At 40.0% G+C, this 288,358-nt stretch overlaps 3 protein-coding genes and 3 long non-coding RNA genes across 10 annotated transcripts; 4 read left to right on the top strand and 2 right to left on the bottom strand.

The window, feature by feature from the left end:
- The first annotated feature begins 66,705 nt into the window (after positions 1-66,705).
- Lancl1 (LanC like glutathione S-transferase 1) lies at positions 66,706-98,676 on the top strand. Its single transcript, XM_003474199.5, has 9 exons — positions 66,706-67,012; positions 70,145-70,262; positions 83,354-83,561; positions 89,809-89,944; positions 90,590-90,736; positions 92,743-92,925; positions 94,486-94,662; positions 95,083-95,155; positions 95,685-98,676. The coding sequence occupies exons 1-9, from the start codon at positions 66,932-66,934 to the stop codon at positions 95,759-95,761; spliced, it is 1,200 nt and encodes a 399-aa protein (XP_003474247.1). The 5' UTR covers positions 66,706-66,931; the 3' UTR covers positions 95,762-98,676.
- A 952-nt stretch (positions 98,677-99,628) lies between these two features.
- Positions 99,629-247,692, bottom strand: LOC106028601 (uncharacterized). Of its 2 annotated transcripts, XR_010043520.1 has the most exons (7): positions 246,921-247,692; positions 245,503-245,591; positions 126,435-126,544; positions 120,500-120,581; positions 117,310-117,360; positions 116,233-116,332; positions 99,629-99,817 (listed from the first exon to the last, which is right to left on the bottom strand). It is a non-coding gene; the product is annotated as an uncharacterized LOC106028601 (long non-coding RNA). The 2 variants fall into 2 exon arrangements; XR_001202232.3 differs by lacking the exons at positions 99,629-99,817; positions 116,233-116,332; positions 117,310-117,360; positions 120,500-120,581; positions 126,435-126,544 and adding an exon at positions 237,798-238,905 and having other exon boundaries at positions 246,921-247,671.
- Myl1 (myosin light chain 1) lies at positions 152,417-172,193 on the top strand. Of its 2 annotated transcripts, none has more exons than XM_005005771.3 (7): positions 152,417-152,667; positions 163,665-163,692; positions 167,496-167,639; positions 169,546-169,719; positions 170,147-170,224; positions 171,246-171,287; positions 171,885-172,193. In XM_005005771.3, exons 1-6 carry the CDS (start codon positions 152,551-152,553, stop codon positions 171,272-171,274), a joined length of 570 nt encoding a protein of 189 aa, XP_005005828.1. In that variant the 5' UTR covers positions 152,417-152,550; the 3' UTR covers positions 171,275-171,287; positions 171,885-172,193. The 2 variants fall into 2 exon arrangements, with proteins under 2 accessions (XP_005005828.1, XP_003474246.1); XM_003474198.4 differs by lacking the exons at positions 152,417-152,667; positions 163,665-163,692 and adding exons at positions 162,255-162,660; positions 163,389-163,413.
- Positions 212,878-214,301, top strand: LOC134473311 (uncharacterized). Its single transcript, XR_010043519.1, has 3 exons — positions 212,878-213,099; positions 213,462-213,554; positions 214,151-214,301. It is a non-coding gene; the product is annotated as an uncharacterized LOC134473311 (long non-coding RNA).
- Positions 222,005-231,061, bottom strand: LOC134473310 (uncharacterized). Of its 2 annotated transcripts, XR_010043518.1 has the most exons (3): positions 223,634-231,061; positions 223,451-223,532; positions 222,005-223,107 (listed from the first exon to the last, which is right to left on the bottom strand). It is a non-coding gene; the product is annotated as an uncharacterized LOC134473310 (long non-coding RNA). The 2 variants fall into 2 exon arrangements; XR_010043517.1 differs by lacking the exon at positions 223,634-231,061 and having other exon boundaries at positions 223,451-223,624.
- A 59-nt stretch (positions 247,693-247,751) lies between the features above and the next one.
- Positions 247,752-284,712, top strand: Acadl (acyl-CoA dehydrogenase long chain). Of its 2 annotated transcripts, XM_023567037.2 has the most exons (11): positions 247,752-247,918; positions 257,015-257,170; positions 258,631-258,768; positions 260,382-260,546; positions 265,281-265,347; positions 267,907-268,071; positions 268,692-268,793; positions 270,159-270,272; positions 277,308-277,435; positions 279,668-279,754; positions 284,045-284,712. In XM_023567037.2, the coding sequence occupies exons 1-11, from the start codon at positions 247,845-247,847 to the stop codon at positions 284,133-284,135; spliced, it is 1,287 nt and encodes a 428-aa protein (XP_023422805.2). In that variant the 5' UTR covers positions 247,752-247,844; the 3' UTR covers positions 284,136-284,712. The 2 variants fall into 2 exon arrangements, with proteins under 2 accessions (XP_023422805.2, XP_063093505.1); XM_063237435.1 differs by lacking the exons at positions 277,308-277,435; positions 279,668-279,754; positions 284,045-284,712 and adding exons at positions 273,315-273,415; positions 274,221-275,238.
- The last annotated feature ends 3,646 nt before the right edge of the window (positions 284,713-288,358 follow it).

Below are 288,358 nucleotides of genomic sequence, written 5' to 3'. Positions count from 1 at the left end.
TCGCCTCTGAAAAAAAAAAAGACCCGGCTTCAAAGTCCAGACCAATTATCCTGGAATACCAACAGACGGTCAGAGACCTTGACAGATCACCTAACTTAGTATTAGTATGAGGGGGAGAAAATGCACTCAACACTTCAATAAAAATCTCAGAATTAATGTATCTCAGCAGTAAATATGTGTCCTAAATATCTTCACAAATTTCAGGGTTAAATAGGGCAATCATCCCTTTATATACATAATATACACTTCAGAACAGCAGAGATATGCTTTATTTATAATTTTATCTCAGGTTTGATGCAGTTTTTTACTTTACTGAATATCCACACTCTCAAAATAATATAAGGAAAACTCTAGATACAGTAGAAAATATTTTATGGCTGTAGAACTATTTTAAGTAATGCTTACATGTACAAGTGACATGTATAAAGAATTAAGCAAAATTCTACATGAACATGTCCCATCACTGTAAGGCACCCTGGTTCCTAGTCTTTTCTTTTGCTATGCTTAAGTCTTATCAGGCTGCAGAATGAGAAATTTTTTAATATTAAATATATAAAATGTTCCTTATAGGAGGATGAAAAACAGAGGTGTGTGCTTACACAAGTCAACCGGAAACCCCAGAATTTGGCTTCCCCGTGATTCCATTCAGGCAGAGAGGCTGTTATTTAACCTCTGCACATCATTTGCTCTTAAGAAAATTGACAAATGTTAATGATCAAGAAGAGAGAGTTTCTGGCTTATCACAACAAATGTGCTGCGTGCAAAGAAGGGTTACTGACCTTAATACTGGGTGGGATCTTTCAATATCACGACATGAATTTATCCCCAACCTAAGGTATTATATTTAACCACAGGCGAGTGTGCAGTGTGTAAAGCTAGTCGAAAAGTAAAGGTTAACTCTATTCCCAGCTCTGTAATAACCTTGTTGTTTCTCAGCCAAGTCAATTAATTTTCCTACTGCCCAGTTTTTCTAGAACCTTGGAAAGCCAATGATGAAAAATGACAGAGGTATGCAAGAAGTAATAAGAGAATATCCATCAAGCTCTGTGATCTCAGAACAGAACACCAAAGAAACACCAACTTGATTAAACCTTAAATGGCCTAATCAATGCTGATAGCCTTCACAGAACTGTTAATTAAGCAATAATCAGAGAAAGCGGAAATGAGCATTGTCTGAACCCTCATTTTGTGTGCCCAACTTACTCATTTTTATGTATGCATTCATTTTCACTAAACCAATTTAGTATCTTTTGCTACATACCAGATACTTCATTAGAAACTGATTCAAGAAACTAACATGGTCTGAAACTTCATGATTCTTTTATTGTATAGGTGCCCACAGATGAAAGTTTTGCCGTGAGTGTCAGATGAGACTTGGGACTTGCACTTTTGAATACCAATGAAATGAGTTAAGACTTTGTAGACTATTAGGAACAAGATAGTTGCATTTTGTGTTATGAGAAAGATCTCAACTTCGGGGGTCAGGGGCAGCATGCGATAGTTTGAATATGGCTTCAGTAGATGTCCCAAATTTTAGTTTGTTGGGAATTTGGCCCCAGTGTGACGACATTAAGAGGTGGGACCCAGACAGAGGTTGTCAGCAGTCCATCTCCAGCCTCTGGCTTCTGGGTCACCATGTGATCCCTGGCCCTAGTGCTCTGCCTCAATGCTGAAGATCACTGATCAGAAGCAATGCTAATCCCACAGATAATGGCAGCATTTGAACTTGAATTTGTAAGGCTGTGAGTTACACAAATTACTCCAATTATAAATGACCAAGCCTCTAGCATTTTTTATTTGTTTTTTTGAGACAGAGTCTCTTTATGTAGAGTGGGCTGGCCTTGAACTTCCTTATGTAGCTTAGGCTGGCCTCAAATTCATGGCAATGCTCCTGCCTCCACCTCTCAAGTGCTGGGATTACAGGCATGTACTGTTATTCCTAGCCTCTAGCATTTTGTTACAACAAAAGAACATGAAATACTATGTGGGACTTTCAGTGTATCAAGATAGCTTAGTAATCAATCACATAACATATAGTTACAATGTATGATTACAAATAGCAGGAAAAAGTAGAATTTTTTTCTAGAAAGTAACAATGGGAAACATAATTTAGACGAGTTGTTAGGGAGAGTCTGAGGAATCTGATATGTGAATAGTACATTTTGATTGAACAGGTAATACAGGAAGGAAAGCACCCATCTTGAGGTATATCATGGGAGAGGCTTTGAGTTGGGGATTGATAACACCTTCCTGGAATTCCTTGGTGAGAAAGGAAGATAGTGAACAAGCAGGGATTACCTGTAGGAGAGATCTTAGAGGAGTCAAGTCTAGAATCCTGTAAGGACACATAAGATGGGTTAAGATACTAATTATCATTCATAGTGCAATAGGAAGGTATTGAAAATTTTTGACACAGAATGTGATTTGTATTGTTTATGCTACAAAATTTTATAAAAGATTAATTTGACTGCTGTCTGGAGATGCACTGCACACAAGGGGAATTTGTGTTACAGGCCACTACGGTAGACCAGTTGGCTGCCCCACATAGACACCACCCCACCCCCACTTTGCAGGGTTGGTGTACCCATCACCTAGTCACTGGGCACATTGGATGCAACTGCTCACTCCTGGAACCTCTTGCAGACACTCGTCCTGGCTGAGGAGTGTTTCCTTGCTCCATTATATGATCATGAAAAACAAACTTCTTTACCTCAAGAGAGACAGCTCTACCACATTTTGCTCCAGACTGCTCCTCTGTGGATCAGGTCAGGCTAAAACTTGCTTAAGACCACACATACTCAAGTGGGACTACATATTATTTAAGTGATGGAGGTGGGAATCAGAGTGGAGTGGATCAGAATAATGGGCTGTCAAAAAAAGTAAAACAACATAGGAAGAAAAGCAGTTAAGTTAGAGGCTAAAAATATGAGTATGGAGACAAGAAATGTTTTATCTGATGTGGGCTTGGGGTTTTTTCCTGGTTTTTTTGAGTTGGAAAGTCATAAGTACCTATTTATAGGCTGATAAGAATCTTCTTCCTGCAAGAGGATGGTGGATAATTTCTCATGAGGGACAGTAAAATGAAAAAATGAAGAAGACCTAGAGAGAGAAAGACCTGATGAGATCTACTAAGCACAGAAGAGACATTGTTGATCCGGGATGGGAAGTTTCCACCTATGTGACAGAGGATAAGACTAGAAGATGCATGGGCTGTCCTTCTCTTGCTGAAAGTTGGTTAGTTGGTAATATGAAGACTAGAGCATAGCCACTAGAACAGTTTTCACTTTATAATGAAGTAAGAGGTACCTCAGTCAGTTTTCCACTAAAGATTGGAATGTTTAAAATACCTCATTTGAAAAACAAGATCATGTTCTCCTTTGGGTATGGTGGCAAGAGAGCTGATAATAATATTCTTTTTTATTTTAATATTAAATATTTTAATAATATTCTTTTTTCATTTGAAACTAGTGATTGTGAATTTATAGTGACACCCAAATGCCCATGTAAATGAATTTCTCTGGCAACTATCAAATACATGGGTGTAGTCACAGAGATGAAAGTTTATTCGGCAAAAGTTGGAGATTTTCTTACCACTTAGGAATGAGAGTACAGAAGGTGAGACTATCTGGAAAGAAATGTATAATGGTACACTCTAGATTCTAATCCACATGAACAGTGATGCTCCAAGAAATACTGGAGTGGTTACTCAAAGAACTGTTACAGCTTAGAGATCCACACAGTGAGGGCAGGAAGTCAAAAAGTAATGGAGAACACTGATGACAGAAAGGATATTTGGGGTTTGAAGGTGGTATGGTTTCTTGTTAAAAGACATCTAGATGTAGCAGTGAAAGATGGTGCTAAAGTTTAAAACAAAGCAAAGGATTAGAAGGGTTTCCCAAAAACTTCACATCAGATCAGTGGACCCACACAAATCTCATACTCTGTCGTCAACCAACATCTGCCAAACAAAATAAATTATCTTTACAAAAATAATTAAACATCATTGTATTGCAAAGCCATCCAAATGAAAAAAAAAATGTACCAAATGAAAACACAAATATTTTCCTATTTTTTCCTTTAAGGGAACCTAAACGTTACATCACAGAAATACTAATTTAAATAAAGTTCTAAGAACGATTTGTGTTTTGGTGGGGAGGGGTTAATAGAGCTAATATGGCCTTGGACTTCTCTAAGTCAGCACAACTGATCAATCAGCATTTCACTGATTGCTTAATTTCTCCTTCTCTACATAAAAAGGGGAAAAATCCGTTGCAAAATGTGTTTGTTCTGTTTGTTATTCTGGACAAAGCCAATAATGAGTTGCAGCTGCTGTACAGAGTGTGCCTGGCAAGGCCGGGGTTGGAACTTATAGATAGAGAGGAGCAGCCAGAGAGGTGCCTCAGGCTGCAGCCAGGGCTGCAAATAGAACAGTGTCATCCAGCTACTGAATATGCATTTCATACCCACCAGTGTGCTCTGGGGGGACACCTGATTGGCCAGGCAACAGACTCACAAAGAGAGACTCAGATACTGCCACTCAGCTGAGAGAGCTCTTCTGTCTTTCTGACCTGAGGAATTCATTTCCATCAGTCTCAGTAAAGACGCCTGACCCCCTAGGTGAGGCTGATTCTGAACACGATGTCCCTCTGGATGGGGTGCATCCTGGTGACATGAGTCTTGGTATGACACTGCAGGCCTCGCAGTTCCCAACACTGAAGCGACTGGTGTACCCTCCTCTCACCCTGCTGGGTTTTGCTCCTCTTTCCTGTTAAAACTAGTAGCTGGCAGCCAAAAAAGGTCAGCTGACTGCCCTTGACTATGAAATAGATATTCTGGGGCTGGAGATTTAGCTCAGCGGCATAAGTGCCTGCCTTGCAAGCAGGCAGTCGTGAGTTCATCCCTGGTACCGATAAAAAACAAAAAAGACCAAAAAAAGAAATAGATATTCCCCGGTTTGCTCAAGGGGAAGTAGCATCATTTGTTCATGATATATCTTACCACAGATTATTAAGCTATGAGAAAAGCAATAGGAGTCAATATTATGAAACTTTACTCAAAGTACACATTGCATTTCTAAAAGGGTATAATAAAATAGTAGGCTTCTGCAGTCTGGTTTGGGTAGTTTCCCAAATTAGCTGTTTAGTTTCTATGCAATCTGGTGCAAGTCGCTTGAACCCTTTGAGCCTCATTTCTTCATATATAAAACGACAATGACAACACTTGTTATAAAGCGTTGTTGAGATAATTTAGACAGGATAAGTTTTGTGATATATCTGGCATGGATGAGTAGAATATTCTCAGTGATTCACAGTGAGAATATAAATTGGTCTAGTCACTTTGTAACTCAAATTGTTAATATACAATAAAATGCAAAATGTACATATCTTATGGAAACTATATTTCTCCATATATACCCATGAGAAAAACTAAAACGTATGTATGAAATAATAGATATGTATACAGATAGATAGATATTCACTATGCCATAAATGAATCAAAGGGAATAACATTCAAATGTATTAATGTTCTTTTCTTCTTTGAAATTTTCTTCTTTGAATTTCTTCTTTTAAGAGCCTTCTCTTCTAGTACATGAAGAGGACTTTTTAGCAAAACAGTAGTTCTACAAACTTGTCCAGGTAGAAAGGATTTTTTAGTCCTTACACTGCTATTTATTTATCATGACCCAATCTAGGGTTCGGATTATACCACATTCTTTACATCACAGAGCAGCCAACCATACCTGTAATGATTGCAGAGCACTAGATAGAAGGCAGGCAATGTGCCACAGAGGAAGTAGGTAGTCCAAAGGTCACCGCTGCTCAGCAGACAGATGGTAGGAAGAAGAATGGAAACCCAGAGAGAAGGTCAGGAGTTCCACTCTTATCCCCAGCTTCCAGGCAAGGACCACTCTTCAGAGAAGCAAAGGAGTAATAACAGGAAATGACAGCAGTAAGCTGGCAGATACAGGGTCGGGAAACTGGGAATCCAGAATCACCCAGGTCCTCCCTGGGGCAACATGGAGGTCCTCAGAGTGCCAGAGAAATTAAGAGGTCAGGAATCAAGATGCAAAGACCACTGAAGATAGATCATTTCGGATGTCCAACAAATGGCTAAACCAACATTACCCCAAAGAGCAAATGAAACATGACATCACACCAGGGACCAACAGAAAGAGCAGACCAGGCCAGCCCCTCTGCAGTTATCAGGGAGGGCCTAAGTCACGGTGTCAACAGTGTCACAACCCTACCCTTCCCCACCATCAAGTCACATGGAACAAACAGTGCCACCTTGAAGAGGAGTGCATAACCAATGGGGTTACCTACAAGCCTGTCTAAATTGCAGAACGAGACCAAGAAAAACTATACCCCATTTGACCAAAAGTTTTTACTATATGAAACAAACCAAATTCATGTTTTTTCAAAATACTACATATTCTTTGCACACTGAAGCCGCTGTAAGTCTAAATTATACCACATTCTTATTAAACGAGAAAATATAGACCCTCGTGAAATGTATAAAGTCATTTAAAGCTTAAATAACATTGGAATGAGACAAAAATTGGAAAATGGCACCTTTTTAATTTTGAAAATAATTTCTTAATACAATTATGCAATCTCTACGCCTATTTCAAATCCTGACAAAAATGGCTAACAGAGACAAAAATGAATGACACCACCCACCCCCAGGCCAGGAGGATCAAAGAACCATATTACGTGGAAAAAGAATTCCTTATTCATTAATACAAAAATGCAATTCATAAAGAGTTACACATTTATGTTTTAACCAATCTGTACAGCAGCACATGGAGTATTATACATTGCCACAACTCTATCTAACAAGCACTGATCTTTCAGTGGGAAAAGACTGGGCACAGGTAGTGTCAAACAGGAAGTAGCAGGTGTTTTCTAGAAAACACATTGCTTTAGTCTCTGTGCAAAGCCAGATTAAGCACACATGCATCTTCTATCACAGTACTAATGAATCACATCTTTGCTGACCCTAACATAATCACTGCCCCTTTCCTAATTTCCATATAAAATGGCACAGTGTTTAGGGAAATGTGACAGCTTACTACAAATTGGTATAAGACACCCACCTTGGAGTCAGGGTATCATGTTTTATTAGGATTGCAATAGAACAGTAGCTGGACAGTGCGGTGACAATACCTGGAGAATGCTTGGCTGTGTCAGCACTCAGCACTTCTGGGGGCTGTCATGGTGGGTATTATGTGTGTAATTTATGTGTGGCAGACATAGCACTGGCAGAAAATGGCATTTCCAGCGAACTCACCATGCTTGACAGTCTTTACCTATCACTCCAATCAGTTTGATCTAGGCCACCGGCACTCCTCTAAAGTACATAGCAAATGCTAGGAAAATTATTCACATGAAAAGACTTCTGCCAATTACAATTGCTTTCCTCCTGTCCCTTAACAAATCCCTTCTCATCACTCATTGGTTTGAAAATTAACGCCTTAGCTATGCTCTGTACCTGAACCTGGTGTTGATTTGGGGAAATAAAAATCCAAAACTGATAATTTGTCTTTAGATAATGCATAATATGCCTCTGTAGCTTATCAGCATTTCAAAGTACAAAAGCTGAGGAAATGCCTATTAAAATGCTTCTGGTATCACTGATGAGGATAGTGGTGAACTTTATATCTTTCTGAGTTTCTGGTGTGTTCATGAATATGATATAAATTTCTCACAGACTTTCAGTTACATATATGTCTACCATGAAGCAGTAAAATTGCAATGACAGCTTGTACTTTTTAGAATTATATTGTACTAGGTAACTGTTGTTTAAGAAGTAATCTGAAAATTATTCAAGGTTTCCAGCCAACAGTTTGTCCTGTGTTGTTTCTCCTTCCCTTATGTTTCCCTCTTAATGAATGTAAGATCAGGCAAATTAATTTGTTCATTACAAAAATATTATGACAGTACCTGCCCACAAGTTAGTATTTACAGGTTGTAATATTCTTTAAAGACCTATTTGCTCATTGTAGATTCCCAGTCCTCTATGTGTCCAATTAAAGAAGTATCTGACCATTATTTAATGTTTTTTAATCATTTAATGCATGCAGAACACGCAAATTTTCAAAAGTATGCAGGAAAGGCTTTGAGATTATTAGTACTAGAGAAATGATGCTCTTTCAAATTTAAAACTTGTGAACGTCCCTGGTGGTCTAGTGGTTAGGATTTGGCGCTCTCAAATTTAAAACTTACGTGTAGTTTTTAATAATGGGAAATCTCTTTGTAAGAGTGTTGTCTCCACATAGTGCATACCGAATGGATTTAACCCAAGTGTACATAAACAGGAAGTAGACAAGCACTCAAGATGGGAGTGTAACCTCAACAGACTTGGGTTTGACCTGGGGATCAACACCCCCACTTTGTCACTCACCCACTGAGTAACATGGACACATTCTCTCCAAAGCAGCGTTCTCATCTGGAAAACAAAGATCATGGTCCGTTCTCGCTATAGGTGAGCTACAGTGGCCTAGGCGTTTGACCTAAGGTACAGCATTAAGCTGCATCATCCTATCCAGTAATGCAAAGGTTTAAATATCATCAATGGGTGGTAAAGGAAAAAGGGAGAAATTATTTAACTCTTTTTACGAGTATGAAATAGAGGGAGAAAGCATTATAGCTGAGATCGTATTTGAAATACTAACATGTTTTTTCTTCCACGAGTCTGATTGCTTCCTGCCCACCCACTGAATTAAAAACAGCATTCTTTATTATTTCCTAGAGAAAATAATTATGACAGCGAACCTTATTGTCATTCGTCCCCTTTGATTTTCAAAGCTGGCCTTTTCAAGCCACTAGCTGAGACTAAAGTATGAAAGGGAAGATGTCGGGTATTACAAGAAGATGGATTTTTAGGTTCTACCAAGCCAGAGCTTAAATGTCTCAGCATGGTATTTATAGGATAAAACTTAAAGCAAGTGTAGAACAGATTGTTTTCCAATGACAAATAGAACAGATTGTTTTCCAATGACAAATATACACAAGCTTTTAAGGGGGTGGAAGAAGCTGGTCTCCCTAAGAGACATTCAGTGCACTGTCGCATGCTACACGGATGCACACCTACTGGTCTCTACCCACTTACCTTTCTACTATGACAACCTCAGATCTGAAAGTCAGTTAAAAGCCCTAGAGCAGAGGTCTTAATGCTTTGTTTCCCAAGCATGACCAGCAAACAAGGCAGGCTCTTAGGAAAGCCACTCTTTTGGCATTGCACCAAAACAATATGATATGAGGGTCACCATGATAGCTGGGGAAGATTCCAGGCAGATGAGGCAGAAAAAACCTGCTATGGTAGTAGAGTCTCCCTTGTGCAGCTACAAGTTCTCGAGCCTACTCTGAGGAAAAACAGGGTAGCACTCAGAAGGTCTGTTGCCGAAGAAAGCCAGGTTTGGAGCATGAAATGTCATGCAGACATCCTGCTCAAAGACCTAGCCAGGTCCACACATGTCACTTGCAGCAGACGTTGCCCATGGGCTCAACCACTACAAGACAACTGTCACGGTTCAGTGAAGCCAGCAAGGACCAATGAAAACCCAGGAAGCAGGGCACTCCTATGCCTAGACTCCAGCGACTCAGATCATCTCTAGAGATGCTAAATCAAACGAGAGGCAAAGGTGAGAACTTGGCTTGCAGCTGAATTAACCAGAAGTTACTAAATTAAGCTGCAGTGGAAAGACTAACTGTGTTCAGCCACCCCAACTGAGCAAGATGGGGTTCAGCCTAAGTTAAACGCAGTAATGGAAAAAGTTTCTCTTCTCTATCCCTGAGTTATGGTTGTAAATTTTAAACCCACTATTGTGTCTTATCAATTATGTATTTCCATATCAAGCAGATCCAACAACAAGACCCTCTGTAAACTTACTCCCTATGCTTTGCAAGATACTTTGAAGTTATGAAAAGCATGCGCTTCAGCCTTTGTACTAAAGTCAGAAGTGGGCAGAATAGGACAATCCTGGAAATGTACAACTCTGCCCACTACCCGCACCCAGCTATGTAGAAGTCATGGCTTTTAATAGCTGCAACAAGAATGGACGTGCGTTAAGAATGAATTAGCATCCAGCAGAAGCAAGATGAAATGATGATCGCGGTCCTCCCTCCTCCAAAGGCGCCCTTCCTCCCTCCCAGCACCAGCGGAAAGGCACCCATCAGTCACACAGGGTTGGCTGCGTGCCTGAGGGACGAGCACAGCCATGCGCAGCCCCTCAGAAAGCAATCTCGCTGCTGTCAAGACGCTGCTGATTTCCCCAGGGGTCCCCTGCTGCTGCTTCTAGAAAGCGACCTGGCAGCAGCGCCCGCAGCAGCAGCAACAGAATGCTAACTCATCAGAACCCGTGGCTGGAACATCCACCCTGGCGCTGCCACTCCCACGACCCTTTGGCTCATCAAGGAGTAGCCAGAAGACAGCTAAGGACACGGGCTTAGCTGAATGGTCCACTCCCAGATTAAACCCGGCACATGAGTTCTGGAGGTAAGTTATTACCCTGTTCCCAATCGTTTTCCTCTGAAGAAAAGAGGCTCGAAGCACCCTTTTAATTACTCTGAAATAAACTTGCAGAGTGTTCATTAAGTCGTGTAAGCACTTTTTCCACATATTCTCTGTGCATGATTCCTTGGTTTCCCTCTGGAAATTGATACAAAAACCAATCATGCAAGAAATTCCTAAATTGCAAGCTAAGAAATGAAGTGATTAGTTTGCAGAAAATAACTGATTTTTTTCCCAAAGGTCTCTTACCACTGCTTCCAGCCATGTGCATGTAGCCACACACAGCTTCCAATGGTCCTCACATGGCTTGGGAAACTTGAATGTGAAGATTGTAGCTGAGGCCACAGATTAGGAAGATCAAACACCTGGTCCCTATCCTGGCCTCGCCATCTGCTAAATTGCAAGCGCACTGTGCACAGTTTCCAATTTGTGCAATTGGAATAATGACCTATGATTTAGGATTGTAGGGAAGATTAAATGGGTGATCTCTAGATAGAGTGCTTTCAACTGCATCTAATTATAATAAGAGCTGTAGATGTATGCGCCTCTATTTGGATTGGTTGTTTTCACAGTCTCAGGAGTCTTTTTATCATCAAAACTAAAAAGCCTCTCTATGGCTTCGGTTCTTCGTTCAGCCCATGATCTCCAGCCACATGGGAGGAGTGAGGAAGATCATGGAAAGCTTCAGCAGAAAGGCAGCCTGTCTTCTGTGGCCACGCAGCTCTCCAAGGAAAGGCTGCTCCTGAAACCTGAATTCCTTCTCCTGCCACTGCTCTTTCCTGCTTTCTGAACTTAATTGGCCTCTAGCTTTCACAGCACTGCCTGCCTTCATTAGCATGACAATAAAGAAGCTGTTTCTTGCCCTGAAGACCTACCTACTAATCCAGGAGATCTAGCCAATCACAAGTAACAGAAACTTCAAGACAGAGTACTGTGTCCTATCAAAAAACAAAAAATCTCCCATTTGGACTGTGAATCAACACCAAATCAGGGTGATAAAACTGCTTGCAGATATAAAGCACCAGAAATAGGAGCTTTTTTTCTGTTAGTACATGTCTGTAATAGATAATGAATACACTTATCATAGAGAATTGGTACATAGGAATGCCACATTTGACCCTTTTTATTTCCCCTTTTCTCCTCCATCCCTTCCCCTTTCCCTCCATCTGTTGAGTCCTTTCCCATTTGCAAAGCATCTATTTTCTTATTTCCTGCCTTTTACTTTGCTCTTTATTTATATTTTGAGTTTCTCAGACAAGTAAAATCATGCCATATGTAACTTTCTGTATCCAATTTGTTTCACTTAGCTTTATTGTCATAAGGTGCATTCATTTTCCTACAAATGACTCAAATTTGTCCTTTAATATGTCTGAGGAGTACTCCTTTCTTCAAATACCACCTTTTCTTTATCCATTTACCTCATGATAGTTATAGATGCCATTTCCAAGATTTACCTATTGAGCTGTACCGCTATAAACATGGATATGCATGTGTAATGCAAAACGGTGCCTTTAATTCTTCAAAGGAAGAAGTTTAAAAGGGGAACTAGCCTAAAGAAAGGAAATTGCTAATTCTGAGAAATTCTGGGATTTATAATTTCTAGCTTTGAGGACTCTCCATCTAACTTTTTTAATAGTTGTAACAATTTACATTCCCAACAAAAATGAAAAATGTTCCTTTTTTCTTCACAAATTCACCAGCATTTCTTGCGTGCATGTGTGTGTGTGTGTGTGTGTTCATCGTAGCCATTCTTTCTGGAATAAGACGAAATCTCAGTGTTGGTTTGCTTTGCACTTCTCTAATGACCAAAGATGCTGAAGATTTTCTTTCATGTACTTTTTTGCCATCTGTACTTCTGCAAAGTATTTGTTGATTTCAATTGCCCATTTTTTGATTGGGTCTTTTATTTGAAGGTGGTTTAATTGAGTTCTTTACATACTCTAGATACTAGCCCTCTGTCTTCTGATACTGAGGAAAATTTGTCCCCCTGTATATGGGATCTTTTCACTTTATTGCTTATTTCCTTTGTGCTGCAGAAGTTTCATAATTCAATAATAATTCTATTTGTAAATTCTTGATGTCGTTTCTCATATAACTAGGTTCTGCTCAGAAAGCCTTTGCATATGTCTATGTCTTCAAACTTTTTACCTATTTTTCTTTCAGAAGATTCAGTGTTTCTGTTTTAATATTTAGGTCTTTGATGAATTTTCATTTTATTTTGGTGCAGAATGAGAGAGATGGGTCTAGATTCAGTCTTGTACATGTGGATAATGAGGTTTCCAGGATCATTTATTAAATGGGGTTCTTTCCTCTTATATATAGTTTTGGTCTCCTTGTCAAAGATCAGATGTCAGCATATGCAAGGAGTTATTTCTGCATTCTCTATTCTGAGAAATATTTTATAACACTTAATTCACAAGAAAACATATATTAATTTAGAAAGAGTTGTCTTCTAAACTAAAGTTTTAAGTAAATAATTGTGGAGGAGAACCAAGATGGAGTAAGCAGCAGAGAAAGACCCTCCCTGAGAGTCACCATCCAGATGCTGGAATATAGTCATGTGAGGAAGACAAGGAGGGAAGTGGGTTCCCTTGACCCCAGAAAGATCTGAAGTGTGAATTGAAGCCCACAGAGAGAAGAAGACAGACTTCAATGAGGAAGGAGGAGGTAGTCAATGGTGTCTTCGTGAGAGGACTCACTGTCCAAGAGGCATGGTTCAAACCTGTGGACACACGGTGACTGCTGGTGATCCCAGAGGCCTTCCACAGAGAGGTGCAGCAGTGGACAGGAGTAGTGGATGGGAAGGACAGCACTACTTGACAGTGACTGCTGAGGGCTCAGTCATCCTGCATGAGAGAGCATTTGGCCTGGAGCCATTTGGACATTGGCCCGCTGAGCTCAGAACTCAGAGCAACTGCTGGATCCATCTAGGGGGCTCCCAGCTGGGCTCAGGGCTGCAACTATATGCTGACAGCTATAGGCTGAAAGAATCTGGTCTTGATCAGGAGGTACGGGATCTCACTGATCCAGTATCCCACCAAAAAGCTACTGCTGGTTTGCTGGGAGAAATCAACACAGCTCATCTGTCTCCACCAGTGACAGCAGAGACCAACCTGGAACTGGACTTTTATTTCTCTCTCTCTCTCTCATTTGTTTTTTGTTGTGATGGTAATTTTGGATTTGGTTTTGGTTTTGGGCTTTTTGTGAGTTTTTTTGTTTGTTTGTTTTTTGGTTTTTTGGGGTTTTTTTTTTTGTTGTTGTTGTTATTGTTGTTGTTGTTTTTGGTTTTGGTTATTTTTTTCTCCTTCATTGTATGATCTTATTTTTATATGAGTGTGAATGTGATTTCTAGCTTCCTTTAGTCTGTTCTTATTTTATCTTTTCCTTCTCGCTTTCCTTCCATTCTTCTCTACCAGTTTACCAAAGTTAGCCTGATCCTTCTTTAACCTCCATCCTTATTTCTAATCTCTTTTTCTTCTTCTTTTCCTTCTTTTTCTTCTCCTTCTCCTTCTTCTTCTTCTTCTTCTTCTTCCACTTCTCTATTTTCTCCCTAACTCATTTTAAATTCTAACCCCTGAGGGCAAAATTGACATATTAAAGACTTATATACTGCACATAATTTTCTGGTTTGCTTTAGATTTTGTTGAATAACCACAAATGTAGTTCATATGGTTAAAGGTGGCAAATTAATAGTTACCTCAGTTTGCTATTTTCTAGGCTGTTTCATGCTATTGATACCACTATAGCCAAAAGTGATACAGTTATTCTAAATAACTGTTCTTCCTGGTATTTCAAAAGTGAGACTGACAAAGGGTCACAGAATATGCAGTGGCATGGGGCCAAAAAACCCCGGGCTTGGTCAAGTAGGCAGCAACTTCTCATCCCCAACAAATTGAAGAGGTAGGTTCTTGCAACAGACTCAAAACCAAAAACCAGCTGCACCTGGAAGATACCTCAGAGAAGTAGCCATTTCATAATGATCCTAAGGATGGGCAATTGGAAATTTACAAGAATCAGCCCAGGAATTAAACCAAAAAAAGAGAAGAAAATGAGAAGACATTTAAATAAGTTATAACTCCGGACATCCAGTTCACCAAAGGCAAATCCAGGGGGCAATGAGATGGGACAATAAGAAAGCCACCAAACTGGCTTTTCTGCAGTGCAAACAACAAAGCAACTGAATGAGGCTCTATTAAAAATCAAATCAGAAATAATTTTTCAGATAACTTCAGAGGTGCTGCCCACACTGAAAACCATGCTTAGTTGACCCTAGAGCACATACACATGAAAAGAAATAGAGGAGCTTAAGAAAATGATGGAAGCCATGAATGCTCAGCATATGAAAGAAATGGAATTCACAAGGCAAATTCAAGCAGAAATCCAGGAGAATAAAAATTCCATTGAAAGTGTACACAGCAGATTGAGCCAATGGAAGGACATAATCTCAATTATAGAAGACAGGCTGGTGGTTAGCGATCAAGAAAAGAAAGATTTCTTAAAAATAGCAAGGGACCATGAGAAATTAATTCAACAGCTGCTAGATAAGGCAAAAAATAACAAGATTTATTGGTATAAATGAAAAAACAGTAGATACTAGAAATGATATGAAAAAAGCTGTTCACAGATGTTATGGCAGAAAACTTCCCTGGTAGAGAAAAATAAGTTGACATATACATAAGTGAGGCATATAGAACTCAGATTATCCATGATCAAATATTCTACAACCAAGCATCTCATAGTCAAAGTTTTCGAAACTCAACATAAAAACAGAATTTTAAAAGCTTCCAAGAAAAAGAAATCATCTATAAAGGAAAGATCATCATCAGAATCACAGCTGACTTCTCAGGGCAAACTCACAAATCAACCAGAGCTTGGAGTGAAATATTTCAGGTTCTAAAGGAAAACAACTCTCAAAACAGACTGAGGTACCCTGCAAAGCTATCTTTCAAAACTTGTGGAGAAAACAATTAAAAAATAAAAAACTTTTTAAAAATTTTTAAAAACTGATAAATAAGATACTTTCATGACAAAGAATATCTGAGGAAATTTATGACCATGAAATTAGCACTCCAAAATGTTCTGAAGAGCATTATAAAAAGAGATAAAAAGGACTACAACTCCATGAACTTCAAGAAAAGAAATCCATCAGGAAGGCAAAAAAATTAAACAGAGAGAGGGAAAAAAAGATGATGGCACAATAACAGGAAAATAACATGACAAGGATAAGTCAATTCATATCAGATATAACCTTCAATGTTAATGGTCTCAATTTGCCAATCAAAAGACACAGACCAGATTAAGAAGCAACAATATACTGCAAGTAAGAAACACATTTAAGGGGTGGGGATTTAGCTTAGTGGCACAAGGTTGTGAGTTCGATCCTCAGTACCCCTCCCTCCAAAAAACCATCTAATTCAAAAATAAATTCATACACTGAAAGGCAAAGGACAGAAAGCAATACTCCATGTGACAGGAACTCAGAAAATAGCAGGGGTAGCTATTCTGCTTGCAGAAAAAGTGAATTTCAAGCCAAGACTCATTAAGAGATACAAAGAAAGTCACTACATCCTTAGAAAGGAGAACAATCCAAGAGAAAGAGAAAATAATCATAAATATATATGCAACAAATACCAGTCCACCCAACTATATAAAATAAATATTAACAGGCATGAAAAATCAAATAAGCATTAACACAACTGTATTGGGGGATCTCAATGCCCCATTGTCACAAAAAGACAGATAAACTAGAAAAAAATCAACGAATAAATATTAAAACAGGAACCAAATTTTGAACAAATAGATTTAGTCAATGTCTACAGAGTGTTTTCGCCCACATGATCAGAATACACATTCTTCTCAGCTGCACAGAGGACTTTCTCTAAAATAGACCACATACTACCTCATAGAACAGGCTTAAGTAAATGCAAAGGAATTGAAATTATCCAATGAATATTATCAGACCATAGTCTGATAGTGCAACGAAATTTGAAATCTGGGCAAGAGAAGCCATAAGAAGTTTATAAACACACGAAAATTAAATAGCACCCTCCTGAACAACCAGTGGGTCACAGATGAAATTAAAGAAATCAGATAGTTTCTGCAATTAAATGGATAATGATAACACAACATACCGGAACTTGTGGGACATAATTAAAGCATAATGAAAGCAGACATAATGAAATCAGAAAGAGGAAAATTATAGCAATGAATGCCAGTATCAGGAAAACAGAGCGAGCACAAATAAACAACTTAATGGTGAACCTCAAACTTCCAGAAGAGAAGAGCAGGCCAATCCAAAAGCTCATACAAGAAAGGAAATTATAAAGATTAGAGCAGAAATCAATGCATTTGTGACTAAAAAACACCCAAAAATCAATGAACCAAAGAATTGGTTCTTTCAGACGAAATAAAAATCAACAAACCCTTAGCCAACTTTATCAAAAAATAAAAGAACTCAAATCCATGCAATTATGAATGAAAAGGGTGAAATCACAACAGAACATGCAGAAATCCAGAAGATCATCTATACTATTTTGAAATCTTGTGTTCTAATAAGTAAATTTAGATGAATGTAGAGGATGTAGAGGAAAATGTAGATGAAATGGACCGATTCCTACATACATATGAATTACCAAAGCTGAATCAAGAAGATATATAAATCTCCAATAAACCAGTATCGATCAATAAAATCAAAGGTATAACTGAAAACCTACCTACCAACAGAGAAAAGCCCAGGCCCTGGTGGATTCACTGCTGAATTCTACAAGAAATTTAGAGAAGACCCAACACTACTACTTCTCAAACTTTTTAATGAAATTGAAAAGGATGTAATACTCCCAAATTCATCCCTGGAAGAAAGCATTACCCTGCTACCAAAATTGGAGGGCAATAGGCCAATCTCCCTAATGAATATAGATGCAAAGATCCTTGAGCAGATACTGGCAAACAGAATGCAGCAAACCATCAAGATTATTCACCATGACCAAAAGGAATTCAATCCAGGGATGCAGGAGTGGTTCAGCATACATAAATTAACAATATGTAATACACCATCGTAAGCCAAGGACAAAAATCAAATGATCATCTCAAGAGATGCAAAAAAACTTTTGACAAAGGCCAGTACCTGTTGATAATTTAAAAAAAACACTCTACAGAAAATTGGCATAGATGGTTGTTATCTCAATCTGATAAAAGCCATCTATGAAAAACCAACAGCCTACATCCTACTGAATGGACAAAACCTGAAAGCCTTTAGTCTAAAATCAGGAGCAACACAAGGATGTACTTTCCTCATTTCTATTCAACATAGTCCTGGAAAATCTAGCCAGAGCAATTAAACAAGAGAAAGAAATAAAAAGGAAAGAGAGAAATTAAATTATTATTATTTGCAGATGGCATGACACTCTACATAAGAATATCCACTAAAAAAACTGCTAGATTTAATAAGCAAATTCAGTGGTAAGCCTGGATTAAAAAGTCAACACTCAAAAATCAATAGCTTTCCAGTACACGGATAATGAATTCACTGAGAGAAATTAGGGAAACATCTTTCACAATAGCATACAAAAAAAAATTGAAATACCTACGTATTTCAATCAAACTAACAAAGAATGTGAAAGACCTCTGGGTTGAGCCAAGGATACAGTTCAGTGGCATAAGTGCCTGCCTGGCAAGTGCAAGACCCTGAGTTCAACTCCTGGTACAAAAAATTAAAAATTAAAAAAAAAAAAACTCTACATTTACATCCACAGTACTCTGAAAAAAGAGATTGAGGAGGATATTAGAAAATGGAAATATATTCCTGGATCCTTGGTAGGAAGAATCAATATAGTGAAAATAGCCATACATCCAAAACTGGTACACAGATTTAATGCAATTCCAATCAAAATTCCAAGGGCATACCTCATAGAATTAGAGAAAACAAACCTGACATTCATTTGGAACCAGAAGAGACTTAGAATAGCAAAGGCGACTCTGGGCAACAAAGGAAAAGCAGAGAGCATCATAATCCCTGTCTTGAAATTACACCACAAAGCTAAAACAGCTACAACGTTAAAAACAGCATGATACTGGCAAAAACAGACCCAAGATCAATGGAAACCACCGACAGAGTAGAGAGAACACCCATAATGTGGGAAAACTGTTTGTCAGCTGTTCCTCAGACAAAGGATTCCTATCAGGTACATATGAAGAACAAAAACGAATCAGACCTCCTAAATATAAAGACCCAATAAAAAAAAATGGAAACATGAGATGAATGCACACTTCTCAAATGAAGAAATACAAACAGCAAATAAATGTGAAAAAATGTTCAGCATCACTGGTCACTCGATAGATGCAAATTAAAACAATGCTGAGATTTGTTTCACCCTGGAAAGAATGGCTATTATCAAGAAATCAACCAATAACAAATGCTGGAGGGGCGTGGAAAAAAAGGAACCCCTCTCCACTGTTGGTGCAAGTGTAGACTGGTGCAACCTCAGTGTGAAATATCCTCAAAAATCTAGGGCTGAAAGTCCCATTTGACCCAGCTATATTTCTGCTGGGCATCTTCCCAGAAAAGTTAAAAAACATCATACCACAGCAATATATGTACAACCATGTTTATAGCGGCACAATTTGAAATAGCTAGATCTTGGAAACAATGCAAATGCCCATCAACCAAAGAATGGATAAAAAAAAAGATGTTGTATTTTTATTCAATGGAAAACTACTGACCTGTAAATAAGGATATACTGAAGACTTTTATAGGTGAATGGATGCAACTTAAGACCACACTCATAAGCGAAATAAACCAGACGCACCTGTGTAAACATCATACTGTCTTCCTAATGTGAGAAGCTGAAAGAGTAAATCAGATCCAAAATATGCAATAGATACTGTAAAGTGGGAAGAAGCTTCAAATGAAAGAAAAACTCGAATGGGAGATGGAGAAAAGAAGAAAGAGAAAAGCAAAAAATGAATATCATATAATATAATAGTTAAGATAATTCTTTTTTTTTTTAATCGGTACCGGGGATCAAACTCATGACCATGCACTTGCAGGGCACGTGCTTATACTGCTGAGCTAAATCCCCAGCCCCTAATAGTTAAGATAATTATATTACTGATTTTTCTTAGTTCATTGAAAAGAAAAGTTTGTGATAATATTGTTTGGACAATTAAATGCCAAAATGTTGTATGCTGAGTAACTTAAAAATAACAATATGCCATTTATTAACCATTGTTACTCTTCTGTCATCTTGTTTTGAAATTTTATCTTTTTTCTCTTTAAAATAAAATAATAAATAAGTAAATTTCAAACTAACCCACACAATTTCATTCAATAGAAGAATTCAAGGCTATGAATATCAGAAAATATACCACGACCTGGAAATCTAAACTATTTGATTGCCTTTCTTGAGTTACAAAATTTCAATGGAAAGACCCAGGCATACCTAACGATTTTTATCTATTATATGCAAAATTTTCCTTTTCCCTCACTAATACAAGTAGAAGAGGAAAAATCTACATCTCCATCAGATTTATGTATGATTACTTTAAAACATGAAATTAATTCAGAATTTAAGACTGCTAAGTATAAAACCTTTCCTTTAGGATTTTATCTCATTCTTTCTCTCCAATCTTCAGAACAATTTTAATCTAAGGCTTTCCAAACAACGGATTTCCCTTCTAAATGACTCCAGAGTCAAAGACTAATTAACCTTTTCTCTTGAAATTTGGCAATGAGACAGACCTTGTTGCTTCATTTTAAAGCTTGGACCCATCTCATAACCTTCCAAAATTATTTAAACACTCTCTAAAATGCCTCATAATTCTTTTTGACCAAGACAAAATTAATGAAATGCTTGAACTTTCACCTCAGGGGACCTAAATGAAAATAATAATTTAGAAATGTAGTTAAAGAATCCAACTAAGCAAGGACACCAAAGAACTCTGGGATTATCAGAAATACCAAACTCTGCATTCTTATATGTATATCATATGAAGTGATCAGAATTCCTTAATCCCACTGACTTGAAGGCTTTGACTTGTTAATTTAATGCACAATTGTAAATTTTCTCAGTAAATAACAGGGAAAATTATATTTTGAATGTTCACCTCTATAAGAATAATGTAGCCCAGAAAGCCACGTATACACAGAGAAACAGAGAGATAGGGCATGACTGTCAATTTGTACTTAAAACTTACAACATAGCTAGAGTTTCATGTCATACTAAGTCAAATACCAATCTTATTCCTAAATTCATTTTAGTGGTGAATTACAAACAACATAAGCAAATAATCTGTTCAGGATGACTTGCACTATAAACTTCTTCTCATAAACAATCTCTTTTATTCTGTAGCTCAAAGTTAGCAGAAATTCTTTAATCTTCTTTGTCTATTCTCATTGGTTAGGCTAAGCGAAATAGCTCGTAGACATAACCTCACCAAATCTGAACAAATAATTCAATGCAAAGCTTTGGGTTGGACTGCCTAATTAAAATGTTCCCAGTGGTATCTTTTATTGTTCACTTTGTCAGTAGGCATGGAATGATAAGTGCTAAAGAAACAGAAATCCCAAAATAACTAGTAAATCACTTGACAATTGAGAGACCATTACACAATGCTAAATAGAAACCGCAGGGTGGCTGGAAGCGGAGTGGTGTTCAAAATCACAAACTGAACAGAGCATTAACTGTTCTGCAGACTCCATGCATTTTTTTCCCCTGTGTTTATGAGCATGGCTGAAATTGGTGTCCCAGGGTTCAGCCCCAAGGCCATGATCTTCCAACTTGCAGACAAGTTATCTCTTCTGTCATCACTTTTCCTCTATCAGAAACCGGAGATTTTCACTCACGTCCCAGTTTCCAGTTTTATTCAACCAGGGCCACATCAGAGTTTGTAGAACGATATTACTTGATAAAAATAACCCAAAAAGTGTAATTGTTATTGTAAAAAAGGGAGGAAAAGAAAGTGGTCTAAAGGATATAACTGCATGTATATTTAAGTGTGTAGAATAGAAAACCATATTACTGAGCTTTTGTTGGATCATTGAACAGAACTGTCTGCAATCTCACTGTATGAATGCCCACTTTGTATGCTTTAATTTTGTAATTTGGACAACTGTTTCTAAGATGACGGTGTGTGGTCTATTAACTGGTGATTCCTTGCTGTATGTTTTTTTCTTGAAGTTCTGTATTACTTGCACCCTCTTACTGCTTTGGGTTTTTTTTTTTCCTTTCTTTTTTTCTTTTTAAATTAAAAAAAATATATTTTCCTCTCAGTGTCTACTACAAACTGCATCTCATTTCAGATTCTTGTTACACTCAAGTAAAAATGATGACGTGACCTGCCACATCCACACCCATAACTTGGAACTGAATGAGCAAAATGTGTCATGGACACCCTCAGAATGGCTTCATGGTCCTCCCGTTCACCGTGGGAGTCGTCAGAGACATTACCGCTCCCGCCCTTCTGGAGGCAACTTTGTTAAATTTCTAATAAATTACCTCCTTTTAAATTATTGATTTCTACTACTCAAAAATTCAAGAATTGAGGCCAGGCATGCGGGAGCAAATCTATAACCCCCCAACGCTTAGAAGGCTGAAGATCCTTGCAAGTTTGAGGCTGGACTACAAAGACCAATATTTTACCAAGAACTTTAACCAATACAAAGGGAAATAAGATTGAATTAAACAAATTAAATCAGTGATGGCAAACCTTTTAGAGCTCTCAGTGATAGCAAATAGCTCACTGTGGCAGGTGCGGTTAAGGTTCACAATCACTGAACAAAGCAAAAACATAGTAAGAGATGTAATATCTCCCAGATCTGAAACATTTTACTAAGGTTTATTCAGTTTCTCTTGACAAAAACATAATATGTTATGGAAGTTGATATTGAAACATATTTCACAGGAGATGAAAGTAGTATTGTGTACATGGCAGAGGCTTTCACTAGATCACTTAAAAATGATTTTCTGGGCTGGGGGTATAGCTCAGCAGCACAAGCACCTGCCTGGAAGGCACAAGGTCATGAGTTCGATTTCTGATACCAAAAAAAATTGTTTTTCTTTTCTTGCTGTGGCACTATCTAATCACATGGCAACTTAGATAAAATATGCCTTAAGATCTCACCCTCTTTTAATTATGCACCCACTAAACTGAATATTACTTTTAAGTCTCTCCATACAGTAACACAGGCACCAGGGTGACCTGTGTTGAAGGTATAAAGTACTTAAAAGAAACAAGCTCTATTTTAAATCTATATATTTGGTTACTGTAAAAGTCTAATCACTCCTAAGAGTAACAATTAAAGTTAAATTTCAGCTAAATATGTTGCTATGGTTTAGATCTAAAATGGCCCCCACCCCGTCATGTGCAGACATAGACCTAGCCAAAGAAACAGGTAGTAGGAAGGTGACTTGGAAGGGTCTGCTCTGACCTGGGTCCTCCTTCCTTTGTCTGCTTCCTGCCTCTGTGTAGTGGACAGCTTTCTACCATCCTACCATGCCATGTCTGCCTGGGAGCTAGCTCGCCATGGACTGAACCTACTGACACCGTGAGTCAGAACTAACCTCTGCTTTAAACTGCCATGCTGACTACCATAGTTTGCCCCAGAGATGAGAAAGTGATTAGGACACACATCAAGAAATACACTAACTGCCACAAATTCACGAGAAAAATACCAGACGCTGAATCTTTCTCAGATATAACCTTCTCGTCATTAATTACCCTACCACGCCCACTCCACTGCATCAAATTTCAACACCTGTGGGTCTTTCTGGCCCTGGCAAAAACCTTTTTCAATTCACATTTTAACTTTTTAAAATCTGTCTATCATACATTAGGTAATGAAATAGAATCATTATAAAAATAGAAAACAATGAATTTTGTCAATGACAAATAATCATTATGTGAATGAATGGACCAATGTCAGATGTATAAAAGTGGAGTTTATCCTACCCAGAGTGTCACAGAACACTTAAGTGAGAAAATTGCACTAAAGTTGAGACCTGAGAGATGGCCTCTTAAAAATTTACTCTGTCCAAATCATTTTTCCTGCCAGTACCAGATTAATATTTAATAGAAGTTTCAACATTTTTTCTATGTTCAAAATCCCTTCCTACTAGGAAAATAATTTAACTGAGGAGACTTGTCTTTGAAATCATGAAACAAAGTGATCTCTAGGGGCCCACAGAGAGCTACCACTTCTATGAGGACTTTCAGTATATGTATAATGGTGCTACCTATGGGAGCCCCACAGTTACTTGGATCTCCCTCATATATTTTTATGTAAGAAAAGTTCCCAAGACATGCACATGGTTCCTTCCATTTTAAGGAAAATAAACAACAACTTAACGTAGGTATTATTTTGTGATAGGATTTTATGACCATAGGAAACAACACCAAGCTATTTATAGTAGTGGCCTTAAAAAAAGAAAGAAAGTATAAAGACACAGAAAAAAAGGCAGAAAGCTTGTCAAGGAACTGAAAAACATCATGGTTTAATTTTAAGGAAAAAATTCCAATGGACATTCACTTACACTATGTCTGCAAATCTCTAAAAATTGAATAGCCTGTCTTTTGATCTTTTGTCTTTACCAAATAGAAGTATCACAAATAAACGACAATGCTGGTTAGGTGACAAAACTATAACATTTTAGCACTATGCTTGCAATTAATGTTTAAATTTTTGTGATTTTTTTGCACAATTCCTGTGACCCAGCTTCAAAATCTGTCTTTAATCCAGCTAAACCCTTTCTCTTCAATTTCCTCCTTCTCAGATGACTCCACCAAGTACTTTTTATCAGGAACTTTCAGCTTTATGGCTTTGGTAATAGTTATCAAGGTGTGGTGTCCAGGGTTAGCAGAGGAGAGAGCCATGAAAAATGTCTTGATTTCTGCAATGTGGCAAGCACCGTTCAAGGTAATTTTATTCAGAAACCTACTTAGTCCTTTAACAATGTGAAAATAGAAATATGGAGCCCAACTACAATAAAGAAACAGTTAAGTCATTTTCTTGAGTTTACAGCACGAAAGGAGTAGAGTGTCAGTCTTCACACAGGACACACTCATTGCAAAATCCTTCCTTTACCTCCAGGGGTTTGAATCCCTCCGTGAACTCTTCAGTTCTACCTGTCATGAGAGATTATTGTACTTTCTAGTACAATTCTTTTCTCCCACTCAAAATCTTTTTCCCAAATTTGTATTCTCTCTTACTCTTCCTCCTCCTCTTCCTTTTTTCTTTCTCTTTTTTCCCCTTGATTTCTTTCTTTCCCTGTCAGTTAGAATGTATTACTTGAACTCACCCATCTTTTAAGCAAATTCTTTGTTTGCTCACTAAGACTCAGCCCACCTGGGCTCTCCTATAAGCTACCCTAAAATAACATCTCGAGAGTCTGTCTCCTTCTGTATTCCAGTGTGTCAATTTTTCCACTTCTATTGTAACATTTATTACTCTCATGGTTACTTGGTTATTTAGCCACCCATCAAAATGGAGTCATGTTAGATAAAAAGCCATAATAAATTCTTCTTTGTCACTTCAATACCTAATACAGAGACCCAGAACAGACCAAAAGCCTAATAAATGCATGTCCAATGAATGGGTAAATCAGTTGTTCCCTGGAGTTTACGGAGCGAATCTGGAGTAACTTAGAAAAGACACATGAGTGAACAAAAAAAGATGAGCACGATGTGTGCCCCAGATCCTAGAACATGGTAGAAGTTCTCAGATAAGTTAACTGTCAGTTTTGCATTATAGAAATTAGCTGGAGAGTACAGATTCAGAGAAGTGATATATGCTTATGTCTGCTAGGTTTTGCATGCTGCACCTGTGGAAAATGAGCCTTCACTTAATGCTGACCAGCTGTTGTCTTTGGTGTAACATAAAATGTGCAATTGTAAATACTTACAAAATGACCTGTATAGAAAATTGGTGATGATCAGAAACACCTTGATCCTCATCCCTACCGGAAAGGAAGACCAGTCCCCAACTAAAAGTTAATGTCATACAAACTGATAGACAAGAATTTAGAGTGAACTTGAGCAAATAAATTAGAAATAAATACGATACTTTTCACTTCACCAAATTTGGCATGTTTCAGTGACTGGGTTCTAAGCAACACTCAGTAATTTAAACAACAATGAAAGAGGTCTTTTGCAGAAGGAACAGGCAAACCATAATGCCTTTGGAACCTGTAAAAGCTACCAAAACTCTGAAGTTCCAAGTCAAAGGAATCAATGGCCTTTGCCAAAGCTTTAAGGGAAACATGATCCAATCATTTTCAATTTTTTTTTTACTCCACCTGACAAAGCATCCGATTGGTTGAGTACGATCACGTGTCATTACCTAAGGGACAAATATACAATAAATTTATGGGCAGCCCCAGCAAAATTAGTCAAATAAGGTGACAAATTTCCCTTAGAACTATCAGGGTTCAGAACAAGAAAACAAAGAAACAGATATATAGATTCTGCAACAGCAAAAATAGCATATCCACTAGGTCCTCATGGCCACACTTTTCATTATAAAGTTTAGAATGTAAACCCCATGGAGACAGAAAACTATACCTGTATTGTACCCTTATCACTAGAATAATATCTATCATGTAATAAGCCTTCAATAAAAATTAGTTTACTGTTTCTCTAAATAAATTGCATTTGATTATACTACTTAGATCAGGTGAATCCAAGAAGGAAAAGTGTATAGATTCAGTAAACTTTGAGTGAAGGCAAAAGTTTGGAAAAGAATCAAAGTCTGAAGTAGACTCTAAGCAAGAGCCTGAATGGATGGACAACTGTAAGAAAGTCCTGAAATTTATCAAATATAAATAGCAGAATTCATGCAGCAGCCAAGCATGGGAAAAATGGAAGGAGGAAAGGAAATAGCATTCATGGAGTGCTTACATTCTGACTGCTGTTGTAGGTACTTTTTATATGCTGTCTCATTAAAATGGTGCATAAAACTTTAGGGAATTTAAAAAAAAAACTTATTGACTATCACAGAAAGTGGACTTTATTTACTGCACAATCAAGTGTTCGACTGGCCCTTGACCCGCCCCTAAGCACACATTTGATTTACACAATGGGGCCATTGGCTCTGGCAAAGGACAAAAAGTCAACATCGGTGGCCACAGGAGCAAGAATCTGCCTCACTTTTAAGCACACTCACTACACACACACACACACACACACACACACCAAAACAAAATGCCAACACTGTGCAAGTGACAACGTGAGCCTTCTCTCAAGTGTGTAGAGACAGTCCACCAGCTTACCTTCACAGGAGCCACCTTGTCCTTGTCTTCCAAAGTGGATACAATCCAGCTTTCTGTCCTAAAATACTGCTGGTTTCAGGTTAAAAAAAAAAAGAGGCTGAGTCCAGATCATTCTTTATACTGATATTCAATCTCTACAATGCCTAGTTTATGCTTACTTTACAGGTAACAAAACAGAAGCTCCGATAAGAAGAGTTGCTCAATATGTCACAGCTAGTGACTCTCAGAGCCAGGAGAGCCAGGACTTTACCCTGGGTCTCCCATTTTTCAATTTAGCCCTTTACTAGTCCTCAGAATTTGTTCAGATCCTGTGGTGGCTTTAAGGTGTTCACTGCAACCTTCTCATTACATCCTAGATCACAAATAATCATGAGATTTGCACAAGAATTGTTCACTTAGGGGAGCAGTTTTTTTATTTGAGGCCTCAACAACACAATGATGTATTCTTTCTAATTATCTAATATGATAATGAGGTTCTTGAACCCAAGAAGTGATCTCTGGAGATTTTTGATATGAAAATATTTCAGTCACCCAGATAGCAAAGATCCTTGGAACATGAGTCAATAGCACCCTCTCTGGTGGACAGAAGCAAAGGAAAGCAACAAAAACATAAGTCCAGAATACTAGAAGATGTTATGCGATCAGAGTATCTCACTCCCATTTTGGATTCCCTGGGATAAAAATATAATTCCTTCAATCTCTTTTTTAAAATTATTGTATCAATCAGGTTTCTTAGTTGTACACAGCAAGTTTCTCTCTGGCTAGTTTAAGTAGCAAACAAATAAAAACAAAAATAGAACAACAGTATCCTTGACTATTCCCAAATATGATTAAAAAAAATACAAAAGTATAATTTGATGAATTATACTTCATCAAAATTTAAAACCTGGTCTAGTGGCTCATGCCTGAGATTCTAACACCCCGGGAGACTGAGTGAGGAAGATCACAAGCTCAAGTCCTACCACGGAAACTAAGCAAGACCCTGTAGCAAAATAAAGGTTAAAGAAAAGGTTATAAATTTGTTTCCATATATAATGCATTTCAGATTCAATTTGAAATACCACTAAAAATAAAATTTAAAAATTCTGCATTTCGAAGGCACTACTAAAAAGTAAAAGTAAAACAGAGATTAACAAGAAAATATTTGCAAATCATATCATTGGGAAAAGATTTGAATCAGGGTGGATCAAGAATTCTTTCAAGTGAATAATAAGGCAAATAACCTAATCTGAAGTTGACACAAATATTTGCATAGTTATTTCACCAAAAAAGATAAGCAAAGTGCTAGTAAATACAAGAAAAGATGTTCAGCACCAGTAATCACTAAGAAAATGCAAATTAAATTAAAAAGGCCAACAGTAACAGGAGTTGAGGAAGAGAAATCAGAGACCTTATATATTGCCAGCGAAACTATCACAAGTATCATTGCTTTGAAATCATTTTGATAGCTTCTTTAAAATGTAAACATAAATTTATTATGTTGTCCAATAATTCTACCCTAGGTATCTACTAAAGAAAAATGTGATGAAAAATATGTTCTCACAAAGATGTGTATGCATATGTCCATGGGAACATTATTCATAATATCCCAAATGTAGAAACAATCTGAATATCCATCAGTCAGGCAATGGATCAAAAAATGTAGTATATGCATATCAAAGTATACTGTTGAGTCATAAAAAGAGCAAACTGATGATAAGTACCATCACATGCATAAACCTTAAAGTCTCATCCTAACTAAAAGCAGCCAGATGTGGAAGGCCCCATATTGTCTGCTTCCACTAAGATAAAATGTCCGGAAAGGTCCATTCTATCAGACAAAATGTAAATCAGTAACTGGATGGACTGGAGATAGAAACAAAAACTGATTACAAAAGGCCATGTGTTCTTTTGGGATTGGTGGAAATGCTTTAAAACGCAATAGCAATGGCCCCATAACTCTGAGAATTACTGAAAGTAGCTGGGTTGTACACCTAGCTGAGTAGTAATATAGTTCATAAATTATAATGTAATAAAGCTCTTTAAACAAAGGGTAGGACTTCCATTTTGTCGAAGGTAGTATAAAAGGGACTTGATACACCTTTCTACATGAAATACAGTAGTTTATATTATATACATTATATATTTACATTTTAATATTAATATATTACAATATTAATTATAATAACATTATATTAATATATTATATACTTTATATATTTTATTTATAATATATATTTATAACATATAATATATATTTATAATATATTATTTTACAATATATTATATGTATATATATCAGTTATATATAACTGCTTTTCAAGACTCAGGAAAGCAGGCAGCCAATCATAAGCACCATAGACTGGATATAAATGTGGGCTGTGGCTGTCATAGCCTACTGTCTTGATGACTTCTCAGGCCTTGGCTAAGAGAGAGGGTCCTGTGCAGAGTCCAGTGACTCCTTGAGTTCCATACATGAAGCCAAGAACCCAGGAAACGCAGGCAGCCAGAGTTCTTAGTAGAGCACTGAAGCACAGTGAACTGCATAGAGAGAAATTGGAGCTCCACACTGTCATCCTCTATTCAGCTTTGCAGGAAATACCTGAAAGATTAGAAAGAACACCGATACGTAAACTCTTCATAATTCACAGGATAGTGTGCAAAGTTAGAGGAATCTTGCTTCAGCAGTGAGGACTAGCTTGCCCTAAACTAAACAGGAGTATGGCGCCCCCTGAGAATTCACAAGAGCAAGACCCAAAAGGATACAGCTGTCATCAAGCAACTTAGCTGTGTTCTAGCACAAAGCTCAGGAATATTTATATAAATATAAAAATCTCTAGCACCAAATAAATCATAATGTCTAACACACAGTCAGAAACTGTCAAGCGTGCAGGGAAACAGGAAAATCTGACTCACAATATGGGAAAAAAATCAATCAGTCAATCAAAATCAACTCACTAGTAACACATTCAAATTAGCAGACAAGAAAATTGAGCAATTACTCTGCTTACTATATTCAAACAATTAAGTAAAAGTTAGAACAGTTGTAAAAAGAGACAGGCACTGAATTTATGAAAATGAAACCTGTAATGTCTGCTATGGAAAATCTACAGGATGAGATCAACACCAGACATTAGGACAACAAAATATCAATGAACTCAATGGCATGCAATGAAACTTTAGGAAACATGATGAGAAAAAAGAATTCTTGTAAAGATGAACAAGACATCAGTGAGTTGCTGGAATTTTTAGGTCATTTAATGCACAGTACTTGGAGGCCTCAAACAGAGATTACAAGGGACAAAAATATGCAGAACATAGCGGTAGAAATTTTCTGAATTTGAGAAAACCTCCTAGATAAAATATCTCAGGCTTCAAGCACAATGCACATAAAGAAATCCACACCAAAAAGACTATAACCAACTTGCCCAAACCACTGATGAAGAGAAAACAGACCAAAAAATGAGATATTCTGTAGAAAAGAAGGCAGAAAATGATTGTAACATACTTCTTCTGAAAAACCATACTTGAGGAGACCATATTTCAATGACTGAAAGAAAAACAAATCTGTCAGCCTATAATTTTACAGTAAAAAACTTCCAAAAACTTAGTTGTCAGGGAAATACAAGTTACACCTACAATGAGATGCTACTACCTATCTACAAGAATGGCTAAAAATAAAGTAACTGTCAGTATCAAATATTAGTAAGACTCTGGAAAGAATGGAATTCATATATTGCTATTTGAAAGATAAAATGTTACAACCACTTTGGTAAACAGTTTGAAATTTTCACAAGACACTTATCATGTGACCCCATTCCAGGCCTTGATTTTTACCCAACAGAAATAAAAGCATATGTCCAGAGGAAGACTTGAAAACTGATATCATCAGGTTTATTTTTAATAGCTAAAACCTAAAAAAATTCAAGTACCCTCACAATCATACAAAAGAGTGGCTCAAAACCACACATCAGGATGCAACTTACCACAGAAGAACTGCACTATTAATGGCTACACACAGAAATATAGATGAATCTCCCAAAAATTATGCCTGGTGAAAGAAGCTAGGTGAAAGTAATCCATACTGCATGATTTAACTTTCATAAATTCTATGAATTCAAATTCATCAGTAATGACTGAATTAGTCATCTCTTCAGTGCTGAAAATACCTGAGGTCAGGTAACTTTATAAACTAATGAAGTTTATTTAGCTTAGACTTTTGGAGGCTTAAGAATCAAATAGCATAACAGGCTCCAGTGAAGGACCAACAGCAAAAGACAGACAGACATGTGGGAGAAAAGGACCACATGACAAGACAGGAAGCCGGAGATCCTGGCTCACTCTTGCAAGAATGCTTTCCCAGGAACCAGCTTGTCCCCCAAGAGAGGTATTACTCATGGCCTGAGCACCTTCATCGGATCCATCCTTCCAAACTCCCACCACCATGCTGGACAGCAAGCTTCCATCACATGGCCCTTGACGACAAACCACAGCAGCGGCACAAATAAGGGTCAGCGAGGGACAGGAAAATAGGTGGCAGTAAATGTACTTTTTTAAAGCATGAAATTTTAGTTTGGAGGTTAATAAAAAGGCAAGTGCAACAGTAGCAAATTTAGAGGTGAAGTAATGAGTTGAATTTGGCCAGTTTATACATGACGTTCCCATGACTCATTCGCATGAGAATGTTTAGAAAGTTTGGTCTGGGGTGTAGGGATCGTGGAACCTTTTCTACCCTGGGGATTGGACCTGGAGCTTGCACAAATGCCACACGATTGCTGTATTATTGAGCTATACCCACAACCCTCTTGGTTCAATTCAGTACTTTATTTTAAAGAGAATAAAAGCAATCAAAATAAAGCCAATCAAAGCAAAACAGTGTGAGTGATACAGGACTTCAAACCAAGATGATAGTAAATCCAAGATGGCTAAGACAAGATGGGTAACACCTTGTTATCTTTGAAATAGCCGCCCATGCCATCAGATATAAGAAAATCAAACAAGACAACATATAATAAAACCCATTCCAACAAAACAATGCAAATGATACAGAACCTCAAAACAGGATAATAGAGCATTAAGAATGGCCACCATCTTCAGAAGGAGACCCCTCATAGCTGCTGTATTGCATATTGTTATCCCCTAAATAGATGACCAGATTGCCAGCATTAGGCTTACAAAGTCAATGAAGTGCTAAACACTACAAGCATAAAGTTGTATTTTGAGTCAGGGTTTCACTACATTGCTCAAGCTGTCCTCAAACTTGTGATCCTCCTATCTTAGCCTCCCAAGGACTGAGCCTACAAGTCTGTAATCACCACACTGGGCTTTGGCCTTTATTTTGTTTGAATCTTGTAATAATGAGAATTAGGTTCAAAAGAAACAGCAGAAATTTAAACATGATGGAAAGTTAGTTCTCCATTGTTTCTGTGAAGTCCAGAATTTAAACTGGTACAAAACTGGACAGTATCCATAAAAGAGCTCCTTTGGGCTCATGTCCCAAATTTATCTCATGGTGCAAAAGGGATGCTGGAGCATCAGCCATCATATCCACATTCCAGTCATCGAGAAAACATAAACTTCCTGCTCCATGGTTATTGGCCAGAAATTAGTCCTTAGACAGCCCGATCTGCAAGAATGGTTGGGAAACAGTCTTTCTTCCAAACTTCTACCTAGATAACTACTGTGGTGTATTTTATTACAACAAAAGAAAGGAGAGCTCATCTTGGGTAATAATTCATATTTATTATAAATAAATTCTGAAGACAAATTATTTATTTGGCATACATATCTAGGATAGGTAAGTGCTATTCCTCCATTAAACCATAAGTGACGGTATTATCACCTTCACAGGGGTCACGGGAAAGCTGGTCTAATTTATAAAACTGAAAATCATTCACAATCTCTGGTACCTAAGCCCCGACGACAAATTACCTGTAAGACACACAGATCACAGCATACTGAAGCATCAGGACCTCACGAGTACAGGGAACCACATCAGTGGCAATGGCCACAGCATCACCATCAAAAGCCTGTCGCCCACGAGTTATTCGGGCAAATGAACAGATCTCAGGCACACGGGTAGCACATGTAACCTCCTGGTGGTGACACACAATAATCTGAAATTATAAAGTGTGGTTTACAGTTACCAAAATGCAAACCTGAATGCTTAGTTGGCTTGTTTGACATACAGCACAGCCAGAAGGGCAGATTTTGATAAATAAAGTTATTAAAAATCATTGTGCTGTTTCATAGCACATAATCCTCTGGAAGAAACTCAAAGGCCATCTATTCCTATTGGATGCAAAAAGGGGAGAGAAGGGAAGAAAATCAGAAGAAACATCAATGGGGAAGTTAACGCTAAACTGTGTAAATGGAATAACTGCTACCATTTTTCTTGGCCATTTCCTTGACAAGAAAAGGTTACTTGGAAGCTCCTGATTTATGGTCCTTTCAGGCAGCCACTGCTGAACAAAGCCTCATTGATTTCCTAAGACTCAAGGTGGAGCAGTTCAAGGCCATGAACAACTGCAACTCACACCTCTCTTGGTGGCTATCTATGAAATGAATCTGACCCAGACCAAATTTATGAATGGAACTGATGTCGACCTACGCGTCTTATCTGCAACAAGTGGAAACTTGGACGTTATAAGAAGTTGTACACCGGCGTGCACCTTGGACTTCAGACCCAGACATGTGCTAACTCTCTGGTTTGGAGACCTTAAGACTCTCTTTGAAGATTATGCTCCAATAAAGTACATTAATCTTTGATACAGCCAAACGTTTAACTGTTGAGTCCAGTACTGTTTACAGCAGGGCTAACTTAGAGGACTGAAGAAGAAAGGTCTAATGTATTTGTTCCTAGGTTTTCCTTAGGTTAATATTATTAACAAAATCACACTAAATGTTCTTTTATGAAATATTTTCTTCTTTGCAAAACATTATGAGACAACTATGTATAGGAATAATGTAGGGACATAGAAATGAGGAGGGAAAAATTTGATGCCATGGAGGTATAATAATTTATCCATGAACAATATAGAAAGGAAGAGACCATTGAAAAAATGAAAGCTAATATTTTAATAAATAACTGATACAAAGAAGAGACCCTCAACACCAAGCTGATAAAGAAGGAATTGTAAATATACTAGACAACAAAGAAAACCCTGTCTTAACTCTATGGCTTATGTGCATCATTGAAAAGCTTCCTGCAAGAGGTAGGTGGCTTGAGTTTTGAAAAACAAGCAGAAGGTCACAGAGAGCTCAGCATATGTGAAGGCAGAAAGCTGAGTAACAGTCTATCCAGGTAACTGGTACAAAGGGTGCTGCAGTGAATAAGGTAGCGGGGTGGCCGGGGTTCAGGAATGGTAGACACAGTGTTGATACTACTCAGTTCCAGCTGTCCATGGATAATCGAGAGAGATCAGGAAGGAATTCACTGGTGGATCTCAAATTCCCCTAAATCACAAGCAATGACTCACAGAGAATAAAACCTAGAGAAACTCTTTAACTGGAAGATTACGTGGATGTGAATAAATTCCTAGAGAACTGATGAAACCACAGTGTTTAAGTGGAGAAAATGTGTAAGGTAGGTTCCATCCCCCAGACTAAGTAATGAACCTCGCCTGCAGTCCTGCCTCGTGAAGGAGACTCACAAAGGAACCTCACCCGGCGTGGCTCCAAGGAGTAGCTCTCTACCAGCCCCTCTGTGTTGCTCTCATTGGTCTCATCCCATTAGCTTTGATGCAGCGTTATTAGAACTTATTTCTAGGCCTTGGGTTTTGCAAAGAGTCATGAAAGTCTGAATGCTGAGTGCCTCTACGCTCAGATGCCCTCGACTGTCTGCCAGGTGATCCTGCTGTATCTGATCTGACCCTTCTGGCTCTAAATTCTCTGGAGATTACCATTTCCCCCAAGCAGGGGTTAGCTCCTGCTTTCTCTTAAGTGAATACAGTCTCTCCGTGATACGTTACTTGAAGGATTTTCAAAGCCCCCAGTGATACAGTGAGTGGTTAGATGACAGCTTGCATAGAATCAGAGGATTGCTGTCTGCTTTCTTCCTGAACCACCTTAAGAACACAAAATCCCACGCAGTTGGTCTCTTCTTCCACAAGTCCTTTGTTGACCAAAACAAGTCTGGTCATGGCTTATGGGGGAAAGCTCCGAAATGCTACAGTATCTGTACAGACCCCATTCTTGTTCTGTTCAGGTAAGTGAATCAAGGGAAAAACAGACAGGAATCATCTTTCCAGTTGCTTGCTTGCTTGCTAGACTTACTTAGAATTGTATAAACACTGAATGATGCCAAATATAATTATTTCTTTCCCAATAAGGAGTGTGTACACCACAGTATGTTTTGAACCTCCAGAAAGGGGAAGAATTGGGTCCAGAGCTTCTATTTAGTCTTATCAAAAGAAATATAATTACATTTGCAGTAACTACATTTTATCCTAAAGGATTATCCGAGCATCTCCATGAGAATCCTCTGTAACCCTTCAGAACCTGACTGTAGGGTTAAATTGCATTGCCTCTAACTGTTTGGCTCAGGGGTTTGGCTTGGCTACTTAATCCTATTTACCTAACCCTGTTTTCACTCCATTTCCTCATCTGTAAAATGCAGGTAATCATATGACCTAACTTGTGACACCAATGAGGTTTAAATGACATGACACATATCAAGTGCTTAAAGCAATACGTACAGGAACCACTCGGACACAGTAAGCACTAAATAAGCATTAGCTATTAATGCAAAACAGACTTTTCACTTTTTTGGCATAGTTTGGGGTTTTCTGGTTGGTTGGTTGGTTGGTTGGTTGGTTGGTTTTGTTTTGTTTTCTAATGAAGATTGGGAACTGATGCTGCCAGATGGGAACCAGACAAAAGGAAACAAGAGATCTTTACGGGTGGACACACATTCTGCTTTGCTCCCCTGACACAGGCAGTGACCCACAAGCGTGTGTGACTCGGGAAAGAAGAAAACACAGCGCTATATCCCGGCATCCAGGGCGTGTCTCTCTGAGACACAAACAGCTGGACTGGAACAAAGCCAGGGAAGGAAAGCAGTCTCTTCGGAAACAACAAATCCATCGCGCCTTCCTATTTTGACGGTCCAGGAAAAGAGGCAGCTTTATAGAATAAAGCAGCAAATGTGCTTTAAGATCATTCGGTGCAAAGGAGCAGGGAAGCACACCCTATTATTGTGGAAACCCCTACTTATGTGTGCACCCTAAGCCCTGGCCCTCACTCTTAATTGTAGAACAAAGAAGAAAGGATTTTGTAGGTTTTTCTTGGACAGAGCATAAAATTCTTTCTTTCTTCCTTCATTCGGCAAGCCTTGCTTCAGCTACTAAGAACAAATGCTGCAGAGGAAGCCTCTGAATAAAAATGTTTCTGTCATAACTTGAAACACCATTCTAAGAATGTCGTCCCGTAATCATGCTTAGATTCCCTACATTCTTACCAGTCGTGGAAGTTGCAAAATAAAATTTAACCCACCATTAATTTATTATAACCAGAAGATAAATAGTGCTTAGAGGCCAAAGCCAACAGGGGAGACAAAAAGCAAAAAAGAGGCCACCAATAAAGAATAAGAGAAAGTCAGAGTTGAGAAAAGGAAACACACCTGCAAGAAGAAAAATGTAAGCTAATATTAATACATGAGATTCAACGAGTGTCTCCCTTCAGATGCTAGAAAGCGTACTTAATGTCTCCATCAGCTTGTCAGGCAAAACAGCTGCACCTTCTGAGCTAAAGTGTGCGGGTCAGCTTCCTTAACTGGGTGTCCCAGGGTAGGTTGGGTAAATCCCCAATGATCAGTCTCCTCCCTCCAGAGACTTGCCTGTGCCACCTAGTGGCAGCATGTAGTATAACCTCCAGGAGATTAGGGTTTGGTCCTGACTGTAGGGAGGCAGACGGCTAGCAAAGCCTTCGTGAAACCAGGGTCTCCATTGTGCAAGAAATACGTACACACATACACACACACACACACACACACACACACACACACACACACAGGGCTTTTAAAAACACAACAGTGCCCCTGTCTCATGCCAAATAAAAGAAATCAGAATTCCCAGTAGTCAGGTCCAGCGACTTGGTATTATTTGAAGAGTAGAAAGGAGAAAAGAATTGCCTTCCTTGCTTGCCAGAGGAAGAGAGTCGGAACCGAGGCCACCCCAGCGTGAAACCTTATTAAACCGGAGTGGAAACTGAGTCTCTGAAGAGTGCAAAGTGAGGGAGGCAAAGATGTCCCCCAAGCCCAGGAATCGTGCGTTCCCCACAGAGTGGAGCTGCTTTGCTCTCGTCCGGAAATCTGTCCCTAATTTTTCAGACTAAATTATCACATGCACGCTGTCATCTTCGTTTTTTCTTTTGCCATGAGAAGGGCGGGATTTGAGAGCTGAATCTAAAAATTTCAAACTGAGCTACATTTTCATTTTTTATTTTGAGACAAGAACAAGGTCATTAAGTTTCTCAGGCTGGGTTCCAACTTGAAATCTTCCTGCCTCAGCTTTGCAAGTGCCTGGGATTACAGAGGTGCACCAACCGGACCACTATAAACCGTATCCTTAGAAAAATATTTCTAAAGTGGAAAAAAATATGAACTTCTCAAGATAAGCAGAATGTGAGTATTTGGGGCATTTTTATTGCATCACACATATCACATTTATTAAACTTTTTAAAAGTAGTGACATTGTAAGCTAGGAAAGTACAGCTATTTTGCTTGATAAATTGATAGAGACTCATTAAGTTCTATACACAGAAATATCCCTGGAACTGAGAAGTATGAAGATGAGTGCTTAGCCAGGCATGGTGGTACATGCCTATAATCCTGATTACTTAAAGAGGCTGATGCAGGAGAACCTCAAATGTAAGGCCCATTTGCCTCAAGATAGAAAACTAAAAAGCACTAGTGATGTATGCCAGGAACAGGGCACTTGCCTAACATGTGTGAGACTCTGTGCTCCAACCCCACCACTAAAAAATAAAAGTGCTTGTTTATAGTTTGCCTCACTTTAAAAAGGACTTACAACAAAAGCTGATGTAAAACAATACTTTTTTAATTTTAAGCGAGTGGAGACGGGATCAAACAGTAAGACGAAATTAGGAAGAGATAAACAGAGAAACATATTCCTCAATTAGGTCTCACGTGTATTTTGCTGAGCTTATCAGAGCTGGTGAAAAGAAAAGGGGAGACAGGATCAGTTGCAAGATTTCCAGTCCCTGTTTGGTAGAAACAGACTGGTCGCTCGGTATGAGAAGAGTTTGTCTTTGGCAGAAAAATGCACAAGATAGTAACAGTAGAACAGGGTGGTGACAGTGCACGCAGGTAAATACAGCACGGAAAAAGAAGAAGAAGAGTTTACATCACACAGACAAGAAAGACTCTGGCAAGGTGTGACCCCTTGCAGCTGTCTGCCTAGGGACAAAGATCCCACACAGAAGCGCAGAGGACCAAGCTCCTGGGCATGGTGCACGCCCGTTGGGTGGGGGAAGCTGGCCTGAGGTGGATGCAGCTTAAGTTACCTCTACTGAGGCTGCATCAGCTTTCTGTTCAGAATCCTCCGGTGGTTTCGTATCTCTTTGTTGTGAGCAGCCCAAGTCCATGCAGGAGTCCGCAGGGTCCCACGTTAACTGGCGTCCACGTCCTTGTTAGCATTACTTCCTTCCAAGGCACACAAATGGCTACACGCAGGCATCTGACCCAGGGCCCCTCAGGAAGAGTCACTTTCCCCGCGGTAGATCCTTGTGCTGCCTTTTACCTGTAGCCCAAAGGAGAGGAGGGTTTTAGCCAAGGACACCTGAGGAGCAGAGGCAAAAGAGTATTGAGAAGATGACAGCTACGGTACACTGGGAAATCTTTCCGAGAGGTATGGGGGCAGAGGCAGACAGACATGTTTCTTCTAAGGGCTCTGGAGACCCTGAGACACATGCGGTTTTGTCTTCATTCCTCAGAAAGCAAAACAGGGTACAGGAAAGTTGAGCGTTCTTTTATGCAGACCACAGCCCTGGGGGCAGACGCCACAGATACTTCTGCTACCTTGGCAGTGGTTGGAACTTTTGGGCGAGAAAAGCATATAAGACACAGTCCAAGGAATATTTGACATAGGAGCAAGAACATTTTGGTGACAATCTGATCTTAATATTCGAGGAATAATAAGAAAGTTTGGAGGGCCTCACAATTTGCCTTTATTTCTCAGAAAGAAGGGAGCAAAGGAGAGAAAGAGATACTTATGGCACCCTCCTCTCCTTCACTTACACACACACACTCACACTCACATGTACACATACACATCCACACTCAGCTACACCTCAAGCAGTTAGTAAATCCTGTGCTCAGCAAACAAAGAAGAAAGCAAAACAGTGAAAATTGTTTGCTGGACACTTTTCTTCGTATATGGTTTCCAAAAATCTAAGCCTAAATTGGCAGTGGGGAAATAAAGGGTGAGCTTGCATAGGTTAAATGCGCAAGGAGGAAATCTAGAAGAAGAAAGGTTTCCCGTGGGTGGCTTAGTTGAGATTCTCCTCAATGGTGGGGCCAGAGAGGAAGCCAGGGCCCCTTGTGTTGCTGGTAGTCTGTGCTTTTTACCACACGGAGAGAGGCTGGAGATGGAAGGTTGGATTTTTGTCAAATCTTGGTATTTTCTTCATTGTTGATTTTTTTGGCATTAATTTGGCATGATTTACACGATCTCCAGGTTTTGTGGCACCCTTCATCCTGGCTTTGGCCTAAGCAGAAGCAGAAGCTTCACGTAAAGATGCCACCTCCTCAGAGACGGCACCACGGGGCTGAAGGCACCTCACTAACGGGGTGACACATACAAAGGAGTTGCTTTGCTCCCCGAAATTTTTCATTGTTCAAGAACTCTGTATTATGGGATTAAGCAATCATAAGAGAGAATGAAAACTGAAGTGACTAAAGAGCTTAGGCATAAAAACAAGTTCTGTTTCTTGTAGTTGAGATTATGAGCTGATATTCAAATCATTTTTACCATTAAATTTCAGTGCTATCTGCACGTTAGAATCACGTAGAATACTTTTAATACATTCCAGGGACAGGACCCCGCCCAGAGGTATATTTAAAAACTCAACGGTTTATTCTAATTTGCAGCCAGAGCTGAAACCCATTACCTAATACTATCAAGCATCAATGCTAATGCCATGTGCCCTCTGACAACTGAGCTTAGTAGGAACCAGGTAACCACACAGCCCCTCGCCTAGTCCCCACCAATCACATATCCATCCCCACCCCACTCCACCCCCTCTTCCCCAACCTCCGCCTTATGTGGCTTCAAAACTCAGGAGATTCAAGCAGGAAGATTGCAAGTTCAAGGCCAGCCTGAGAAAGTAGTGAGTCCCTGCCTCCTAAATATAAAACTCAAAAAGGTGGGAGAAAATCTATGATAAAGAACATACCTAGCATGCATGAGGCCCTAGTTTCAATCTCCAGTATGAAAATTATGTATGTCATATATATGAAATGTTTGTATACAAATGCATAGGAATGATATATAATGTAATATGAGTATGTATATATATATATATAAACTATATGTAAATTTCAATTTTCCATATAATATCCTCTATGTATAAAATATCACCACATACCATGGTGAAGTATTGAAAAATAAGCTAAGCTTGCTACAAAAACTAGAGCACATAGGAACACAAACAACACAGCAAAGACGAGCTCCTTCTCCCAAGGCTGAGGCCATGTGGATTCTTTTCAAAGTATCCTTGCCTTTGTGAGGTTATTTTTTTTCCAAGGTGCCAAAGCTATTTTATAGCCAGAGAAGTTCAAAAATAAAGAAAATACATCTTTAGAATAAAATAGCAAATCCATTTTGGTTCCTTTTAGGAAACTGACATAGCATAGCTTAAATATTTTCTCTGCAAACTTTAATGACTTCCTGTTAGCAGCATATGTGAGCCATCTTTACCTCCCTGCTGGTCTGTGTCGGCATGGGCCTGCTTTAGGTCAGGCTGAGCCCTGATTTTTAAGGTGCTTAAAACTAAGGTGCTTAAAATCTAATGGATGATTGGATAGTCAAATACGCAGCACCACGACACCTTGAAAGAGTTTGTGAACCAGTTTACAACTTCAGACAGGTTTATTAACCCATCTGTTCATTCATATGAGTGAAATCATCTCCCTATAAAATACAAATGACTATCACCTCAAATGACAGCTCTGTAAATGAAATGTTTAACTTGAAGGAGTGTTTGCTTGCTGCTAAGGAAATGTTACTGCCAGGATAAGTAGAATCAAGAGCAAACTGAAAAAGAACAACTTCTCCCATTTGTCAAATGATCAAAAAGAGAAACAGCCTGTCACTAAGGCAATTGAAAGGTATCTACAGCAGACAAGACCACACCTTTGCCCATTAGTTGCACCAAAACCAAAAGCCTGTGTCTGGCACTAGATTCCTTTGGTTTAGGTAGTGCCGTCTCCTTGTGAGGTACATGTGAGTATACACACTTAATATAACCATGTGAAAAAGTACACTGTTACTGACCATTGCATCTGGCTGAATTGAATCATATCCAACCAAATGGTTCATCACTCAGAAAAACAGAGCATCCAATTTGGAGAAGAAAAAGTTTATCATCTCCTCAGTTCATCTAGAATTTACCCTGACTGTGCCATTACTGTGATCTTCTGCTAACTGGTTTCAAATCTCTTCTAACGAAGCCACCAGTCAGTCTCTCTTTGGAAACCTTTCATGGCATGCCACCTTGGAGAAGCAAGTAGTGGAAAACCATTTGGAAACCCAACAAAGGAGTTCCTAATCTTGAACTAACAGAGAAGAATTCAGCAATTCAGAATTCAAAGGATCCCTGAGATTTACCTGACAAGAAAACTCGACTGTTTATGTTCACTAAAATGTAACTAAAATTTAGTATTTTATTCAAACATAAATGCAGGAACAAACTCAATAGTATCAATAGGATCTGTAGTTTCATCACAGACACAATGTAAAGATATTTTGTTTCTCTTTGCAGTTATTAAATATATCTTTTTTAAAAAGTATTCATCATTATTTTGGGTTTATTATGATGATTAGATTAGATCCCATTGTTATTAGGTGATGCATAAGTAATAAGCATGCATATTGCCATACCAAGACATTTTAAATTATTTTTATAATTATCTCACTGTCATATGATTTAGAATCCTTTTAGTTTTATGCTGTGCATTGAAAAATCACCATTCTGAGAACATATTGATACACTTCGCAAGACAGCTAAGCATGACACATAAGTTTAATAAACTTTATTTTGGAGAAACTTCTGATTTATTTTGAAAATGTCACCCAAAAGGAGCACATTCTGAAGTGGGACATTTGGAAGGTTTGGTTGGATCAGCCCACTGATGGACGAATGATTTTATGGCATTATTGAAAAGGCAGGGGGCCCCACTGCAAGGAATGGGTTATGAGGTACTTGGCACTGTGTTGCCCTTGGCGCCTCCTCTCTGTCTCTTTCTCTCCTCTTCTCCTCCTTGGCTGCCATGAGGTGATCCTGCTTCACCACAGGCCTAAAGACAATGGAACCAGCTGACCATGGGCCGGAAACTCTCAGTCTATGATCCAAACAACCTTTCTTCTTTTAAGTTGTTTTTCTCATGTACTTAATCATAGTAACAGAAACCTTACTAACACACTTCTCTTTTCAACTTAATTGTTGACAGATTTTTGTGTGCTCTTATATACTTAGTACATCATTTTTACCACAGAACTTGCAGATCCTAAAACTCATATCAGCAAAATAATAAAAATCCTCTACTAGATTCTGGGCCTCTGGGCCTCTGGGCTTCATGGTACGGTAGGTAGAGATGGTAAGGTAGAGAAGGTTCAGAAGACAGATATTCTCTGAGCTTTATTCCAAATAATACATTAAAAGTTATTTTCTGCAGATGATCAAACTTCAATGACATAAAATGCTTTAACTTATATTTCTAAAAAAAGAAAGAAAGAAAGAAATAGTATCCATTCATGGTAGCTACCTTACTTCTGACTTCTCTAGTGACTTGCTACAGGACTATAGCAATTAACTTAACCTTTTGGAACTTCTTCCCTATATGTACAAATCGTAAAACTGTGGATCATTAAACTGCATAACTACGTCTGAAGATCCTTCAGCCATCAAATGCTGCTATTGCTTATAACATCGTTTGAGATTTCCAAATGATGTGTGTTATATAATCATAAAATTGTGTTGCACAGAAAAGGAATTCTAAAAGAATCATGAAAACTAACTTTTGTCTATCAGTGTATAGGATTGTCCTCAAACTAAATTCATAGCTGTCAACTCTCTTGACTTCGTCCCTGTCACCAGGTCCTTGGATTATTTAGCAACCCCACGGAACATTGTGTTGGCTGGTGCCAGTGTCTTGGTGGCATCCTTTCTCTCCAGTTTCGGTACCACCACCCTTTAAAGCTCCACTGAAGTTCCCACCAAAAGAAGAGAAACCCAAGCAATGCAATGATGTGATCATAACACCGGGTGGTAGGCTTGTTAAGCTGGTTCTTCAACCTGGCACAGGACATTCCAAGCCCCTGGCAGAGAGTTCTTCTTAAAAGACAGGCACCTGCTACGCCACAGGGCTGGCTCAAACTGATTCTGCAACAAGCAGAAAGAGGGAAAAGAGGCGACAATTTGGTGCCTTACTGGTGGAGATAAGCTTATACTTTCCACTATCACAAGACATTCAGAACCATGTAAAATCCATGCTTTTATATCCAACCTAATTCAAATTATACATTTAAATCATTCCTGCAGGAACTCAACATGAGTGGTACTTACACCTTCCAAAGAAACAAAAAAAAAGTACAAAACACTTTCTCATAACCAATTAAACTCACTCAAGTCCATTATTCAAACAATTCCTGGCAATACACAATTCAAACCTTCACTTCAGAAAAGTTTGTTTACAAGCCTACTAACTGTCATTAGCGTCCCTGGAAACATCATAGAGTCTCATGCTGGAGCATCACAACCCTGAGTACAGTGGCCCAGCTTTGTCCTCAGAGCATTCCAGGACAAAGGAGTCCAGGACCTTGGAGGTGGAGGGACTTCTCTGATACAAGAGACTTGTGAGGCAGAGAGCAAACTAGACACCAAACCTAAGATGCTGCAAGTAGTATTCTTATCTTACAAACAAAAAGCAAAAAATGAGCTTTATAAGAATTAGAATAACAGACACCCAAAGGCACTGTGTATATGTGGGTTGTGTCATCCAAGTTTTAGAAGCCAGTTTAACAATACAAAAATTCAGTAATCCTATTTTCAATTTTCTAAAAATTCAGCTTTTTCTTACCGTAGTCATAACTCATGACCAAAGGAACAGAGCCTCTCCTCTGGTCCCACTTTTGCTGTGCCTTCTCTCCCTATCCCCTTCCTCAAGTATTCTGGAATCCTCTGTCTAAAGATGTAGTGCACTTACCTCCACAATATAACACTAACCCACTCAAGCTGCAGTGGGTAAGTCTAGATGCCACCAAAAATGATTTTTAAATTTTCAATGAAGCAATTAAAATGCAATCATAAGTCACTTAGAGAATAACCCTCAACTGATTTTAAAGTGATACACATGTATTAGATACAGAATTATTTCACATGACCAATGCTGAAATTGATCCGTTAACATCACACAAAGTTACATAGATAAACCTACCATGCCTGTGCAAGGGAGGAAGAAATGAGTAGGCACTGTTGTGGTTTAGTTGTGAAATGTCTCCCCAGTGTCTCACAGGGATGGAAGGTGACCAGCCCCTGAGGGCACAATATGAACCAATAGATGGTCCCACTGATGGGTTTGTAACTGATGTGCTATGAGTAGGTGGGGCTTGGTTAGATGAGGTACAGTCACTGATAGCTGCAGGGTGCACTTCCCTCCCAGTTCCTCTACTGACTCTCTGCTTCCCTACCATCATGACAGCAGTATATTCCCTGAGACGGGCCCTCCACCATGCGGTTTCTTCATGGAGATGGAAGACCATGGTCCGACACAAACTTCTCCTGATTTAAGGTGCAGACATGGTAGATTGTGTTCCAAGAGTGAGGAGATTGACTAATAGATGCACAGTTACAATCTACCTCAGGTGCAAGTCTATAACCACCGTCTTCCAGGATATCGCTGCAAACAAGATGACTTGAGCTCCTTGAGATTTCCTAAATGGTGCTCCTGAGCAGCTACAGAGATTTTAGTGCGTATGCATCATGGAGGGACAATTTTCCTCCTGCTTACACATAACACTGCAGTCGCCCTACTTCTGGGTCATCCTCCTGGGGTAAAGTCAGATTTGCAAAGAAAAAAGTAATTTATACCTGAGATGCTCCAGGGAGAGGCCAAGTACCTAGACATATTTGCCTTTACCTGTACTGCACTCAACAAGAGATTTTCTTTGTCCTCCAAAAAGCTCAGTGGGAAGAAATTCAAGGCAAAGTCAACAGCAGTTGATTACCTCCCAGTGAAGTCATATTGGAGGTAGAAAGATTTCTTTCCTTTAAATCCAGAATATACACCTTTCAGTGTTTAAAGATATGTCAGACTTAGGATTTCCTCCTTTAGGACTATTTGTACCAACCCAGGTCTTTCAGGTAAATTTTTCTGTCATCTATAAATTTGCACTGTAGGCGAATGAAAGAATTTTTCAAAAATTGTATTATCTAATTTTCTTACCTCACACTGGAGTGAACAGATTTTAATAATTCTTATAATCTTTTGCATCTCCAATTTCTAAGATTTATATAAAAGTAAGAATTAGAAGGTTACTGATAAAAAGAGTGAATCTTTAGTCCACTAATACTTTTCCTAATTTTACTAGAAAATTTTCAGTAAACCTATAAAGGAAAAACTCACTTTTTTCTCTTCCTATATAAGAAAACTAACCTCTTCACTATTTTTCTGGCTCTGAAAGCAATTATAAATAAAAAAAATAGAAGAGATAAGGGAGTTGGAAAGGAGAAATAGGCGTAGTTGTAAACGTTAAGTTTTTAACCCACAACTTCCAAAGAAAAACCTTACTTTCCCAGGGGAGGTCCTTCAGTTATTGTCCACAAGAGGAACGGAATTTATACAGTTGCTTATAAGCCCATTGGTCTGTTTCTGTTCACTGTGCATCCTTAATCTCTGAAGGCCATGGTACGTATGTACACAAAACAGTCCCCATCACAGCAGGTGCAGTGGAAGCAGATAGAAGGGACGGGCAGCATGTTAATAAGGAGATGGTTAAAAACCATATCTGGCAAGCCCCTGAAAATAAATGTGGTCATGAGCAAATTCAGCCTACAATCAGAGACAGAGCTCTACAGTATGGGCATGAATAATAATCAGATGTATGTTATCCTGCTTTTTGAAATGGAAAAGATGTTTTAGTTTCAGCTGTGGTTTTGGAGATGTAAAAGGCCCTTGCATGGACAGCCTGGCTGTCTTCGCCTGCACACCAGAGGAGGGAGGTTCCTTCCTCAGTGCACGCACAGAAAGGGAAAAGCTACACCCAGGATCTGAAAACTATGTTCCAGTCCCAGTTTGTTCTTCTCTCTTTCTCTCTTCTCTTTTAACCATGGAGAATAGCCTATTTATGTAGCTAAAGAAGAATAATGCAAGCAAGCCAAAGAAAAAGATTTAGAGCAAATAAGATACTTAATAAAGAAAGAGGAAGGCCATTTCAATGCAGATTCAATTAGTGTCAAATCCGAATGTTTCCCACAGATTCCCAGCACACACCTGTGGGTGGCACTGAATGAGATGAAGATGCCTTTTTTTAAAGAACTGGGACATATCCCCACGGTCCACGACACAGGCAAGAAAACTGATTTAGTGGCCTAATTCCATTCTCAGATTTGAAACTCAGGTATTGCATTAGTGCCTTCTGGGCATTTTCCTGACATTTCACTAACACTAAACTATTCTCTGTTTTGCTTTCTACAAATTGATATGTATGGCTGGGAGCACAAACATGTATAAGGATAAATTTACTATCCAAACGCTTGAACGAGAAAAACCAAAGGTGGGGGAAGGAATTTGTAAAAGAGAGAAATCAGATTTAGCTTTAAACCAGATAAGGGGTTATCACAATAGACCAAACAAGCCTCTCATTAATATTAAAATATAGACAAGTCATTCAATGAATACCAATGTCACAGGGTGACTTGGAAGAACATTCCTTCAATTTCCATTGAACTCCTCTACTTTTATTCCTTAATATCCCGATGGATGCTTTTCCTTCTTAGTGAAGTGTTTTGCAAATATCCATTCAGACAGCCTCCACTGTGTGCTCCACCCAAAGACAGCTGTTATTTGTAAATTAATAAGCTGCCAGAAAATTCAGATTGAATCACTTATAGATCAAGGTCCATCTGTCACTTGTACTATCTCGATATAAGGCAACAGAGAGCAATTCCTCCCACTGAATATCTAAATATCTGAAGTCACAGGGCAGGGGAGAGTGGTTGAGGGTAGTAGGGAAGAGATGGAATCGGGGCCACATCACAGCTGGAGCGTGCGGGAGACACACTGTGGTGCGTGGTCAGTAGCTCTTTCTGAGATAGTCACATACAGCTTCTGTAAGGAAATGAGAGGGTAGACGGTGAAGAGCATTCAAGTTAGAGTCCATTTCTAGAAATAGTTACTAAGAACAAAGAGATGGGCTATTCAGGGCATTTTTGTGAGTGTTGAAGGTATAATAAGCATGCAAAGGCTTTGAAGCAAGCAAAACTTGCCATGGGTTTATTTTTGAGTTTGGTTCCTGGGAATTTTCCAAGGTAAAGGCTCACATGGAAAAGGCCTCTGGAAGAACCCTCTGGAATAAGAGCCTTGAAGAGACAGAATAAAAGGAAGCTGATCAAGTGCGGGGGAAAACTTATCCACAATATATTTGCAAAAGCTATTCATCCCATGGAGAGTTCTAGACCCAAGATGTCCTTTCATGGTGGTTCCAGACTGAAATCAAGGGTACAGAGACTTCTATTACATGCTCTTCAAAGACAATGCTAGGAAAATGAAGACAAAGATAGCCCATAGCCTAGGGAAAACACTTACAAATCACATATCTAATATGGAAGTGTGCTCAGAATCTAGAAAGAACTCTCAGTACTATTAAGAAAACAAACACCCTATCAAAGATGTGGAGGGGGTGAGGACAAATGATTTGAATAGATCCATCACCAAAAAGGATGTATAATCGATAAATAAGCATTGAAAGGCTTTTTTAAACAACTATGATGGTGTGAACTAAACTGTCTCCCACAAGGCTCATGTGTTCAGAGGTCTTTTAGAAGGTGATTGGGTGACAAGGGTACTACCCTTACCAGCACTGTGCTGTGAGTTCATAACTGAATGTGCTGTTAGGAGCTGTGACCCAGTGGAGCAAGTGAGTCACTGAAAACAAGGCCTGAGAGGGTGCACTCCTGTCCCCACTCCTTCTTCTCCCTCTCTCTGCTTCAAGGCCCTGTGAGGCGAAGCATTTTCCTTTGTCATGCTCCCTGCCATGATGTGTGAGCCTCGGATACAGCTGACTACAGGCTGCAAGCTTTGAAACGTGAGCCCAAATGAGTCTTTTCTCCTAGAAACTGCTAAGTATTCTGGCCCTCCAACAGAAAAACTAACTAATACAGCATGCATAGTTAAGGAGATAATAAAATCAATGAGATACAGCTATAAAAATTCACTTGGATGGTTGAAATTAAAAATATTGAGCATACGAAGTGTTAGTGAACATATAATGGAGCTGAAACTTAAACACTCGTGGAAGTGTGTAATGGTACAACTATTTTGTCAAAGTTTGTTGAATTTATTTTCTTAAAGTTAAACATACTACAAGCTATTCCATTCCTTTTTTCCTTTTTCTTTTCCTGTTTTTTTTTTTTTTTTTTTTTTTTTTGTACTGGTGATCGAAGTCACAATATTGCACTTGCCAGACAGGCGTTTATGCTGCTTAACTAAATCTCCAAAGACTGAAAGACTTTTATATATTGCTAGAAGCTTTTTTTTTTTTTTTTTTTTTTTTGTACTGGGGATCCAACTCATGACCTTGCACTTGCCAGGCAGGCGCTTATGCTCCTGAGCTAAATCCCCGACTAGAAGCTTTATTTTTAATAATCAGTGACTGACTGAAAATAATCCAAATTTTCATTAACATATGACCAAGCAAACAAAATGTGGTATGTCCATACAGTAGAAAACAACTGAACAATAAACAGGGATATCTGTCTTTGCTTCTGGATTACAATGTGAGCATTTTCCTCTCTCACACACTCCCACCATGATGTGCTGCTTCACCCGAGGCTTAAAGATAATGGGGCCACTGATCATGGACTGGATCACCCAAGACCATGAATAAACCTTTCTTTTCCATAAGTTAAATGCCTCAAGTATTTCACAACAGTAATGGAAAGCTAACTCAGAAAATTGGTGTCAAGGAGAGGGGCAGCATTTGCTGCTCTTATACCTGAAGATGTAAAGAAGTATTGGGACTTGATTTAAGGCAGGACTTTGGAAGAGTCCAGAGGATCAGGCTAGAAAAAGAGCTTGGTGGATGATTCTGATAAGGGCTTAGAGGACTGTAATGCTAATGGAAATGGAGACAGTGAAGGCCATGGAAATGAAGACTCTATGGGGAACTGACCTGAAAACCATCTTTACTCGACTACAGCTAAGAATCTACCAGCGTTTCATCCATTCCCAGAATGACGATGGGATAGTTTACATGACAGAATGGCGATGGACTAGCTTTCTTGACAGGAAATTTCAACCCAGTGAAGCATTCAGCCTATGGTATAGGTATTACTGGTTGTTTTGTTGTTGTTGTTTTGTTTTGTTTGTTTTTACAAAATTGACAATGAGAACAGGAAGCAAACAGCAATTGAGCGGAAGGATTGGAAAAATTCTTGTGAGAAAAAGACTGTATTTAAAATTGCAGCAAAGGAGGGAGCCACTGCCAAAGTAGCAAAAGAAGAAAACAAGTGATTTGCACTAAGACAATTGGAAAGATACCTTGAAATCTCAGGAATCTGCAAAACCACCTCTCCTGTCACAGACTCAAAAGTGTAGAAATGCAAATTCATTCCAAAGACTTTCAAAGATTTTTGCTTCAAGACTTTGGAGGCAAAATTGGTTGAGAAAAGAGCCTCGGGGTGAACAGTCCTCCCAGATTCACTTCCCCAGGATTCATTTTGCCATGTTCAGCTGACAAATTGCTTAGAGATCATTGCAGTCATGGTTCCAGAAAACACAGGTACAGCTCCTGCTGGTGGCAGACAATGCCATTATTCACAGGACGTTGGTTTTGCAAACATGCAAAATGTAAAAGCAAAAAAGCCATAGCACCTTTCATCAATATTTTAAAGGAAATCCTAGGACACAGGGTGGTATTTTGCAGGACTGAGGTCCTGACAAGGAGCCCTCTACTGGGAAATACACAGTGGACCTGTGAGAGAGAAGCCAAAGCTGCTGTGGAGACCCCAGAAAGCTAGAAGCACTGGGAACATGAATACTCATCAGGGAAAGCTACAAGCAGAGATCAGAGCTAAGAGAATGGTGATAGAGCCTCTACCTGCAAAGCCATAGGGGTAGACCTGCCCAATCTTTTAGGATTGCAATTCCCAGTACAATGAATGTGTCACAGATGCCAAACACAGAGACTTAAAATCTAATGTTTAACTGAGGGGTTTGCTTTTCTTTGGCCCAATCCCCACCCCAACTTCTATTTTCTTATTATCTCTTCTAGAATTGGAATATGTAATCGTTAATCTTAAAATGCTTAAGAGAAACCTGGGAGACTAGTACAGCACACTTTTGAATGTGTCTGGGTGAGTCACGGTTGCATGACCTCAGGGACTAATCTAGTCCCTGGTCCCTTCCTCTCAAACTCACCTGCTCCCTGCTTCCCAGACGTCATGAGTTAAATGGCTTGCTGCTACCATGCCCACAACACTTTGGGCTTGAATCTGGTTAACCATGGACTGAAACCATGAGTTCAAATATGCCTTTCTTTCTTTGAATTGAAGGTGCCAGGTATTTTGTCCCAACAATAAAAGCTGACCAACATGGAATGTACACCCAACAATAAAAAGCTGACCCATCATTGTATCCTGAAATCATGCAGATCTCTTTTTTACTTTTACAAAGAGTTACCATTAAGAGTTTTTCTTGAATCTTAAAGGAAAATTTGGACTGGGATCTTGGAGCAATGCTAGAATATTTAAGACACTGGAGACTCTTGAAGGTTAACTGTGGGATGGACAGGAGCCAATGCAATGTTTGCATGAGGGTGCCCCAAAAGTCTCTATGTAGACTTGATCCTCAGAATGGAAGTAGTGGGACCTTTAGGCAGTGGACTCAGGAGTATCCTAAAGTCACCGAAGACACCTGCTAATTAGGGCCCTAATGTTCTCTTGCTTTGCTTCCTGGTTCATGAAGTATCAATTTGCCACAAGCTCATACCATGAAAAGTAAGTAATCTGGAGACACATTGGCTGAACTGGAACCTAAACCCATTCCTGTCACCCTCAATAAAAGAGCCAAGCTCTCAACCATAGTGTTTCACCAAAAGCCAATGAAAACTAAATCAGGAGCTCAGAATATACATGTGTATGCAGTATGACACTGAAAGCCTTAGCAGATGGCAAACAGCACAAGCCACAGCACATACATGATCACTTTGGTGTGAACTGGGGAGCAGGCTGAGAGAAGAAACTACACTAAAGTAGTCTAAGGAACAAGGGCACATTAATGAAAAACAAAGTAAGAGTAGGGAGAAGACAACAACCAGAGAAAGATGAAGAACCAGGAGGCTGGAGGAGATGACTTCAAGAAACAGAAGAGCATTTCATTTCTGTTCCATTGTGCATTTATGCACTCAACAAATCTTTCTAGAAGAAGTTACTGGTATACATTCTAGAAATGTATACAATGATGCTTGAGAGAGTCTCTTGCCCTCCAGGAGTAATCTTTTAATATAAACATATAAATACATGTATAACCAGGAAGTACTTGGTATAACAAAAACAATCCACAATTCACAGTTGAAGCTTAAAGAAAAAATAGTAAGGAATGAGGAAAATCAAGGAAAGTGTTTGTGAGGAGCTTTGTCGGAAGGCAATTCACCCCCTCGTTCTCCATCATCCTTAGGATAAAGTACAATCTCCTGGCCAATCCTCTGAGCACTTCTAGGACCAGTGTCTCACTAACACTTGTTCTCCAGACCTCTGTTCCCTCCCTTCATTCCATTCCAGGTAGGCTATTGGTGTTTACTGGAAGTTTTGTGACTTCCGCTTACTCTGTCAGTACACAAAGTGATCCTTCTGTCCAAGACGGTCATCCTCTGCTCACCTTTACTTAGCTTATTGCTAAATCCTTCTTCAAACAAGCTGAGAAATCGCCTTCCAGGAAGCCTCCCTGAATGCCCCAGGTCAAGTAGTTCTCATAGTTCCCTGAGAGTTTTAGAAGATGTCACGTATGCACCTTGCAGTCATTTGTTTACTTCTCATCTTCTTACTAGACTGGGAGCTATTGTAAATCGAAGATTTTATTTTCCATTTTTGTATTCCTTAAGCCCAGAGCACAGTAGAACGCTCCCTAAACACCTTTTTAAAACCTATGTGAAGAGTGAGTCAATGGGTGAACAAACAAAGAGAAGAATCAACAAATGAACCAGAGAACATAATTTGGAAGTATTTTAGAATGCTCCTGCATACCTCTTCAGGCACGGCCAGCCATGTGTATACAAGATACGTGGACATAGATGTGTGGTTTTTGGAAGCAAACATAAAAAGTTGATTGATTTAATGATACAGGAAAATCTAACAGCGTTCAACCACTGAGCTCCAATTCCAGCTTCATTCTTTTGTTTGTTTGTTTGTTTGTTTGTTTGTTTGTTTTGAGACATAGTCTCATCAAGTCACTGACCTCAGACATGTGCTTCTCTGCCTCAGCCTCCCTGCTATTAGGATCACAGGCATGCACCATCTTGCCTAATTACAACATTTGTTTCTTACCATACACATTTCTACCAGTTTGTTTGAATTCCACTCAAATGTTCAGAGCAAGGAACACACAGGCTGGGAGCAGAAATAATAACAGGAATTTATAATGGGGCAGAGTTGGGCAAGAGTCTCAGAATCTGGCAGCAGCCAGAGAGCCCTGATGGCCAGCAGGGGGTGAGGTGGGAAAGGAAATGCTGAAGGAAAGAGCTCCTGGGTGCAGGGAGGCGGGGAAGAAGGGTACAAGGGGTGGCCATGCCTACTGGCTATCAGGCCAGGTGTCTGAGTCACCGTGTGCTAGGTGGTGACTACGGAAAATGATTTAACTACATGAGTCTCGGTCCCCTCGCTTCTGAAAGTGTGATAAATCACAGCAGTGCTATTCGTGAGACTGGCCCAAGAGTGAAATGAGACAGATCAATGAGAGAGCCAGGCCCACAGGGAAGACCCTGTAAACAGAAGATGCTGCTATGAAAGGGGCCGTGGATCAATCTCTCTTGGCCTTTTTATGTTCTCGCCAACTCCACTGCAGTGTTCAGAAATTTTATGAGCCTGAAACACAGAACAAAACAAACTTCCCTGTCCTCTCAGCATCAGCCTGCACAGCCCCTGGCTTGAGATACAGAGTTTTATTAAAGAGCTTAGGACGCGTGATGAAAAGGCATAAAATGTAATCACTCTGCCTGAAGAAGACCAAGGTTAAGCTTTAAAACTTATAAGAGACTTGTCCTGACTAGTTATTCTCCACCCTACCCCAGACGTGTCTAAACTTCTGGCTGAAAGACCTTTAGGCTAGAACTGAGGAAAACATCCTAGAAGAACAAGCTTGCAAAAAAAAAAAATCCTAATTGGCTATGAAAAGAAGTTATAAATGTTCCTTGCCTAGAAGTATCTGGGTGACATAGCCACTTATAAATTGGGTTGGATTAGTGAACCAACGTCTTTCTGCCTTTTTTTTTTATAATGATAGCCTATGAAATAATTCAGGGACCACAAGGTACCCTGGAAATTGGAAGGCATACGCATTCAGAGTTGCATTCTGTAATGTAGAGCTGTGCTTTTCATATCCAGCAACTTCTCTCCTACCCCTCAGTGGAACCAGCATATGTCAAACTCTAATTTGCAAGAGAATCATATAAAGATTCAATCTCATCTCCAAGACTCTTGCTTTGGTGCAAACCTAAGTTGTCCCCTCAGAAGGATGGGAAGGTGTTACAGACTTGATCCTCAGTGCAGCTATGTTCAGAGATGGGGCCTGGAAAAGTGATGACATGAACCTCCTCAAATGATCGCTACCTTGATGAGCTCATAGCTGAATGGATTATTTGGAGGTAGGGCACAGTTGGAGAAAGTAGGTCCCTGGGAATGTGTTTAAGGGTATATCTTATACCTCTGGATCTTTCCCTATCTATCTATCTCTGTCTCTCTCTGTCTCTGTCTCTCTCTCTCTCTCTCTCTCTCTCTCTCTCTCTCTCTCTCTCTCTCTCTCTCTCTCTCTCTCCTTCCTCTATCTTTCCTTCCTTTCTGGCTGCTGTGAGGTGAACAGCATCTCTTTGCCACACTCTTCCACCACAGGCCCAGAAATAATGAAGCCAGTGACTATGGACTGAATCCTGAGACCATGATCCCAAATAAACCTTTTTTGTGTCTCAGCTGTTATGTCACAGTGAAGAAAAGCTGGCTTACACAACTCTAGGCTGCAAGAGACTTATATGAAGGTTTTTTAAAATGTAACTTGAACCCAAACCTCCCAAGTCAGAATTCCTGGCAGCAAAGTCTAAAAATCTTGGTCTTGAATTAGCTCCTGAAGTGAGGAGAAGTTACCTCGAGAATAAGTCTTGTATAACTACTTAAACTACAACCCTGACTCAAAGCTTAGGAAATTTGGGCCAAGAATTTCTTGTTTGCTTTCTCAGCGAGTTCTGAGAATTGCACGGGACCCAAGTTTCGAGGCTCAGCTCAGACACTGTGATGAGGCCACTGAGGTCAGTTCCATCCTTCTGCTGCATTGCTAACTGTTACACCTCCTGTGTGTGCTACAGGCAACTCCATAACATGGTCCTTTCACAAAGACCCAGCATGGGGGTAACAGACTGAAACTGCTGGATTCTTCATGTGTGTTATGTCTATAAATTCCAGTGCTAAATTCACACCACTTAGATCAAACAGCTCCTCCTCCTCCTTCTCCTCCTCCTCCTCATAAGGAACTATTATCAACTCACAATTATCCACCTACACATTTGCACTCTTGTTGCTTATTGCAAACAGAAAAGAAAAAAGTAAATAATGTGGCTACCAAACAAGTCAGAAATTTTTGCAGTTTTTCCTTTAAATGACTGAAAGTTGCCTGTTGAAACAATACCCAAGCTTAAAAAGAGGAACCAAAAGGCCCAGTTTCTCTCCTGCTGGCTACTTTCACCTGCCAGGAGGCAGGACTGCCACATTCACCAAAGAATACCTCAGAATGTGACAAGATAAGCCTTTGGCAACACACCACCTCCCATCATGAGTGAGGCTGTGTGGCAGTAAGTGGATGGAGGCTAACGCAATCCAACCAATGGAGGGTTCTTTCTTGTGAGAAGAACTTACACGTAAGAAGCACAGTGATTTCCATTATGCACTTCAAAAATATAGAGAATGAGGGCCTGCGTAATTTTAACAAGCTAACACAACAATAACGAAGAAAGCTTCTTTGTCCATTTGCTTGTGAAACATAAACTATGCCGTTGATCAAGATCCCTTCTCAAGAGTTAACTTAGACAGGGGAAAAAGCAGTGTAAGCGTTTTTACGTCTTTGACCAGCTTTTATGGTCACAATCTTTTTAATCTCCCGAGGAAGCCTCAGCACACCTGTATTGCACATAATAGTGTCTGACCCAGCAGGTGCATTTAGAGAAAGGAATCTGGCAGTACACTAATAACAGTCCCGACACAACAGGTAGGAAATATTGCCAGAGCCGCAGGAAATGCTGTCTCTGAGAAATTAAAACTGTGTCATAGAGTACCTGGTATGCGTGTGTTTATGTTCCTGTTTCCTCCACTGCCAACAGCTCCTGTCAATCCATGAATCCTGTGCTATGAACAAAACAGAAAACTGCTTTGTAGTACATAGTGCAGCTAGATGTTAAACCAACGAGATAGTGATATTAAGCTCAGGCTGAGATACATATTGCTTTACCCCATTTTGAGCTGAAAGGAGATGATATTCTCCATAAGAACATGAAAGAGAAAAAAATAAAGGATATTTGATTGGTTGATGGATCGATCGATGTGTGTGTGTGTGTGTGTGTGTGTGTGTGTGTGTGTGTGTGTGTGTGTTCTGGGAAACAGATTGTGAAGTCTCATGATCTATCTTCTACCATAGGTCAGTGATGTACCTGCTAAGAAGGTCCGGGAAGGTATATACTGGAAAAAACAGAGAAGGTGCTGGTGCGGTGAGGTCAGAGGCAGACAGAGGACCACAGAAACTTAAATATGTTGCCTTTGTGCCTCAGGCAGTCATATCTATTACCACAACTTCTACTGCCCATTGAAGACCGTTGTGGAATTTCCAAGAAACTGGAGAGATCAGGAGGGAATTTTCATGCAGATCTTAATGGTGCACCATTACAGACCCTAGAAATGCTCACGACAAGCCTGGGCCCTGCACCAAGGAGAGGTTGCCTTTTATTTAATTTGTGACATCAAGCAAGTAGAGATACAATAGTGCAACAAAGGCAGTTTGTCATCCTAGCAGCTAACCTTGAAAGAAACCATATCCTGTGTATCTCAGGGCATTAGGACACTGTGAAGCTTGTTTACAACCCCATTTGATAGTTTTATTGGTGCTGGTACCCAGTATTGCATCTCTAAAGGTGAAGACTCCCATAACAGAACTGTTTAATGTGCCTCCCTCATCAGTGTGAAAAGCACAGAACTCTCCAAGTTCTGCTTTATTCCCCTCTGTGAAGCTCTCTATAAGTGAGCTTTCAGCAGAAAGCATCACTCCCAACATCTTCCATTCTATCTGGAGAGGCAGGTCTCCATCAGGCAAGTTAGGGCTGTCATCCAGGTGGTGGTATGTCTGCTCACTAGAGTTTCTATAGCTATCGGATGTTTTTGACAAGTATTGGTAGGAAGAGGGATGAGACCAATTTCTAAGATTCCTAGGACTATCCTTATCAGAGTTTTTAATCCCCCAAAAGTAGAGAACCCTCCTCCCCACAAACTTTCTGGAGACCATCCTTGCACTTTTGGACTGGGACATGAGGTTTTGGATTCTGGCAATGATATCTTCAATCACCTTACCATTGTCATCAATTTCCAGACAATTGGTTAGACTGAACTATCCATTTACTCCTCTCTCCTGGGTTAGCAGGTAGTCTAAGGCCAATCTACTTTGGTAAATGGCATTTTGCATTTTCAAGGCCTGTTGTACCTGTAGATTTAATAAAGCCTTTGCTGTATCATTGGTGATGAGCTCAAGTACCACTTGTAACTTGATCCATACAGATGAGCATGCAGTATTCCCATATATCATCCCATATGGTTTCTTAAATAGCTACCTTTTCCTATCTCTTTTTCCAGCATAGACTTCAAACCAGGTTTCATAAGGGGAGTGGTGGGAACTTGGGATCAAAACAGACACAGGCCTTGTTATCTCCTGGGTCATAGACTGAGGAGGTTATCAGATCATGAGTGCAATTTCTCCTGTGCATTCCTGTATATCTATGGTAGGTATGATAAATCAAAGTTCCTATTTTAATGCTTCCTGCCTATATGGTATGAATATAGAGGGAGTATTCCTCCAAGGATTTTTCCCCAGACTGAAGCAAAAAGAGAGTTATAACAGAAAGAAAATGAGATTTATGTGGTTGTTATAACTCTATGACAAACCTCAAGCTTCCACTAGGAGGCAACTGGTCAACCTCTTCAGCGACCAGAGCAGGACTTTCAATCCTTAGCTTCTCTGTGCATAGTCAGCTTCTGGTGTGACTAGAGTAGGGATGTTGTCATTGGTGACGGCTCGAGCTCTCCACAGAGTCAGCCAGGTTGTGGTAGATCCAAGGTACAGCTCCTGCAACTTTAACAGCAGTGGGGGTAGACAAGATTATAGTGTGAGGCCCATCCCCTTTGGGTTCTAAGGTAGTAGGATTCCATCTTTTGAATCAAACAGAGTCTCCAGGTTTAAAGAGGTAAATTGGGTCTGTTACATTTATGGGCATTTTCTCCTGTACCCAGCCACAGATACTTTTCATAACTATTCTCAAAGCCTGTATCTGTCTCCTTAGAGTTAATTCACCTATTCATGAAGACCACCTTCAATTTGACTTATAATTGGGTATGATTAATCAAACATGATTCCATAAGGGTAAATACCCCATTTGTTTAGTGGTGGTCACCAGACAAAGGGTGGAAACATAAACAGGGTTGTTCCCACCTCAAGTGTGTTTCTTGACAAAGTTTTCTCATCAGTTCTTTTTGCATCTGGTTCACGTGCTCTACAGTTCTAGAACTTTGAGGTCAGTAGGCTTTTTGTAATTTCCATTTTATTTTTAGCATCATGTCAGCTCCTGAACTATCTCAACCATGAATCCTGGCCCACTTTCTGATCCCAAAGTCAGGGGCAGTCCGAACCCTGGGATGATGTCCTTTACAGCACTTTTGCTACTTCTAGGGCTTTCTCTGTCCAGGAGGGGTAGGCCTCTGCCCACCCCAAAAACATGCAGGTTAGACAAGTATGTATCAATAGCTCCTGCTCAGGGACACCCAGTGAAGCCTAGAAGCCAGTTTTCACATGGAGTACCAGCTGCATCTTGGATACCCAGGGGCCTGATTGGACCCTTGTTTTGGGTTCTTCTGCCTACAGGTCAGGTACTCTTCCCAAACAGCTTGAGTAATGGCAGTGAGCTATGGCAAGCAGAAGTGACAAGGAAGTAACATCTCCAGTGCCATTTTCCCCACGTGAGACCCCTGATGGAATTGCCTCACATAACTAGGGCCATCATTCCAGTGATAGCCAGCCACCCATCAGAGAATCTCCACCGTTCTCCCTTGGTTTAAGCCCCCAGACTCTTGGGAAATCTATGTCAACTGAAGTATAGTTTGGAGTCTCCAAGAGCATGAGTTCTGGGCTGAAGGGTAGGCCAGAACCTGCCTCTTGGGTTGTGGAGCTGCCATAGCAGCCCGTTTTGCTTTACTGCCTGCTTCTTTGTTTCCTTTGGCTTCCATCATACCAATCCATTGATGCCCCCCGCAGTGTGTAACAGTCAGGTTCCTTAGTGCCTATGCAGCATCTAGAAGCTGTAAAATGTCTGTTTTGTATTTTAGCTCCTTTTCTGCAACAGTCAGGATCCCTCTTTCCCTATATACAGCTCCAGGAACATACAGCATGGCAAAGGCATGCTTGGAATCAGTATAAGTGTTAACCTTTTACTCCTTAGTTAGTAATAGTGTCCTTGTCAGGGCTATTGCTCAGCCCTCTGAGTACAGGTTCCAATAGGCAAAGGCTGAGCCTCTACCCCCAGAGTCCAGTGTCACCACTGCATATCCTGCTTGTTGGACCACTTCCAATACCAAGCTGCTCCCATCTGTGAAACATTCAGCATCTGGGTCTCCACCTGTGATACCTCCATGGTTTGAAAATGCCTCATCCCCAATTCCCACAGTCATAAAGCAGGTCTCCTGGGTCAGCTGAGAGCAAAGTGGCAGGATGAAGAGTATTTACTGTCACTAGAGCTATGCAAAGATTTGGCATAAAAGCCCCTGATACTGACTTGTCCACAGGTTGGATACCTAATGGTGCCCCCTCGTCCATTAAGGTTATAACTGAATGTGGTACTGGAATAGTCATTTGTCTCAACTTAGCAGCTTCCTGCATTGATAGAGCAGTAGCATCAAGTGTATTGAAGCATGAAGTCCGTCCTAAAGCCACAGAGTCTACTTGCTTTGACAGGGATGCCACCAGATGTTTCCAGGATACCATGTCCCAGGTTAAGTCTCCTATGACCATTCTCCTTCTTTTCATGGACACATAGGAAGAAGCGTTAGGTTAAATCTGGCAGTACCAAGGCTAAAATCTGACTCAAAGCCTCTTAAATCCATTTCAATGGTCCGCTATTGGTCTGTTTCCCAGAGGAAGGGCTTCTTTTCTGCCTCTCTTGTGACTTTGTAAGGAGGCATGGCCAATAATGAGAAATTTGTCATCCAAATGCAACAAAGTCTTGTGGACCTTAGAAAGTCCCTTACTTGACACTATATGGTTGCTGTGGGGAGAATACAGACAGCTTGTTTCTTTTCTATGCTCAGTTGACATTGCCCTGTGTTACGATGAAGCCTAGACTTCTGACCTCTTATTAGAAAATTGTGCCTTTTTCTTGGACACCTTATATCCTGCTCTTCAATGAAAAAGTAGAGTTCTTTAGTTCCCTGATAATAGTCCTCTTGGATTAAGGCTGCCAAAATGAGGTCTTTGACATATTGTAGCAAAGTGCAATTGCCTCCTTGTGTAAAGATCAGTAACTAGTGCCTCTCCAAAACTTGTAGGAAGTCTAGCTTTGAGGAAGTCTAGCATAGGTTAGCTGTTCCTTTATGCTTGTGACAGAATCCTCAAATTAAAATACAAAGATGAGCTGACTGACAGATGCAAAGTACAGACAGAAAAAAAAAACCACCCTTTAAATCTAAGCAAGTAATCCAGGCATCATTTGCTGGAATGAATCCTGTCTGCATGTTTGGATTTGGCACTATTGGGTGAACAGCCTCAGTAGCCTGATTCACAGCATGTAAACCCTGTACTCGTCCCCCTATAACACATCCTTTAGGTTGAAAGAATGAACTCTTTTCTGGGATTTTGGTGGCTCCCAGAATAGCCACATTTTTCTCAGACTGTAGCCCAATGGGTTGTGTTAACCAAGTGCTTGGCTCCACTGTCCACCATAAAATCCATCAGTTGGCCCCTGTCCTCCTGGTGACCATGGGCTCCATAGGATGTAGGGAGATGGAGCCTGGTCCAGCCTAATACTCATAGCTTTCAGTTCCCACCAGAGGATCAGATCCATTTCCTGTTTTCCCTATGGGGCAGTCCCTGGTTATGAGGTCTCTGGCCTTCCCGCCTCCACTGTCCTTTTTATCTTTTTCTGGGCATTCATTCCTCCAATTTCCTTTCATTCTGTACCTTGCTCATTGATTTCAGGCAAGCTGCCACTGGTTCTTGGTTTCCAGTCAGGCCTTTTCCCTGTTTTCTCTTTGACTCTAGTCCCTTGGTGATCTGGCTGGATTTTTAGAGAGCAACTCTCTCACAGGCCTCCCCCCACATTCCACTTGGGGTTGTAGGTTTCACCTAACTAATTCAAATAGGACCAACTATGAGCCTCTCTCACAGCTGGCCACTCCCATTCCTAAACACTTCTAGAGAAAATTCCCACTATAGGCCACTCCTGCTCAGAAGGCTGGTTCAGTCCAGTTTTAGTCTGGATCAAATTCTCCAGGAAGTGATCAGGCTCCCCTTCTATCATACAATACAGGTTTTCCCCTTGGCCCCCCAAAACCTTACCCTGGTCCTGTTGCCTGCTGTTCCTGAGTCATTCAGCCCCTCTTTGGGTTCCATTTGCACTGGCAGGGGAGGGGAAGCTCCCAGGCTGTGGGACACCAAGTCCCTCTCCAAGCAAAGATTTACTTGGTGACTTTGGAGGTGGGTCTTCCCCAGCTGTCAAGCCCCCATCCACAGGCAAAAGGAAAAAATAAGCCCATAATCTCCAATCCCCTTGTGGAAATTCTGTAACCAGAAAACGTTGCAGGATTTCCAAGAAACTAGAGACACTGGATGGATTTTTTCAGAAAGACTTTCATGGTGCACTTTCCCAGATACTAGAAATGCTCAGAACTAGGCTGAACCCTGAACCAAGGAGAGATTCCCTTTCATACAGTTTGTGACATTAAAAAAGTAGAGATACAGAAGCAAAACAAAGACAGTCATCCCAGCAGCTAACCCTATTTTAGCCTTGAAAGCAAACACACCCTGTGTATCTCAGGATGTTAGGATGCTACAAAGCTCATTTATAGTACATTTGTTAGTTTTATTGGTGTAGGTACCCATTATTGCCCCTCTAAGGGAGTAGACTCCCTGGAGAGAACTGCTTAATGTCTCTCCCTTTTCAATGAGAAAAGCACTGGACAGTGGTGAAGGAGCACAAGTCTGCATTCCTGAGGGAAGGGTTGCCTGAGAAGCTGCTTGCCTGAGCTGAAAAGATTTTACAGAGGGAGAAATAGGCAAAGTTTCTCTCCAAATTCTGCTTTAAGATCACTAACTGCATAACAGTCAATCCTCCGCTTCTTTCATTAGAGCTGGACACAAAGCAGCTCATAGAAAGACTTCATTTCACAGACTCCTGGGTATAAAGGCTCAGTCACCTGGCCAGTGGTGAATTCCACTGCCTGTCCTGTGTGCCCCTGTGTTTGCCCAACCTTCTTATGAGCTGGCACAGACATGCCCATGACCAACAAGGACTCTGCCAGCAAGAATAGCACAAAACTGAGAAAAGTAAGACAAACAGAAGGAATCTGTGATCCTGCAGGGCCACAGAGAGCAAAGCTAGTCCAAAATAACAGAAATATATTCCTCTCCACTTCCATGAGATGCTGCAAGCCCCTTTCATAACCATGAAATAGATTACACCTTAATATGTGTTATAACATTTTGGATTTGAAATCTTAAAACGGAACTAAAGCACTCTTGGATGATATTTGTTTTCTCTGTTTAATACAAACCTTCCAGAATTTCTAGAAGTAGTCTTTTTAAAAAATAGTAATATGATTATTTTATGAGTTCACATAAGACAACTGTACAAATTAAAGAAATACATATATAAATACATATACATATATTCATTCTAAATTTACTATAAGTGGAAGAATCTTGGAAAAACTATAGCATATTGCTATGATACCCTCAAGCACATTCATGTGCCATGAATACAGGTGAAAACACAGATGTTATTATGGACTACACAAAGTGCATACGCTGAAGTCCCAACAAACTACTTTAGTCTGTGGCTATATTCACAGATGAGGTCTTTAAAGAGATCATTCTATGGGCTTCAATACAATAAAATAGTGTTCTTAAGAAAGTGATTACACATACAGCACCAACTGGGACAACCATAGGAAAACACAAGGAAAAGACAGTCACGTACAATGCAAGCAGAGAGGCACCAGAAGAAACCAAGTCAGCCAACGTCTTGATCTCAGACTCGTATCCTTCAGAACTGTGAAAAAATAATTCTGTTGTTTAAACCTCTCAGTCTGAGGTATGCCAGCCCTAGGAGACTAAAGCAGAAGTAAAGTCAGGTTCTGACTCTTTTCCTGGAACCCAGGAGGGATTCTCTGGGTTTGTTCTCTGATTTAAAAAAATAAGGGAAGAAACCTAGAGATAGAAGGAAGCATCACATGATTTTCAGTAATTGAAACCTTTGGCTATTTTACAAGGAAAAAGAAAGGACTTATTCAAGCTTTGAGTGTATCTGAACTTTCATTAAGTATTTTACTTCCTTCCCCAAAATAACTTTAGATCTATGCCTCCCCCTCCCAATGTACTACCCCTCCCAAAATCCAAAATCCAAATCGAATCCCAGACAGATTAAAGACTTAAGTGAAAAAGGTTAAAAGCAAATACAATAAAATGTAGGAAGTCATTTTGTAGCCTATGACTCAATGAAGTTTAACAGAACATGAAGCAAAATCCTCAATTGATAATAACATAGGCAGGTGGCTTAACTTCATCAAAAGGAAGAATTGTGGTTCAATTCAATGATGTCTTAGAAAAACTTAACAGACTAAAGAAGATAGTCAATATTTAAAGCCAAAAGAGATTAATATATGGATTATACCCCTGAGAAGAAACAAAACTTCTACAAATCAACACAAAAATAATGCTACAACCAATGTAAACATGTACAAAATATGAGCAGGTAAAACCCGGTTGTCTTATAATCACATGAATAAAAGTTCAATGCCATTAGTAATAAAAAGAACTGAAAGTTTAAATATCAGTAAGATTCTATGTCACCCATTAGAATGACAAAAATTAAAACACTAGATAACATAAAGTATTGAAAAAGACATGGTCTCTTAATTACTTTTCTCTTGTTGCTGAGACAAAATACTTGATGCCCAAAATGCAGGAAGGAAACATTTATTTAGCTCACAGTTTATAGAGGTTTCAGTCCATATTTAGCTGGTTCTGAGGCAGGGTGACGTGAAACAGAGACAGCCCTTTGTGGTGGTAGCAAGTATCAAAAGACATGAGAGTGAAAAGGGGCAAAAGGGAAAACCACGCCTCCTTCCCTACCTTATATTTTATGTCAGCTATACACCCTGGGCGGGTGCAGCACCCCCACTGTCAATTCCAACACTAAACACTGAACCAATCACAAACTCTGGACTCAGCCACCTTAGAAAGGCCCACCCCACCCATGCCCACACGAGGCTTTGGTAGGACATCTAGCACAAATGATAGCATATGGGAATGAAAGAAAGTATTAGACTATTAGACACCATTGGATAAAATATCAGCTAGCCCAAGTGGCTCCGGAAAGCAGTCTAGACATATTGGGGAAATGATCCAGCAATTGGTTTCTGAGTGTGTGTGTGTGTGTGTGTGTCAGTGTAGTCACACTCAGACCTATAAGATAATGTTTACCTGAATATTACTAGCTATAGTACAGTATATTAGAAATAATGCCTATAATCAGGAAAAGATTGTAAAATGAGATAGAGGTTCCTATGGTTTGAATCACTCTTAAACGTTTCACGAATGGGGAAACAATATGACTATGGAAAATTAAAGGTGGGGTCTTTGGGAGGTGTTTAGATGTAAATAAATTCATGATGGTGGAGACTTTGTAATTGAATCTTGCTGGCTTTGTAAAGGAAAGAGAACAAAAGAGAAACACATCCAACCATACATGTTCCATGTCTCTTATCATGTGATGTTCTGTGTCACTTCAGGACTCTACCACTAAAATGGTCATCACCAAATATGGCCCCTTAACTTTGCACCTCCAAAAACAGTATGCCAAAATAAACTTACTTTTTATACTTACACCAATCTATGGTGTTACATGATTAGCAACAGAACACTGACAAATAGAGACATACTGTGAAAATACAACTATCTAAAATAAAAAACTGTACACAGAATAATAGAGAGATGTAAAATACAGATTCTTGAGTTTTTACTGCATCGTTCCAACTAACCATGACATATTTTCTACAAGATATGTAAATTAAATGTGGTAGGGGTCTTTCAGAGAAGAAATGGAGATTAAGGGGAGTAGAATTGGGTCTTGCATGCACTGATGATGCTTTACTAAAACCTGAGGAGTGTAATTATTTCAATTCTTCACCTGAAATGCAAACACACACACACACACACACACACACACACACACACTTCTCTAAGTTCCTCCCCAGTTAGAGATCCTGGAGCAAAATCATCTTATCTTTCTAAACATTTTTGGATTTATACCTCAGGGATTCCAAAGCAGGATTATTTCTGCCTCAGCCCCACGGACAACTTGAAATTATACTGCTCTTAGCATCACCTGGACCACGGGGTCCATATAGGCATCACACATCAGCGGATGACCAGAACATCCAGGCACATCTTTCCCCAAAATACCTTTGCTCTTTTCCTGTACCCTTGCTATATGACTTATTTCCCTATTGGATGGACATTAGCTAAGAGACTACGCTTGTAATCCTACAGGTTGACTGTAGTTTGACCCACATTGTACCAACATTGTGAATTTGCTGTATAAATTATAAAGGGACTTGGTGGCCACCCACTCAGAACTCCTCCTGGAAATCCAGGAGCTATTCTCTTGATTTTCAATAAAACATTCCTGTTGGAGCCCTTGAAGCTGAATACACGTACAGGGCTGTAGCGTGGCTTGGGCGTGGCTGAACTGAGGAGGAGGAGACACCTCAGGGAGGCAAAGTTAGGCCATGGCTGAGGCCACCTAGAGACTTTCTGGATGGTTTTCCTTAATTAATATCATCTGTTGCTCTGAGGTGGTCCTTGAACCCCTCCCAAAATCCAGCTCAGGTTTCCTCCATTGTCCACTCAACTCCTTGCTTGTTCCGATTAAATAGGAACTGCCCAGCGTTAGTAGGCCAGCCAGCTAGTTAAGAGCTCTGACGCTCTGAGGAGGATTGTAGTTCTCCTGTAGCCCTAAGCTCATGATGCTTGTCTCATTTCTTTGGGCCTTTGTCTTGCACCCTTTTGGTTATTGAGTACCCTGGCACAGATGCCAACACTCTCCTAACTTCCTTCTTTGGTTTAGGAGCAGGAACTCCGGCACATTGACATTTAACAATTGGGAGATCTTTTTCCAATATCAAAAGGATACATTATGTCTCCTGACATATCCTAGTTTTATTATGTAGCTAATGGTAATGGTGTTTTTGCTTGTTTTGTGCCTTTTTTTTTTCTTTTTAAATGAAATAATAAGGTCTTAAAGCCTCTGCAAAGCCATTATCATCCAGTTTTGGTGCAGCAGTAATCTAATCCTAATATACTCAGACCTTAAAGAGACTTTTTTCTTTTCCACATTTAAAAAAATTAATTTTAAGACTCAAGACTTAAATTGCTTTTCAAAAAGCAATTTTTAAAAATAAAGTTAGAAAATATGAGTGCAGAGGCCGACTTACAGCTCATGGCACAGCACCTGCCTGGCAAGTGCAAGGTTCTGAGTTCAATTCCCAGTACTAAAAAGAAATAAAGAAAAAGAAAAGAAAACACGAATACATTTACACTTTTTCCTAAGATACATCCTCGCCATTGCCTTTATGGAACGGAATAACCAGACACTGAATTATTCTTTGGAAACCACAGGCTGTCTCTTTAAGAACTGAAAGGGAGGAGGCGGGACTCCACCCTGGAGCAGGCTCTGATTGGCCCTTCCGGCAGGAAGTGGGCGGTGAACGCGCCGTTTCTGTCATTGTGCGACGCTGCCTGGCGCGAGGCCTGGGCGACCGCGGGTTTTAAGTCGCAGCAGTCGCCTTCGCTTCTGGCGGGCGTGTGGACGCGGAGCACGGCACGGGCTTCGGCAGCCTTCGTGAGGGGGTGCCGAGCCCTCGCCAGCGGACGGGCGGGCCGGCTGGGGTCGCGGCCCCCTAGCGCGCGCTTCTCCCCGCGCCCCGCAGCCAGCACGACCGCCATGGCGCAGCGCGCCTTCCCGAACCCCTATGCCGACCACAACAAGTCCCTGGCCGAGGGCTACTTTGACTCTGCTGGGAGGGTGAGTTTGGGGTCCGCCTCGGCCTCCATCCCACGCGAATTACACCATTATGTACGTAAAGCGTGAGGTCGGGGGTGAGGTGAAACCCCCTGCACCACTGAGAACATGAATGATGAAGATTGGGCTCTGCACTGCGCCGCGTTGCAGGCGTCCTACAACCGCGGTGTTTGCCCGAGCCCCCCGAGGAGAGGCGCAGATCCTCCTCGGAGACCGCACAGCAGCGGGCTTCACGGCTGTCCTTAAACTGATGCTGCTCGGGGAGAGGTGGGAAACAGGCTGGAAGTGCTTCCCGCCTCCACCACCCCTTACAGGACCTCCCCTCACCATGAAAGAAAAGAGAAACCGCAGGGCGTGAAACCAGTTAGCGAGTCACAGAGCGCTCGCGTGACACCGGTGTGGGTGTGGGACGCCGAGGCCCGTATGTTTTCTCACACCTGTCTGGGGAATTGTCACCGCTATTAAGCGTGCCTCGCTTTGGGAAATCCTGAGTGCGCACACACTTTTTTTTTCCTTACTAATTCATTCATTTGAAACTTAGCAAAATACAAAAAGCGTTTCATATGTGACATAATGGCCTTATAGCTTTCATATCCGTGGAGTTCACTTATGTGTGTCTGTTGGTTCAGCCCTTAAAACATTAGTGATTATAGATCATCTGGGTCAGATGCAGTTAGGGATGGATGAGAGGTATGGGTTTGAAGGCTAACAAAGTGTATATGGATTTAAGGTGAAACATTATTTAAAGACCAATATGGAGCTGCCCAAAGCTCTTTATAATAATCTTAAGGTGAGATGCTTCCCTTTGGTCCTTTGGGCCCGTGTGCTGCCCAGCGCAGACGCTGAGGCTGAAGTGTGTATCTTGTTGAAGGAGGAAAACTGTGACATGCTGCCTTAGAGGAAAGCGCTGGAGGGTGTGTCCTGATCTGTGGCTTCAGTAAAATGTAGTGCGCAATTTTGGCTGCTTATAAAAGAAGCACTTTTTACAAATTTAATTCGTTTCAAAGGAAGGGGAAAAAAGACCTTCATGAATGTGACATGTGACCCAAAAATAATAACGTCATTTACTATCTCACATAGTTTTTGGACAGATCCTATTAAAAAACTAGCACTTGGGATCATCAGTGTTGAACACTAAAGAGCAGACTCTAGAAATCTGGCCTACTTACTTTGTTAACATGAATATTTCAGTAAGAAATTGCTCTGTATTGTGACATTTGTGAAGAAAAAAAGGGCTTTTGGAGACTGATCACATTATTGCTAGAGTTTGAACACAAATGGTCAGTGGTCAAACACAGTATTTGAAGTCAGATCCCCTTTATTGAATGTATATGCCAGCTAGAAAGTAACATCCCTTGCTGAGGCCAAGAAAGCCTCAGAATTCTTAGTGTCTGTAAGTAATGCCAAGCAAGGTAGCAGGTCCGTGATTAGCGGAGGTGGCGAGTTGTCACATGGATATGCTCCTTATCTGAAATGTATAAGCCTGTGTATTAAAGTATATTTTATCTTACTAAACATTTTCGCCTCATTGAAATCATAACCTTTGGCAGGAAGAGTTAACTAATAGGAGTATCGGCCAGTGGCGTTTCCTCAGAGCGTGAAGTGAGGAATCATAATAGTGCTTCAGAATAAACCAGGTGCAGTTGAAAGTCTGACTTGCCTGCCAGGCATGGTGGTGCACACCTGTAATCTCAGCACTTGGGAGGCTGAGGCAAGAAGATTGTTCCAACAGCCTGGGCTACATGGTTCAAGGCTAGCCTGAACTTCATAGGGAGACCCTGACTCAAAAAAGAAGGGAAGTTCAGTGTGTCTTATCAGGGGCTACTCAGAAGGAAATATCTTTTTTAAATTATTAATTCTAACACTACCTCTTTATCTTCTGTAGTCTTGAGCCTTTGAAAAAATTAGATTCTGATGATACGTAGTACTTAAGTTTGTTTTTACAAGTCTTACATGGTGAAGTGCTTGTACCTTATAACGTTCTTTGACATTGTTTTGAAATTTTATAGCCTTGTAAAATGCAGTTCTGGGATAACAGCAAGTTCCTAAAATGCTCCATACGTGAAGTATGTCACTTAAGGGTGGTGAGGCCTCCCAGTTTCCCCTGCACAGTAGCCTTCACCTGGTGTTCCTGACCCCTGAGTCTGGCTGCAGTGTGCTCTCAAGCCATCTCCACATTACTCTTTGTTGTAGACGTGTGGGCTGCTACAGAAGGGTAAACGTGTCAACATTTATGTCCCTTGCAATCTGCTCCGCACAATTCGTTTAGGCACAATTCGTTTAGTGCCTGCAGAGTTGGCGGGGTAGGTGTTCTCATCCCGAGTTTATAAAGGTAACTGAGCATTGAGGCTGTCACTCGGCTGGCAGCAGTATGGATAGAGCCAAACTCATTCACTCAGCCACACTGGGATCCCTCCTCTCACCATCCTGTGCTGGGCAGGAGTTTTGATGGGGCCTTTAACATTCTTTTTCCTCTGCTTGAGGTTCCTGAGGCACATAAATGTGTTTTGCTTGCCTTACGCTACTTGTTCAATTTTAAAAAATTGCATGTAACCCAGGCATGCTGGTGTGTGCCCACAATCCCAGCACTCCGGAGGCTGAGGCAAGAGGATCACAAGTTCAGGCCCAACCTGGGCTACATAGAGAGCCCGAGGCCAGCCTGAATTACATGGAGAGACCCTTTCTCGCATAAGAAAAAAAATTGTGGGGCAATGAGGTGGGGTTTTTGTTTGTTTTTTGGTAAATAAAGCCAAAATGTTTCTTTCAGGGGATTAACATTGCTGCTGCTTGACTCCAGTGGCTTCAGAGCTGCTAACATCTTTTAATTTGTGGTTAACTTAATAAAATAATGTTTTGATTGTAAGACAAATAGCTGGTTTAAATAATAGATGATCCTTATTAGTTGAAATTTTTCATATAAAACATTTAAGTTATAGTAATATTTCTGGCTTTAAGTAGGAAAACAGTAGTACTTTTTCATTTGGTTAATCTGCTGTTGTGAATCACTGTTCTTCCAGACAGAAAAACACGACTTGGGTGAAAATGAAGCATGTGCTCTCCTGATCCTGGTAGCCTAGAGTGCCAGAGGTTGGGTGGCCCTGTTTCTTGATACTTGTTTTCCCTTAATCTCTACAGCTGACTCCTGAGTTCTCACAGCGTGTAACCAACAAGATTCAGGAGCTCCTTCAGCAGATGGAGAGAGGCCTGAAGTCAGCAGACCCTCGAGATGGCACTGCATACACAGGCTGGGCAGGTATGGAGCCGCCTTGAGCAGCCGAGCCAGGGCCAGGCCTCTGCTTGAGGGCCATACCCCGAAATGTTTGCTGTGTTGGCACTTGAGTCTGCATTTGAGTCACTCCCTTGAGGGGGTGCCATGCTCCCCACCCAGAGTGGCACCACCTCCCAGACCAATCCTGTTGTCCTGAATTTGGGCATTGTGCCCAGACCATCAGTGTTGGTGCCTGGGCAGCTCCTCTTGGCGTGAGGAGAGAAGCTGATTTTCAGCACTGCCTCCTTAAGGTAGAGGCAGAATTTCAATAGGGAGAGTTGGCGGAGTTCTAAATCTGAAACAAAGATGAGGATGATCCTCCTTAGCAAGTAAAACTGACCCATCTAGAAGGGTCATTTTGGAACTGTCACCCTGGGTCAGAGAGCTGTGCAGGAGTAGGAGGTAAATGCCTCAATCTGTTAACTAATCCAGAAATTGAGAGTTGAGTTTTCTTTAGGAAAATACAGTCTTTGCTCGTTGGTATGCGTTTGCTACATCACCAACCTCAGTATTACCAGTCTAAGGGCTTGGAAGACCGCAGGGAAGAAATGGTGTGCAAAAGGTGAGGAAGAGAAAACACAAAAGGAAAGCTGAAAACTATAATTAGGTCACCTAATATAGAGGGACAGGAAAAGGACAGTAGTCTACAAACTTATTCCCTGTTTACTTAGACAAAGAGGAATAACTTTGGTGGAGATGAGTTTTGATCTTAAGATGTGGTATTTTATGTACTGGGCCAGCACAGATTTGGATTCTGTAGGTAGTGAGCTACACCTGGGAGTCTTGCATTGTGATTTACAGGCAGCCCTTGTCTCCATGCCAATGATGATAGGTAGACTACAGCAAAGAGTTGCTTCATGAAAAGTTTCCTATAGTGGTTTCTTAGCAACACTTTTTAGTAACAGGTGGTTATATTTTTTCCTTATGAGGACAAGGAAGTCAGATAAATTAGTAGAATTAAAATTCATGGGAGTCTTAAGGTCTGTAGTTACCAGAATAGACAATATAGTATTCAACCACCCCTGTGCTGATGTAGTTTTAGTATTTTTGCAGATTTTAGAAGCTTGATACAAGAACTATTAACATAAGAATAAAAGCAAAATATTTAAACTTGAAGAAGGAAGTTACAAATAACAGTTGTTTTGCAGACCTAGTGTCATTGGTAAAATAATCCCATTAGAAAGCATTACTGGTTTTTCTTCCTTAAATCCTCCAGATTCAAACAAAACTCAGCAACTGCAGTACACAGTTGTCTGTCTTTCTTTTTGAGCACCACAGTGTAGTAACCAGAATTTTAGAGTTTCTATTATTATCTCCAGCTAAAAGGAAGAAAAAAGGAAAGGAGAGAGAGACTAAAATAAATGGCTAGACTTCATTCCAGGTTTGATTACAAAAAGAATGACTTAAGCCTCTAAGCACCCATTCACATGAGCTTATGTTACTATAAGGCACCTTGCTATAGGAGGAGGGAAGGTAGGGATTGATTTCAGTTTGAGTTAATTGACAACATTAGGGAAGCCTTTAGGCAGACCCCTAAATAATGGCTAAGGCTAGTTGAAAAACTAAAAATCAATCTTTCTTTAGAAAAAAAATTTTCACTCCAGAATAAGATGCAGATTATTTAAAATTTGTGACTGTATGCGATTTCTAGCATCATCTTGGATGCCGGTGTCTTTGTCCATAAAAGACATTTGTTGCTGGCTGTGGAGAGCAGCTTGTATGGCAAGCGTCTGAGGCAGACTGGTGTGCTAAGCATTTTAGGATGGCTTAGGTTGCTGTTTTATGATACAGCATAAAATCTAGATAAATTTGCGAATTGCTTTTGAGGCAAGATTCCTAATGTCCCCAAATCAAACACTGTTAAAAAGGCATTATCCTCACGTAAAATAGACTGTCTTCTCCTGTGTCTGATAATGCCAGTGGTCAGTCAATCTGAGTAACATAAAGCCCAGAGTTGCCTAATAGACTAGATCTGATCTGAGCCTAGAAAAATCATGTTAAAAGTTTCTCTTATGTTGTAGCTCAATACCTTATGTCTATTTATAGCTGCAATTCTATTACCAAAAAGGTTCATGCCAAAAAAACACAGTAGAAAATATTTGGTGTTTTGTGCCAAAGCAATACTTACACAAGGATGTATATATTTGCATGTTGCTTTGTGCATAGCCATGTTAGTTTTCTAAAAGTGATAGTTCCTAGAAAACAAGGATTACAGTTCTGTAACTTTGTTCAGCAACAAATTTAGAACCATATTTTCAAAGTATTACCTTATTGTTTGCTGTTGGTGCTCGTTTGTTCAAAATTGTATTACTTAGGGAAACATTATTCATTGTAGAAAACCTTTAAAACTTTAATCTTCATTGTTGGTATTTAATGAATATTTTTTATTGGTGTACATTGAAAGCTTTTGCAAGTATCTTTCCATTGTTATATACTTTGAGAGACTGCATGATTATAATTAATTGGAATTTTAAATGTCTTTTCCTGTTAAAGTTCATTGTCCAATAGAAAGATATTCCGGTAGCTAATGTTTGTCCAGGTAGGATTAGGACTTGGAGTATAATTAGATTCGGCTTTCTAAACCCAGAAAGAAGAAAAAATGATAGCAGTTTAAATTCGGTAATGCATTTCGTCTCACGTGAAAGAAGGCCAGAAGGCAGACAGAGGCAGCCCAGGGCTGATACTGCCGTAGCCTCACGGGGTTAGTAGGGATCCTTGTGTACTTTCTTTCAGCCTCCTCATTCGTCAGCTACTAGCTGCACCTCTTGATGAAGATGGCTGCAAGGGAGCCAGCCATTGTGTTGGTTTTTTAGGCTGCTGGAAAAAAGAAGAGGGAAAGAATGCAGTCCTGCTCCCTAAAATGACTTCTTAGAAGTCCTACCTGGTATTTCAGTCCTGCCCATTTTGCACTGTCTGGCACATAGTCACGTGGTCACTTTGTCAGTAAATGTAGTCTGTTACCAAAGTTTTGCTCTCTTACTACAGCAGAGTTGATTTTTAGATAAAACCTAGTAATCTGTTTCAACTCCTGGGTGGCAGAAAAGTGATCTTTATTCCTGTTTTGCACAAACCATTTAGACAGTAAATCTGAATTTTCTGTTTGCAAAAAGATCTCTTTAACTTTTGTCTACTTGGGAGTGGGGAGTGGATTTTTGCAAGAATAAAGTTATCAATAATAAAATATTTTGAAATTTGTTAAGTAATGTTTTATCTGCTCTTTTTCTCTAGGAAATTTCATTGTGTTTCATGATACCTTTATTTTGTACTTTTTCTTCACTTCAGTATTTGTCTTTCCATAAAGCCTGGTCTAGAAAGTGTTAGAGGAGTGTCACGTCCCTTCCTAGAGCCTCATCACAGTCCTAGCAGCAGCTGCAGCTGATCCTCGCGATTTCACAGCTTGCTGAAGGTCTGTCGTTCCCCTGCTGCTTCCCTGAATGCCGTCAGAGTCCGAAGCCCTTAACTTTCTTCTGTCTCGCGTCCAGGTTGGGCCCTGCCGTCACACACCTTCACTTCTTGGTGACTCTCACGCTGCCCAGCTCCTGTCTTCTGCTCGCACGGTGGCTAGATCTGTCTCTGTTGCGCATTTGTTCTTGAAGATGAGAGTTTGAGTCAGAAGATAGAGCACCTGTTGTGTTTTTTTTTTTTGTTTTGTTTTTTTTTTTGTTTTGTTTTTGTTTTTTCATTTTTATCGGTACCAGGGAGCACCTGTTGTGTTTAATGGTACACATGTTGGAGTTTTAATTTTTCCCATTTGCTGTCTGTTCAGCAAAAACTGAGACTAGTGATAACAGTCTACTTACTGAAATCTCTGCTCAACCATCTCTGTGTTATAGATGCTTTGAGGAATGATTATTACAATTAGAACATTACCATTTTGTTGATATTTGTTGTTGTGTTCGAGAGGCTCGTACTCTGTGGTTCAGGCTGGCCTTGAACTCACAGCCCTCCTCCGTCAGCCTCTGACATGCTGGAATTACAGGCACACCACCATACCCAGCCGGCCGGTACTGTCCCCTCATTACAGTTCATCCTGCAGTAGTGGCGCATCTGGCAGCTAATGCTGGGTCAGATAAGTTTGAGATGTGGAATAGGGTTATTCCAGGTAATCCATCCATAAAAATGCTTTTGTGGTCGAAGTGGTATGTACAAGCTTAAAGGAAAGCAAATAATTGCCTTAGGAAGTATTTTATTTTCACTTTATAAACTACTGTACAACTGAAATTACCTTGGCTTGTGTTTTTAAATAGGGAAGCACATGATGCAGTGAGGAAAGAGGTTAATGTAGGATTTTACTAGAATTCTGACATTTCCACTGAAGCCTACATACTCACACCTGTGGGTTTTTACGGTATTACACTACAAGTTCTATCCATGAATCTTATCTTTTCCAGTTCACAACAGAGAAGTGAAATGCTCTAGGACCCTAGGAAGAAAAGTGGAGAAATTTTTTTAAAACCGAAACCTGTCTCTTACTGGAAATGAGGTGATCATTGCCATAAATCCCTCTGGTTTCTCCTACTCATGTAGGGAAAGGGTGTTAGGATTAATCAATTCTTTAGGCATTGAGAGTTAATAAATTGCTGCTATACATTAGTGTTCAGCAAAAGAATGCAATAATTTAATAAAAATACAGTGAGTGAATTTTGATTTCCAAAGGAATGAGGATGAGCAGTATGCATTTTGGTTCTTGAAAGATGAGAGTAAGATCAAAATACAGTTCCCGTTAATAGTTATGCTACTCGAATGACAGAATACATGTGTGCAAAAACAAACATTGCCGGCCTCATCCTAAGTGCTCCCACCAGTTCACTGTTCTCACCTTAAGCATTGCTGCAGCGTGTGGGGACCAGTCCTCTCTCCCTGTCACAGATGAGCAGATGCACAGCAAGGCCCTGCCTCCTTCAGGCTTCCATAGCCCGCAGGTGGCACAGGTCCTGGCTCCTGAGTCAAGTCCTTTAGACAGACAGACATAGCAAGTATGATACTCTAAGCTTATACACTTGGGTGAAAAAGTTTTACAAGTGAAGAGGATTTATTCATAAAGAAGCCAGCAGGCAGTAGTTTGAGTAATGGCAATTTGTACTCATGCAGTAGAGACATTTTAGAAATGCCTAATAACTAGTAAGATTTGAATTTTATTTAAGACAAATCAGAATAAGCCCTGATGGAGTATGAAAGGAATCTTGAAAGAGAAAAGGAAGCATGCTTATTAGACATGCATGAGTAATCACATTAAGTCTATTAGAAAAAGTTATTTTTGATTGGACATAAAGTCCAATGTATGGGCATTTGCAACTAGACAAATGAAATCTTAGCATTCTTTTATAGAAAATCTTTTTCCCCTTACTAATCCTTCATTAACATATTCAGTGTAATTTCAGGATGGGAAATTGGTCCAAGTTAAGATTTTCTCATAATTACTTATATTTGAAATGTCTTGCAGAATATTTTCTTGAGTGAATTATAATCCATAGTTAGAAATCAGTTGTTTGCTCTCACAGCTGTTAAATGAGTGATATTTATTTAGTTATTTATACATACTGGGAATTGAACTCAGGACCTTGTGCTTTCCAGACCGGCACTTATGCCACTGAGCTGTATCCCCGGCCAATGAGTGGCATTTTAAATGGACCACCTCAGTTCTTTTCACCTGAATCATCTTTTATAAAATACAGCGCATGGAAGCATAGTGCATCCTGATGTTCATGCAGGCTATACGCCAGCAGTAAGCACTGAGTTACGTTTCCAGCAGACTCACGGCATCTTCCAGTGTGTGCCTGCGGCGTGTGCAGCAAGGGAAACACTTTGCTTATCCAGTGCCCCATCTAGAGCTGTCGGTGCATGTGCTGTGTGCGCGGCAGTCCACAGTGTAGACAGTAGTTGTAGAGACCCTATAATCAAATACTGGGGTCGGCAACTGAGTAGGCCTTGGTGGGTCCACATCTGTGGGGACTCAGCAAGGACTGAGTGCCACCTGTCACTGGATGGGGCTCAGTGACAGGTGAGAGTGCAAGTGCTAGGGTGAAGGAAGGAAGAAGACTAAGCACAAAGCACTGGTAAGAAATTGTTATTAGAAAGGATTAAATGAGCAGAGGAAGTATTCTTGTTAGAAATAGGCGTCTGCCAGAAAAGATCGTTTCCCTTGCAGATAACCTATTTAAAAAAGTAAACTAAAACCCAAAGGATGGCTCATCTCACTTGTGTCTTTAAGAAAAAATGAGGGAAAGTGCTAGCTTTCATTTAATTTCATTTTTTTCTCCTTATGATGATTCCACACAGAAATGATGATCAGCTCACACTCTAACACACACACACAGAACTCTCGGGGCTTTGGTTCTTTAAAGACACAACCCAAGGTTCTGTAACCAACTCACAGAGTTAATGAGGCTAAGACTAGCATCCATTTCCTCTTTTCAAGCACTGTATAACATTTAAGTAAGAGGATACGCAGTGTAATCCTTAGAGTACTATTAGCTTGCGCTCTAAGTGCACATCATTACAGTGTTTCAAGATGCTCTTCCTCTGATCTGCCAAACTACAGGCTTCGAGCTCTGGCTTCAGCGTGCGGGTCTGAGTTCCTGCTGACACCAGCTCTGTTTGAAAGGAATCGCTCTGGCCCTGTGTCTTCTCTTGGCAATTTGATCTCCTTACAAAGTAGCTGAGCATCAGAGCCAGCGTTTTAGTGTCTAATTTGAGCCCTCACCAGACGTCCTTCACCTTCATGAGCAGCACCTCCCTCTCCCAGCCAGCGCTGTTGGGGCAGGTGTGAGAAGTGAAGGGCACAGATCTGTGTAAGGGTTATTGGAGCCTTGCTCAGTGAGTGAGTGAAGGCTCTGCTAGAAGTGCTGCCTGCCAGTGTCATTCTAGGTACCCTCAGTACTAAGGCTCGCCGAAACAAGCGTAGGGTTTTAGATGTTACCAGTGCACGGAGAGCAGGATGAGAGTATTGTCGGCAGATAGAGAAAAGATAGGAGGCAGTGAAGACGTGTCTAAGAAGGATGCAGCTATGTCTGTTGTTTTTCATTCCAGAAACTTCATCATGTAGCCCAGGGTCAGTCCATACTGTAATTGGTGCTTAATAAGTATTTGTTGATTGATTGAATGAATGAATGAATGAATGAGTGAGTGAAAAGTGCCCTGCCCATGCAACTCTAGCTATTACCTGTGCAAACTAAAAACCCTTTAAGTTAGAAAGAATGAGGAAAGGGTGAGAGTTAAATTCATTTCATATCTGTTAGGATGTAGGTCACTTAATTCAGCTCCAGATTCAATTGAGATGTGAACAGAAGTCAGAGTATGTAACATAGGCGTTGTGATTGATAGACAAATAAAGGCATATTGTGTAGACCCAACTGGGAAGGGGTCTTCCTCTTTGTCATCCCCTAGCCTTCACCTAAACAGAGCATTTGAACAGCCCACGGTGCCCATGGCCACATGGGAAACAGAAAATGGTCAAGTGACAGAACCTGAGGACAGAGCAGATTTTCAGAAAACTGAGGTCAGGTTGTACTTTTCCAGCCTCATGGTTCAGAGGAAGAAGTACAGAACAGGAACACGAGCAGAAGGAGTATGTGGTTTCCTCTGTGCTCTATCCCTTTAGGTCAGGACTCAGAGTTAAGGCGAAGTGGTGGTTTAACGTGAATGAAGGTTCCCAGTCTGATGGAGTTGGGTTTTAGTAGGTTCTTACCGTAAGCCAGGGACTACGCTAAGTGATTCATACGATTTCCAATAATTCTATAGAGTATCTGTGTCATATCCATGTTACAGCAAGCCGAGGCACATAGGTTAAAATCACTCAGCTAGTAAGTGGCAGAGGCAGGCTTCAGTCCTGATGTGAAGAGCCACATTCTTAATAACTGCTGTGCTAAAAGAGGTGTCACCCTTGTGACAGTCTGTGACAGTCCCCAGAAAAGGCTAAGAGTGGCCCAAAGGTGACATTTACTGAGCAGTTGACTACAAGGCCCTGAGCGCAGGAGGAAAGTACAATGTCTCCTCCACCTTTTTTAGCTTTTAAATAGCCTTTTCTTTGTTGTGCAGTTAAGCTCTGGAAATAGAAGCGATGTTCAGAGTGCTTGTTTGCCTCTCGCCTTTCCACTTCTTTGTTTAGGATAATATTATTAAGTTGATGGAACAAAGTCATGACTAGTTTCCCCACAGATTACCTGTATTAAAAGCACCACACTATTTGGATAGGCAGCTGCTTGTGACTCTCAGCTTTAATCTAACAACTGATGTCTTGGTCCTGCACAGAAAACCGTGGCTGGAATGTAAATACTGTGCTAATGACAGCTGTGTGATTTTTGCCAATGAAGCAGAAGTGCACGCGCCCAAGTATTCACACAGACAATTGGAAACAGTTCTGTTAATGTAGGAAAGGGAGGTAATCAAACCTTACAGGGTTAATCAGAGAAAATTTCCAGGTCTTTTGTTGCCCTAAATCAGAAAGGAAAAACCGATGGTGCGCTTTTTTTTTTCAGTACAGGAGCAGTTTATTTGAACTTAGATGGTAACACCCCATTCCCCTCCTTTAGGAAGTGTCCATCTTTCAGAATTACCAGGCACTCACGTGGCCATGATTTTTCTTACTGGAGCACAGGAAGGGAATCTGTAAAAACCCCTGACCTGTAAAGAATTAACCTTGTAGAGCTGAAACACCAGGGCAAAGGTTGTTATACCATGGTAGGCTGGTTGGAAAATAAATGAAAAAATGTTGAGTAAGTTCTAGAACACAGAATCACAGAGAAGTGTTTCGAGAGAATCATTTATTTGTGGAGGTTTTCATCATCTCAGTACACATTTGAGACACAGCAGGGTCTTGATTGGTCAAGATGAATAGGACTAATGATCCCTCAAAAATCAGAGGCTTAGTGTTAATTATTCCCCAGCAGCTGGCTGTATTTATAGTACTACGGGGGTAAGTAGCTGAGTAAGTAAATCGTGGATTTAGAAGTGGCCCTGAACAGAATAGCAGCTGTGGAAGGCAGCAGAACAGAACAGTCTGCCCCAGAACTCCACACTGAAAACCAGGCCAGACACACCACAGTGGAGTCTTACTAGTACTTGTGGTATAGTTTTTCTATCAGTTAGTTACTAACATTTCAAAACCAGGAGAAGCCCAGGATGCACTTCGAGGCCACGTGAGACTTGCTGAACTTCTTATCTAGAGTGATGTCCTCCCCAGGCCTTCAGATTGGCCCAATGGTTAGAACATTCTGCAGGGATGGAAATGTCCCTCTGTTGCATGCTGTGAGAGCCACCAGCCCCACGTGGCTTGTGACTGAGAACCTGAATCCTAAACTGTCTCCGTGTAACAACGTTTCTATGGATACTTAGGATGAGAGACCACGTGCAGCATTTAGCTAGCCCTGCAGTTCTGAAGCACCAGGCAGGCTCGCTGAGTCTGAGATCATAGCAGTACGCCTCTGGGTTTCTTCTGCCTCTCAGGCCACAGAGGCAGTGCTAGATAGATTATTTTTGTTTTGTTTTAATGGAAAGCATCCCCTACTTGCATATTCTTTCAGTGCAGCTGCTTTTGAAATGTATCAGAATCATTTACTACCTCAGTTAACACAGAATTAAAACAGTATCCAAATACTTTATTGATTTAATGACTTTAGAATTCATAGGGAAATAATACCTCATAGGATTTTGCTGTACACTTGTCTCACCATGTACTTACTCTTGTGGTTTGTCTTCTTTTTAAAACTGTGTCTTAAATCATGTATGTGAGCAAATCTCACAAGATGATAAAATTCAACAGAAAGCATTAATTTTTATAGCATAGTAGTTCAGGTCAACCTTGGAGTAGACCAAAAAACAGAACAGTATTTAACCTAAATTGTTATATTAATGAAAATGTCAAAATTATCCAGATTGAATTTTTAAAATAAAAATTTATACAATTAAAATAGTTTGCAGCATATTTTCACAATTAAATGAGATCAAATTTAAATTTCATTTAATATTTTGTGGAGTAGAATTAAGAAATGAATAGAAGAAAACCTATATCCATTATCTTACTTCTTTCTTAACAAAAAGCATGCAAGGAAGTTTTACCTTACTTTCAGAATGAAGCCCAAGAATGCACTTAACTAAAATTGATTTTCTGTCACATTTTAAAGAAGTAGCATATTCTGTGGTGGAAGGAAGAAAATGTTAAAGAGGCAAAGCTCCACATCATTGTGTCCCAGACCTGGTGCCCAGTGAGGCGGCTGCTCTCCTGAAGTGATTTGTTTTCTCACCATGTTAAGTGTCCTTTGCAGACCTGAATCATACTTGGGGGTGCGTTTGCAACATGGACACAGTTGCCGACCTCCCTCGCTGACCTGGCCCTGACCGAGGTGTTTCCTTTTTAATGGATGGTGTCATCGCCTGCCCTGCTGTATGAGGTCTCCCTTTCAGTGGTTCCCCACCAGGTGCTGTTGGGTTTTCTTCCGGACAAGCACTCCGCAAGCTAAGCTCACCATTGTCTCCTGTGCCCACCCACCTGTCTCACTTCTGCCCATGAACCTACTCTGAACTGCGCCGCTTGCACACACACACACCCCCCCCCCCCCCCGTTCCAAACCTGCTGGTGCCCCGACAGCAGATCTCCAAAGCATGAGTGTCACGCCTGTCCCATGCTTCAAAGGTCACATTTCAAGGGAAATGTAAAATCTTTAACTCACCTAAAAGACAGTGATGCAGCTTGCACTACTTCTCTGGCTTTGAAAAAAGCCTATTTAGTTAAAAACTGGTGACAAATAATGGAGGAAGTGACTAAAATTACTCAAAGTAGTTGCCTCAAAGAAGAAGGGACAGGGTAAGGAAAGTGACCCAAATGAAAGGGAGTGTTTTGCGTGGTGTGTCTTACAGTTCTCTGGCTTTTTCCATAAAAAATAGACTTTGATAAGAGTGACATTTCAAACAGCTCTTTAAATGGTTGTGGGGCCAGGCTCCTGAGTGGATGTGTAAGTTCTGCGTGTGTTTTTCCTTAAAACAGAAGAGCCCTTAGAGCTGTGCCTTTCTTTCTTATCTTGCCAGCTATGAGTTTTATGTGAAGATGATGATGTTATATGTGTGAATATTATCAAGAGCTGGGGGATCATAAGAATCTGGTTTAAAACATTTAGCCATAGGCAGTTAATGTCATTTTTTTCTATTATTAAATTCAAATACTTATGGTCAAAATTACTGACGTGTCTTTGAGTCATTCTTTTGTTATTTTCCTGGCCCAGGCTGGCTGGTGAGTACGTGAAGGGCCTGTTTCTAATGGCAGCAGCTTTCATCACTCAGCCTTTTGCCCGTGCGTGCTTCCCCAGGGCAGGTGGGTGCTGTAAACTGCACAGCACTGAACTCTGGAATAGTGTGGGGTGCGGACCTGGGGATCTGGGATGTAAGAATCTAGGGAGAATAAAAATAACAAATATTAGGAAAAAATGAATGAAATATTGTAAGACGTGAGAAATAACCTGTTTTTCATAAGAAATACATGAAATCTTACAGTTGTAAACCTTAATAGATCTTGTTTGTTAAGTATTTCAGCCAAGAAGAATTGTTGATTGTAAGAGACAAAGGTCTGAAAAGGAAAACAATCACTGGACTTGTATTTAATCACTTTTTATTTTCTCAGCTCCGTTCATGTCATTATCTGGCCCTGCTGCTTACATAACTTAATTAGGGGCGTTTAGGCAGCAGCAGGACTCGGAGGACCAAATGAAAGGGTAACAGTGTAAATGGATTGCCAGCAGCTGCGTGATGTGGTTGGAGATGGAGCCTATTAAAGACCTAATTCTGGAAGAAGCTCTTGACATTGATCATTTGTGAAAAGGAGAATTTTTTTCTTACCTGCATCCATGGGTCTGTACACTTACTGCAGACCTTAAGAGTCAGTACATCTGATCATCAGCTTGTGGAATTACTAACACCAAGCCACTGTGAAAGAGCAGACAAGGTTATTAACTTTGGCAGGAAATGAAAATTTGGCCTTAATATACATGTGAAATTGAATTGTCTGTAGCACAAAGCTTTTGAGATTACCCATGCAAAATGAGAAAACTATCTAAATTTAAAATTGTCCTCAGTACAGTGAAAAGTAATTTTGCAGACTGAATTTTTACTGCATTGAAATCTGTGAAGAGATTGGCTCTATTAATTTAGATTTAAACAGAGGCTCTGTGTCTTCTAAAAATGGCAGATGAGATGGAAAATGTATTTTAAGGAGGAAAAAGACTTCCTGAAAATGCTGCAGGCAAGCTAACTCCCCACTCCACATCTGAGTGTGTTTTAAAACCAGTTGGCTTCAGAAGGAAGGCAGAATCTCCTGTGACAGACACTAAGAGCTAGGACAGACAGACAGCGCCTCAGTTACACAGAGCAGGCTCCAGGTGGAGGCAGAAAAGCCAGTGGAGTGCAGAAGTCACCCATGGCTCCTACACTACTGCCAGCAAAGTAGCTGGGTCCTGGAGAGAGGAAAGAACATTAAAGAGGAATCGAACACATTTTCTCAGATGTCAAATAACTTTCTTATAACCCCTGCCTGGAAGAACACTAGGGCATTAAATTTGGTTAAATAAATGACCTTCTCACACAAATAATTGTCTTTTGTGTAATGAGAAATTTTTTCATTGCCTAATCTGAATTTATTGAGATCACAAGGACAAAACATTCATTATTAATAAATTATTAAATTGAGGACTATTTAGGTCCATAGTTCCATAACTTAGCGTTTAGCCATCAGGGATAACAGAGTAACACAGCAGCCAGATGTGCAGAAGGCAACTCAGCAGTGTGTTTCTCCTGCCCAAAGGCCTGGTGTCCTTATTATGAGTAGTGGCAGTGATGAGGGACTGAGGACAAGAGGTTTACCTGTAGCTGGGCAAAGGAACTGAACCCAGAGCTAAAGTCATAAGAACTTTCAGATAATTTACTTATTTTCTACACCTTATCAAAAACCCCCAAGTTGGGGCCAGGGATTTAGCTCAGTGGCATAAGTACCTGCCTTACAAGGGCACAAAAAAAAACAAAACCCCACTTTACTGAGTAGACAAAGCGGGCAAGTCCAGCGGCGGTCCTCCTTGTTGGTTTCTTCCTCACAGGCATTGCTGTGCTGTACCTCCATCTCCACGAGGTGTTCGGGGACCCTGCCTACCTGCAGATGGCGCACAGCTACGTGAAGCAGAGCCTGAACTGCCTCAGCAGGCGCTCCATCACCTTCCTGTGCGGCGACGCGGGCCCCCTGGCCGTGGCCGCCGCGCTGTATCACAGGACGAACAACGAGAAGCAGGCAGAGGATTGCATCACCCGGTAATCATGCCTTGCTTCACGCGCTGCACATGTAACAACAGAACATGGTAGTGAGTCTATTTTGTTTCGGGAAACACATTGTACTCCTGCACCAGGTAAATTCTCAGGCTATTCCTGTGTTGCAGAGTTAAGGAAAAATCACTGGAGTCCCTGTTTCATAGCAAGCTATAAAACGCTGTTGTGTTCAGGATTGGGGGCTCAGAAGCCTCTCACATGAGGACTGATCCAAGGTGTACTCCCAGGCTCAGTTACTCAAAGACAGGTAGTTCACTTCTCGCATGTGGGCTCAAGGCCTCCTAAGGACCACAGACTGATGCAGGACTATCTTAGAGGCAGTGGTATACTAATGTAGACTCCCATTTTTATATAAATCTGACTGCCCACTACAGCCTTGTAAATTATGAGGAATCCCTGTTATTGGTGCTGTATCTATCACTTTACTAGTTTATTGAGCACCCTTTTGAAGTCTAAGGACTCTGCTTGCCTTGAAAGTCTGCACATAGGCCCCCTAGGCTCCCGGATAACCAGCACGGTGTTTCAGTCAGTGCTTATCTCTCAACCATGGTTTTTATCTCCACTGTTCGTTCTTACAAATTACTGCTGGAATGGCCTTACTGTCATAAGCTTGGGTAATCATATTTTGTTGGCCCTCCATATGTACAAGTTCATATCCACAGTTCCAGCCAACATGGTTCATAAATATTGGAGGAAAAATTATTTCTGTACTGAGCATGTTCAGACTTTCTCCCATGTTGCTATTCCCAAAACACCACAACAGCTATTTACATAGCATGTGTGGTAGTCATTACAAGTGGCCTAGAAGTGCGTTAGAGTCTGTGGGAAAGTGTGCATAGGTTACACGTGTGTAGTAGTCACTACACGGAGCCTAGAAATGCGTTAGTCTAGGGGAGAGTGCATAGGTTACGTGCTGACACCCGTTTTATTCGAGGGACCGGAGCATCCACAGACTGTGGCGTCTGCCCCGTGGTCCTAGAACCGCTGCCCACGGGTACTGAGTGTGTGATGCTGCATGTCTCACCAGCAGGCTTTCTGGGTATGGGCAGATAGGACTGCGTTATGTTTGCCAAGGGTTCAAATTTTCCCTCCTTCCGCATTGTTTTCCCATATGGCAGTTATATTTTCTTAGTGTGAGCTGATTTTTTCCACTGAAGTTGTCACACAGGCATTACATTGCACTACCTATAGTGGTTTGTGAATCATATTAAGTCAGTCTCTGAATCAATGTATCTTTTTTTACACATCACTATGCTGTGTGTATCACAGGCTACACATCACGTGGTACAATTTAAAATTTAAAAGACAGTTCAGATAGGAGAAAAAAGTATGAACATTCCACTTCAGGGCTGGGAATTATCCAGTATAAAAATCTGTCACCACGCTTGACCAAAGAGACCGGTAATACAAAACACTGATCTCCTCAAAAGTTTAAAGTATGTTTCCTCCATAGCACTTGACTTGCATATGACCAGCCAGTGTAGAAATTTGAAACACAAAAAGACCTTTTATTTATTTTTGCACGGCCAGTTTCAAGCCATTAGCCACACGAGCCCCACAAGGTAGTCTCATTCAGTGCCATCAGATCAAATGTGAGTGATCCCAGTGCCTTATCCATAATGCTGCTCTCTCCCACAACACGCACAGGCATGTGACGAGGTTGCACAAATAATAGATGGGGCTCAGACAGACAGGGACTATATTCTAGCACCACTGCTCAGAGTCCCGGTGGCCGCCCTGCTCATGCGCCTGGCTGCCCTCCCTCCCGAGGGCCTTGATAACTTGTTAATAAAGATGTTTTTCTTATATCTTTTTAAAGTTCATATGACATTTCAACAGTATTTTATTCAGAGCCAATAGGCTTATTAAAGTTAAAAATACAGAATGTGGAATATGGCAGAAAATACGCGATGTATGGCCCCATTTGACTATAGAGTTCTTGGTAGTACAGAAGGAAAAAATTATTTATAAACTATAACATTTGTTTCATTCTTAATATCTCTTCCATTGTACAGTGGAAAAATATGTAATTCTTTTCATTTCCATTTCAGGAAAGACAAAATTATTTTATGTTGTCAGTTACTTATTAAAGCTTCTCCTTCCTATCGCACCCCTTTAGGGGTTCACCCGCACTCAGACGTTTTGCCTGTGGTCTCTGTTGTGCTCCACGGCCAGCCACACATTCCAACCTACCTTTCCTGTGTTTTCTTAATTTAATGCCTTTCAGAATCATCATTTTGAATTTTAGAGTCCAAAAAGGCCTTTGAATTTATGAAAAGCCTAAATCTTAAGACAAAGGAACTGAAATCCAGAGAAGCCAGTGTTTGCCTGGGAAAGAGATTCTTAGCCCTGGGCCTCTGGGAACCTGTGGGCTTCCAGCTGTGGAAGGAACCTGCAGATTATTTTCAGTGTGGAGCGAGGACCTGCACTTCCCCTGGGGGGCCTCAGAGGCTCCGAAAGGAATGTGTGGCCGAGTTTCTGTTCACATTATCTTACAGATGGCCAGGAGCTGTGGGTGACAGCTACAGAGCTGACTCTTCTGCCAGATGTGTATCCTGCCTGTTTTTGCCCTTCCTGCTGCGCAGAACTATTGGTGACACAAAACAAACAAGGCTTTGCCTGTTTTGTACCCAATTAGGTGACCAGCCTGACATGTATAGTACTTTGGGGCCCGCAGTTAGAATGATGAAGAACTCTGGATTTCTGGACAGGAAATGTATAACCTGTCCCTCTTATAGTGTGATGGGTCAGAAAAAAAATTTTTTTTAACTTTACAAATCTTTTGATATAATACAAGGCAGGGGAAAAAACTCTCCCCAACAACACCCTGGGGAAATATTACTAGGAATGAAATAGAAGTATACTAATTTTAAATGTCTTTATTCTTTCTCCAGTGACATTTAGTGACTTGCTTATGTCGTCTAAAGATTGGTTGCTATGAATACCAACACCAAAACAAACCAATGGAGCTCCAGTGATGTTCTTATGGGTTTGAGTTTCTTCAAACCTATAACCACTGTTATTTATGAATGCTGTCACATACTTAGTTTATCTTGAAAATGTAGCATGCAACCCAAGCATTAAAAAATCCCACTGTTAATAATAATTAGACCCAATAAAGTTTTAGTAATTTAAATTTAAATTCAGAAAAAAAATATTTCTCTTACCACCCTAAGTTTTGTTGTAACAAGATGCTGGCTCTGAGCAGTGCTTTATTTTTGGTACCTGAAAGGTGTTTGGTACTTGTAGTGAACAGCACAAATGCCAGTGAGTTTGGTTTCAAAATTCAAATACCTAACTGGTGTGCTATTTTTGTATCGCCACCTAGTGGTAACATAACATTAGGCATTAAAGGAATGGTATTATCTAAAAGAAAGTGGTTCAAGCGTTTTATTTTGCTAGAAAATCACTGCAGTATTTGTTCTGACTAATACTTCCTTAGGTAGCATTTGCCTAAAAACCTAACAGAAATCTTATTTTTTGAATAGTTTTTTCAGTTTCATCTGAAAAAGCAAACCAGAAGTTTTTATATTTCAGTTCTATACAATTGGATACATTTATGTTAAAATTTGATAATGGGTTCTTATCTGAACTTTAGCCATTAATTTTTTTTTCTTTTTTTTTACTACATCACTTGACGGGGTTTTTTTGTTAGTTTTGTACCGAGGATCAAACTCACAACCTTATGCATGCTAGGCAGGCGCTTACAACACTGAGCTATATCCCTGGCCCAGCAGTTGAGTTTTTAACTAGTAAACAGATTTGTTTTGTTGTGGTCTCAGTGTTAATTAAATTGCCAATTCTGGCATGAGGGGGAAAATTACTGTTTTCTTAATGTTTTTTAATTCTTCAAAAAATTAAGGGCTGGCTGGGGATGTAGCTCAGCGGTAGATTTCTTGCCTTGTATGCACGAGGTCCTGGGTTTGACACACATCACCACACACACACACACACACACACACACACACGTATAGATGTGTGTTTCTGTGTGTATATACACCTATCTATGGTACTGAAGCACATGGCCCACAGTGCCACCTGCACAGCCCTGTCCCTGTTAAACAAGGATCAAATAAGCTATTATGTGAAATAGAAACCTGACCGTGGCGACCTGCTCCTGAGATAACCACTGCTGCATGTGAGCTTGTTTACTATATTATAAAAGAACAAACCACAGCAGCCAGCATTTGCAGGTTTCTCCAATTGAGATGCTTCAGTTTGTTAAGGTGCAAATGACAAAGTTGTCACTTTTTCAGTAACTGCAGCTAGCCGTGCTGTTTCAAACCCATCTTTTCTCCTGGGGAACAGGTTCCCGGGCGGCCCTTTTTGTAGGTTCTTAGCCCTGTTTGGTAACCGTCAGCCTCCTTTGGTTGCTAAAGTCAGCTTATGCTGTTACTAAACCACGTCCTCCTCAAACCCCAGATGCTCCCTCCTTTCCCTGAAACTTACCAAAGTGCCGGGGGGGGGGGGGGGTCGAGGTGAGGGTTGTTCTTCCTTTCCCAGGTGGGACATTTTCACTGAGCTGTTAGCGCAGGTCTGCCAGTAGCCCACCATCAGACTGGAGTTCGCTTCGGTTTCTGTTGTGCTTACTGTTGGTCATCTCCTTGTGGTCCTCTCCGCAGACTGGTGCAGCCGTTTGTGTGACCCTCGGCTCTGCCCCGTCTGCCAGCTGGACAGGCCTCAGAAGAGCCCCACCTCGGCGTAGCCCCCTACCTTGTTCTCAGGGCTCCTGTCCGTTGCAGGATGAGAAAGCTTGTGCCGTCACTCCTCAGCCCGTGGTGAAAGGCATTTCCACTATGTCTGTTTACAGATGTGCTAGTGTAGAGCTAGAATAGAGATTAATTTGTTGAGTATCACAAACCACCCGATGAATTTGGTTTTCTAGAAATTCCCTGGTTCTTTTTACTAATGCCATTTTGTCAGGTTTCACCAAAACTTTAAGTGTTTTAATAGCTTAAATGGGATCACACCAAACTCAGGCTACCCTAGGGAAAACAGATGTACTTTCAAAATTCAGTGTGATAAATAATCTCAAATAGCAAGGACATATTTTTCTGTCAGTTTGCCATAGGACCCCACACATTCCCTGAAGAAAGGAACAAGATTCACTGTCAGGGTTCTCTCCCACGTTTGCTCTATCTCTGTTCTCCCCTGCTTTCCGATTCCCTGGGGCTTGCTGCTTTGGTCCCTGGGCGAGGAAGCCCGTGCCTCCCTGCCTGCTTTGAGAGCCAGGTGATGGGGAAGATGGAGGTGGCTGGCGGGTGGTTCCCCTCCTCCTGGAGCCACAGGTTCTCACATCTGGGTGCCAGGTTCCTCCCGCAGTTTTGACTCCTTTGCATTCCCTGATAGTACTGCTGATGGCCTGGGGCCTGAGAGAGCTGCAGGGATCCTTTCGGGGCTCTCCCTGGGCCTCCCCATTGCCCAGCTTTTACCTGTACGGTCCTGAGCTTAGGCCAGGGGAAACTGGTAAACTCGCTCCATTTGGTGCTTCTTCCATTTCTGGTCTTCTTACTGTGCTTGCTGCTTGCCTCTAGAGTTCTCAAATAGCTGCTTCCTCGCCGTCCAGAACTTAGGGCTGCACGGGTGGGAGAGGCAGGGGGGAGAGTTTACTCCACCTGTCCTGGAACCAGGACTGAATGGAGTCTGCTGGTAGAGGACCAGCGCAACAGTGTGACGGTGCATCGTTAGATAGCAGGCTGGAGACGTGGGGCAGAGTTGGTAGCCGAGGTTGTTGCGGACAGTCGGAGCCAGCGGGACAGCCCGGGCCTTTGTGCTGCTCGTGTGCTTCTGGCTAGGTAGGGCATGTTGTGGGCTGTGCTGGGCTGGGCTGGGCTAGGCTAGGCTGGGCAGGGCAGGGCAGGGCAGGCTGCTGGGGAAATATTTCCCATAGGACCAGTAACACATTCAAAAATTAAGGAAGGAAAGAGTGAGAGGTAGCGGGAATTTCTCCCTATGAAAATTGCCCGGAGCGCTGACTTGGTCCTTTCTCCTGGGTGTTAAGCAGTTGTTTGCCTATCCGACCCCAGCTGCTTGAGTCCCAGTCTGAGAGGAGCTTCTGTGAGGAACGAGGGAGCTCCTGGGGAGCCACAGGCACACACTTGTATTTCTCCTTCATCAAATTTTCATCAGTCCCATAGTAGTTTGTGGAGGACTTGTTGGGGAACACTGAGCTTTTCATGCATGCCTGTGTTGATCCCTGTAGATTATCTTAGACACATGTTTCTGTTCCTAGGCTGGTTCACCTAAATAAGATCGATCCGCATGCTCCAAATGAACTGCTGTACGGACGGATCGGCTACATCTACGCTCTTCTTTTTGTCAATAAGAACTTTGGAACAGAAAAAATTCCCCAAAGCCATATTCAGCAGGTACACTTTTGTGCATCTAGAGTCCTTTTAGAATCCCCACTGCCTTATCCTCTGCCTGAACTGTTGTCTTTGGTCTTCCACACAGCACACCCCAAGTGGAGAGGTGGTACATTTTGACCTTCAGAGGTCAGGCACAGACAGGACAGGAGCTTCCAGGACTCCCGGAACCTCTGTAGGGAGGACCTTGAGTCAGAACTTGCTCTACTGGGGAGTTTAGAGACCCTTTCAGAAGAGGAGGGTGAGGTTTTACCTCCCAGGTGTGCAGATAAATCCTCCTGTGTTTGTGCTTTCCTTTATTTTGGTTTTTTGAGACAAGGTTTCACTACGTAGTACAGGCTGGCCTTGAAATTGTGGAGAATCCTCCTGCCTCAGTCTCCCAGCACTGGGAGTGCAGGCATGCACCAGGCTGTGCTTTAATAGGTACACTGTTGCAGACACTAGTGACAAGCACTCATGATCTAGCTGCCATCCCTCTTGCGGGCACAAGACAGTCACATCCACTTGTCTGAAGCAGTATACCGTGCTCTTCCAGCCCGAAGGTGGCCTCTCATTTGCTATCATTCTTGGGTGCCTCTTATAGAAAAACTTCTTTGCCTCCACACAGGAGATTTTTATTCCAGTTCTTTCATTACTTTCTCTCTACAGATTTGTGAAACCATTTTAACCTCTGGAGAAAACCTAGCTAGAAAGAGAAACTTCACGGCCAAGTCTCCCCTGATGTATGAATGGTACCAGGAGTACTATGTGGGAGCTGCTCATGGCCTGGCAGGAATCTACTACTACCTGATGCAGGTGAGGATGCGGACGGTGAGACCTGAAAGTGTGCTTCCCGGGGCCTCCCGGCCTAGGGAGAAGACCACTCCTTCCGCAGCGCTTTCTCCCTTAACCGCTTGACCTAGACAAAGAATACCGGCCCAGATGCCTTTTGAACCATATAAACATGAAAGGCACTGCTTCGTGATGTTTGACTTGCCCGTTAGCACACTTTCCTACTCAGCGCTGTTGCTCAGGCTATGGTGACCATAAGTGTACATCAAGTACTTTTTTACTCTTGCCTTTCAGCAAGTGCCCGAGTTCAGAATATCACTCCACACTGCGTGGCACAGCACACTGAAACAAAATCAATAGAAACAAATGAGCAGGTTGCCCGAGCTCGCAAAGCAGAGCTGAGGACGTACTGTAGTGAATGCCGCCTAACGCACTGGCTCCGGCAGGTCTTAGGTTTTGAGAATACTGAGAGGCGTTACAATGAAATGGACTGCGGACAAATGGAACTCCCTGCAGCAGAAACTCCTGACTTACAAAGACCGCAGACCAGCTGCCCTCACCTCTGCAGAGGGCGCTATGGGTGCGGTGTTCCATCAGTGCATGCAGCGTCACAGCGCACATGTGCCTGTTTCCAGCAGGCTGAGTAGCTGGCTGTGATGCAAAACCGTCATCAGGCCTTCCCTCTATCTGTGACTAAACAGGGAAAGCAGAGCTAAAAATCTCGAAGGTGTTAGTGCTTTGGAATTCAGAGTCACGCTTGGATTCTTAGTGGCAATGCAGAGACAGTTGTATTTATTCTGAACATCTTCACTAGAAGCTTTATAGTTAGGGATTTTGGCAACTTAAGCTTAAATTCCCTTATTTTTCTGACTCATCCTCTTGGGAGCTCTGTTTCCCCGAAGTACACGTAGCTCCTTAGAAGTTCTCGGGAAGGAGAATTCGTGTCACGTGAGTGAGAAGCACACACGTCAGTGACTTCGTGACCACTGTGACCTTTATGACAGATGCTGCCAGAGGCCTCCTCCATTCGGCCTCTGTTAGCTCTCATAAGGTACCTAGAAGGCTCAAGTATTGATTTTTCCATCTGCAGATTATTACACATTGAAACGATTTAATTCTTTTCTTGGAAGGCCACACTAGCGATGCCTTTGTACCAGCATAATGTACACCGGAGTTATTTTTAGTCCTGGTGGGTGCCCTTAAAGTTCCCCATTCCACTCGAATGCTTCGCATTGAGCGTCAGCCCTGTCTTTATGTCAGGTACAGTCTCTGTCCCTGAAGCACTCAGTGCACATTCAGGACCTCGGGAGAGCTGCACCGTCCCACCGCCCCAGCACCTCCACCTGCCCGTGCTCCACACCCCTGCCCACCCATCTTCACGTCCCCCCTGCTGACCACACAACTTCAGGTTTGTTACTACAACAGTGAGCAGTGCACTGAACTAAGAGCAGAAGCAAGGAGAGAGATTTAAAAGTTCTGTCAAACATGGCACCTCATTGCCCTCATCAGTGTGTCCTGTGGATTGATTGTAAATCCTCCGCAGAAGGTCTGATCAAGGCGTGCTGCATTTTGACCTTGGATTCCAGGTGTCCTTTCCTATTGAAAAGGTCACTTATCACTTTCCTAAATGTAGTAATGCAAGTTTGCTTGGTAATCTGCTGCATCTCGTTAATGTATTAGGAATTGAAATTTTCGGGAAAATCTCCACTCATATTCCCAAGAGTCGAATTAGAAAAATTATTCATAAAATGTAAATAAGTAACAAATAGTGAAAATTAATGCACACAGAAGGCCCTGAGCTGATGGCCGAATATACTTTGTTCTATTACTTAAAAATTATAAGATCACAAAAGATTAATTAACAAAGGTTTTGGGGTAGGTAGAAAGAAACTGGATAAAGTCCAAGGCATTTTAATAACTCTCCAGTTCCTGGTTTTTGTTTGGTTTTGTCCTGCTTTAAAATGCATACGGGGTTCTGGGAAGATCTGTTCACTTCTGCAGAACTAATAATAATTCTTTCTCATTTCCAGCCCAGCCTTCAAGTGAGCCAGGCAAAGTTACAGAGTTTGGTGAAGCCCAGTGTGGACTTTGTCTGCCAGCTGAAATTCCCCTCTGGCAATTACCCTCCGTGTCTAGATGATAATAGAGATCTGCTTGTTCACTGGTGCCACGGTGCCCCTGGGGTGATCTACATGCTCACGCAGGCCTATAAGGTACTATTTCTGCATTTAAAAGGAAAAAAACCTGGAAAACATAACAAAAATTTGTATAATTTAACATTGGCTTTTATAATCCTCACAGGATTATACTGTACGTTAGCAGAGCTCATCACATAGAGCGGGTGCCTGCTTCACAACAGGTAGAGTAACCAGGACAGCAGCATCGGAGGCAGGGCCAGGTGACTCAGAACCTCGCTTCTGGGGGGAACAGGAAGTGGCACAGCTGGCATGTAAAACAGTGTGTGGGTGCTCGAAAAATTAAACATGCGAGCAACACATACCCTACATCTAACAGTTCCACTCCTAGATGTACACCCACAGAAACTAAGCACAGCACTTCAGATAGCCATGTGCCAGTATTCAGCTCCTTCAGAAATCATCCAAGCGTCCATCAGCAGACTAACAGAAGAGGTTGTAGCATACACATGCAGTGGAATTTAGTCTTAAAAATGAATGAAATGCAAATACGTACCACAACTCATGAACTTTGAAAACATACTAAGAAGCCAGACACAAAGGCCAAGTATGACACCACCTACACAGTGGGATGGCTAATAGGAAATTCTAGAGTGAGCAAATTCATAGTGACAGAAAATAGCGATTCCAGGACTTGGAGCCCTGGAGGGTGCTGATGCACTGCTTCCTGGGTGCGGTTTCTGGTGGGAATGCTGAGCAAGTCTTGCAAATAGCGAATAATGATCATTATGCAACACTGCGAATGCAATTAATGCCACTGAATTGTATGTTTAAAAATTGTTTAAGTGGTAATGTTTATAATATGTACATTTTAATACAATGTAAAAACATACAAATATCACTCCTAAAAAGCTTGCTATAGCAAGACTGTACCCAAGAACATAAAGATCCTTAACTGAAAAAAGAGAAGCCAAGATATTGGTGACCAGAGGTGCCAGATCAACAAATGACAAGTCTCTTGACTATAAACACTGACTTCTCACAACCAAGCTTTGCTACATCAAATTCACCTCAGAAAGTTAAATATAAAGGGAAAATTTTTAAACTACTTTTTACTACTTTTAAGGACACTTTGTTTTCAATGAGATATTAACAGCATCTACTCAATATTTTTTTGATCAAGACATGAAAGACAACAAAAGATTGTGAAAGGTTATCTTTTTCTAACAAAATCTAGTGCTTTATAATCAGTTTGCATGTTAACAGCTGCCAGTTTCTTCTCTGGTCTGTGAGGAAGTTTCCTAATGGCAGAGGGTTTCCTAGTCACAGAAGAGGTGAGTGTGCTCTTTGAAGGGTGACTGATGGTAACAGCAGGTTCCAGGCTAAGTCAGTAACCTCCCGTGCCCAGCTGCAGGCCATGTAGAGTTATTTACAACACAGCAACGCTGATCAGCGTTAAGGGTGTGGCACTGGCGACATACCGCATTTCTCTCCCTCCCCCCTCCTCTCTCATACCCCTGCCTTTTCTTGCGAAGCCGCTGCCACCTCATCCCTGTCCCCATCCCCATCTCTCCTCCTTTCCTAGCAGGACGGAATGGCTTTCACAGCCTCATAATGAAGCTTGTGTCCTACCCTTAGGTGTTCGGGGAAGAGCGGTACCTGAGCTACGCCTACCAGTGCGCTGACGTGGTCTGGCAGCACGGCCTGCTGAAGAAGGGCTACGGGCTGTGCCACGGCGCCGCGGGCAATGCCTACGCCTTCCTGACGCTCTACAACCTCACGCAGGACCACAAGTACCTGTACAGGGCTTGTAAGGTAGGAGGCTGCCTGCAGCAGCAGACCACCTCTCCAGAGATTCGAGTGGGGACTGTAGCTCATCGGGTTCAGTGACTTACGTTTCTAAGACATGAGTTTACAGGTAACAGGCATATTCTTTAAGAAAAACCCTCAATCTGGGCCACAATTCCACTCAGCAGTATTTATGGAAGAAAAAAAGCCGTAGTACAACTTGTGTTCCCTTCTTCTTGGGAACCTTGGCAACCCATGGCTTAAGCAGTTGATTAAATTCCTCCCACTACATCCTCCTCTTGTAGAGTGGCCGTCTGTCCCTGCGCAGTCCTCCCTCCCCTGACCTGACAGTGTCCCACTTTTCAGAGTGGCCCTTAAGATGATCTGTCACCTGCTAGAATCTCAAGCAGAAGTCAGTCCAGTAACGTGACCTGCTTCTGTTTTCAGTTTGCTGAATGGTGCTTAGACTACGGAGAACACGGGTGCAGGACCCCGGACACCCCCTTCTCCCTCTTCGAAGGTATTTCGCACACATTATTTATTTATCTGAGCAGTAGGTACTTTTCTGCTCACCAATTAATGCTTTTGAATTGTCATAGCAGCAAATTAATTTTATAGTCATTACACCACCTCTTTAGTTCCTGACCTGAAGGTCAGTGTAAAAGTCAGCATGCCTCACAGACTATGCCGGGAGACACGGTGGTTACTGCCATGCCTGGCGCCAGGCACAGGCCGAGCATTTTGCAGGTGCCATTGTAAACCACCCAAGCATTACAAATGAGCAGACCATGGCCAAAGTGCTCACTGTGGTAAGTGACAGGCAGGGATGCGGACTTGGTAGGCTCCAGTCTCTGTCCTGTCCTGCCCTGGGCACATGGCCAAGTGTGCACTAGGGATCTCACCTCACCACAAGCTGCAAAGTGCACAAATACAGACTTCTGTTTCCTTCAGGCCACTGTCCTGACTACTATAAAGCTGCTGATCCAAAATGTGGAGCCTCCCCTGCAGTGGAATCATTCGGTATAGTAACTTCCGCCCGTCTCTTCCAGGGATGGCGGGAACCATCTACTTCCTGGCGGACCTGCTTGTCCCCACCAAAGCCAAGTTCCCCGCATTTGAGCTGTGAGGGGACAGCACGGCCTGCAGCCCATGGCGGACCCTTTCTGTACATCCACGCCCAGACTCCGCGCTTGGGCTGCTTCTCACAGAAACAGGACCCAGTCGTACACTCGATTTAGTTGGTTTCTGTTATTTTTTGTATTTGTCTTAGTTCAGTTTTTTGTTTTTACTTTTACTGTATTCGAAATTATGCGAGGAAGTCATTACTTTTGAGTTTCTACTGACAGGAAAGATAGGTGATGGAACATTATTTTGAGGTCATTTACATATATGTCAACGTGGAGATCTTAAATTTATGAATATAAGCATCTATTTCTGTTGTAAAAATATTTAAAAGAAACTAAGTATAGATAACAGCTATGTGAGTGCGCTGAGTGCTGCCTTGCAGCCTCTCCTGTGTGGTCTTCTTCCTCTAACAGTAAAGCGGTTTTATGGCCTGCTTTTCTCTATGTGGTGAAAAGGGCAGAGCTAAAACTGTGCTTCCACGAGAAGAATTTCAGAGCCAGGACACCAGCTCCTGGACCCTGTGGCCGGCCTCGCTGTTAGAAGCAGCCGGGCTCCCGCTGCCAGCTTGTGACTCAAAGACCAAACTGCATGTCGGCGCCGCGGACATCTGACTCAAAGTTAGTTCAGGATAAGCTAATATTAGCATGTTCGTGTTTTCTCTATAGTGATCGAGTGTGTGTGTGAACTGTGACACAGGTCTGTCTGTGTGTCCTTTGGCATTCCCACGCGTTCAGGGCACAGGTGTTCTGTGCTGTGGCCACAGACACTCGTCTTCCTTCCTGCTCTGTTGGACTTGGAACTCAGACTGGTGTTGTCCTTACTCTGCGGTGACAGTGCTTCCATGCTGGCTGTGTAGTAAAAACCATGAGCTTTGTTCCTGTCAGGTCACCTAACGTCTTTTACCATGATACAGCCTTCTGCCTCTGCTTACAAGGTGACAGGCAGGGAAGCGTGTGGCTGGTAACTCGAAAAAGAACGGTTAGGTCCTAACAGAAACCGTGTATTAGGGGTCTTCCCAGAGGTAGTGCCTGTGACACACAGTCCTCGCGCATCCAAGGCCTAGCAGGTCACAGTCTGCAACCACAGAAGGGCCCTTGCCCTACACAGTGGACACAGACCCCTGGTGGTGCAGACTGCAGATGCTCTGACTCATCAGCGCTCCTCCTCCTCCCTTTGCCGCCTTCACCAGGCGCGGGAGTCACTTTCCGAGTGACTAGAACGTTATGTGGCTTTAAAACAGCAGGTCTAAGAACTTTCAATGTGCCTATTTCATAGCTCTCTTGGTCACGAAAATGTTTCTGTTAGAACTCTAAACCAAATGCCCTAGATACAGTGTACGCTAGTGCCTGTCGATAGCAGTTCTGTTATTTTTTTCATTCAGCACCAAAATACCTAATAATATTGGAAATTGACCCTTGAAAGGCAGCTGACAGTAGGATCTACAGAGCCTCCCATGGTTCCACTCCCGGGTCTGGATTCTCCCTCTGTGACTCGTGAAGTCCAGGACTTGCAGCCCAGATGCCGAGGTGCCCTGGCCAGCTGTGTGCCAGCTGTGCTTTCCTCTTGAGTTCCAGATCTGCAGTGTTGGCCTTACAGGAATGCGTACAAGGAGTGCATGGCAGAGCCCACCTGCCTTGGCTGGGTGGCAGGCTTAAAAGCACAAGGCTCTCCTGCTTCAGTGAAGTGTATTACACTGCGCCTGCACTTTGAGCTACCAGTTACCCCCAGGGCAGAGAGAGGAGCGCACGCCCTGTCCAAGCCGGCGAGGACAAGCATGGCCGCTTCTCCAAGGCAGGCGTCTCGCTTAGCTTAACCCCAGACGCGGACCCCAGCAGGGAGAACACCCTTACGGGATTCTCCTCACTATCTGCATTATAGGTCAGTTACTGTCCTCCTCTGTTAAAAAATTCACCGCCATAAACAGAACTCAAGTTTGTAGTGTCTTAAAGACCGTTACTAAACTGGCCAGACAGTGCCACTGTTCACTTTATTTAAGCCTAAGGGCTATTTGTAATAGGGTTTTAAACTCAGGCAGAAGGAACAAAGCCAAGACAATACCTTCACACCGTGGAAGTGACTAAGAGAAACCTTTCCATCTTCAGAGGGAGGCCGCGTCAGGACTGTAGCTCTGTTTCTACTGTGCTTCTCCCTCAGATGCTCTTCTCAGTAAAAAGTAAGCAAACCGAAAGTAGTTGCCTAGAGGAACTCCACAGCACCTCTTACCTGCCTGCAGACTCGGTAGTGAACCCCTCAGTGCTTGCCAGGCAGCATGCATTCACCCTGGGACAGGCGCCTGTCCGTGTGCTGATGAGAGGTTGCAGTGGGTGCCTCCTCCTCACGCAGAGGTGTTAGCATGATCACAGGTGTTCCCAGAGCCCCGTCGGCATTTAATCCACAGCCACGTGCCTCCCTCTTCACGTGCAGTGTCAGTTTCAATTATTTATAATCAGAGTCTCCGCGGTAGATGGAGTTTCTGAGCTATTCTCTGCTTACTACCGTCTTCTTGAATAGCCGAGTTGGGAGGCGGACTCCGTTCTGTACCCTCAGGTTAATTGGTGTCCGGTCTTTGCATGCCCTGTCTTCTACCGGCTGACTCTGAAACAGAAAAAGTCAACAGGGAACATTTATTTATACACTCTGTTAGCTATGAGGGCTCATCTGTAGTCACCTGATTACCAAACTGAATTCCGATCCCATTTCTGCTTCCCCAGAAGGGCGAGGAGCACAGTTCTGAGTGTTGCATACGCTGAGCTTTGGAACCGTTTCTCATCTATAAACACAAAGCAACACCCAAGCAACTGGGGCACTCAGGAGCCCGCTGAGTGGTGTATTATAAGAAGGGCTTGGATTGTACCTATTTATATGTTGTATAAAGGGTTAACTTACTGGTCCTCAATAAAAAATTTATTAGAGCTATATACTGTTGCATGCCTTTTGTTTTTTTCAGCTTAATTTTGCTGATTTTTCCTCAGCAGTACATGCATTTTCTAGAGCTTATTTCTATGTTTTTCATTGCTAGTTCAAAGTCCACAGCTTTCTAAGAAGTGGGTACTGATGAGAGGAAAATAACTCAAATCCGATGATCATAGAGTTGGGAGGGCTGTGCAGGGCATCGCGCAGAGCAGGGCGTTAACATAGGTGAACCCGTGGAGTCAGTGCCCCAAGGCCTCACTCCAGAAACTCATTTTCCTGCTCACCAGTTCTGAACGGACTTTGGACAGAAGAGGGGATTGAGTGTGGTGTCACTGTGGGAGACACAGTGTATGCAGAGGCTGGAGAAGCCAGCCTTAGACAAAAGCACTTGCTTCATGTCTAAGTTACGCCTTGTCCTCTTGCAGTTGTGATTAAAATGCCCTCCCCCTACTGCACAGAAGGACTCGTAACACTGAGGCTAAGTGCAGTTATCTTCATTTCCCTGGAATGAGGTAGTGGCAGGTAATGCGTGTATGATAGCAAATCCTTTCATGCAGGTAATGAGGCATGGAGAGGACGGTGCCTCGCACAGGTCACAGGGATGCCAGGGTGCTGCTTGGAACATGCCCACTAACGCCCCAAACTGAATCGAAGCTGGCCCTGTTCTGCGCTACCTCCCCTGCCACAAGAAAGAAGATGAAATTGCAACACGGCTACAATCTCCTCCACAAACAAAACTTTAATTTCTCTTGCAACCTTCCCAAAATAGTTTATTCCTGATTTTGCTTTGGAAAAGACCTTTGTCTCTTTCCTCATACTCTCTTTAATAAGAGCACAGTAATTTTTATGTCATTTTTATCAGAATAGTTCTCACTGTGGCTTCATTGTCACTAAAAGTCTTATTATTCTTTATTCTTACAAGCATCACTTAAACTGAAATAACACCTACCAGTCAGTTCCCTGAAAATGTCTTCATCACTCAGCTTTGCTCCCAAAGCTCTCGCAGCCTTCAGTAGGTCAGTTCACAAAGTGGCTTTTGTATGATGCAGAACACTGGCTTCCTCGTTCCCTTTATGCAAACTGTCCGAACAGCAGTTTCCAGAAGCACTTTGCTAGTGCATCCTCGGGGGTTTATTCTGCAATTCTGTGAGTAATGAGAGGAAGCAACAAACAGCCAAAAGGTGGAGTAATGAGGAGAGAGAAATTGATCTCAGCAGAGCTGCTGCTTATAATCAACCAGTCTAATTTCCACACTTCCACATCATGTCAGCTTTTCACCCACATGCAAATTACAAGCACAGTGACATTAAATCTGCAGCTAATGTTCTTGCGCTCTGACAAAGAAGTGAAAGCACTTAGAAGCGCATGGTCATTATGCGGGGAAGGGTAGGGCTCTTGACAAGCCAGTCTGTAAGGTGTCACATTTCCTCATTTCTCCTATGAAGCTGGTATCACCAGGCATGTATACCAGAACCCAGAAAACACGGATGTGGCTGGCTGACAGGTGGCGGTGGACATGATTGTTTTGTCAGGAGTTGGCTCTCAGAAACGAACACGCACACTTGCTGAGAGAACAAGAGCTCTGGCACTGTCAGAGTACGCGCTGCAGACCTGCCACTGTATTAGTCCTGCTAGGAGCAACGATTAAAATCATTTAATTCCCCCAAGTTCACGAAACATGTTGGGGTATACGGTACCTGGCTAGGAGTTCTACGTACCTAAAATAGACATCCCTAGCCTGGTAATTTACAGTCAAATGAAAACGACAGGTGACTAGAGAAGAAATTACAATCTAATAGTCTTGCTAATTCCTCCCATCTATTCTTTCCCTTGTCTCATAAGTTTAAGTCTGGGTCTGTGCAGAGTTGTAATTTCTGCCATATCTGGAAATACTGAAGTTAAATATTCCTTTAAGAGAACACCTTAAATAGACACTCATCCAGTCCACAAATACTGTTCTTACTCCGGATCATTTTGGTAACAGGCAAAGTATAGCAAAGTGGGAAGACAAAAAAAAAAAAAAAAATCACATGCCCCCAAAATTATTTCCACTCATTTGATCCACTTTTGAAAACTCCCAACTTTAGCATTTGTATTAATCAGCCTTCCCTTCTCTAAGACAGTACCCAGCCCTCACTGAGAGGAGGAAAGGTCTGACTTAGCTCATGGATTGTGGGATTCAGTCCATGGTCAGCTAGCTCCAAGCAGAAACTTCATGGCAGAAAGGCCTGGCACAATAAAACTGCTTAATTCATGGTGGCTTGGAGCAGCTGGGAACAGTACCAGAAAGGATCAGGTAAAGAAGCGTATTCAGTACCCAAGCCATGCCTCAGTGACCTACCCAGATGTACCCAGCAGTGTGCTCTATTTACCTGCTAGTGAGGTACTTCAGCCAGTGGAGTGGACCTAGCAGAATAGTTAATGATTTAGGGTAGATCCATTGCCTTCAGGAACATTCTGTTAAGATGCACATATCTTAGAAATAGTCCATCGATCCTGCTGTCATTAGCACCTTAGTAATTAGTTCGTGACCTTAGTGGCCACTAAGTTAAAGAACATCAAATAATATTAAATGTGCTGCTAACACATACTACTTAAAGATCTTGCTAAGATGAGGAATGAGGAACATGTATCTGCTCACAAGACAAAGTGGGGATAAATACAAAGATGCAACGTCAGTGTGACGTGGAGCCACGTTATTAGGACTGACTTTGGGTTGGTAATGGCAGCAAAATGACAAATACACGAGTGCAAGAAATTTATTACAAAATACCTTGAAGTTAGGTCTTTGCTCAACCATCACATGTATATAAATCTCCTAGGGATCTTATTAAAGTGATTCTAAAATGCAAGTGGGGTGCCTGAGGTACTGATTTCCAACAAGTTACCAGATAATGGTCATACAGCGCGGCCATGCAGCCTACCTTTGAGTACTGAAGGGGTTAGGTAACCCATTATAAATTCCCATTACACAGAGGAAAAATCCGAAGGCCAAGAGTTCACTGGTAAATTGGGAGAACTGACTAACGTACATGAAATCAAAGGGCACAAGCAGTAGAAGCAAGGACACGAAAGAGCTGGCGTGATTGAAGACTGACTTCTGATGAGACAATTTCATTCAGTGTGGAACAAAGTATGATCCTGAGGTGTCCAGTTTTTGCACGTGGGATTGCGGCAAGTAAAAGAATGTGCAGCTAATAGGTACTTATAATTTGAATGCAGAAATTGTCAGGAATTTGGAAATTTTTCAGTCCAAAAAATCATAAGCATGATTTAGGAACTAAATGATAAGGAACTCATAGGAAAGATATTTATAACAAAGAATAAATTTGAACCAACTGGATTCATCAAGACAAGTCAAAAAGATCCCTGTGCCTCTCGTTGAGAGTTTACAAACAACCAAGAATGCTCAGACTTCATGAATGCTGGGCTCTCGTGGGCTGGTTGGCCAACCAACACTTTCAAGGTATCAAACATAAGAACAGATCCAACACATTTTTTCCAAAACTTTTCTTAGCACATTATGAGTAATAAAGATGTGGTACAAATACCATCTGCCTTTATTTGCCATCATCTTCCATTTTCTAGAATTTCATAAAGTAATACAAGCTGATAGTGCCTCAGAGTTCATTTGTCCAGGGATCCTGCAGTATTTAAGACAAAGCTGACCCAAAAAACCTGGAAACTTCATTAGAAATAGACCCATTATTTCCTCAACTCCTAAATCAAAAAGACACAAATGAATGCAACCATTAATATCCCTGTATCCTGTTCACATAAGCCCTCTATGTTATACTAAGAATCACTCCAAGATGGAAGAACTCACACAACCAATATATTTTTACCACATAATTGTGAACACCCCGCATGTTTTATATTCTCTCATAAGAACTCACTTTCAATCAAAACTTAATTGTAGAGTAGTGACATTGTAAAATAGTAGAGTAAGTCCGAGGCCTTGCTCCTGCAGAAAAGCATGAAGTTTACAGAACACAGACTGAAATATCAATGAGAATTCTAAAATCCAGTTAAGAAGTTGAACTGCACTAGGCAAACAGGAAGCCCTGAACATCTGTGTGAGACACAAAGAACAGTAACCTTGTTTCACTGGAAGAGAGGACCGGGCCAGAGGACGGAGGAAGCAGTGAGTCCGAGGTTCCAGCTCTTTGGAAGAGCCCAGAAGGAGCTGGTCTCTGTCACGCCCCACTGAGCGCAGGGATGGAACCAGCAGAGTCTGGATGCCTGACAGCTCATGAGAGCAAAGGCAGCACGTGGAGGAGAGAGGCTGGCTGCAGCCAGCAAGAGCCAGCCAAGGGGAGGCTTCTCCCTCCGGAAGGAGGAAAACCCTGGAGCCTGTGTCCAGTGTTCTTGCCCAGGACATGGTTCCTGCCCCTCTTCATTCAGAGTGCTAACTAAGCCAGCCTGATCAGTATTTCTGGGGCCTCTGGTTATAAAAAAAAAAAAAGCGCAAGGGGTCGACTTGCATCTGATGCAGCTCAGCACAATCAGAGAAGCTGCTGGACTTGAGGGAGAGAGGAGTGGACAGCGTGCCCAGCATCCTGAGTTTTGGCAGAGCTGCCCAAAGGCCTGGCATCTATCCCTTATGACATAGAGTTCAAAGTGGCAAGCACAACTTGGATGTCTGGCAGCCACTGAGAGAGAGTGTGGGGCCCACTGCTGTTTGAAAACCAGAGAACTTGCCATGTTGCAGACAAACACCAGGGGAGGCAAGAGATTACAAATAGGTACCTCAAACAAGAAAGCTCTTTAGTAGAGAAATTGCAGCTCTGACAAGGTCTCAGAAGGCCTAAAATACGTAACCCGGCTTACCCACGAGGGTCGCCTCCTATGCATGGCCAGTTGTGTGAGCAATGGGAAAAATCAGCCGCCTTTCCTCCTTCATTGGAGACATTGTATTAGGACACGTATACAGTTCTATATTTTAAAATACACCATCAACTGTTTTAATTATATGTATCCAACTGTGCTATTGGAGACCTAGAGGAACCTCCTGCACCCCGAGACTGGGTGCCCCTTCTTTCCCGCCTCCTCTCCCCTTTTCAATCTCTAGTGACCCAGACAAATGCCAACGCAAAGCAATGAGCAATGTGAAGAAACAAAACCACAGCTCAGGCTAAGGAACCACTTAAATCTTCAGATCAGTCCTAAAGAAACAAAGGGCTGTGAACTGCCTGACAGACGATTTAAAGTATTCACCATAAAGATGTTGTATGAGCTCAGTGGAACATGAAAGAGAAATATCACCAAGTAGGAAAATACTAGAAGGACTCGAATTCTGGAGCTAAAGAAAATACATAACTGAACTGAAAAACAAAATCACTAGAGTTGTTCAACAGACATGATTAAGGAAGATAGAATCACTAAATTCAAAGATAAATGATATAAAATTAGTCAGTGGGACCATAACAATGAAAGCATGAAAACAACTTATGGGATGGAATCAGCTGAACCAAAATATGCATTGTGGTAGCTTCAGAAAGAGAAAGGAAAGAGAACAGACAGCTTATTTAAATAAATAAATGAGTGCAAATCCCCTTCACTTGAGTGTGAGTGCTTTTTGTTGAAGCTAAAAAGAAGAAACTGTGTTCTGGGGAAAGAAAGAAATAGCTCTGGGAATCGAGAAGTCATGGGAAATTAAACACAGAAAAGGCAGCAGAGAAGATGAGGAAGCTGTTCGCAGCGCTGACTCCAGCTCTTGGCAGGATGAGAACCCAAAGGCACCAGTGCAAGGTCGGCCTGGAAAGGGCCGGTAGCCCAATGAGGAAGCACAGGCCAGCGGGCCAGCCACAGGAGAAACCAAGGCTCTTGCAGGATCTGAACCCAGCAGGAGGATCTGAACCCAGCAGGGGGATCTGTTCTGCCAGGGCATCCTCCTGCATGGCCGGTTAGCTTTGGTGAGGAAATCTCCTGAAGGACTGGCGATATTTGGAGTTCCATAGCCAGAATCCATCTGCAGAGGGGCATACTGTTTTGGACCAAGCTACCCTGGGGATTGGAAAATGCAGGACAGTCACTTTGCTGAGTACTCAGCCTGCATGCCAGTTAGGCACCCCAGGGCCACCAGTAGTTTGGGCTGGAGGCAGGAGGTAGGCATTGAACTTTGGGTATTTGAGATCAAGAGTCAACACACAACATGCCACGACCTGACCCACCCAATGGGAAGGGCGCCGAGCTCAGCCAACAGACAGCACTGACCTATTTGGAGGAAGCAGAATTATATGAGACCCTCGGCTGTGGCTGGCTGACTACTCAGTAACCAGCAGAATCTGACATTACAGGACATGAAACGGTGATTCGCCAATCTAAGCATCCCAGCTGGAAGAAATTTTTAAGATTTATTCCCTTTCCTTTTTATTTCCTTTTATCAAATTTTATTTACTTATGTTTAGTGCTACAATTGGAGTTTTGATCACTTGCTCTTTTCTCCTCTTCCTCATTTTCTTTTCCTATTTTTATGTTGCTGCTTCTGAGAAAGAGGAGATGCTTCAAAATGTGGGTATAGGTGGAGGCCTTGGAAGTGAGAGAGTAAGGTGGCAGGTGAAGGTTGGGGTGCAGACTGGAGAAGTTGGTGAGGAAGTAGGAGGTATTGGTGAGTATTCTGGGGTGGCTGCTGAAAAGGTGGGGCTGGTAGGGAGCCCTTGGGGGAGGCTGCCGTGCACTCTGGCAAGCTGGGTCTGCAGGATGGGCTAGTTGGGGTGCACACCGGTGAAGCGGTGCTGAGCTGGCAGAGTGTGGGGAGTGGGTCAGAGCTGGTGTGCACTGCGCACTTGAGGGAGAACAGTTTGGTGAGGCTGGGCTGCACTTAGGGATGGTTGGGGTCTAATGAGGCCCAGTAACTGAATAGCTGGTAACATTGTGCTGTAGCTCTGTAACACTGGGGCATAACAGAAACTGGTTACAGAGTAGATAGGACCTGCTGGGTGAGCAACTTGGGGAAGCTGGCGAGCAGCTAGATGTCAGTGAGTAGCTGCGGGAGGCAGAGAAACTGAGGTAACTTTGCAGGGGTAGCTCCTGCTCTGGGTCATGCATCTGGCCCTCAGGAAAAACAAAGGTCAAGCTGCCTTTTGCCTATTATTTTGCTGTTTAAAGTTTATTAAAGTTGCTAATTTTGACCAAAAAAAAAAAGATATAGGCATAAATGACATCTTTCTGAATAAGGACTTTAGGAGCTCAGGAAATAATAGCAAAAACTGACAAATTGAATTACATTAAATTAAATAGCTTCTGCACAGCCACGAAACAAGAGTGACTAGGTAGCCTAGACGATAGGGAAAATCTTTTCCAGATACTCTTCTAAGGGGAGGATTCATATGAGAATATATTTTAAAAACTCAAATTAACACCAAAACAAGTGATCCAGTAAATGGGCAGACTAAGTACAAACAACCAATAACTCTATGAAAAAAATGTTCAATATCTCTAGTGATCAGGCAAATGCAAATGAAAACTATACTGAATTCCATCTTGCCCTATTCAGAATGGCTGTCATCGAGAATACAGAAGTAATATATGCCAGTGATAAAAAGAACATGTCTACACTGTTGGCGGGAATGTAAACTAGTGGTCACTACAGGGTTCAGTATAGGATGGAATTTTCTCAAGAAACTGTACATAGAACTACCATATGATCCAGTTATACAACCCTTGGATTATACTCAAATAAATATCAGTACACTATAAAGATACCCACATACCTTGGTTCATCATGGCATTATTCACAATGGTCAATTATAGAATCAGCCTAAGTGCTTGTCAGTGGATTAGTGAAAAGTGCTGTATCTATGCAATGGAGAACTATTCAGCCATGAAGAACGAAGGCATGGTGCTTGCAGAATAGTGGATGGAACTTAAAATCATTATACTAAGTAAAATAATCCACAATCAGAAAATAATCGTATCATGTCTTTCATACGTAGAATCTTTCATATGTAGAAAAAAATGACATGAATGTAGAAGAGAGATAAAGAAAAGAAGTGGAGGAGAGGAAAGAATATATAGACAAATACAGAATACTGGAATACTACCACAGTGATACATAAAGCACTTCTAATTCTGGTGTAGAAGTTTAAAAATAACTATAAATATAAAAGTATTTTAATTGAACACAATACAAAAAGGTATAATTTCTGACAGTAAAAAATGTGGCAGGAGAAAAAGTAAAATTCTAGAGTATTTGTATGAAATTGAAATTAGGTTGTTGTTACTTAAAACTGATTAATAAGATGCTTTATGTAAGATTCATGATAAGCATGACAAAAACAATGAAAGGCATACAAAACAAGATGAGAACTAAAGCAAATCAATCACTACCAAAAACTAATGAAACACCCAGAAGACAGCAAGAGAGCAAAAAGACAAAAGTATGAGACACAGAAAACAACGAACAAAATGACAATAACAGTGCCTCCCCGTCAGTAATTACTATAAATTTATATGGGTTGAACGCTGTAAAAAGAAGACATAAAATAGCTAAATGGAGTAAGAAAGCAAAAGAAAAAAATATAACGCACGTATACACTGTCTGTGAGAGACTCGTTTTAGATTTAAAGACACACAGAGGCCCAAAGCAAAAGGCTGAAGAAAGATATTCCATACACCTAGTACCAAATGAAATGAAGAACAGTCACACTTCTGTTAGATCAAATAGACGTCTGAGTCACCTTCTGTAGCTGGGACACAATATCTGACACCAGCGACTTAAAGGAAAAGGGTTATTTTGGTCGTGGTCACAGTCCATGGCCCACCAGAGCCTGGCAGAACAGCACAGCTGAAAGGCCTGGACCAAGGCACACTGCTCATGCTGGGTCACCAGGAAGCAGAGAGCAAACAGGAACCAGGGGGGACCCCCAGGCCCTGCTCCCAGTAACCCACCTCTTCCAGCCACGTCATCTTCTGAGGCACATTTAATTACAGTGCCATCCTCCCCCCTCCCCCCCGTGAGTCAGTCGCCATTCAGCAGGGCTGCCTCTGGGTGCAGAAGGCTTTTGGAGGACCGAAACTGTAACTACTTCAAACTTTCTCCAAAGAGATTAAAATGATATTATATAATGATAAAAGCATCAACTCAAAAGAAATATACATACAAATACATGTCAGCCAATTGCAGAACATCCAAATATATGAAGCAAGCGCTAGCAGAACTGAAAAGCAAAATAGCAACATAACAATGGTAGGAAATTTTAATACCCACTTTCAGCGAGGGCTAGAACATCAAGGCAGATGGACTGAATACTCAGAGTGTTCCACAGGACAGCAGCAGAGCACACATTCTCTTCAAACACAAGAAAAATCCTCCAGAATTGATCATGTATTTGGTTAAAAAAATTTTTTACAAAGTTAAAATCATACCAAGCATGCCTGCCAATCATGGAATGAAATGAGACATAAGTGGCAGAAGAAAAACTAGAAAATTCACAAATACATGGACAGTAATATATTCTTGAACAGCAAATAAGTCAATGAACAATTTAACACGGAAAAGCAGAAAACATCTTGAAACAAATGAAAATACAATATAATAAAACTTACTAGGTGCACCAAATATAGTACTAAGAGGAAATTTTATACTCCTAAATAACTACATTTAAAAAAGAAAAAAAATTTAAGATAAAAAGAAAGTTTTCCAATAAACCATGTAACTTTACACCTTGAGGTACTAGGAGAAAGAGAACAAATTAATCAAAAACTGATAGAAAAAAGAAATTACAATGAGGACAACAATAAAATAAAGAATAGAAAACAAAATTATGAAACAGCTGGCTTTTTTTTTTTTTTTTTTTTTGTACCAGGGATGGAACTCACAACCTCACACTTGCCAGGCAGGCACTTATGCCGCTGAGCTAAATCCCCAGCCCCAAACGCTGGCTTTTAATACATCAACAAAATTGACACAAAATTTCAGCTAGATAAACTAAGAAAAGATGCAAAAAAGTAAAATGACAGATAAGAGAGGGGACATCACCATTTAGATCACAGAAATTAGGAGACTTCTGTGCACAATTATATACCAAATACTGAATAATGAGAATAAGTGAATAGATATTTCCATAAACATATCCCCTACCAAACCCAACAATGAGGTGAATCAGAAACAAACTCTGCCGTCAAAGATATTTCCAGGACAATGGAATTTTACCAAATATTTAAAGATGACAGTATCAATCCTTCCCAAACCTCTCCAAGACATTGAAGAGAACACTTCTATACATATTTTATGAAATTATCATGACCCTCACAGCAAAGTAACTATAAGACAACTATAGACCAGTATCCATGGTAAATGCAGGTGCAAAAGTCTCCAACAAAATACAAGCAACCTAAGTTAATAGCACATTAAAAGGATTATGCACGCTGACCAAGTGGCATTCAGCCGTGGGATAAGGAATAGTTCAGTGTATAGAAATCAGTAGATGTGACCGGCACATTAGCAAACAAAAGATAAGAGCCACATGGTCTTCTCAAAGACACAGAAAAAAATTAAAAGTTGTTTACGATAAAAAACACACACTAGGAATAGCAGAAGACTACCTTGCAACTTAATAAAAGCTATGCATAAAAAGCCTCGGAGTGCCATCTTATGCATCGGCAGAAGTTGAAAGAATTTCCTCTGAGATCAACAAGAAGGCCCAGGCTCACTGCTTCTGTTCCACACAGCACTGAGAGCAGTGACCACAGCAGCTGGACAGGGCAAAGAAAGGTATATGGAAATGAAGACGTCGAATTATCCCTGAGTACCAACAACCTGATTTTCTGTGTAGGTACCTCTAAAACTTCCACAAAATTCATCAGCTGTATGGATTCACCCACTTTCAGCTGCTGTAACAAAACATCGGAGACTGCACGAGGTACAAGGAAAAGGCGTTTATTTCTGCCTGGGTTCCGGAGGCTGAGAAGGGCCAGGCTCTTCCCGTGGGCTCCTCTGTAGCCTCCCAGGATCAAATGGCAGCAGGAGGAGGGCGTGCAGGGGAGTGCACCAAGGCAGGAAGCAGGAGCGGGCCCAGGGAGCCCACGCTGCTGTTTAACAAGCCAGGCTGTAAGAGCAAACCCGCTTCCACGAGTGGACTTTTCAGCCCGAGCTCAGCTCTGCTGCGTCCCCCAACACGCAGTCGCATCTCTGGGTTTGCGGCTCGCCCTCCTCCCTGTCCTTAATTACATGCACCTTTTCCTTGCCGCGTGTCTCAACTCTCCATAATGGGCACGTTAAAAGACATTTAATTTAAAAGCTGGTGATTTCCAATTTTCTCCTTTCTGATTGTATCTTAGAATATGCACATATCTCCCTAGGTCCATGAAAAAGCCTAAGCCCAAAGCACTGCGCCCCTACGGTCCGATGGACACAGCAGTCCTGGTCTATTTCTGTGCAAGGTACGCTAGGGACCACGGTGTGGCCTGAGCTGAGGCACTTCCAATAGATGCAGCCTGAGCAGAACCCGTGTGCACGGCCTGCTCCCACACACAGGTGTCTTCGCTCCCTGCAAGGAGAGACCGAGCCTACTGGGACGGAACCAGCTGTGTCCATGCAGCTCCTAACACATCAGGGTCTCAGAAAGCACGTGCTAAGGTACCAGAGCAAAAGGTGATTTTACCAGATGGAGAAATGGACTGGGAACCTTCACTAAACAGTGAAGGGTATAACCTCAGCCCTCGGGAAACTGACCAGCCAGCTTAGACTGCAGAGCAAAACCCCCGTCTCAAAAAACAACAACAAACATTGAAAATTAGCGATGATATGTTTAACTTAGTTCTTTTTCATTTTCACTTATACCTTTGCTTCCCAAATTAATTCGTACTAATGGACAAATAAAGTTACTAGGTTTGGGTTGGGGATATAGCTCAGCAGCACAGCACCTGCCTGGAAAGCATGAGGTCGTGAGTTCAATTCCTAGTACCACACATAAATAAATAAATATAAATAAAGTCACTAGATTAGTAGATTTTGCCCAGCAGATGTCAGTAGAACTGAGTTTAATCCTTTCTATTGTTAATGAACTTTGAAAATCAGTGGAGATGGTAGAAAAAGTTAGAGAACTGTATTTCTTTGTTGACATTTGAAGACATGCTATGAACATTAAAGAATACACCCAACTATTCAGGCGTGTGAGAAACACTGTATTCATAACAAACATGACTTTAAACATTAAATTTCTCCCAATTCGAAGTCCAAGGCAGTTTGAATTTAACCGTTAGCCAGAGCCAAAACCATGAAAGATGAGGGGAGTACAAAGCTGAATATTCAAGAATATTCAAATATGGGTGTGATGCCTACTGGAAATATTTTCTGAAGACCATAACTTTATTTCACCTTTTAATTATTTAGATTTCTCTTTTTTCTCATAACATTAAAGGATTCCTGTATTCTGATAGAAATACAAAGGCTTTTTCCATCACTTTAAAAGGAGAAAGAGAAAAAAAAGGAGTAAATGAAGTCAAAGTTTTTAATAAAATTCCCAAAGCCCAAAGTATTTTGAAAAGAGCCTTCTAAAGCTATCACACTGGCAAATTACTGTAATTGTTATCATCGTTAGGCTTTTCTTAGCTCTGAATGTTTAATCTGCTTGCACCTAGGAAAAAGTAGATGTTTTTAGTAAGTCTTAAAAAAAAACATGTCTTTATCTAGACGATGCCTCAAATCAGGCCTGTGTCTTTTGGCTTCTGAATCTCCAGGCCTCCAGCCCCTTCCGCTCCCAGGCATTTTCTCTGCAATGCAAACACACTTCCCTTTCGGCTCCTTGAAGGCAGACACATGAATTCCCCCAAAGGACCCTGGCATCCACTGCAGTGGCACGCAGAGATCTGTCTGAGGTGCAGCAGAGATGAGGAAGAGATGCGGACAGAAGGTGGAGTGAGAGTCCTTCAGGGTCCCTGCCATCACCTCTCACTGCATTTTAGTTGAGAAGCTGTTGTGGTGGCTGTTATTATCTCCTCTTAATTCCCAGCCAAAAGTAATACACACATATGCACATGCGCTCACACACACACGCAATCTGAAACTTAAATCGCCGTCCCAGTGTGCAGCATCTCCTCCTCTTCTCTCCCCCACCCAAGGCCCACTGGGGTCCACGATGCCCAACAGTCCCTGATGGACCATTCACAAAGGATGGAGGCTTCCATGGAAAGCTCTCTCCTCTGCAACAGCCTATATCACATCCTCTGCAGTTGCCATATCTTAGTGAGGAGAAGGGAAGTTTATATTCTCAGCAATATTAGAGGATAAAAAAAGACCAGAAGCAACTGACTTTTATTAATAACTTCATTCGAAGGCAGCAAAGCAACATCCGGAATACTTATTACCCGTTTGGCATTCTGCTCACCTCCGTGGGTATGATTCAACATGACAGAGCTCTGTCAGAAGGAAATAAGCTCCATCTAGTTAAATTAGAATGATTAGGGTCATTTAGGCAAGGGAAGTTTAATTTGTATGGCTCTAGAAATTTTATACAAACTGGAATACATAAGTATTTAATCTTCCCTGAAGCTCAATTTAAAATTGAAAGAGACTATTGCACAGATCTATAATGAGATGAGACATATTAGAAATTAATTTAACTATTACCGCACTGCAAGCATGTAGCCCAAGAAATCAAAGCGTGTTTTACTTGCAGTTTGTATGCAATAATAGAAGAAAATGTTCTGTTACAATTCATTAGCCATTCTATTGTTTTGTGAATTCTTTAAATGAAAACATGACTGTCCAAACTGAACTTGACTTTTTTTCTACTGGTTTTTTTTTTAATTATCCTGCCAAACTCGTGCTGCAAAGTAATACAGAATTCAATCATAACCTTTCCTTCTTAGTGGAGATTTTTAAAATCTTTGTGGTCATTAAGATTTTCAGAGCCCATTGGAAGCTGTGGATCCCTCCTCAAAATAAAGTTTAATGCAAAAATAAAAATCACAGGGCTTTTTTATATATGCAAGTAACCTTTTAAACTATCAGATAAACAAAATAAACACAAATGTCAGTATCTTTGAATTTTGTAATATAGTCACATATGTACTTCATTATTAGTACATCTAACAACAAAATCCAGTGGTAATCTACTGACCATTGTAATTTTGAAGTAACAATAAGTAGCAATAACTGTTGTGATGTTACATAAAAATGTGGACAATTGGGGTCAGGGATTTAGCTCAATGGCATAAGGCACCTTCCTGGCAAGCACAAGGTCGTGAGTTCAATCCCTGATACCAAAAAAAAGATGAATTCTTTCAGTGACCAAGGCCCAGGTACCAAAAGTACAATTCTATTTTTGCCTGTATTGATAACTGAAAGAGATGCTTAATTCCAGTTTAATTTAGTAAATTAATATAATTATTCCCCATCTATATACATAGACCACCAAGGGATTGGTTAAGAACCCTGGCTCTAAAATGCGTATGCAATAGTTAAAAAAGACCATGGTGGCTACTGCAGCAGCTGACATCTGTTGATGGCAAAAACACAGAACGCAAAGGTAGAATGGCAGATCTTTAGTTGGTCAGTTAACGGTCCACACCAATACGGGGGCTGAGTCATCAGCCTTGGTCACAGCAAAACAGCCACATCTGCTGAGCTTCACGCCATGTTACTATATGAATAGGCTCACCCAAATTTGTTAGAGGAAAATTATTCCAACCACCTGGCTTACATAATCAGTGTTCCTGAGTCATTTGGTCAATTCCCTATCTCAGTCCACTCTCATTTAAAATATACAATCTTGCAATAGAATTAAATCTTGATGTGTTTTTGGAAACTCCTTAGTACCTTCTTTAATGTGAGAGCACAGTATTTCCCTTAAAAGCTTGTGTGTCCTTTAACAAGAGTTATTCAGCACCTATTCTGTGCTGAGTGCTGGAAAGCAAAGCTTCACAAGACCTAAGGACTTTCAAACTACTAGGAGAATCAAGTGAATAAATAAGTTCACCACCAAGTTGAATTTCTCATACTAACTTATGTACCAAGAACTACTGAACTCTAGAAGACAGAATTCTTCTGAGTCTGAGGGAATAAAGAAAGCTGTAGAGAGGTATTGTAGTCAAGGGTTGCAAAGAGAACAATTACAGACAGACCTACAGGACACATAATTTATAGTATCACCCAAGAAGTCAAATACAAAGAAAGTTCAGGAAATCCGTCCACAACACTAAAAACCTAGATAATCCTGAGATCCTGGATCCATGGCAATAAACTGCACAAGTTCAGCTGATGACCTACAGCCCACGAACGACAATGATTCGTGCAAGTGTATCCCACAGACCTGCACTGGGAAAGCCCAAAGGTCAGTGATGGAAGCTAGAAAGTCTGCACCAGCAGGGTGGAGGAGCTGTGCCAGCAGGCTGAGGGTTCTATGCTAGAGCCAAGAAGACATGCTCAAAATAAGGGCTCACCTGAAAAGTACCACAGCCATCCTCAGCGACCATGAGGTCCCGAGCTCCTTTGACAATGAGAACAGCTGAGTTCATATCAGGAAGCCAGTGTGACAAGCTCCTCCCAGAGATCGAACAGCACACAATTTGCCCCTCCAGAGCCAGGAAACAATGTTCAAAATAAGGACCAGAATGCCCCCAAAGTGAACTCTCAACAAGAAGGTCCCAAGCTCCTCCCATGATAAGAGCCAAGTTCATATCAAGGGAGCCAGCAGACCAGCTCCTCCAGGAGAGGCTGGCTCCAAACAACAACCCTTAGGAGAACCCACAATGCTTCTCTCTTCCTCCCTACTTCTCTTTTTATGCTGGCAACAGCCCTCAGCTGGGCCCTCTACACTCGGCACCGTGCTGATTCAGTTCAGCTGGTGTTTAAATTGACCACTTTTCTGAAAAGTGTTCGAACTCCTCAATCCTGATCAGTCAGCTCACTGTATCGCGCTACCCCTGGTGGATTAGTGGCACATGCTTCCGAGTGTGTCATATAATAATCTGCAACATGCAGGAAAATGTGGGGCACAGGAGGAATGGGGAGATGCATCGGGGTCACTATTTGCACAAGTGATCTAGATGTCAAAAGGGATGACATGCTTGCCAACAGACTGGAGAAACACATATTGCAAGGCAGTAAACGTGAAAGAGTCTTGTGTTTCTTGTCAAGCACCATGAATCCTGTCTCACTGGCCAGTTGTCATCCAAAGAAGCAGAAGCATCATCTGTGACTTGCTAGACACCCACTGTGACCCGCTGCCTCTGAACTGGGGTGGAACCCAGACCTGTCTTTCAGCAGATCCGCAGCTGATGCTAATGTACACTAACCTTTGTGCTCCACTGCCTTGGAAAATCACAGAGGACGCACATGGCAGAGAAAAAATCGTAGCACCTGAGATTGCTTAGATCGTAGCACCTGAGGAGCAGAGCAGAAAATCCGTGCCAGGAGGGATGGACGTCGGACCACAGACTCAGGAGCAGCGCCACTAATCCACCAGGGGTAGCACAATACAGGGAAGCTGAAGGATCAGGATTGAGGATTGCGAACACTTCAGAAAGCCCTGCTTGGGGAAAGTCTGGTTCCAGGACAGGGGCAGGGAAGATGTAAAATGAGCTGGAGTCTTCACGGCCCACCAGAGGGGGAGTCACATCGGAGGAGGCCGGAGAGGGCTCGAAGAACCGACAGGTGCGCTGCAGGAGGAGAGAGACTTACATCCTCAGACCAAAAATTAATAAGAAGGATGACACACGCAGGCCCAACCAGACATCTGGATCAGTGAAAGGAGGAGGCTCTGTTACCACAGCTGGTCCACATGTTCCCAGTCCCTGTCCCTCCAGGGAGCAGCCACCAAGAGAGAACCTCTATCAGCTGTGAACCAGCATTCCCTTATGGGAGCATTCGATGTAGGTTCCCATCAGATTTTCTTTTGCTTTGATTTAGCTGGTGTTTTTTCTCTCCACCTTTTCATCTCCCTGTGTTGTCTTCCAACACAAGTTTCCATAGCAATATTTTATTTTTTTTTACCTGTTTATTTCACTTTTTAAATTCTTCAAGCTTTTTTTGTTGGCTGTGTTTCATTTTATTATGTTGTTTGCGTTTGTTTGTTTGTACCAGGGATCATGCTGATGATCTGCTGCTTGCCAGGCAGTGCGTGCACCACTGAGCTCTAGCCCCAGCCCCACTCTTTTTTAATCCCTCTGATCTTGCTTCATATTAACCTGCTGTCATGTGCACCCAGCTCCTTTTGATGTTCCTTATCTTAACTAGTTTCCTCTCTCCTTTGCCTCTTCTGCACTTTACAGGTGCACAAATGCATAGATCATAGGTTCCAAGAGCCTCATAACTTTCCTCAATCCCTAAGTACACCTCCTTCCTCCTGTACCCCACCCCTGCCCCCACATACGTCTTCTTAAAGCCCTCAACACCAACCCTTCAATCCAACACACTCTGACCCCATGTCTAACTTTAAGTTATTACTATTTCTCCTATCAACCTTTTCTCCTCCTGAGTTACACAGCTCTTCCACCATCCCTTCCCCTCCCTTCCCCTCCCTTCCCCTCCACATTGCAGACTAATTGCTGATAACAATAGAATACACTGCAAAGAATAACGGGGAAAGGTAAAGATGCGAGTGCAAGGTTTACCGCATGAGAATGGCATGTGGTTGGTTCTGTTGGAGTTCTGTTAACCAGCAGTAATTCCTCCAAACACAGTGACAAGGTGCAACCCGCTTAAATCAAACAGCTGAAGAGGTAGAGAAAGTGGAAGGCAGTGTGTAAGTAAAAGATCTTCATATCAATTCCAACAGAGGTGTATGCAGGAAAACAAGCAACGGGAGGTCCCCAAGTTTTGCCAGCTCTTGACATGCAGTCAGGAGGCAGCAATGGAAAGGAAAACAGACACCAGACAGTGGAGCTGCATGCACTGATTAAAGACAGCACTAAAGAGCAACCGAAGTCTAAATGGAGTTAGAAACCAGAAGACAGCACACATGGAATAAAAAGCCTCATGCAGAAATCATAATAAAAGGCTTCTCAAGAATGAGGAAAGAGTTCAACATACAGGTTTGCAAAGCATCTGGAACACCAATAAAGAATTGGATCGGAGGCTTCTATAGCATTTTTAATCAAAATACCAGATTACTGCCCCCACCACAGTAAACCCAAAATTCTAAAAGCTGTCAGAGAAAAACCAAACATCAATTACAAAGGAAAAGCATTAGGATTACAGGACACTTCTCAACACAAACTTTGAAGGCCAGGAAAACCTGAAGTGAAGCATTTCAAGCCTTGAAAGCAAACAACTTCCAACTCCAAGTTAACACAACAAAATTTTCTTTCCAAATAGATGGAGAAAAAAGGACATTCCATGAAAAATGACTTAAGAAACACCAGACCAGCACTCTGGAAAATCTTCAAGAATATCCTAGATAGTGACAACAAAGCCAAACAAGCCCCAAATCCAGATTCAGTGAACTCAGAACAAACACTGCCCTGTGCATGAAATATTGTTTTTGTGTCTTATTTTTAGTCTATAAATATCTTTTTGGTTTGGATTAGTTTCTTCAACACCATAGACTGTTCTATTTTCTGACCCAGTCTGACATGCTGGTGTTTCTTTGATTTTTATGTCCAGCAGTGTTTGTTCTGTGAAGACAGGTGTTCCAGTAATGGGTGCATATTTGCAACTGTTCACTCTTTGTTAAATTGTTTTTTTTCAACCTGTGTATAGTGACCTTCTTCGTCTCTTCTGAAGTTTGAAGTTTTCTTTGTCTGTGAGTAAAATTGATCAGAGTGAGTCACCACAATACCCCACTTGCACAAAGAGATCAACTAAGCAACAAATCAATAAAGAAATTTCAGAGCTGAGCCACATCTTTGAACAAATGAATTTATAAGTATGTACAGATACCTCAAAAATCCTCACTAAGATATTGGCAAATAGAATGCAATAAATCAGCATTCATCCCAGGGTTGCAGTATGGTTTGTATACCATCAAATCAATAAATATAACACAGTGCATAAACAGAAGCAAGTACAAAAACCTATCAACTGAGGCAGAAAAAGGTTTGGATAAAATCCAACATTCAAGATAAAAATCCTGAAGAAAACAGGTTTAGAAAGAACTTCTCTGGTTTTTGTTTTTGAAATAGTTCAAGCTGGCCTTGAGCTCACTTTGTAGCCCAAGGCTGGTCTCAGATTTATAACAATCCTCCTGCCTCAGCCTCCTGAGTGCTGGGATTATAGGTATGTGGTATCACATCAAGAAAGACCTTATCTGAACCTAATAAAAGTCATTTATGACAAACCAATGACCAATATCATGTTAAATGGCAAAAAGCTGAAAACTTTCCTCTAAAATCAGGACAAGACCATGATGATCACAATCAAGACTTGCATTCAACACAAGACTCAAAACATTAGCCACACAATTAGGATAGAGAAGAGATAAAAAGGGTATTCATAGGTAGGAAAAAGTCAAATTATCATCATTTGTATATGACATGATCTTTTACAAATAAGACCCAAAGAATTCAACCAAAAGACAACGTTAATAACCAACTTTATTCTGGGCATTACCATTCTGGCAGTCGGTATGGAGATTTTGCAAAGAACCAAGAATAGAGAATCTATTTGAGCTAGCTATTCCCCTTCTAGGTATCTACCCAAAAGAGCTAAAGACATCATATTATAACATTACACACATATAGATGTTTATAGCAGCATAATTCACATCTAAATCCTGGAACAGATGAATGGACAAAGAAAATGTAGTATTTATACATAATGGGATACCACTCAGCTGTACAAAGGATACACTCCAGACATTTGTAGGAAAATAGATTTACTTAGATAACATAAGTAGCTGATTGTGAAATAAACCAGTCACAGAAGTTAAATTGTTTGACTTCTTTCATTTGAGTAACACAAAGTACAAATAGAAAGAAAGATTAAAATTAACAAAAAGAATCAGGGAGATAGTTCTTTTTATAAATGGGAGGAGATTTTGGAAGGATGAGAGGAGAATGGAAGGAGACATAGAAAGATTTAAGAGGCATCATGTACATGCACCAAATGCCCACACTGACTGTAACCATGAGCTAAAGTTATAAGAATAAAATGTGCAATAGATATTTTGAAAGAGAAGGGGAGGAAACATCTAAAAAGGGGACATGGGAGCCATTGTTGTTAATTCCCTAATATTTCATTTTAAAGTTCTGCATCATTTTCATTGTTTCATTTTGATTGGTCTTATTCTGTTTTATTTGGTTTGATTTTAATATGTCTGATGGTCTGGACAACAATTTTGAAGATAACAAGAGGCGTTATGGTAGCCATTGCTGATTTCCGGTTATCCTGTTTTGAAGTCCTATATCGCTTTCACTGCTGTGTTTTGATTGGCTTTACTCTGTCTAACTTTATTTGGTTTTTGTTAGGTCCCCAGGCTGAGTCTCCCACCCAGACAGAACAGAAAACCTTTCCCCAGCTTCCACTCGGCTTTCAGGAAACCACCTGCACCCTGGTTCCTAGAATAAGAACCCACAGCAACCTGAACTTCGCACTTGTGTTCCCACCACCAATAACACCCTGTACCCACTCTGACCCACCTCACACCCCTGGAGGGCCCCTACAATTTTAACCCCCACCCCGTCCCCCAGCAACAGGTCTCCCCTCCCCTCCTCATCCTCACCCCTTGCTCGGGGTCATCCGTCTTTTCACCCTTGGCCCAACCACACCTGTTCTGTAATAAAGTTACCACTGTTTACCTCAACCTCATGTGCCTGGAGGGTCTTGACTGTGCCTCGGTTTACTTAACCTAAAATAAAGGCAAAATTATGAGAATACTACTAATAATGAAAATGGACAAAGGAGATCTAGAGATAAAGGGAGGCAGGAGGGCAGGGAATAAGAAGAATCTAGATAGGTGGTGTGCACGTACCTACTCCCTAAGGTGAATGTAAACTTCATGTGCTACAGATAAGTACTAATAAAATGGAATTGTTTTTTAGAATGGTGAGCTTGATACATGGTTAGTTTCCACAAAGTAAAGAAATGCTCAAAATGTAAGGAAAAGGACAGGCTGAAGTGATGCAAGAACCAGCCTGAAGCAGTTTGTAATGAGCCACCATGGAATGCTTTAATGTTAGAGAAAAGCCAGAGTACAGCATGGCTTCTGTAACATTCCCGCTACACACAATCTCAACCTATCTGTAAGGAAACGTCCAGCAACACAAACTGAGGAACACTCTACAAGTACCTGAAGAGTTCCCCTCCAGAGCGCCAAGCTCATGAAAGCCAAAGGGAGATAAAGAGGAGAGCAGACCAGGGAGAAATGACAGCAGAACGCAATGTGGGACCGATTCGAATCCTAAAGCAGAACTACATCAACGATGAAAATATGATAAAATTTAAATAAAATCTGTAATTTACCTAACAGTGTTGTAAGAATCTTAAACTCCTGGTATCGTGAATTGTGCACTGTGTTAACATCCAGGAAAGGTGACGAAGAGCACACATCCTGCATAGTATTCCGAACTTTCTTCTAAGTCTAAATTTCTCTCAAAATAGATTTTTTTTTGTTTTCTTTTTTAAATTTTACTTTAAAGGGAGTAAAACAGAACAGTAAAATGAAAATAAAATAAGTGTTAGGACAGTAGGAAATCTATAATCGTAACTATACTGCATATTGGTATCCTCCAAATAGTTGCCCAGACAACTGGCCCCAGGCCTGCAAAGTGATTAAACAACATAAATGTTAGGTTATGTCTCTACTTCAGTTATTATCATCTTAGCCTGTGTCACGTCTGGTTGCTTCAAAATAGAATTTTAAATTAAATAAATAATTATCATCATTGAAATCCTTTGGAAATCCCATGAAACTGTTCCCAGTGGGTGAGAAAAACCAAATACCTCTTTCCTGGGGAACTCTAATGGCTGCCATTCAGTCCAAGTTCCTCGGTCCTGAGAACTCTGTTTCATGTGTCTTGAAATCCTAAAGAATTTAGATAGAGAAAGATTTACCCTGGAGCTTCAGGAAGCTTAAACCTCAGAGCTCTTCTTTCACAAAAGGACTACAGAATCCCGGAAGTGGCTGGGAGCTATCCAATGTGCTGCGGAGGTAGGCAGGGGGGGGGCCAGGTTTAGAACAACAGCATTTCTATGTTGATAAATTTCCTAACAAGAGCTCACAATAAAGGGACTTAAGTCTGTAAGTCATCAACAACTTGTTACTACTTCTTTCCTCATTCTAGAAACGTCCACTTCTAAATATTTACTTAGTACACAATTTTATACTTACAAATTATGCTTTGTAAAGAAGGTCCCTGAATTATACAAGATTCATGTTCAACTAAGTGAACCCAGCAAAGGTGCTCAACAAGCATTTTAATTACAGAAAAATCATTTGCACTTTTCAAAATAGTGTTTATATTGATCAGTCAGAGTTTGACAATCCTAATTTTGGGAAGATTTCTATGTAATAATTTTGTATAAAACACATTTAATCACTAACACTGATAGAATGATAGCACTTATGAGATTCTAAGATGCTGTCCAAATACTTACATCCTTTCCATCCATCCAGTCCTTTGGGACTGGATAGTCAGTTCCAAAATGTTAAGGACAGATGGTCCCCAACTGACCCAACTGATATTTGACTTTTAAGATTTTCCAACTTTACCACGTTCCCAAAGAAATACTCATCTCATAGAAACCAGGCTTCAAGCTTTGAACTTGGATCTTTTCCTAAACTAATGCTGCTCAGTAGGCTACGTGTATTCAATGTATGCTTGACTTAGAATACTTTCAACTTACCACGTGTTTATCAGGATGTAGTCTATCATCAGCCAAGGAGTGTCTGCAATCTAAGGACACAGAGCTGATGCTTAGACCATGAGGGGCCCAAAGTACAACCAGGATTGTGAAGAGGGTTGGACCAGGACCCGTGTCAGGATTTCTATACACCATCCTTGAAAAAACAACTTCTCTTTTTCCCCTTTCTGGTAACTACTATCCCAGACTGTGTAACACTAGGAAGCCTTTCTCTCTGTGTACACTTACCACAACATACTGCAATCTGAAGAGGCAATGATGCGGTACTAAGGTTGTTTTCTGCACATTAAGTAATTTCTACTCAGGACTCAAGTCCAAAAAACAACCACCACAACAAAGCTATGGTTCTGCATTAAAAGAATAAGTCTGGATACCACAGGGTAAGAGTTGGAGCTGGGTTGGAATTGGGATTGGAAAATGTCCCTTTGGGGCTGGAGCATCTCCTCCAGGTAGCTAAGTGCCTGGGGCAACACTTGACTTCTGCGGTGACCGCAACCTGTCTTCTTTTCGCAGTGACTCCGGCTGAAACCAAATCCACCGTGAGCTCAGCCCCCACCAATCTGGAGCCAAGGCTGGAAATAGTTCCGTGTCTGCCCTAATGGCATGCAGGACAGAAGCAAATGTTCTACACGGTGGCGCCGGTTGGCTCTAATCAGATAAATGAAGGCATGGAGCATTTTTCCACCATTTGGTATAGTTTTATTTTTGTCCCCAAGTCCCTTTGCTCCCATTTTAAGGTCTGCCACTTTCTCACTGCCAAAGGGCATTCCGCCTGAGCACTGAGAGCAGCTTTCTCCAGCAGAAGGAGCACATGCCACAGGCATCCTGAGGGACACTGGGCATCCAGAAAACCAATTACACAGCTGTTACGGAAGACCACCGTGGCCACCCCTTTGTCTTAGAGTAGTTACAGTCATGTCCCTTCAAAAATAAACTCCCTCAGAGAGACGAGGCAGGTCATGTTTAAAGTGAATAAAGGTCTTTTTTCAAAATCCAGATATAAAGACTGAATAAATAGCTGTGGCTTTCCTTATAGGAACAAAATATGATTTAAGGATAACTTGAAGTCATCGTTGAAAAGACAGTGACCACTCAAATGACATTTCTTCTAGCGCTGTATCACTCAGTTAATAGTCTACTGCTTTCGGCCTAGAAAAAGTACAATTTTATTTGGTTGAAACATGTTTATTTATATCTCCAGATGCTGGTCCAGCTGTCTCTTTTCACTTTCTTTTGTGTTTATCACTTGGCCTTCCTGCTGGGAGGAAATATTCTGTAACTACAATCTCTGTAAGTGATTTTGTCTGGGGTTACTAGGAATCCTGATTTAGAGTTGATTCCGTGCTGATTTAAGGCAGTTTCTCAATGTAAGTTCATGAACTGCCTTTAAAATCATAAGCCACATAAGCAGGAGAACAAGAAGAAAAAGAAAGTGGGCAATATGGATTGCTACTAGTTTGCATCCTCTTTATCTGCTGAGCTAGCCATAAACTGTGAACCAGAGCAACGACTATTTATACCAATCAAAGATTTTACCAGTGAGTCATCTACCAAAAGCTTTTTAGATCACAGAGAATTCAGATTTTCTCCATCTGGAAACAAGAGCAAGTGTATTCAGAAGTGACATGCAGTACCTGGCTGCTAGGAACATTAAAAAGCTCACACACCCGTGAGTCGTACAGGTTAACAGAATTCATGAACACCGTTTGCCCCTTACCCATGGGGTTCAGTGTTAATCACTGTGGATATATCTCCAGATATCCCCTACTTCTAGACTAGCTAAATAGAACCTTTCTGCAGTTAGTCACATGGTGGGGGGATTCCCCTTAAGACATATTCATTCTTTCTTTTTTCTCTTTTTTTGTACTGGGTATCGAACTCATGACTTCATGCTTGCCAGGCAGGTGCTTATGTTGCTGAGCTAAATCCCCAGCCCTTAAGACATATTCTTATATGAGGCCAAGGCTGTGCTGCCATTGTCTTGTTGGTATTTCATCCATGCATCAGGCACTGGCATAGTAGACAATATTAAAATAATGCTAACAAGATAGCACTGTTTTATAAACTGCTTTTTAAGAAGTCACTTAGTAACCTTTTTATTTATCAACTCCTGCATTACATGTTGGAAAAATTAATTTTACAACTAAGAAAGTGGAGTATCTGATTAGGTTTTTGGCTACCCCTACCCCACCCCAAGGATATACATGTACCTGTGACTGAGTAAACCTGCATCTGTTGGCCTTGTTCCCATTTAGCCCCGTACTTGCCCTCCCTAAACACTGACATTTCTGGATAGGGGATGACAGCATCAATGTACCCTCCACACCAAGACACATTTGATGGCGAGAACATCATGATGAATAAGCCAACCAGAACAAGAGACAGAACAGCCCCAGAGCAGGGGGACTCCCACTCTCTGCTGTGCACCCGCCACTCTGGCAAGTCCTGGGAAGAAAAGGACCACTGAATGTGTTTGCGTTCACAGTCCCCAGACGGACGGTGGAGAAGTCCTCCCCAAGAAAGGAACCAGCACGGTGCAGTTCCCATGTCCACTGCGTTCACCTCCCAAATCCCTGTTTCCTCCACCGGATGTTTCCGTTCTAGACGGGCAGGCAGAGAAACACTATTTCCTCTGCCTTGCTCTACTCCCACTTGGAGAAATCATTATCTTTGAAATTTTTATCCTAATTTATTTCTAGAAATTAAATGTTAGTGAGTGGCTAGAGGGATAAAAACCTAGAGTTTCTAAAATCAACCCAAGCCCTCAGTTATTTTAAAAGAAAGCACAAAGGAAGTCACTTTCCTAATTTTCTTGTTTATTATATTAAAAACTGTAAGATTCATAATGAATTTTTACTGCCTCTAGATCAAGAGATAGAACACTCTCAGATACAAATTCACTGAACTTTAAATCAAAGTTGTGTTTAGAAGTAACGAGTTCATCCAGAACTTGGTAATAAATTGGGTGAAACCCTCGTGACCTTCGACGGCTTTCACTACACTAAGCCTTATTTTATCAGTGTTCTTCTTTTTAGTGCTGAAGAGTGGCTTAAAGTTAGCTTGAGCTTCACAACTATCTGGTCCTTTAGGTAAACTGCAGAAGCCTCTACCAATAACAGAGGGAAATGGGAATGATGTACCCAGTTACTAGAATGGCAATTAGATCTCGGACCAAATTCTGTCACTTAAACACATATCAATGACTAGCAGTCACAAAAGTGATCATACAGGCATTCAGATCATTGTGATTGGTTAGTGAAGCGAGCTTACTGACCTTTAGCATTCAGATAATAATGTTGGGTTTAAAACAGAAAAAGGTGTCCCAAGGCAGATGCGATGGTCCTTTAGCAAGTGAGGACCATCACATTGCTGGGCGGGACAGGCAATGGAATCACCCGTCAAGTCGTGGAGATGACGTACAAAGACGGTGATAGAAACAAAGCGCTTTTCACAGGGTGTTGGATTATTGGCCTCTGTACATTTTCAAACCTCTTTCTAGACATGCCTGTTCAGTGTTTCTACCCAATCTACATGGATTTCACATGACTCAATTCAGCAATGCAGAAGTGTTTCTAACGTCCCTCTTATAAGTCAAGGAATTCTCTAGCTGGTTCTCAGAACATCTGAAGCATTTCACCAGTGGAGCTGGATCCCTGAACAGATTTTCAAAATACTAAAGAACTGCTGGTATAGTAAATATGAAAGAAACAACTCTAACTTTGACAAGTTAAAATGAAATCCCTGTGTCAATTCTAACCAAAAAATTAAATAGCAAAATGATCTTGAATCTGTTCTGGCACGCTATTATCAAAGAGTAACAGTCACAAGACTCTGCCACAGGCTGGGGATGTGACTGAGGGGCAGAGCTCTTGCTGAGCTTGCACAAGGTTATGGGTTCAATCCCCAGCACCACGAAAAACAAAAAGAAAAGAAGAAAAGACCATCAGACCCTAATCTTGCACAAACTCCCCCCACAACCTTACACCAAGAGCACATCTCCAAGCATTTCCAGCTGGCAGCTGTTAAACCTCAGAGCAGACACCGTGTTATCAATCACTGTGATCAGCAAGCATTGTTTCAACACAGTGTCATTTTTCTCTTTAGAAATTCCCTTTGCATTAACCTCTGTAAATGTCCATGGTTTATTATGGCATGCACATTCCCAATTGCCATGCTCTGCTTTTCCCAAATAAATATTATTCTTCAGAGATTCTTTCTCTGCTTTTTAAAATTTAGGTTAAAGGAACTTTTCTGCTCCAAGGAAATACATTAATGTAGCTGCATACATCATACTCTGTGTATTTAAAGAATGTAAGTATTTATAATAAAAGTATAGGCGATGTAATACTGAATACGTGTTCTGCACATGTAGCTTGGACCACTGAGTGAATGTCTGAGTGACCCTGAACCTCTCTGCTGACTTCGGCTCCCCCCACCCCGTTCCACCTTCCTCCCCAAGAGCTGAAGCTCAGATGTAAACCCTGGGGACAAAAGTCATCAAGGGCATGTGCCTGACCAGTACAGGCCATAAGTATTTAGCAAAAAGGCCTTCGGGGAAACAATTTCTTGTAGAACTCTGTTCCTCTTGGAATTCACCCACATGCAGCATGTTTTATGTTAGCTTTCTCTTTCTCATTGTGTCTGGTCACTCTGATGACTTGGGTCTGGAGGTGACTTTCATTTTTTGGATGCCCAAAAAAGGGAAAGTGAGGTTCCAAGCAATTATGTTTGGTAAGGATCTCTCTTTCTCTCTCTCTCTCTCTCTCTCTCTCTCTCTCTCTCTCTCTCTCTCTTGCTGTCTCTCATCCTTTTTTAAATTTCTTATCTCATAAGGCTCTTGACAAAAGGGAAATATAAACAGGCCTTTTCACCTGCATAAATCTAGACTTTAACAGGAAAGAGTAAAAAGAGACATCAAAATTCACCTTGACAGGAAGAAGTAAAGTAAAAGCCAGGAGAGATGCAGGGTCCAGTCCACGGGAAGTAACAGGGTGTGCCCATACCCGATTCTTACCTCCAAGGGCAGCCCTGCAGCGGGCTTGAAGACTGGCAGCTGTGCCCGGGCCCAGCGTGGTCCCACGACACCTCAGCACGCATCCCTTCCGCTGACGAGCAGCTCCGGTTCTGCAGCAAACCGGAAATACAATGAAAAAGAGAAGAAAAATAAATTGGCGAATGTGCTGATAAAACATCCTCAAACTCGCCAGAGCAGAATCTGTATCACATCACTGTGACATTTGTGACAATGATGTCCATAGGAAGGGTGCTGCCGTCCAGAACACACTTCACTGAGCCTCAGCAGCTCCTGGCCTCCAAACTAGCATTTACTTAAAAGCTGAAACACTATGTGATGCTATGGAAGCCTTATCAGTTTCGATGTCTTAGTGCTACATGTAACCTCCCGTATCATTTTTCTGGACGGTACCTTCCATGCATTTCCTTTTAAACTACTTAGGAGAAAAGAACAATATTCACATTGTTTCCAAGAATGAGAAACAAATAGGCTCAGAACAAAAATACTCAGCTGGTCAACGTTTTAATACCATAGCTTCGTCCCTTTCCCTTTTGAATCTCTCCCACAACAAGAAGATGTATTTAGAACTAATTAGACAAGCACCAGTTACATCACTGTATTTTGTGACAGTCTTCCATTAGATGGGATGGTACTGCGTTTGGAAGGGAGCTTTGTATTGCCTAAAAAGCTCTGATTTGAAAGACAACATGGATGCCCAGAGACATGCAGGCTACATATTAAATATTAATGCTTTCTAGAGACCTTTAGAACTTCTCAAATGTTTCTCCTTCAATGCAATCAGTAACAACACTTTCTGGGTGTTGAAAGATATCTAAATAATTGGTAGTTCATACTAATTCTTAAGGCAAGTCACCTGTTTATTTAGGACCATTATACCAAATAAATATAAACTAATACTGATATTACACTTACACACATGAAATGCTGCATTTAGAATCATTACAAAATTAAGAAAAGATTGGAAATTTAATCAGATAGGTATCAACAAGAGAATACAATGAACTGAGTTATTTTCCCCACACTGGTATTTTCCCAGCATAGGAAATTCTAGGGCAAACTTCAACCCACCACATCTACTCAGAACACATGCTTTATTTATTCAACAAATATTTAATAAATACTAATGTGAGGTATATCCCAGTTCTGACACTCACAGCTACTTTAAAAATAGTTTTACTCACATGGTGGGAGCATTTGAGGCATTCTCAGAGTGCACAGAGACTCTGACCCCAAAAGCACTCATAATTCATGGTTTTTATTTGGAAATATGAGAAGGCAGGATTGTAATCACTATATATAAAACAAATAATTCTGGAATAAAGTTTTCATTTCATAGCTACATTCTTAAAATCACTCACTCTCAATTTCACACTGAAATTATTACCCAATGTGATGGAAATTTTTCTATACCTCCTAAAGAAGAGTTCTACCAGAGACGTGATATTTTACGTAACTCCTGCAGGAAATACAATAAGCCCAAGAAGCAATGACCTGTCAGAAGGGAAAGTGAGTTTATTTTCGTCTCTGCTGTTCCCACTAAAATCCCGTCAAACAGAAGAAAAGAAGTGAAGATGGATAGAAGAGAAATAGAAGTAGAGAGTAGCTGGGAAGAATCCGATCTTACCTGGACCTTCAGGTGAATACACTGATTGGGGATTTATAAAATTCCTGAAACTATGAATTACAAAGACTGTGTGATTGTGCAGTACTGTCTTCAAACTTTCATTCAGAAACATAAGCCATCCGAATCAGAATAAAAAACTTTAAGAAAAAAAGACATGAAATGTAAAATAAATTTTTAGAGTTACGAAAATTTTTAGAGTCATATTTAGAAATTGTTTCTGAAGAAAATAATGGAAAATAATAATCTTGATGTACAATTACAGATTTTAGTAAAAAAGAAATGCTCTGGGAATTCAGAGAGAAGGTAAAGTCAAATGTTTCATCTTTCCCCAGGAGAAGCTGGTAGAAACTGCTTCGTTGCTGAGGTTGTTAGTGAAAAAGATTTGAAAATATCTTAAAGTGACGTTATCTAGCACTGAGTGTAAAACTTCTAAGTAACCAGCACAAAAGGAAAAAATTAAATGCAGAAAATATAATCAACTCTCAAAGACAGAGAGGTTTATATACACTGAATTCATTATTTCATAAAAGTATAGTGAGATGAAATATAAGAAGTTGTTAGTAGTGACAGTAATCTCCCTGTTTTAATGGGATTTTATTGGAAATACTTAACACTCCCAGAATGCACTAGAGTGTGGGCTCCTCGAGTATTTTACAATCATGTCACTTAGCACAGGCATGTCTTGTGAATATTAATAGCCTGATTCCAGGCTGTTCATCAGCAGTGACCTTCAAGCATTCTACATACTCTTTGTAAAGCTCGAATTTAAAGAAAGAGATCCTGTAGCTGAATGTGTGATTTCTTCTTCATGATATAAAAGCAGTAGAACTAGGCTTGTTCTCTTTTATGGGGTCACTCATTTAATACTAAGTTCATTTTAATTTATCCATTACCATCAATATACTTGAATGCAGTATTTCTCAAAAGCATAATGGACAAAATTCTCTATTCATGCAGTATCGTCATTGTACAGCTATGCTGATTATTCCTTGAGATTGTATCATAAGAATAAAGAGATCAAAACAGCACAATAGAAATTCCAGAAGTAGATTATCGGTTATGCAGAAACTTTATTAGAACCATTACTAGAAATCAATGAAGAAAATGGACTTTTCAACACCAACTCATCAGCTATTTTATCATCCATGTGGAAAAAGTTATTCTTCTTTTACATAACACTCAAAAATATAGAAATAGGTAAGACAATTTAGGAAGACATTTTTTAAAAATTTGTATTGGTTACTTTTGTTGCTGAGACAAAATACCCAGCACACAAAGTTAAGGAAGGAAAGGTTTATTTAGCTCACAGTTTGTGGAGGTTTCAGTCTATAATCAGCTGGCTCCGAGGCAGGGTGGCACATGACAGAATGCAACAGTTTATGGTGGTGGAAAACAGCACAAGCAACAAGAGCGAAAGGGGAGGAGCACGCAGAGAAGACTCTGTCCCTTATATTGTGTGTAGGCCACACTCACTTGGGTGTAGCACTCACATCCATAATCCCAGCATTGGACCATGAGTCATTCACAAACTCTAGAAGCCTGCCTCCCTGACTGCATAAGGCTTTAGGGGGACATCCAGACACAAACCATAACAACATTGATTTGAGGAAAAATCAAAATGGTTTTCTAAAAAAACATAAACTATAAAAAAGATTTGACACATGAGCCAGTCCATTTAGCATCAAATTGAGACTGTATAACTAAGTTATAGTACTTTTGTATAGTGAACTATTACACAATTATGAAAATGGATCATTTACAGCAACAAGTATCAATGATAAATCTCAAAAACAAGAAGTTAATAAAGCTAGATGCAGAAGTATATGAGTAGTTTATTATGAGTTTCTCTATTTAACAGATTTTATTTTCCAGAGAAGTTTTAGGTTCACACTAAAACTGAAAAGTAGGCACTGATTTCTCTCATATCTCCTGCCCCATGCATATGTTAACTTTGAGAGTTTTATATATACTTTGAATAGAAGTTATTTATCAGATTTTGGCATACTTATTAAGTTTTTGCATACTTATTTCTGAATCTCTGGCTTATCTTCTTTTTCCCCTGACAGTGTTTTGTTTGCAGATCAAAAGTTATAAATTTTAATGAACTAATTAATTTATCAATTCTTTCATGAATTATGCCCTTTAATGTTGTATCTAAAAGGTCAGTTTCTCAAGGTCAATAGGTTTTCTTATGATAATTTGTAGGAGTCTTATAACTTTGTATTTTACTTTTGGGTCTGTGATCCATTGGGGCTAACATCTTACTGTATTCTCTGTGATTTTTTGAAGCTACAGTTTAGCTTCTGACATTGATTTGTAGAAATTATCAGTCATTACTGTCTCAAATTTTTTTTCTGCTGCTTTTCAAATTTTTTTTCTTCTGTTACTCCATCATGTGTGTTACATGGTTGATTCAGAGTCCTTGAATATTCTTTTTTTTTCTACCTTTGTTCAGTTCCTTTCCTTTTCCTGCCTTGCATCCTTCATTTATTCCTTCCTTCCTTCCTCTCTCCTTCCCCATTTCCTTTCTTTCTTTCTTTTGCTTCTTCTTTTCATTTCCATTATTTATTTATTTGGTCTTTTTTTTCTCTTTGCTTTGCATTTTTCTGTTGATAGTGTTTCAAGCTCAGAGATTCTTTCCTTAAATCTGGTCTACTAATAGAACCATCAAAAGCATTCTTCATTTCCATTATACTATTTTAGATCTCAAATATTTCTTTTGATTCTTTCTTAGGATTTGCATTTATCTACTTGCACTATCCACCTGTTCTTACAGAGTATCTACCCATTCATGTCTTTGGCATGTTAATCATACTTATTTTAAGTTTCTGACCTGATAATTCCAACACACCCACCATATCTGTAAAGATGTTTACTTTATCTCTTCAATTTGTGCTTTTTGTCTGTCAAATTCCTTGTAATTTTTCTATATCCAAACATGACATACTGGATAAAAAGAGCTACTATAAACAGGCCTACGGTAATGAAGTAGAAAGGCATGAGAGGCTGTGGAAAGCATCCTATAGGTCCATGAGTAGATCTTAATAATTTGGTGAGCTTATTCTTCTTGACGTTGAGCCTCACAAGTGTTTCTCAATTTTTCTTCCCCCTTAGGTGAAATGAGATGTTTAGGGTGGGCAGGAATTGGCTATTTCTCTTCTCCAAGGTTATTTAGGCTCTAATAGCATCACAAGGGGTTATGTCTGGCTAGCTGGTATCTCTGAAGGCAGGCTTTGTTAGGAAGGGCAGTGCACTCTGATTTACCTCAAAATGGTCCTTTCTTTCTTCCCCCTCTGGGAACATGAAAGGATTTTTCTCCAATATTTATGCAAGAACTGGTTGAATTCATAGAGAAAAAAACTTACAAAAGGCAGGGCCTATTAATGTGTCCCTTGGAGTTTTTAATCTCTCAATTTGTCTACATTGTGCCTTCAGAAATCTGTAAATTACAGTGCAGGTTTTTCCAGCCCAGCATTAGTTTCTGTGGAAATTTCTACATGGGTCTCTGCTGTATTCATTTGTCTGTTTCTCTAGTCCTGGGGCAGTAACTCATTCTGTATCTTTATCTCTCCTGTGGATCCATGAAGAGTTGTTAATTTTCCAGCATGGTCAGTTCTTTCCTTGTTAGTGTAGAGTGGTGACTTTCCAATTCCTTACATGTGGGCCTGGAAATTAATATTCTCCTTTTGTGGCCCTTTTGAACACTCCTAGTTACCCTTCTGTCATTGCAGAGACAAAATACTGACATCCAAAGTTAAAGGAGGAAAGGTTTATTTAGCTCACAATTTGTGGAGATTTCAGTACATAATTGGCTGGTTCCAAGGCAGGGTGGCACATGACAGAGGGGTAACAGCTCATGGTGGTGGAAGACAACAAAAGCAACAACAGAGGAAAGAGAAACAAGCCTCTTTCTATCCTTTATATTCTATCCAGTCCACCAGGATTGGGGTGGTACCCATGCAATTCATAGACTGATTCAGCAAAAACCCTTAATGCCAGCACCCTTAATTCTAGCACTGAACCATGAATCAGTCACATACACTAGATTCAGGCACCTCTCATAAAAGCCTCATCTAAAATCGCATGAAGTTTGAGGGAACATCTAGGCACCAACCATAACATTCTGGTCCTCATCCCCCAAAGACTAACATATATTCCTTTACACAAAAGACATTTAGGGGCTGGGGATTTAGCTCAGCAGCATAAGTGCCTGCCTTGCAAGCAGGCAGTCGTGAGTTCGATCCCTGGTACCGATAAAAAGGAAAAAGACAAAAAAAAAAAAAAAGACATTTAATCCATCTCTAAGAGTTGCCAAAATTTCAGTATCACTGAAAAATCAAAGTTCCAAACCTCCTCTGAGGTTCAAGGCAAGCTCTTAGCTGTGAACCCCTGTACAAATGAAAAAAAACAAAAGGTTAAACACTTTCAACATTTAATGGCACAAGATAGATATTTCCATTCCAAAAGTTACAAATGGGGATACAAACAAATTGGACCAAAGCAAGTCCAAAATTCAGCAGAGTAAACATTAAGTCCTATAGTTCCATATACAGCATCCAAGGTGGGCTGTGGCAAAACGTGAACTCCAAAGGGCTTGGGTGGCTCTGGCTTTATGGTACTTTCAGTGGTTGTAGCTCCCATGGCTTCTCTTTTGGACCTGCCCTGTTCCCACCTTACAGCTTTCCTCAGACAATCTACATTCCTGGCTTCTACAAACTTCTGGGGTGTTCACTGCACCTTTGGCTTCACACTCACAGCTTTGCACATTGTTCCCTTGATGCACTCTGTCTGGCTTCCCAGGCCTTCTTCTGAAATCTGAGTGAAGACTTCTGGTCCCACAACTTTTCCATCCTGTGTGCACCTAAAACCAGTACCACATAGATGCTGGCAAATCTGCTGCCAGCCAGAACAGTAGCCATACTCTCTCTTGGTTGTAGGGGTTGAATGCCTGGTTTGATGAGCTGTCTAAATCCAATTTTAAAGAACAAATTCTCTAGGCTGCTGCCATTCAGGAACATGATGCTGCCACCTCCATTCTGGAACAAGTTGGTCCATGGCTTTCTTCTCAAAGCAGTCTTTCACTTTTGTAATTTTGAGGCTGCAAAGAGTAGAGTTCTGCAGCTTCTTATGATGCCCTCAGGCCAGCTTTCCTACTCTTTTCCTTTTCAATCAAGATCTCTGCTCTATCTTTGCAGTCCATAGCTTTACTGGAGCTCCCTTTCTGGCCAAATTCACATTCTAAATCATTCTTCTGGACTCTTTACTCTTGAGTCTCAACATAGATTTGCTGAGAGCCCCAACAGTAGCCATACCAACGTCTCACTATAAGATTGCCTTGAAATTTCTCCTGCCAGAGTAGTTAGTCTGCTGTTCCTAATCTTGGTCTCAGGCAAAGTCTATGGCCATGAGCCAAATGCAAACAAACTTTCTGAGAAGCCACAATGTACATTTTCTGGAGTCCAACAGCCAATATAGTCCTTTCCAGCAGGAAACTCTTAAGCCCAGCTCTCTGGTCTTCTGAACTCTAACCAGAATCTACCACATAGTACATCCCAAGGCATTAAAGCACTGCTTTTTAGTGTGGATTCTCTGAATATTTCCAAACTCTTCTCACAAACCATTCCCAAAGGTTTCTGAACCACATGGATAGGTATATCACAATGACCACACTTCTGGTACTAAATTCTTAGTACCTTTTCCCTCAAGGCTGAGACAAAATACCCAGCACACAAAGTCAAGGAAGGAAAAGTTTATTTAGCTCACAGTTTATGGAGGTTTAAGTCCATAATTGACAGGCTCCAAGGCAGGTTGGCACATGGCAGAGGAATGACAGTTCATAGCAGCAGAAGAGGACAAAAGCAGCAACAGAGAAAGAAGAGGTAAGTCTGTTTATGTCCCTTATATTGTGCTCAGTCTGCTTGGATCCAGAAATTACCACACTTAATTCCAGCACCCTTAATCCTAGTATGAAACCATGAATCAATCGCACACTTTAGATTCAGCCACTTCCAAAAAAGCACAAGGCTTTGGGGTGACATCTAGAAATAAACCACAACAAACATTATTCCATGTATTTTTATGTGATTTAACTGTTTTATGATTTTTTTACAGAAAAAATGAAATTAAAATTTTCATTAGAAGTACTAGGAAACAGATAACTAATATAATTTGTCATTGTGCTCCAGAGGCGTTATTTTAAGACAACATTTGACTCAAGTTCAGGATGACATTGAAAAGATATTTATGTTAACCAAAATTTCATGAGTGGGAATTTATATTCCATACAATTTATCTATTTTTAAAACCCCAGAATCACAGTCTCTTTTCACAAAAAAATGTTGGAGTTCAATAACATTAAAGAGAAACAAATAATATTTATATTCCTATGAATCTCCAAAATAATCTTACACAGTGAATTACAAACTCTGGCATCTATAACCTGGAGAGGCTGCACCTGGAAGGATTAAAGAAAAATCAAGAAAAAGGAAAAGGAGGTAGTAGTTAGACTAACTGAAGAAGACTCAGTGTACATACATAGCATTGCAAAATAGAGCACATAAAATGCAAACTACTTAGATAACTTTGAGCTTCAAATAAACAAATAATTTTCTAGTGTAAGCATATCCTAATGTAAACCCTAAAGTTACCCTTGTAACTCAGAAATTCACTCAAGGCAGGGGATTTTCTATTAGAAATTAATGTGGAATAGCAAAGGGGAAAAAAATGAAAAGACTTGTCTGTCTGACAAGAGTTTGAATTTGAGCTCTCTAGCTCTGCAACTGCAAAAAAAATGAGAATAGTAAAATACCATATTCATGGCTTGCATCATGTATCATGTATTATGTATAATATGTATGTATACGGCTTATAGTAGTACTCAGTAAATAACTTTTAATATAAATTTTACAATTATTGAGGAGCTGGGGATGTAGAGTACTTGTCTAGCATGCAAGAGACGCTGGATTCAATTCCTAGCACCACACACAAAAAAAGTAATAATTATTGAATGCTTTATAAGGTTGTCTCTCTACTAGTTTTGAGCTACAAAGATGGCTAAAATATCATCTCTTATTTCAAAAGGCCTTGGATTTTTTTTTTGTGGAAGATACACAAACTACATAAACAAACTATCACAATGCAACACTGAAGCATAGTACAACAGACATAGCTAATCACTCTCTTGACAAACACCACTATGTCTCTCTACGTCAGACACTAGGGCTTTTGCCTTCCACTGGGCAGCCTCCCTCCCCGATCTAGCAGGGGAACATCTTTGTAGGTTTATGCTCTATGCCTCCTTCTGCACGTCCACTACATTCACGTTTTCTGCAGTGTGTCATGCGTAGACTTCGTGATTAAATGCTTTTGCTTATTGTTCCTGCCAGCCCTCCTATTTGCACACTTGTAAAAGACCAACATCTTTAAAAAAGTACTAAATACACTTCTTCTACTAGGTTTTGTCCACTTCCCTCAGTCAGAATGAGTCTCTTCCTCCTCTTCCCTAGCAAGTAAATTCATCTATACCACTGTTGTGGAATCTGAACGTACTACCACTGGATATTGGTTACCCTTGTGCCAATACATCTCTTGTACTGGATTGTCACGGTCAGGACATGTATTCATTTTTGTGTCACCTTCATACTTACAGTACATGTGAAATAAATTTTTATGCTTTTGTTCCAAATAAAATTAAACTATGATTGCCATGCAAAAGAGATTTTAAGTTGAATGAAAACTTGACCCCCTCTTTTTGTATTTGTGAAACAGAATTCCCAGAATTCCTACATACTCTAATAAGGATGCAAATATACCAGCTGTATACTATGAAATGAAATTAAATTGCAAAGGAATATCTAAAGTTTAATTTTCTTATATTTTAAAGTCATCATTACTATTACTATATGTTGCTATATATGAAGAACATTGAAAAATATATACTAAGCTACTATTGCTGAAAATGAAATATGTAAATTTTATTCTATACATAAGTCAGAGAATTTTGCATTAATTTTTTTTTAGACAAGGTCTCACTATGCAGTTCAGGCTGGCCTTGAGCTCACTTTGTAGCTCAGCTGGTCTTGAACTTGCAATGATCCTCCTATCTCAGTCTCCCAACTACTGAGTTCTGCATTATTTAAACATTTTACAGTAAACAGATATTAGTCTTATAGAGAGAAAAAAATAAACTATTTTTTAAAAAAATTAATAGGGGTCGGGGATTTAGCTCAGCAGCATAAGCGCCAGAAAGTACTGGTCATGAGTTTGACCCCCAGTACCAAACAAATAAATTAATTATAACCCCAGAAGTTATGTCATTAAATCTTATTTCCATTACTTTTATGTTTAATTGCCTAGTTTTATTTGGCATAAACATAAGAGTTGCTTAAAATAACCAAGTGGAAGTAATTTTATTTTTAAAATTTAAAAAGTATACATTTCCTATGTCTTATCTTCGGTATTTGAGACCCAAAAGAAATAGCAATGATGCATCAAAACATTTAATCTAACATAAAGTAAAAAAAAAAAATTAATCAAAAAAATTTCCTAATTGTTTTGTTTGCTTGCATTTTTCTGACATCTTTAGGCACTTTATTTACTGATGTGATCCTCTTCCCTCAGTTAAAAAAAATTCTCCAGTAATGTACATAGCTAGTCAAGTGGAAACTAGTCAGGGGCACTTTTGATTTAGCAGAGATAAAGAAGCAAGTACTTCAATATTTTCCTGCCCCCTTTGGGAAGGTCAAGAAGAACTTAGGTCAACCTCAAGTGTTGTTAACACCCTGAGATGAAGCTGCTTTTCACCTGCGAGCTGCAGAGCACCTGTCTCCAAGTGAACATGCATCTTCAGCAAGCAAGTTTACAGCTGTTCAGGGCAGAGGGCAGAGGCACAAGCATGAGGTGTAAGAACGGGACATGCTTTCTGTGCTGGGAGGGAAATTAAAAATAACCCCCAACTATCATCCATCAAATGTTCTTGTCAATACTTGAGGTATCCCCGGGAAAGCAAAAGAGGAAGCATGTCTCATCTTGAAATGCCCTTGAATGTTCAGTATTTAGTTTTATTTTGGGAACCTCTTCGTCTGGGAACACAGCCTCTCTTCCCTCACTTCTCAGGAGAGGAGCAATAGTCTCCATTCCTGTTTATGATTATGGCAAAACCGCATTATGGAGATATAAATGTTCCTTTCTACAAAAGCCAGAGAAATGAATGCCCTCTCAACTTTTGTATTTCAGGAGTTATAAAATTGCTGTGTGATTTTATTTTTCACAAATGTGATTCTTTCACTGAATATTCCCTTTATTTTATTTCTTTTACTCACGTGTTCATCTGTTTCTTCGATGAATTCAACATTCATTATGTCCAAAGCACTGCTCAAGTATTTGCCATACAATTTCACAGATGCTTAACACCCAAGGACATTGTTAATAGGTTTTTCCTTCTACTCACACAAGAATAAGGAGGGAACGTTACTTGTTTCTTGCATCTGGGCACCAGCTCTTGTTTCTTGTCTACCTGAGGGGGGCCTCTGTGTAGCACTGACCTTAAATTACTTGCCTTTTATCTGCATGAACTGATTCAACAGTGCTCAGGACTACATGTGAGATAGGAGTCAAGATGTTTTGAAACAGACTTTAAGGATTGCTCCTATAGAAAAAACTGTAACACAGTGATTAATAAAGTTTATTACATATTAGAACCACCAGGAAGTTTTTTATTGTAACCCCAGTGACCAGGCTGCTTCCATACTAAATACACTAGACCCTGTAGGAAAGAGACCAGCTGTCAGCACCTTTTAACAACTCCCCAAGGTTTTCCAAAGTGCAGCCGACGTTGAGAACCAAAGTTTCAATGAACTTTGAAGTAACTATAGCCTCACATCTGAAAATTATTTTTCCTAACCAGTAGAGTTTTGTTTTTGGTTTTGCTACTTTTCTAATAGCTGAATGCTGGAAATTTTATTCTGTCATCATGGGCATGTCATTTTCTAAAGGTCATAGGCACACAGATGTACTTATTAGAACTTAGGGCAATAATGCCATTCAGTACAGCCAATGCCAGGCATTTCTCCTTTCTGGTGTAGAATACTCACAGACCTAATGAGGGACATTTCAAAACATTTATAGAAATTTAAGCTACACCTTTTTAAGTACTTGCCCAGTAGCAAGAATAGAGTAACTACATCATTCGTAAAAAAGAAAGCTAGCTTCCCTCAAAATGTTTCTTTCTCACTCTTTTCCTTCCTTCCTTTTGTAGTACTAAAAGAAAGAGCAGAAGTGCTTCAAATAACTGCTGAATTTTATATTTTAAAGATTCTTTAGACTATGCGGGAAAACAGTTAAGTAGTTCTTAATAGGCTAATTTTTCTATTTTATGAACCTGGATTTATTTTTTAGGGTCTACATTTTTAATATTAAAAACTCTATGACTTGCCTTTCACCAGGGTGAAATGCTTGACACCTGCAGCCCAAGGAGAGGATGCTGATTTTGGGTCACTATTTCAGAGGCCTCAGTCCATGGTCAGAAAGCAGACGGGCACAGCAGGGCAAAGCTGCTCAATTCATGGTGGTCAGGAAGCAGAGGGGGCAACAGTGCCAGACAGGAAGTCCATCAGATATGGACCTCCGGGTAGCACTTCGTGACCACCCAGACACAAGCAGAACGTGTTCTTCTAGACCTCTCGGCAGCTCTGAGTGAGGGGCAATTAAACCTGCCTCTCATAATACCGCAGTTCAAATATTACAGCAAAACCATACACTAAACCAAAACTTACTTGTATTGATGCCAGTGAAGGAAAGCTATACCCAGAGTTTTGAAAAGTAACTGAATCAACAAAGGGTGATGTCGATATTGGAAGCAATGAACATTCATGTTAAAACTCTGTCAATTCCACTAAGAACAATGCATAAAATGTTGTTTGCACACATGCTGAACATTGTTAGAACCTTTGTTCAATTCTCACAATCAACCAAGCTTAAAATCCTCAGATTATAGTACTTCACTGGTGTTTTTTAACCCCTTTATCTATCACCTCAGATATCATTATTTTTTCCTTCTTACAAACAAAATACCTATCTTAAATATGAAGCTTATACTTTCATTCTATCTAGGCCTTAAAAATATTTAACATTATTTTGCACATTTTAATCTATACAAATGTCATTACGTACTATGTATACTTCTACCACTTGATTTTTAAGCTTTCAGTGGAAAATGTGTGGGATTGATGTATATGGTAATTTTTTCTATAAACCATTCTGTTGAGTGAATTGTAATCAGTAGCTCATATTCTTTTAGGGCATATTTTAGTGTTTGTGTTGTTATTCATTTCTTTCACCTTTAATACTTTCAGATTTTTTCAAACCAGTAACAATGCTACAATGCCACTAATTTCAAGCACGCCCAGCACTGGAATTAGTGGGCCAGGGAACATACCAAATTGCACCTTTCTTAGACGTCATGCTGATCTACAAAAGTAGTTTCCTATAAATGTATTCTCCCCCAAGCACCAAATAAGAGCTCCTACTTTAATTTTCTGGGAGTGGTCTAGAAACTCTCTTTAATAAATCCCAGTCACAAAATCACTTAAATGACAATCACACCGTATACCACTTAGGTGAGAATCACAATGAAAGGAATTCTAAGGATGTAAAATGCCACTGTGTGTTTCACTGATAATATTCAATCTCAGCATCTCTGAACCATTTAAGGAACAACAACACGGTTATGTATCATGGGACTGTGCATAGTTTCAAAATTCCAAAATCATCTTAAAAATACATAAAATGTGAATTTAATGATAGTAAAGGAAGGTCTTTATAGGATAGCTTTAGTGATGAATTACTAGAGAAAGTGGATACAGAACTAAAAATACACATTGTGTATTTAATATGCATTCTACAGGATAAAATTAATGAGTAGAATAAACCCCACTAAATGTTTTGTTCTGCTTTGTTTTTGTCACCAGAGAAGAAGAAAAGGATAAAACCATCCACCAGTAGAAGAGAATTGTCTGATTCAGCTGAGTGGGCTTCAGGGAGGATAGGTACCTACCCAGACTATGACAGCCTGCTGATTTGCTTTCCATGAAAATCAATGCGTACTTCTGAATGTATACTGGTCATTATTTATGTAAGTCACAGCATAATGTCAGTTCTGCAGTAAAAAGATGAATTCCACTGCTTACTCTTTCATTCTCTCATTTAAAACTCTATTTGTGAAGACATCACTGTGAGAAGACCTCTACATGGTTCTACTTACATATACAACCTGCTGTAGGCAGTCACCGCCTTTCACACCTAAAGAAATATTTACAGTTTGAGGGAGGAGACAGACAGGATCAAACCAAACAGAGGACTTGAGCATTCAGAACTTGTTGGTCCCACTGTCTCCAGGTCCCAACCAGGTCTTTCTTCCTTTGTGAGAATACTGTGAGTTTCCAGAGCCACAGCATCACTTACAGCCCTGTAAGCGATGCTTTACACACCCTCAGGGTGGCAAGGTGCAGTCTTGAAGCTGGAGGAACTGTACAGGAATATGTAAATAGCTACAAAGACTCAATCTGAGGAGAAAAGGCATACAGCACTTTACAATCATGAGATTCATAAGAAGGATTTAGTGGAAAAGTTTCCAGCACTTCTCAGGGGATTGTGTGACAGTTTTAGAATTCAGAGACCATGTTTTCTGAGTGTTGAGACTTAAAATTCTGTCTCTGTGCAAGACCTTTAAGACTTTGTTTGCTGAAGAAACAGCGTGAAATGTAAGGCCCAGAAGTCACATTGTAACACTGCAGGCTGGCCAGTTACCGAGGGACCTCATGCTATTTGTTTAGCCATGTTGCAATGCCCTTTCCAATCCTAAATTCATTCTTGCTTTTAGAATATTATTGAAGTGGGACTTGTGAGATGCACAGTCCATTTCAGCAAACAGCAATCTAATTCCTCCTTTACACATACCAAGGAAGAGGGAGAAACAGTGCACCTTGTCAGCCTGCACCCAGGCTGAAGTACATGGAAACTCCAGACCCCTAACACTGAAAGTCACCAGCAAGGACTGTAATGCATGCGGTACAGGTATGTCAGAAGAGGCATCTTACAAGTGGTTTAACTTGTTCATCTGAGAGACCATGAAGGGTCCCAAGGGCCCACTTCCAGGGCAGCCAGCATTCATGCTGTGTGAAGAATCCCATTGATGAGAATCAATACACGTGCTTGGTCTCGACTACTTATGTTTCATTAGAAGCTGAGAAAAGGGGCAATTTCCACTCCATTTGCCTTTTTCCTGGCTTTCATAGTCCCAACTTCTTTCATGTAAAAAAAAAAAAAAAAAAGCACCCATGATTATTTGATTTTAAAACAGAATGTATCAGGCCAATGCAAAAGCTGGGGATCTCAAATCGAAATTTTATAATTCAGGGTCAAAGGTAGTTTGCATGTTTTAAATCCAGTGCCAAGTTTACAGTGGGGTAAGGACCTCTTTTCTGCTGTTTCCTCCTCCAAACACAAGGACTAGGGCTGCTGGTCCCTGGACAACACCTAGCATGTGACAGTGTGTCCTCCTGGAGACACGGTGCTCTCCTGCGCCAGAATTAGAAAACCTTGATCGGAATAAGAAGAAGCAAATGCACCGTCAGCCAGAGGCTATTCTTGGCCCCACAGTTGCTGCCCAGCCTCAGAAGGGAGACAGCCACACTCCTGGCATCCGAAGCCCCTAACACGGCTTTGGAAGCATGATCCTTCTGTCCTCTGATTCCCAGAGTCGCTCATTTTACTTTGGAAAGCAGTATTATCTCCTTCCCTTATTGAACTTTGCATTAAAGTAGAAAATGCATTCACAAAATGTGCAAAAATTTCCAGCACGAATCTTGCTGAATTAGCACAAGGTGATGCCCATGCATCCACCAGCCCACTGCCTGTACCTCCTACTCATCCTTTTCCCCAAAGGTTACCACCATCCTGTCTCCCAATACCATCAGTCAGCTTCACCTGACTTTGAACTTGGTCTGAATGTAATCCTATAGAGTAATTGACCATTATCTGAGTGTTCAGCTGGACATTATGTGAAAGTGATTCACTTTACTTCATGTAACGTACCTGTTATTTGTCCTTTGTTACTGCCATGTAGAATTCCATTGTATGAACACATGCCATGGCTTTATTCATTCTACTGTTTGTGGCTATTTGTTGTCTCCAACTTTGCAGTATTATGCATAATATCACCAAGAATGCTTGTGTATTTATGTGCACAAGCATGCATACATTTTACAGTAGATGCCTAGGAGTGTAATTATTGGCTGATAAAGTACACATGCACTTAGTATTGCTTCTTAATCATTTTGTCCTGGAAGACACTTTCCATTTTATCGAGCAGAAAAATATCAACATCCAAAAAACTCTTGCCAGTTTACCCTTGCAGGTTTACTAAATATGATGAAAGTAGGCTGATGGACAGGCGGAACACTAGGACATCTATGCTCTCAGCTCTCCTTCTCAACAGGTGACCAAGAAGGCTTCTCACCAAGAGCCCGAGCAGCCAGTGGCTCTGCTCTTCCTCCTGCCACAGCTCTTTTTCTTGAGGTAGCATCGGCATGGTTTGCCTTGTGTGTCACCGTCTGGGATTTTCTGTCCCTATCGTACATCCACCCCTGCCAGAATCACATACGACAGGATCAGAATTACACAATGAAGCAAGCTCTGAGAAATTTTAATCACTATAAATATTCTTTCTTGAGAAATCCTACACCCAGCTCCCTGGAGGCAGCACGCTAACCATCTGAAGAATCGTGCTGAGCCAGTTGCACACAGCTTACTCCCCTCTTCCCCAGACAGGATCCCCAAGAGCTGGTCCCAGATTGGCCCCGGGTGTGGCGTGACCCCTAACAAGGTGACGCTAACATCAAAAAGAAAAGTGACACCTGTCTGCAACTTACACAAGGATTGAATTTATTGTTACAGGAACAACACTGCTTTAACCCCTAGTGATGAAACAAGGGCCACTATTTTTTAAAATCACTCATATTATCCAATCCTAGTTCCTCACCGAGCTTACACATACGCACTTATCTATTCCTAAGAGCCATTATCCCAGCTCTTTTTTTCTTAGTTTAGTTTGTGGTAACAGGGGCTTCACACCGAGCTACATTCCCAGGCTTTCTTTCTATATTTTGAGACAGGATCTCCCTAAGTAGCTAAATTGTCCAGGCTGCAATCAAACTTGTAGCCCTCTACAGAATGCTGGGATCACAGGCATGGGCTACCACACCAACTAAAAGTTACTGATTTTTAACTACAAATCCTTTTATGCATCCCTGTCGGCCTCTATTAGAAGCAGGGAACAGTAATTTCCCTAAGAATAATACGTTACTGAATTAAAAATCAGTTTTCAGCCACACTTTTCTTTTCCTAGACAATATATTACAAAGCTCTTATTTTTGTCCAGAAAGTGCGCTCATAGTTTATTCTTTGCTCATCTCCATTCTCCTCATCTTTCTCTCCAAATTCTTTGAAAGCTCAAATTTAGGAGCTCCAAACTGTCTTGAGTAATTTAATTAATAATTGGACAATACCAAGGCCTATAACATTCACTCATTTGATCATTTTTTCTTTCATTTTGTTAAAAAAAAAAAGGATTGTTTTGAAGTTACCAAGAGTTGGGGACTAGAGAGGCAGTAGAAAGCCACACAGAAAGAACCCATGGAGCTCATGCCCTAAATGTTTTAGAAAACAAACTGAAAATATGAAGCCCATAAGAAAGATATGGATGCTTACCAAATGATGCTGGTGTGGGATGTTTAAAATATCATGATTAGGTGAGGTCTTTACTAGGAGCTACCACCTGTGTAGCTCTGGAGGAGAAGGGTAACTAGGATCAGCCTGAGGAGGGAAGGTCGGGAAGCCTAGGACCGGACAGGACCAGGTGAGGAAGGGTGGGGATGGTGAACTCACTTAGCATCCTTGGGGTTCCATCTCGTAAGTTCTACTATATGATTCCGTTAGTGACGGCCGCATTTCTCTGAAGCTAAAATAATTGTCAGCAGTCACATAGCTAGTTAGTAGTAAAACCAGATTTTCCTCTTCTATATTCTAATAAAAGAATATTTTAACCATTCACCACCACTTTGGCTTTGAGACTTTGCTTTATGAACTACACGATCATTCTCAGAATTAATCACAAATGCAGTCTGACTCCTGAAGGAGCAGATTGAGATTGGAATAGTGTGCAGTTTAATAAATGGTGGTATAAGGACTTGTGATTTTTAGAACTAGGAACTTCTACTCAATGTGTTAAAGGAAGAAAAATCAATTAAGCAGCTTGACTTCCATACACATCTCACCCAGGGTGTGGGGTCTATGATTTGTAGACTGCTGGGCCACAAAATAAACTCTAGGCCAAAAGCTTTGTTAAGCAAATTACCATGCCTGAGGTGTGTGTCAGCTGGGTGAAAATCCAGAGGAGGAGCTGCTGGGAACAGGAATGATGTGAAAGCCACTGCTTTAAGAGATTGTCATAAGAACACTTTTGGCTACACACACACACACACACACACACACACACACACACACTAACTAGCTTAATGGAAAAAAATTCCAAGCTTTAGTGACAGTATAACAAGTTGACTTTTGAAATATAGATAGGCAAAAGGAAATTAATATAGAATTTTACCACTTAATATCAGCTATTATTAACATCATGGTGTTTATATATTAATATACAAATGAAGCTATTTTTAAAGGGATATGTTGGAAAGGAATCAATACAAGCTTTTAAACATAACACTTCAGCACATTATACAAAAACAGTCATAGAAATTAAATAAGAACATGTCACATCAAAAACTTCAAAATTTCACAATCACTACAAATCATTAATTAACCGACTATCTCTTTTCCTGAGGAATATATAAGGGCTTTTAGATTCAAGTCTAATTCAACAACACTTTGCTGGGCATCTTTAACAGTCTTAATAGTAAGGTAAATACAAACTAAGTTTTAAGGCTTTAAAAAATACTAGTCTTGCAGGTACACAAAGTACACACACCCTTACACATTGGATTCCTTGGGCAAAATGATTGGCAGGAGACAAGAACGACACATTGAATTTCTGATGTTGACCAGGTCATTGATTTCCTACAAGTGGAGATAACATTTCTTGAACCCTTCCTGAAGACTGGGATAAAGGCGGTTAAAACAGATTATATACTTTATACCTTCAGGATTTTAAAAAGATTTCTGTCACTTACCACCCCAATTTGCTGGGGGGAAAAAATGAGATTCATACTTCACTTCGCAGATACACACTGGACAAAGAAGATATGCTTTTAAATCTTTTTTTTTTAATTTTTTTTTTTTTGTCTTTTTCATTTTTATCAGTACCAGGGATCGAACTCACGACCACCTGCTTGCAAGGCAGGGGCTTATGCCGCTGAGCTAAATCCCCAGCCCCTAGAAGATATGCTTTTAAATCTTAAATCTCGTATCTACCAGGACCCAGTTAAAGTCCTGAAGCCCCAGGGAGCAGGCCCCACCTTGCTGCTGACAGGGCTGGGGTGAACTGACTGAGCAGGCCCAGAGATCACAGGGAACCAGCGACACAGTGGGGTCCCACCCGGTGCACAGGATGGACAGGCAGGCTAAGGGCTTAAAGTACAGGCAACAAAACTGTAGGAGCCAGCAGGTGGTAAGTGAGGTGAGCCAGGGCTGCCCATGGGGACAAAGACACAGGGAACAGAAGCAGGGCTCTGTCTCTCTCTCTCTGGTTGTTGTTTTGTTTTTATTTTCCTTTTGTCTTTTCTTTTCTTTTTTCCCCCCTCTTTTCTAAGCAGCTGGGGAGAACTCCAGCCACAGAAAACAAATCCCATCCCCAAACCCTGAGACTAAATTCGGACAATCCCTTGCTTACTCCGTCATTCCCCCTGTTCTGCCCTTTCCCCTGGTCATCTGAGGACGGGGTGACCGCCCCTTGTCCTCCAGCCTTGTTTCTACTCTCTTTTCAGTTATCTTTGTCTTATCCATTACCCTTCTTAAATCTCCCCACCGGTACAGTGAAAAATCACTGTACCGGAGGAAAACACTTTGGATACAAGTTCCCAATTTACAATCGATTCCATTATGTAATTGTAGATTTTGCTCCTAGAGTTTAAGGTACAAAGTTAATACCTAGCATGGTTTGTCAGTTTCTAAACTGTGCGATCATATCGTTATTGCTAGTTATACTGCGTAAGCCAGGATGTCCTATCTCCTGTAGGCAGGTGTTCTCCCTTCTACAATAACACTGGGAAGCTTTGGGGTAATAAACTCCCCACAGCCCAGCAACAAAGAACTTGGGGCTGAGCCAAACAAATACCAACATCTCACTGTTAATTTAGTGGGAAGTTAGGATCTGGGAACAGACACAAGCCAGGAACCTCCTACACAGAGAAGACATCACTGAGGACAGCCTTTTCCTAGAGAGGACTTGGCACTAGGATACAGCTACCTGCTATAAAAACTCACAAGGATCAATGTGAAAAACAAAATAAAAATTTTTGAAATACACAATGACAAGAATAGCCCATAAGCAAATGCAAAGGAACTAAAATTATGCCATGCATGTTATCTGACCATCGTGCCCTGAAATTGGAAATGAATGGCAAAAGAAACTGCAAAAACTCCATAGACACATGGAAATTAAATACAACCTTCCTGAAAAACCAATGGGTCATACACAAAATTAAAGAAGAAGGAAATCACCAACACAGAAAAAAGAAAGCCCAGAGAGTGGGAAAAAATTTTAGCCAACTGTCTCTCAGACAAAGGGCTTTTATCTAGAACATATAAAGATTTGAAAAAAATCAATGCAAAAACCCAATCCAAAAATAGGCCTCTGAGATGAAGACACACTTCTCATGTGAAGAAATGCAAATGGCAAATAAATATGTGAAAATTTTTCAACATCACTGGTCTTTCAAGAAATGAAAATTAAACACTGAGATTCCATTTCACCCCAGAAACAATAGCTATTATGAAAAAAATCAACCAATAACAAATGTTGGAGGGACTGTGGGAAAAAGGAACCCTTGTCCATTGCTGGTGGGAGTGTAGACTGGTGCAACCACTGTGGAAATCAGCGGGGAGAGTCCTCAGAAAACTAGGGTTAAAGTTTTCACTCAACACAACTATTCCCTTTCTGGGTATTTTCCCAGAAGAATTAAAACCATCATATCACACACAATGTGTGCAGCCAGGGTTACAACAGCACAATTTTTATAGCTAAATCTTGGAATCAACTCAAATACCAATCAATGGAGGAAGGGACAAAAAAAGATAGGGCATCTTTATACAACGATGTACTACTCAGCCACAAAGAAGGACAAACTCGAGGCTTTTATAGGAAAATGGATGTAACTAGAGACAACACTCGTAAGTCAAATAAATCAGACTCGCAGGTATAAACATCATATTGTCTGCATTGTGTAAGAGACTGAAAGAGTAAATAAGATCCAGAATGTACAACAGATATTCTGAAAGTGAAAGGGGAAGAAACTGCTCAAAAGGAAAGAGTTACTGGATGGGAAAGAAGAAAAGGAAGCGAATATATATATATACACATATATGCACAAGATAGGAAAATTATACTACTAATTTCTATTAGTTCATTGAAAAGAACAAGTTGTGCTTATATTATTTGACCAGTTTTGCATACCTTTGTCTTGCAATTTGAGCAACTAAGTTGAACATAGCAATATGCAATACATTAACCATTGTAAATTTCCTATTATCTTGTTTTGAAATTCTGTATCATTGCTTTTATTGTTTTCCTCTCTTTAAAATTAAAAATTTTTTTAAAAATAAAATTAGATACATAAATTTTAAATCTCTTTCTCCTTCAACAGAAAATACAATTGCTATAATCCTTTCCAATCTACTTTGCAATTTTGCCCCCTTTTAAAACTTTGCTCTAACATTTCCTGATACAATTATCAGCATACACGCCATGCATTGCACACTGTGCCTCTGTTGTCTGAGCTCCTCTCCCCCGACCTTCACTGACACAGTTCTCTGTGCCTTTGGCTCTCAACCCAATCATCTTTCCTTATGGGGCTCTGTTGATGCCTACAAGTCAGCTTTTCCAAACTACGTGGACTCAGACCCCATGCATATACCCTTTCAAACATTCCTCTCAGTTCTCCGAGAGACCTGAAGCAAAGTCCAACCTGCTCACTTAGTAATACCTAGCATATAATAGGTATATGCCTCTCATATACCATAATGTATGCCAGGCTTGTAAAAGTGATCAATATGTGAGAAATAGCTAAACGCCTGTGGTTTTCTCATAAGTGGTTAAGGTATCACTGCTAGGTGGACCAGTTAAATGAAAAGGAATCTTTTTTTCTTTTTCTTTTTTTTTTTTTTTTTTTTTTTTTTTTTGTCTTTTTCCTTTTTATCGGTACCGGGGATCGAACTCACAACTGCTTGCTTGCAAGGCAGGTGCTTATGCCGCTGAGCTGAATCCCCAGCCCCAATGAAAAGGAATCTTCATCTTCATATATTGGGCTTTATCTCTCGAGCCTAACCTCTCCAAACAGAAGACAAGAATGTATTTCAGTGAAACAAGAAATACATTGAAGTGTGACAAATCTTAGTCACCTAACAAACCCTATGGTAAAATAAACAATGACGTTAGAAGACAGAATTGATGAACCGCCTGTAGGCATAGATTTCTCCCTTCTCTGCCATTCCTCGGTGCTCTGGTAAGCATCTAAAAAAGCTTACACATGGTACAGTTAAGTATGAGGAATACTTGAAGATCTAGGCACCGAGCATGTCAGCTGTCACTAAGAACACGAATCCTCAGCTGTTACCCTTTTTTCTCCTTACAAGTAAGTCTTGTCACATGCACCCACATACAGGGCAAGAGAGAAATATAAAGACATTTAAAGAGACATTGATTCTAGCTATTGCATTAAATTAAGTTACTGTAGGATTATAATTTCAGAAAACCTATAAATTCTCTACAAATACTTCCTATGTATAATAAACAAGCCCTAAAATACATAAATAGTACCATTTCAAAAAGGTCTCCACACTATAAATCATGAACATAGTATACCTGACCAAAGACACGGAAGGATATAGACGGAGCAGGAAGTAAATCAGGAGATTGTCTTCTCTGGTTTCAGACAGAACTATTCTGTACTAAGTTCTTGATTTTTTGGTGCAAATAAACATTTTATTTTGCAATATTTTCAGATTAACAAAAGGGTAATAAGAAAGTTAAGAGAGTTCCCACCTATTTCACACTAAATTTCCTGTATCCCTAACATACCTGTCCTTACCAATAAAGCAATATTGAAATGCTACCTTATCTAATATCCTTTTTATGACAGTCCTATTGAAGGCATCACAGTACATTTATTCATTATGTTTCATTGTGTCCATCCAGGCTATGACAGTTTCTCAGGCTTTTCTTGGTTTGGGTAACCGTGGCAGAATTTATTTGTCAGATATCTTACAGATTCTCAATTTTGGTCTGAGCAGCATTCTCATGGCCAGCCTAGGTTATGGCTTTGGGCTGCCAAATGCTACCTCAACCTACATGGCCAAGGTTACACACAGCAGTCATGTTGACAGCAGGTACCCTCAGTGGGATAAGAATGGTACTCTATATCTGTGGTGTCTACTTTCAAAGCAAAAAAAAACTCGGCAGCAAAGCATTATTCTCTATGAATTCACATACCTGTGACATATATTTGATAATACAAAGGAATTTAGACATATAACACAATAGGGTTGAATCATTTAACCTCTCAACATGAAAATAAAGTATTCCCATTTCAGGGGTTGAGTATTTGAGTGCTTAAAGTAGAAATTATGATCTTTGGCAACATTACAAAGCTAAAACACATTTTGGGTGAGTCAATTAATAAACACAAAGATTAATTTTGTTGTTTCAATTTTTCTTCTGGCTCTCAGGAGGACCAAAAATAATTTTCTCCAAAATGCACAAAGACCTTGACCACATGACCACAGGACATCATTCATTTAAGTGTGGAATATAAATAAAAATGATCTCTTTGAAACCTAGGGTAGAATGGTGCTTACTAGAAGCTCAGATGAATAGGAGGAAGGAAGGAAAGACAGGGAAGGTTGACCAGTGGCTACTAAGTTGTCGTTAGAAGTAAGCAGTGCGGGGATGCTACTGCGCGGTACAGCGGCACAGGCAGCAGTCTGTGCTTCACAGCTCCACACTTAGAAGAAATAATGTTGGAAGCTTGCTCCATAGAGAAGTGATAAATATCTCGGGAACCAAATGCACATAAACTGCGACCCAAAGTATTTTTTAATTTTTTTTATTTAAAAAAAGGAGACTAAGATAAAAGAGGACATAACAGCACAAGTCAGAACAGAGCAATTTAAGCAACATAGTGTTTCACCACAAAATAACCTGACATAACAGTAGTTACCATAGTGTCTCTTTCCTTGAAATATTTGAGTATACCTTCGTATACTATAGCATCAAACATAACAAGACAGTGTAAAACCATTCAAGAGAATGAAACTATTACAGGGTATTTAGAACCAACTAACAGAAAACGAACAATGGTTTCTATATTATCTCCTTGTCTATAAAAAATTTTGTTTAAACTATCACATATAATAAAATCCAGTAAGATGCAACATGATAAAACCAATAGAGACTAAAGAACAAAAGCTTGATGGGACTTCAAAACAAGATGATATTAAATCAGCACTAGCTATATAATGTCTTGTTTTCTTCAAAATAGCTGTTCATACTATCACAGTCAATAAAATCAAACAACCCAGAATAAAACCATTCCAATTAATGAATGAAAACATTATAAGGCTTCAAAGCAATATAATAGGGAATCATGATTACCACATACTTTTATGTATTCTAACCACATCTTACACTAGCAAAACTATTTGGTGTTTATACACGTGAGTTTGATTTATTTCACTTATGAGTATAGTCTCAAGCTGCATGGCCCAATGTATTTATGGACTGAAATGGCACATGGTACCTTATTAACAGATATAATTGTTTGTTTTATGTATCAAATTAAAATTATTTTATAAAGAATGATTTAAAAACTTTCCCTGAAGATATGTGGGTAAAATAATTCAGTAAACTTGATTACCACAATAAAGAAGGACGCTGATTAACTGTGCCTCAGTAGTACCTTATGGTGAATAATTGCTAATATAAAGTCTTACTCTCTCTTAGTGATAATATGTGAAAGGGAAGAGTATCCTTCTCCATGTTGGGAATGCTTTTATACCAAGTCACAAGAAAGTGGCTAATGAATCACTGTCATCAAGCATCACTATATTTAATAAGTGAAATACATAAAATGCATATCTATACATGAAGATGTATGCATATATACACTTATTATAATGTATATGCTCATTTTTCAAAATCTCAAACTAAGTACCATTTGGTTTTCCTAAACACAACCACTGCACTCATTAACTAAACGTCTCTCAAGTTAAAGCAACAGAAGTGAGGAAGTGACCACTCAGAAGAAGTGACCACTAAAACTCCCTCTCTGGAAAGGTCTGCTGCTTACACAGCTATGAAGAGTCCACTGGTTGGTTACATTACACTTCTCAACTATGAATCTATCCTTCACACTGAGGAAGCCAAGGGCAGAGAAGGAAAAGCAGTTACCAGAACTTTCACAGAATTGATAAAGCCCTTTTTCCTGTATGTCATCCCTCCAGTACAGTTAAAAGATTTAAGTGACAGTCAGATTTTACACCATTCAGAAAGGAAAACAGTTGAGAGGGAGACAGAGAGACAGAGGCAGAACCAGGGCTCCTGCTCCCTAGAAGGGAAACCTCTTTAAGACTTGGCTTTCCTTATACATCTGCTTTTTATTTTTAAACACTACCACCTCTTTGCTGACCAACATTTTCTTGCAAAATGATGGCCAGGAGGGAGGAGCCTGAGCAAAGGCGCGGGGTGAATGTTAGTGAGACTCCCTGCCAAAATTCCAAATTGAAATTGAATCCTTCAGTCAAGTTTCTTAGGCATGGGGAAAAAAAAGATTTACAACTTCAACAGAACTGTAATTCTACCAAGAGAGAGTACGTCAACCTCCCTGCTGTCACCAAAGGATCCCAAGCTGGCTTTGTCATCTCTCTTTCTCCTTTATATATGGAGGTGGAAAAAAAAAAAGTAAGAGGCGTTTAAAACATTGATGAAGCCCTGACCCTTTAGATTCCATTTATAGTCCGAGCCGGAATGCCACCCCCTCTCCTGGTGAGCTGTCCAATCCAGCCGCAAGGGTCAAGACTCTGCAAGGCACTAAGTGAAATATATATACACGCCCTTGTACCGTGTAACACTTGGGTCCCCCATCAAGACACTGGGCTGTGGGTCAAGCGAACCAGCACTCCTCCTGCCGGTATCATTTTGACAGGTTCTTTTGGAGGAGCTCCTTCTTTTTTTAACCCATCCTTTTAAACAAAATGGCACCAAAGAAAGACGTGAAGAAACCGGCTGCTGCTGCCCCAGCCCCAGCCCCGGCACCTGCACCAGCCCCAGCCCCTCCCAAAGAAGAAAAAATTGACCTCTCTTCCATTAAGGTAACTCGGTGGATGAACTGTTTGGTCACTGAAACATCTTTCAACGGTAGGGAATTCTAGGACCTGACAAAGTGGTACAGCGTATTTTTTTTCAAGGAGAGGAATGGGAATGGCATTACTCAGGGCACTGGTACGTTTTGGAAGAAAAGAATACTGTTTAAAAAGATATAAACTGTAGAATAAAATTTCAGTAAAATTACTGAGTGTAGTATCACCTGCAGAAATTCTGATTGTTCTGTTTTTGTTATTATGGTTGTTGTTCTCAAATTTTCATTTTTCCCTAAATTGTCAAACTGCAATTTAAGGGAACAGTGTATGATCGTAATGGTGTTGCATATATAAATATTTAAACCAGTGTTTTAAAAAAAAGAAATCTCTATATAGACCAAACCTCTTAACTTAAAGCTACACTAAAAAGGAAGTTTTAGCCTTTCTTCTTTCCTAAGTTTATAGTCAGCTGACCTCGCAGTCGTCAGGGATGTATTTATATGACAGCTGTTTATTTAAATGGAGGAAGTGAAGATTTGTGCAATTCAAGTTAATTCTCCTTTCAGTTGTGCTTAGTAAAAATTTGATACAACACTAAATGAGATCTTCATGCAGAGAACTATGCACTCAAGTGTTTCAGTGACTAACTGTCATCACTTTTATTTATGTGCGGTATTTAATTCTGAACTTCTGAGGTGCTTCGAAATGAAACTAACCCAAACTCTTTTAAAATGTGTTGTTCATATGGCTTTTAGCATACATCTTTGAGCTTTGGCATATTGATCTTGAGCTAAGGAGAATGTGACTAATTTTTGTATCAACGCTTTGCTGTGATCTAGATTTTCAGTTCCCAAAAGTTTATCTGCTTTTGGAAAAATGACAGAATGGATGCCGTCAAATGCATGCCTTCCCCTCACCCACTGGGCTCTGATTGGTCCAAATGACAGTGTGGAAATCTTCATCTGAAGAACCCTATCTTATAAAGAAAGTTAACGAGTGAAAGTCTATGAAGTGATCTTTACACAAAGCCAAAAGTTCTACATGTAATAAATCTGAATTTTGCTAACTTAATACCTTTCATCTATACTACTGACCTACAAATAAACCTTTTATTGGCCATTTTAGTACAGTCATAGGTTTTTTAAACTATGACTGAAATAAATACTGAATTAGAATCACTCTTAGATCTGACAAAATTAAATAGATATATTCACATTTTATAGCATTCCAGTTAAATATGAGAATTTATATTTCAAAGTAGGAAGATATTATCACAAATATTTAATCTTAGGTTTCAGGTACCTGAAGTCATATCTGAAAAACAAATTGGCCATTGAATCAAAGAGTGATTAGGAACTTTTATGAACAAATATCCATTTAAGAGGAGAAATGAATGTCAAATCTTCTAGTGATTATTCTTTTTATCTTGAAGACTGCAGGCATACAGTTAATTAAGAGGAAACAAAATTTTCATGTCTAGCAATCTCAGTTAATACACCATTATAGATGCACACTGACAACACTCACTGTAATAATTACACTTGTCCTTATTCTTTAACTCTCTACTTCATAGTAATGTTAGAGATGAATCAGTGTCAAAGCTATTCTCCTTCGTATTTATTGTGATTTATAGAGAGTATCATCTCTTTGTATCTGAGATCATACATTTCTGTAAAAGAAAAAATGTATGTCCCTTACCCAGGAAGAAAATTAAGTATCTCACTAATGAAAACAGGCATTATTTTCCTCCTCGAGGAACTGTGTAAGCACAGCAAATGAATACAAATTTAGTTTGACAGGTAAGAATTTGCTAAGAAAGACAAAACATCACTTAGGTCATTGGGAACCCAGGCTGCTTGTTGTAGTCAGCAAAGAAGTGGCACTTGGCTGAACACTGAAAACGTTTATCCTTCCATCTATATGTGGAATTAATTTTAGAATGAGTCAGAACAGCTAAGAAAGAATTATACCCAGAGAGGTTCACTGTAACAGTGTGCCATGGTCCACCACCATTATTTCAGTGTAGAGCAAGAGATGTGATAAATTCCAATAAAGAAGACAAAGCAAACAGGAACAATTAAATAAACCTTGAGGGTTGGTTTTAGCTCAGTGGCATAAGCGCCTGCCTGGAAAGCATGAGGTCATGAGTTTGATCCCCGGTACCAAAAAAAAAAAAAAAAAAAAAACACAACCTTGAAAAAATGTAAAGACATTAACCTTTATCTTCCATTCAGATTCAGGGGCCCCATTCTAATTGAAAGAGAAATAAAGAAAAGAAATAAAACTATCCTATTTTTGTAAAGGAATTTAAGTGTGCCTTCAATGACTTGCTTTCGTCTATATGAAACCAGCACCTATTTGGAAGTCTTCTAGCAGCCAAAGAATGTGATGAAACTCAAGAATATTATACAATGTGATTTCATCCCAGTAGGTAACAGAATTAATTAAAAAGTACATTAAAACATTTCATATTATGATGTAATGACTTAATGATGTTTCTAGATAGAGTACCTCATATAAGTTACAAACTTTTTTCAAGCAGAGAAAATGAACTTCAAGAATTAATAGAGCTGTTATATGTGTTCATTAACTGCCTGAAAACTAAAGAACAAAGTTTAATTGGATTATAAACTTGCATAAATCATACAAGATTAAAAATCTGGCCATCCTTTAAACTTTGAGAATTGCAGGAGTTTAAGAGTAATTATCTTTATGTAGTGTACAACAGTGGTAAAATTTAATCCCTCAATATTATTCCCATTTAAGACCTATGTTCTGTCTTAAAATATACTGTATTTGATAGCTGCCTATTTGACTCCTCATAAATGCTGAAGAATCTTGGATACAATTAATTAGTTTTACCATGTCTCTTACACGCATAATCACCTGATTTCCTAATTTGTTAGTTATGTATCTAGAACATTGCTTCAGTTGTAGAGATTCAAAAGCTTCAATATTCTCTGAGGGAATGCTTACCTGATGTCTTAAACCCATAGATTTTTCCATGAGTCTCTTTTTCAAAAACAAAGCTCCGCTGCTATTTGAACATTAAGGTCATTGTCCCTGGTGGTCTGAAGCATCCTTGCTTTCAGAGAGCTGAGATTTATGGCTGAAAGGACCAGCCTTAAAGAGCACTGGCAAAATTAAAGACAACATAAGCACATTAAATAGCCGTGAATGCACACAAAGGATAAGTATTAGTTGCCTCTAGGTAAAACCATGAAAGTCAGTAAGTAATGAAATGATTTGAAAGGATCTTCAGTATGGAAGTGAACATTTTGCATGACGCATGTGTTAGCTAATGTGTCAAGACTGCTGTGTGACCGGAAGTTTGTCATCTCTCCCGTTGTGGTACTTGCATATAAATTCTCATTGTAGTCACCGCTTTATCAGGTCATCCCTGACTGAATACTGCAGGCAACATGCAGAAAGAGGTACTGGTACAAAATGCATTGACAGAAACTCTACCAAACCACAAATTTTAAAACAACAACTGACTATGGGCTTGGGCAGACTTCTACTTTCAACGTAATGGACAAAGTAGATCTCTCGAGGAGTCCAAGAGCTCAGGGAACGTAGAGTTGTATATGCATCATGATTTGTAGGAAAATCTATCTGTGTCAACCAATAATAATTTTTTCAATATTCATTGTGAATATATGCTTAGTTATCTTAAGTGATACTCACAACATTACAGTGAAGCCATCACTACTGTTTTCCAAGGAAAGAAACCGAGCTTACACAATGCTCGTGATCTAATAATTAAATGATGAAGCTAGACTTAGCTCAGCAGACCAAATACAGAGCGGAGTGTATTAAGCATGTCCTAAGCTACCTTTGGTTTCTAATGAGTGTGTTGCTGATTCTAAGAATGTGTAAAGGAGCCTCTTTGGCTCTCAAAGACATGAGGCAGCACGGGTCTTGCATTACCCTGCACGGTCTTGTGTGGCCAGAAGGGGGAGTGACAGGCACATATGTGCGAGCTCACCAGGCCTTGACCCCGTGGTGCATTCTGCAAAGCTTCCCCGTATCCAAGCACCTGCTGCTGACAAGTTAGGTGTTCTCTTTTACAGAAGGAGGGGTGAAATCTTAGCAACCACGAAGGTCTCCTGGACACTTTGTTCAACTTCCCAAAAAAAGGTATAAAGGGAAAGAGACATTAAAATACTGTAAAATGCAATGCAACATTGAGTATTAAAAGGATTTTGTTTCGGTTTTATTTAACACTCCTACACATCAAGTCCGACTTTCAAGTCTTGCCACCAAGGTAATATTTTGAGAGCACAAAATCTCTATTTTGCTTACAAGTAAACAGCATGATTTAAATGAAAATTCCAACTGATATTGTTTAGAAGGATAGGCAGACATGCAAAGCCACTCGACTATCATGGCTAAATCTTAACCAGTGTGAGGAACAGAACATCTCTTTCTAATTGAGAAAAAATACATGAAAACAGGAAGCTGTTTCTGTTATCTTTATAGGCTTCTTTTATTCTGGCCTTTCAAAAGTACAAATTAATTTTTAATGTTAATGACAGCCAATTACACTAGGTACTCATCTCTAGTATAGTGTAACCTCAGGAACAAACCAAAAATTATTTGAGTCCATTGCTAGGGATCAGTATCAGCTTTCATCTTTCACATTCCTACAGTGTAAAGGAAGAGAACAGGTGGGCTGGGGTGAGAAGACATCTTAGGGCATGTTGTAACTTTCTCTAGAATTACCTTTTGCATCCTACGTAACTGAATTATAACTTTGCAAAGTAAAATGCAGTTCACAAAGGCACAAATATGTTCACCAACCAATAGTGGAGAATACTGTTCATTTTTAAAATAATGAATTCTTTGCAAGACAAGGAGACCACACAGAGACAGCACCAAATTTAGCTCCTGACATTTCAGTGCTGCAAATGAGCCCCCAGGCAAGTTGTCTTTCAAAGTTGTTCCATAATTACGTAGTATTAAGCACCATCTGACTCATGGAAATTGTGGAACGGATTATATTTAGTCTGCTGATACTACACTTTCTTCCTCTGCTCTTCTGATCAAAATACTTTTTGTGTGAAAACAAGATCTTATATAGTTTATTTCCACATTAACTTTTACAGTCTGGTTTTATTTCATCCAAATCCAGTATTTGGAGGGCAAAATTTATAATACAAAAATAGGAACGGATTCAATTATACTAGTTAAAATTGAAATTATATAGGTGACAAATCCTGGCCATTCTGGTCATAAACTAATGGTAATGAGTTTAAATCAAGTAAGAAAGTTTGCCTAAAAGTAAAACCATATCTACGTAACTTTCTATTCTTCCTTTTATTGTATGGAATGAAGTATATTTTACCTATTAGGTACCTACTGGTACACTGCATCCTATTTATAAAAATCCAACTGATTTGAACATAATCCTATGCAATTATATTTTCCTTAACTTTTCTTTATCTAACCTACCTTAAAACAATGGCATCTACTGAAATTTTAGGTACCTTGCATTTTCCATGAAAAAAAAAATATAGAAACAAAGTGAGTTGAGATAGATTCCACTAACAAAAGGATGAAAATTTGCAATATGGTGGACTCATAAGTATCCCTAGAAATCATAATAATTGATACTACCTACTGAGGAACAATACTCTAGGGGAGTTACTTAACCAAAAGACACATGATTTGTTACAAGAGCCAGAACAAAATTTACAGCCTATTTTTCTTCCTACCTCATCAAAACACTTCACGTGCCTAGAATGGTAATATATTCACCTATTCCCATTGTGACAGAGTGAACTTTTATTCTATACAAGGAAGGAAAAAATCAGATACTTTCAATTTCCTAAAATACCACTATGCAAAATTTTTCCAATGCTCACATTTTAAAATTACAGAGTAATACAATAAAAACACAATTTGATTCTTAAAGAAATTGCATGCAGTGAAATGAACATAGAAAAGAAAGCACAACTTTCATAGAAACTTAAATTTCTTTATTGGTTTTATTAGCCATGAGAAAGCTAAAGAGAATACCGCAAAAGAACAGAGTTGGGTCACCGTTTTACATTGTTATTAAAATTCACTTAGATGTCTACTAATTACAGTTTTAAATTCTGTGACTTTTAAATCCAGTCTTTGCTCTCAGATAACTGAAATCTGTTCCTAGTTTAGGCCTGCTGAGAACACAGCTATGGGTTTTACCTCAGTTCAGATCAACTTCCCCAGACCAATCTTCTAATGTCTCTTGTGTCAGAGGAAATGAACTGGTACTATATTCTTACTTATCTTCATTTTCCCTGTTTATTATACTAACCAGTCGAAGCATAACCTTTGTTGACATTTTAAAAAAAAGAAAGAAAAGCTATGCCTTTCCTTTTTCTTGAGTTATTCCAAAGCACAATTCTATTTTTACAAAACAGTACTTCTATTGATCTTGTAGAGTGGGGTCTAGAAATTCTGTGAGACAATAAAGAGACTGGACATTTTCCTAAGTTTACCTGTGTATACATCCTGGCCTGGAGTCTTTCTGCAGGCCTCAGTGTTCTCCTGATTGAAACCTGGCCCTGGTTAGGTCCACCTTGCCCAGGCCTTAGGCCCCGCGATACTGCCAGGACCTGTGGAGTGCTTAGAGGACCACGCTGCAGTGTGTGTCCCTTCCCATGTCTCTCCCCCAGCACTGAACACCATGTATTTCCCAGACAACTTTAACTATGGCTCTTCTTCGTTCCAAAGCCTAACAAACAGCAAGTTTAGGGCCTGTTAGATTAACTGTATTTTAACAGTTTTCCTATAAACCAGTTACTTCTCCATTCAAGAAACTTTATCTTACTTTATTTTTTTAACTTTATCTTATTTTAGTCAGTTAACCAAACCTCATGATCACTAGTAGAAAAATGATTCCCAAAGCAAAAACAAATTTAAAAAACTGTAAACATAAAATAAAAATTCTTTTTAGCATCAATAATGTGTCGACCACTACTTACCTACATCCAAACCCAAAATGGTAACACATCAGTGATAACGTGGAATGTAGCCTTTACTAAATGTCTAGGTAAAAAAAAAAAATGCAAGCTAGAATAAGAAAGAGGCCTTAAAAAATAAATTGAAGGTTAGAAAATTCAACATCTAGATCATAAATATTTATATAAAATCTAAGGGAAGTATAGAAACATAAAGGTCAATAATTCAAGATGAGCATGCTGACTCCATGTGGGGCAGTTCTAGGTGTTAGAAACGTAACACAGAAAGACAATGTGTGTAAATTCTCTGCAGTGTGACCTCTGAACCGATAAAGTCTCTGTCCTCAGAGAATTTAATATTCTAGAGGAGAAATTCATGTTTGAAGCAGGTGCTCATAGGACTCTGGAGATGGGGCTGCTTAGCCCAGGAACACACCAGGTCCACCTCTGCAGTACATGGCCTGCAAGAGCGGCACTGTTCCCCAGAAGGTTTGACAGGATGCTTAAGCAACTTGCAGTGAGAGAAAGGAACTGCAAGCATTACAGACAGGAAAAGGTTCTTTCAAGATCAGGAGGTCTTATCAGAGCTTTGAAGGATATTTCAGTTCTAAAACAAAATAAAGGAGAGCATGCCAGAGAGATGAGAGATAGACCAATTTAAAAAAAATAGCACAGCAATCTGAGGCCCAAACTGGCTGACATATTTGTATATCACACCTTTCTCCAAAGGACTGACTGCTTTTTATTGTAACACTAAGGAAAACATGGCAGTAGGCTTTGTCATTTATAAAAGTGTTCTAGGAATAAATTTCATTTCCCACTCATTCTATGAACACAGATTCTAGGTTTCTGACTTTTAAATAATCACTTATTCCCTGGACCAGGGATGACGAACCTTTTAGAGCTTTCAGTGACACAAAGAGGCTGCTGGTGCGTGCGTGCCATAGGCTCGCCACCCTTGGTCCAGACCAAGCTATACTGTGGCCTTCCCGATTGTTAAATCACAGAGTCAAATTTCTATTTGTATTCTCAGTAGGTTGAACATATTCTCAGTAGGTCTAAACACTCCTTTTCTATACAATAAAGATAAAGAGAAAAGCCATGGTGAAATAATTTGACAATTGCCTACTACCTTACAACTTCTCTTTGAATATGATAAACTTCCATGTGACTAGGAATAGAGTTTTTATAACATAAATGCAAGTTTTTAGCTGACTTTCCAGTCTATCTTACAAATTTTATGCAAATTGACTGTATTTTATATGTATACAAGGAGACATTTTTCTACCTAAAGAAAAGAATAAAATTTTTTAAATTACCTTTACTTCTGGTAGGGTGACTTTGATGTTTAATTCAGTATTTGTAGCTTTACTGAAGCTATGCCCTAGTTCTCAGTAATAGCCATAAAGCAATTCAAATTAAATGATACAATTATAGAAATACAATTACAAAACTGAAAAAAGCACAAAAATAGTCTGCTCTGGCAGCTTTGTGTATCAAAAGTCTTGATATTCCAATTACAAAAAATTACAAATTCTCACGTCTGTCCTTTCCTCCCGTTTCCCCTTAATGATTCAAAGCATTTTAAATTTTTCTATTTACATTCATTTCTCAATGAAAGGTTTCTCAACCTTTCAAAATGTCAGTATATTTATGAAAATGTGTTACCTATGTATGAATAATTTAAAAATCATATTTTTACTCCTCATCTTAGGATGTAAGGTCCTATGACATCTTTCCATAACTTGTAAACTTTGAGCTCAGAACGATAGACATTTAAATGTTGATTTCTTCTAAAGTGGTTTGAGGAAAAGCTTGAAAGTGTAGATCTACACTACAAGTAAGAAAGACTTCATACTTTTTATGATCATCCTCCTTCAAAACAGCTGCCAAACCACAAACTTCCATTCATCTCTACCATATTTGTGCCTGCTTTAAAAATGTAGAAATTGATAAAGATTTTGTCTAAACTTGAATGGAGACCCCAGAGCGGATCATTTCACTACTGCTTTTTCCAATGCCAGCCCAGGGAGGGAGTTTTCTCCCTACTCTCAGATAAGTTGCCATGAAAATTCGTGAATGGCTAATTCTTCAGATGTCTTTAAAATGCTCAATTTTGCATTCCACAGGTCTTGCCTTGAGGTTTTTTTTTTTCTCTCAGTCTATAGATTGAGCTCTGAAGTATTTGCCAAGGCAGACACAGAATCAACATGGCAAACTTATGCAAATTTTAAAAAGAATGTGTACGACTGAGACGAAAAAGAATGCAAAAATAGCCCATCAGCTTTCTTGCATAGAACCGCAAAAATTCTAAAATCATGATTAGACAGATACCATGAAGGTAACACAAACAGAAGAAAATACCCAGAACTAATGCCAGGAGAATGGTAAAAACTGGAGATTGCGACCATTGCTTGCTTAGATTATAGTGTGAGAATGCAGTTTACAAAAGCGTGATCACTGGAGATTGGATTGCCATTGGGTAACTCTGGGAAACACAGAGCAGACGTGGCCTTTCCAAGCCCTCTCAAGAGACAGAACTTCAGAAGATGTTCCTTCTATAGCAGTTGCCATTTGAACCCCCAAGCTCATCCCATCCAAAAAGTTCCACTAATATCAAAATTTGCTATCTGTTCTTTTTTTTGCTAAGCACATAATTCACCAAGGGGTGAGCTTGAAATATGACAATAATTCTGAGCTCCTCCCCACTGAACAAAGACGCAGCTTCTTAAAAGAAGACACTGCTGGCGAACATCTGGGAGATGAAGACCTTAAAAGTACTGCCAGGCTTCAGTCTCACCATGGCTGTCCACTCCTAGGTTCTGGTTTCCTAAAAATAGCTGTCAGGGTACAGATCCCTTTTACTCTTTGCCCTAAGAAAGCTAAAGAACTCTCCAGGGGGAGTGGCCACTTCCCTGTGAAACCCGATGCTCACAGTGAGGTCACAGCATGCCCAGAAATAAAAGAAAGCCTCAGAGACAGAGGACTCACTCAGGGACCGAGCAGCCCTCAGGCACTGAGCTTCGCCTCTGTTCTGCCATCCAGCGACTCCATCATGGTGGGTCCTGCAACAGAACGGTCTACCTGTAGAGGACACGGCTAGGGGGCAAGCGCTCATTGAGAAGAAAGGCCGAGAACAGACAGAGTGGGGAGAGAACATAAGCCAGCACAAATTGCTAGAATCTACTTTTGATTTTCGATGAACAGAAGGAATTAACTGGAGCTATTATGCCAACTGGAACAAAGCATCTTACTCCCCGGTACAGTTCTTTAGGCTGAGGGTGATGGTATCTAAATTTAGGGAAAAAATTCTGGCGACAATAGCAAAATATTAGATCTTAAGATACATCCAGTGAGTCTGGCAGGCAAAGTTAAGTAAACTGTTTCTGATGCTTAAGTATCCTATACAAGTATAATAATGTGTTGGTGAAACAGCAGGAAAATTTAAGATGCCCTTTTAAATGCAATTTTTCAAAGTTTTTTTAATTTAGTGGATCTTAGGAACACTTTAGATACTTTATTGATTATTGTATTATTCGAAGAAGCATTTGCTTTTGCATTTATCACATCATTGCCTCACTGACAAAGACACACAGAAATGGCTCCTACTTGTCTTTTGCAATAGATGTTTACATTCCTAGATTTAAGAGTATCCTAAGGCCACCTTCTTATTGCTGTGACACTTTCACAGCTTCCTAAAAGTCTCAAAGCAGAGAGCACACATCTTCTGTCAATGCATTGAAAGAATACTAGTTGTTTCTTTCTCTTTCTCTCTCGCCACTGCAGTCCTTCAGTGCTGACCAGATTGCCGGTAAGTGGTTTGAGTTTCTGTGCTGGAGATGCGGGCAGAGCCCTGCCTCGTTTCTGAGATGTCGCTCAACTCTGAGGCTTGCTCCTTGGTGACTCACCCTGTTTGTGTCCAAGCTATGCCTGAACTCGGAAAAGTAGGCTGATTTTGGAGCTTACTTGGAAGATTATTCAGGGAGTGAGCTGGATACACTTAAAAATCAGGAAGTTTTTGTTTGGTTAAAATATTCTTTGTGATTAATTTCTTTCCAACAGATCGAGTTCTCTAAGGATCAACAGGATGGTAAGTTTAAAAGCTGTAGTTGTTAATATGTGTGTACTTGTAAAGATGGTATGTGAGAGAAAACCAGCTCCCCGGAGATGAACTGAGTTCTTCCTAATTAGCTTCACTGGTGTTGCCACCCTAAATATAAATCGCTCTCTATCAGTCTAAATATAAACTTGTTGATGCTGCAGCCCTTGCTTATAATCAGTAATCAAAAATTTTAGCAAATAAAAAATAAAAACCACAAAGTAAGTCCCTATATTCACTGATTTTTTAAATAAAACAATTTGATCCAGTAGGTAGTGCCACACATACATACATCCACAAAAGGATGCCTATTTTAGAAGGCTAAATTACTAACCAAATCTCTGCAGAGAGACTTAACAAGTCTGAATTGCTCAATTTGGAAAATAAAATTGGTTATAAAACTACCCAACTACTAAATCTCTGGTGCCAGTATTTTAATGGGCACCATAGTGAGTTGTAAAATAAAAGCAAATTCAGGGACAAAGAAGGAGGAATAATTTATCGTAGGTCTGTGGAAGGAGCATTAGACATCTGACATATGGCACAGACACCCAGAGAGATGGCCGATCTTGCCAACACACCCAAAGCATTAGTAATAAAATAAAATGTGGTATGTGATCACACTGATGAGAACTTTCTTTTATAAAATGTTACTAACAAGGAGACTCAAAGTTCAAGGAGCTCTAAACAGTTTCATTAAATTTTTCCCCTTTGGGGCTTTGGAGACAACAGATCCTATACTCTGTAGGATTTTGCTTTTTTGCATCAGAAAGTGTAGGGAGGAGTGTTTCATGGAGTGAAATGGTCACAATATTTAAATGCACTGAGACAGAAGTACATCTATGGAAAGGAGGGTAAAAATGAGTTAATTATATAATGTATAAATTAGAATGTTTGTCACAAATGTATTATTATGTTTTATGACATATTTTATATGGGTGGCTAGTAAGAACCTGTTCAAATCATCCTCTCACTGAAGAATTTTATACTCTTTTGTCTATTTCTGTGCCATGTTTGCCTTATTTGACCTCAATTTAAAAAAATGAAAACTGCTGTAATACAGACTCATTTATCTACATGGTAGTTGATGGCCTTAACTATTCAATACCCTACAGTAGACTCAAGATCACTTGAGATTATACTATCAAGGGCTGTTTTTTATTATTGAAAGCAGTTAGTTACTACAATCTGAGTCAAACGCACTTTTAAATAGTAATGAGGTTACTTTATCAGCTCCTGTCCTGTCAGATATATAATTTACAGTGTGTTTATGACTGTCAAACCACTGTGGCACTGAGCAGTGAGAGGGACAAAGGGACTTATTGCTGAACATGAAACCTATTAGTTCACACGTGAAATAGGTTTTAGACACACAAATTGGGCAAACCTTGGTGTAATAGGCTGGTGCATTTTTGAGTCGGGAAAAGAACAGAAACACCACACTTTCAGAAATGAATGAGGGCTACTCTACTCTGTTTTCTTGTTTAAGATTAAAGAATGTTGTTCATGCTCATCTATTTGAATCAAAGGAAAGGAAAAAAGTAAGACAGAAGAAAACTAGAAAACTACAGGACTCTGAAGTCTAAAGCCTGTCCTATCCAATTGAGTAGCCACCAATCCCAAAAGCTATTTAAGATTAAGTTTTAGATTTGTTTGGTTTGGTTTGGTACCAGGGATGGAACTCACAACCTCAGGCTTGCCAGGCAGGCACTGATGCCACTCAGCTAAATCCCTGGCCCCTGCTATTTAAGTTTAAACTAATTAAAAATTAATAAATTTCAAAATCCATTTTCTCAGACTAGTGACATTTAAGTGTTCAAGAGCCACTTGGTTACATTTGTGAGCAGAGCACAATTCCATTATTACATAAAAGATCTAGAATAATACAATTCTAGACAACAGGTAGTCTTTACCGACAGTGTAATCTCTGTAAAAACAACTCCATTCTGTCGCCAAGGTGTGAAAACAGCATGCTAAATAAATGGGCATGGCTGTCTCCCAACCAAATGTCCTTTATACATATGCATATAAAACCAAAAAAGCAGGTAGCCCCAGGAGGTAATCGGCAGACTATGTTCCACACCTTCAAGAGAATAACTAGCCTTAGGTTACAAATCTGGAATCAAAAGATCAGTATTTTTCTAGCCTCTGCCTTTAAATCAAAAGAGTTCATGTCTGAGTGATTCCATTACAGCCCATAAAATCCCAAGTCTACATCAGCATCTGACGAGGGTAATTTTGAGCCCTCCAGCACTCTGCGCCTGAAAGCCTGGAGCCAGTAACAAGAATAGTTCGGTCTCACATGTCCTTTAGAAAGATGAAAAATAATATTTGACTGTTACACCACAGGGCCTGTAGCATGCTGTTTTAGAGTTGAGAAAGGATGTTACACCAAATCACACAGGACTTTAGCGAAAACTGGCCACACGATCTACAGCTACTTGTGAATGTAGTGTCTACTGCAGTCTTAGATTGGGGGTGAGGAAGAGTGAAAGCATTTGGCTGGGTGACTTCGCCAGACAGCCTCCTTTGAGCTGAGATCACCAAGAACCTGCAAAGAATGCTTTCAGCCCTACCCGTTCTTTCAGAACTAACATTATGAGTGTCACTGCTAATAACTCCAAAAAGCTACTATCAAGGAAATGTTTGTTATTTGGTAAGTTTAAAAGTTTCAGTTAAAGTAACTTCCCTAGACTTTAAATTCATAGTATCCCTCTTTCTGGTCTTTTTGTTACATATTTCTAAATCCTTCTTCATTGTCATTTTGAAAGACAAAACTAATGCTATCAAAACATGGTGGCAAAAAGTAACAGAAGGGGCAAATTGGGTGGTTTTGATAAAAAGAGGTAACACTTTAAAATTCATACTTCATGCATACAACACACAAATGATTTCAAGGACACCAGGGAAATCTAAATGAGATCACGGAGTCTACCACAGTGAACAGCCTGTTATAACACCATACTATAATCTTGCAAAATGTTACTGTTGGGAGAAACTGGGCAAAGTACACAAGGGGTTTCTCTGAAATATTTCTTATAATTGCATGTGAATTTACAATTCTTCCCATGCATTTCAATTTAAAATGTGTACTGACATTCTAAAGTGGGTATAACAACATGCCACAGGTGTATTATCTGAAATATAGAGAGTCTCATAGGAACTGGTCCAAATGTGTTTCTCCTTTTGAATCAGCCACACCAAAAGCCTCCTGGAGGCACACTTTACGTGCTTACATGACATAGAACTTACAGGTTTGTCTCACTTTTCTAACTTTTTCCTAGAAAATGATTTCTAGGGGAAAAAAACTTGTTAAGGGGACAGTTTAGGAAATTGTATCTCAAGAGGAGGTTTTTCTTTACAGTTTGAGAAATCTGGGTTAATCTCACATAAGACCACACTGACTGAAAACCTTTTTTATAAAATTGTATTCACCTTACTAATTATATGAGAGATTATGTGGAGACTATTAAGACTTCTCAAGACTCCAGAACCTTTTATCCCAATCCTGCTTCCCAGCAGGTGAAGGAAATATATGAAGAACTCCAGCTTTTATAGCTGATTAACAATAACACGTGCTGGAAACCAAAAATACAGCTTTAAGATAATTCCCAAAAGGAACCCCAAAAGAGTTTGCTGATATTTGTTTGAGATCAAAAAGCAGCGTGTGAAGATAACAACCTGAGTGGTTGGCGAAAGATATTAAAGACAGAAAAGAGTTTGAACTGAATCCTTGAAAGCGCTGGGGTTAATTGAGGTTCGAGGAATTAAAGAAGATTCTTTGCTCTTTGCAGAATTCAAGGAGGCGTTTCTCCTGTTTGACAGAACAGGCGACAGCAAGATCACCTTAAGCCAGGTCGGTGACGTCCTCCGGGCACTGGGCACAAATCCTACCAATGCAGAAGTCAGGAAGGTTCTGGGGAACCCTAGCAATGAAGGTAACAGCAGCAATCTTTTCAAGATCTCCAGAGATGCTGTGAGGTGTGTGTGTGTGTGCGTAGTGTGAAGTGTGTGTGTGTGTAAGACAGAGGAGACAGAGATTGAGAAGTAAATGATAAATTCTGCCTACCGGGCTCACAAGTGTGCCTCTTTGGCCGCCTGAAGCCTCAGCTTTTACCCTCATACAATAAGTTATTCTTTCTTTAATCACTTGCTAATGAAAAAAATCTATTACTAAGACTATCATTTTCATCATTGTATTTTATGCTTAGAATGTAATTGCCATGGAAATGAAGTAATATCGGATCCCACACATTTTCCAACTTCCAACCTTCAAAAGCAAACATTTTGACAAAGATGTTAAATGTGGCTAAAACACAATGCAATTTTGAATACAGTTTTGAGTGAATTAAATGGCGTACTTCTAGAGAAAATTTATTCATTGATTTAAAAAAGTGGAAATAAAGTTGTAGCGCTTTGAAATGCCTGAAAACACCTGCTGACTTTGGCAGCCTGTAACCCTTGACACCACGTCTGTAGCTGCCTTAAAAGATAATCGACTGTCTTAATTAGGAATAGACAAACTTACATCTTGAGTATTTTCTATTTCCATTCAAATTATTGAAAATTTGTAAAGCCAAAGCCAAAAGCTGCACCCAAAGTAAATCCCAGAACAACAACAACAAAAATCACTGAAATACATTAGTGGCAAAATTATGGACTTCCTTCACGTAATACAAAAATCCAATCATCACTTGAGAACAAGGAAATTGTTTTAATCCCAGTGGTTCATGGCAAAGTATAATAAACTATTGAAAATGTGACTCTAAATACAAAGGACACAAAACAGAAGTTTTCTGAAATCGATATTTGTGTTATCTTTGCCATAAAGGAAAAGAAAAAAAGGGACACTAAATAATCTCATTTTCTCCTTGATAACTAAAAATGTGGAGATCTTCTTTCATTAATAAAGGAGAACACATCTTGATTTTAAGAAGAACTTACTTCCGAATCGATCTGATGGAATTTTACTCACACTTCGTTTTCTTTGGAAGAAATTTTAAGTTAAGGCATCCAGAAAGTAGCTGAGAGTTTGAGAGGCAACAACAGCTAAATTTTATTGTTAAACGTCACTGTCTAACTTTTCAACATTCTTCTTTCACGGACTCACTCAGAACTCAAATTAACTTTTCTAGCATTGCTCCCTGTGTTCACTTCTATCCTATGAGAGAAGACCATGAAAATTTTTACTGTAGGAATATATAATTCTAACCTTTTATGTACATCTGAACAGACTACTCTGACCATGGATACGATTTACCTGGTCAGAGATGCTAAAGAAAATTCCATTTTCTCCAAGCCTGTACCTTGCAAAGGAGTCAGGAGACCATGGAATTTGACACTCACAATTTCCTCATAATCTTCTTTTATAAACTGTTTAAGTTAAAAAAAATCAAAGGCCTCACAAAGGCTCAGAACACAGTAACAAAGTTCAGTTGCTTTTCTTGTTTTTAGTATTCCCGTGTAATTTTATAGTGCTTCCCTGGGATTTGTAGAAAATTGACAATAATAAAATAATAGATAACATGTACTAAACATTCAGTTTGTCCCACTACCACACAGTTGAAAGCGAGGAACAGTGGCATGGTGGACTAGTGGACTGCTGGGTTGGTGGGTTAGTGGACTGGTGGACTGGTGAGTTGATGGTAAAAGCCTGGCTCTGAGACTCCAGAGCTCATGCTATTGCCTGTTATGAAATTTTTATAATTCGTCATTTACCATCTGAAATTTAAGCTGTATGAAGAGTCTTCAGTCATGAAGCATGAACTCTCAAGTTTAACTTGTCATTCGGAAACAGAACTATCTGATAGCTACTAACTTTCTGTAAACTGCAATTTCTTCTAGAGCTCAACGCCAAAAAAATTGAATTTGAACAGTTCCTGCCTATGATGCAGGCTATTTCCAACAACAAGGACCAGGGCACCTATGAAGACTTTGTTGAGGGTCTGCGCGTCTTTGACAAAGAAGGCAATGGCACAGTGATGGGCGCTGAGCTCCGCCACGTTCTGGCCACCCTGGGTAAGGAGAATTTATCTCGGGAACCTAGCGGGACAGAATGCATAGGAAACAGCATGACAAGAGACTTGGAATGACTACAGATTAAAAAGGAAAAAAGAATCCTCAAAACTCAATGACAATTTCAGTTGGCCTTCATTTCAATGAGTTTGTTTTAGAGAAATTATCACTTAATATATTGGCCACGAAGAGGCGAAGCATAGTAGTTCTAATAGATTGGAGTCTGGGTGACGAAAGGGTAATGTGCATTCATTCATTCATTCATTCAAAACTGATTTATGGACAGTCTCTAAGTGCCAGGGAAAGGGTTAGGAAACAGACTGTATCCTGTTTAATGATGGTTTCCAAGAGTCCATGGCTGATCACTTATGGCAGAATATTAAAAATATCATCTGGCCTTAGTTCTACAAAAGGGGCTTTGTTTCAACAGGTGAAAAGATGAAAGAGGAAGAAGTGGAAGCCCTGATGGCAGGTCAGGAAGACTCCAATGGCTGCATCAACTATGAAGGTACATCCAGGGCACACTTGGGGAATCAGCAGCTTTGCACTAGTTGGGTTATGGGGGCTTTTTTTGAACTTATTTTCTTCTTCTCTATCAATACTCAAGTTATTTATTGTGAATCCTTTGCATAGCTCTAAAGACATAATCCTGTGAGGATCCCAAAATATATATATGCATATAGATAAATAGATAAAAGATAGATTCCAGTGTGTCTGAGCAATCCCATATGTTGCTCTGCAGTTTAAAATGTATTTTCACATGTATTTTCTTGTTAGGGTTTCACAGTGTCCCTGTGAGATAGACAGGATTTGTGTCAGTGTTAAATTTAGTAGACTATTAAAGTTGTGGAAATGCCAAAGTCTTTCACTAATATCAAGCAATTATAAAAATGAGGAAGTTGGGTGCCAGAGAGATTTAGTTACCAAAGGAAAGTCAATTAATTACTGACAGGGCAGCCATTAAAACTTAGCTCACTGTGTTTGGAGGTCTTGATCCTACAAAAGTCATCTCATACCAGCTAATTATTTATATCCTACTGTCATTAAATAGCTTCACCCAAACGGTGTGAAAGCAAATCACTACCTTAAATTAAGATACAAAATATATTTGTGTGAAGTTAATTTGCAAATTTTAAAACTTCCAGCAAAATTTCACAATGTGTTATCCCTCAAGAGGACTATTCTAATCACACTGCAATAAGTCTATGTTGATAGCTTTCATTGAAATATAAGTTTTCCAAGTCTGACAGCTGAGAGAAAAAATCAAAGAAAAGCATAGAAGAAAATAGTAAAAGGAGGGGAAGAGAAAAAGTGCTCAGTCAAGCAGAAATTCACTTTGAACTTGACTGAACTTGACTTCTTTTCCTGTGAACAACTGGTCACACTGGATTGTTGCTATAAATACATGACACAGAAGAATAATTTAATAATATGGTTTGGACAAGCAGATAGTCATCCAGAAATTAAAGTCAAATCTGAACCTTGAGTTTGTCTGTTTTCTCATTCTGCATTGTCTGTATTACCCACAGCTTTTGTCAAGCACATCATGTCTGTCTAATGGAATTCCCAAGGTATCTCCCTGTTCTGTCTTTATCACACAGGCTTTTTTGATACTGCATGTTTTAAATTACACTTGATCTTAGCCAAAAGGCCGAGATGCAACCATAATTTTTAAATGAATAGCTTCACCTTATATACTGTAGATATACTGAGCATTGTTTCCTACAATTAGCATTGGCTACTATTAAATAATTCTTAATTAGGAACCAAAAATTATCAAATCCTAGAGATGCACTACTTAGAAATAGAACATATTTGTATAAATATACAAGCAAAAACATAATGAGCTTTCTGCTATCATTTTAACTGTAGGACGAGTACAGACTGAGAGTCAACTAACCAAAGACTAGTTAATTAACTGAGTTGGAATATAATATTAATAAAAGCATGGCACTAAGCTTTCTGAATAACCAAATTAACTTTTAACAATTATTGCTCTACAAAACTATTTTGTGAGAGTCCAGATTCAAACACCTCCAACCAGATTCTTAAAACTTCCATGGCGTGCTTTGACTTCTCTGAATTTCACATCCTTTTCCTCATGAATTGAACAGTTATGATCAATATCGAACTTATTTTCTAACTTCCTTTTCTCTTTTCCTTTACAGAACATTGTTTAGAAAGACTGGCTGGAATCGTACTTCAATAACACCTATGGCTGACCACCAGGTGTATGCCATCATTAGAAAAAAATAAAATATCTGGAACATTCTAGACTGAAAGACTCCCTGAATTTTTATATACCTTCAGATCTTCACTGAAATGTACTGCTATTACACCAACCAAGTATCCACTGAATAAGATATGAAGAATAAAATACTGAGAATCATAAATCCAATACCACTCTATTGTCCATCACGGGTCAACAAGCATCTTTAACCTCTAGCAATAAACAATTTTTGCCAGTCTGGAAAAAAGTTATGCTGTGTTTTTGTTTTCTTGTTTCTTGAAATTAATTTTTGAAGGGTCAACCTTTTTATTAAATGTACAGAATATTGATTTATAAACTTATAAAAAGAATCATTGTATTTTGCTTAGCAATAAAAACTGAATAATAAAATAATCGTATATTATTGAAAAAGAAAAATAGAGAACTGAAAAAAATTTTTACAGGGTCAGAGATGTTTTAATATAAGCCATTTAGGAAATACAATGTAAAAGCAGGATTTTCCAAAGTGGCATGTTATTTTTGTTTATGGTTTTATCAGTTTCACTTTAAGTAACAATCTACTAGAAAACACTAACAAGCCCTTGATCCTGCTCCCTAAAAACCTTCAAGGTTAAAATTTAAAGTGACCTTCCAGCTGTTATTTAAAAAAAATAAGAAAGAGGGAAATAGAAATCTCTCTGGGGGTGGGATTATGGATCAAACTCAAGATCTTATTTATTAATATTCTGTTTCCAGTTATATCTCCCTTCCTCTGCACATTCATGTCCCCAAATATCTTTTCAGTATTTAACACATGTAAAAATAGTAAGACTATTTGATGGAAAAATTTATAATGTAAATTTACTTGATCATCTCAGATTGCTATCACACATCACTCTTTCATTAGAACAGAATCTGAAAGTTAATATTGAATATTTAGAAGAGTGATAGTTATCTCTAACAAGAGAATTATAAAATATGGGACTATAAAATTTCATAAAATACATGCCAATCTGGAGTTTTGAAAATGGAAACAACTTTTTCTAGTTCCTGGGGTTTTAGTAAGGTCCTTGTAGCTAGTAAAAGTCACTTCAAGGGCTGGGGATTTAGCTCAGCGGCATAAGCGCCTGCCTTGCAAGCATGTGGTCGTGAGTTCGACCCTGGTACCGGTAAAAATACAAAAATACAAAAAAAAAATAATGATAATAAAAGTCACTTCAAGTCTGGTAGTCAACACTTGAAATTTAACCTACGGTCTCATAGTCAAGACAATTCTGGGACATTATGATGATTCCTTTAAGGGAAGTACATTGTGATTCCATGACCCCGAGGTCCAACTGTATCTACGACAAGGAAATGGAAATCACACACAGCACCATCCAACAGAGCCCTCTGTGAAGCTGGAAATCGAGATCTGTGCTGTCCCCTGGTAACCTACACTCCCATGTGGCTGAAAAGCACCTGAAATGAGAAAGAAATAAGAATACTTCACTTGAACTCAATTCGATTTGAATTTAAATACTCAATAATGTCATGGCTGGCATATTCAACAGCGCAGCTCTTCATGTGTTTATCCGCAGTTAGGACATCAGACCAAAATGTCACTTTTTAAATTTAAAACTTTTGAAGGTCACCATGTAGAGTAGTAGACTGGAACCAACAGTCTAATTACAAATGACCCATTTTTGTTTCAGAATATGTGGCTAAATGTCCCATCTCTCATGTTCCCTTAAAATGTTTAAATTAGAAACGTGAGATGCCTACAAAGTACCAAATTGTTTGTTTCAATCTTCATATATATAATGCTCTTTCCCTCAAGACCTTACACGACTTCTTTATTCCTGACGGGATAACACCAAGTACCCCGTCATGGAAGCTAACCTTATTAGATTACCATGTGTGAAATGCCCATAACTCAAGTGGTAGCAGGTGCAAAATAGAGTAGCGGGCGGAAGAGTGACAGTAATTTTTAACAACTACACCAGCTGGCAAAAGTGACAGGTGCCTAATTCCTCAGAATTTAAAAATAGTTTTTGAAAAGTCTACACTGCATAAGCAAGTATCTTTCAGTTTGCTCTTTAACTATTTTCATGGCATCTGTTTTATAAAATTTCATATTATGTCAAATTCTGCCTCAATATTGTCTTGGAAACCTAAATAACACACAGGAGCTCAATGTATTCTCCTTTATGGATGAAATGACTATTATTAATTAAGAAGATCAATTTGTGCTGACTTCTCAGTAGTATTTCTCAAGAAACATTTACAGGAAAGATATTGCACTGTCTCTTTGTCCAATTCTAATTACTTTTCCATAGTAGCGGATGTAACTCCAGACTTAAGTGAAGGAAGGAAGTTTTCCCTTGAATCCCAAGTCTAGAGAAAATCATGAATGCACATATCTAGTTAGTAAACTGGGTCTATAATCCCAAGGTAAAGAGAGTACAAACCGGCAAGTATCTGGAGTCCAGAATAAATCACAGCCACTCCTTATTATGAAGATCATTGAAACTGAAGAGGAGCAAAATGAAGAACTAATTCAGGCGGTGAGCCGGCCTTCATAGATGAGTCAGCACCAACCTAAGAAGGGCTGCCAGACAGCGAGGGGCAGCGGGTTCCTCCTGGGAGCCTCCCTGGACACCTCAGCCCAAGCCAGGTCTTGTTAAACGGTCCTGTTTGGCAGGAGGAAGGTCCAGCTACACTTCTCCTCGTGACCTCTCCTGGACTTCACCTGCGACCGAGGCAGCGTGGCTCTACTTTTAGATCAAGGAAAGTGTGCTCCATGCCCCAGGCCTGACTCTTTAGAGGGCCTCACTCCATCCCTGCTTCCCCAGGCACCCCACAGCCAGAAGCCTCCCAGAACCAGCGGGAAGAAGTCCTCATGGATGCTCGTGACCCTAAGACCAAGAGGAGGCTGTTACCACCTGTGCTCCATTAGTCAAGTTAGGGATGATTCTCCTGAAATGCCCCCACAGTTTCCAGGCCAGCGCTGGAAACCAAGCTGAGGAAGGCCAGGACCCTGCTTCCTGGGAAGGAAGATCAGCCAGGCATTGGAGAATTCCTCCCTGGCGCTCTGAGTTATTAGGAAGCTACATTTGTCAAGGGAACACACCAGAACAGATAAGAGTTTGACCATAACTAAATTTTAAAGTTATGGAAAGTCTTAAAAGTTGCCCACAAATACTCCTAACTTATCTGAACTCTTTAAAAACAATAGGAGATCAGGCGACCAGGAGGGATTTTAACAGCATATAAAATGTTTTTCTTTCTACCCTTGAAAAGAAAAGATTTTCTTTCCTACTATATTCTTCTAACTTGTAAAAGAGGGGGAAAAACTCATACCATTCTTGATATAGAATAAGTACAATACTATTAGTATAATAGAAAGTAATCAATCATTCTTGATAGTATGATAGAAATATAAACAGCAACCATAAAATATTTGGAGGGTTTTGTATTTTTTTAAAACTACTTTAAAGTTTCAACACATATGCATGAAGATTCACAATAATTTTTTGATGATAAGTAATGGAGTTCAATTTGAACTTTAATTCAGAAAAAAATGTTCAAGTCCCAAATATATCCTTATTGATGTTTACTTTTCCATGCTCATCTGTTAGATTTGCGTCAGTGGAATCAAAGCATTCCCCAAAGGACAGCTGCTTAGAGTCAGGCTTAGGTATGAATCCTCCTGCTGCCTCTTCTGAGCTGTCTGGCCTTCCTTGATCTTTTCAAGTTTATGTTGAATAAATGGTGTTTAAAAGGATTATTTTGTGAATTAAAACAAAGATTGTGAATTATTAAGCAAGTGGCAAGTACAAAAGCACTTTCCTTCTTTGTTTTGTTTGGGTTTTAGCTCAATGCCCTGGGTTTATATGAACGGGGCAGGGCGCTGGCTTAACTTCCTTTCCGTATTACCCATGCAAAGATGAAGCCCAAACTCTAAAGAGATCCACTCATTCATACTAGGCAAGGAAGAGCAGAGATGAGGACAGACAATGCTCTGGTCAAAAACAACTAACAGGCTGTTTTGTTCTTATTTTGCACATCTGCAGTTTGTGACATTATTTACCTATTTGCATAAGTCTCTCTCCCTGGGTATCTGGGATGCAACACTAACTCTTTCTCCCGACTTTGCTTTCTCTCCTCTCTCCTACATCTTTTTGCTCCTCAGGGTCCCGTACCCCAGCCTCTTTTCTACTTAATCCGCACACCTGCCCTGAGTAATCACAGCCTCTCCCGTGTCTCAAATGATCTGCACACACCTTATTTCCTGATCTTTATTTCTCACATGGGCTTCAAGACAGTGTCACCAATACCTTGCTGGTCATGTCCCACTGACATTTCAAATGCAAATATCCAAAACAGAACTCATAGTTTCTCCCAACTGTGTGCCACTTGGCTTTGTCCTTTACCTCAGAGCTAGCTTCACCCTCCATAAATCTGAAATTTACATCCTGTATCAGATACTGAATACAAATATAGAACATTGAAAATAAATATGATTGGGTCCAATTGTATAAGACCCTTAAGATGCACTCAGCCTTGTTTACTGCTTTCCCCAGTGTCTATTTTTTTCTCTTTGTTGTTATATCTTTAGAGCAAATTCCATACCAACTACATCAAATTTCTTATGTTCCAATTACTCATCAGCAGGAAAATAATTTTAAGGGTTTTTTTTTATTTTTCTAAACATATCATAAAACTGCACACTTAGGAAAACTAATTAAGAAGTCTCAAAATAACTTTTGCATTCTCAATCTCTCTGAAACTCTCGCCACTCTGGCTTCTTGAAAGTTTCTTTTTCCCTGACTTCTGTCTTCATGTTTGGTTTGTAATTTTCTTCCTCTTAGGTTGCCATATTTTGTCCTCAGTCATTTTTCTCCTCAATTGAAACTTTTTCATTTTCTTACCGTACAAATTCAGTGCTGGCAGCATGGATTCTAAGTGTTCATCCAGACATCTCTCTTGAGCACTAAATTTCACCATCCCATCACCTACAGATGTGTCCACTACATGTCCATGGGCATCTCAGTTCCCACACACCCAAAACCAAAGCAGTATCATCCCCAGAACCACACCCTTCCTCCCTCTGTTGGGCTCCTTATCCCACACCCATCTAGTTGCCCAAGTCACAAACTTAATCACATTCAGTGTCGCTCTCTCTCCACATCAACTGGGTCACTAATACAATAACGCCCAGGATTTAGAGCAGATTTATTTACATCGATGGGCACTGATCAGGATCATTCCCAAAACCTCAGGCCCTGATCTCTGGTGGTCTAGGGCTTATATGAAATAAATAAGCAGCCAGTACAGAGGCAGAATGGCTTGTCAATTGGAGATTGGTTTACACAATGTGCATCACAGTGACCAGGTACACATCACAGTGGCCAGCTGTCTCTAAGAGACAGGAGCAACCGGAACCGGAACAGGAACCATTACCTGGACAACTGAGGAGCTGAAATACACTGGCTGGGGGAGGGGAGCGGGGTTTTCTGCTACACTAAAACCTGATGATTCTGCTTGTAGGTTTTCTCTCTATTTTCACCCTGACTTAGATCTCAGACTTTCCGTCAGACTACGGAAATGGTATGTTACTTTATCTCCCAGTTTCCACCCTTGCATCCGTCTCCCCAATCTACCTTCCTACGTATCAAAACTGTTCATGTTATTCTCAAGATTTAAGTCTTTAATAATTCTACAATACTTAAAGGGCAATGTTCAAAGGTCAAGGTACACAGATACTTTTGGTACTTTTTCAGTTTTACCTCATTTTTTGCCTCTTAATTACTCTTTCTCCTAATCATGCTAAGCTGTGTATTAGATAAGAGCAGAGAGCATCTCACCTAGACAGCAACCTTGATTATATCACAGAATATTTACAAAGTCCATGAGAGAATATAACTAAAATGTTGGAAAGACAATAAAAATGGAATTATTATAATTATAATTCTTTGCAAATCTTATGAAAGTTGCTGTTTGGTAAATGATTTTTCATTTTGTAGGAATCACCTTGTCTATTGAAGTTTCCTCTCTTAAACCATGCACAAATGTGTGCCTATAGCATCTTGTGCCTGTTATCATATGTACAAAATAACATGTTTATTTGTTCATATCACTGCATGTCTACATCCTCAGAACCTCAAATGGTACCTGACACAGGAGTTGGCACTAAAATAATTTTTTTTATGTTGGGATCTCACTGCTGTCTCAGGCTGATTTCATATTTCTGGGCTGAAGAGATTCTCTTGAGTTGCTGAGACTACAGCAGGCATCACTGTGCCCAGCTAGGTATTTTTTTTTTAAAGCATGAATATATTTATGGATGACACTATTCCTAACTTCCATCACGTCTTTTAATCTTGAAGGTAAGAAATACTATAGTGCCTTCATATCCTGAATGTTTGGCAGTATAATAAAACCTAGTCGCTACTGAACAAATGTTTAATGAATTACTTAATCCACAAATGTATTGATAAATAGAAATCCTTACAGACAGCAGTAAGATAACCCTGCAGTATGAATCCACTTTCTAAAGCCAGATGCAAATGAGTACAAATTCTTTTCAACTGAATGTGTATATTTGGAGCACTGTTTCAGCCAAGATTATGCGGCTGTGCTCAAGCTAAATAGGAAAAAATGTTGTGATTGATTATAATTGAAACAGTTACTTTTAATTTGATATCTAACCCAAGATGTGAGAGGGAATAATAGAATACATGCCACGAAGTTGCTACTTCTGAGAACCTAAGAAGTTTTCTTTATCAATTACTCCCTTCCAATAATATCATATATTTATGAGGACTTTTTGAATTAATACACCATTTGAAATTATTCCTTTGAGCCATGCTTTATTTATGCACATCACTGAATAAGGCATTGAAACACGGCAGCCCTTGTGGGTTTGTATCCTGTTGATAGAAACATTGAGCAAATAAATCAGTAAATGATATAAGAAGTTAGAAGATGGTGGATTAGCTACTTTTCTCTCATTACTGAGACGAAACACCCAGCACCCACAATTGAAAGGGTAAACCTTTGTTTAGCACAGTTTGTAGAATGGGAGACAAGCATTGCAGAGAAGAAACAGTTCATGGCAGGCAGAAGATAGCAGGGTAAGAGGCAAGACATGCCTCCTCCCGTCCGTTATGTTGTATTGAGGATGCCGGGATTAGAGTGGTACCAAACCAATCAGTGGGCTGAGTTAGTGATCACACACCCTTAATTCTAGCACCCTTAACCCTACATGGCACCATGAATCAGTCACACACTTCAGATTCAGCTACTTGTGAGAAAGCCCTGCCTATGACTGCTTGAGGCTTTGGGGGACATCCAGATACAAGCCATAATGATAAATCTAAACTAGGGAGAGGGAATGAGAAATGCAGTGGAAGGGGATGGCTAGGTGAAGCATTACCAACAATGACCAGAGAGAATTTTTAAAAATTAAAATGGCTACCATAATGTTTCTCGTTATCTTCAAAGTCACTGCCTATACCATCGGACACAATAAAATTGAAAAAAACAAAATAGAATAAAATCAATCAAAACAAAACAATGAAAACAATATAGGCCATTGTTGATTTCCTATTGTCTTGTTTTGAAGTCCTGGGTCGTGTTCACTGCTTTGTTTTAATTGGCTCTATTCTGCTTGGTTTGGTTTGGTTTGGTCTTATTTTCTTCAAAGTAAAAAATAAAATGAGTTAATCTAATTATTTAATATGTTTTCATTGCAAAAACTGTTTCTTCTCCACAGTTAAGTACTCTTAATCCTGGGTTAATTTCCCCTTACCAACATAAAAGTTCAGAGTTTTCCTGTTAAATATCTTAGGTTGTAGCTCAAGAACATCACAAAGGAAATAATATCTATCATTACTTAACACATTAAAGATAGCAATATAACTCTGCACTTGACTTTTGTTTCAATAATCCAAATTGTGATTGCATTAATATTAGCAAATAAGATGCAATAATACTTTATTCTACAAAATAAAACTTACAAAGCTTGTATATTAATAGTTTTCTCTAAGCAAACAAAATTATGAGATGTCCATATATTTTTTTACTTTATAGACAATGTTGACTTCTACAAAGGAGGCTTATTGCTTTTGTAATTAGCAATGAAAAATACAAGTTCATTGTAATTTTTAAAACATCATGGCAGTAGAGCTAGGGTCAAAGAAAGACTCAGTGTCAACAGCATTTTTGAAACAGGAGAACTTCACTTGCCAAAAGGGAGTTGGGGGGAAGGCTTATTTAAAAGGTCTACCCAAATAAAAATTAAACAAGATGAATAAGAAATTTTACATCACTACTGAAGTTATACATAATTAGTCTTTCACTGCACATGGGGGAAATTAGCCATTTTATCTCATGATTTCAAAATACAAGAATGAGGTTATTCTTGTGAGCAAGGACTTTGCAAGAAAACACAAGCTTCTATTTCTTTAGAAACTACTGTTGCCCAGGGTGTTTCTGAGTTCCTGATTTCTTCACTTAGCTTTTGTATTTATAATGTGTTACATGCACTATCAATAAGGTGGTAAAACAAAAAAGTCAGACTTGGTTTCCAAGCAAAAGACTGGGTTTGTCTTTTGCATTCACAAAGCTCAGAACAAATATAATGTATTTTACAGTAATTTAAAAATTACATAATTTTTAAAATTTTGTCTATATCTTTTTTCTTTGTTTTTACTTTTATTTTTTAACTTCCCTATTGAAAGTATTTTGAGCCATAGCAAACACATTTAGAAATATTGATAGTATCAATTGTGAGCACACTGGTAGACTTCATGGCATTATTTTTAGAGACATAAACTTTATTTACTGTCCATGAAAACCAACTTGCTGGATCAAATAAAAAGTGATAAAATGGATCATAAGATTTCTGAACATCAAGTATTTTCTACCACATTGTGTTTCAATGAGTAATATATAACAAAATCAAAAACATTTAATTTCCCTTAAAATTCACATGGACTTACATTAAGAGTTTAGCACCTTTCCTAAACTCAAATAAAAAGTGAATTAGCAAAAGTTTTACTAACCAGTAAAACTCTAAATCTTTTTCCTGCACCATTTGAAAACAAAAATATCAGGAAGCCACAGGCAGCAACTCAGATGATACTCAGAAGCTCAACAGACTCTGCAGGTAATGGGAAACAGACCTGGGCTGGAGGCAACCAAAAAATCCATGCACAGGAAAGAAACTGGAAGGAGAAAACCACAAAATGATTATCAGGAGCGTTAAAGAAAGAAGCAGGGCTGCCTGTGAATCCTGGCACTGATTACAGCTCAGGTCTGGTGAATGCACCATCTTGGAAAAGGATCTAACGCCAGCCCAGGGAGGAAGCCAGCAACAGCATGGGCTGCCCTGTGCAGCGCCCAGCTTGGCACTCACCACCCAGAGTCCACCTGTCCTTGCCACTTCTCACTGAGAGGTGGAGCACAGTGACCAGGAAATTAGGCTGCTAAAGAATGCACGGGCTAGGGAACCACTCAGGGAGCAGCTCTGAGTTAGGACTGAGTACCCTTGAGGAGAGAAGAAACAAGGACTGGATCTGGCACAGGAGCCCAGAGCTGGGCAGTGGCAGTCCATGGGGCAGTAAGACGCTGAAAGCTGCTGTGATCCAGCTGTGGGGAAAAGACACGGGAACAGCACCCACCAAAGGCTGCAAACTTTAAAAAGATCAGACATGGCGTCCACGTCAGCTTTATCCCAAGGATGCAAGGATGGCTCAGCCCATGAAAATCAATAAATTTAATAAATCACAGAAACAGAAGTAAGGAGACCAATCACGTGATTATCTCCACAGATGCAGACAAAGCCTTTCATAAAATTCACATCTGTTCATGTTGTGTTAAAAAGTTGAGAAAATAGGTGTAGCAGGACTTTCACTTAAACTAAGAAAAGCCATTTTTTACAAACTCACTGCCAACATCACACTAAATAGGAAAAAATTGAAAGCATTGCCTCTAAAATCAGGAAAAAGACAAAGGTATCCACACTCTCACTTCTGTTCAATATAGTACTTGAAACTTTAACCAGCTCAATCAGGCAAGGAAGGGAATAAATGGGCTCTGAACAGGAAAGAAGGAAGTCACATTATCACTTTTTACATCTGATATAATTTTTACATAGAAGCCCAAAAATAATTCCTCAAAAGACCCTTAGAAGTCACAGACAACTCAACAAAATGGAACGTAAAAATTAATACAGAAAAATCAATAGTGTTCTTACACTGTCTGCCAGCAATGAACTCATCAAGAAAGATATCAGGAAAACAATACCCTTCACACCAGCTTCAAAAAATTAGGTACATATGAACTAACCTAACCAAGAAAGTGAACGACCTTTGTAATAAAACCTATAGTATTCTAAAAAAGAGAGAGAGAGATTGTAAAGCACATTAGAAAATGGAAAGATATCTCCCACTGCTAGATAGGTAGAATCATCAACGTCAAAAGGGCCATATTACAGAAAACCATACTTAGATGCAATTTCAATCAAAACACCAACAGCCTAATCACATAGAACCAAAAAGAAACCCAGAATATGCCAAGGCAAGGCTGAACAACAACAACAACAACAACAAATCAAGGCAGGAGGCATAGTATTCCTAGATTTCAAGTTACACTGCCAAAAGACAGCGAGAAAAACAGCATGGTACTGGCACAAATCCAGAAGTGTTCATCGGTGGAACAGAGCTGAGGACAGAAACAACCCCTGAACCTTCAGTCATCTGATTTTTGATAAAGGAGCCAAGAACATGTTTGAAAAAAGGTAGCTTCAGCCAGGCATGGCAATATACACATGTAACCTCAGCACCCGAGAGGCTGAGGCAGGAGGATCATTGTGAGCTTGAGACCAGCCTGGTTACAAAATGAACTCAAGGCCAACCTTAAATACATAGCAAGACCCTGTCCCAAAAAGACAAAAAAAAAAAAAAAAAAAAAAAAAATAGCTCCTTTAACAAATGGTTCTGGAAAACTGTATTATCCACAAGAAGAAAATTTAACCTAGACCCATTTCTCTCACCTGATACTAAAACCAAATCAAAATAAATCAAAGACTTAAATATGAAAACAGAGACATTCAATTTCCTGGAAGATAAAACAAGGAAAATTCTGGAGTCCCAGGCATCGGCAAGTACCTAGAACAGAACCTTAACTGCACAAAAAATAATATCAAGAATCAACAAATGGGATAAATCAGATTTAAAAGCTCTGCATAGTTAAATAGATAACCAACAGGGCAAAGAGACACCTTACAAAATGGGAAAAAATGTTGATGGAAAAGTAAACCAGTACAATCCCCATGGAAATCGGTATAGTGGTTTCTCAAAACACCAAGAATAGAAATGTGACCCGCTACACTTCCTCTCTGTGTCTTCCTGAAGATTAAAGACATCATATTACAGTGATATTCACATCTCCTACTTTATAGAAAAATAACTTATAATAGCTAAATTATGAAAGTGGCATATATCCCATATGTATAAATTGGCCATAAGGAAGGATAATTTGAGTCATCTGTAGGAAAAGGGATGGATCTTGAGACCATAATAACACAGAAGATTAAAAATTACATGGTTTTTCTGACATGTGAAACCCAAAATATGAATAATTTAAAGAGCAAAATAAAAGAGAAAACGTGAACACGGAGGAGGACCCTGTGGAGACAGGAAGGGGGTTTGGGGAGGGTGTTATGTACTAGTTCCTAAAAATGAGTGTGATTACTCTGAATCACAAACGCATGCCAATAAAAATATATTAGACAGCACCAACTGTATGTAGATCTGGGGATTTGGCTCAGCAGTGTAAGTGCCTGCCTGGCAAGCACGAGGTCATGAGTTCGATCACCAGTACCAAAAAGGAAAGAAAGAAAGCACGTACTAATTGTAAAGGCTACATGATACACAATTCTGTTCATTCAAATAACAAAATTTTACAAAGGGAGACCAGATTGGTGGTTCACTAGTGCAACACGCAGGAGGACACAGGAGAGAGCGGGGCAGAACAGAAAGGACCAGTGCACTTGCAAATTTTTGTCTACATGGATTGTATCAAAATCAATATCCTGGTCATAACGTCGCACTGTAGTTTTGTAAGATATTGCAAATTAGGAACCCAGGAAAAGGGCAAAATGGAAGGGTGCTGCTATTTCAACTGTATCATTCTACAATGATACTAAAAGGTTCATTTTAAAATGAAACAATAGCAAAACTGAAAAAATGTATAACAGTATAGAAAATATAAACATTGTAAAATATACAATGTGGCAATGCTATGTAGGTGAAAATGTGACAATGTAACAAGGTGGACTCTTATCAAGAATTTCCTTATTTCAAAGCCAAACTGACTTGAGGGCCCTTTCTTATTACCCTTTGTAGAAACAATGAAAATCAAAATCCCACTCCATTTTTTCTTTGATACGTCACCATCTCATTCTCATATTTTCCCCTTAAACTATGCTAAGCAAAAAAGAATAGTGGACTCAAATATGAATTTACTTCCCAGAATCTTCAACATGCTTAGAATTCAATCTTGTCATTTGATAGATTTCTGTACCAACTTCACTAGGCAAGTTCATAAAACGGGAAATAATCTCATTGAAGACATTATTCCCTAATAGCAGCCTCTTAATTTTTAAAGCAGAGAAAATTAAGTATTCATATCACATATGTTTGCTCTCAAAGAAAATCTCACAGCCAGAAAAATCATTCTGAACAATGGTTTCTCTTCTAGTTTAATAATCCTGGAAATTTTACAAATAATTTTCTGTTTGCTATGATTTGTTTGTGTATCTCTAGCATTCTTGTAAGACCGGATAATATGAATTATTGCATGTGAATCTCTGCCTCTGTACAGTTTGCTCTTTTAAACACTGTTCAGCAAAATTCTCTAGCCAGTTATCAAATGTTACTTAGCCCTACCCCTCGTCAAACGACTGTTTCTACCTATTCTTGAGCGCTGTTTCTTGCCAACGGCTCATCTTTGACCAGCAAAACAATTTTAAATTCATGAAGTCATTATTTATACTAATTTCTTCCTGGTATTATTGAATAGTTTCATTGCACTTTTATCTAGTCTATAAAAATCAGTTTAAAACTGGAAGCTCTTATGGTAACTGTAATGCAAATCAACCAAGATGAAAATTATTAAGTACATTAAAGCAGCAAATCATCTCTATATCTTATCAGTGTATTGGTTAACTAGATGTTCAATTATAAATAAAAGAACAAAATGCAAAACTGTATGTTCAATTATGAATAAAGGAACAAAATTTTAAAACATGGGATATACTGAAAATGTAGAATATGCAACAGTAACTAAAAGGCAAGAGGAATTCTCTATGTCCTGTAACTCTTTGGCTCGATACTTACAATGCAGGTTTTGTACTCATTTTATAACAAATTTCTCTCTCTTGATTTATCTGCCTTGTTTTTATATTCTCTATTTTCTTTTCCTTTACATAACTTATTGAGTTTACCCTATTTACTTTGATAAATATCCTTACCCTTTGGAAAGAGGTGAAATATGTAATTATAAATTATACATTAAACAAGTGATTGTTCATTTATTTTATAAAGCACTAAGAAAGTTAATTTGCATTTGCTTTGCTCTTTGACAGTGTGTTGTGATGGAACTGCCAAGCAAGCCACCATATTTAGATAAGAGATCATGGGGCTGGGGATTTAGCTCAGTGGCATAAGCACCTGCCTTGCAAGCAGGCAGGTCGTGAGTTTGATCCCCGGTACTGATAAAAAAAATTAAAAATTTTTAAAAATTAAAAATAAAAAAATTGATAAGAGAGTATAGGGAAGCCACCTAATCTAACTAAATTCTGTTTCCTTTTCTGTAGAGACAGGGATAATACACCTTCCTGACAATGGTGAGAGTAGATGACCGTGGGTGACCAGCCAACATGTGGTGTATAGAAGTTGCTTGGTACGTGCTAGCTGCTATTCTGACAATCATGTGTAACTTAATGCACTGTATCTTTAGCTCTGCTCTAGCTGCCTTGTGTATGTATGTATACACAGCTGGCCCTTGACTTCCAATGAGGTTACACCCTGATCAACTCATCCTAAGTCGAAAAACTAAGTCAAACATGCATTTAACACCGATGGAACACAGTATCATAACTACACCCTACACCATGGAGTATCTGCTCTTTTTTCTCATTATTGTATGGCTGACCGAGAGGTGTAGCCATATAATAATATGTGAGATTGTGAGAAAGACTCATACAGCATATTATTAGCCCAGAAGATCAAAATTTTAAAATCAAAATATGGTGTGTATTCAATATGTGCCCCTTTGATACCATCCGAAGTAGGGAAACACTTAGATGTATAGTCCAGATGTGATATGGTCACTGGTTTCCTTGTTTCATTTCCTTATTAAATAAAGTAACTTAGTAACTGTGTGTTGAATTCTTCCTAAAAGATCCTTACAGAATTTAGCAGGAATAAAATTAGGGAGTAAACTGTTGCAACTCATTCCTGTAAATTATTTGCCTACTTTGAGTTGTGACCTGGTTATCTGACATCCTAAAAAGTCGCAATATTATATTGACAAGGATAGGATAATTTTGGAAAGGAAACTATTTTTTGTAAATTGTCTTATAGTGTCTAAGAGCAGGAAGACTATAATGTGGTCTCTAGCGCCTCCTTGCGGCATCTCGGTAGAAGACTGAGTTTGCAGAGCCAGCTGAAAACCCGGGGCGTGCGCGCGCTCCCCTCCCCCTCCCCCCCACCCCTGTTAGTGTCTCCGTGTGTGTATCTCTCTCTGTCCCGCCCGTCTCTGTCTCTTTAAATGTCATTGTAGGAACTCAGCCTTTTGAACTAGGAGAAAGTGGACATAGGATTGGCATGTTTCACAAAATAGAATAAAAATCCTTCTTCCCCAAGGAGAAAAATATCCCAATTTACTTTAATTACAAACACGATCTCACCTTGTGATTTTCAAATACATAAAGCAAGTGTATTGGTAGTTCTCTTTTAATAGTGCTATTTTGGAATAGGATGGCCATTAAATAATTTATAAGTGGCGATGGTCTCTGACAGGAAGACTCCTCTTATCCAATGCATATTCCAGCAGATAGCAGAGAAGCCAGTAAGTGAAAGGATAATTTTTCACAGAGTTTAATCTCCTTATCCACTTAAGTATACAAGATACGTTTTATGAAAGGAGACAAAAACCCTGTATTTATAGAACTTTTCTTGTGAAGAGTATTGCACATGCTTAAAGGAAAGATTGAATATATCACATGTACTACAAGAATCCAAGTTCCAAGTTACATAACTGCCTTTTAAAGAAGGCAGTTTCAATTAACTTCAGGGTTGTAGTTTTGATTCTTTGATTAGTTGCTTGCTTACCTGTATATTTTATTAAGCACAAACATAAGTGAAGTGAGAAAATTTTGTCCACATCCTAGAAATGCATTAAATATGGGGGGTGGGGGAGATAGGCAAAAAGGGGTTTTCAAGGAGTCTCAATCTGAAAGTGACTTAATTTTCTACAGCTATGTAATGTAGAGTCTTTTTCTTACTTTATGTATGAAGGCTCCAGAAACTGCTTAGTGGCTTGTCCATGTTTAATGCAAGTAGATGTTTAACGCAAGAGTCAGTTACACTGGCAACTGACTTCCTCCGTCCCTAACAGTAACACACACAAGTCTGTAACTGCGTCTCACATCCACACTAGTATTGTGATTACAAACGAATTCTCACATCTGTCTCCATTCAAACCCAAACTCTACTTCTTACTCGTTCTGCACACTTGGGCAAGTTACTTACCTCTAATTCAGCTCCAGATTCCTGAGTCTAAAACAGGGAAGATAATCATAATAATGATAATAATTTCTATTAAAGATGGTCTATATGAGACCATGAGTGTGATTGTTATGCCTTGTGTCTAGATGCCCCAATGTGTCATTATTCACAGGTGGGGCTTTTTAAAAGTGGCTGGTGCACAGATGTGACCTGCATTAGGGTGTATGATATTGGAATTAAGGGTATACGATAAGTAAATTAGTCCATTAATGCTTTAGCATAGTTCTGGGTGCGGATTATGGGGAGACCCGCCTGCTTGGTGGCAACCCAAAAGTCTTGTGGCATGAGATTAGAGGGAAAGGCAGGTAGCTGTTGCTGCTGCTGCTTGTCTGTGTTACCCAGGGACTGTTTCTCCCCTGAGATGGCCCTCTGCCATGTCACCTTGCAGCCAGCTGACAGGACCAAAACTTCTACAGACCAAGAGCTAAGGTAAGCCTGCCCTCCTGTGAGCATCATCAAATAAAATGAAACAGAGGTAGATTGCAGAAGCATCTGTAAAACTTACTTCGTTACATGTAGCACAGTGAGTATCACACATCCCAGCGCGCAACGTTAGGACGCGTGGCAGGACTTCCTCCAGGACTATAAAACAGTTCGGCCAACAGTTTCAGTTTCCTGCCTTCCCAGGTACATGGTGTGTTGGGTTCTTGCTCAACCTCTCACATCAAGCTGAAAGAGAGCCACTGAGAACTTGGCACAGGCAGGCCTGCAAGATTAAGGATCCTACGGTCTGATTCCTCCTGGAAAAGTCTGGAAAGCTTAACAGGCTCAGCCCACAGCTGCTCCTGAGGTAGCCAAGAAGTGGAGGCCGGGAGGAGACCGCTGCCTCCTTGAGGCAGCACGTGAGTGGAGCTAACCCGTGGGCCAGATGGGCCACGGAGGCCATTTGAGGTCCACTTCAATCTCCGTCCAAGCCTTGAGTGGCTCTGAGGCCCGTGCAAAGACCACCTGTGTAAATGGGCTTGAAAGTTCAGAGCTGAGAGCTCAGAACGCTGAGCCAGCCGCGTTGGTCCATATGCATCAAAGGCGCATTCCCAGTACTCAGAGAAAGTCAAGGTAGCACCATTGCACATCAGCCACTGAACACCGGTTCCCTTGGTAGCTATCCTCCTTCAACCCTGCTGTCAAAGCCTGACCTGCAAGGGTGAGAAGGGAGACCACAGGAGAATGAGGAACACAAAGGACTGAGGTCATTTTTTACTGCTTCCAGGCATTGCGGGCAGAGGAAAACATCGTACTGTGTTGGGGCTCTTATGTATGAGACATGTCAGTTACTAAAATGTTTCTTTTGACTGAAGTTAACATAGGAGATTGTTTCATTGTTTGTTTGTTTTGCATAAGAATAACTAAAAAATTACATGATGGGGACTTTTATCTAGGATGGAAGATGCTCAACAACAACAACAACAAAAAAAAAACATGATAGGAAAGTGATGAGACTCCGTAAAGCTGTTTCTCTTCTACCCACTGAGCCTAGGTTGCTCAAAAGCACAGTTATTTTGGAAGACAATTTCTTGTTATCTCACCCCTTTCTTTTTATGAAAGGTAAAAATGATGTTTGTGCAGACGCCTCACTGCCCGTGCACTGCATCATGACGTCTCGCTGTGAAATTAATTACTAAATCCGATATCCCAAGAATTTTTCCAAGTGCCTTTCTCACCTCCTCAGAAGTCGTTTTCTTATTCATTGCATTTGACCAGTCAAATGCCAAAGTCTATTATCTGTACGTCACAGATGCAGTGCCCCACCTCATCACTTTCCTGTCAATTTGCACCTGTTCAGACAGTCTGCTTTTATTAATGTTATTTATGAGGCGCAGGAGATTCTTCCTTCCGATATTACGAATTTATTGTAGGATGACCTGAGGATAGCTTGTACAAAAGTAGGAAAAGCCTATTAAATTGTCTTTCCCACAAAATATCACACTCCTCAAGGAATGACATCAGACCACATTTTTCTTCTAAAGTCCTTTAAAAGTTTGGCATTAATGCAAAATATTCAGAATGGACTGCACTGAGTCGTACATATCTAATATTTTATTTGTGCATTTGAATTGCTCCAGATATTCTCCCTGTGGTGGGAACAGATGGATGATAGCAAAAGGTCAACTCTCCTAACATTTTCTCCTCCATTGCCCATGTTGCTGAGACAAATGTTGTGGTTTGTGTCTACATATCGCCGCAAGGGCTTCTGGGAGATAACAGGATCTAGAGTATGATACTGAGCACAAGGGTGCATGATAACTGAATTAACCCATTAATCGGTTTTCCATAGTTGTGGCTATGGACCATGGGAAGCCCCTCCCTAAGTGTGGGTGGCACCATCCAATAGGCTTGTAGCCTGGATGGAATACAAAGGACCAGAAATCAGGCAGGCTCACTGCTGCTGCTTGCTCTTTTTTCTCTGCTTGACCTGCCATGGACTGTTTCTCCTCTGCCACATCCCTCTGCCATGTCACACTGCCTCGGAGCAAGCAGACTGAGAACTGAATCCTCTACAAACCGTGAGCTAAAATAAAACGTTCCTCCTGTAACTCATCTGTGTCAGGTATTTGCCCAGCAATGAGAAAGTAACTAAGAGTTCCCACCTCTTCAGTAGGATATTCCCCTCACTCTGGCTCAGCAGTGTTTCTAGGGGTGTTTCACAGATGCTCATATGTATTCTTACCAGTGAACATTGCAGCTGCATTAGCTTAGTGTCATCTAATAGTTGCTGCCACAGCTGCTGGGTGCTTGCTATTTTCCCCAGGCATGCACTGGGCACCAGAATGCTACTGCGCCCCTATGATTCTCAATGTGCAGCTGCTGCATTTGCTCATGTTTGACTCTGTCCCCTTACGTTACACTCTATTAAAATGATCCCACTCTGTGCAAGAGATATGGTCGGTATATCACAGGTTAGATGACATCAGTTTTACTGGAAGAACAATGATTTATTCTGCCTGTGGTAGGTTAGCTAATTATCAGCTTGTACCACCCAGATGAACCACATCAGTGTGGTGCTAGGTGCAGAAGGCCCATATGAAGATTGTTACTGACAGCATAAAAGGAGAAGCAGAGGGAAAGAGAGTAGGCTGTTGATTCTCCTGGAGAAGCTTGTCGTGCTGGTTTTCCTGCTATGAATTTAGCTGTTCTCATCATTGGAGGAGCTTTGGCCCTCACTGTCACTAAGGATGCTGCATTTCTCTGCAGAGGAGCTCTGGTCCTCACCTTGAGCATTACTTCCTGGTTCCTGAGCAGATACCTCAGCCTGCTGGCATAGATCCTTCATTCTGCTGGCACAGACTTTCTTTCTTTCACCCTGGTCATTGGCCTTCTCGGCACAGATCCTTGATACAGACTTGCATAAGACATTGCCATGAGCTCTAGGCCTCCACCTGAATGCATAGGGGGCATTGTCATAGGCTCTAGGTCTTCAGCTGGACTTGTACAGGACATTACAATGAGATCCAGGCCCTCAGCTGGATTGTTTGGGTCTCTAGTGTTTGGACAGATCTCCCACACTCTTCTGCATTTGACTCTTTGAGTGAAAATAATAAAATAATCCCATAAATTATGCATCCTGTATCAAATCTATTCCCTTGAAAACCCTGACTACAACACTGCCCCCAACAGGGTATACAAAGGATGTGCATAAGAATATACGTGTGTCCAGAGGAAGAGTAGTGGCTGGTATCACTTCTCGGCCTTTTGGTAAGACCCAGTAGAGGAGTGGCTGTTAGCTGACACAGTCCTGGCCAAGCCACTGTTGAGGGGCTCCAAGCCTTGAAAAATAGGGATCCTTTTTCTTCTCATAGTCTACATCATTTGAGCCATTGAGTTTTGTACTTCTGGGACTGAATCTTCTCAAAGGTTTAACAAAAATGTTACAAGGATTGACAATAAACTAAGGTACATAAATTCATTTTGTGAAGCTGGAACAGTGAATCAAATCAAGCAGCTAGTGTAATGTGATTTCCAGATCCACACTTCCCTCAACCCCTCCAAGATCCAAGAACCATAGTTTTCCTACTTCATCAAATGCACAACTCTGTCTTTTCCCTAATGAATCCTCCCGGAAGACTTGTGGGGTCCTCACACAAAGAAACTTCTGGAAAGCTCTTACCTAGTTACTAGGATCGATCAGGCACAAATCAGTATCACTTAAACCAAGCTAGACCCCTACCATCATTAAATATCCCTTATCTGAAGATTTTATACAATTTTTACGAAGCCTTTTCTGTAAGACTATCTAATGGAATTGTCCCTTTTTTGCATAAATTGGAGTAAGTTATAAATATTGCTGACACTGACTGTACTTCCAGGGCCCACATTAACTGTGAGTGGCACTGTCTTTCCCTAGAGACCGGCCAGTATCAGCGGAGGGGTGGAAGTAAGCAATGAGATGCAGCCATGCTTACCCAGGTCTTCAGGAAATCCAACTGACTTGACACACATTTTGATTTAGTCAAATAAGCACTAAATTCTACATCAGGAAATTTGTGCCCTAACTGTATAATTACTACTGGTTCTGGTCATGTCCAATTTTCTAAGGCTTAAAAATAGTGGTAAAGCCAATTATGTTCATTTCACATAATTGTTATGAATACAAAATGAAAATATTTGAGAAGCTGCAAAAGCCCTGAACAAGTGTTAAGTCATCATTATCACCTGCTAGCCATGAGAACCTTGAAGATATTTTATAATGAAAAACTATAATGATGCCCACTGAAATGGAATTTTTAAAATATACAAATAGGAAAGGAAACATTCATATAGATATTCCTTTCATTTTGGCAAACTTTCAAGTAGTATATTCACTGCCAGTTAAATGTGAAACTATAATTATTCCTTTTATTACAAATTGTTACACAGCTTGTTATATACACAACTTATAAGCATGATTTCTCTCTCAACCTCATGGTACACATGAGAAAAGCACTGGAAGTTGGATGTGGGCCTTAGGTCCATTTCTAACCAACAATATGAATTGAGCAGGCCTACTGAATATTTAGGTGTCTCTCCCAGGTCCTAGAATTGGGAGGAGCTGAAAAAACAGAAATAATCAAAACACTGGAGTACAGCTTGAGTTCTCGGCCCTACGGGAGCTCTCTCTCTCCAGTGTCTTCGGAAGGTATCTAGGGCAAGAGGCAAAATATTCTAGAAGAGACGCTTTTGTAGGCAGAAGGACGGCTGTTCTAAGAACCAAATGAGGAGGCTGAAGCCAAACATACTTCAGATGTACGCTGGTAGAGAGACCTTGAATAGATGGGCAAGTCCCTCGGCTCAATCCTCAGTATCGGAGGGGAAGAGAACCTAATAAAAATAGAACCGTACAGGATCAACTTTTTTTTTCACTCTGAATAATCCCCTGAAGTTCATGTTGTCAAAATCCAAATAAAATCACAATTATTAGATACATCCTTTGCAAGTCACTTTATAGAATTCTAAATATTCATAATAATTTGATAGGAAGAAAAAGCTGATGTCGGTGAAAAAACTATTTTCAGTAGGATACCCAGCCACTCTTGTCTTAATTAATACAGCTCCTTAAATCAGATAATTCTGTTCAGAACATCTGACTCGTTACAAAAATAATCTTATCTTACATTAGCTTCTATATGTCTCATACTTCATTACAGCATTCTGCTGAACTTCCTCCTACCAAAAATGTATGCCTCATAAGGAAAATATAGATTACTATGTAAGTATTTCATCTCCAGTTAATATGGCGGTGGTAGGTAGCAATATTTTTAAGTTAGTTTGTGGCAGAACGGGCAACTTTGATCTCTCAAAGGAAAATGCATCGAACAGTAAACGCTCACAGCAAGAAAGCAGATTTGCTGTCTTCTCTTTGTAAGCTCCATTTGTCTCCCTTACTGAAGTTTGACTTTCCCCTCAGATCTCTGCTTTCCCTGAAGTGGTACCTATTTTCTCTCCATGCCCCATCTATGTTAGGTCTGAAGAGACGAGGTGAATCAGCCCCATGACACTCTCCTTCCCTGTTACAACTCCTCAGCTTATGGCTCCTGTTACGTAGCTACTTTCTCTCCTTCTCTCAGTTATCTGCAGATCCCCACATTAACCACACTCTCAATTACTGATGGCTCAAATATGTAAATGATCTTTCCAATATTCCAGACTCACAGTAACTCAGCTTCTTCTGCTGCTGATCTTGTCCTCTAGTCTTACTGGCAAACCCTTGAAATCCTACTGCTGCCTCATTCTCTACTGATGCTCACCGTTCATATCCCCACTTCTCTCACTGTCCAACTGGTCTCACGTGGTCCATAATCTCAAACGCACCTCTGCACAGCTCTTCGGCCCTTTCATACTCTATAGGACACAAACACCAAACCTCAACTTTAGTGAAATCCGTTTGTCAGCCACGTTTCTGGTACCTCTGTAGTTATCAGTGACCGGAGAAGCAGCCTCCTGTGAAAGTTAACCTTAACTGATAACTTGAGAGGGTTGAGTGATGCCTAGGTGGTAAGTATGGCATGATTTCAGATGCATCTGGTGGACTGTAGAGGTTCTATCTGTGTAGGCCCTGCTCTCCCTCCTCTCTGGCACTTATCTCCTGTCTTCTGCTTCCTGGTTGTTATGAAGTGACCTTGTTTGTCCCACTATACCCTCCCGCTGTGGTCTCTCTGCCTTGGCACCAGCTTGCCAGGGACTAAAACCTCTGAAACTTTAGACAAAAATAAACCTCTGCTCCTTTATCCTGCCCATTACTTTGTCCAGATCACTTGGTGATTAGTCTCAATATAAATTCATGACCTAGTCCAGTATGCTATTGCATCTTGTTGGGCGCAGGTGCTCAACATACCATACCCCACCCGGGACTAAGGACCACGCCAGCTTCCGCAATGCGCTACGTCCCTCTCCAAATTAGCCACCCTGTACTCACTTCGTATTCACCACAGCTGAGTATACTAGCCAGAGCCCGCGTCTCATTCCAGCCCTTCCTCCTCGTGGCAGCCCTCGTGGCAGCCTGATTGGCCACAGTCAGATATATAAGCCAGAACCCACAACAATAAAGGGGGCAGTTCCTGTTACCACCTGAAGCATCTCCTGTTTCATTGGGGCTGCGCCGGTCAGCATCTCCCTCAGAGATTTACTTTCTCATTCTCCTGGGGGACTGTTTCACACATTCTTTTCTCCTCTCAAACCTCCAAAGCTTCCTGTCTCATTTTAGTCTCAGGGAATGGCTTGTTTTCATTTTATTAAAAGAGCAAAAGGATGCAGAAATGAGCTCCTAAGTTCTCTCCCGCTGCCATATTCCCCTGCACGCATCCCTCCCACATACTCTGAATTCTTCCTGGTCAAGATGCGAAACAGAGTGTGGCCACCTGTTCACTTGCACCCAGGTTCGGTCTGCACTTGCACGCTCAAGGACAAAACTTTCACAATCCTGACTCCCCCACCTCTACCTGCCTCAAGAGTATCACTCATTTTCCCTCTCTGTGTCACCATTTCTAGCAAAATACACATTTGAAATAACTTCTGTGCTTTTAATAATCCTCCCCGCTACTTGAGAGACTGAGGCAGGAGGATCACAAGTTTGAGCCCATCCTGTGTCATTTAATAAATCTCTATCTCAAGAAAAATATCTCTTGGTCCCACTTTTCACTCCAGTCCTTCTCCCCCAATCATTCGCCCTTCACAGCAAAACTTGCTGGAAGTAGAGTCTCTATTTATTGCCTTCAATTCTCTTCTCTAATTCTTCCTCTTGAACCCAACAAGCTCCCATTCCCAGTACTTGCAAAGCAACACCTGACTATTGCTTCATAATTTGACAATTTGGTTTTCTTTTCACTTTTTCCTAGAAATCTTCTGTGTCACCTATGTGTGATGATGCCCTGATGAGTTCCCTGACCTAGCTGTCTCCCTAGCTGTCTCCTGGCTCGCATGGAAAAGTGCCTGGTCAGCCTCCGTACTTGGGTGTCTCATGGTCACCTCCAGTATTACACATGTGAACACGAAATTTGGTTCTGTCTTCACAACTGTCTCCTCACATAGGTTCTTCCCACACTTTGTGAAAAACCTTGGACTCATCTTCCAGTCATCATTTTCTCTCACACCCACATCCTACCCCTGGACAAATCCTGTAGCCTCCAGCTTATTGACTTAACATAGCTGGGGATTTATTGAAAACAGAAGACCCACACTAGGGGTGAGCATCACCCACCCATTGGCTTGGAACCCGAGTGAAATGAAAAGGGTAAAGAAGAAGGAAGGCTTTCTTTGGTTTCTTTGAAGGAGCTTCAGGCTTTACCGTCGCCTTGGGGTGTCTGTCTCCAGGTTTCTAACATAGACTGTTCGCCTCCCAGCTCACCAGCCTTCCAGCCACAGACCCTCCAGCTTCCCGTGATTTTATCAGACCATAGAGCAATGAAACTGGAAATCCATGGCAAAAGAAACCAATAGAACTTCATTAACACAGGGAAATTAAATAGCACCCTCCTGAACACCCAGTGGGTCACAGATGAACTTAGAACAAGTTAGACAGTTTCTACAATTAAATGATAGCAACAATACAGCACACCAGAACTTACAGGACACAATGAAAGCTGTCCTAAAGAGGAAATTTATATCATTGAATGCTCATATCAGGAAGAGAAAGCTCCATTAAACAGCTTATTGTTGACCTCAGACTTCTAGAAAAACAAAGCAGGCCGTGCCTACAGCTCACAAGAGGAACGAAATTATAAGGATTAGAGCAGAAATTAATACTTTGGAGACTAAGAAAACAATACAAAGAATCAATAAAACAGGAGTTCTTGAAAGATTAAATAAAATTGAGAAATCCTTAGCCAACTTTATCCAAAAAAAGGAAAAACTCAAATCCATGAAATTATGAATGAAAAGGGTGAAATCACAACAGATCATGCAGAAATTCAATAGATTTTCAACACGTACTTCAAGAACCTGTACTCTAATGAGATGGAAAACATGGAAGAAATGGACAGATTTCTAGGTGCATATGAATTCCCACAGCTGATTGAAGAAGATATAAAAATTCTATATAAACCAATATCAGTCAAAAAATTGCACATGTGATTAAAAACCTATCAATGAAGAAAACTCCAGGCCCTGACAGATTCACTGCTGAATTCTACAAGAAATTTAGAGAAGATTTAACACCACTACTTCACAAACTCTTTAACGAAATTGAAATGGAAGCAATTCTCCCAAATTCACTCCTGGAAGCAAACATTAACCTGACACCAGAACTGGAGAAGGAACCAACCAAGAGAAAAGCTATAGATCAGTCTCCTTAATGAACATAGATAAACAAATCCTCAATGAGATACTGGCAAACAGAACTCAGCAAATCATAAAGATTATACAACATGATCCAGTAGGATTAATTCCAGGGATATAGGAATGGTTCAACATTATAAATCAATAAATGTAATACACCCTATTAACAGAGCCAAGGACAATAACTATATGATCATCTCAATAGATGAAGAAAAAACTTTTGACAAAGTCCAGCACCCATTCATGATAAAAAAAATACCCTACAGAAAATTGGAATAGAGGTCTTTATCTCAACCTCATAAAATCTATCTGTGAGGACCTAACAGCCAACATCATAATAAATGGACAAAATTGAAAGCTTTCACTCTAAAATCAGGAACAAGACAAGGATGTCCACTGTCCCCACTCTTATTCAACATAATACTCAAAACTTTAGCCAGAGCAATGAGACCAGAGAAAGAAATAACAGAAATAGCAGGAAATTAAGGAAACAATATCTTTCACAAAAGCATCAAAAAGTGAAATTCTTAGGAATTAATCTAATGAAGGATATAAAGACTTCTACACTACTCTGAAAAAAGGAGATTGAAGAGAATATCAGAAAATGGAAAGATACTCCTTGTTCTCAGGGAGGAAGAACCAATATGGCGAAAATGGCCATACTCCCAAAGCTGTTATACAGATTCTATTCAATCCCAATCAAAATGCCAACAGCGTATCTCACAGGATTAGAGAAAACAACTCTAAAATTCATCTGGAACCAGAAGAGACCCAGAATAATACAGGAAATCCTGGGCAACAAAGGCAAGGCAAATAGCATTATAATCCCCAACTTGAAATTATACTATAAAGCTACCATGATGGAAAAAAAAGACCCAAAAATCAATGGAACTGATTAGAAGAGGCAGAAACAACTCCAAATGTACTCAGCCACCTTATCTTTGTCAAAATACCCAAACCCCCTACTGGAAGAAAGATAACCAATAAAATAGTATTGGAAAAACTTTGTACATACCAAAGATTAAAACTGAACCCCATATCTCTCAACATGCACTAAACTAAAATCAAAATAGATCAAAGATCTACATATTAAAACAGAAATATTAGAGAGAACCAGGCCTCACAAGGAGGTGGTCTCCCCTTGGGAACCATATTATTTTCATTGTTTTCTTGAGTAGAGTTTTATTCTCTTTTGTTTTGTTTGATTATGTTAAATCTCATGGCCTGAGCAGCCATTTAAAAGATAGCCAGACATATTATGGAAGCCATTTTGGATTTACTATTGGCTTGTTTTGAAGTCCTGTTCATTGTTTTGTTTTTATTGTTTCTATTCTATTCTGTTCCATTTGATTTTTGCTGTCTGAAAGTATCTGCAGCTATTTTGAAGACAAGAGGCATTATGTTAACTGTATCTGACTTTATAAAGTTTTCAAGTCCTGTATAACTTATACTAGTTTTTCTTGATTGTTTTTCTTTCTTTTTTTGTTGTTATTGTTTTGTTTTATTTTCCTGAGTTTTATCCTCTTTAAAATAAAATTTTTAAAAATGCAAAAAAATCAGAAACATTAAATCTGCTAGAAGATAGAATAGATAAAACTCTTGAAGACATTGGTGTAGGCAAAGACTTTATGAATAATTCCCTGATCACATAGAAAGTATTACAAAGAATCAACAACTGGGATCTTATCTATTAAAAAACTTTTTCACAGCAAGAGAAACCACCAACAAAGTGAAAAGACAACCCGCAATGTGGGAGAAAGTGTCTGCCAGCTGTACCTCAAACAAAGGATTACTATCAAGAATATATAAAGTGCTCAAAAACATTAGTCCTCCCAGATTTAAAGACTCAATCCAAAACTGGACATCTGAGATGAATACACACTTCTCAAATGAAGAAATACAAGCAGCAAATAAATATGTGAAAAAATGTTCAACATCACCAGTCAGTTTTGAGATGCAAATTAATAAAACCCTGAGATTTCATCTCATCCCAGAAAGAATGGCTATTATCAAGAAGTCAACCAATAACACATACTGGAGGGGCTTTGGGGAAAAAGGAACTCTTCTCCACTGTTGGTAGAAGTATACACTGGTGCAACCACTGGGATTCCTCAAAGGAAAAAAAAACCCTAGTATTAGAAGTCCTATTTGACCCAGCTAGTCTCCTGCTGGTATCTTCCCAGAAGAATTCAAAGCATTGTACCACAGGGATATTTGTGCACTCATGTTTACAGCAGCACAGTTTGTAATAGCTAAATCTTGAAAACAGCCCAAATGCCCTTCAACCAAGGAATGGATTTTAAGAATGGTATTTTTATACAGTGAAGTATTTCTCAGGTATAAAGAAGGATAAACCAGAGACTTTTATAGGGAATGGATGCAACTCAAGACCATACTTTTAAGTGAAATAATCAGATTCACATCATAGTATCTCCCTAGTATGAGAAGCTGAATGAGTAAATAAAATCCAAAATGTACAATAGATATTATAAAATGGGAAAAAACTGTTCAAAAGGAAAGAGAAATTGAGGTGGGGGGGAAGGAATAAAGAAGGAAGGGAAAATTTATATATATATATATACACACACACACACATAAGATAGCTATGATAGTTATACTACTGATTTCTCTTAATTCCCTGAAAAGAAAGCCTTGTGCTAATATTGCTTGAACACCTAAATGCCTATATCTTAGTCTCTGAGTAACTAATTTAAAGATAACAATACACAATGTGTTAACCATTGTTACTCTCCTATTATCTTGTTTTTGAGATTCTGGGATTTTATTTTCTTTAAAATAAAACTTTAAATGTATATTAACTACTCTTTCACAAAACTTGGCAGTGAATGAAAAGGCAGAAAAATTCGTGTAAGAATTATGATAAAGTATGGTCGTTTAGTTTACATGCTTTTTTCAGCTCAGAAGGAATTAAACACTGAAAAACTGGCAAATACCTTTCCTTTTGTTCCCTTTGTATTCTTTATACAGCTGTCTTGTTGCTCAAATCACACCACAGTATAATTAGATCTCTTTCTCTCTTTCTTAACAGGACGCCCTGAATATTGCATTGTAGTCCATACTCAAAAGCTTGGTGCACCTGGATTGATAACAGAGATAACTGAAGAATTGCAGTCCTGATAGAAATAGGGACGCTGCAGGTGGAAGACAGATTCCGTAGGTTGAAAGACTTCAGGCTCTGAGCAGAGGAGTACCTGTAAAGCAGGGGCCCTTTGGTAAGAGAACAGAGGTGGGAAGTGGATGAACGGGATTTGGCTTAGCTGGAGGCAGATCTACTGATGGGCAGAGGTGGGACCTCTGAGAATACAGAGTATTTGGAAGACAGCCTGAGAAGAGCAGGGAGTTCATAAAAAGACTGTCCAGGCCGAGCCAGGAATGCTAATCTCCTAATGACTTCACTCAGTCGCACACAACCACGGTGCGTACTAAAACCATCTAACGAACATTCTGAAACAGTGACTTACACGCCTGCTCCTGGAAATTTTGAGTGAAGAGATCTTCGAGGAGACCCTGGCTTTGACGCGTTCATACTCTTGGGTGTTACTGATGTGCAACCAGCGAGGAGCTGCCCTGGCTCTGCAGAACTTCAGTGTTTAAAAGGAATGAATTAGCTGCGCTTATTGGTGCCGTTAAGATTTCAAAGACAGAAAAAATGACAGGAGACCAGGTAGACACGTGCAAAGCCAGGGAATGTGATAACACTGTTCATGTCCGATGACTCTCTTCTCTGCTTTATCTGGTATGAAAGAGATTGTCAATTATGGCTGTGGTTTCTCTCACTAGGCACATAGACCTCTATGAAGGGATCATTAACAGTGTTTCTCTCTTAACTTAGAGGTTGGAACCCCTTCACTGATTTGCACACAGGTTTTTTATGCAAATGAAGATGAAAATTTTCATCTCTGAAATGACTATGTTCCTAGTTGGTACTTGTACCTCAGATCAAGCAATGCAAAGATTTTGATTTACTGATACTTTTGCTACTATCACAGCCACAACTAAGAGCACATAGTCCTGCTCTGCAAATGTTAATTTCACCATCAGTAAGTAGAAATGGGCCTGGACTGACTTGATAAATTGATTAAGGGAGATTGAATAGAGTGTCTCAAGGGTAATATATCAATGGCAAAGAAGAGAAAGAGAGAGTGTCCCTCCTGTTAGCTCTGATACAAAAGCGAGAGTACAAGACCTTGTGGTCTGGGGCTATAATCCCTACATTCAGGGGTCAAGGTAGGAGGAACCTGGTGAGGTTGAAGCCAGCCTGGACTACAATGTGACTCCCAACACAGTCTGTGCAATATAGTGTGGCCCCTTCTCAAAAAAATAAATAAACAAACAAGACAATAGTTAGTTAACATCCAGTGTAAATAAAAACTTACAACCTACCAAGGATGTTTCTATTTCTCTTTTATCCCCACTCACATATTTTTTAACAAGTAGCAAAAAAAAAACAATTCTGACACAATCTTGAAACTAATCCAAAGCAAGTTTCTTTCCTACAAATTAAACGACTTTGTAACAGCTTTGTAACGACTTTGTTAACAGCTAACCTTTGTATCTTCCCATTCCATGTCAGAGTTAAACGCATCATTTCGTCTAATCTTTATAATATCGCTACAAGATAAGAGCTATTATTCTTATTGCTCCTATTTACAGATGAAGACATTGAAAGAGACTTGCCACTGATCAGAGTCTGTAAATGGTAAAATCAGAAGTGAACCTGGATCTTTAATCAAGTCTAATTTCTTAAACATAGTGTTACACTGCACGTCAGAAACCAGAGCTGAAAGCAATTACACTTCGTGCGGGTCAGTTTTGAGGTGTATCACTTTCTCTGGACCATTTTCCACATTTTCCTCACAAACTTCTTAAAATAAGAACTTCCCTAGCTGAGAAAGGCTACTGGATAATCTCTTATACACAACAAGATAATGCTTTTATGGGGCGGGGTCTTCTTGTTATTTGCCCTTTTTTTCCTAAAGAAAAGTGTTTTAGTCCACTCCCATAATAAGCTATCTGCAGGAACTGGGAGACCAAAGGCTGGATTAGGAGTTTATGGAAACATACTGAAGAACAAAACCCACAAACCAGGCCTTGAAGTGGCCCCTGTAGGGATTGATGTTACTCTACTGCCACCTTCTGGCTTCCTTATAAAACATGTTTCATGATTGTCAGTCTGCTTGTACAGATAGGTTAAAAATATTTTCACAGCGTTACGCATCACAGAATAAGAACCTCAGAGGGTGAGTTGCAACTGACTAAGCTTTACACTAAGCTCTTTGTTTTATATATTCGTTTTCTTATGTATTCACTGTGGGGGCTGTCGGATAGCTCACTATGTTAATCAGGCAGACAGGGGACTCCTGGGTTCAAAGGAGCCATCCCTCTCAGCCTCAGAGTAGCTAGGACACCAGGCAAGCGCCACTCCCTGGCTCATCTGTTAACTAAGGAAGCACTAATGAACCTGAGACTCAACTGAGCGTCCGTGATGGTCATGATGTAGTTACTTGTAGCAGAAAGAGCTACAGCCAATTTATTCAAAGTCACCCAGGTGTTCCTCAGACTTCAGGCAGCAAAGGCTGTCATAATACAATTATATGTATTCTTTAATGCAATGTGAAGCATTTCCTTTGTACTCTGTGTACATTGTATAAAATAATACAGGCAAACAATATCTAGCTCTTGTCTACACCCCATCACACTTATTTTTTATCTTAATATTTACCATTCTTGAAGCTTTATTGTCAGCTGCGCACACCCTGGAAAACATTGCTTGTAGTACTTGAAAGTCTACATACATCTATAGTGTGACCCAGTAAGTACTTAACACCCACTGAGTAATCCTTTCTTTAGAACAAGGCAAATCTGACATCAGATGGACTTAACATAATTTTTTTTTTTGCTTCATGTATTCTCTTTAATTGAAGGATTACTCAGTGGGTGTTAAGTACTAATTTTCAGTGTGTTTTTTAAAATATGTATCTATATCAGTTTACAACAGTAAAACTGCCACCCGCATTAAGATACTGAACAAAAACCTTACAGATGAATGCCACATGGTCTCTTAAATGTGAAATTTCTTGTAAAATCCTTATTTCCTTTTAATAAAAATGTTACCCTCCATTTCTATGACCTTAGGAATTTCTATTATCTGTAAACTCCTTTAACCTTTGTTTTATATAATTATATGTTGAATTAAATAATGACTTTTTTTTACTCAATTTAGATATTATCAATTGTTAACTGAAGCAGTTTATTAGTACAGATCACTCTATCTCTGTCAGTATCTTTTATGCAAATTTTAACACTTCTTTGGTATTTTTCTTTTGCCACTTTTTCTTGGAATTTCACTTGTTTCTCATTCAAGAATCTTGGCGTGTATGTCATCTATTTTTGTCCACAACCCAGTAACAAATTGACTTGCATGGACTACCGTCTGAAGCCATAATTATAGGTTTTCCCAGCAGTATTTCAAATATATCCACCCCTCTCCAGTCAGTGCTTTGAAATTTTTCCAATAAATTTACATTATCTATATTAACATTATGAACTTGTTTTCCAATTTTGCCCGCTTAACATTTACAATGTTTTTTTTGTACTTGTCCTAACCACAGTGACAAAGCACTTTTATCGACTGTACATTTGGCTTACCAAAATGCAACTTCATGGTAGTACCTGGCAGAAATAAAACAGTGTTTATCTGCCCAATACACTGAATATTTAGAATTCATTTTGACAGTTTAAAATGCTATAAACTGAAAATTTTAGATCTAGCTTACAAATCTATTTTGTATTTAGGATTAGGACCCTATACGTAACAATTTTAGATTCCATCTTAATGAGATTTAGCCATCAAATCTTTTATAGAACTATCTCCCCTCTCTTTTTAATTTTTCTTCTGGTTGCAGTAAATCATTAAACAAAATTTTGAGAGATGGTTCTTGGTCAGTATACTCGTTAATCCCCTGCTATCCAAGGAACTATTCCAGTTGCCTGCATACACAGATGCTAACTTGTCAGGGTATACAATTCTTAGTTCAAAATTATTTTCCCTTAAAACTATATAAATGTTGTTCAGTCATCTTCTGGCAATTTAGAATTGTAAGAGGAAAGCCTGAGGTCAGTCTGACTTTTGTCCCTTTGTAGGTAACCTGCTTTCTCTGTCTGGATACTTGCAAACTTTTTCTTTGTCTTGAAATTTTAAAAAGTCACAAAGCTGGGCCAGGGATTTAGCTCAGTAGCATAAGCACCTGTCTGGCAAGTGTGAGGTCATGAATTTGATCCCCGGTATCAAAAAAAAGTCACAAGGATATGTCTACTTGTTCCTTTCTTCTCATTACATTTTAAGGTATCCTGTAAGCCTTCTCTATTTGTAAGGCCACTTCATTCTTCAACTCTAGAAAGTTTTCTTTGATTAGTTCTATAATTATTGTTTTAGTCTCATTTGCTTTTTCTTTTTTTTGGTATTCATATTACACATAGATTGTATTTTCTGGACAGATCCTCTCCATCTCTTTCTTTGATCTTTTCTCATCTTTTCTCTGACCTTTTCCTCCACATTCTGTGAGAACTTCTCTTGTTTTCCATTCACGTCAGCAGTTTTGTTTTATGACCAACCCTCTCACATGCTTCCTTTAAATGGGAGGCCATGATCTCTTCCATGTGGTCACACACCCCCTACTCTGTGATTAAGCCCACACAGGTAATGAACTCTCCTATAAGACATCCAATACTTTCTAAATGATCCCTGTAGACCAGTATCAAGAGAAGGCATTTTCTTGATTATTTAGTTCTATTCCTTTCTTCTGAACTGCAGTGTAAATAGCTCTGCATGTTGGGGTTCAAGCACTGAAATTTTCTTATTCTAAATTTTTAATGTCTTACAGTTGTATTATCTATAAAACAAGAAACAAACTAGATACACAATTAAAACTAGCTTTAATCCCACATTGTGAGATCTGCATTATGGATTTCTTTTTTGTTTCTTACAAATATTCAAATACTAGTGTATTTCTTCTTTTTTTTTTTTTTGACCTTCAATCCATTCCAAGACTAGTGTATTTCTTAACAACTTACTTCTTTTCTTGTGCTTGCAACGAGGTGAGCATTCCTTCATACGATCCCCTTTGGGTGGAGCAGGAATTCGGGGTTTGTCTTAATTCCCACTACACACACCCACATGACCCACTTTCATATATAAAATTATTATTGCTTTCATTCAATGTTTCAAGTGTTCAAAAATAATATAATAGGACCAGAGGTTTAGCTCAGTGGCACAAGCACCTGCTTGGGAAGCATAAGGTCGTGAGTCCAATCCCTGGTAACAAAAAAAATCGCAAATATATATAACAATTTCCTGTATGTTTATTATAAAACTTATGAAATTTAAATTTGCAAACAGAATTCATCTCTTGTGTAACTCTCCTGGTTCTGTTCCAGTTCTCCTATGAAGAGGTAAGCACTATTCTGTTTAATTCCTATAAATGTGTGTACATGTCACACATTTATAACAAATGTAAATATCTTTAAACTAAATATACTAGTTTTAAAACTTGATATGAAAGATGTCATCATTAGATTGCTTTTGTACTCATTTTTTAAGCTCAGTATATTTTGTAGGTTTATCCAGGTTGATGCATATAAATTCTAGTTCGTTCATTGTGATGTCATTATAGTATTCTACTATAGGACTACCACAGAACTTATTTCTATATATTCTGTGCTAATTAATATTTGGAGTATTTCTCATCTGTATACTATTACAACAGGCTCCTTCAGTGAAGGCCTTCAAGCTCTTGTGGTCATGAAGAGCTTTGTAGTCCTACACTCAGGAGTACACGAATAGTACCCATTCTTCAGTGAAGAGGCATCTCTTTAATACTGACTGACTCACTGATTTTAATTTCCTTAATAACACAGTACCGACAATGCAGATCAGGTGTTTGGTCTGGTACCTAGTCATCTCTGCCATATTCAAATTTTTGTGATTATTGTTAGTGTATGGAAAACAATAGAGTTTTTCCCTTCCTTTTCAATGTTTATGAGTACATTTAATCTTCTCCTGACTTCAGTGTAATGTTAAATAGCAATGGTATTAATGGGCAATCCTGCCTTATCGTTTTTGAGCTTATGCATTCTTTTGTGTGCATATTTGAAACTTAAATCCAAATGAAGTCAGGCTAATAGTTATGGGCTTTTTGGAGAATATTTTGTCCATGCCAAAGCCAAGCTTGAGATACACAGACTTCCATATCATCTGCCTGTGTGGCAGGCAACCCTTCCCTTTTTCTGCCTTTTCTTGAGATGAAAATACTTAGACTTCAATCTCAATGTAGGTGCCACAATTTTTAACTGAACATCTTGTTTTCTCTTAGCACACAATTAAACTCAAGCCCCTATTTATAAAATTGAGAAAACTCCTTTTTGTTTCCAAAGACATCTAAGTTTCCCACTTCCATTTACTGTGCAGTTTGTTTTCTTCATTATTGACATAGGGGCTTACACTGACTTCCTCATAAATTCAACAATGAATTTTAATTTAAAATTCTGGCTGGAAACCAATGCCATGCCTAGGCTGCCAGACTGGAACAGACAGACCGCAGCCTCTCCCTGTGAGTCAGCACCTTTTTTTTTTTTTAATTTTATTTAAGGAGAAAAAGAAAAAAAAAAGGGTACAGAAAAAATAAACAGTAGGAAATCACTAGTTAATAGATTACATATTGTCATCTTAGAAATAGTTGTTCAAGTTACAAAATTAAAGCATACAAAGTGGACATTTAAACAGTGAGACTGCAGTTCTGTTCAATGATCCAACAAAACTCAGTAATATGGTTATCTATCTTATACACTTAAATATACATGCAGTTATATCCTTTAGAGCACTTTATTTTCCTCTCTTTTGTACAATGACAATTACACATTTTGGTTTTTTTACTCCCACAGTTCTTATCACTTTTTTTTGAAGAGAGTAAAACCAAATGTGACATAACAGGACAGAGTCAGTCAAATCAAAAGGATGGACATAATACATAATGTAAAACAAAATATAAGGTGATCAACAGTGGTTACCATACTGCCTCTTGCTATCTTAAAAAGAATTGCCTATATCATCAGTTATAATAAAATTGAACAAAACAGTAAAGAACAAAACCAATAAAACCAAAACATTGGAGACATTACAGGACTTCACAAGAAGAAAATAGTCAACCAGAATGGGCGTCATAATGAATCTTATTGTCTTCACAGTTGTTGCATATACTTTCGAACTTGGTACTATCAAGCAAAACAATATAGGAATATCAGTCAAAAGATGGTGAGAGCAATGCAGGGCTTCAAATCAAGTTAATAGGAAATCAATCTGGGTTACTACAATATATCCTGCTATTTTTTATTTATTTTTCCCTTAATTAAAAAAAATAAAAAAGCAAATAATAAAGAAAGGAGATTGAGATAAAAGAGGATATAACAACAAAACAGCACAGGTCATAACATAACCATTTAAGCAAAATAGTGTTTCACCACAAGATAATCTCGACATAAAAATAGTTACCATATTGTCTCTTTCCTTGAAATCTTTGAGTATAACTTCATATACTATAGCATCAAACATATCAAGACAATGTAAAACCATTCAAGAGAATGAGAGTATTACAGGATATTTAGAATCAACTAACAGAAAATGAACAATGGTTTCTGTATAATCGCCTTGTCTATAAAAGTTTTTGTTTATATTATCACATATAATAAAATCCAATAAGATACAACATGTTAAGACCGATGGAGACAGAAGAACAAAAGCTTGATGGGACTTCAAAACCAGATGATATTAAATCAGCACTAGCTATTACGATGTCTTTTTTTCTCCAAAATGGCTGTTCCTACCATCCAACCTTCTCTGCCTCATTTCTGGTGAGCTCTTTTTCTGTCATTGGCTGTCAGTTTGTCTTCTTCATTTTGCTTTCTGCTCCATTCATTGTGGCCTCTCTGCCACTGTTTCTGGAATCTTGGTATTTTTCTTTTTTAGAATACCCTGCAGTATTCTCTGTAGAGTTGAATTGGTGGTTGCAAATTCCTCTAGTTCCTCTTTATCCTGGAAGCACCTTGTTTTTCCATCAATTTCTAGGGACACTTGTGCAGGATATATCAATCTTGGCTGAAGGTTATTGTCTTTCAAAGCTTGAATTATTTCCCCCCACGCTCTTTGTGATTTGATGGTTTGTGCTGAGAAGTCTGCTGTAATTCTGATGGGTGTTCCCTTGTAAGTGATCTGTTTCTTGTCTCTGACGGCTTTTAATATTCTGTTCTAATTTTGGATGTCTGGAATTTTGATTATTATATGCCTGGGTGTAGCTCTGTTTGGGTTGTAGGTGGCTGGGGTCCTGTATGCCTCATACATCTGAGCATCTTTACCTTTTGCTAAATTAGGGAAATTCTCCTGGATTATTTCTGTGAATAGCTTTTGTAGTTCATTTGTTTGTGTTCCTACTTCTTTTATGTTCTCACCTTTTGCAGGCCGGGGTAGAGAGAACAAAGTGGCACTAGCAAGCAAGCCCAGTCTGGGAACCAGTGCCATGCACAGGCTGCTGCCGGACTGGAACAGACAGACCTCAGCCTCTTCTGGCTTGCAGGCTAGCAAACATGATGTACCACCTCCCCCACCACCACGCCATATCCAGAGAAACACAGTCTGTGATGATGGCTATGGAGGTAAAATGAAATTGGATGCCTTTGGTGCTTTGGTGTTTCACTAACATTACAGGTCTAGGGCCAGAGGTCTGATTATAGGCTCAGAGGATAGTGGTACAGTGTGACATCTATGGGGATCTCCTTCTGAGGGTTGCAGTCATTGTTGACTCCCTATGTCTTGCTTTGGAAGTCCTATATTATTTCCATTGTTTTGTTGGGTTGAGTTTTATTCCCTTTTGTTTTGTTTGATTTTTGTCAAATCCAATGGCAGGAAGAGATATTTCAAAGATAACAAGATATATCATGGTAGCAATTTTGGATTTACTATAGGCTTGTTTTCAAGCCCTTTATGGCATTCATTGTTTTGTTTTTATTGTTTCTATTCTATTCAGTTTGATTTTTACTGTGTCTGAAGTTATCTGCGGCTATTTTGAAGACATCAAATGGCACTATGGTAACTATTGCTGATTTCATAATGTTTGAAGTCCTGTAGCTTTTACACTGGTTTGTTTTGATTGGTTTTATTGTTTTATCCTCTTTAAAATAAATAAAATTTTAAGAGGTAATGCAGTGTCATTGTGTCATCATATCCCGGTTTACCAGGGTGCTTGTGGGTCCCAAGGGTCCAGGTTCATGTGTGTCTTGAACAAAAATTAGACAAGTCACACAGGTACAAAAAAGCAAGCAAACGAAATTCGCTGAGGCACTAGGACACTCAAAGGGAACAGGCTTGCACTGCAAAAACAAACTGTCAGGATCCCCAGGGTGTGAGCTGAAGTGTCTTTCTTTTCTAGTACAGAGTCCGGGTCCACCTAGAGGTCCATCCTGGGTGTATTTGACAGCTTGTGCCTTACCCCTTCCCCTGTGTTAATGTGCCTGTCCTTTCTCACAGTTCACTCATCACAATGGCATCCTAGATGCAGCCCTAACAAATAAAGAGATAAAGAGTTCATCCTTGGCCAAAGTTCACACACTCTGAGGTGTTTCTGTATCTGAGCTTGACCTGGGGATTTCCCCCCAAGAATTGGCTATGAGCTATTTCTTTGTACACATTATTTGATAATTAGGGAGGTGGGTCCCTAAGCAAGAAGGACTGGACTCTTAATAATTGATAGTGAGGTGTTACTTAGCCCATGGTGGATAGGATGGTATGTGCTGGCCCGTTCTACTGTTCTATTCTCCCCTGAGACATCTGAACACCCAAAAATCTTTATGGGGTGCTGAACGAAGAGGATCCATCTTTCTGGTAAATGAAGGCATAAATCTCTCTCTCTCCTTGGGCTAGTGGAGAGAAGGAACTCTGTAAAAGAGGATTTAGGGATGGTATGGATCTGTTGTAAACAACCATGGTCAGCCAATAGTTTCTTTTCACACAACCTCAGCATATTTCTGGGCCCACACTAAAATGGAGTTAGCTTATTTCAGGGGTAAGAGGCTTTGGTTTTTTCCCTTAGAAAACTGTCTAGCTGCCTCCTAAGGAGATGAGAAATCTGAATGAAGATTGCCTGATGTTGTTGGAAGACAGGTATGTGTTCGGGGTGTATTACTCAAAGCTAGAAGAGAATCTGGATTAACTAGTTAACCAAGAATGAGCCAAAAAGTCAAAGAAGAATTACAAAGACCAAAACAAGTAAGAAAGGTCTGCTAAGGGATCTGAAAAAAGAACCCAGCCAGGTATCCCTACTGGTTTAGATCTCGATGTATTTCTATTGACTGTTGTAGATCTCAACTAGATGTTTTAGTTTGGCAAGGCTGGTTTCTAACTTGAGAATTATTTACCCAAAAACTTCAGGTCTCAAGACCACGCAGGGCCTAGGAATAGAAAAGTCAGACAGTATCTCCCGAGAATCGGCCATGCTGGGACTGGGAGCGGATGACCAACAAGCCAACCAGCCAGCAGGGCCCAGGAAGAGAAAAGCCAGATAGCACCTCCTATGAGCCTGCCACAGGCAGGATGAAAATCGCCCCAACTCCCCCCCCCCAAACCCCACCCCCACACACACCCCATAAGAAAATAGCTGGGTCAGCAGACAGGCTGAGTTAACAGCAACTGAGGTACAAAAAGCAGCTGAATGCTTGTTTGATTGACTTTGCAGACCTGGCGCTGGTGGTCTAAGCATCTTTTGGGAGGATAACTATGCAATATAGCAAATACGGGGGATTTTTTTCTTTCTTGTTTTTGAAATCCAATATTGTTCTCACTATTTTATTTTGTTCTGATTGTTTTGCTTTATTCAGTATTCTGCTTTGATTGGTTTTATTCTATCTTGTTTCAGTTTAATTTTGCCATAGCTGATGGAATGGACATTAACTGTGACGATAACAAGAAATATGGTAGCTTTGTTGTTTTCCTATTATCCTGCTTTGAAATTGTGTGCTAATTTCACTGCTTTGTTTTGATTGGATTTATCCTGCTTTGTTTTGTTGGTTTTGTTTTGTTTTATTTGTACCAGGGATTGAACTCATGACCTCTTACCTGCCAGGTAGGCACTTATGCTGCTGAGCTAAATCCCCAGCCCTTTGGTGGGTTTTATTACCTTTAAAATTAAAAAAAAAAAAAAAACGAGATGAAAATTAAAACAACCTTGAAATTCTATCTCACTCCAGTAAGAATCGATGTTATCAAGAAATCAACTGGGGCTGGGGATTTAGCTCAGTGGCATAAGTGCCTGCCTTGCAAGTGTGTAATTGTGAGTTCGATCCCTGGTACCAGTAAAAAAAAAGAATAAAAAAAAAAAAAAGAAATCAACCAATAACAACTGCCGGTGGGGCTATGTGAAAAGGAACACTTCTCCACTGTTGTGGGAGTGTAGACTGGTGCAGCCACTGTGGAAATCAGTGTGGATATTCCTCAAAAAGCTCAAACTAGAAATTTCATCCAACCCAGCTATCTGACTTCTCAGTATCTTCCCAAAAGAATTAAAAAGTGTCATCCCACAGCAATATATGCATGTGCATGTTCTTACTAACACACACTATAATAGCTAAATCTTGGAAATAGCCCAAATTCCCATCAAATGGTGAATGGATACAAAAGATGTGGGTTTTTTTACAATGGAGTACTACTCAGGTGTGAAGAAGAATAAATTTGAGGCTTTTATAGGTAAATAGTTGCAACTTGAGACCATGCTCTTAATTAGGATAGATTGGATACACATGTGTAGACACTGCATGGTTTTTCTGGAAACCTGGAGCTATGAATGGGCGATAGTGATGTTGGTAAGTGGTAAGGGTGTGTTGGAATGAGAAGAAGAATAAGGGAGGGGGAAAGGAAAGTAGAGGTAAGAAAATTTTTAAAATGGAATGAAATGGAAACAAGGCTTTTGTAGATAAAGTAGGGGATTAGAGAGGGAAGGGGAATGATAAAAAATGAAGAAACATAATGTACCATGTAAAGGTACTGTTGCAGAAAAACCAATTTCAAACCAGATGGAAGACTTTACACTGAGGCATCTAGAAGGTAATTTTATGGGGCTTAACACCAGCCACCTGGGGAACTATAACAGAGTTCAAATCACCAGCAGTGGGTCAGCTTTGAGTTCAGTTTAAATGCAGTTTACAAGCAGATGACAGGTTATTACATAATTGGCTAGAAGAATTAAGTCACATCCTCTGGCAAGGGGAGAGTGAGGGGGTGGAGTAGGTAAAGTTAAAGCTGTCCCTGACTGAATCACTCTGTCCAAATCAAAGTCCTTGAAGCAAGCTGGAAACAGTATATATTCTTTTAACGAAGGAAAGCACAAGCTGGGAACAGTCAAATTGATCCAGCTCATTATCAGCAAAGCAGCGGGACTCAGACAGTTAGCTGGTGCTTACGTGACAGGCAGCTGGAGCACAGGCAGAGGCCACTATTTGAGGTTTAATTCACTACATCTGTCTGTAAGTTCGCTATTCTGTAATTGTGCCTCCGCTATTTGCGTAATGGTGCCCTTACATTTCCTCTCTGCTTTTATTACAAAGGATAACCTTTTTCCTCAGTTTCTCTAGTCCTTTTGGTAATAGGGAGTGTTGTAACCTATCAAAGGTAACTCTAAGAGCAGATGTTTGCCTAATCTATAACTTGCTTGTTAGCCCACCTGAACCTTGTTCTTCCCAAGAAATTTAACCACAATGTTCCTGTTCTCCACCCCACCAGCAGCTGTTTGCAGTTTCACAGGATTAAAAACCCTGCCCTTTAGCTGTTAGGTGTACAGTTTTCCATATTGGCTACTGGAGGCTGCGTCACCAGGCCTGTGCTTTAATAAATAATTTTTTCCTTTCCAAATTATTCTCTCTGGCTCCTTCATACCTCAGGAAGTGGGGAACCACCACATTTGAGGGCTCGTCCGGGATGGAATAACAACCCACCGACTCAATTCCTGAGGACTGATTCACGAAGAGCAAGTATTGGAGGCCCCCATTTGATTTAAAGTGATACCATGAAGTCTTAATTTTGCTTAGGAGGGGACGCCCTCATCCTTGGGAGGTCGGATCCTTGTTGGGAATCCTAGAGCATTTATTTTGGAGTCTCTTGACTCATTTGGATCTTGGCCCTCAGCAGGGCTGCCCTCCAATTTGATATTGGAATTTGAAGGGAAGTCTCCACCCTAAATTCATTTATTTTGCCAGAGAAATGTTCTTTTAACTTTTACCAGTAGTGGTTTTGTTTTATGTCTTTGTGTAGTCCTGTCTTGTCTTGTCTCATGTCTTTTGTTCTCTCTTCTTGTATTTGCTAACCTTTTCTCTTGATTTCCTCCTCTTACAAGAGAACCACAGCAAGCAACAACGGGTCAGTCTGGTGCAAAACCTGCTCCCACGCCCCTTAGTCTTGTCTTGGATCACTTTAAAGAATTTAAGAGGTGAGCTGAGGGTTACGGGGAGCCTGTTTTCAAAGGAAGACTAATGATTTTTGCTTCTCAAGAGTGGCCGATAGGGACAAATGGTGTCTGGCCCCTGACTAGATCCTTTGACATGGGCACTGCCCAGGTTGTCCTCTGATATGTGTTTGGGCCCCCTTCTCACCCAGATCAAATTGTTTACATTCAGATTTGGATAGATCTCATTTATGAGTCTCCACCGTGGATTCATTGTTCCCCACTGGAGGAGGTGGTGGCAACATTGAAAAAAAACCAAAATCACCTGCGCCCAACTCCCAACCCTCCACACCACAGCCAGTTTGCCTGACTCCACCTCAGCAGCGTCAGCACTCTGCCCCCTTTGGGAGGTTCCCGATCACTGGGAACCAGGGGACTCGATTTTTGTCTAAACTCCCTTTTCCACTTCTGACCTGTATAATTGGAAAGGACAAAACCACCCCCATTCTCTAGGGATCCCAAAAACCTTATTAGTCTAATTGAATCTATTTTTTCCACCCATCGTCCCACCTGGGACAACTGTCAGCAGATTTTAAGAGTTCTCTTCACCTCTGAAGAGCAAATTCGCATCCATTCTCTAGGGTGAAAAGGCATCTTGGACCCAGATGAGACCCCCCACGGCTGATCCAGAATGACTAGAGCACTTGTTTCCTTTATCTCGGCCCAACTGGAACCCCAACACATCTGGAGGTAAGGAGGCTCTGACCCAATATCGCCAACTGCTTCTAGTGGCACTCCGTGGAGCAGCTAAGAAGCCCACAAATTTGTCCAGGGTGTCAGAGGTAAGGCAATTAGCTAGTGAGTCCCCTTCTGCATTCCTGGAGCACTCCTAGAGGCCTATAGACTCTATACTCCAATTGATCCGGTCGCATGTGAGAATGCAAGGGCCTTTCTATCTCAGTCAGCCCCAGATATTAGAAAAAAATTACAGAAACTGGAGGGATTTGAGGGGATGCCCCTAGGTCAGTTAAAAGAGATAGCACATAGGATATTTGACAATAGAGAGAGCTGGCAAGAGGCAAACAATAAGAAGGTATTAGAGCTGTTGTGTGAAAAAGAAGCTAAGCAAAAACAAAAAGAAAAGACAGATGAGAAAGACAAAAAGTGGCCCCCACTTGAAAAGAATCAATGCACCTATTGTAAAGAAATAGGGCACTGGGGCTGGGGATTTAGCTCAGCGGCATAAGCACCTGCCATGCAAGCAGGCGGTCATGAGTTCGAACGCTGGTACCGATAAAAATGTAAAAGACAAAAAAAAAAAAAAAAAAGAAATAGGTCACTGGCAAAAGGACTGCCCCAAGTTAAAGGCAAAAATGGAAAGGGATGCTAAGACTTTGTTGAGCCAACAATGAGGCGTCAGGGCTCAGATGCCCCCCACCCCCAAGCCCCAGATGACCTTGCAAGTGGGGGGAAAACCAGTACATTTCCTGGTGGACACAGGCACAACTTATTCTGTTCTAACTCAACCGTTGGGAACTCTGACTGACAATAAAGTAAATATGGTTGGCGCCACCAGAGGGCAAAAATCATACCCTAAGGTGGCAGCCATTAACTCACCCTAGACAAAAGACCACTATGCATGAATTTCTATGGGTTCCAGAATGCCCGATCCACTGCTAGGAAGAGACCTTCTTCATAAGTTAAAAGTCCAATTGAGTTTTCAGGCAGAGACCCCACAACTGATTCTGGGAACAACACCTGGGGAACAAATCAAGGTGCTTGCCTTCTTTCCTGAAGGGGAAAACCATCTCCTGCTGGGAGATGATCCCACTCCAGAGACTGATAGAGATCTCCTGTAGGCTTGGCAAGAGGAGATACCAGGATTCTGGGCTGAAAATAACACCCCTGGTCTGGCAATAAATCAAGTTCCTCTGGTAATAGAGTTGTTGCCCCAGGTGTCTGCCATCCGCCTTAAACAATATCCAATAAGTTTACAGGCCCGTCAATGAATTGCAAAACATATTGCTAGATTAAAAGATAATAAGCTTCTTGTACCTTGCATCTTTCCCTGGAATATACCATTGCTCCCAGTCCAGAAGCCGAGGACCCAAGATTATTGGCCAGTGCAAGACCTCCGGGAAGTCAACAGGCGAGTGGTTACTTTGCATCCAACTGTTCCTAATCCCTACACCCTGCTGAGCCTTTTGAGCCCAGAGTACATCTGGTACTCAGTCTTAGACCTAAAAGATGCTTTCTTCACCCTCCCAGTGGCTCCGGTTAAGTCAACCCATTTTTGCTTTTGAATGGACTGATCCAGGGACTGGAGTAACAGAACAGTTGACTTGGACGTGTTTACCACAAGGTTTTAAAAATGCTCCCACTTTATTTGATGAGGTCTTAGCTAGGGACCTGATGGGATATCGAGAAGATCACCCAGAGGTCATACTTTTGCAGTATGTTGATGATTTATTAGTAGTTGTTAAAACCTTTGAGGATGACAAGGAAGCAACCAAGGCCCTGTTAATAACTTTAAATGATTTGGGATCCAAGGTTTCAGCAAAAAAGGCACAGATATGCCAGCAGACAGTGACTTACCTGGGATATCAATTACAAGGCGGAAAAAGGACCCTTTCAAATAAAAGGGTTCAAGCCATCCTACAGATACCGGCACCAAAAACCAAAAAGCAAGTCCATGAGTTTCTTGGTGCAGTTGGATATTGTAGGCTCTGGATATCAAACTTTGCTGAGATAGCCCAGCCACTATATGACTCTTTAAAAGGGCAAATGCAGGGCCCACTGGAATGAACAGACCTGCAAGAGACAGCCTTCCAACAATTGAGGCAGGCCCTAGCGGATGCCCCCACACTAGGACTCCCTAACATAAACAAGCCATTTTTCTTGTATGTGGATGAGCTGAGAGGGATTGCAAAGGGAGTAATAACCCAGGAACTGGGGCCCTGGCAGAGACCAATAGCATATCTCTCTAAGAGGCTGGATGCAGTGGCCGCCGGTTGGCCACCATGCTTAAGGATCATTGTTGCGGTGGCTATGTCGATAAAGGAAACTTAAAAGCTCGCCTTTGGCCAGGTCACTGTGGTAACCTCTCACTCCCTTGAGACTCTTATCCGGGCCCCTCCAGATTGGTGGCTATTGAATGCAAGGATAATGCGTTACCACACACTGCTTTTAGATCCTAACTCTGTTGTTTTCAAGTCCTTGGCGGCCCTGAATCCAGCCAAACTGCTGCCCGATGAGGATCCGTCAGCCCCATACCATGAATGCTCCACCTTGATTGACAGCTACGAGCCTTCGATCCAACCTGATCGACAAACCTCTAGAAGGGGAACCATCATTCAGCTACATGTACCAAGGTAAATGAGTTGCATGGGTGGCTGTGACCTCCCAGAACCAAATTTTGTGGGCACAGAGGCTGGACTCTGGCACTTCTGCTCAGCGAGCTGAACTCATCGCTTTGACAAAAGCCTTGAAACTGGCTGAAGGTTAAGCAGATTAACATCTACACCGATAGCAGATATGCTTTTGCTACCGCTCATGGAGCAGTTTATCAGGAGAGAGGACTATTGACGTCAGCAGGAGATAAAATAAAAAATGCCCCCCAAATATTAGACCTGCTGGCAACAATTTGGTTACCTGAGAAAGTGGCCATCATACATTGCAAGGCTCACCAAAAAGGAGATGAGCCCCTTATCAGGGGAAACAATTTGGCTGATATGGCAGCCAAAGAAGCTGCCATAAAATTAGTGGGGTCTGAAAAAGGGGACATGGAGGAAACCACGCCTACCCTCTTGCTGATGCCTCCCACGTTATCAGAACCTGTGTATACACAAAAGGACCTCCACTTGGCCACCCAACTCCAGGCGAAGCCTGACACTCCAGGAGGCTGGTATCAGTTACCAGATAAGGGAATCTTGCTGCCTGAAGTCCTCAGACGGGAGCTCATTCAGCAAGCTCATCAGTCCACTCATTTGGGAGGATCAGAACTAGCCAAGCTCTTTCGGGACCGATTCTTTATACCCCAGCTGTCCAAACTGACAGCGGCTGCCAGTTCAAGATGTCCTCAATGTCAAATAGTTAACCCAAAACGACAGCTCCACATGGAAACTACTCATTTTCCGGGAACTTCCCCAGGAGAACACTGGGAAATAGACTTTACTGAAATGAAGAAGCCGGGTATCCAGGGACACAAATACCTACCAGTAGTGATGGTCGACACCTTCACTGGGTGAGTGGAGGCATTTTCGACCAGGTCAGAGTCAGCTTTCACAGTGGTTAAAAAGTTGTTATATGAGATCATTCTTCATTTCGACCTACCCTTATATATGGGGTCTGACAATGGTCCAGCTTTCATAGCCCAGATAACTCCAAAACTAACCCAGGCCTTACAGGTTGATTAGAAACTTCAATGCAGGTACCAGCCTCAAAGCTCAGGGCAAGTAGAGAGGATGAATCAGACATTAAAAATTATGATTACAAAGCTGTCTCTAGAAACCAGCAATAATTGGGTAAGTCTCCTTCCTTTTACCCTCCTGCGGACCCGATGTACTCCTTATGTTTCTCATATATCCCCTTTTGAAGCAATGTAGGAGAGGCCCCCTCCTCTCATTCCAAAACTCTCTAAGGAAAAATTGGCGGAATTGACTAACCAAGATCTCATTAAGTCCCTGCAGGCTCTTCAACCCATCTTGACCTCTATACATTGGTTATTTAGGCTAAAGCATCCTCCAGTAGACTCTCACTCTGAGTCCAGCCCACTGGTGGAACCCAGTACTCTGGTCCTAGTCAAGTGTCACCAACGAGACACCCATGAGCCTCGCTAGGGACCCTACACCATGGTCCTCAGCTCTCCCACTGCAGTGAAGGTGGCTGGAAAAACACCTTGGATCGGTCTGGGGATTTAGCTCTGTGGCATAAGCGCCTGCCTTGCAAGCAGGCAGTCGTGAGTTCGATCCCTGGTACCAATAAAAAGGAAAAAGACAAAAAAAAAAAAAAACACCTCGGATCTACCACTCTCATGTGAAGGTCTGGACACCCAAGGAGACCCACCTTCCCAGGACGAATGGACTGTGCAGCAGACTGGTAACCCCTTAAAGTTAAAATTGACTACACATAACTAAATTGTATCAGGCATGTGCTGCTTTAACTTGCTTGCTTTTGTCCCTTCTATCCCACTACTGGGGACTTTAATGGCGCTGTTACCAACCTCACACAATGAGTTTTGACCTCCTGTAAGCAAAGAACAGCTGTCCTGTTGCCTGACATAGAGGTTTTACCCAGGATGAGCCTGTCCCCATTCCTAGCCTGGATTATTCCTTTATTGGTAGGCCTGGGAATATCAGGAGCCCTGGGTATGGGGGCAGCAGGAATAGGGGTCTCTGTTCAACTTTCCAACCAGATCATTAATGTACAGGTATTATCTAGTACCATTCAGGACATTCAGGATCAGATAGATTCGTTAGCTGAAGTGGTCCTTCAAAATAGAAGAGGGCTAAACCTCCTGAAAACCTGGTAAAAAGGAGAGAGCTATCTGAAAACCCCCTTTGGAGTGTCTGGAATGGAATCCTGCCTTATCTTCTGCCCTTGCTTGGACTGTTGCTAGGAGTGCTTGGTTTTAATAGGCCCCTGTATAGTCAGTAGGCTAACTACCTTTATCAGGCAGCAAGTACAAGATGTGAAGCTGATGGTGTTACGCCACCAAGGTTATGAAGTGTTACCGGTTCACCATCAAGATTAGTTCTCAAGTCTTCCCCAAAGATTTGGGGAAGCAGACATAAAATCAGTGGGGAATGTTGTAACCTACCAAAGGTAACTCTAAGAGCAGATGTTTGCCTAATCTATAACTTGCTCGTTAGCCCACCTGAACCTTGTTCTTCCCAAGAAATGTAACCGCCACATTCTTGTTCTGTAGTGCGCCGCAAACTCTACCCCCCTGCATTGTGAGACCAGCAGCTGTTTGCAGTTTTACAGGATAAAAATCCTGCCCGTTAGCTGTTAAGCGTGCAGTCTTCCATATTGGCTAATGGAGGCTATCGCCAGGCCTTTAATAAATAATTTTTTCCTTTCCAAATTATTCTCTTTGGCTCCTTCATACCTCAGGAAGCAGGGGACCACCACAGGAAGTCCATTAGTAAAAGGAGTCGGTGGTGTCTGGTCTTACCCAACCATACAGCACCCAAGAATATGATGGGCAAGCCAATTCCTTGGACCTTATCTTCATCTATGGTTCACCCCCATGTCAGCAAAGCTTTCTTCAGATTGTGCATGGTGGCTTTTAGATCTTCAAGGCAATCAGGTTAACATAACATCAATATAAAGCAGTGACACAGTGTGTGTGTCGTGGCCCAGGTGTCCAGTTCCTGGGCCAGCAGGCCATGATGCAAAGTTGAGATATGCAAATAGCTTTGTGGTAACATCTGGAAGGTCCACTGCCTGCTCTCATGGGTGAAGGCAAATTGGTCCTGACTGCTGGCATCTGAGTGAGACTTTGCAGTTGCCACAACCTGTCTGGTTTCTGCATGGACCATACTGAAAGGTTCTGTGTAGGGACTATCACCCTGCCTTTTTTTTTTTAATTCCAAGACAGGCTGTCCTATCTCCTTATGGTCTCCAGGCAGCTCGTGTGTTATGCAACAATCCATGTGGCCTGTGGGAGAGTCAGTGCCATGTGGTGTTGAGTTGAGCACCAGTCAGTATGTCCCCCCACCCAGCATACATTCAGCAACTGGGAAATCATAAACATCATACAGGCATAGGGGTAATCACCTGATAACCAAAGTCACCTGGGTTTCTTGACCATGATGTAGTGATCTCTGTATCATTTTATGTATGCAACAGGTCCTGTAAAACAGTCTGGTTTGTCACACATTAGTGTTGACTCAGCTCTGGTATCCATCAAGATAGTACGCATTGCACAGTAAACAGTCCAGTAAATTTTGGGGGATCAGTAAATAGTCAATTCCACAGGGGCCTCCAGTCTCCTAGGAGCACCCCTCCCCACCAAGACCTGGGTAGCATGGCCTGCCTCCTAATCATATTAAAAGGAGGCCAGTGTCACATGCTTTAGCTTCACCAGGGCTGCCTTGGCCTTCTGGCCCCTCGCTCATTGGCCAGCATTGTTGCTCAGGGTGTAACTACCTCCACAGGGTCATCGACACATCCAAAGGCTGCCATCTAACTTATCTGCAGCTAGGCCAGCAGCCAGCAGATCTGTTTAGATCTGACACCAACTGACCTTCAGTGGCCCCACAGCCTGCCTGTGAGAGGACAGCCCTGTTCTTCAGGGGCCTCCCTCGTTCTCTTTATCCCAGTACAGTTATAGATCTCATCTTACCTTGGCCTTTCACTTCCACAACTCTCATCCGGCCAAGGCATCAACAGCAGCATGAATTGGGTGATCTGTAAAGGGGTTAGAAGAGATACCACTGTAACAGCCAGCACACTCGCAAGGATCATGTCCTCTGTGGATGCCATCAGCAGTTCCTCTCCTGGGCTGTGGAGCTCCAATGCAAACATCGTCTGCCATATGCCCATTTGATGTAGCATGATTATCAAGCCTAGATAGTGACTTGCTCCCAGGTCACCTGGATTCTCCCAAGCCAGGTGAGCTGCTGCTATCAACCAACCTATCACAGCTGATGATCTGCTTGCAGGACTGCCCTTGGCACATCTACAAACCCATCTCATGGAGGAGGCGCTGCCTAAATTGACTACTTGAAAGATTTCTTGTGGTCCTGATTGCTTGTTTCCAGCCCCATTGTCTCATAGCTGCAGCAGCGCACAGGCACTGTTTCATTTTCTTTTCATTTTAATTCTTTTTAAGGCTTGCAAGACATCCTCAGGCTCCAAACAGACTGTGTGCCAGTCCCTTGAGGACTTCCAAGCTGTCAAGAAGATGGATGCAGGTGGCCGTGATGAGGCCACGGTCGCTCATCAGTCATTCCCCAGGATTTTCCCTTGTCTTGGGTGCTGTTTCCACAGCCACCACAGGATGATTTTTCTCAAAGTCCCAAAGTCAATTTGTTTGCCTCCTTGATTAAGAGGGTGGCGGCAGCATGGACCATAAACAGAGGGGCCATTTTCTGACCCTGAGTCCAGTGTTGCAGACAGGGAGGCGACTGGCCTCTCCCAGGGACTAACAGTCTGAGCAAGCATACAGAAGCCAACGCAGTCCAAAAGTGTGAGGGCAAACACAGCGGTATTGACAGCTCAAGGATCTTGAACTGGGTTTACAGGCAAGAGAGGTACATTTTAGCAGTCTGACAATCTATCATCATAGTGACCAACTGTGTATCACAGCAGCCAGCCGTTTTCAAGAGACAAGAGCAATCAGATCCAGAACAGGAACTATTAAGAGGACAACTAATAAACTGGAGTATACTGACTGGGGGCACATTTTGTTTCTCTTAGCGTACTCACCTTTTTAGTTTTTGGCCTCTAAGTTTTAGTTGTTGAACACCCAGAAGAGACAATCAGTGGCGTTAGGATTGCAGTGGGTTTATTTATTATAATTTTATCTAAATATCAAGTACTTTGAAATATAAAGCATGGCAAAGGACTGTTATTTTCTGTCAACCATCACTGTTCTAGCAGCTGAAACCCTGCAGAGTGTTAACAGATATAAGTTATACAGTTTTTCAAGGAAAGCTGAGATCAGAGGCCACACATATTTCAGCTTGCCAATCATGATAACATCACTTTTATAATACATTGAAGTGACCATCTTAGTACGGAGTAAAGTAACACACAGCATAAACATCACATAAGCTTTTAAAAGGCTATCATTTAACTGGTAATCTCATGTTGATTTGACCGTTTCCCTCATGAGCATTTTTAGAAGGATCAATCTGAGCTCCACCAAATTAACAAGTGAACATACATGTATTTTATTGTAATAAACTACTTTCACAAGCTTTCCTCGTCATACATAAGCTTTCTACTCTTGTCATGATCGCCCTTATCTCTAGCAGGACAAGGCTTCTGTCATGTAGATTCCTCTCATACCAAATGCATACCTTTTACATTTATAGCCTTCTTATACTTTCCATAATAAACTTGCCTGTAGCTGCTTGAACTTTAAAGTGTCTCCTTTGTGTGTGTGTGTGTGTGTGTGTGTGTGTGTGTGTGTCTTTTTGTCTTTTTGAGACAGGGTCTCTTTATGCAGTTCAGGCTGGCCTTGAGCTCACTTTGTAGCCTAAAAGTGTCCCTTTTTTTTCTCAGATAGTAAACTTGACCAACTGCCAATGGACTTCTGAGAAACTTTGAATCAGTGTTTTTAAAACAACAGAGTAGGGAAAAGAACAAGTTAACCTAGTAAATTCAAAACTTTAGAATGTACAAGAAATTTATTTATATGAGCTCAAACTGAAAAACAAAAGTACAATTTTCAGTTAAAATTTGTAATTTGATTTCTCCTCCAAGACTTTCTTAGGCTTCAGAGGATTCTGGCTATTATTCCTCTAGGGCTGGAGTTGCTCCAGCTTTCAGATGCCCACAGGCAGTGCCAGGCTGGTGATGTCAAGAATGGACGAGACTTAGGGCTCGCAAAGCCAGGAAGAGAGCTTGGCTCCATCTTGGGTCCTTCCTGTATTTGAAAGGAAAAGACAATTCCGGTTTTTACTTAGCCATCAGACCATCTGGCTTTTCAGGTGGACAGTTTTTCTTTCTTTCTCTTTTTATTATCCTGTCTGCATCACCCCACCTATAGATTCCAGTGTTTAAAGCTAAGCAGTTTTTTAATGTCTTTACTCATTACAGTCAATTACTCTTTGTTTTCAAACATTTTTTCAGTTCCCAACTGTGTCCAGGAGACCTTGGACTTATATAATTTATTTTGTACACATATATGCACACATTCACACATAGGCACACAGAAGTTAATACTTATCCACTCCCAAGCCCACGGGCAAATCTAACTGGAACCATACCTGCAGTTGACTGCTCTGACTAAAACAAGAGCTGGATCCAGAGCAGGTGTCAGACGTAGCTGTTAAGGAGTGACTGGGTCCTCTTGCAGCCACAGTGGAGCAGTAATAAGCAGGTAGATGCACAGGTAAACAGGCTGACTATGGGAGTACATTCCCCCCTCCAACCCGAGGAGCAAGACTAACCGGAACAGTGGCTGCCTCTGAACTGGAACAGGTGACAGAAGAGGTCATCTTGAGGAGTGATCAGGTCCTGCTTCGCCCACAGGATGGCAACAAGCAGGTTACCGAGGTAAACTGCAGAACATGACCAGGAGTATCCCTTACCATATCAAAGGGCCCAGCCCTCATCACAGTCTGACTCCTCCCAAGGTCTGCTGAGGGCTGCACTGTCCAGCAAGGCCTGTATCCCTCGACTGCCAAGGAGACTCCATAAACAGGCCCATGCAGATGGGGGATAAACCCAGGAAGAAAGTGACATGCCTATACTATAACCTTAAGCGGTCAGCATAGTGTCTTCCTGGCCAAATGCACCAGAATGTTACAGAAAAACCAATATCAAACCAAATGGAAGACTCTCTGCACTGAGGCGTTAGAGAAGAGAACCATTTATTATGCCAGCGGACTGGTGGGACCAAGTCCCAGTCACTAGCAAAGAACCAACTTCAAGTCTAGTTGAAATATGGTTAACAAGCAGGAAGTACAAAGTATTATATGGTTGGTTACATGAATTGAATATGTCATATATTGCCAGGAAAATTAACTCTAAATATATTTTCTTAAAAAGGAATTGTTTATCATAACATAGGAACATCTTGGGGATGAAAGGAGCGGGTTCAGGTGGAGAAAACCATTAAAAAGTATCTTAGACTGGGTTACATTGCCTCATTAAAAGTGCTGGAAGCCAGTTAGAAGTAATATATTTTCTTAATTAAGGGAAACATGAGCTGAATAGTCAAATTGGCCCAGCGCATTATCAGAAGAAGAGCAACTGGACTCAAACAGTCAAGGCTGACTGCATTTAGCAGGGTGTTTATGTGACAGGCAGCAGGAGCAAGGCAGAGGCTAACAATTACTATAACATGTTTACAAGTTTTCTATTCTATAACCGTGCCTTTACTATCATACATTTGTGCCCTAACATCCCGACCATAGAACGCTCAAGAATTTGACAGATAAGCCAGGTCCCTGGACCTTGCCTGCATTTAATCCCACCCCTGTGCCAGCAAAGCTTTCTCCAGATATTTCACAGTGACTTTCAAATCCTCAAGACAATAAGGTAACATAATATCGTCAATACAAGCAGTGGCACAGTGTGACTTGGCCCAGGTGGCCAGGTCCTGGGTGACCAGGTCATGACATAAAGTTAGGCTATGCAGATAGCCTTGTGACAACATCTGGAACAGGTGTGAGATGTTAAGGAGTCCTCAGGGTCTTCCTTCATCCATCATGGGGAAGGTAAAAAGCAGGTAAACAGGCTTACTGCCACACACAACCCAGGGCAGGCCTACCTTATCTGAATGCCTGGTGCAGTTGTCCTGTGACTCCTCTCAGGGTCTAATGAGGTCTCTACTGTTGCACAGAAGCCCGCTCTCTTGATTGCTAAGAAGACTCAGAAAATTCTGGAGGGCATGCCTTCTCGTCCACAGATAAGGGGATGGACCCCAGCAGTGGCCAGCAGGCCTACATCAATAGTCTAAGTGGCCAGCAAGGTGCCATCCTGGCCAACACACCAAATGTTGCAGAAAAACCAATATCAAATTGGATGGAAGTCTCTCTACACTGAGGGATCTAGAAGGCAACTTTACTGAGTTTAACATCATCAGGCTGGGGGATGTTAGCAGAATCCAAACCACTGGACGTGATAGTGCATGCCTGTAATCCCAGCATTTGGGAGGCTGAGGCAGGAGGGTTGTTGTGGGTTCGAGACTAGCCTGGGCTACAAAGTGAGCTCAAGGCCAGCCTGAACTGCATAGAGAGACCCTGTCTCAAAAAGACAAAATCAACCAGTCAATCAATCAATCAATCAATCACCAGCAGTGAGTCAGCTTTGAGTTCAGTTTAAATACAGTTTGCAAGCAGGAAGTACAAGGCAGATGACAGATGACTGGTTACATGAATTAGGTCGGGGCAAGGGGAAGAGGTTGGAGTGGAGCAAGTAAAGGTAAGTATCCCTGATTGAGCCACTCTGCCCCAACCAAAGTCTTTGAAGCAAGATGGTAACAATACATATTCTTTTCACGCTGGGAACAGTCAAATTGACTCAGTGCATTATCAGAAGAAAAGCAGCTAGACCCAGACAGGCGAGGCTGACTGAGTTTAGCTGATTGGTGCTTACGTGACAAGCAGCAAGAGCACAGGCAGAGGCCACTATTTAAGGTTTAATTTACTACAACTGTCTGTAAGTTTGCTATTCTGTAACCGTGCCTTTACTATTTGTGTAATGGTGCCCTCACAGTGCAAATTTTGTATGATGAATGTGATCACGATCATGTGACCCAATGCACCAAAATTTTTTTTAAGTGACAAAAAAGAAACTGCCCTCACCTGCAATGAAAGAACTATAAGAGACACTGGACACTCTCCAGATGCTTTGACAGGCAGAGCAACCTGTTTACGAAGCCAGAGGACACAGATCGAACGTCAAAGGCAAGGAACAGTACAAGTTTGCCGTAGCCACGCCCTGTGTGGTTCTATCAGGCTCATCAGCTGAATTCCACGCCAATCCGTCACTGGCTGGCTTCTAAGGCTTCTATATCAAGTTGGAAAGCTCCTTGCTGCAGAAAGTCCAGATGTGAGGTCAGTCTCACTTCTGAGGGGCATATATGTGTTTTTTCTTCCATACTGCTTTCTCTGGGAAGGATACTGTGCTATGATTTGAATCAGAAATGTTCCCCAAAACTCATGCATTGAACATTTTGTCCCCGCTGCAGTAGTACTCAGAGGGGAAGCTGGAGAAGTAATTAGATCATGAGGGCTCTAACTTCATTAATGGGTTAATCCATTGATTTGTTCAAAATCTGATGAGCTACTGAAGGGTGAGACTTAGTTGAAGTTGAGGACCATAACTTTGTGCCCATAACCTTGAGGACCATAACTTGTGCCCAGTTTGCCCTCCTCCTCCTTTTCCATCTCTGTCCCACCCTTCTCCGTCTCTCTTCCTTACTCTCCTTTCAGATTTCCAGGAGGTGACCAGTTTTCTCTGTCGTACCCTTCTTCCATGAAGTCTCTGCCTTACCACAGGCCTAAAATCAATGAAGGCAGCCAACCGTGAACTGAAACCATGACTTAAAATATGTTTTTCCTTCTACACCTCTCTCAGGTATTTTATCATAGCAACAGAACTGATGTAATACCTCGAAGCCAGACCCAATGTTTATTTTGTATTAATTAGTCAACATCACAGAATTATAATGCCACACTGGGTTTTCCTACTCACCACAATGGCCCAGCAACTGGACAGACCTCAGGACTTATTTGTCAACAATGACTAAATTATGACACCACAAAGCAGAAATCTGGGAAATGGTACACCTCCTTCATCACTGTTACTAGGACATCTTGTTAAGAGATCTTGGTGATCTACTTTGGAGATCATAGTTAAAGCCAGGTCCTGACAAAGGTTTGGCTTGTTCCTCCTAAAATCTGTAGATTTAGTAAATTATACCATGTAACCTATGGACTTTAGCTTTGACTCAATAAAGATTATGAACCAAGATTTATCCTTCAAAAATGCTTATTCGCATTTCTGTTTAATCCTGACTGCTCTAGACTGATAAAAGTGGCAAAAATTTGCATTTCCCTGAGTTACATTAACTGGATATTATAAAATTCCAGTTACTAACATAAAATTTAATTATCAGTGCCTTGCAAATGGTCTTCTTTCTCACTTCTTGTCAGTAGCCTTAACAGTGTGATACCTTTAAGAGCTGATGGGTATGCAAATATTGCTAGAACCATGTTGTTAGACCTTAGATGAATTAAGTGACCTGAGATGAATTACAGCATAAGACGGTTTAGTGAAGATAAGCCTGACTTCTTCTCCAGAAGACTTCAACAACACTGCTATATTCTCCCTTCTCCTCTGTGGATATAAGATGCACATAAGCAATTCTTGTTATTTATAAGAGTTAGGGATAAGTTTGGAATAGATTTTCTGCTATAAAATTATTTTTGATAATTTAACTTTTGTTACTCAAAATACTGCATTAACTATAGAGAAAGAACAGCAATGAAACTGCAGTAAAAGTGAAGTCACATGGTTGTAGGAAAAGGTCCAACATCTCAGAGTACAGGGAAATGGGACTTGGCCAGGGAACTTTCAGGATAACAGCTCCCTCAGTTAAACTGGCCCTATCTAGGGAGTTGTAACCTGAGGTCATTCAAGGTCCAAGTTATAAACAGCTCATCTTCAGAAGTCATGCTCTTCAGGTGACCTGATGTTTATAATTTGACTTCCTCAAATATCTGCCTCAAAAAGAAAGTGCTGACTATGCTAATTGAATTATTTTACCTTTCAAATCTATTTCTCTTTGCAATTTAAGTTTGGCCTTCTGACTTTATACATCGTTTCCACAAAGGTTGACCAGTATGTTCCTATTACTGATAAGGAGATCCACTTTCAGAACTGATAGAATGAGATGTGTGAGTCTTAAAGGCAGAGGATCAATTTGTGTGTTAGGGAAAAGTCCATCAAGGCAGTGCTGAGGGTCATCTGGGAAGCCAGCTTTCCTTTCCCGCCGGTTTTTCTGCTGTATGCTGAGTATTCTTTCTGTGCAAAACTGTAGAACTTATTAGAGGTGTTGTGGAAAAGTTACACAATATGTTTATAGGACTAATTTTATAAAATTATTTCATATTTTATTCATAACCCCAATCTGACTTTATATTAAATTAAGAAACTAACTTAATAGTTATCTTATTAAGATACACCAACATCTCAAGCTTCTGGTAGATACAGAAAAGCTTTAGAAAATGTATAATATACATATAAAATTGCAAGTTTTCTGGTTTCTAAAGCTTATTGAGAGGATACATACACGAAACAGGTAAAACATTAAAATGCTGATATGAACCCACTGTAAACATTTGGTATTAACTCACTAATGCAGTGAGTACTTTGGTCTTTTTTTTTTTTTTTGAACCCTTATTACATACAAGACAAACATGGCAGGGAACAAAACAAGACACTGTTGCACTTATTGGGTATCTATTTTAAAAGTTATTTTAAAATGTGTAATATCTAATATTTCCTTACTACTGATTATACCAGATCTTATGTTGAATGCTCTATTCACCTAAACTTTTCATTGACTCCTCATAAATCTAATTCTCATATTTTAAAAATTACATATGAAGAAAAGGTGGTAGTTTGAGTAAAGCCTTCTTAAAGACATCCTATTTCCTAGACTCTGTGACTATGTTAATTTACACGGTAAAATACGCCTTTGTAGATGTTACTAAATTAAGGATTATGTGTTGGGAGATCATCGCAGGTTCTACAAGGGGTCCAGTGAAATCATAAAGCCCCTAACGAGAGGCTCATAGGAGAAGCGTGGTCAGTAGTAGATGTAAAGACAGAAGCAGCAGTTGGGGTGAATCCAGGAAAGAGCTGTGAGCCAAGATGCGCAAGGAACCCCATGAAGAGGAAAAGGCAACGAAATGGGTCTTTCCTTAGATGGACCAGAAAGGGCACAGTCCAAGGGACACCTTGATTTTAGCCCTGTGAAACTGACTTTAGGCTTCTGACCTTCAAAACTTTGAGATAGTAAATGTGTTATTTCAGGCCATTAAATTCATGGTAAATCATTATAGCAGCATAGGAAGCCAAAGTAAGGATATTCTAGGAGGTGGGTGACAATAAATCAGTGATTTTCAACTAAGGTGCTGCTCTCCAGTGATTGATTCACAAAATCTGATGTGGAAACAAGTATCTGAAAATGTTACTCAAGTGATTTCAATATTCACTCACAGTTTAATAAAAGCTTTCAGTAGGTACATGAAAGATCAGAACTTTTAGTTCGTTCAAGAAGAACTAAGCAAAAGTTTTTTTTCATTGCATCTTAGTTATTATTTGTAACTTTAAATTATTAAATCTCCCTACCTACCCAAATTACATATAACTAGTTTGAATACAAACTCAAAATCCCAGAAAAGTAAAATTTTATACTTTACAATCCTGTGAAGAGGTTTTTACCTCAATTTACCACTTCCTAGTTTACAAGAAGGCAAACTTTGACAATATTCTTTAAAGCTTTCTGACATTTTACTGTTGGTACATGTCTGAAGCTGTCATTTAATATTTCTGTGGTCATTTTGACACTCACTTATGAAAAAACAAAACCCTATCTGTATGTGTCCCTCTATAATCACCTCAGTGTATTTCAAATTCCTTAGGAATATGTTCATTTTTTTCCTTATTAGCATTTTTTTTTTTTTGTCTTTTTCATTTTTATCGGTACCGGGGATCGAACTCACGACCGCCTGCTTGCAAGGCAGGTGCTTATGCCGCTGAGCTAAACTCCCAGCCCCACCTTATTAGCATTTTTAAGACTGCTCACACATACAGTGGACCTGTATGATACACAAACAACACATAATCCCCACCATTGAGAAATTATTTCCTGTATGCTTTACTAGCAATTTTTAAATAGCTATGCCTTTTATACTATATTCTAATTATTTATGACTATTTCTCTTCCAAGAAGGCAAACTCTTGAAGGCAGAGACCTGGCTATCTTCATTTTTGGAATTCAGCATACTTATGCATGCACTCAATTGACTAAATCAAGATAAATGGGTAATAATTCAAAATGCCAGAGATTCACTCTATAAATCAAAACCTAAATATGATAATATGAATAAAACACATTTTATTGAGAGGGTTTTAGCAAACATGATAGATTTGGCCAGATCAACGCTATATGCTTACCAACCATCTCCATTTCCTCGTGTGCACAAAGAGAACATTCTCTAGCCTTCGACATAGAGGCAGAGTCAAGTAAAGCCATATGCCCCTGTGTGACAGGTTAGAGCCCACAGAACATGGTCAAAAGGATGCAGGCCACTTCCAAGCCTGTCTACTATAATTTCCTTTTTCCTGACAAGTCTGAAGGCCACAACCAAAGATATCAGTGCCACAAAATGCAAAAGGTCTAGAGACGTAAGTGTCTGCAGGGAGGCTACATACAGAATCAACGGACAGTTGGCCCAGGAGTTAACCCTAAATGGTCTAGAGAACAGCAATGCCTTCAACAGATACAGAGAAGCTGCAGACAAAGCACAAGGGAAAGGGTAACCTTGGATTCAATCTACCCTGTGGATTAGTAGAGAAACTAGAGAACATGGAAGTGGAAGAGAAACGGATTGAACATGTTTCTCTAGCTGGCTTGCAAGTATCAAAAATTGACTTTGAATTCAGAAGTTTTATAAGTTGTATTTGAATTTTGTCTTGGATCTATATATCAATTCTTTGTCACAGACTTTATTTTTACTCCAGAAAAAAAAAAGATTTTAAAAGAGTTTTTGGAAAAATAATCTGATTTTCTGTAACAAAAATGGAATAATATCCCACTGGCACCGTAGTTATCTCAAAGCGTTCAAGAAATGCAATGTCTGTGGGACCATGATAGTAATACATAGGTCCATCCATATAGTAAGGTAGTTAGTTACTACCTTACTATACTATAGTATAGTAAGGTGCTAGTTCTTTATTTACCTGCAAAGGCGACATATTACAGCATAGATAACCCATATTTCATCCACAGATAGTTGATAAAAATTCACGATACAAACATTACTTAATGCCTATATCCTTCTAGATATTAAAAGAAAAACTACAAATTGAGCATCTCTATTCCAGAAATCTAAAATTCTCCAAAATCTAAAATTTTGTGCAAGCTAACATGACACTACAAACAGGAAATGCCACACTTGGTGTCACATGACAAGGCCCAGTCAACGGGCAGGTACACTAAAAATACTGTGTAAAATTGCCTTCATGCTGCGTGTATAACACAAAATGAAGCATAAATGAATTTTGTGTTCAGACTTGGGTCCTGTCCCCAAGATATCTCATTCTATTTATGCAAATGTTCCAAAATCTGAAATCAGAAATATGCCAGTCCCAAGCATTTTGCATGAAAGACTATTCAACGGCATCTCCCTCTGAGGAACTGAAGTCCTAACCCGGTACTGACGGACTTCTTGCCTGCTGTTTTTGGTCCAGCGCGAGGTTGCAGTTAGGTAAGAAGTCACCCTCAGTCTAAAGCACAGATTTAAATAATTCCTCTGTAGTGGCTGCAGGCAATCAGGAGGGTTCAGGGTCCAGGGAAGCTGGCACTACACAATCTCTTTTCGCACCTGCCAGCTTTGGGCTGCTTTTCTGATAATCTCACCACATGTATCACAGCAGGAGCTTCCAACAGATGTTCTGTGAGAACCCCAAAAGACTCTGGAATGGGAAAGGCCAGGGGAGGGGCTTGGAACTTCAGACAAAGATAGGCTCAGTTTTTCACAAGCAGTGAAGTCTTCCTTACCCAATCAGTGTTGACAAATCCCAGTTCTCAACTCAGACCACACATAAGATCTGAAAATTCCAGTTGAGGAGTAGAAAGCTTTATCTACTCGAAATGTGCAAACATCAAGAAGAAGATATCTTAAGAATAACAGAGTTTACTAGAAACAAAGGGTTTTACAATGCTTATCTTTACCACAATACTTCGTGATATTCTCACTTTCCAGTGGAAAAATTTAAGATCAGGGATCTGCACCCACTGGGTGCATATTCCCAGAAGAACTGAAAACATCATATCACAGTGACATATGTGCACCCATGTTTATAGCAGCACAACTCATAATAGCCAGATCTTGGAAACAGCCCAAATGTTCACCAACTGAGGAATGGGTAAAACAGATGTGGTATTTTTATTCAGTGAAGTACTGCTCAACTATAAAGAAGGATCACAAGGCTTTTATCGGTAAATGGATGTGACTTGAAACCATACTCATAAGTGAAATAAATCAAACTCACCTGTGTAAATAATGCATTGGCTCCATAGTATAAGAAACTGAAAGAGGAAATAAGTTCCAAAATCTTCAATAAATATTATGTAAGGGTAAGAAATTTCTCAAAGAGGAAAAGTAACTGGGATGGGGAAAGGAGGAAAGGAGAAAAGAGGAAAAAGACATAAATCTGTGTATATATATATATATATATATACTCAAGAGAGCTAAGATGACTATACTATTAATTCTACTAGTTCTTGGAAAACAGGTAATTCTTATATGATCAGATCAGTTTTGCATGTCTATATCTGGTAACCTAAACAACTCTTTTGAAGATAACAATATGCAATATAATAACCATTGTTCAATTCCTATCATCTCATTTTGAAAGCCTATATTGTTATTGTTTTGGATTTTGGTCTCTTTTGCTTTTTGTTTTTCTTTGCATTTTTTTCTCTTTTAAATTAAAAAGTTAGAGATATGAAAATACTCAGTATCATTCTCTGCTCTTCCTCCTCCTCCTTCCTCTCTCTCTCTGTCTCTCTGTCTCTCTCTCCCCCAGCTTCCCCTTCACTTCAGCTTTCCTTCTGTCTTTCCTTCCCTGCTCTTCCTTCCATTGCCTTTTTCAACCATGAAGTGCAAATAGATAATTTGTAGATATGAGGCTTATCTCTATTACATTACCAACATTGGATGTACACCTGTCCTTCTCTGCTGGCTCAGAAACAAGTTTTACTTGTTATTCAGATTTAATGCAATCCTAAAGAAAATACCAATAGAACTAGAGAAAGCAATCCTAAAATTCATATCAAACCAAAAGAGACTCAGAATTGCAAAAGCAACATGGACAAGGCAGGTGATCCGTTCTGATTTTATCATAGCGCACGGTGAAAGATGTGAGTGAAGTTTTAATCTTTAGCCTGTGTGGAGCCAGTTTTCCAGCACTATTCATTAAGAGGCTATCTTTCCTCTAGTGAATGTGTTTGGCACCTTTGTCAAAGATAAGATGGCTAAGTGTGTCTAGAGTTGTTTCTGTACCTTTTACCTGTTCCACTGATCTTCAGGCCTGGTGTTTTTCTGTTGCTGTTGTTTTTGTTTTGTTTTGTTTCATATTTTTTTTCTTACCATACCACATTGTTTTTATCTCAGTAGCTTTCTAGTATAATCTCAAGTCAGGGATTGTGATGCCCCTTATCTTGTCTTTGTTGCTCAGGATTGCCTTTGCCATTCTAGGTCTCTTCTTGTTCCAGATGAATTTTAAGGTTGTTTTCTCTAATTCTATTGGTTTTCACTGGGATTGCTTTGAATCTGTATTACAGTTTCGGCCATTTTCACTACACTGCTTCTTCCTACTCAAGAGTACGGAATAGCTCTCCATTTTCTAATACGTTCTTCAATCTCCTTTTTCAAAGTACTATAGTTTTCAATGTAGAGGTCGTTTGCAACCTTCGTTGGACTAATTTCTAGGTATGTCATTTTTTTGGATGCTATTTTAAAAGATGTTATTTCCCTGATTTCCATCTCAGTGGGTTTGTTATTCATGTACAGGAAGGCCATTGACTTTTTAGTGACTTTGTATCCAGCTATGTTACTAAATTTGCTTATTAATCTAGAAATCTTTTGGTGTTTGGGGGTCATCTAGGTAGAGCATCATGTCATCTCCAAATAATGATAGTTTAACTTCTTCCTTTACTATCTTTATTCCTTTTATTTCTTTTTTCTTACCTAATTGCTTCAGCTAAAATTGGACTATGCTGAATAAAAATGGAGACAGCGGACATCCTTATCTTGTTCCTGATGTTAGAGAGAAAGCTTTCAGTTTTTGTCCATTTAATATGATATTGGCTGTTGGTTTGTCATATGTGGCTTGTTTGTTTGTTTGTTTGTTTGTTTTGAGACAGGATCTCATTATGAAGTTCAGGCTAGCCTTGAACTCATTTTGTAGTCCAGGTTGGCCTCAAACTCACAATGATCCTCCTGCCTCAGCCTCCTGAGTGCTGGGATTAAAGGAGTGCACCACCATACCTCGCTTCATAGATGACTTTTATCAGATTGAAATAAATACTATTCCAATTTTCTGTAGCGTTTTTAATCATAAATGGGTGCTGGACAGTGTTACAATCTTTTTTCTGCATCTATTGAGATGATCATATGATTTTTGTCCTTGAGTCTGTTGATGTGGTAGATTACATTTATTGATTTACATATGTTGAACCATTCCCTGGGATGAATTCCACTTGATTATGGTGTATAATCTTCTTGATGATTTGTTGCAGTGTTTGCCAGTATCTTACTGACGATTTTTGCATCTATGTTCATTAAGGAGATTGGCCTGTAATTTTCTTTCTTATTTGGGTCCTTTTCTGATTTTGGTATCAGAGTAATGCTTGCTTCCAGGAATGAATTTGTAAGTATTGCTTCCCTTTCAATTTCATTAAAGAGTTTGAGAAATAGTGGTATTAGGTCCTCTGTAAATCTCTTATAAAATGCAGCAGTGAATCCATCAGGGCCTGGCTTTCCTTTGCTGGTAGATTAACTACATCTTCAATTTCATTGATTGATACTGGTTTATTTAGGATTTTATATCTTCTTGATTCAGCTTTGGCAGTTCATATGTATCTAGAAATCTGTCCATTTCTTCTGTATTTTCCATCTTATTAGAATACAAGTTTTTCAAGTAGGTATAGATGATCTTCTGGATTTCTGCAGGGTCTGTTGTGATTGCACAAACTTGTTCATTCTTAAATGCATGGATTTGAGTATTTTCTTTTTCCTTTTTTATTAATAGTGTTGGCTAAGGGTTTATCATTTTTATTTAATCTTTCAAAGTTTCAATTCTTTGATTCATTTATTCTTTGTATTGATTTTTTAGTCTCCAATGTGTTAATTTCTGCTCTGAATGAGGTTTTGGTTTACTCTGTTATTCCTTTTCTAAAAGTTTGAGGTTCAATAGTAAGTTGTTTATGTGCATTTTCTCTCATTTTTCTGATATGGGTGTTTACTGCTATAAATTTCCCCCTTAAGACTGCTTTCACTGTGTTTCACAAAGTTCTGGCATGTCATATTGTCATTATCATCCAATTGAAAAAACTAATTTCTTCTTTAATTTCACCTGTGACCCATTGGTTGTTCACTAGGGTGCTATTTAGTTTCCATGTGTTAATGAAGTTCTTGTGGTTTCTTTGGATTTCCAATTTCATTACACTGTGGTCTGATAATATGCATAGGATAATTTCAGCTCCTCTGCATTTACTTAAGCATGTCCTATGAGCCAGTATGTGGTCTATTTTGGAGACTATCCATGTGCAGCTGAGAAGAATGTATTCTGATGTTGTGGGGTGGAACAATCTATAGACATTGACTAAGTCCATTTGTTTGAGAGTTTGATTTAGTTCTAATATTTTATTATTGATTTTTTTGTCCAGTTGATCTGTCTTTTTGTGACAGTGGGATATTGAGGCCTCCCAATACAAGTATATTAGGGCTTATTTGATTTTTTTATGTCCATTAGGAATTGTTTTATATAGTTGGGTGCAATGGTATTTGTTGCATATATATTTGTGATTGTTATCTCTTCCTCTTAAATTATTCCCTTCATGAGGATGTAGTAACCTTCTTTATCTCTCTTAATCAGTTTTTGCTTGAAATTCACTTTGTCTGCAAATAGAATAATTACCCCAGCTTTTTTCTGAGTTTTTGTCAAATGAAGTATTGTTTTCTATCCTTTGACTTTCTGTCTATGAATTTCTTTTTGAATTAAATGTTTCGTGTATGTAGCATATTTTTGAATTTTGCTTCTTGATCCATTTGCCAGTCTGGGTCTTTTGACTGGTGAAATGAGACCATTAAGAGTGATGGTTATAACTGATACTATTGACTTATCCTTATCATGCTATTTTCCTGTTGTTGGCTCCTTCCCCTCCCCATCCAATTGTTTGCTTTCTCTGGAGGATTTCTTCTGTTGGGGATCATGGAACTGTAGTCCTTATTATCTACTTCCAGAATGTCCTTCAGAACATTTTGGAGGGCTGGTTCAGTGATCATAAATTTCCTCAGATGTTCTTAGTCATGCAATTATTTTATTTTTCCATCAACTTTGAAAGATAGTTATGCATGGTACATCAATCTAGGTTGAAAGTTGTTTTCCTTTAGAACTTGAGTATTTTACCCTAAGCTCTCCTTGACTTGAGAGTTTGTGCTGAGAAGTTCGCTGTAATTCGGATGGGCTTTCCTTTATAAGTGATATTTTTCTTTTCTCTAGCAGCTTTTAGGATTCTATCTTGTGTCGAGTTACTGGAATCTTGACTATGATATGCCTGACTGTAATTTGTTTGGTTTTGTTTTTTATCACTTCTAATCAGAGTTCTATATAGAGTTGTTTATTTGAATGTCAAATTCTTTTTTTCTACCAGGAAAGTTTTCTGTCATGATGTCTATGAACATTTTTTAATGTCATTTTGGTATCTCCTGCTTATTCATTGACTCCAATTAATCTTAAGTTATTCTTCTTTGCCTCATCTAGCAGCTGCTGGATTGATTTCTCATGGTTTTTTGAGGGCTTTGAGAAATCCTTCTTTTCCTAGTTGCTGACTGCAAACCTGTCTTCAATATCTGATATCCTATGCTTGCACTGGCCTAATCTGCTTTGAATACTTTCATTGGAGTGCTTATTTTCCTGGATATTTGCTTTATGGATTCCATTTCTTTCCTATGCTGAACATCCATAACGATTTTCAGTTCTTCTATTTTCTTGTCTGTGTCTGCTCTAATGTTGCTAAGCATGGTGAGTATTTTGGGAATCTCTGTAATTATCTGAGAGATCACTTCTGGTTTCAGTTTTTCCAGAGGCTCATGCAATTGCTTTGCTGTTACCACTTCAGAGAGACCAGGTGGGGGGCTTTGGATTGTTCCAACTCATTGCCCCCTGGATTTGCCTTTGATGAACTGGATATCTGGGGTTGTATTTTGCTTAAGTGTCTTCTCATTTTATTTTCTCTTTTTTTAGTTTAATTTCTGGGGTGATGCTTGTAAGATGCCTGTGGTGGGTTGCTTACTGCACTGGTAATTTTAGGACCCTTAAATGATGACTACTTTGCTGAGGTATCTTCCAAGTATAACTGGTCTGGGGTTTTAAGTCTGTTGGAAGATCTTACTTCTTCAGTTTGTTGGAGATGAGAAGTTGTGGCTTATTTGGCCTCGTTCCTAGTTCTTTGCCACAGTATTTTTTGTGACTTTTAGTCAATGTCAGTTGTGGAATATCAGGACCAACAGTTTTTTAGAACAATTATATCAATTTTGGCTATAGTGGTACCAATAGCATCAAACAGTCTATAAAACAACAAACTGAGGTAACCCTTAATTTGCAACTTTTAATCATATGAACTAGATTTGTGATTACATAGCAAAATGTAAAAGAGACTAGATAATTATATGCAATAAATAAGTGCTTAATGTGTCAATTTTGCGCTTAGGGGTTAAACTTTAAAATGGATTAAGGAGAAAATAGAGAAGTAGAAGAGGAGGAGATTAGAATGTTGGCAAAATCATGCCAACTTGGGGAAACTGGTGCAGAAGACTGAAGGAAAAGAGAGATGGAGAAGATAAAAGAAAGAATAGAACAGAGCCATACGCTCAAAGAGGTTAGGAATCACTTTCACACTCATATAAAAACAACTAAGGAGAGAGAAAAAGAAACAGAAAAATATTTTTAAAAAAATAAACAAACAACAAAATCCTCCAAACAGTCCACTTCCAGTATTCTCTCTGGTTTCACTAGTAGATGGCCTGTGGAGACAAGTCCTGAATCATGCCGTTGCATCCCAGCAAGCCAGCAGTTGCTTGATGGCAGAGTGGTGGGTACTCTCAGCAGTCTTGCTTGGAAACCAAACTCACTGGGCTTGCTGCAGTCCAAACAGTTTCCTCAAGTATGAGCCCAGCTGGGAGATACTAGATGAGGCCCAGGGATTTAGCTCAGCAGCAGAACACCTACCCAGCAAGCCGGCAGCAGTTCAGAGTTCTGAGCTCAGCCAACCCAGCTCCATGATGGCTCCCTGGTAATCAGTCTCTCCTGCAGGAGAACTGAGTCCTCTGCACCCACTGCCAGCCAGTGCAGTGGTGCTCCATATTCGCTGCTCCCCTCTACTGCAGTATCTCTCTGCAGATGCCTCCAGGGTTGCCAGCTGTCACCGTCATCGTGACCATGCATCCCTAGGTTCGAACAGCTCCTCTTTCACAGTGAGTCCTGTCTCAGGGAGAAGGTACCGCCAGCTACCACCTTCTCCTTTGTTGAGGTTTTCTTTTCAGTCTCTCCATGGACTTCAGTTCTCACTTCAGATTCTTTCTTGGTCTGGGGACCACTTCCTTCCTTCTTGTCTTCCTCACGTTGCTATATTCCAGTGTCTGGACAGTGACTCTCAGAGAAGTTGTTTTCCCTGCTGTTTACCACCATCTTCCTGGAAGTAGAGACACACTTTTGACAAAGAGGCCAATTACTCTTGCTGTAGGAAAGCCAGCCTCCTTCATAAACTGTGCTGGGACAGCCAGTACATGCCAAAGAATAAACCTAGACACATATCTCTCATCATGTACTAACTTAAAATAAAAATGATACCAGGCATAGTGGCATGCATCTGTAATCTCAGCACTCACAAAGCTGAGTCAGGAGGATCACTTTGAGTTCAAGGCCAGCCTGCGTTACAAAACGAGTCCAAGGCTAGTCTAAACTGCATAATGAGACCCTGTCTCAAAAAAACAAACAAAATTTTTAAAAAAGAGACAGTGGGCAAAGTGGGGAGGAAAGGTAAAGGAAGATAAAAAGATTTAAGATGCATCATGTACATGTACCAAATACCCACAATGAATGTAAATACTGAATGTCATAAATGTGAACTGAAAATAATAACAATAATAATAAAAAAATGAGGAAAGGGAATTTAGAGACCAAGAGTGATGGATAGATTGGGAAGGGGGTTTTTAAAGAATCACTGTGTGTTAAGTACATGTATTTACTTCTAAAAATGAAGGTAAATTTCATGTACTACAATCACCTACTAATGAAACAAAATTTTTTAAAAAGGCAAGTGATTATGAGAGAGGAGTTTTCATGAATGGGATCAGCACCCTTATCAGGGATTAGAAGGATTCCTTCCTCCTTCAGCCATGTGAGGTTACAGAATGAAGATTTCCTTTTTTTTGGTACTGGGATTCAAACTCACAATCTCGCACTTGCAAGGCACTGAGCTTATCTCTGGCAAGATTTCCCTAATAAAGGGCTGTCACCAAACCCTGAATCTGCTAGTGCTTTCATCTTGGACATCTCAGCTCCAAGAAATAAGAGATTAGTGTCTGTTGTTTATAAGCCTCCTACTCTTAAGTATTTGTTATAGAATCCCAAACTGACTGAAACAATTATTCGATAAGTGGGCCTAGAAGAAAATGGTCAGTTTTTGATTTTAAAAAATCATTATATCAAAATAAGTTTCAGATCCAAGAAAAAGAATTTCATAAAATTCAAAAAGACCAATAAAAATAAATCTATAAAATTTCTAATACAAACCATGGGAGAAATAGTCTATGGTCATAGGTTAGGGAACTTCTAGTTTCATAAATCACTAGTTTTTCACCAGTAAAATTATATTTCCAACCAGAATTGTTGGTACATTCATGGGTATCTGGTATCTCAGTTACTTTTCTCATTGCTGAGACAAAACACTCAACACCCAATGTTAAAAGAGGAAAGATTTCTTTGGCTCACAGTTTACAGAGATTTCAGTCTGTAGTTTGCTGGCTCCAAGGCAGGGCAGCATGCAGAGGGGGCATTACAAAGAAGAATAGTTTATGGCAGGCAGAAGGTAGAAGACAGAAGCTACAAGCACCAAGCATCAAGCCTCTATGCCTCATACCTTATCCAGACTATCCTGCTTAGGACAGTAGCACTCACAACCTTAACCCTAGTCCCCTTAATCCAAGTGCTGCACCGTGAATCAATCCCAGTGTCACACTCTAGATCCAGCTAGCTCTGAAAAGCTCTGCCTATGACCACCTTAGGCCCTGGAGGACATCTAGACACAGGTCATAACATCTGGCACATGCTCATGTGTACCTGATACAAGGAAGGAGTCCGCAAATGAATAAATGCTTAAAGAAAATGGTTGGCAAGTGTTTGAACAGGAGAATAGATAGCTCTTCCTCTTGGTTAATGAATAGATGGGCATGGTTTTAATATCAGAGGGGACATGGGAACTGAAGGAGTTCATGGTAGATGAAGATAGCCACAGGATGGCTTATTTTAAAAATAAATAAATAAATAAACCTCAAGTCAAAAATGTAATTCATGGTGCACATAGCTTCAATTCATAGGCTGGCACTCAAGAATAATAACTTTTAATTATAGATTAATTTGACCAAGAATTTTTCTCTTTGATTAAAATATTTACTGCTTAAGGAATGGTCCTTTTAGTTTCAGATAGGGTATCAGCAAATACATTCAAGTTTTTGTGAGAATTATAGTAAACTTATCTATTCAAATAAAGTTAAATATTATCTATTAAAACCAGACACAGTTACTCTGGCAAAGATCATGAATTCTTAGAGAAACTGTACTGTACTGTGAAGGGTTATCTTACCCTGAATACAAACCAGTTATACAAACAAATAATTCTGTATTATGCAAGAAAAATGGCCTAGCAATCTTGACATTGTTCAGGATCCATGTAACAGAATTGCAGATGCTTATATTTCTTTTAGTAGAAAACTGTAATGCAGTAAAACTTAGATCAAACTTTTCTACATGATTAGATTATTTCGCTTTGCACCAGTGGACAGGCATCATTTTTTCTAGGGAGCTGGATAATATGGATGTAAGGGACAGAGTAGTCTTAAAATCTAAATTTCATACTACTTTTTGCTTTTGCCTAAAGTTGTATGTGGCTACTATTTTGGTCATATTATTGATGTGGCAAGAGAGAAACAATTTAGAAACAGAACAGGATTTGAAGGTTGAAGTTTAAACAAATTCATTCTTAATCCTGATACGTAAATGTCCTGTAAAAATTATGTTGGGTAAAGATACTTAAATTATTTATTTCTTGTTCATTTGTTTTTGAGACAGCATCCTACTACACACTCCAAGCTGGTCTTGAATTTTCTGTGTGGTCCAGACTGTTCTCCTGCCTCGGCCTTCCAAACAGGCATTATAGGTGTGCACCACCACACCTGGCTTGCTTATTTCTTTTTTAAAGAAAATATCCCAAAATATAAAACAGCAACTCATTTTGAAAATATTGTCCTCGGGGCTGGGGATTTAGCTCAGCAGCATAAGTACCTGCCTTGCAAGCAGGCGGTCGTGAGTTCGATCTCTGGTATCGATAAAAAAAAAAAAAAAAACTATATAAAAAAAGAAAATATTGTCCTCAGTAAGGAAAAATTAAATATCTAAGACAAATTTAGGAAAATAAATGTGAGTTTCAGGTTTCTAATATTATTAAGGTACTATTTAAATGAAATAGAAAGTAATGATAAAGTCAGAGCCCCTAATCTCTCTATTTCTACAGTGCTACATAGACAGTTACTGGTAACAAGGATTAAAGAAGCTGGCTTTTGTATCAGACTTGGGAAAGACCATGAGAAGTATCAGAGTAAGCGCATAAGCCATTCCTTTCCTGGAAGAGGCCTTTGGAATATACACAAAATAGACTTTAAATGTATAAGATGATGCATCTTTGTATAATATCAAATCAGTATTATAGGGATAATTCTTTTTCTTTTTGTAAACATAGAGTTGCTTTTTAAGTAGGTTATTTCCCTTAGAATTTCTTTTGCAGTTCTTATACTCCAAAATATGGTTACTTCTCACTGGTAACAATATTATCACTTACTGATTGCTTAATCTTTTCATTATTCTAACCACTTGACCTCCACTAACTGAACAATCCTCCCACATGTCCTATGATACAAGTACTGTCTTTCTCCATTTCCAAGTGAGTAAGCAGAAGTTTAGATCACTTATGCCTTACCTATCACGTCCATGCCCCCTAGCAGGTGGCCTGTTCCAAACAATGCATATCAGAAACAGCCTTCGGGAAATTCAAGTAAACCAAAAGAGTTGCCAGAAATGTGGCAGATGCTACCTGAGCCCTGTCCTTTTTGTTTTTATTTTAATTACGGTATGATCTCTTAGTTTTGACCTCTTCATTGGCTCCATGTTCCTGAATTTTCCTGCTGTCTGCTATGTGATTCTGTGACACTGTCTTATTCATTTCTCTAAGTGACATTTAAAGCTTTCAAGTATTTAGACAAATCTGCTGCCGCTTTGTGGCCTAGAGTTGTATATTGTCCTTTGAAGAATGTATGTTCTGATCCCTTACAGGTGAAAAAGTTTGAAAGCTAATAGTGTCAACAGTAGCTTGTATGAGACCAGAATATGTACCCAGAATTAAAACTCAGTTTCAGAACCTGGACACATGAAATTCTTTTTCACTTTAACCTATTTTTGTATTAGCTTTAAAACTCCCTAGCGATGCTTATGAACTCTGGGTCAAAGGCTCCCAAGGGCAGCCATTTCTTAACTGACATTGGTAAGGAAGCCGTTGACATTTTCTCTCTTGTTGTTCCTATAATGGGAAGAAATGAAGCGCAGAGATTTAAAGCTGACCCTGGTGAACCTTGCTCACTGTGGAGTCCAAAGCATTCAATAAAGATTTTGGCCAGAAGTCACTGCAATCCAGAAGAGGCAGCTTCTGCAGATACTTTTCAAATGCATGATGGAGAAGTCACTCAGAGGGAAGCATCGCTGGGGTTTGATTTCCTGGCAACCTGGGCAGAGCCTGGGCTCTGCCTAGTTAGGGTAAAGAACACAGTCAGGGTGTTACTCTGCTCCAGGCTCCTGGACCCACCACATTGCATGCTTGACATACTTTGTCTTGTTTTAGCCTCCAGGATTCTTTAGATAGATACTATTAATATCTCCACATTACAAATAAAGAAGCAGAGACGTGGAGAGATTAAGGAACTCCAAGAGAGGGTTTTCAACCACAGCAGCTGAATGCTGTAGCTCATTTTTTTTTTCCACTCTGCCTTAAAGCTTCAGTGGGGAAAAAGAAACCCGACAGCCTTACTTCTCCACGAACCACACTCTGTCTTTTAGTTTCAAAACTGTATTAGCTCCTTTAAATGAGAAACTTTTATCTTGTAAGAAGCTGTACCCTCCAACCATAGGAGGAACTCAGTAAGTTTTACTGACTAGGAGAACAAATGAGTGAAGGCATTTTGCTTTCCTCAGCCATGGGGGTTCTTTACTTCTTACTATGTCAAATCTAAAGTCCTTGGACTTAATATTCAGGAATCATGAAAATACTGATTTTTTTTTTTTTTGTCTTTTTCGTTTTTATAGGTACCAGGGATCGAACTCACGCATGAAAATACTGATTAACAATACAAAGCTACTGATAATTGTACCCAATCTGAGTACTCTACCCTTTACAAGCATCAGTAAACTAATGACGACTGATAACTGATAAAGAGCAAAATCACAATCTAAACCCCAGTGATCTCAACCCTAAATCTCTGCATTATACTCACCCCTACGCTCCCGCCCAGGAACTGTAATGGACCAAACTAGCCTTCCCAGTTCTGAACGCACACCCTTCACCTGTCAGACTGGTTCCTGTTAACTGGGCTCCCACCTTCCCAAAGCATTCCTGATTTTGCTAACCCACTTGCAGGCTTTAGTCTTTCCTACCTTGTTAATTCTTAAAAGTCATAGTTCAGGTATATCCACTGACCGATTACTATAGCAGTCAGGGGCACTTCAAAAAATCTTGGGGGTTTTGCCTGAATTATTACCATAGTGTGTTAAGCTTTTCATATCATTTTAACAGTTAATTTGATATTCAGAATTTTTTTTATACTGACTTCAAAAGAAGACACTGACTTTACTGTGCAGAAACCTGACAGACACTGTCTTAACTAAATGTGGCTCAAATTAACTTTGGCAAGAATGACGGGCAGGAATGACACTGTGATGTGGTACAACTAAAGGACCACCAAAATAGTCATGCTCCAATTCTGCCACTAGGAAAGTTGTTTTTACAGAATAGCTGGTTTTTACTCTTCAGACTGTCATGGTAAAGGGGAAAAAGAAAAAAAATGAACAAGAACAGCCAAAAGGAACCGTTCCAAGTAAAAGAATATCAGGGAGACTTGACACACAGCATTGTGAAGAGTAGGGTTATGTAGTTCACTGTAACAGTGCTGACCAAGTATGTGCAAGGCCATGGCTATGATCCTCAGCACCAGAAAAATAAAATAAAATAAAAGATCCTGGATGAAGTTCTGCACTTGATTTCATTGTAATGGAAAGATATTGTTGGAACATTGTTGAAATTGGAATGTGTTATGTAAATTATTTAAGAATATTTCATCATTGTTAGATTTCTATGTTTGATATTTCTACTGTGGATATTAAGACAACTCCTTTGTTCTTAGGAAATAAATACACGAAGGAAAGCGGCAAGGTATATCCAACTCATTCTCAAATATTTCATAAAAAATATGGCCAGTGGGGCAAAATGCCACCTGAAAATCTGTGTAAAAGGTAATAAGAGAGGAGGCCAGGGATTTAGCTCAGCAGCATAACTAACTGGCCACCCCGTGCAAAAACATTTTTAAGAAGAGATAAAGGTGCAAAATAACAAGATTACATATCAAAAGGAACATTCATTCAAAGTTTTTAACTCAAAAAAGGTATGGCAAGTACCCCATTCACAAAGTGTTTTCAGAATGGAAAAGGTTTATATATGAATGATGAATAAAAAGTAGCAAGAAGAATCACTAAACACATGTTTTACATCCTTTTACATAAGTGCATATGAAATGAAAATCTACAAAAATCATTATTTACTTCCTCTGAACTCAGAGGACTTGGAATTTCTTACATTGTCCTATTTCCTAAGGACACTGTAATTCCTACAGTCTTGAAAGAAATCCTGCCTGTGTCATCTATGTGAGCAGCTCTGTCCGGCCCTACTCAGTCTAAAAACACAACAACCAACCTGTTTTGACGTCCTAAAGGTCCCAAATCATATCCACGGTTCTCCCCGAGAACCTTTTCCTTTGCAATATCACCATGGGGGCCAATTACCTAAAAGGGAATAAAAATGCTGATGTTTGTCTACTTGATTTTAAAAGATCGCATTAAAAGTGATCATTCCCACAAACGACTGAGTCTTGGCAAGTTTGCAATCGGAGAACAAAGACACCTAACTTTATGAGTTAACACTGTGGAATGTGCGTTCTGTGAAACGTCTCATTACTTAAAGCAACTCAGGAGGAATTCGTGGGTCCTACCTTTTATAAGGTTCGCCTGTGAAACTTGTTAACTACACAGAATCCTGTACCCCAGCATCTGCCACTCTGATCAGCAGGTGGTGCTGCTGACATCGATTCTCAGCCCACCGCAGTAGGCCTAAGAAGTCTGTATTATCCTCATTTAGCAGAGGCTCCACAAAGCTGTAGAGCAGAAGATTCCTACACGATAGTATGAAATGTGATTTGGTCTTTGCTCCTGGTTCTGCTACAGAGACCCTAAAATGCTTAGACTTTCCCGGTAGGATGTATATTTTGTGAATCACAAGGAGCTCCTGCCATATTTGGTTTAAGTCACAAGCTACAGGGTTCCCAGACAACCCAGAATAAAGCTGTCTCCACAAAACATAAGCCATTAGAGGATTAAAGAGTTGAAACGTGCAGCCCATAAGCTCTAGAAAAACAAGGAGATCTGATGAGCCTCCAGGTTACAGAATCCGTGGACATGCCAAGAGGGTGGTGGGCCAGAGTGGGTATAGAAGATCTATGCTAATGTCTTACAGGTCTCTTTGTATGACTGTTCCTCCGTGATGTCATTTATAATAAACTGGCACACGTAAATGTTTCCCTGGATCCATGGGCCGTTCCAGGAAATCATGGAACAGGAGAGGAGTCCTGGGTACTCTGATTTAGAGCTGACTGGTCAGAGACACAGGGTACAACCTGGGGCTTGGAGACACGCTTGTGGGACTGAGTCCTTAGCCTGAGATTGACTCCATGTGGAAAGCACGGTGTCTGCTGGAAAAGCGCTTGGTAGATGGGGAAACACATTCAATGCACTTCTGGACCTCAAAGTGACATAGGGTGTTCAGTAGGACTTAGGAGAAAAAGTTTTGGGTTTTCCTTTATGGACCCTTTAATGCGCCCTATGAGTAAGTTACTAGATCAGTGAATTGTCACCTTGAGAGACCAAGGCTTTGCTGCTATGAAGCTAGAAAAGAGCCTGGCACAGATACAGGCCACCAAATCTAAAATTCTAGCAAGAGCGATGGAATTCTGCGCTCCGGATCAACTACTGCTACTCACAATCCTCCGCTCAGAATGGGCACTTTCCTTTCAAAACTTCTTTCCCACACTGACAGTAATTATTTCGGACACAACTTACCTTTCATTTTCACCTGTTCGAGTGCATGGTAACTGTCCTTAACTAGCAGAAGGGCTTTTTACCTACTTAGAAATCCACTCTGCACATTTTTAGAGTTCAGGAAACTTAAGATATTTTCCATTGCCAAAAGAAAAAGCAACAAACTCATAAACCTCAGTACCTCCAGCTTCATTTAAACGAAACGCGTATCATTAAACACTATGATGATTCGTGTAGAAAGGAAATAGCAAGATATGAATTCATGTGTAGCACCACTGGAGAACTGAGCTAAACTTGAGGTTTTCTGTCTGTCAAACACATTTAGATTTTTCTTTTAAGTAATCACCAACGTTTGCAAGAAAATATAAAGGCACCATTCTTTGCAAACAGTGACTATGGAGGCGTCCAAATGAACTAACTCAATTACCCTCCACTGTTACAAAATAAACCTCCAGGAGACGTCCACAGCCAGGCGTGGGCCGCACTTCGGAGACCCAAGTCCCCGGAGTCCTCAGGGCGAAGGTCGCCAGGAAGCAGCCACCGCAGCGGCCCCACCCTGGGGCCGCGCGCAAAAGGCGCTCGCTCGGGATGATGGGGGGCAGTGCGCGCGTTCCGCGGCGAGGCCGCGCATCTCGACGAGGTAGGCGGGGCTGCGTCACGGAGGGCCCGCCCACAGCTCCGCCCTTAAGTAGCCTCGGATGCAGAGGCACTAGGAACTGGCGCAGCCTCTTCCTCGGCCCCGCCCCTAGCCCCGCCCTCAGCAGCCGCAGACGCTCAGGAGCTCGGCGAGCTAGCACAGTCCCTCCCTCGGCCCCGCCCTTTCCCGCCCCATGCCCCGCCCCATGCCCCGCCCCATGCCTTGCCCCTGGCGGCTAAGGCTGCTCAGATGCTCCGCAAGCGGGCGCAGCGCTTCCTCAGCTCCGCCACAGCCCCTCTCTACCCGCCATGGCCGCGCGCCTCGTCCGTGGGTCCCTGCGCCTCCTGGGAGCGCGCTGCGCCTGGCGCCCGCCCGCCGCGAGGTGAGTGCGGCCTCCGCGCTCCGCCGGGGAGGCCGGCGGGCCGGGGCGCCGGGGCGCCGCGGCCCCTGTTCAGGCTGTGGGGACGCCGAGGCCGCGCGGGCGACCACGCTCTCCCCGGGCCGGGCGCGCGGACTGCGTGGGGAGCGGCACCGCGCAGCGGCGTCCTTTGTGCCAGTTAGGGCAGGGCAGCGGCGGGGCCGCGCCTGGGAGAGGTTCTGGCTGCTCGCGCCCGAAGTTGTGCGGGGACCCGGCCTGCAGTCCCCCGAAAGACTTTAGGTTTCGCTAATAAATCATCCATCCTATTAAATGCCGAGGGATTGATAGAGAGAGCCTCTAAGTAGCTCGGTGACTTGTTATCGAGGCGACACTCACTCGTTGGGCACGGCCTGGATGCCCACAGTACTCAATTAGGGCCGCGGGACGGGACAGTGAACTAATTAGCCCATTGTTGTGGAGGACAATTAGGTGCTGAGAGCCCTGCAGGATTTAGTGCGTGCTCCCCGGGTGGGTTGGGGTAGCTTTTTCGGCCACCCTCACTTTTCTGAATTATCCAGGACATCAGTAACACCCTGATCCTCCAACTTTTTGCTAACAGAACCCCTTTATGCGCTTCAAATTAGAGAAGCCCAAAGATGGAGCAGTTACTTTGGTGGAGTTCTGAGAAGAAAATTTGTCCTTACAAAGTATCAAAGGAAAAGGAAAGACTTGAGAGACCCTCTGGATAGGTCAGGGGTTATAATTTTATTTTAATGGGAGTCTTCAATTTTTCTGGTCATTTAGGGAGCTTGTTAAAATATTGATTTTAATCCCATAGGTTTGGAGTGCGACTTGAGCTTGTGTATGAATAATTGAGGGATGTAGTGATAGATTGTTTCCTTTTTAAAGTTGGCTTACAAAAATAATTACAAGTTAGCCTCTAAATAGATTAATTAGTTAATTAGTAAATAAGTTAGTAATTAATGCCTGAGTAGAGAGGGGGAGCAGCTTTTTCACTACAGGCTTCTTGGTTCCAACAAACTTGCTGTCGATTATTATATCTTCCTGCTACATTTTGTCTTGATCACCTTTGACCTCAGTCTGTATTCTTTTTCATTTCTTTCGCCTTCCCATGTCTTCGTGTATTTTACTTAGAAGTATTCCAAAGGTGTCCTTAGTGTAATGTGGGTTATAAAACTTAAAATCCAGGCAGACTTGCATGTAGACTTTGGCTTTATTTACTCATTATATTACAAATGATTCCGTTATCTTAGAACTCCAGCTTCCTAACCTTAGCATATTTTGCCCCAGAGGGGGGAAAAAAAAATGCCATAGGGAAAATTCATGTGGACCCCTATCTGTTTTTATAGTTTTATTGCTGCTAATAAAAAAGTGGAGCCAATCATGTCAATTACAGGGATAAAATTAAGTTTTAGTTTATCTTCAGCAACATGAAGGTTAAAAAAGGTCCTTTGTGGGTTCTGGTGCCCTCCTGCTCTCTGGCCTTAACTTTACTCGTTACTCATTCCCCAGACACACTTCACCTCCACACTCTTTTCTAGAACACATGCAGACTTATGGCCTTTGCTCTAGTTCATTGTTTTATTCTGGCAATGAGCTAGGTTGTAACCTTCAAGGGCTTACTTAGACCTGACCTTTGCTTAAATTCCCCTTCACTGTTTCTGTACCTCTGTCCCTGCCTCTCTTCCTCCCACTCCTGATCCCTTCCTGTTTTACTTTTCCCCTGCCTCTTACTGCCTCTAGCATATTACACAATTTGCTCATTTACTTTGTTTTTCATTGTTGTTTGGTCTTGTTAAAGCCTAAGCATGAAGACAAGGATCTTTGGTTCACTCTTGTATCCCAAGACCACTCTAGATCATTGCTTGGCACATTATAGGCATTTAGTACCTGTTAACTAAGTGGATTATTGCTATAGATGAAAAACTGGTGGTCACCTTAACGCCAGCTGAATTAAATCACGATGATGCTGAGGGTAGGTGTTCCACCTGAGGAAAGTTGCTAGCATAAATAGATGTGGAGAAGGAGAAGAGAGGCATTGACACATTGTGGGTTCTCCTACATGTTGTTGTTTGAACCATTGGTTCTCCTGGAGCAGCTCTGGTCCTTACATGGAGCATTGCTTCCTGGCTCAGGAGGGGAAGACATGTGCTGCTTGGTCTCCAGGAGAAACTCATCACACTGGTTTCCTGGCATGTACTTGAATATTCTTATTGTTGGAGGAGCTCCGAGCCTCCCTGTCACTGAGGATGGCTGTGGTACTTTTCAGGGCAGCCCTGGTCTTTGTTTTGAGTGTGACTTCTTGGCTCCAGTGTAGAACCCTCAGCCTACCAGCACAGCTCCTTCACCTCACTGGCGTGGACTTCCTAGCTTCCACCACTGACTTTTGGGCCTCCCAGCATGGATCCATATAAAAGAGACTGGCGTGAGTCCTTCTTGGGGGCTCTAGACCTCCAGTTGGATTTGTGGGGGGCATTGTCATGAACTCTGGGTCATCATCTGGACTCATGCAGGACATTACTGTGCGATTCAGACCCTTGGCTAAATATTCTATTTCTTTGGTGGTGTGGATCGATTTCCTGCAGTTTCTTGTGTTAACTCTGGGTGACCATCATGAAATAATATAAATTCCATGTCCTGATTTTCATTGTTCTCTGCACAACCCCTGACTACAACAATTATCCATTTAAAATTATGATTTTGCTGACAGGGAGTAGTAAGCAGAAAAATGTCTGTGAAGACAAAAGGCAGGCCTAATATGAAAAGTGCAGTGTGGAATGTTCACAGTTGACGATTGCCAGGGACTGGGCACATAGCTTAGTGACAGAGCACTTACCTGACATAGGTGATAGCACCAGAAAAAGAAAAGAAAAAGTCATCTTGGGTTGTATTACAGAACTCAACTTAAAAGTTGCATATTTGGGTGGCCTAAGCAAAAAGACTGAAGTCCTAGACCAAGGTGCTAACTGATTGAGTTCCTGGTGAGGTCTGTCTTTACCTACCTTCTCCTCATCCTTCTGTGGTCTTTGCTTGAGGGAAAAAAAATCCCCTCCTCTTAGGGGGCTAGCAGTCATACCAGGTTAAGACCCAACCCTTGGACCTCCTTTAACTGCACTTAGCTTCAAAAGCTTTTTCTCCAAATTCAGTCCTTTTGGGTTGTAGGGCTTTAACATAATTGACTTTTAAGGAGATATTAAGTATACAAAAATCAAGAACAGAAGGATTCATTTCAGGTGAAAAAGATGATTGAAACGTAAATGGCAACAAACTGACTGATTAATAAGTATATTAAGCTGACATTGTAATTGACAGGAAGATCTTAGAAACCTTTCTGTTGTCTCTTTATCCTCCACCTTCTTCCCCACCTCCACTAAAGATTAAACCTCACCATTTCACATGATCTGTATCTCCAACCGTTTTTATTTTTTATTTTGAGACAGAGTCTCACTCAGTTGCCATATTGGACTGAAACTTACAGTCGTTCTGCCTCAGCTTCCCAAAACAGTGGGATTACAGGCATTTGTCACGAGAGGAAACGTCTTAATGTTTAGTTAAAAACTCTGCAAAGGCTAGGCATAGACGGTGGTGCATGCTTGTTAGTTCCAGCATTCTGAGAGGCTGAGCCAGAAGGATCACAAATTCTAGCGCAGCCTGGGCAATTTCAAAGCACTGAGAAGATCAGTGTAAAATCCCTGGATTCAGTCCCTGATCTGGCCTGCAGATCAACAAGTTTAGAACTCCTGGAGGGGAAACGGGGATTAAATAAAAGACATAGAGGAGACAAAAGAGAGATGAAAGCAAGACGAAATAATCTGATCAAGCTTTCGGTTTATTTAGAAAATGATCACACCTTTTATATGCTAAGGGCGGGAGCTGGGACAGGAAAAGGTTAAACAGATGAATACAACAGGGTCACCATCACATCCAGATACGTGATGTAAGCAGGAGAGGATTATGGTTAATGTAGGCAGACGCAGTGCCCATAGGAGAGAGAGAGACATCGAGGCAGCAATGCCTGTCACTCGGCTCCCTACATCTCCTCCCTTTTTATATTATTAAGAGTATGGCAGGCCCTGTGAGGACAGCGTCTGTCTTAGGTCAAGGACCTCATTGTATGAACCCAGCCAGGCCTTACCCGTCATGGGCTTGCAGAACAGCAGTTGGTCTTGTGCCTGTCTTAGGTGGCCATTGGAATTAACATGAATGTCCTAGTTGTCCGTCTCTGACTGCCTGTCCATTGCTCCAGGGCAGTTAGGCCGCATCATCATATGGGCCACTCGTGGGAATTTTTTTCTGGTAGGTTTGTTGATCTGCCATCTCCAGCTGATGATAGTGTACCTGAATGGGCTTTGCCATAAATGCATCTATCTGGTTATTAATGAACATCATAATCCTCTGAAAAATATAAGAACTCACAGAAATGAGAAACAATAGGTTAGCTAGGGGACCCAAAAGGGGCATTAGGTAAGGGAAACCCCCCCCCCCAAATCGAGGAGAAGGGGTTGACAGTCATTTGTTGGTGTCTCTGTATGAAGTCATTTTCCTGTGTCTTGGAGCATGTTTTGTATAACACTGGATGTAGTCTATTTGGCTGGTGTATGTTTTTTTAGACCGAGAAGAGCCTCTTTTGCAGTCATGGGGTTTTTGTGCATGGCTGTCAGTAATTGTAGTCTGTTTGGCAAGGGTTGAAGTTTACCATGGGTGTGGTGTGGCTCAAGAAGAAGGCTGACTAAGCAGCATAAGGCTCTAGGGAGATGTGTCACCTGTAAGAGAACACAGGGGATTGTGCCTCAGGAAATAACATTATTTTTGGGCGTTATATGGGGTCTTTGAAGAACTGTCTACTTGCTTTATGAGGCGTTTAGGTAGCTATCTAGCTTCTCTATCTTGTTGAGAGTAAACACACACTGAACCTCGTCCCCAGATAAGGACTGGATCAGGGCCATTCCATACATTGGTTAGTGGGTCTCTCTATAAAACAGATGCAAACCGTGTTTGAGTCTGAGTATGCCAAAACCGAGATGCTGCGGAGCAGCCTGAAGCATCCAGGGTCAGAAAATTTAAAATAAAAAGAGCATGTGAAAGGACATTTTTAGGGGACCCCTGGGTGGGGTACCATGTCTCCCTTTTTATTTTATCTATAGTGAATTTAAGAGAACGATGCACACATTTAACAATGTCTTGTCCCTGAGAATTATAAGGTATACCTGTAGTGTGGAGGATATTAAGGCTCTTGCAAAATTGAGCAAAGGAGGTACTGGTATAGCCAGGGCCATTATCGGTCTTGAGCTGTTGAGGACATCTCAGAACTGAGAAGGCTGACAGCATATGGGCTATAATGTGTTTAGCAGCTTTTTTAGTCTGGAGAGTGGCAAAAATGAAGCCACTATAAGTGTCAATAATGACATGTATATATTTTAGATTGTCAAACTCATTGAAATGGGTAACATCCATTTGTCATAAGGCGTTAGGAATTAAACCTCTAGGATTGACTCCTAGGTGTTGAACAGGTAAGTGGATAGCACAAGATGGGCAATTTTTTATAATTTGTCTGGCTTGCTCACAGGTAATTTTGTAGAGAAGGCGGAGGGTGTGAGCATTGAGGTGGTGTAGCTGATGGGCTTGTTGGGCCTCAGACACCTTGGAGTTCTGAGCCATAAAAACCTGTGCTCGTATAGCAACATCAGCCAAATGATTTTTTTGGGCAAGAGGCCCTGGGAGGTTGGAATGAGCTCGCAGATGACCGATAAAGAACTTATGACGGCGAAGCCGTATGAAGCATTGTAATTGTTTGAACAGATTTGTAGCTGGGGAAGCATGACATATGGTAGCAATAGTCTCTAATAATGGAACAGACTGAGCAAGGTAAGCACTGTTAGTATATAAATTAAATGGTTGGTTAGAGTAAGCAGCAAAAGCTGTAAGAATAGCTTTTAAACTCTGCTAATTGTGTAGAGGAGGTATCTGCCTGGAGGGTAGAAACATTGTCTTGAGATATATAAGCAGCCCTTTCGGAGGATGAGCCATCAGTGAATAAAACCAGGGCACCTGGAAGGGGTTGTGAAGCTGTGACTTTAGGGAATATAAATGAGTGAAGATTAGTAAAGTCAACTAGCTTATTTGGAGGGTAATGATTGTCAGTAGTCCCTGAAAAGGAAGCTAAGGCAATAGGCCATACTTTTGTACTCTGAAGTCTTTTGTAAAAGGTTGAATGATAATATCTGGTTTTTTGCCAAAGTAACATTTTTTTTGCTTTTTACCCTGAATTATTAGGTCTGAGACAGCTTGGAAATAAGGCAAAAGTGTTTTTTTGGGGGAGACTGAAGGCAAAACGCTTTTGGTCCTTTGGATGTAAAGGAATAGAGAAAAAGCAATCTTTAAGATCTATGACAATTTTAAAAAATCCCAAGGGAATGGCACTGGGTGAGGGGAGGCCAGGCTGTAGGGGTCCCATTAAGACCATTGTCTTATTTATCGCCCTAAGGTCTTGTAGCAGCCTCCATTTCCCTGACCTTTTTTGGATAACAAAGATAGGTGTGTTTTAAGGGGAATTACTAGGAACAATGTGGCCTGTATCTAACTGGTCCTGCACCAGCTGCTGTGCGGCTGTAAGCTTTTTAGAGTTAAGGTTGTTTTTAAAGGCTTATATGAATCCCCAATTTGCCATGGAGGCACAGGGAGTGGCGGGCTGCCATCCTAGGACCTGTTGGTCATGTCAACAGGTGGAAGTGGTGGCAGATCACCATGTATGAGGACCTCTAACAGGCCATCATTCTCTGCATCTGAGAAATCAGAGGCTTTAGATTTTTTTGAGGACGGTTTTGAGGTAGATTTAACAGAGTTGCGCAAGGTAGCCTCACCTAGTGTAACTGTCTCCTCAACCTGAAGGTCTGCATGCCTCTGGGCAAGCAGCTCAGAAATTAAATTTCAATATGTAAAGGTGGTCACAGGAACCTTTTCTGGACCGAAAACTCTATAATAATCTTTTAAAGCATCTCTTACTCTATTTCATCTCTTGGTATCTATAGAACCCTCTAGGGGGAACCAAGGGCAAACCTTATGAATAAATTGAAAAATACTGCAATAATTTTTGTTCCAACCCTCATCTCTCTTGTCTTTCATGCCTTTATAAGGCCTCCCACGAACACTTCATGTTCGCTCAATACTTGACCCATGTCTGGGAAGGGAAATGGGGTTGCCGTTTATTCACCGTGACTCGGGCAGGACGTCGGGTAGTCGTCTGCGCAGGTCTCGGTACTTAATTTAATGTCCTGTTGCTTTAAGCGTTAATCCTTGATTTAGTTTACTCACTCCTCGGCCGAGGTCTCTGGTTTAATTTGCTTTCACTTTCAGTTTAAGCCGGCTGTCTCTCGAACGACTCCCTCGTTAACTTTTCTGTGCCAGGAGCCCCACGTTGGGCGCCACTTGATCCGGCCTGCAGATCAACAAGTTTAGAACTCCTGGAGGGGAAACAGGGATTAAATAAAAGACATAGGGGAGACAAAAGAGAGATGAAAGCAAGACGAAATAATCTGATCAAGCTTCCGGTTTGTTTAGAAAATGATCACACCTTTTATATGCTAAGGGCGGGAGCTGGGACAGGAAAAGGTTAAACAGATAAATACAACAGGGTCACCATCACATCCGGATACGTGACATAAGCAGGAGAGGATTATGGTTAATGTAGACAGACACAGTGCCCATAGGAGAGAGAGAGACATCGAGGCAGCAATGCCTGTCACTCGGCTCCCTACAAGTCCCCACTACCACAAAGAACAAAACAACGCAAACAACAGCACAACAAAAATTTGTCTGCTGTGATTAATTATTGTTACAGTTTGTATCTGAATGTTCTTCCAAAGCCTCATGTGATCATGAGGGCAGGGGTCTAGAGTCTGTGATTGATTCACAGTCCAGTGCTGGGATTATGGGTGTGAGTGCTGGGTGTGGCCTACATGCACTATAAAGGACAGAAAGAGTCTTCGCTCAATGCTCCACCTTTTTTGCTTTTGTTGCTTTTGGCATCTGTCCCTGCCATGAACTTTTGCACCTCTGCCACGCCACCCTGCTTTGGAGCCAGCTGAATATGGACTGAAACGTCCACAAACCCTAAGCTAATTTTCCTTCCTTAATTTTGGACATCAGGTATTTTGTCTCAGCAATCAGAGAAAAGAAACCAACACAATCATATTAAATAGGTCTTTTCCAAACAAAGACTTAAAAGAAGATTAAAAAAAACATGGTTTAGCTAAGGAAGAGAGAAACCTAAATCAAAATTTAATGTAAAACAGAAAATATAGTTTGGTAATATATGAATATGTAATAATGTGAATAAGATGTGGTCTTGCAAATGACCAAAGAGGAGCACCAATTTTAAAAATTAAAACAACCTAAAGACCACTGAACTAAAAGAATTGCAGATCAGTCTCGTAACCTTAGTGTGGGTAGAAGGGGGTATGGCAGGAAAGGGGTGGCTAGGGAGCACAGGAAACTGTCAGTTCTTGAAGATCTTAAATAATTCTATCCAGTTTCATATAGAGATTGGTGGGCAATTTGATTTCCACCCAGATTGGCTCTGTAATCTAGCCATATCTTTAACACAGTTTGCATTTTATACGCCTTCCATTTGAAATTATGTGATTCTGTATAAATACTAAATCTAGAGGGTTTCATTATTTTAAACATTGCGTGTGACCTGAAGGTTAGTATTATTCTGTTGTACTGTTTGACTTTTACATAATTTAAACCATATATCATGTAAAAACAATGTGTTTCACCTTAGGCCTGACTGGTGATTAGTTCAGGCATTATCCATTTTATGAAATTAAACATGGAGATGTAAATAATGATAAAATGTTTAATCCCATAGAGCTGGGGATTTAGCTCAGCGGCATAAGCGTCTGCTTTGCAAGCGTGCGGTTGTGAGTTCGATCCCCGGTACCAAAAAAAAAAAGTTTAATCCCAGCAAAGTGAGGCAGAGCCTATCAAAAATGGTGATGTTTAAAGTGTCTCTGGAAAAGCGTTCAAGGTTCCATGTTATTCAGTCACGTTAATTTCAAGTACAGTTCACTTAATTTTCTTACTGCATGTGTTTTAAAGGTGTTCACATTCTGGAGGGGAAGCACGTCTAGAAAGTTCCTCTGCTAAAAGATTTACAGATATAGGAATCAGAAGAATCTTTTCTTCAGAGCACGATATTTTCCGGGAGAGTGTAAGGAAGTTTTTTCAAGAAGAAGTGGTTCCTTATCATGCAGAGTAAGTAGCTCACCTTCCTTTAATGGATGAAAAGAATGGTAAAATGCTGTACGTTGGACAGAAAAACTGCTGTTCAATTTTCACTAACATTTTTATGGCTTTTCACCATAATAATGTAAGATCGTGGCATTCTTCACTTGTTACCTTTTTTTAAATGAGGGATTTGGTTTTTTTTGTTTTTCGTTTGTGTTTTTGCAATGGGAGTTGTGTTGCCCAGGCTGGTCTTGAACTCCTGGACTCAAGCAGTCTTCCTCCTCAATCTCCCAAGTAGCTGGGGCTGCATGTTTGCACTACCACACTGAGCCGTGTTAAATGAATTTTAAAATGTATGATTCAGTAATGAGATAATTTGAAAATGTACAATTTAAGGATAATATTTTTGAAAGTTGTGGTTAAGTGGCAATAAACTAGTAATCCATTGCATGTCCTTTTTCTGTTTTATAAATGAATTAAAATATGTAAAAGCTCAAAAGGCCAGCCTAGTGCAAATTTTGGTAGGTGATTTGCCACCTCTAAGTACTTTCAGTACTGGATGTTTCTTGATTAATAACTGATTACTTTATTGGCAAAAGCTATCATTTCTGTTAAATATTTCCTATTTCCAAAATACACTCAGTAACAATACAGTGCTACACTTAGAACAAATTTTAAATTTTATTTCCATTAGAATCCAAAGTTATGTAAGGCAGTAACTGCACACATCAAACACCAGTGATAATCGAAACCTTTCTTCTGTGATTTCTTGAGTTGATACCCACCTTCAGTCAGTATCTCCAGCTGCCAAGCATCTTACTGACTGCATCTACTCCTTTAGAAAACAAAAAGTTTTAGATTCTCTCAGTATTTCTAACTGCCGTCTGCTTCCTCCTCTGTCGTTTTCATGTTAAAAGGAGGAAGATGGTAGGGCTTTAGTTCCTGTGGTCACATCGCCTAACTAGCGTGCTCAAGGTGCTGGGTTTATCCCAGCACGAATCGAGAGGAACACAGTTTTTTCAGAAATCCACTGGACAAATCCGTACTCTAAGGAGCTCCTGCACTTTTGTTGCTCCTGATTAATGGAGTGAGGTTGCTTGCTCTTGGCAGGTTTGATAAACTGTTTCTGTGAGTTCAGCATTTTATGAAGTAGGCAGAGAATTTTCTTTACAAGTTGACCACATACCCTTAACTGTGTGACACAACTAATCTTTATACCCTAAGAGCACTGACCAAGTACAACCATACCCAGGAGTAGCAGTGAGTATGGTTACTAGGTCCGATAAATAGGAAGAGGCAGAAGGTGGCAAATAGAAGTAGGAAAGAGAAAAGACTGGAGGACTCAAATACAAATAGAAAGGTATGGTATTGTCAAAGTTAACCTGAAATTGAGGGTGCATTCCTGCGCAAAATCATTTATAAATTCAAAGTGCAGCCATTTAAATACTTTGAAAGAAATTTGGTTGACTTGAAACTGTTATTTGCAGATGGGAGAAAGCTGGAGAAGTGAGTAGGGAGCTTTGGGAAAAAGCCGGAAAACAAGGATTGCTCGGTATCAACATTGCAGAGCATCATGGGGGTATCGGCGGTGACTTGTTCTCAGCAGCTATCGTTTGGGAGGAGCAGTAAGTACCGAGGCATCGAAGCCTGCATTCACTTTTCTGAAGTGATAACTAATGCTTTCTAAATCTGGGATGATTGAAAACGCACTATAAAATGTGAACGATCATACAGTAACTCATGTACTCTTGGGCGTTTTTGAATGTGGCAAGAACAGGAAATCCTCTTTTAAGCTGTTTAAATAGGAGCTGTTTAAAATTAAGGAGAAAGCCTCATGTTTGATTGGCTTATATGATATTTTCCTCTTAAAAATGTATTTGAAAGGGAACAGCAGAATGGGAAAAAGTTTAATATATGAACAAATGAAAATCATGGTTAAAAATGGGCAAAATTTTTGAAGTAACACTTCATGTAAAAAGAAATACAGTTAGATTTTGTTAGATGAAAAAACATCTTTACTGTCCATTATTATAAGCTAAAATGACTTGTAGATACTATTTTTTTGTGTCTATGAGATTAGTGAAAATGACAAATCCTAATACCCAAGGTGACAAGATTGTAGTGTTCTAGTGAAAGTGGAATTTTTATACACTGTTGGTGGCATTACAGATTAGAAAAAAAATATTTTGGAGAATTAAAAAGATGAAAATATTTTTTGATGACAATGCCATTTTAGGGAATTTATCCTATGAAGACATTTGAAGAGGAAAAAAATAAAAGTCATGTCACCTGAGGTCATTGTTCTCCAAATTTCGAAGCAATCTAGAATATCCAGCAGTAGGAGAATAAGTAAATTATGCGACACTAACAATTTGGAATATTTTGCAGGTATTTAAAATTAAAATTGTAATAAAATTTATGTAAGAGAAATTTTATTATATCATAATTTAAGAAGAGAACAGCAAAGAACAAAATTTATAATCTGACTGCAACAATATTAAAATATGATGGTATCACAAGCTCATACATTTGTTCTGTGACTTTGGAAAGGAAGGCCATATTTGTGTTTGTGTGGAATGATGGCTATCCTGGTGTTTGTCACCTAATGCAGAGTTTGAAAACAAAAACGAAGTTTTGCCAAGTGCTTCTGTTTGGAAAAACATTGTTTGCAAACAAAGGTGTTTGTGAAATAAGGTATCCAAAGATAGTTTGCCATAAATAAAAATAGTTGTCATTTTAGGGAAATACAATTCTAGGGGCTCAGCAATTTATCTCTTAATTCATGAAGTATTTACTAAGCTGTTAGAGCATTGCTATTATGTTAGAATGGGCAATTAAAAGGTTAGTACAAGCGGAGAGAAAACAGTGAGGATGTTATAGGTTTTTTGTTTTTTTTTTTTCCTTTGTATTTTTACCGGTACCAGGGATCAAACTCATGACCACAGGCTTGCAAGGTAGGCACTTATGCTGCTAAGCTAAATCCCCAGCCCCAAGGATGTCATAGGTTTATGAGGAGGTAGATTATTGCCCAGTATAAGTCCTTTAACTGTTTGTTATATTAGTCTTTTATTTTGATACCAGGAATCAAACTCAGGATCTTGTACTTGCCAGGCAGGCACCGTACCACTGAGCTATATCCTCGGGCATGTATTAGTCATTTTGATTAAAAATTTTAAAACCCAAGAACTGCAAAATAAACATTTTATGTTTTAAATTGACTTCCTTTTTTCTTCCTAAGATGCTACACAAATTGTACAGGCCCAGGTTTTAGTCTTCATTCAGAAATTGTCATGCCCTACATTGCAAATTATGGCTCGGAAGAACAGATTAAACACTTCATCCCCCGGATGACTGCAGGCAAATGTATCGGTGCCATCGCCATGACGGAGCCGGGGGCTGGGAGGTAAGGCACCACTTGGTTGGTTTCACTCCTGGAAGCAATGGTGTGATAGAAACATTTTCTTAGCACATTCAGCTTTCCCGTTCTGTGGGTTCCACCTCTGTGATCCAAATAGCCTCAGGTCAGAAGTACTCAGAAAAAAATTCTTTCCATACCCAACATATAAATAATATGTTGTAATATCTATTTATGTACATATATATATTTGTACCATATTAGGTGCTATCATCTAGAGATGAGTTACAGTGTACAGGAAGATACGTATTAGTTACATGTAACTAGCACACCATTGTAGCGTAGCATCTGTGGATTTTGTAGCGTTCAAGGAGTTCTGCAACCAGTACCCCAGGGATCCTAGGGTTCCAAGGACAGAGTCTGTAAGTCTGTAAGTCTCCAATCTGTGTGCTGAGAGCAAGATAAAGGTGAACACCACATAATTCATGACCTTGAGTAACTTGAAACTCCAATAGAAAAGGCATTTTTATATACAAATGATATTAAAGCAGGTTGTAGTAGCTGCTGTGTTTGAAATATTGTGCAAATTGTGGAATGTAAGTTGAATGTTTAATATAATGAATTTTAAAAGTGGGGTGAGCTTTGCATTAGAAATGTTGAACAAGCTGTTTAAAATGTGTATTTAAGGCTGGAGATTTAGCTCAGCTGCATAAGTGTCTGCCTGGCAAGTATGAGGTCGCGAGTTTGATCTCTGGAACACAAAGATAAAATAAAATAAAAATAAAATGTGTGTTTAGAACTAAAGACAGGCTGGCCCAGCAGATTTTAAAAGTAAAAATGCAAATTGGAGAAACCAGCTGTCAATGAAGAAGAGTGTTAAAGTGTTAAGAAGCTGTGCTGGGAAATGAGGGAAGCAGAGAAGATGAGACCTGGTTCCCTGTGCCTTCATTTAGAGCAGGTTGCCCGCCCTATATCGCTTTGATTTGGTCTCCAAGAAAAAAGGCCTTAATTGCTACAAATAACCCAAGAGCTTTGCTGTTCTCCCACGTAGGCAGGAGACTTCACTGTGTATAATTACGTGCATTTGTATGATACCTTAACATTCTATAAGGGCTTTCACATGGACTTTCTTGTTTGGTTACATAATAATCTCACGGGCCGTAGAGGTATTGTGTTCCCTATGTTAGGCAAAAACAGAAAATAAGGAATGAGATATTTTAACCAAGTGCAAGGAGTGAACTGACAGCTGTATTTGAATGAGGGTGTTGTGACCTCAGCTGCATGGTCTTGGGTAAAATTCTCTGAACCTAAAAACTTGTATCAGTGACATTTAAATAATACTTCTTAAGAGAACCATTGTGAGAATCTGAATTTTTGGCATTTTCAATCGATATGTTTTGTTAAACTATTTTCATTATTTTATATTTACCATGCAGAAATATAAGAAAAATTCACTAACTGAGTCATTACACTTGTTACCTTGGGAAGTCCCTGCAAAGAAGAATTGTTTTAAAAGACTATGTATAGGTTTTAGTAGTGCTACTTTATCCTGTACCTATTAATTGATGCAAATTATGATTTCAGAATACAACTGTGTTTAGCTTTAAAATGTCTACTAATGGCAGTATTCTTTTGGTAATAGGTTCAGACTGATTCACAAATCTCGTCCTTTGAACTTGTCTTCAGATTGGTGGTTCCATAGTTACGTAATTCCCTCCTGAAACTTTCCCACAGTGTTTGAAATGATTAGACATGCAAAGGCTAAGTTTAGAGTTTCATTTTTAATATCTTGGTGTGTTGGATCTCCCTATTCACCACCAACCCCAGATTCAGTGAGGTGGAAGAGGGCATTTATCATTTCTATGGCTGTGATTTATTACAGTGAAAAGACACAAACCACAGTCCACAGAAGGAAAAGCCTCCACGAGGTGTCTAGAAAGTAAAAACAGTTGTTCAGTTTCCTCCAGTGAAGTCACGCAGAACATGCTCAATTCCTTCAGCAACAAGTTATAACAGTGGTTTGAGCTGTTATCTACCAGGACATAGCTGGTTGGTGACTCAGTGCCCAGGATGTCATTGGAGGCTGGTAACACAGGCACCTTCTGCCCACTGTGTTTTCAGAGTTGAGGTTCCCACAGGGTAAGTAGTTGTTCAGCACAGCCATGTTGTTTGTGCAGATGGTGCGGACATACATTTTAGGTGTGAGAATATGGAGAATCTTCAGACATCCAGATTTTCAGGTCCAGCCAAGGACAGCTTTAGCATCAGGTCTTTCTAAAGATAGCCATCTCAAAGCAGCATGTTAGGCAAGGAGCATGTGGTCAAATATACCACTTTCTCAGGTAGATGGGAAGATGAGGTCTTTTAAGGTGCACACTCTTAAGAGAATATAGATGTTATTATGGCTTTTGTGGCAAATTACCACAAAGTTCAGGCTTAAAACAATAGAAATTTAATTTGAAGCCCAGAGATTCAAAATCAGTATCACGGAGCCCACATCAAAGTGTCAGCAGGGCCAAGCTGCCTCCCGAAGGCTCGGGAAGATCCATTCCCTACCTTTCCATCTTCTGGTGGCTGTGGCATTTCTTGGCTTGGTCCCTCTGTGAGCGCATTTTTTTTCCCTTTCCTGTGTATGTAATCTACTTCTGCCTTTTTTCTAGAACATTTATGATGATATTTAGGACTCACCCAGATAATATATGGTATTTTCCCCATTCTAACATCCTTCATAAGTTAATCATTTCTGCAAGATCCTTTTTTTTTTTTTAAATGGGGATTGAATATAGGGCCTCTGCACTGACTGAGCTATACCAGTAGCTGTTATTTAAATGGGTTTTTTTTTTCTTTTTTTTTTTTGTTCTTTTATTTTGAGAAGGATCTTGCCAAGTGTCTGAGCCACCCAGGATGGGCTCCAACTTCTGATCTTTTTGTGTCATCCTGCCAGAGACTGGGATCACCAGCACATAACCCCACGATCAGTTTAAAATCCTATTTTCACGTAAGGTGACTGCTGGTGAGTGTTCCTGTCACCAGTACAAAATGCTTAACACCCATAGTTTAAAAGAAGAGAGTTTTATTTTTAGCTCAGCTCACTGGTATTTCAGTCTGCATTCAGCTGCCTCTAGGCAGAAACATCAGGGCAGGAGAGCACAGAAGAAAGCTGCTCAAGTCACAGCAGTCCAGGAGGACAGAAGAAAGGAGAACCGGAGAGGAAGAGGTCAGAACCAGCTGTGGACTGAGTTCCCAGCACCACAAGCCCAGAACCCACTTCCTGCAGAAAGACTGCCCGCCCACTTCCAGCCCACCCTGCTCTGAGCTCCCGGGATTAATCTGCTGATGCGGTCAGCGGCCTGTGATCCACTCACCTCTTGAGCAGTTTATTCACCCGCTGAAGTTGATGATCAGGATTAACCTGCCGCAGCAACACTTAATAGGCTTTAGGATTAGGACCTGAGGTGTTTGGAAGCATTATTCAGCATAATACAAAGAGTGATTTAAAAAAATTTTAAAAGCTTCCATGGAGTATAAAAATATAAAGACCATATACTGGAAGAATCATGAAAATTTCCTAATATTTGAAGGGAAATATGTATGGATGATTCTGTTCACTGTTAGGGTATTCATGACTGTTGAAGCCTAAGTGTTCCATGGAGGAGAAGGCTACAACTGGAGACCATGTATTAAGTGAAGTAAGTCAGACACACAGCATAACTAACATATAGTTTCTCTTATGCAAAAAACCCAGAGTATTAATAAAGAGTAAAATTCAATACAGATAATAGGAAGTATAGAGGCAAATCTTTCTCAAGGGGGAAAGAGGATTAAGAAATGGAGGGCAGTGCCAGGTGTGGTGCACAGCTGTAATCCCAGCACTCAGGAGGCTGAGGCAGGAGGATTGCCATGAGTTCGACACCAACCTGGGCTACACAATGAGCTCAAGGCCAAACCTTGTCTCAAACAAAAAAGAGAGAAAGAAATGGTGGGGTAGAAAAAGGATGAAAAAAGGAATTAAGATGTACAATACACACATACCAGCTCCTCCAGGAAATGTGGAGTGCAAACATGATAAATCAAATCATGACAAATTCTTATGGTCTTCCTTGTGGGTCAAATTTATCTTACAGAAAAAAATGTTATTAAGAGGTCAAAATCATATATATGGATACAATTGTATAAAAATACGTGTGTATGTGTATCTGTGTCCTTTAAATATATTACAAAGTATATTTTTAGAAAGTTGGTTAGGAGATAAAAGTTTTTTAAAATTATTTTCTCCTCTGGAATATTGTTTGTATTTATTTTGTATTTTAATTATTTTTTTTGATACTTAGAGAAATATTCTACTTTAAGAACAAATTTGTGAGAATAAATGGCACTTGAGCCATAGTGTTTTACGCAGCTCATCTTGTGATGAATTAGAGGTAAAGAAAGGTGCCAATGGGTATAAAGGAAGGTAAAAATGTGATGCGTGATGACACATAAGCTCAGTAACATAGGCAGCCTTTGGAATACCCTCCTAGTCCCGTTTGGAGGTCTGTGCGCTCTCTAAAGTCTCACTGATTTAAATGATTCATTCATGAAATACCTTTAGAATATACTATATCCAACATAATTGCAATCATGTGAATATTAAGGAGTTTTGTGAATTGCAATCATGTGAATATTAGGAGTTTTATAATGTATCCAATTTGAATTAATTACATTATATACTTACATGGCAGCATTTGTATAATCTGATTTTTTACCTACTGGTAATTTTTTAATCATTTCTTTCAATTACAGTGACTTACAAGGAGTCAGAACAAATGCCAAAAAAGATGGAAGTGACTGGATTCTCAATGGAAGCAAGGTGTGTAAGGAGAGGCTTTCTAGACCTGCTCTCCAGAGGCATGCTATGGGTAATAATGTCTCAAATTCTGCTCGTTATTGAATCTCCTAGACCTAAGGATGCACACACAAATTGCTCATTTCAGTGCTTAGAGATAGCAAGAAGCTTCCAGCTTTTGTATTCCTAAGACCTGTGGTAGCAGTCTCTGTGTTTGATGTTGTGTACTCTCTCACAAATACTGCATAAAAACTGTTTCAGTTTCTAAACAGCCCTTTCCAAACCAGGAAAAGGGAAGATAGGGGGAAGGACCGTCCATGTTACTCAAATATGGGACCGATAGCTGAACTCTTTGTCAATGAAAGATTTAGGGGGAAATCTTTCTGGTGAATATCAAAGAGTTTACAAATAGCCTAGGACAGAAAGGGACCAGGTGTTATCAACTGAGAGCCCTTCAGTCCTTCTAACCCACTGATAGACTTGGACCACACTGCCACACATCCCTGCAACGGGGTTACAAATGGCTCAGCAGCAGTCATATCCCTTCAAGTGTCTGAGGATGAGTGGTAATGTCTGTACCTAAGCTCATGTCTGGTACACACAGTACTTGGTAAATATGTTTTGTTAACTGAGTGGTAAGTGAAAGAAGGATGCTTATTTTTTATACTGTTCCAAGGAGGTCTAACTGAAAATATGTACAAAGATCTGTTGAAAGGTGAGTTTTTCTGTTTGTTGTTTATTTGGATGTTGGCTCTGAGTGTTGAGCTTAGGGCCTGGAAAGTACTATGCATGTACTGTACAACTGAACAATACCCCAGCCTTGGTTTCTTCATTAAAAATTCTCTTTATTTCCAGTTAGTTTCAGTTTAATATCTTCATGTGTTCTTAGAATATCATTACTAGGAAACTAAACATTCACAAAATGTCTATATTTATGTTACCAGAGGCTGCTGGCAGTTTATGGACTAATGTCAGTGTGCAGACTAGATTTTTGAAATTCTCGGTTTCTGAACAACATTCTGTAATTTTGTCATGACAAAAATATTACCTGTATGGTCAAATAAATTTGGAAGATGTGCATAACTTCTCACTCTGACAGCCTAATATGCACTGCACATCTCTAAAAGTTGGAAACAACATATTTCATGTTCTAAGCATTTTTGTAGACTACCATAAACCATTTATGTTACTCAAATGTGCATAAAGAAATATAAGTCTAAATTATAAATTTAGGCTGATTGCAATGAGTATTCAGTTAACTGCCCATATACAAAGAGCTTGTTTTAAAAGAAGAGTGGGATATTTAGTCCAAAATAAATGGGCTCAGCACTATGGCCACATGCCTTTAACCCTAACTACCGAAGATGCTGAGGCAGAAGGATCACAAAGTCAAGGCCTGTCTCAGCAACTTAACAAGACCATCTTGCAAAATTACAAGGGCTGGAGATGTAGCTGAGGCATAGTGCGCTTTCCTAGCATAGGCGAAGCCGTAGGTTCAACCTGTATTATTAAAAAAACAAATCTGAGCCCATTCTGCTGTGAGAAGCTCTCACCAAAGACGCCATTGCCTGTTTCAAAAACCCTATTATAATAAGAGCAGTAAAAAAATGGAAAGCAAATGAAAGTAAAAGAGTGAGGAAGTAAATACAGTACGTCAGAACTAGTATCTAACCTATAAAATTTCAGCCGAAAGTTTTCAACTACATGATTATTATATTATTATAATTACAGATAAGTTTGTGTCGACATGCAGTGAAAAAGCAGCACGCAGAATGCAGAGAAAATTCCAACTATAAGGGCTAAGGAAGGAAACTCATAGTGATATTTGTATTATACTCAAATGTTTCCCTGCTTTGTTCACTTTATGTCCTGTCTGTATAACACAGTGAGCTTATGTTATAAGCATTTAGTAAAACTTACGTCCATCAGGAATAATTCCAATTCTTTTCAAACTTTTGACTGTCACAATTAGAATGCAAACTGAGAAAGGCCACAGAAAAAGAGAGAATTCCCTTTTAATTTTCTTAGAAAGGCTGTCAGTCACGATGGAAATACAAGCGGTCAAACTATTGTAGGAGGGATTTACAATCCATTAAACCAGTTCTGTAATGAATTCGACAACAGTGTTTGGAGAAATCATTTGATTTTTCGATTGTGGGAACAGGATTCACGTGAATGATTTTTGCCCTGTAGACCACCCCACCTTCTTCCATTCCATTGTTTGCTTATTACCCATAGTTAATGCATGTCTGAGACCATGGGTTTTAGAGCACACAGATAGCAACTGCTGGATGCTTTAATCAAAAATCACTCAGCAACTCCATTGTGTCAGCTACATAAAGTGCTCACTGTTACCGTGGAAGGCAGAAAACTTGGGAGACTTACAAGGCTTTTAAACAAGGAAGTGCCATAGTGGAGTGCATGCTGAAAAAATACAGTCCTGCATGTGTTCAGACAGGGCACAGAGAGACATAAAGAAAGCATGTTCTGTTTGTTTTAGTCCTTGTAAATACGCGTTCACCAGTCCTGACTTGTGTGGACTTAAGAATCACGGAGTGTGATCATACACCTGGGGTTTTGCAGGTGTTCATCACCAACGGGTGGCTAAGTGATGTGGTGATTGTAGTCGCAGTCACAAACCGCGAAGCTCGATCCCCTGCCCATGGCATTAGCCTTTTTCTGGTGGAAAATGGGATGAAAGGATTCATCAAGGGACGGAAGCTACAAAAAATGGGATTAAAGGCCCAGGTAAGTCATAATGTAACTCATATTCAGGTAGCAATTGTTACTGTCAATCAGAAAAGACATGCAGAGAATTACAGGTGGCACTGTCATACCTGCTTCCTACGCCGACCTCCTGGAATGAGGATTTTAGAAAGATCATTCTTTCTAAAGAATGCCGTCTCTTTCCGGTAGTCAGCAAAATACATGAATCAGGATATTTTGAATATCTGTTTTAGAGATGGCAAATAACTTACCGTATTAAGCAAACTCTTTTTGAAGTTTGTTAAAGAAAATTAATTTTTTTAAAGAAAATCATGAATTAAAAACAGAAAATATGTTCCTATGTATTACCAAAAACAAGTTTTGCTGCAAATGTCTTGAAAATTCTTATTCCTTAGAGAACTGGACAATACTGGAGCCTGAATGACAGTGTAGTCCAGTGGAGAAGTCACAAGTTGGGGTCAGATGGACCTGGTTTGACTCCCTGACTTAGCATTTACTATGCTTGCTGACCACTCCTGCATGGCTTCCAGTTTGTTCCTTGTAAAAATTCTTGAAAGGAAATAATAAAAGTTACCACATAGGGGTATTGGGAAACAGGGACCAGCTCAGGGTGTGTCTTACCTACTTGCATGTCCTTGTAGGATACTGCAGAATTGTTCTTTGAAGATGTCCGATTGCCAGCAAGTGCCCTCCTTGGAGAAGAGAACAAAGGCTTCTATTACCTCATGCAAGAGCTCCCACAGGTCAGAAATTAGCGCTAGTGTAGAATAATACGGGACCATGTACAAAGTACGATTGAAAAACACAGTGAATGCTTACATTTTTCAACATCCACTACAGTAAAAGGTATATTGCTGTTGCTCTCCTTCAGCGTATCCCCTGCCCTGTGCTTTGAACATGCTTGTCCCCTGTTTTTGGCCACTTTCTGGCATATTCTAGAAGTCTTTTTTGTGAAGGCCTTTATTTGTACTATCAAAGCTGCCACGATATCCTGATTTACCTTTCATGATCATTTTTACTGCTAGGAAGATCTAGAAGTCACATAACAAATAGGATCTGGGGAATAAGGTGACTGAGAACACACTACATTTCAGGGCTTGTCTTTCTTCCCTAAACCATGGAAGCAACATTAACTACATTTTTTAATCACACCTTGGAAAGATATGAAAAAGCACTTCCAGAACTTCTTCAAAATGTGGTGAGAATGATAGGATAAGTGTGGCTGAAGAGAGGGGAAGTGTTTGAGGGGAGTTAATGCCAGTGTGTCTTTTATTAACTGTAATCATTTTTAAATTTAAATATACACTATTTATTGATCAGCCCTTGTAAATCCATGCATGTCAAACAACTCAGGGATATCCAACCAAAACCTATAAAACAACTGGGAAAAATAGATTTTTTTCAGTTCTGTGATTCCTATTAACTAGAAGCCAAAGAACTTTTAGCTCTGTGTGAGGAATATCACTGTAAACATCTGGTAATTTTAAATAACTTTGGCTCAAAAGGAAAAAGGGGTGAAGTTCAAACTAAAAAATTTTACCAGCATGAAATCTAGCTCCCACACCTGTTTTTTGAATATGGTTGCCTAAAGATCATTGGGCTTTGTGTTCCAGCATGAAGGGATACATTTGTGAATGCCTTGGCATGAGCTAAATATGAAATTGGGGAAAAGGGCTGGGAACCTGGTGTGGAAATACAGTATAAAAATCATCGGCATGATGGATTTATTCTAAACTACTTTTCCACTAGTAGCCTTAACTTACATTCTTGAAGATACTTATTTGTACAGATACATTGTTGTGTAGTACAGAGATCAATAAAGAGCATCAGCTATGGAATTTCTTTACTAATACATGAGTAGAAAGAAGAGAAAGCGATGTGGATGACACATAGTAATAGTCTCATAAAAATAAAGAATTTTTTAAAGAATTTTTCTTTGAAGTAGGTCAGAATCTCAAATCTCTGTGGGGGTATTTTATTTTAAAGAGTTAAAAAAATTTTAGGAGTTCATTATAAAGACTACTTATAAGATGTATTATAATTGAAATTGTGTGACAATCGTTTGTGTAATTAGAGTAATGCTTAAGACTTAATTTTTTGGGTTTTAGGAAAGGTTGTTAATTGCTGATTTGGCAATTTCTGCCTGCGAATTCATGTTTGAAGAAACCAGGAACTACGTAAAGCAGAGAAAAGCCTTTGGGAAAACAATTGCACACATACAGGTAAGCTTGGCTTCAGGGGTTAGTACTAGGAGACAGCCGTTCACTCATCTGAAACGGGGCTGGGGCAAACGCAAATTGGGGATGATTTTGATGTGTGGTATCCATGAATGAGATGCTTAAGGAAAAAAGAGCAGAAAATGAAATCAGAGGTCCCATGGAGAATTTCTACAAGATCTGCAGATGGAGTAGAAAAGGAAGAGCCTGCAGAGATGCCTGAGCGTGAGCATCAGGAAGAAGAAAGCAAACCTGGAGAGTATTGGAGGGAGCTGGGAGTGGCTTCAGTGGTGCCTGTGCTGGTGTGGAGTGACAGACCCAGCAAAGGAAGTAAACATCGTGAAGACACATGGCTCTTTGCTGACTTTTGCCTACCAATGAGTGAGAGCTGAGAATAAAGACGATAATGAGGGGGGAGGGAGAGTAGGGGTAGATGCAGGAGTCAGAGGAGATGCCGAGGTTATTTTTTGTTCTCATGATTGATGGGAGTATTGCAGCACACTGCAGTGCTTACAGGACTCAGTACGGGACACACTGTGAGTGTAGGATGAGAATCAGTTGCTTTGGTTCTTTGCTATGTAGCTCTGTTGGTCACAAAATTTTTTGTCAAAAAGCTCTGATTTCCTTAAGTATCAACAGGGAAAGTTGGTTCTCGAAAAAGTAAAGAGTCACTGAGGTATCTGAGGGGAGGGTGGAAGGTTCAAAATGCTCTTTTTCCAGAGAAAGACTCAGCCAACTAGAGAAGCACCATAGCGTGCTAGCACTGCACTGCTGGGGCCCCTTAGGGCAGTGACTGTGAACTCCGTTGGATCTTCTACGCTTTGTGTCTGAGCGTTACTAGTACAGACACAGCCTGTGCAAACAGAGAGGACGTGGAGGGTTACAGGCGCTCCAGGAAGTTTAAGGTATTGCGAAAGAACTCGGTGGGTAGTGATCATCACAAATACACCAGTCCAATTTCGGACCCTCTAGTTTCTCATTAAAAGAATAAGCATTGGGGCTAGGGATTTAGCTCAGCGGCATAAGCACCTGCCTTGCAAGCAGGCAGTCGTGAGTTCGATCCCCAGTACCAATAAAAATGAAAAAGACAAAAAAGAATAAGCATTGCAGTCATCAAATTGGTGAAACATCTGGCTAGCAGAGACCTTGAATTGTATTTCATTTTTAAAATTTCAACCACAGTGACTTTGACTAAAAGATTTTGCGAAGGTGAAGATAGAAGTAAAACACATTGGTATTGTTTCAAGAGCAGCATCACAGAGATTATGTTTAAGCATGGTTTAAATTCTAGCCTAGCTACTGAAATTTCTCTAGTCTAGGCAAGTTATCTCAGAAATATTTTCCTCTCTGTAAGATTTTTTAAATGCACTTGGTATATAAAATTGTATTTATGAATAATATTAGTAGCTGCCTCGTAGGATTGCTGTGGAGATTTGGTACAGTAAGTGCTTAGACTATTGGCTAGTAAAATAAGCCCTCATTAAAGTTAGCTGTTGCTATGGGCCTTGTCTTCTGTGTTTTTGGAAACTGCTTACTACCTATATATTCATCAGGTTAACTTTTCTCTATTCTGAAAAACACGTCTTCATGTATATATTCCAAAGCTGTAAAAGTGAGGCGCACACTCAGTCCAAGCATACAATTTAACAAGCAAGCCAGGCATGGTGCTACGTGCCTATAATCCTAGTGCTCTGGAAGGCCAAAGCAGGAGCATCTAAAGTTCCAGCCTAGTAACTTGGCAGACTACACCATGTCTCAAAACGTAAAAAAGACAAGGGCTGGGGCTACAGCTTGCTGTGAAGACCCTAGGCTCAATCTCCAGTAGCATCAAGCAAGCAAACGAAAACAGTACAAATGTGCTTACATCCACACTGGTAATCTCAGGATTGCACAAGAGCTAACGGGCAATTCAGCAACACTGTGTTAAAACAGAAAAAGGGGTCCAGGGCCAGGGATGTGGCTCAGCTACCTTGGACCCAATCCTCAGCCAGCAGGGGAGGCTGGGGAGGCAGGGTGGGAGGAAATAGAGAGTGGGTGGGGGAGGGGGAGTTGGCTAATCTAGTTTTCTTAGAGCCAGGATATTATACTGTGTATTTCCTTTTGTTTATGAGTCATGGGCAGTGGGTCCCAATGCTGGCCCTCTGCCCCTAGGTATCCAGAAATGTCAAAGATGGGGGCAGGGGCAGTACCTGGAAGTGTACCTTTTGTTTAGAGGAGAGTGTTGTTAAATGTCTCATTATTCGGAGATAGTTTTGCATTACAGCTAATCTCATTCAAAATTCTAGTGCCTGTAGGCTCCTGATGAGAAATACTGATATACTTACTCCTTTTTGTTTCACTGAGCACATACTTATTAGTTGCCTGTTGAGGTTGTGTTCAGGGCTGATTTGATGGGTAAGACTGGGAAATCCACCTGGAAGCTCCTGGCAGTTTGCAGAAAGTGACACCGCTGGGTATCACTCTGTGACTGTCTCCTCTGTAGGCGAAACAGCATCAGTAACATTTGCCTCTGATATTCAATCCTTACCATTTACAAATCAAAAATGTTTATTAAGACATTTCACAAAATAAGGCTATAGGACTTAGTCGGTAAAAAGTTCAGCTAAGTAAACATAATTTCCATCCTTTGGAAGTGTGTATTTCCTGCTTTTGGATTTCATACTACATATAGCAAAAATAACTATAATATTATTCGGGTTGCCTGAATGGCTCAGAAAGCATGTGGCTTGACATATAACCATGAAGGAAACAGGAAATTGAGCTGTATGTACTATTTTCTTATAAAAGAAAAAGCTTTTTTGAAAATACAGTCGTGTACGACATATTCCCATCAGCGGCCGTGTGAGTGTGACCCACTGACACAGCCAGTGAATTATGGGTGTGTCTGTGGAAATACCAGTGTAAACAAACCGTCAGTGATATAAAAGTATGATTATGTGTGGTGCATAATAGTTGATAATAAATGGCAGCACTATTTGTTCATATATTCATAGTACTGTACTTGGCCAGTGGGGTATACGCCTACTTATTTAAAAATGCTTATTGTAGAACAGTGTGCTGCCCATGCCAGCAGAGTCTCATCATCTTGTGTTTCCCAAGGCTCTTCATTGCTAACAATACAGCAGCTGACCTGTACCATGTGGGTCTGTGTAAGTATGTTTTGTGACAATCGCACAGCGATGACATTGTCTGATGGCATGTTTCTCAGAATATCCCTATAGTTATGTAACACATGGCCGTATCTGCGTATTGTAGTTTCATAGTAAAAAACAAATAGTTTCAATCCAGTTTTTCACGTCATTTTATTGCCTTTCTGCAAAGGCAGTTCACTAAATTTTCGGTAGGGGGCAGTAGCATTTTGTTCACACAGGTTCATGTACTATTATTATTCACACAGGTTTGAGTACTACTATATTCAAATAGGAGTAAGTGCTGAAGTTTCTGAGCTTTTCTTCCAATTTTTCTGTTGTATTAAGTAAGTGTCTTTGGAAACAAATGTTCCTATTTCAAGTTAGAAATATACGTGGAGATAATGAATGACCGATACATGCTTACAGCTCCTTTTCTGGTTCTAGTTATTCACCTGAAAAGAAGACCCGTGTCAGTCACAGTTTACTTGGCCTCACATCATTTTATCACTGTGCAGCTCTTCAGTTCCCTTTATCTGGTTCTTGAATTTTGAACATTTTGGGTCTTTCTGACCATTTGCATATATGGTCATAAAATTTACATTTTTTTTAATGGAGGGCTATAATACCGAAATAGTAATAGCTACAGATTTTTTATTTCTCTATAATGACAGTAGATGCTATATCTACTCATGATTTCCCCTGGAATAGACCATAAAACATTAAAATTGCTAATGAAATATTATTTATTGACTTATGCTAAATGAAATGTCTTTTTTGCTTCACAGCTATAAAAAGTAAGTATTAAATTGTATTCTTTTTACAGATAAGGAAGTTGAAGCAAAGAAAATTTACATAACTTCATCAAAACTACACAGACATTCTTAAGTCCAAAATCTACATTCTTAACCACATGGGTCTTGTTGCCCAAAAGTCTGAGTAAATGGCCCTTTTTTCTTTCTATATTTTTGCTCACTCAGTGGGTACTGAAATAAAAATGGAATGTACTATTCTAAGTCGAGGTCCCGATTAGTCATATCCTGTGTGGTTCATGCTCTTGATTTTAAGGGCACAGAGGATGGGGGGGGGGTGCTTTTCCCTTGTGTGCCTGCATAAAGGGTATCTAGTTCTTAATTAACTGAAAGATTAGCTAACACAGCTCATCTGTTTCCATTTACATCTGAAGGCATCGGGTATGTACAGCTAATGGTGTTGTTTAAATGACTGCTGGGCCAGGTAATCTCCCTCAGAGTCTTCGGATTCTAAGAGTCTGAGATATTTGTTACTGTGAACTCTGAAGGAGCCTCTATCCAGTCGTCTTAGTAACTTAAAAAGAATTTTTAAAGTGCTAGGTGCGGTGGTACCGATTAGCAGATGTTAGTAACTGCTGAAGATATTGCTGTGAACTTGTTGATCATCCATCGGGAACGCTTGCCTCACGCTGTGTGGTGCTGCTGTTAGCTCCCATTCTCTAGAGGATGGCTTCAGGACACACGGCGCAGTGTCTGCAGTGAAGGGCAAAGGCCAGGCTGCTTCTGTTAGGTGGCGCTCAGCTCAGCGCCAAGAATATGTAAATATGCAATCCCTTTATCTGCAGAGAGTAAATTATGTACTCTTGGAGGCATTAATTTTTCTCAGAGCTCTGGACCTCCCTGAATGCCAGGTTTTAAGTGACTCCATCCTGGTGTGAAATTTAACTTGAGCTTCTGGAATCTCCCACCACTCCCATGGGAATAGTTCTCATGTGAGAGAATCGGGCTTCTCTCACACGTAAATTCTCAAATGTGGCATTCTGGTGGGCAAAAATGTCTTGAGCTTTGTCAGATTCTCCTTTATTTTCCAAATGAAGTATCACTGGACTGAGCCCAGAATGGGTTTAGAACTCAGTTTCAGGAGATTCCATAGGATATTCCCGCTTTCTGTTCTCAATTTATAGACAAGATTGTCTTCTTTTTTTATTTCTTGTTCCATCTTTAGATTCCCCATGAGTAAACCTCAATGTGTGAGGTAGGAGTAGGGAAACTTTGTGCAACTTGAAGGGTAGAAATTAAGGGGAAAGAATGGGAGGTGAAAAAAGGCTGGGCGTGGTGGCACCCCTGTATGATCCCAGTAGTCGGGAGGCTGAGGCAGGACAACCACAAGTTCAAGGCCAGAATGGAATAAGTGCCAAGTTCCATTCTAACCTGAGCTACACATTGAAACCCTGATTCAAAAACAAACAAACAGAAGGCCATGGGCTGGGGATTTAGTTCATTGGCGTAAGTGCCTGCTTGGCAAACACGAAGTTATGAGTTCAATCCCTGGTACCAGGAAGAAAAAAAAAAGCCCATGAAGATGCTGAGGAGGCCCAGCCTGTTCAGATTCAGAGGCCAGTGCATAGGAGGGGGAAGGTGTTGGGAACAGCCTTCCCGAGGTGTGGTTGGGGGATCCTTAGGCGCCAGTTACATTCTGGTTTTAGAAGAGTGGGATAAAACCAAGGGAAAGACAGGTGGTGATGTTTTGTGTGTGTGTTTTTAAACCAGCTGAGTTGGGATGTTGAAACATCTGGACAGAATCTGTCCCTCAGACCTGCTGCTCCACATGACACACGGAGATCTAACCAGGTCCTGGGTCATTATATACCCATGCAATTTTCCAGAAATAAAAAGTACGGAAACTGTCTCCACACCAGTGATCCTGAAAGATTCAGTCTTGTGGCTTGAGAATTCTTGTGACCAGTAGTGTAAAAATAGGCCGAGGATCCTCTGAACATCTAGCTCCCCTACCGTCTCGAGAGCTCAGTCCTGGCTTTGGATTAGTGTAGTGCAGACACAGGATGTGCTGAGCTGCTGTGTTTCACTGTCCCACCAGGTTTGTCACTGATTTCCCTGTATGCTGCTGTAACCTGTGTCTTACAAATGCCACGGGAGAATGTTTAGAACTCTTTGTGTGAATTTCCATAATGAAAGCAACCAGCTGGTCATACCTGGGCCTCGATCTTAAATAGTCATCTAGAATAGAGTGTACTTTTGGAGGCTCTCAAGGTACAGCATGCCAGTATTTCAAGTCCAAGCCAATTTCCTGAAAGAGGTTCAAGTGGATGCCAAAGAAAACAGTGTCAACACAAAAGCTTGGGGTATATAAGCAAAAAATCAAGAATGAAGTAACTTCATTAAAGAGAGAGCAGCCAGGAATAATTGAAGATGCTCTCAGTTTCCAAGAGTGCATAGTATGTTAACACTGACAATTCCAGATTATTCAGATTCATTTAAAGAATATGCTATACATACTATTCAGAGGGGTGACAGAAAGTGTTTAGAGAGGGGGTACAAAAGATTCTGGTACACTGGATTTTTACCTCCTGAGGGCTTTGATTCCATTATTCATATTACAGATAATATGCATTGGCATAATGGATACTTAGATGTACTTATGAACAAGTGGTGTGCTGTAGCCCATCTAGCTTGATATTTTATTATTTTGCTCTAAGACAAAGGTAGAATAGGGAAACATAGTTAATTCCATTAATAAGGAATAATTCTTCAAGGATTTGGTCTCAAAACAGGTGTGGCTCACAGCTGTACGTAAAGGACTGTACCACAAGATGGTGCCCATGTGTTAGTAACGCTGTTTTCCAAGCAGTTTCCTTTGCTAATCTGAACTTTAGAGTCTAAAACATGAGATTAGTTTTGATATTTACCAGTTTCTGCATCTTTTAGTGCAAGCTTCCTTAGCACTGAAATACATTTATTTGGTGCTAATTTATTAATTTAAGCTGATTAATTCAACTTATGCTTTATTTTGGAAGATGAAATCAGCAATCCCACATTAATTTTGCTCTCAGTGTCTTTTATTATGTAATTTTTGAAATGCTGAATCAAAATACGTACTTTTGCCAAGCTCATTTTCTTCTTTCCTCTTCTTTAAACACTAGACTGTGCAGCATAAACTAGCAGAGTTAAAAACACACATATGTGTGACCAGAGCTTTTGTGGACAACTGTCTGCAGCTGCATGAAGCAAAACGTCTGGACTCTGCCACTGCTTCCATGGCCAAGTACTGGTAGGCCTGTGACAGAAATTAAAATGCGGGGTGCGCGCAGACTGCTGTGGGGTTCTGCCAGGTTTCCACTCAGTTTTGGGGATGTTAATGAAAATGCAAGGAGGGATCAACTTTTTTAAACTGCTGACAAGCCCCACTAGGCCTATTTACAATGTGTTAAAAGTTACTCAGGTTAGTATTTAATTCATAACTTGCTGTTGAAAATAAAATATTAAGAGACTGAAGTAGAATGACTGCTTAGTTCATTCAAAGAACATTTAATTTCAGATTATCTGAAGTGTTTCAGTATGGTGAGCCCAAGAGAGAACACAAAATGCTAGGAGTCTTGGAATACTGTGCGGTAGCAGTTCTTCCATTAAGTAGCTCTAAGCAAACTTTGTCTTTCCAGGGACGCTTTCTGCTAATCAGTGAAATGATTAGGTCACCCAAGATGTTCCCATTTAAGGTGTTTTTCAGATCTAAGGAAAAAAATTACTGAATGAGTGACTATCCAATCAAAAGTTGCAGTGCTCTATTAAATGAAAAGATACCCTGTTTAGAAACACTTTTGTTTGAAATACAGATGATTAACATGGTAAAGATGGGTTACCACCTTTACCATGTTGGTAAAGATGGGTTGATTGACCCATATAAGCTTTTGTGTGTTTTAAGATGCAAGAACATAGAATTTAAATCAGGTTGTGCAAGTAGATTTAGTTTCCTTTTGTTGAAAAATTCTTACATCTCATTAGGCCAAAAGTAACCTTGAAAAAATTCCTATCATTATTCATTAACTCGGTTCAGTTTAGTCAAATGTAAAATAAGGGAAATGTGCAGAATAGTGCTTTGTGTGATGATCACACAACAAGAAATATGACAGTGTGAAAGGTAACATGGAATTGCAAGGAACCACAACTCTTAATGGAGACTTTTTACATTAATATCAGGTACTTTGATTAGGGTGAAAAAGTGTGAAGAATGTAGGTTTTTTGGGGAAAGAGAAATTTGCATAGTTATTGACGTGTTCCTCGAGCAAAACACATTTATAGACATAAAAGCCAGGGGAAGCAACCTGTTATAACCCATTAAATACTTCACCAAAATACTTGCCAGATACAGAAAATCATGGAACTCCAAGTATTACTGCTCGCTGGAGATTTGTCTATTTAGAAAACCTTTTCCTATCCTATAGCTTACGTCAAAAATTACTTTAAATAGAAAAGATGTGTCTGTGCTTTATGTTTGCAACTACTGAAAATAGAAGAGTTGGGGCTGGGGATTTAGCTCAGCGGCATAAGCGCCTGCCTTGCAAGCAGGCAGTCGTGAGTTCGATCCCTGGTACCGGTAAAAACAAAAAAGACAAAAAAAAAAAAAAAAGAAAATAGAAGAGTTTTGGATAGACATGTTTTTATGTGAAAGTGTGTGAGATCCCTGCCACCCCGGGTTTAATTGTAGATAAAGTTAACACTGGGTGAGCAGAGGGCCAAGGCTGTCAGCCAGCACGTGCGAGGTCCTGGGCGTGAGCCCAGTCCTGCAAAACAAGGGGAATGGCTGTGATCAGATCAGAAGACTTCTCTGACTCCTCTGCAGTGTCACTCTGAAGAATAACCCTAAATAACTTCGTAATGCTTCCTGGGTAGGAAGATGCGCTTCATCGGGCCACCCTCCTGGGCTTTCCTTTCGCCTTCAGTTTACTGATGGAACATTAGTACCTTACACATTTTTTTCAGCGTTTTGGAATTCTGAATTGTAATCTTCAGGAAGAAAGTAGCATGTTTGGAAAGAAAAGGACATATTACAAGGAGAAAAAGAATTAGACGACTGGTAAATTAGATCATACAGAGAACCTAAATAAGCTGGACCTAATTCAGTCTTCACTGCACCCTTTTCAAGCCAGAAAGAGCCGAACCATCTTGAGTTTTTACTTTTTTTTGGTCCCGGGGACCGAACTCATGACAGGCAGGTACTTATGCTGCTGAGCTAAGTCCCCAGCCCTGAGTCTTTACATTTTGTTTCTAGCCTTAAGAAACATGCAGCCAGAAATAAAAATGAAGGAAGGTATTCGTTTATGTGAAAGTTCTCTTGAAATTTATTTTATGTGTGATTTTTAGCTTCTTTTCTAATATGTTTAGTTGAATTATCTGATAAGTATATGCATTTAAGCAATCATAAATAACTAATCTCTTGATGATAAAGCATCTTCTCTTACTTACTGTGTACTGCCCTTTCCTGCTTCTTCTTTTGCTCATCCAGGGCATCTGAGCTGCAAAACAGTGTGGCCTACGACTGTGTACAGCTCCACGGAGGATGGGGATACATGTGGGAGTACCCCATTGCAAAGTGAGTCCTCTGCTTCTGTTACGCTCTTCTTCATGATGTGAAGGGAAGAAATTTTCTTTACTTTGCATACCAAGTAAAGAAGGAAAGACGCTGAGTTGGGGCGCACACCTGTAATCCCAGCACTCGGGAAGCTGAGACAGGAGGATCACTGTGAGTTTGAGACCAACCTGGGTTACAAATTGAATTCAAGACCAGCCTGACTCAAAAAAAAAGTATAGAGGGAAAGAAAGCACAAACTTGTGTTTTTTTTGGTACCAGGGACTGAACTCACAGCCACACGCTTATAAGGCAGGCGCTTATGCCGCTGAGCTAAAAGCACAGCCTCTATTTTTGTATTTTTTAGCTGACTACAGAATATGTTTATGCAAATGGAAAGCAGCTTTATTTTTTATCAGCTCACCACCAGAATTGTCATTTTTTTAAAAAGCTAAAGAGCCTACTATACCAAAACTTGAAGCTTGGCCTGGCTTTGAAGAACATGTACCACTCTTTGTCATTGTTTTGTTTCTGTAGAGCTGGCGATTGAACCCAGCCTCCCACGGTAGATGGTGTCTCCCTCCTCGCTAGGCCCCAGCAGCTGTTTACCAGCAAACACACAGAAGCAGTGACACAGAGTAATGAATTTGCATTCTAGAAGGTTCTGGTGTGGCATACCTAAAATACCGGATTATTTATTTTGCTCTGAAAAGTGTTTTTTCCAAATAGAATTTTCATCTCTTCAAATTAAAGGAAATTAAATGCACCCCTTTATTACATGTGAAGGTTGTTAGCTTGAAACAGTAGCAGCTTGTACATAGGGAGCGTCATCTTCCTTCCTTCTCCTGTGTTTCCATTGTTTTCTCTTCCCTTCTTCTTTGGTCTTTTATCTCCATTTCCTTATGGCAGATTTCCTCATCACCTTAGAAAAGATCTTTTTCCTCCTTTTTCCCTTTTGTTTTCTTGGCATTACAGCGGATTAAACCCAGGGGCTCGCACTGAGGTCGAGCCTCAGCCCCTTTTTAATGTTTTGTTTTGGGTCAGGGTTTTGCTGAAGCCACCAGGTTGCCCGGTCTGAGCTGGACCTTGAGATCTTCCTGCTTCGGCTTCCCAGTGTTGCTGTTCAAAGCTGGCACACCACACTGCTTTTATCTTTCTTCACGGTATTTTCAGCTTATAAAATTTTTCAGCAAAAGCTTTGATGTAGACATAGAAAAGCCCCTCTTCATTCTGAACTTGAGGATAGGAATGCTGTGGGCTTCTAAAAACTTTTGCTAATTTTTATCTTAATATAAAGGATTTAAATAAATTATCAAACTGCTTGTATTTAAACTGACTAATGCTTTTAAAATTACCAGCTTTACAAGTGTAATGTAAAAACAGCTACGCTTGTAATCTTTCCAAAGGAAAATACATGTTTTATTAGCATCTCGAGAACAGAAGCTGTAGCATAAATATAATTTGCCAACTTTCTGAGGTCACCAGTAACTCGGAAGACTTCAGTTTACTAGATATAATTTACATCTCTTTGTAAAAGCTCAGCATTCACCAGGGTCGTTTCTTTTGCTAATGTAGGCATGAAATAGCTGAGTAATTCCTTTTGGTTTGTTTAGTCAATTCTTGGACTTGGCTCTAGTTTGTCCTTTGAATAGACCTCAGGCCAATTTGTGTGTGTGTGTGGTACTAAAGATTAAACCTACATCCCCGGTGCTTTTCATTTTTATTTCGAGATGAATTCTTAGTAAGTCCCTAAGTTGCCCACTCTGAGCTGGAAGCTGTGACCCTTTTCCCACAGCCTCCCAGCACTGAGGTCTCGGACTGTGCAGCCACACCCAGCCAGCAGACTCTTCCTTTAAGTCCTGTGTAGTCATGAAATAAATATCTGGTGAGGTAGCACAAACTTTATCATCACTGGAATTTTTCCTGTACATTTTTATGTGTTATTCAGAATATTCATCATCTTATTGATAATACTCACAGTGCTTAGAATGTGACATAGAAGTAGATGTTTATATTTCCTGCTTAACTGTGTTGTGATAACCATGCTGGGAATGTAGTCATGGAGTGGTTTCGTGTTTGTGTAGTTTAGTTCAGGTTCCAAGAAAGACACAGCAGGTGCAGAGGAGTCAGCGTCTGAGTCGTGTCAGATTAGTGTGCTGTAAACTTCGGTCTGTTTTCTCAGAGTTCTTTCCTTTGTATCAGTAGCAAGAAAGACCCGATGACTTATTTAAAATCCTTGTTTTCAGTTTGAAAAATTTGTGTGTCATATAAAGAATAGTAATTACCCTCTTGGCCACCTGATTAGATCAAAGATTGTAAAAATCTTTTCTAGACCACTGTTTATCTCCCCAGAGGCAAAAGGACTTTTACAGTCACCTAAATTCAAGTAAGCTGATTAAACACCCCAGGCAGTTTGTGGGTAGAGCGGGCAGACTTGGATTTATGAGAAGAAAATCCATCTGTTTGTGCTTCTCCTCCTCCAGAGTAAGCTACAGTACTTGTTAGACACGTGTAATGTATTGCTGAGTCTTGGATTCGTAGGTAAAAAGGGTACTGTGTCCCCCTATACCCATGTTTTGGTTAATAAACCCAGCGAGTGGGTTTATTTGTCTTACGCTTCGGAGTGGGACTGGGAGCCATGAAGCTGAAGCCTGGGCAGGGCGGCAACATCTCTGTCATATGGGGACAGGCAGCCTGAGACGGAGAGCTTCAGTGCAGTGTGGTTAAACATTTCTCCTGCTGCTATTCTTTATTAATTTTAGTTTAATTAGTAACCTGTAAAAGGTGCGCTGATCTGTGTCTTACATACTCCACTGGAGTTTCTCTATTGTGGGGAGAAACTTAAGACGTCTGAAACTGTCTGAGTGCCTCAGAATTGCTGAAGTGGGCCAACGTGCCAGGAAGCAGTGTGCAAGCACCCGCTTTTCAGGGAAACATCAAAGTCTGTCCAGAAAGGAGTACACAGGAAAACAGAAGTGCCTACATTCTAAAACTTGCATCAGTTCTGAGGTTCTAGATTTTCTTTGCAATAGAGTAAGTCACGTCAGTAAATATTTACTGAGTGCCCGTTTTTTTGCAAGGTGCCCTGATGAATATGAAAATCTAAATCTAGATTGATCATGTTCCTAGAGAGTGGACACATTTGTCTCAAAAGTTAAGTAATTAGCAGAAGATTTTAATTGGAAAAAAAAGCCTTTGATTTTTGTCTGCTGGAAAATTCTAAACCTCAACAATTAGCCCCAGATGCCTAGGTCATTGAAAGATTGTGACATCATAAAAATGATACTTTCCAAAGAGTTAGGGTGCCTAACATTCTTATTCCAGTCTGCCAATACCCGTTTTGTGACCAGTAGATGGTACGGTAACCATTAATTAGTAAGTTCTCTAGATCTGGGTTCTTCTGTATGCAAAATATTCATAGTATTTATCTTTTTGATCCTGGAGCTGAGAGGTTAAATTGAGATGAAAAAAAAGTAAAAATAACAGCGCAGTGGTGTGGTTCCTGTTGTGGCTGTCAGAAGTGAACTGACAGCCTGTCCTTCTGTGGACAGTGGAGTCCGCCACTTAGGATTTTAACCCCATCGGTCAGTGGAGTGATTATCAATCATTTCCAAAAATAACTTACTTTTTTATAGGAGTAGTACTTGGTAAAGCATCAGTTTATATTTTTGATGATGATAATGGTGATAGAAACTAAAAGAATAATGGAAGATAATTTCTCTCATCTTTTGTTTTTCATGTGTGTGTTTTGGGGTTTGTTTTGTTATTTCTTTATTTTGCTTTTGTGATAGGGTTTTGCTATGCAGTTCAGGCTGCTCTTGAACTCACTTTGTAGCCCAGACACTCAAACTTGTAGTGACCTCCTGCCCCAGCCTCCTGAATGCTAGGATTACAGGCATGCAACAGTCATGCCTGGCTTGGTTTTTTTCTTTAAAACCAGTATATTTCAACTTCCTGGGAAAATATTAAAAGATAACAAGTAATTAAGACATTCCATGTATTTCAAAAATTGAAATATACTTTTCAGAATGCTTTCATATGTGCTGGATTTTATAAAATTAAATCAGGTAAAACAATTATAAATTCAGTTTTGAATTTGTAATCTCTTTAAACAAACTAAAAAACCTATATAAATTATCAGTGCCTTAAATATATCAACCTAAGGTGAATGTTATACTGGGAAAATAAGTTATGAAGAACGTTCTTAGTTTGAATTTCATTAAATGTATAGTTAGTAGTTACCTGGTAAAATGAACTTTAAAATTTTTGATATCTTTTATTTGTATAAATTCAATTATCTTTAAATTTATCTAGAGCTTACGTGGATGCCCGAGTTCAGCCAATCTATGGTGGCACCAATGAAATCATGAAGGAACTGATCGCAAGAGATATCGTCCGAGACTAGCAGGCCTCTGCCCACATCCCGGAATCCTATTATACATAATCAGGTTTGAAATCTACTCAAAACAGCATCACCTGGAGAAGAACCGAGGCCCGAGTTTCTACATGCTTTGTCTATAGAGACAGAAATCAAGATCAAGTTAACACAGTGGAAGAAGAAATGTTTCAATCCAGAGTACCAGGTTCTCTCATAAAAGTTTTAATTTTTATATAAAAATCAAAGATTTTTTGATTCTATAAGCCTTAATATTTCATTTACCTCAAAATTTCTAAAAAGTATTAATTATATATAAGTCCCTAGAATTCAAGCAGAATTAATTTTATATTGTCAAGCTATAAAAGCATTAATAATATAGACTATGAACTTATAAAGGAAAAAGTAAGTGTACTTTATAATATAAAGTCATTCAACTATGTGTGTTTTGCTCCAGATTCCCTAGGACATTGGTAACACCTTGCTACTCTATGCCTTATTTTTAAGCAATCAATGAACCTATTTTTGAAACAAAATACATTGGATGCTATCAACATATATAGTTGTTGTGTGTCAGTTAAAAATAAAACTTCTTTAAAAATAAAAACACCTGTCCAGACTGTCTCTGGGAAAACCATGATCCTTTCTACCATCTGCCTTGAAATTCCCGGGACTCAACCTTTGCCTAACTCCAGTTGGAGAATTTGCTGGCTTCTCTTAAGCACTGATACTTGGGCTTTGAACCTATTTTCATTCCACTTTATAAGAGAAAACAAAAATAATCCATCCTTAAATTTCAAAATGCCTATAGGTATCAAAGTAGTAAGTTTTATTTTGTAACGATAATTTATCAGTTTCGCAAATATTTTGTATCTTCTATAAGCAAGGCTGTCTAAAAGTATGATGGCAAACAAATCTTGCAAAACTCATTAAGTGAATAGGGAAAGTGCGTCTGTGAATCAGCAGAGGCCATGCTGGGTCTTGGAGGAGCCCATCAAGAAGAAACCAGTTAGCCCTTCCAGTAAACCTCAGGCAAACAAGGACAAGAGAAGCCGAAAAGCTCCAGGCTGAGAATCAAGAACTAGCCCCCCCCCCCCCAGCACACCTCCACAAGCAGCCAGCTGGTTCGGAGCACAGGCTGAGTTGACAGCAACTGAGGTACAAAAGCAACTGACTGCTTGTTTAGTTGACTTTGCAGACATGGGGCTGGTGGTCTGAGCACCTATTGGGAGGATAACAGTATGCAATGTATCAATTCGGGGGGGGGGTCCTTTCTGTCTTGGTTTTTGTTTTTTTGTTTTTTTGTTTTGTCTTTTTGAGACAGGGTCTCGCTATGCAGTTCAGGCTGGCCTTGAGCTCACTTTTTAGCCCAGGCTGGTCTTGAATTCGCAATGATCCTCCTATCTCAGCCTCCCAAGTGCTGGGATTACAGGCATGAGCCATCATGCCCAGCTCTTCTGTCTTGTTTTTGAAATCCAGTATTGTTCTTACTGTTTTGTTTTGCTTTACTCAGTGTTCTGTTTTGATTGGTTTTATTCTGTTTTGTTTGATTTGATTTTGCTATGTCTGATGGTCTGGATTATTGTGAAAATAACAAGATATACTTCGTAGCCATTGTTGGTTTCCTAGTATCTTGCTTTGAACTTGGGTACCATGGGGCTGGGGATTTAGCTCAGCGGCATAAGCGCCTGCCTTACAAGTAGGCAGTTGTGAGTTCGATCCCCAGTACCAATAAAAAGGAAAAAGAAAAAAAAAAAATGAACTTGGGTACCAGTTTTACTGCCTGGTTTTGATTGGCTTTATTCTTTTTGTTTTGTTTACTATCTTTAAATAAATGAGTAAACAAGTAGTAATAACCTAAGAAACAAGAACTTCAAATTATTAATTATAAGAGAAAGCATTGAACATTAAAAAGAGAAAATTATATTTGATTTTAAAATTTAAAATATTTAAAAATTGTTAATTTTTAAGCTGGTAGCATATTTTGGTAATTGTTTTTTTCTTTGCATATACTAGTGATACAGTGAATAGCACGATGCTAAAATGAAGGATGCAGTATTAAAACTATGGTTTTTGTTTATATTTTTTAACTGCCATTGATTCTCACAAAATATTCCCCCTCACTTCCCATGTACCTGTCCTATCTTTTTTTTTTTTTGTCTTTTTCCTTTTTATCGGTACCGGGGATCAAACCCACGACTGCCTGCTTGCAAGGCAGGTGCTTATGCCGCTGAGCTAAATCTCCAGCCCCCATCCTGTCCTATCTTCTGAAGCAGTTTGAAGTTACTTTTCCTATCTTTAGTTACACGTTCATGGCTGCCCAATGTCCTGAGTAGATTCAAAACAGCTCTGTGCTGTGGTTATTTGCACATGGTGCCAGACCCAGTGAATGAGGTAGATGAGGATGCCCTGTAAGGTTTCTACTTGACAGAAATTGCTCCACCGGTGGTGTAGAATGTGGGACACAGCATTGTCATGATGGAGATGAAATTGCCTTTTTTTAAAGTTTTTGTTTTGTTTCATTTTTTGGTACCAGGAATTAAACTCATGACCTTGCTCTTGCCAGGCAGGCACTGTGCTGCTGAGCTATATCCCTAGGCTTTCCTGCCCTTTATTTTGCCAGCACATTTAAAGTTAGTTACATATATATGTAACTAATTAAAAATTAAAAATCAGATTAATAGAGGTCGAAAAATATATAAAACATGTTGGACAATTAAATACTAAGTTAGGTACACTTTTAGATACATTGTACTTGAACTTTTTATTTTTTTCTATTATCTGTCTCATTTTATACTTTATATATTGTTTTTCATATACAAGGAGCCATGAAATATTTAAAATTCTGTGTCGAGTTATTTTCCTTAACATTATAGCCTTAAGGTACATTCATTTTCTATAAGTGACTAAAGGTTATCCTTTGTAGGAGTGTAGTACTCCACTGTATGTAAATACATTTCCTTTATCTGTTTGTGTATAAATGGACATACAGGCTATTTCTAAGATTTAGCTGTTATGAATTGTGCTGCTATAAAGATGGTGTGCATCCATCACTGTGGTGTGATGTCTTTAACTTTTGGGGAAGATACCGAGGAGGGGATTAGCCAGGTCAAATGGGATTTTTGGTTTTAGTGTTTTGAGGAGTCACCATGATTTCCATAGTGGTTGTAGCACAGCATTTCCTAATTGCTGTCTTAAGCCCTGGTAATATTCACTGTAGTGTTCCTGGGTGAACTCAGTTCATAAAATTCTAGGAAGTTTAAAAAGCACTCACCAGCAAACTCATCAATGGATCACCCCACCAATAAGCATATTACTCCTGTGATTGCCTTCCGAAAGTGGGCACAAGAGACTTTGGGGGACATTCTAGATCTAACTCACACCACCAGTCTGTTGCCCCCATTATTTTTATTCAGCATTTAGGAACAAATCCCAGACCTAATACTATTTCATATGCATAAAACATTTCATAACATTTTCTAACTGATGAAAAAATTTTACTCTTCTAAAGCTTAGCTGAATATATATTTCTAGGTTTGTATTGAATTTATTTGATTGTATTAAAAAATGTCTTTTGTGGCTAGTTTGTTCCACTCAAGACCTAAATAAAGTCCACAAATTTCCATTGCTTGTACTGTCTCCAAAGTCTCTTAAAGCAGTCCTCTTTTCTTCTTCTCTTTTTAAATTTTGAAAATTCATATATTTTCCACATATTTTCCCCTTTTTGTATATTTGCAGTAAGACTCCCTTTTATTCTCAGAACTTTATACATATATTTTTTATATATATAAAACAATGATAAGTATCATCAGGTTATAGTTCCGTAACTGCAAAAATCTCCAAGACGCCAAAACTCCCATACATGCCCTTTATATTCACACCTTCCCATACCTTTAGCCCCTGGTACAAACTTACTTCGTCCTCATTGTTACTGTGTTGTCATTTCGAGACAGTGACATAAAAGGAGGCACTCATGAGAATGTCTTATCTTAAAGAATGCACTAAAGATTCATCCATTTTGTATGAATAAGTAGCTCATTCCTTTTTTGGTGGTAAGTGATATTCCACTAAATAGATGTACTACAGTTTATTTATTAACTTGCTTAGGTACATGTTAGTTAAGCTTCTCTCTTAATATTTTGCCAAGGTTAAATACCCAGGAAGGAAATTTCTGGGTCAATACACATACAAAAGGAGCATGACAAATTATGTATAATAAACTGCCAAGTTGTTCTTTTAAAATGTCTGCACCA

Source organism: Cavia porcellus, unplaced genomic scaffold (assembly GCF_034190915.1).
Source record: "Cavia porcellus strain 051 isolate PalLab524CR breed Dunkin Hartley unplaced genomic scaffold, mCavPor4.1 scaffold_26, whole genome shotgun sequence".
NCBI classification, from domain to species: domain Eukaryota; kingdom Metazoa; phylum Chordata; class Mammalia; order Rodentia; family Caviidae; genus Cavia; species Cavia porcellus.
Note: the sequence above shows the minus strand (reverse complement) of the source record. Positions and strands in the feature narration are given on the sequence as shown.

Excerpts from the sequence above, each read along its gene's own strand:
- Myl1 (XM_005005771.3), top strand. The coding sequence starts at position 152,551 with ATGGCACCAAAGAAAGACGTGAAGAAACCGGCTGCTGCTGCCCCAGCC. Across the intron at positions 152,668-163,664 it reads TTGACCTCTCTTCCATTAAG|ATCGAGTTCTCTAAGGATCA; the intron begins GTAACTCGGTGG and ends TCTTTCCAACAG. Across the intron at positions 170,225-171,245 it reads TGGCTGCATCAACTATGAAG|CTTTTGTCAAGCACATCATG; the intron begins GTACATCCAGGG and ends TATTACCCACAG.
- Acadl (XM_023567037.2), top strand. The coding sequence starts at position 247,845 with ATGGCCGCGCGCCTCGTCCGTGGGTCCCTGCGCCTCCTGGGAGCGCGC. Across the intron at positions 257,171-258,630 it reads GTGGTTCCTTATCATGCAGA|ATGGGAGAAAGCTGGAGAAG; the intron begins GTAAGTAGCTCA and ends TGTTATTTGCAG. Across the intron at positions 258,769-260,381 it reads GCTATCGTTTGGGAGGAGCA|ATGCTACACAAATTGTACAG; the intron begins GTAAGTACCGAG and ends TTTCTTCCTAAG.
- Lancl1 (XM_003474199.5), top strand. The coding sequence starts at position 66,932 with ATGGCGCAGCGCGCCTTCCCGAACCCCTATGCCGACCACAACAAGTCC. Across the intron at positions 92,926-94,485 it reads TGCTCACGCAGGCCTATAAG|GTGTTCGGGGAAGAGCGGTA; the intron begins GTACTATTTCTG and ends TCCTACCCTTAG. Across the intron at positions 94,663-95,082 it reads ACCTGTACAGGGCTTGTAAG|TTTGCTGAATGGTGCTTAGA; the intron begins GTAGGAGGCTGC and ends TTCTGTTTTCAG.